Below are 258,868 nucleotides of genomic sequence, written 5' to 3'. Positions count from 1 at the left end.
ATGCGCTGTTTTGGTTGTCGAGGCAAAGAGTGGACGTGAAACTGATTGCGGCAAATATCTCTTTGTCGTACAATAACCGAATTACACTTCATTGTCTGAGCCTCATTACTCCACTTACATACTTCGAGACGCAGTAACAACATGAGAAGCTAACAGTCGCTAATCCTGTTAAGAAATTCCCCTCCTATTATAGAATTCGAAAGTTCATTAGCCGGCCGCAGTGGCCACGCTGTCTGAGGCATGGACCTCGTGCGTCTGGCCGCTGGGACCGTGGGTTCGAGTCCCACTCAAGGCACGGATGTTTGTCCGCGTCTTTCTGTGTTTGTATAGTGTATAAACCGCCACGGTGGTCTAGCGGTTAGAACGCTGGCCTTGTAATCCTGGGATCTCGTGTTCGATTCCCGGCGGTGCCCGAATTTATAACTTGTGTTGGGCAAGGCCGTGGTCTAGGCAACACGGAGTTTTCCTCCGGGGGCTTCCCCGGTTTCTCCGTGGCATCCCAACAATTACTCCATTCACACACAGAAGAAGGCAATGGCAAACCACTTCTGGATCATCTGCCGAGAACGTATATGAACAGGTCCCAGTCCGAGAAAAGGATGGAAGGATCCTGTTCATATGGACCTGTCGTCAGACAGAACACTAAATAATAATAATAATAGGTACAGGCCTTGCGTCGGGCTGATCACTCATTCAAGGAGTCGTACCATTGTCCAAATAGATCAAAATTAATAAATAAAAAACCTCGACACCTACGGATAAAAGAGGATGAGAGAAAGAAAGAAAGAAAAGAAAGTTAATTAACGTTTTAAAATGTTTTAAAATGAACCCATAACTGGACTGTGTCCTAAAGCATTTTAATTTGTTCCACGTCTTGTCAGCATTTTTTAAATTATTTCAATCGGTCTCAATCATCCATTTACAGTGGGGACTTAATCAATTATCTCAAACTACGCGTAATGCAAATAAAGTACAAAAATACAAGATTCTTATGTTTAGTGTCTTTATTCTGAAGCGTATTCAGTATACGTTCTTAAAATTGGGCAAAAGACCAATTTTTACGCTAAAGAACAGGAAAATTTATAGTTTTTCCGACCTTTGCTTTAATATTTAGATTTTTAGACTGGAGACGATTATTTAACGAACGAATTTCTCCGTCTTCAATAAAATAATTTTATTCACATCTTCAGTTAACACCCCCTAACCTCACATATCTTCTTAAACACCGTCTGTACTTTACACCAGAAAACTGAATTGAGAGGATTAAAGCAAAATCGATTTAGCCTATAACTGTAAAAGTAAAGTAAAGTTTGTCCCGCTATGCGCCATGTAGGCGCTTGGGGTGAGAGGAGGTATAGCTCCTCTCTTCCTTGACCTCGGCACTAGATGGGGGTGAGTGGTCAGCATCACGCCCCGGCCGGCTTTACCCCCGGGAAAGGACCCCGGTACCCGTTGTAGAGGAGGCTGGGTGGGCCCCAGAGCCGGTCTAGACGCAGAGGCTAGAGGAAAAATCCTCTGCCCCCGTCGGGGATCGAACCCCGGTCGTCCAGCCCGTAGCTAGTCACTATACTGACTGAGCTATCCCGGCTCATAGCCTATAACTGTAAATACGGATTTAATCTTAAGTTTGAGGCGAATGGAGCAAAGGTCCTTTTCTGATATCGACTGACTAAGATGAGACATTCTCGTTACTGAACCACTCACGGGAAGTCCTGGTAAGAGATTTTATTGTTCTAATTTTGTGTTTATTTATTTGTTTTCGCTTATGTTATGAAGAAAATGCCCCATTATTTTGTGACCTGGTTTAATAACATAATATGTTGGCTATGTTAAATAAATATGTTATATAATAAACAATAAATCATTACTAAATATGGTCAGTTACACTTTACAGGTTAACACATGTTGGTAGGTTTCTCCTTCGTGACGCTAGGTGAAAGCACCTACCGATTTAATGTCTTGGCTGAGTGTGGGGTAACCGTCAGAACGTGTTCTTCCTACCCCTTCCGTGCACATAACACTTTATTTTAATAGAACTTGTCATATGTTCACTCCGGTTTAATTTCCATTTTAAATTACACAATTTAATTCACTAAAATAAATTGTATTCTTTTAAAGAACGTGTCAAATTAAAATCAATATTCGAGAGAAAATAAATCTCATGGAAACAAGAGAATAATAAAATGTATTATTTAATTTTGCGTGATAATTGAATCCAGCGTCTCTGTTTTAAGTAGGCTTATAAGTAAAACACGTTCGTAAAGGATTATCCACTGTCTTTTCGGAATATATTTTAGAGGTCCATGCTGCCTCCACCATCAGGTCGATGATGAGGGCAGTACGGACCTCTGAACCGTTGGTAAACTTCCATCAGACTGCACGGCGTTCCAACCCATATTCTCTGGGTTGAGAACATCAAGTTGTCATTACCGAAGGAAAGAAGGTAGTTGGAGAAGCATCGTCTGGAGGTGCGGGTATGAGGGCGACTGGTTTCTACGTTCCCCCTTACTGCCGAGTTTATTCGTATTCCGACTCAGGTGTATATTATTTCTGCATTTGCTAATCAAATGTTCTGGAACAAAATCTTTTATCAAATTTAAGATGAGATGATAAAGTTGCGTCATATTGTGATAAATTTGTATTTGTTTAAATCTTGTCAGTCTAATCACAATAAAATTCCTATTAAATATTAAAATATTACTATAATTAACATTTAAATATTTAAAAATATATTAAATGATGTTCTCTATCGAAATGTTCGATTTACATTAGATCATCACTTTTTACACGACATGTTTTAGTTCTAAAAGAACCATCTTCAGGTGTATAAAATTTATATAAACATTTCGATAGAGAACATCATTTAATATATTTTAAATATTTAAATGTTAATTATGGTAATATTTTAATATTTAATAGGAATTTTATTGTGATTAGACTGACAAGATTTAAACAAATACAAATTTAAGATATTTGAGAACAACGGTAACAAATCAGTTGAATTCTCTATGAAATTAAGAGCAGACTGAATTTGGGGATTGATTTTTACTTTCTGTTATGTGTGAGTGTAAAACTGAGTCTTTCATATTGATGTAACAACACTGACTGAAACTGTCTGAAAACATGTTGCGAAGGAGAATTTAATAGACAAGACCTGATAGAGAACTGAAGAAATATTCTTAACAAGGAACTTCATAAATTGATCTCCACTATATATTATTGCGATTATCAAGTCAAGGAGTCTGAAATGGGCGAAGTATGTAGCACACATTGTCCTTTCCATGATTATCGTAATTAGACAATAAAATAAAATGTTCTTTCTTGAATCAGGGAAATCATTTTGTAAATAATTTATTGAATCAGATCTTAAAATGCTTGTAGTCTCTCAGGCAGCCACAAATTCTCATTTTTAATGAAAAACTAGGCCTGTTCACTTTTCATCTGTCCTATTCTTACTGTTCATGAGAATTGATCTGGCGACGTTAAGATGCTGTATGAATGGAAGAATCACGTACTGACTCTGGATGGAAACTCTGAACGAAAGAGACCACGCTGAAGACAGAGATTTAGCTGGCAGGGAGATAATGAAACTGATCTTCTGGAAAACAGTGTTGGATGGTGGGAATTGAACGCTTTTGGCTCAAAACTGGGACCGGCGAAGTTCTGTTGTTCAACACGATAATGAGCCTTTGGGTTCTATTAAAGAAGGGTAATTTCTTCACTTGTTATTAACGTTCTAAAAACTCTGCTTCGTGGAGGTAATTTGTTAGAAGGGTAAGAATTATGATGCTGTCTCTTTATTTACTTCAGAAACCTCCCGCTATTTTATCTGCGGCAGGTGCAAATATTCCGATAATGGTATTGTGTTTGTATAAAGCCTATGTATTTATTAACCTATAGTCTCGCATTTTAAAAGAACATTTTTACTCATGATTAAACTGAACCAAAAGCTAATAAACGCCTGGGCAAAGCAGCAGCTTTAAAGGAGATGACTAGTCGGTTTTGAGTCTCGAATTCAAAACGTAGGGTGACAGGCCGAGGGTTACGTACCATAGAAATTCGTTTCTATTGTGTGAGGGGTGCACGGACACGCCAGAGGGTCGGATTCGCACGGTGGATAAGTACAAAGGGTCGCAAACTTAGCACCACACTTCGTTCTTGCTGGACACTGCGACACCGTTGTCATGTGTGTGCTTGTTTCGGAATCTGTATGACTGTCGAATTTGGTCTAGGCTTTGTGACTCTAACCTTTAGGTTTATCGTTAGCTTATCTATAGCCTATGTTGCATTATGGGACAAACTTAATGGAACAAAGACTTAAATCGTACAAAGAATGAATGGAAGTATAACAGGAAGAAATGCCATATCCAGGTGTCTTTTTAAAATTAAATGTAATTCCTAGATTATGCATAACATTTATGCGCTTATCTTATAAGGAAGTTTTGGTTGGTGATAATTTACTTCTAAGTTTTCTTGGACGTTTATGAATATACGTTGTTATGACCGTGTATTAGCAATGCTGATAAGGGGCCGATGGCCTTATGTCTGATATATCTATATGTTGGTTAGCTGACTAACATTTGCTGTAAACAGATTTTTGATCTCATGTGATATGATTAGGTGTCATTACTATTTTAGATTTTTCCATAGTTCTTGGCGGGCAAGCTTCTAGTCGTGTACAAATTCTATTTAAGTGCCTTTAAAACCATACAAACTGACTGCAAATCGGTTCCGATTGAAGTGATTTTGACTACTATAATTGTCTTAAGTATCTTCTACCTGCCCGGAAATTATTTAGTAGAATATCAGTGGTTAATACACGCCGTAGGCTTAGGTTTGATTCTATGGTAGAGTGAATAGGCACTTGAAGACGGGTACTGAAACTTAGTACATCAACCAGCGAAATTTCAAAACAAAATATCGCCTACGTATTATCATGTTTAAAGAACCCGGCCTGAGTTCAAAAATATTTTAAAATATTAAAACTATCTCTTATTGATATTAATCTTTGTCATACCGATGGAGAAGCCTATTGTTAATAAAATTATCATCCCTATAAATAATAATAATTTGAAGGGACGCGATTTACAAATTCTATATAGTGTAGTGCTCGTTTTATTTCTTCAAAAGAATTATTGGGATTTCAAAACACCTGGAATTTCAAAGACTCGTGGGTATATTGTGTAGTTTCTGGACATGAATGAATACAATGTATCCTTACTACAATAGAACGGAATGCTCCAGTATTATTTCGGTTGATTGTGGACAAGCAAATCCTGCTGTGACACAAATGCTGATTCCTTCCTAGACAATAGCACAAATCAAGAGACATTAGTGACCGTTACTTGGCAGAGCATAATAACGCAGTTCTGAGCTGTGTCACCTGACTAGGTCCCTTTCCACACACCTGTTCTGAGTCCCCTAGGTGATGCCGTGACCGCAGGCAGTCCAACAGTCCATTGACGCCGCAGACAGCGGGCCGCCCTGTCAGGGATGACAAATTCCTCTTCTTTAAGGGTGAGCGCGCGGTCCAGCAGCTAAGAATGTCGGCCACGCTCAACGCAAATAGTAGCAGTAGAATTAACAAAATACAAGCAATGTTTAGTCGTAATACCTGATCGTAAGAGATCAATTGGAAGACGCTATTAACTCGGTACAGTTTATTTTAAGAGAATCTCAGTTAAAGACTGCAGATAGTAACATCTTGAAGATTTCTGTCTTCTGGGTTGTTGCGCTATGTAGTCTGCGATCTCCCTGATGATGGAGGCAGTATGACCTCTGAAACGTTGGTAAACATCTACCAGACTACACAGCGCAACAACCCAGAAGACAGAAATCTTCATACTCTGATGACGGAGGCAGTATGACCTCTGAAACGTTGGTTAACATCTACCAGACTACACAGCGCAACAACCCAGAAGACAGAAATCTTCATACTCTGATGACGGAGGCAGTATGACCTCTGAAACGTTGGTTAACATCTACCAGACTACACAACGTAAAAACCCAGAAGACAGAAATCTTCATACTCATCGCCCTGATGATGGAGGCAGTATGACCTCTGAAACGTTGGTAAATATCGACCAGACTACACAGCGCAACAACCCAGAGGACAGAAATCTTCATACTCTGATGACGGAGGCAGTATGACCTCTGAAACGTTGGTTAACATCTACCAGACTACACAGCGCAACAACCCAGAAGACAGAAATCTTCATACTCAATCGCCCTGATGATGGAGGGAGTATAACCTCTGAGGCGTTGGTTAACATCGACCAGACTACACGGCGCAACAACCCAGAGGACAGAAATCTTCATACTCTGATGACGGAGGCAGTATGACCTCTGAAACGTTGGTAAATATCGACCAGCCTACACAGCGTAAAAACCCAGAAGACAGAAATCTTCATACTCATCGCCCTGATGATGGAGGCAGTATGACCTCTGAAACGTTGGTTAACATCTACCAGACTACACAGCGTAAAAACCCAGAAGACAGAAACCTTCATACTCATCGCCCTGATGATGGAGGCAGTATGACCTCTGAAACGTTGGTAAATATCGACCAGACTACACAGCGCAACAACCCAGAGGACAGAAATCTTCATACTCTGATGACGGAGGCAGTATGACCTCTGAAACGTTGGTTAACATCTACCAGACTACACAGCGCAACAACCCAGAAGACAGAAATCTTCATACTCAATCGCCCTGATGATGGAGGCAGTATAACCTCTGAAGCGTTGGTTAACATCGACCAGACTACACGGCGCAACAACCCAGAAGACAGAAATCTTCATACTCGCCGCCGTGAAAACCTCAAATCTTACAAAGTAACATTTTACTGTTACTCAAATTTTAATCCAGTTATTGTGTGGACATAGTTGAATCTTTATCCGACTTGTCAGCTGTTAATATTCTGCTTTTGGGGGCGATTAGGACATTCAACTGTTCATATTCGTTTATGAAGCTGTATGTTCCTTCAAGAAAATCTATCAGAGTTCTTGGTGCAGTGGCGTTCAATAAATTGCAATGCACTTGATATGGGTAAACTTCACATGAAAGCTAATAGTTGTTCTCGGAAGGAGTCGTTGATTTCACACTTAGGTACGTAAGGAACTGCTGTATGTTCTCCGATCCTTTATTTTGTTTCATTTTCTTTATATAATGTTTTAACAACCCGAGTAAACAAAAAATTGCTATGCTGTCAATCTTGATTAACCTAACAATAGAAACCGCCAAAACCTTTAACATATTTCTTTATGTTTCAAAGGCTTTAATACGTTTCTTTTTATTCGTAGGAACCCGTCTGTAATATAATGTCGGCTACGTTTTCAATGCAACAATGGTTCAAGTGCAAACAGAACATAATTTTATAAATAAAAAAATAGAAATATCGTAAGTTGCTTTCCACAACATATATCAAGTGAGCACATAAATGGGAGGTGATGTCCTAACACGTCTGTCCACATTTTTATATAAGGTATTTACAAAATACGAACCACGGTGGTCTAGCGGTTAGAACGCTGGCCTTGTAATCCTGGGGTCTCTGGTTCGATTCCCGGCGGTGCCCGAATTTATAACATATGTTGGGCAAGGCCGTGGTCTAGGCAACACGGAGTTTTCCTCCGGGGGCATCCCAACAATTACTCCATTCACACACAGAAGAAGGCAATGGCAAACCACTTCTGGATCATCTGCCAAGAACGTATATGAACAGGTCCCAGTCCGAGAAAAGGATGGAAGGATCCTGTTCATATGGACCTGGCGTCAGACAGAACACTAAATAAATAAATAGTCTAGCGGTTAGAACGCTGGCCTTGTAATCCTGGGGTCTCGGGTTCGATTCCCGGCGGTGCCCGAATTTATAACATGTGTTGGGCAAGGCCGTGGTCTAGGCAACACGGAGTTTTCCTCCGTGGCATCCCAACAATTACTCCATTCACACACAGAAGAAGGCAATGGCAAACCACTTCTGGATCATCTGCCAAGAACGTATATGAACAGGTCCCAGTCCGAGAAAAGGATGGAAGGATCCTGTTCATATGGACCTGTCCTCAGACAGAACACTAAATAAATAAATAGTCTAGCGGTTAGAACGCTGGCCTTGTAATCCTGGGGTCTCGGGTTCGATTCCCGGCGGTGCCCAAATTTATAACATGTGTTGGGCAAGGCCGTGGTCTAGGCAACACGGAGTTTTCCTCCGTGGCATCCCAACAATTACTCCATTCACACACAGAAGAAGGCAATGGCAAACCACTTCTGGATCATCTGCCAAGAACGTATATGAACAGGTCCCAGTCCGAGAAAAGGATGGAAGGATCCTGTTCATATGGACTTGTCGCCAGACAGAACACTAAATAAAAAAAAAATAACACGTGTAATAACCCCAGGACTAATAAGTTAGGCAAAATACTAAACATCTGGAAAAAGATTTTGAACATTCGCCATTGAAATCCCATTTATATGACCGAATTTAATACATCGCGTAAATCAGAAACAGACCCAACACGAGCTGAAGATTCTCGTGTATATTTGGGAATGAAACATCAAACCACGTATTTCTACAAGGCGGTTAGATAGTTCTGCAGCAAACTGTGTGATGATACGAAACTTTGTAGAGGTAGAGATGAGAACGGAGAATAACGAGTAGAACAGGTTTTCTGGGTTTCGTCGTCCTGATTTGCATCGCATTCACGTCACTGTGTAAGCTTGATCCTACAAGGAATCAAAGTGAACATGTGTTAAGGAATTCAAATAAATGTGTCACGCAACAATAAATTGCATTTATTCTTACGTGTTCGACTTTCAAATGGAATCACTAAGATTTTTGTGTATAACTTTAAAAGAAACTTGTTATTATGTAAGAGATGAAGCTACAGTAGACTGGAGAAGACTGCGTAATTAAGAACTTTATATACACTATTCATCATATGAGATAGGCGAAGATTTTAGTAAAATAAATACGAAATTTTTATCAAAAACTCTGAAAGAACACGAAGGAGTGAATGGGATTGATCTTGAAGAGACACAGCGACTGTGTAGTTATAACTACTTTCGTCTGGCTTAGGGCAGGGACCAGGAGTGGGGGTTACGTGCCCTCGGGTTCCATAAAATGCAAAGAATTTCTCGCGTAGCTGAGGTTCATATCTTTAGCTGGTTCACATTAGATATTAAAGGATGATATCTCATATCCCAGTTATTCTAATAATTTTTTCTTCACTCTGAGTATTATTAAGTTTACTTTTAATATTCTTGGCCGTATTATAGTTTCAACAAAACCAGTATTTTTTCCATTCTCTTTTATGTATTTGTCTTTCCTTTGTGACCGTCTGTCAGAGGCTAACATCTAGCGCAAATTCTCGTCATCATTTTCGGGCTCAAATTCTTTTGAAAAGGGACGCTAAATTATCGAGATCTCTAAAAAACACATAGGGGCACGAGCCGAATTTGACACAAAAAGTGAGCACGTAAGCATGCGTGCGTGTATGTGTATATATATGTATGTATGTATGTATGTATGTATGTATTTATGTATGCATGTATTTATGTATGCATGTATTTATGTATGCATGTATTTATGTATGTATGTATTTATGTATGCATGTATTTATGTATGCATGTATTTATGTATGCATGCATTTATGTATGCATGTATTTATGTATGCATGTATTTATGTATGTATGCATGTATTTATGTATGTATTTGTGTATATATGTATGTATTTATTATGTATGCATGTATTTATGTATGTATGTATTTGTGTATATATGTATGTATGAATGTATTATGTATGTATGTATTCATGTATGCATGTATTTATGTATGCATGTATTTATGTATGCATGTATTTATGTATGTATGTATTCATGTATACATGTATTTATGTATGCATGTATTTATGTATGTATGTATTTATGTATGCATGAATGTATTTATGTATGTATGTAAGTATGTATGTATGTATTTATGTGTGTATGTATGTATTTATGCATGTATTTATGTATGTATGCATGTATTTGTGTATATATGTATGTATTTGTGTATGTATGTATTATGTATGTATTTATGTAAGTATGTATTTATGTATGTATGTATTTGTGTGTATATATATGTATTTATGTATATATGTATGTATTTATGTATGTGTGTGCGTGTGCGTGCGTGAGTATGTGTACAGCGGCAACGAACTTCGCTTCTCGACCATTGTACTCTTTTACTGAACCCAATCTCGTATGAAATTTAGTCGTATTCCTTACACAACCCTGTTCCCCCCCTCCCCCTTCTATTCTATATTTTCCTGGCTTACTTCTTTCTTCGTCCTTTCTTCTGTTTGGCGTGGACTGAAATAGGTGAGACGGTGTGGGAAGGGGATTCGTTCCCTGTTACAGGATTTAGTCGGAAGTTCGAGTGACTGAGAATTCTTCAGAGAGGGGCGAGGGGGTGATACGGACAGGACACACGTACGTTCATACTGCTCAATCATTTTCACACATGAACGAGTGAGGCTTCACTTAGGCCAAATCAGGTCTTAGCACTGCACTGCGTAAGAAGACAAATGCAGTTGCTAAGTTGCAAAATAGAAAATAAATTAATATAAAAATAAAATAAATCACAGCGCTGTCACTTTTACTACACGTTTCCTGTGAAAACGTATATTATTAAGGTAAACCAAAATGAAGGAGTGTGAAATTTTTGGGGGATATAAGTGCATTAGGGAAGATAAAAGATACATTCAAAACCTTAGTTAGAAATATGAAGAGAAACGACCACGTTTGGAGATAAAATTAAAAGATAATATTAAAATTTAGTATAAAAAATTGCGTACACAGAGTCTTGATTCATCTGTCTGAGTCTACTGGCGTGATCTAGTGCAGTGGTATTCAACCTGGGGTACGCGTACCCCCGGGGATACGTGAAATTTAAAAAAAAATATATGTTATTTTATGATAAACACTGAATAATCAGTAATGTAATTTATTTAATTTATTTTAGATGTAGATTATATACTATGTATAACTTGAATTATACAGCAACAACTTTGGGGGTACGAAGTTGAAGAGAAATTATATCTGGGGGTACCGGAACATAAAAAAATGTTGAATACCATTAACTCATAAATGGCGGTAAATTTCTTCACTACCTGAGCTAATTTTCGGTTACAAACAATTAATCTGTTTTGTGGAGTTAATCAGTTAAGTTCTCCTACACGTAGAATTCTGAAGAAGTCTCAGTTTTTATAGGTCACAGAGTGAAATTCCATTTTCAAGAACAGAATACAACTATAATAAGATTTGAGGTTTTCATGGCCGTGAGTTCGATTAGAAACTGACCAATTTCTACTTTAAAAGGTGTTTCTTTCGGTTTCAAATCGAATTTCCTTCCTTCCTTCCTCTCTCTCAAAAATGAAATTCTGCAAAATAAAAACTCATATGAGATTAGGCACTTGAGAGGACGTTTTGGCGACAGGTTTCTGGGTCCAGGTGCCAGGCCGGGGCGAGCTACGGGCAGGCTTAGGATCAAACCAGGCACTGCTGAGACCATGCGCACGGAGGACAGAGAATGAGACGCTACACCTTGATCTCTATTCAAAAGAAACTTATAATGGCGAAGACAGGGGGGAAGGAACGTGAGCAATGGGGTGACTGGATACGACCTTCGACTCCTAATGCAGATCCATCAAGAGGGCAGGAACACGTTCTACGTTGAATTAAATAAAAGATTCAATATTGTTTCATGAAGGGATAATGCTCCACCATTTTTTGTAACTGCGTTCGGGTCTGTATTCTCTGCGAAATATCGATTAAGAATCAACAATTAAATAATACAACAAAAGGAAAGCTAGTCAGGGTCAACATGGGGAAATTGTCGGTCAACGGTAGGGAGTATCAAACACGTGAGAAAATACCACGGGAATCACATATCATTCTATGCCTCACACTGTCCTTCAAACAAAAGCAGGACTTGAAGCAAATAAAGGCTGCTATAGGCTGTTTAACTTGTCCTATTTGACAGCCAATATTATTTATTAATAACATTAATTATAGCCACGGTGGTCTAGCGGTTAGAACGCTGGCCTTGTACTCCTGGGGTCTCGGCTTCGATTCCCGGCGGTGCCCGAATTTATAACTTGTGTTGGGCAAGGCCGTGGTCTAGGCAACACGGAGTTTTCCTCCGGTGGCTTCCCCGGTTTCTCCGTGGCATCCCAACAATTACTCCATTCACACACAGAAGAAGGCAATGGCAAACCACTTCTGGATCATCTGCCAAGAACGTATATGAACAGGTCCCAGTCCGAGAAAAGGATGGAAGGATCCTGTTCATATGGACCTGTCCTCAGACAGAACACTAAATAAAACAAATTAACATTAATTAGCGTTGTAGTTATATGGATATTTTAAAAAAAAAAGTCATTAACGAAACACCTCGTATTGTTTTCTAAACGTATTTTCATTATCTTCGATGTATAACTTACACGTTTTGGGAGAACGAACAGACACCTAGCATTGGCTTTCCCATTAGGTAACAACCCTAATAATAATACGAAAAATAAATCTGGATAGTCTTAACATTATCCATTAATTCTGATTAATTATGTTCTCGTGGTACAACTATTACGTGATGCAAGTCTGTTCATACCTTCTTTTGTGTAAATTTGGTATTGGACAGCGAATTTTTTATTTGTTTCCTTAAGGTACAAACAATTTTTTTTTTTCAAAAATGGCCCATTATTTTAAAATATTATTTGTATAGGATGGGGCAGCGAGCATTTATTTTTTTAAAGAAAGACTAGTCGATCACAGTTCATTCAAATTTATTCAAATTAATATGATTTTAAAGAAGTGTTCCCTATTAGGGAATATTATAACAAAGTTACTTCTTAAAAATTAGAACCGTAGGAAGAACTCGATTCGTAATATTTTCCAATACACGTAGTATCAAGGCCGGTGACACTGTATTAATTTATTCAGAAATTCACTCTTCGAAAGTCGATGAACATCGATTGCGATTTGTTTTTATGGGGTTTACATGAAACGTAAAATGATTTAAACATTGCTTACATAATTTCAATCATAGAATTTCCAAAGAAATTAATACCACATCACCGGCCATGTTACTGCACATAATTCTTGATGGACCACATCTGACGGGTGTAATCATGAAGAAATAACATTTTTATAATGTTCCTCAATAGTTGCAAACACGTATTTAAATTTGAATTGCTCTCAATAAACTGTGGTCGACTAGCGTATCCTTACCGATCACTCTGTGTAATGTTTTTTACATTCTAAAATTGTATTTGAAACACTTGTCGAAACATCTGAGTTTAAACAACCGATAACCGATTCGGTCGAACCGACTTGAGAACATTTAACACATCTACTCAACTAAATTTTAAAGATTTTGAATCGAAGGGCTAATATTGTCAGCTTTAAATGCCTTGAAAAACAATTTCTAAGTTACGTGACATACCATAATTGCTACAGATAAGAACATTAACAGCCTGGCATATGGGCTTACATAAACCCCAATACTTTAAAGTTATTTATTAATTACTTAGAAATTAAAATAATTAAATATTCTCGGATAAGAAGGGGAGAGACCACTTTGAAGTCCTAAACGAAGACGGGGGATAATATTAAAAAATATTATATAGTTTTATTATACGAGGATGTCTACATTTTTTATTAGTAACACTTTCCTCTGTTTTAAATTTTATGAAACGCATTAAATTTCTTAAGTAACTTCGTGGTTATTCGGTTTCAAGAAAGACTCTAAGACATAGATTTAGTTAATGATGAAGATAATAAAGTAAGATGGTAAAGTTGCGTCATATTGTGATATAATAAGTATATATTAAATCTTGTCCGTCTAATCACAATAATTCTTATTAAATATTAAAATATTACAATAATTAACATTTAAAATATTTAAAATATTAAATGATGTTCTTATCGAAATATTCGATTTACATTAGACCATCATTTAATATTTTAAATATTTTAAATGTTAATTATTGTAATATTTTAATATTTAATAAGAAATATTGTGATTAGACGGACAAGATTTAATATATACTTAATATATAATAAAGTAAATTAAAATTTTGTATAATTTGTGACACAAATGACAATTCTTGTCAATGTGTGTCACCCCTACATAAGGGACGCAGGACGCAAGAGGGTCGCGCTGTGGTTAGGTTTTAGTTCAAGGGGATTTGCGTCACAATATTAAACCCTCCTTTGAGAGGCGACATAAGGGAGGATACAAGACACTTTATCTCACGCGAATGGCTGCCAACAATGTAGGCCAGGCCTATTGATGGTGAAGCTAGCATCTTCTTATTCAGCATCATAAAGAGAGATGACATTACGACAGAAACCTAAATTCCACGCAGAAATGCACAGCACTCGATCAGGACAGACTATCCCACGACTGAAGTTTCTTCGTTTTTGAATGACAGGTAGCCTATACAATCCCACATTATTACACCTTATGTTAGTAACAATAAAATATAGGGTTCTATGCTACTTGAAAGTTAAAGTTGTGTGATCTGATTTCTTATCTTCCGTGTATTATCAATGAGACCGTTAGGAACTTCGGTTATTCTTTTGTGGTCCACAAAGTCTCTCCAGTATCAACAGCACTTCACGTCCGATAAGTGTTTTTAGTTTGTAAATCAGGAAACAGTAAGATTAACTCATCAATTTATACAAGCATTGTCAGTAAATAGACTACGAAATTTAAGTGAGATTTCAGGTTCTCACGGATTGTTGCGCGTATAATCTGGTAGAAATTTGTTGACGTTTCAGAAGTGAGAAAACTAAGATAAATAACAAACCTTAAGACTTGAGGTTCTCACAGCGGTGAGTATGAAGATATCCGTCTTCTGGGTTGTTGCGCTGTGTAGTCTGGTCGATGTTAACCATGTTATTCATCGCCCTGATGACGGAGGCAGTATGACCTATGAAACGTTGGTTAACATCGACCAGACTACAAAGCGCAACAACCCAGAAGACAGAAATCTTCATACTCTGCTGACGGAGGCAGTATGACCTCTGAAACGTTGGTTAACATCAACCAGACTACACAGCGCAACAACCCAGAAGACAGAAATCTTCATACTCTGATGACGGAAGCAGTATGACCTCTGAAACGTTGGGTAACATCAACCAGACTACACAGCGCAACAACCCAGAAGACAGAAATCTTCATACTCATCGCCCTGATGATGGAGGCAGTATGACCTCTGAAACGTTGGTAAACATCTACCATACTACACAGCGCAACAACCCAGAAGACAGGAATCTTCATACTCATCGCCCTGATGACGGAGGCAGTATGACCTCCGAAACGTTGGTTAACATCGACCAGACTACACAGCGCAACAACCCAGAAGACAGAAATCTTCATACTCATCGCCCTGATGACGGAGGCAGCATGACCTCTGAAACGTTGATTAACATCGACCAGACTACACAGCGCAACAACCCAGAAGACATAAACCTTCATACTCATCGCCCTGATGACGGATGCAGTATGACCTCTGAAACGTTGGTTAACATCGACCAGACTACACAGCGCAACAACCCAGAAGACAGAAATCTTCATACTCTGATGACGGAGGCAGTATGACCTCTGAAACGTTGGTAAACATCGACCAGACTACACAGCGCAACAACCCAGAAGACGGATATCTTCAACAAACCCTAACTTTCCTCAGATTGCAATTAACTCCCACCTCATAAGTCATTTGCCTTGGTTCATTTATCGACGCCATTTCATCTGAAAATAGGAGGTACACCACATGAAATGTAGAATGGTGATTAGTCATGAATGAGAAATTAGAAATAATTTGAACAGATATTTGTCTCTGTTTGTTTCGAGGAAATATTCGGCATTTGGATTTCAGTGATAAAAGAAAACCACAAAAATTCTTTTCAGAGGGACTCCCGGATACAAAGTAAAAATGCTAACCATTAAATTGACTTCTTCTATGTCGTCTTATTTAAATGCTACACTCTGTGCTTTCTCACAGAAACGCACAATGCTAAGCAATCCTGCAATGAAACGTCTTAAATAAACGCTTTGTTTACATAACAGAGTTTCGTAAACACTGCCAGAAAAGATATTGTAATATGAAGTCATTACTATTGTAATATTTTTAAATCGAAATCACAGCTCTGGTTAGCCGAAACTACTTTCATAACCCCAAACTTCATAAACATTTCCAGCAACTTGAAGATCTCCGCAGCTGACAAGTTATTTTTTTTCTAAGTTCAAAGTTTGAGAATATCTTTAGCTTTACATTCACGTCTCTATATAACTGATACTGTAATATTATCTTGATTTTTAATAGAAAAATATAATTGTCCACAGCCATACACATTTTTCCCGTCGCCATAATTTGTTATTCTGTGATGCAGATTTAAAAAAGAATACAAGATTCGTGTCCCTACAAACCGAACGTTAGGTTTAGCGACGAATCGATTGAAAATGTGCAAAGAATGTTGTAACCATTTCTCCAACCAGTTCAGTTACGAAAGAAATCTTCCGAAATTTGTAATCGATTTGAGGTTATGTCAGGGTCGTTTATATCTTTTCAATGTGAATTATATCACATAAATAATTCATATCTTTATTATACCTTAAGGTTGGTTTTGATTTCTGGTTTAACAAAAGTTACGTTAATTGTATTAAAATTATAGAATAACTATTCTGTTTTCCTTATTCAGCAGCGCATTCATATTATGATACTATACATACACACAGCAAATATCATTCAGAACATAGCGTTTCCCTTCAGAGAGACCTCTGAAAAGCGAATAATGGAATCAAAGCACCACATTAGAATACACGCAAGCCGCGAGGGGCGTTATACGAGGGCCGGGTGACAGTTGAACTGAATTTGATCTCTTTGTTATGGTAAGTCAGTTAAATTATCAATATTCTGTGTTACAAGAACAGACTCCGTAATGTAGCCACAGCTCACAGCGACTGCAGCAGCCATGTTTGTTCGGGGCTTAAGAATGCCGACAATTTCAAATTAGTCGCAGTTTCTGTTTCGTAATTTCTCAAATGTTTTCTTGATTTCTATTTGTCTTCCTTTCTAATTTAATTCTTGGGGTCCGCAGTGGCTGTGCGGTCTGAGGCGTGGGTCTCGCGCCACTTGGTCGCTGGGACCGTGGGTTCGAATCCCACTCAAGCCATGGATGTTTTTCTGTGCTGTGCTGTCCTGTGTACAGGTAGAGGCCTTGCGACGGGCCGATCCCTCGTCCAAGGAGTCCTACCAAAATGTCTATAGATCAGAGCCAACGAAAAGTTGGGTACCGGAAAAATGTATAAACATTTTTAAACCGGGAATATATATAAATTTAAATCTTTTTCGATTTTATTTTCGTTTGTTTACTTCGTCCTTTTTTAAAATCATATATACAAACAAAACTGCTTACACTTTGAAGGACACTAAAACCAAACGCGTTTCGACATAAAGAGATCATCTTCAGTGACAAAACAAATTAATTCTTATAATACAAATCAAAAATGATTATGGTTTTCTACAGAGCATAAAATATATGTACATTACAGAACCATACTTAAGTAACACCTCACTGGACGTTGATTGCACAGGAGTTGGTATATTAAACTGAGCACTTAGCTTTTATGTCCACTGGCCTGATTGCCGTTGTTGGTCTACGGTGAGCCGTGGTTACGTCGTCTGTGCCTGTGAACTTCAACGATGTGTGGGCGTTGCTTAAATATGGTTTTGTAAAGTACGGACCTTTTATGCTCTGTAGAAAACCATAATATTTTTTGATTTGTATTATATAAATTAATTTCCTTTGCCACTGATGATGACGTATTGAGGTCAAAACGCTTTTGGCATTAATGTCCTTCAAAGTATAAACACTTTTGAAGATTTCCGTCTTCTGGGTTATTGTGCTGTGTAGTCTGGTCGATGTTAACCAACGTTTCAGAGGTCATACTGCCTCCGTCATCAGAGTATGAAGATTTCTGTCTTCTGGGTTGTTGCGCTGTGTATTCTGGTCGATGTTAACCAACGTTTCAGAGGTCATACTGCCTCAATCATCAGGGCGATAAGTATGATGATTTCTGTCTTCTGGGTTGTTGCGCTGTGTAGTCTGGTCGATGTTAACCAACATTTCAGAGGTCATACTGCCTCCGTCATCAGGGCGACGAAGGCAGTATGACCTCTGAAACGTTGGTTAACATCGACCAGACTACACAGCGCAACAACCCAGAAGACGGAAATCTTCATACTCACCGCTGTGAGAACCTCAAGTCTTACATAAACACTTTTGTTTGTATGCATGATTTATACTCCAATACACTACGGTATGCAAGATTTTAAAAGATTCGTTCTATTTCTATCTTTATCTTTGCCTTTCCCTTAAAATTCAGTAGACTTGCGTTCCTCTCAACATCTCGTGATGGATTACACTTTAAGAAAGTGTCATATTTTCCTACAAACTTCCCACAAAGCAAGTTGGGTAGCAATATTTCGATATAAACGACACTATCTCAGTATAACAATTACTCTCAATGCTAACGTATCATATTTATGTCGCAAAATAGGAAAATATTATTGCTCTGCGTTATAAAAAATTTTGGGACTCCTATTTATTTAGTATTTTCTGCTTAAGTTGGTTTAAACAGAAAGAATAGATGACTCCATTTCATGAGTTAGCAAGGGAGATCATTATCATTAAAACTATGGTAATTCATTAGAACCCTCACTTTGCCTGCTGCTGTTAGACTCGTTCAATAAATTAGCCTGCTGTTTCTGAAGAAACAGCTATAAAATGGAAAGTAGTCGCTCGTTAGCTGCTTTACTATGGTTATCTAAACGAAATACGGTAATTTACATTCTCTGAAGTCCTCCTTGAAAGAAAAGTCAGTACTTTTAAAATTCAATGTATTAGTTTCTATATAATTGCATATTTAAACTTACGATCCTGTTCTAATCCACTAACGTTTATCGTGATCTTTACAAAAACTACAGTGACATTTGAAATTAAGGTAAATTTAAGGTCTCAGAACATTATTAATAAATTTCCATTATAATTTACACAGTTTCACTCTCGACTCTCTGAAAGCTATTCTCTAATTTCGAGAAAGAATGTACGTATATTACGGCCATCACAGCTGAAGTCTAATGTTCTGCTGTCAGTGAATGTACCTGATACCGCAAGAAATTGACCATAATTTCACGAAAAATATTCTAAAATCTGCCTACTCAGTAAAAAGGTGTTCAAGGCTCCAGAACTGTCTGAATCCCTAGGACCGAGCTCAAAATGTATGTTCATGTCACTGGTGGGCCATAGATGTGTTTTTTTGCTGTCTTACGTATTTTTGTAACGTCGTATTATTCTGTTGGAGAAAAAATTGTTGAGTGTTATCAAACGACGTCTTTTTAATTATTCGTGTTATTTCCGTCTAATCACAATTGTATATAAATAAAATTATACATAAGATATTAAAACATCATTTACATATTTGGTACAACTTTTTACTTTGTATATAAATAAAATTATACATAAGATATTAAAAGTAAAAAGTTGTACCAAATATGTAAATGATATTTTAATATCTTAACTAACTAACTAACTAGATGGCTTACCGAACCCGAAGGTTCATCACCGAATTAACCAAAGCCCTCCACCGGACCCTGTCCTGGGCCAACAAAATCCAGTTTCCTTCAACTCCTATCTCGGATAGATCCCGCCTGAGATTATCCTCCCATCTACGTCTAGGTCTCCCCAGCGGTCTCTTCCCTTCAGGTTTCCCAACCAGTACCCGGTGCACACCTCTTGTCCCATCCATGCGCGCTACATGTCCCGCCCATCTCACTCTTCTCGACTTAATCACCCTCACAATACTGGGGGAGCAGTACAGATTTTTAAGCTCGTCATTGTGCAGTTTTCTCCACGCCCCATCGTCTTTTAATATCTTATGTATAATTTTATTTATATACAAAGTAAAAAGTTGTACCAAATATGTAAATGATATTTTAATATCTTATGTATAATTTTATTTATACACAAAGTAAAAAGTTCTACCAAATATGTAAATGATATTTTAATATCTTATGTATAATTTTATTTATACACAAAGTAAAAAGTTCTACCAAATATGTAAATGATATTTTAATATCTTATGTATAATTTTATTTATATACAAAGTAAAAAGTTGTACCAAATATGTAAATGATATTTTAATATCTTATGTATAATTTTATTTATATACAAAGTAAAAAGTTGTACCAAATTTGTAAATGATATTTTAATATCTTATGTATAATTTTATTTATATACAAAGTAAAAAGTTGTACCAAATATGTAAATGATATTTTAATATCTTATGTATAATTTTATTTATATACAATTGTGATTAGACTGAAAAAACACGAATAATTAAATTTTAATTCACAATATGACGCAATTATATCAACTTAAAAATCGTCTTGTTGATAGCGTCACTGCTTCGCACAATTTTTCGTCGAGGGAAACTTTACAGCTTAACGAAGAAAATCAAATCAAGAACTATGGCGTGTCTGAATAATGAACACTCGTGGAGATTCCTGGTAATTTAAAAAGAGATATTAAACCCGATATTGAAAAATCACTCATAAAAAAGCAGTGTCAGGTATCTCTAACATATATCACTTATAACTTATTTTGTTTAGAAGGAACTGATAATATTTAAACTTGTTTGCTATAGTAAGTTAGTAGTATTTTTAATAAAATATCCTACCGTTTAAATAAATTGTCCTCAGGCCCACCAGCAAAGGTGAATGTGGCATGAGATTTCAAAAATGTTGAGAAGGTCAGACCATTGTTTATCCTCATTTAGTGCAGTGCATTTTATAAAAGACGGCTTTTCCGTGTAAATGTACTACAATCAGTGTTTCTACACGTCATCATCGGAAAATATTTTCTCGTTGTCAGAACAAATGTAAGTGTAACGTACATAGAATCTGTGTTGATTGCAATCTTGGTGCAACTGATAATATAATTATAATTATTTAAAATTATATCATACGCTTCTGATGATACTGCTAATACCACAAATACTAACACTGCTACTAGTAGTAGTAGTGATAATAATTAAATTCAATTCATTATTATGTTTATGGCATTTAAAAGAACCTTACGAGCATGAACGAGATGTTTCGTAAGGAAAATTCATCAGCCATTTTTCATCGATGATCACTCGTTCAAGGAGTCCTATCAAATATCTAAATTAGATTAAGAAACCTCAGAAAGGATTCCCTATGCTCCACGTAGTAGATAGAAGAGTATAAGAAGAAGATAAATTCTTTATTATTAGTGCCAGAAGGCTAATTATAAATACAGCACAAGATAATAAATACAGGCAGTTAACAACAAAGAGGTTATAAAAAAATTACATAAATGTAGAGAACATTTATACATAAAGGAAAATTTCTATTGAATACATCAATATCTTTGTAATAATAATTAAAATAAATTAAATAAATTAGTATATATTAAATCTTGTCCGTCTAATCACAATAAATTCTTATTAAATATTAAAATATTACAATAATTAACATTTAAAATATTAAATGATGTTCTTTGTCGAAATATTCGATTTACATTAGACCATAATTTTTCATGTTTCACGACATGTTTCAGTTCCTAAAAGAACCATCCTCAGGGGTATATAATTATATAAAGCTTCAAAACGATAAATAATTCAAATACAATTTTCATACATTATGCTAGCGTGCATTTTTATTAGATTTTTACCAGATATCAAACGATGTTCTTTTTCAGATTTTTTATTCCATTTTTAATAACACACTCGATGTTGTTCTGTATATATACATCATGCTCAATGTGACTTTAGTGTGGGTGAACGTTTTGATGTTTTTATATCGGTCAGAAATGGTGTAGAGGAGTTACATCTGTCTGGAAGTATAAAGAACATCACTTAATATTTTAAATATTTTAAATGTTAATTATTGTAATATTTTAATATTTAATAAGAATTTATTGTAATTAGACGGACATGATTTAATATATACTTATTATATCACAATATGACGCAACTTTACCATCTTATAAATAAATTAGATAAAAATGAGAAGAAAATATGCAAAAAAGACAAGATACTAGATCAAAGAATTTATATAATTAGAATTATAACAGACAGTTAGACAATGGTAAAAAGAGGCGAAGAGAAAGGAGTATATATATATTATTAATATCCAATATATGTATAGCACGGTTATTGTATAATTAATAATAATAATTTTGTTTAATTTTAACCGTCTAATCACAATAAAATATTTTATTAAATATTAAAATATTATTATTACAATTAATATTTAACATTTAATATTAATATATTTTAAATATTTTAAATATTAAATGTTAATTGTAATAATAATATTTTAATATTTAATAAAATATTTTATTGTGATTAGACGGTTAAAATTAAACAATTATAATCATCACAATATGACGCAACATTATCATCTCAATAATAATTTCCTGATCTCATTTCATACAGCCAGGCATCAATGCACTGTTAGAAGACATAAGAGCGAATTCTGTGGCAATATGAACACGCATTTTTAAGCTGATTCCACACTTCCTGTTTCCTTCCAAGTCCTCACAGTCCAGCAAGCACTTGCGCCCTTGCAGTCAGTGGCTAGCCCACTGATCCGGGGGGGGGGGGGGGGGGCTGCTCGCTCCTATTACTGCGTTCGGCATTAAAGTTCTTTGCCCGCACCACTGTTACCTTAACAACGGTAACAATGCGGATCATCTTTTATTCTCAACTACCCGTAAACATTTTTCCTCTCTTTTCTCCATCTCCCTCTTCGCTTTGGTAATGTTGATATATATTTCTTTCTTTGTAGTGCATGTGTGTAAGAAAGAAAATCTCCTCTGCCCTCCTCTCACCCCACTACACTTCAATTGCCATGAAATCCATTCACCAAGATACAGCAAGCTTATTTCAATCTCTTTTTCTACCTCGCTTCCAGTGAATGGACACTTGTTAGCCCTCAGAGGACCAGGGTGAGAGAGAAAACACCCCCAAACTTTGCCCCATTCCCTTCCCAGAGTACAAGCTAACAGAAAAAGGAATGTAGATCTTTATAAGGTCTTTCGGTTTATTTTTAGATTTAAAGATTCATATAAGGCACAGGTTAGCAAACTGTGGCTCGAGGGTTCTATTGGCTAAAACACTACGATGCTCTAAAACAGTGGTATTCAACATTTTTTGTACGCGTACCCCCTGATATAATTTCTCTTCAACTTTGTACCCCCAAAGTTATTGGTGTATAATTCAAGTTATACATAGTATATAATCTACATCTAAAATAAATTAAATAAATTACATTACTGATTATTCAGTGTTTATCATAAAATAATATATATATTTTTTAAATTTCACGTACCTCCTAAGATGTCTTCGCGTACCCCCAGACATAATTTCTCTTCAACTTTGTACCCCAAAAGTAGTTGGTGTATAATTCAAGTTATACATAGTATATAATCTACATCTAAAATAAATTAAATAAATTACATTACTGATTATTCAGTGTTTATCATAAAATAATATATATATTTTTTAAATTTCACGTACCTCCTAAGATGTCTTCGCGTACCCCCAGATATAATTTCTCTTCAACTTTGTACCCCAAAAGTAGTTGGTGTATAATTCAAGTTATACATAGTATATAATCTACATCTAAAATAAATTAAATAAATTAAATTACTGATTATTCAGTGTTTGTCATAAAATAATACATTTTTTTTAAAATTTCACGTACCCCCTAAGATGTCTTCGCGTACCCCCAGATATAATTTCTCTTCAATTTTGTACCCTTAAAGTTATTGGTGTATAATTCAAGTTATGCATAGTATATAATCTACATCTAAAATAAATTAAATAAATTACATTACTGATTATTCAGTGTTTATCATAAAATAATATATATATTTTTTAAATTTCACGTACCTCCTAAGATGTCTTCGCGTACCCCCAGATATAATTTCTCTTCAATTTTGTACCCCCAAAGTTGTTGGTGTATAATTCAAGTTATACATAGTATATAATCTACATCTAAAATAAATTAAATAAATTACATTACTGATTATTCAGTGTTTGTCATAAAATAACATATATTTTTTTTAAATTTCACGTACCCCCTAAGATGTCTTCGCGTACCCCCGGGGGTACGCGTACAACAGGTTTGTTTACCACTGCTCTACAATATAAACCAATTGCATAAATCAGAATTATTTGATTTGTTGAGAAGCTGTTGATTGTTCAAGTCGTCAAGAAATGTTTTGCCTTTTATGGAACTCTGAAATTCTTTACCGTGTTCACGAGCATTTGGAACAACAAAAACACATTTCCCTTTAGCTTTAATGGATTAGGTCCTCTGACATTTTTCATTGCAGAATAAGTCCAAAACTAATGTACCCGTTTGTATGAAGGCCCACCTAAGGAAATCTTTACTTGTAGAATATAAAAATACGATAAGATATCATCAATCTGTCGCTTGTAAAACGAGGACCTGTAATCAGGCCTTAATAACTTAAGTGGTATATAATTCAGACTTATTTTAATCAGTCAGCAAGAAACGTAGTCCTGGTACACGCCACTTAGCGCTTGGGGGGAGAGTCGCATAGCTCCTACTCATTCTTAACCTCGGCACTAGATGGGGGTGAGTGGTCAGTATCACGCCCCGGCCTCGCTTTAGTCCCAGGAAATGACCCCGGTACCCACTGGATAGAAGGCTGGGTGGGTCCCAGATTTCTTACGCAGCAGCCCTGAGGATGAGAGCAGAGATTGCTCTCGAAACGTTGGCAGAAGAAATAGTTTATTCACCATTCAGCCACCTGACACGGCTCGTAACGCGAGAGTCTTTCATCAAGGTCTAGTATACTTTAACAAAAATTTAATTATAACTGAACTGTTGAAAATGTAACTAAAATATGTTTGTAAATTATTAGGGCGCTGGGTTAGAAAAGATCTTACATGAAGCGCCAAAGATGTCTCTCATACACAGACGAATCACGTAGAGTGAAATGAATAAACTTATATTTGAGAAATTATAACATTTATGAATACATTTAAGTCGTGTCTTGATAACGCGGTTTTATTGTGCAGAATGTAACATTTAAGAGTCAGGAAAACTGCACAGTGTATAAACATAAACTGTACAGCAGTTTTCATTGTGTACATGCGGACCACAACGAAGGAATTCGGAGACGAAGTCGGAGGAAAATCTCTCTGTAATCAGAATCTGTTATTTACGTGGATTTAAGTAGGCCTGCAAGCAAACTATTTCTCTAAGTAAAACAGTTTTTTTTTCAGAAAAAAATACCAGAATCTTTGGACGTGAAACGTGAACATTTATTTTATAGAATTAGAGAATAAAGACTAGAGAAGTTTTTGAAAAGGCAGTAAATATAAACCACATATAAATAATATAAAATATATATCAAACACACAGTTTTAAGATCACAAATAAATATATTTGTTATTCTTTCCTGACATAACTTTTATATTTGAATAAGAAATTAATTTAAGAAAACAATTTTTACATTATTTCCGTCATAAGTCTTCTCGTTTTACAGACGGTTTTTGTCTGAGCTCTGATAAAAGCTACCCTAAATAAGCTATAAATAAATATTTTTTTAATTTTACAATAAATATCTTTATGCTTCTATAATAAAGGATTATACTCTGATTGTTGCATATATTAGTCTAAAATTGCATTTATAAAATATCACTGCATGTAATTCGCTCATTCTGACATTGAACGCAACTGATTTGCAGTTACACAATTAAAAGAATATTGGCCATCCCTGATACATGTTTAAGGATCGCTGATGTCGGTCTCCTGGGGGTGGATTTTGGTTACTGACGAAAGCATTAGAATTAAAAGGAATACAATGTAACCAGAAACAAGTTGGAAAAGATAAAGAAGGCCTATATTTATCTCTATGGCATGAGTACAGTGGGATAATGTTACATTGTTAGAAGTGAGTCGAGAGAGAAAATCCGATTCCCTCGGTGGAAACACCGTCTCGTACCAACATATACCCACATTTCCCCACACCCTCTTCAAAATCGGTTTTTATAGAAACGAAACAAGTTTTCCGAAGCAAACTGGTAACTGAATGAATCTATTCTTATATGGAGCCAGAGTTTCTTTTGTTGGTATTGTCGTTTCTTACGTCTGTCCCAGCTGTTTGTATCTCTCTGTGTGTGTTGGACGAAGAATACCAAGACAAAATGACAGGATCGAATCTTGTTTCTCTCTTTTCTCCTGTAGTAAAATGCCACCCGCCCTCAGAGCGACTACGGCGTCTTATCGGAAAATCTGATTTTGATATCGACAAATTAGTCACCGGCAGCTGCTAAGTTTCCAGACTTATCTGGCATTTGGTTTGAGCAGAAGAGGCTCTGTTATTGGCCACATCAGTTATGGACCTTCACATCGACGAATTCAATCACGTTAATTAATTACAAATTAACCTAAAATCCCAGAACGAGAATGTAGGGTAATCATATAGGATTTATAATCAATAAAATCTTCTCGGGCAATCAGCCGCGTTAACTGGTTACTGTAGTAAACCGACGTTTCGGGAACAAGCTCTGTCCCCATCTTCAGGGTTCTGATGTGACAAAGTTTGTTCTCGAAACGTCGGATTACTACGGTAATCAGTTAACGCGGCTGATTGTCCGAGAAGATTTTATTGATTAGGGTAATCATATATGATTTATAATGAATAAAATCTTCTCGGGCAATCAGCCGCGTTAACTGGTTACTGTAGTAAACCGACGTTTCGGGAACAAGCTCTGTCCCCATCTTCAGGGTTCTGATATGACAAAGTTTGTTCTCGAAACGTCGGATTACTACGGTAACCAGTTAACGCGGCTGATTGTCCGAGAAGATTTTATTGATTAGGGTAATCATATAGGATTTATAATGAATAAAATCTTCTCGGGCAATCAGACGCGTTAACTGGTTACTGTAGTAAACCGACGTTTCGGGAACAAGCTCTGTCCCCATCTTCAGGGTTCTGATGTGATAAAGTTTGTTCTCGAAACGTCGGATTACTACGGTAACCAGTTAACGCGGCTGATTTTCCGAGAAGATTTTATTGATTTGGGTAATCATATTTCTGCACAAATGTGAAGAGCATATAGATTTTTGGAGGTTAGTTTGTTGACCATTTTACTGTATCGATGAATTAAAATATAACCAGTAACATTATTACCAGACTCAAATCAAAGCAAAGAAGAAAATTTGAAAGGAAGAAATCTGTTAGGAATATGCCTAAATATGAATATGTAAGAAAGTATGACGTGGACGACGGGATAAGTCTTCAAGTTAAATGTATAAGAAAGAACATAATAGTAGCTACAAGTTTAATATTGCAAAAGGAGAAAAATTATTTAAATTATGTATTCTCAGAATATTAGTAACACCATTCGACTACACGTTTGACTTGAAAATGTTTATAGTTTCCTGCTAACTGCTCAGGGTCGCTTTTAAAAGAAGTGGCCATTGGTTTCAGACTAATGTTTTCACATGGACAGTTATATGTGACTTTCTAAACAGATGGCTTACGTAGGCTATAATGGAGCCCACAAGAACCTAACAACTATTTTATAAATAATATGGCTGTCTTATGGGTTATTGCACCGTGTATTCTGGTAGAAGTTTACATACGTTTCGGCGATACTTACTGCATCCATCATCTGGGCGATGAGCATCTCCCTGATGATGGAGGTAACAAGGACCTCTGAAACATCCTACTTTTTATGAAAAAGATATATGTTGAATTTTCATAACACGTAAAACATGGCTGCCTTCAGAAGACAAAGAACGAGTGTTCAACAGTAGTTTTCTTGTGTTGTGAAGAACAGTTAAAGTTAATATTTTCGTGTGTTAAGATTGTTGTTAAAAGACTGTACATATACATTCTTATAGGACCTAACTGCTATTTAAATTCATACAGTAGAAATGGGTAAATATACTGCAGGAGACACTGCAGAGACAATGTTCATAGGTTTAGGGGTAATAAATTGTATCTTGTGATAACAAACAATAGGCCTACATAAGATATTACCAGGTCTATTACAAACTTTCGAGCTAGAGAGACTGATATAAAAATGTAAATATTATGTCTGATTTCCCAAGGAGTGCTGAATAAAATACACCATAGTTAGAACCTTTTAGAGTTATATATTGAAATATATTGTCTAATTACGGAATAGTGGTTTGAAGCTTCAGGTAAATGTTAAGAGCGAAAGTTCCCATCAACCACAGGCAGCAATTCTCTATGACAGTTACGTCATTTATATTTCCAGATGCACGGCAATGTATGTATTGTTTTAGTCATGATTGTATAACTACTGTAATTAATCAGAAACATTTATTATAACAAGACGACAACAAAGAACATTTTGTTAACGAAGGTGTACAATGTTGTCAGAGACGAAGGCATAATAATATACAAATAAAGCGAAAAACCAAAATAATAAGTGATTGCAAATCAAGAAATGGCGTTACATCACACGTTGATGAACACTAAGTAAGATGGTAAAGTTGCGTCATATTGTGATATAATAAATTCTTATTAAATATTAAAATATTACAATAATTAACTTTTAAAATATTTAAAATATTAAATGATGTTCTTTATACTTCCAGACAGATATAACTGCTCTACACAATTTCTGACCGATATAAAAACAACAAAACGCTCACCCACACTAAAGTCACATTGAGCATGATGTATATACACAGAACAACATCAAGTGTGTTATTAAAAATGGAATAAAAAATCTGAAAAAGAACATCGTTTGATATTTAGTAAAAATCTAATAAAAATGCAGGCTAGCATAATGTATGAAAATTGTATTTGAATTATTTATCGTTTTGAAGCTTTATATAATTATATGCACCTAAGGATGGTGCTTTTAGGAACTGAAACATGTCGTGAAACATGAAAAATGATGGTCTAATGTAAATCGAATATTTCGATAAAGAACATCATTTAATATTTTAAATATTTTAAATGTTAATTATTGTAATATTTTAATATTTAATAAGAATTATTGTGATTAGACGGACAAGATTTAATTAAATAATACCTAAGATTGCAGTAAGTAGCGAACCATTTATCAGCTGTTGATCTTTGTTACATCACGTATGTTGCAGTAAATTTTGTTGTAAAACTTAATTTTAAATTTGAATTTCTCTTGTTCTTAGACATGGGTTTATATCACCATTTGGGATAGTTAGTATAATGACGTAGTAACATTTATATAATTCACGTTTAGGCACGAATCCCTATGAGCACACAAATATCCAGGAAGTTAAATTGGCTTATTCTTTACCTGAACAATCTTACAATTCTTTCCCATCGACTTGCTGAGATCGGACTGGCTACCAAACGTGGTAGCTCTGTACACCACAAAGCCTTCATCAGTACGATGAATCATGTATAATCAGTAGAATGTGCGATCATTTATCAGTATGAATGTGTAAGATATGTCGAATCATCCTAGTCAATAGGTCTCTTGATCTTTTATACTTTAAAGTTTTATTTAGTTTTGCTTTCGTATTTCTCACTGCCTGGAGCTGTTTCCCGTGTACCGTCTGCATTACGCTTTCCTGATGGTTATATAAGTCTTTTAGGTTTATAATTCTTTTATCCATACTAACCGACATACGAGGTGCGATCGGAAAGTTTCAAGACTGTGTCAATAGAGGGCGAACCGGACGTAGTACGAGCTTCTGCCGCTAGGGGGTGCGGCCTACATTCATAGTGAATCAGTGTGCCAGCCGGCATCATCGAATTAGCATTTGTTTCTTAGTTACGGGCGTTTTGGTAGTGCATTACACCCACCCTCCTGCGATTTCGGAATGGCGTGTGCATCAAATTTTGCCAAAGACTCGCCAAAACGGCTACGGAAACCTACGAAATGCTAAAGCAAGCATTTGGGGAGTCCGCAATGGGTCGTGCACAAACTTTTGTGTGGCATTCACGTTTTAAAAATGGCCGAACCTCTGTCGATGATGACGAGCGTTCTGGACGACCATCTTCGAGCACAACGCCCGAAAATGTTACGAAGATTCGGCAGGCCATTCACGAAGATCGACGTCGTACCATCAACGACTTGTGCGACATTGTTGGGATAGGCTATGAGACCTGTCAGCTGATTATTAGGCGTCAGAATGTCGTAATCAACAAAGAAATTATGTAGAAATATTTCATGTTTCAAGTAAAGTGAATAAAAATTTCCTTGGATATATCTATCGTCTAGTAAATACAAAACGTAAAACGACGTTTCGGAGATGGGACTCTATCTCCGTCTTCAGGTTCCTACACAGTTGGGCCCACTAGATAGAGCTAATCCCTATCTCCCAACTGTGTAGGAACCTGAAGACGGAGATAGAGTCCCATCTCCGAAACGTCGTTTTACGTTTTATATTTACTAGACGATGGATAATATCCAAGGAAATTTTTATTCAATTGACTCTTCACCATCGTCAAGAAGTTTTAGATTTGATATGTTTCAAGTAGTTGAATGTGTGCATTTGACAAATCGTGTATTTGCAACACGTTTATGCATTACTATATAGCTTATTACTGCCTCAGGACTGAGATTTTTAAACATGCCGTCGTGAGAACCTTATATCTAACTTTGTATTAACAGATTTCACAAATATATTATTTGTTGGAGACGACAGGTCCTTCAGAAATATTGATGACCACCAAAAAGACTTGAAATTTCTTTCAAGAATTTCTGTTACATATAAAAGTAAGACTTTTTTATTGGAAATTTTACTAAATAAAGAAAAATCGGTCACCTGTGAGAGTTCTGATGTACTAAACTCTCGACATAGTTATCACAGACATTTACTGAATGCCAGTAGTTGGTATGACGCAACTCGATAACCCAAGTCATTCACTGCTCGTTTCTCTTGTTGAAAATGCTTCATTTGTGTTCCTTAGATCCTTTATCCTGAAAGCTGTAATATCCGCGTAGCATTGCCAGCAATAGTGGAAACCCCTCTGTGATAGACAGACAGACAGAGCACTTTTCAATTCTCGACAAGTGCAACTGACACTCCATTTGACGATATATACCTCATTAATGGGAATGATTGAATATATTCACACGGAAATCTGATAAGAGTCCATTCTCTCTCGGTGCCATTGAGACGTAGTGATGGATTTTCTTGTACTCAGTCAGCAATACTCCACAGCGTCGCGGATGCTGAAGGGATGGTGATGGAGGGTGGGTTCCACCAGTAGGGGGCGCAGTAAAGAGGAAAACTAGGGGCGCTTAGAGATGATGGAGTGTCCGGCCTTCGACAGGAAACAAAACTGTGTGAAGAGTGTGTATTTGTATAGGAGGAAATGTCTAATGTTTGTGTAAATACACAAAAGAGACTGGTTGTTGGGATGACGCTGGCGAAATTAGAACAGAGGGTTTTGTCACGGTGACAAGTCTTGGAGAAGCAGAGGAATATGTTAAACGGGTGCAGGACGGAGGGACAGACCACGCGGATAAAGATAGGATTCAGCAATAGCTAATTAATTCATCTACAAGGAACGACCTTTATACTATTTATTTTTTTAGTGTTCTGTCTGACGACAGGTCCATATGAACAGGATCCTTCCATCCTTTTCTCGGACTGGGACCTGTTCATATACGTTCTTGGCAGATGATCCAGAAGTGGTTTGCCATTGCCTTCTTCTGTGTGTGAATGGAGTAATTGTTGGGATGCCGCGGAGAAACCGGGGAAGCCCCCGGAGGAAAACTCCGTGTTGCCTAGACCACGGCCTTGCCCAACACAAGTTATAAATTCGGGCACCGCCGGGAATCGAACCCGAGACCCCAGGATTACAAGGCCAGCATTCTAACCGCTAGACCACCGTGGCGGTCCTTTATACTATATAAAACTGTAAATTGGTGGTTTCATTATGGTCTAAATATAAAAAAAGAACCTAGTACTAAAATAACAGAGTTCTAGGACTCATGTTGTTCCTCTGGGAAACAGAATACAGAAAAGGCTGTTACACCCAGTAAAGGTTTAGACAGATGTCATTTCTATGGGAAACAACACTTTTAACATTGGCAGGTACCATGGTAACAACAGCTAACTTCTTTCAAAAACTAGGCTCATGTGGTTTTGCTAATGACGTCTTCATTTAAAAAATAAGGAAATATTTCAGTAATAGCTGTAATATTTTTAAATTAATTAGAATGTTATGGGCACGATTTGACGCACGTATAAACTTTAGTTATGAAACATTGGGGAAGAACGCCACTTCGGACACTTGAGACAATATGAAAAAAATATTATTAAAAATTCGTACTGAATGTTGAAATAGTCTCCAAAAATTTTTCCCCGGACCTCCTGAAAAGTTCTCAATATCTGAAGGACCTCTTAATATTCTGTCTGGCTGCTGTCTAACACCTGTAATGTGCAGCCTGGATATTAAATATGAGACTGTAGTTGTTTGTAACGGACATTAAATTATTTATGCCATAATTTTTCTGTCATAACGTTTTCTTGTAATAATTTTGTTTTATGATACTTTTGTTCTCCAATTTAATTCAATGATAACTGGAGACTACGTTTTAGGATCTTCTCAAACAGGTTATAAGAGATTAGGCTGTTTTATGGAATAAATTACATCGTTCCATTCGTGTTACTGTTTCATATGAGAAACATTTTCTGGCAAGCATTAGAGGATTCTTACACACAAACACGTTTTACATAAAGGCATATATATTAACACCACAATAAATGTGTATAAATGGCCATATAATAATTAGTCTGTAAAAACATTGATTTGGCGTGAAGTACATCGAAATTCTCTGATATTTTTCTTATGACGAGAAAGTCGATTGCTATCAGAAAAAAAAATAGACTTGGTTCAATTTTGCTCTAAGTTGTCATGTTAGTGAAAGACTTGAATCAGTTCCGTAATGTAAAACGAAAGAGAGAATCCTAGTTTTGATTGTGTCTGTGTGGTATTGTTTGCTTGGAGGCGGCATGAAGGATGATTCAACCCTCCAACGCCCAACGCTAGTCGAATATCCTTGTAAAAACCGCAATGGGCGTGGTCAGCTGATATTATTCTGCGTGTCACAATTCTTCATTTGTTGTTATTAGACTTGTCTTACTAACAACGTCATAATGAGGTTAATGACGTGTTTGTGGTTTGTTTGTTTACCTACGACTGATGTATTGTGACGTTACTCGCGAAGTGACTAACCAATGTCATTTTAACGATAAGTATAATGCTTTGGATACCTAGAACAGCTTACACGACGAGTATATTGTCTGTCGTATTTTTATTTTTACAATAAGATGAATTCAATTGAAGCTTTATCGTTATTACTTTTTAATTTTTGAGAAAGAATATGCCATCTGGAAATCCACAGGCAATCAGAAAGAGCTCGTAACTTCCTCAGTGACATTGATTTGTTGGACAAGGTTACAAAGAACAGCAAGGAAAGTTCTCGAGGAGTAAATACAGATAAAGCTACAGAAAAATATATGAAGATTAGCAGAGTGCCCTTGGTGTGGCTGCGAGGAAATCTGTTCCGAATCATAGGCCTGATCATCTGATACGTATCGTTGAATATCACAACAAATTATTATAAATAAACCTATTTATTGTGTAAGACTTGAGGTTCTCACAGCGGTGAGTATGAAGATTTCATCGCCCTGATGACGGAGGCAGTATGACCTCTGAAACGTTGGTTAACATCGACCAGACTACACAGCGCAACAACCCAGAAGACAGAAATCTTCATACTCTGATGACGGAGGCAGTATGACCTCTGAAACGTTGGTTAACATCGACCAGATTACACAGCGCAACAACCCAGAAGACAGAAATCTTCATACTCTGATGACGGAGGCAGTATGACCTCTGAAACGTTCGTTAACATCGACCAGACTACACAGCGCAACAACCCAGAAGACGGAAATCTTCAAACCTATTTATTGTTTCATTATCATAGTAATTATTTTCAAAGTATTTCGTCAAGATTTTACTTATTAATTCTGTATGAATATAAGTAGAAGTTCGGTCCATTCTTCCTCCTTAAGTTTATTTCAAAATAAGTTTCTTGAATTCTGAAATGTATTATACGGCGGCAAACTTACAAAATAAATTATATTTATTTGTGTGTGTGTGTATTCCTAAAGAAGCTTCGTTTACGAAATTAAATATCACTATTTATAAAGAGAGAAGAACATGTTTTGAATAAAAGTATATTTACAATTTTAATAATGATTCTTCATGTTATTGTCACGCCTAGTGAAAATTAATTTCATTTTATCCTTAGTAGTGGAAGAACGTTCTTAGCATATTTCACAACCGGAAAGAAGGACGAGTTCCAGTTTTTGGGTGTCATTGGTTCCCCTGGCCACCCCCTTTCAGGTGAGCTTCAAAGAAACAGCAGCCAAAGTAGATGGTTCTCTTCTGGGTTGCAGCGACATAAGAATCTAAAAATACAACAATTAATGTATTTCTGGTCATAATACAAGAAAAAGGAAAAGATGGCGTGATACACTATTTGAAACTGGGTCATCTTACTAATCCACAAAAGACTAGTTTTCTGGAAAAAGAATGTTTACGTCCAATCCCAGAACCCCCTCCAATCCTGCTCGATTTTCTTCCCGGAGTCTCCGCTCCGGAAGATTGGACGATAAGACAGAAAAGAAAAGATTCCCTTCAACAAAGCAGCCGAATCTACGGCTCAACTTAACAATTATATTAAATTAAATAATTTCCTTGAAATAGCTTTTATTATATTGAATGTAATTTAGGATTAATTAAAGATTAAAATATGCAAAACAACAATTTTGTCTGTTGTTTTGTATGGGTGCGAAACATGGTCTCTCACTCAGAGGGAGGGACACATATTGCAGGTGTTTGAGAATCGGGTGTTGAGTAGGATATTTGGGCCTAGGAGAAAAGACGATGGGGCGTGGAGAAAATTACATAATGATGAGCTTAAAAATTTGTACTCCTCCCCCAATATTGTCAGGGTGATTAAGTCGAGAAGAATGAGATGGGCGGGGAATGTAGCGCGCATGGATGGGACAAGAGGTGTGCACCAAGTATTGGTTGGGAAGCCTGAGGGGAAGAGACCGCTGGGGAAACCTAGACATAGATGGAAGGATAATCTCAGGCGAGATCTATGGGAGATAGGAGTTGAAAGAGATTGGATTTTGCTAGCCCAGGACAGAGACAGGTGGAGGGCTTTGGTTAATTCGGTGAAGAACCTTTGAGTTCCCAAAGCCAGGGGTTCTCAACCTTTTTCGCTGGCGTACCACTAATTGTAATTTAACACATTAAATATACCACTAACTAAATGCGTTCAGGGAGAAACTTATTTATGTTAATATTATCTTTTTATTTTCTTACTTAGTTCAAGTAATACTTAACATTGGCTCGAGTACCACCAGTAGTACGCATACCATATGTTTGGAAAAGCTGCCATAAGCAATCTAGTTAGTTATAATTAATTATAAATTAATGTTTCGACTGTCTTTTCGAACATAAGTGATAATGATTATTATTAGGTCGCTAAGATTAAGGAAATATACATTAATGTGACTCCCTTTTTTAATGCAAAATTGAAATTAAGAATAACAGGCTATAATAAATAATTTTATGTTAAATTTAACTATGTTTTAACTGGCTATTTATAAAATATATAAAATTAAATTTAGAATGCAGTAAACAACATTTGCTGTCAAAATTTTAATTACTAAAATATCAAATCTACAAATTTATTTTCTAGAATTCTAATTCTATATTATTAATTTTAGCCGTGCGTTTATCAAAGGAACCTTAAGATAAAATCTAAAATGATACGACCCTGATAACCTGTTCGGTTATAAGCTTCCGAGAATAAAATAGATCGGTTTATAAATCCGTAGGCCCCCGGCTTCAGGGAGCACACGGACTTGTTTACAATCTGCACCATGTGGCTGCTATGGGGATCGGTCACCTTAACAGGTTCCCTCGCCCGCCCGGGGTAGGCAAAGCACCACCGAGCTGATGTATGTATTCATCCGCTCTTAATGATACGAGCATGGCCGAGCTGCAGAATAGGCCGTGTCACCGCCAGACATGTGCATTCAGTGGTGCGTGAATACCGCGAGGGCTATCCACTCACATATGCCTTTGTGTGCCCTGGATACATTGTATGAGGAACCATCGAGCACAGTACAGCTCCCGCTGAGCGACCCGTCCGCAAAACACCAGTGGCGTGCAGTATAGGCTACCGCGGAGCGAAATCCTTCTTGAGAACGTGACAGTCGCTCAACTGGTCAAGATATTTCCTTCCTATTTTTACACCTGAATTCCATTGTCACGTTCACAACGGCCAGTCGCTGGTCCATATCCTAATCCAGTTTAATTCCGCCTACAACCTTGGGCCCGTATCCTATTTCCTTTCGATTCATTTTAATATTATCATTCCATGTACGACTAGGTATGTTAAATGTTCATTTTCCTTGACTCAAAATTAGTATGTATTTCTCATCTGCGAAGATCAACTTCTCGATATGCCTTATTTTAGTAAATATGTTTCTTAGCTACTCCTAACAGGTACGAAGTAGATTAATTTGTGCCTTTGGGTAAAGCATGTTGCCATATATGGAAAAATGGATATAAATTTGCACGTGTTTTTAACATTGAAACTAGATTGAGGTTCGTGGTTAACTTTGAGATCCAGAAAGGAAATACCCCCTCCCCCACAGGACTCAGGAGATTAGGAGCCACAGAGCTGGTCTGGACATTTTTGCGAACCACAGTTTTTTAGCCGATAGGGGACCGGTGGAGGGCTTTGGTTAATTCGGTGATGAACCTTCGATTTCCGTAAGCCATCTAGTTGGTTGGGTCCACTATTTGAGAAGCCTGAGGGGAAGAGATCTCTGGGGAGACCTAGACGTAGATGGGAGGATAATCTCAGGCGGGATCTATGGGAGATAGGAGTTGAAGGAGACTGGATTTTGTGGGCCCAGGACAGGGTCCGGTGGAGAGCTTTGGTTAATTCGGTGATGGACCTTCGATTTCCGTAAGTCATCTAGTTAGATAGTTAGATAATCATTCTACTGACTGCGACAGCTCGATATTTGTATACATATATTTACACTAAACACGTGACTCGTGTTTATTCGTTTTGTTTTACAGATTGAGATAGGGATAATATTTTTTGTCTCTGTTAGATATTCTCTGAGATTTATGTCCATAAATTATATTCACGTTCATCCTCAGTCAGTCCACCAAATGTTTAGTGTCTGCAAATGTGTATATATTTCATTATAGTTAAATTTTATTGGTATTATAGTAAAACTGCTTTCTCACTATGGCTTCATGTGGCCGATATACTTACAAGAACTTCCCTAAATGTTATCTTCTCTCATAATTGAGACTTCGGAAGTACATTTCTGCTGAAACGTTTTGCAGCTTTTAACCTGACAACTTTCTACTGGTTGCAAGACTAAAGAATTGGTCCTGAATTCATTCCTAAATAAAACTGAGTACCTGGCATCAATATAAGGCTTACAAAAAATCAGAATATACAGCAAAGTCATAATAAAACTACATATAATAAGGCGATAATATTTTTAAGTAAAATTACACACAGAAGAAGGCAATGGCAAACTACTTCTGGATCATCTGCCAAGAACGTATATGAACAGGTCCCAGTCCGAGAAAAGGATAGAAGGATCCTGTTCATATGGACCTGTCCTCAGACAGACCACTAAATAACAATAAGATGAGGTGGTCTAGCGGTTAGAACTCTGGCTGTGTAATCCTGGGGTCTCGGGTTCGATTCCCGGCGGTGCCCGAATTTATAACTTGTGTTGGGTAAGGCCGTGGTCTAGGCAACACGGAGTTTTCCTCCGGGGGCTTCCCCGGTTTCTCCGTGGCATCCCAACAATTACTCCATTCACACACAGAAGAAGGCAATGGCAAACCACTTCTGGTTCATCTGCCAAGAACGTATATGAACAGGTCCCAGTCCGAGAAAAGGATGGAAGGACCCTGTTCATATGGACCTGGCGTCAGACAGAACACTAAATAAAATATAAATAAAACTGTTGCGTCATCAACCTGCCCTAATATATGTACCTATGTTAGGCTCACAGTCCGTCTACACAACGATTTTTGATTATAGATTCAAAGATAAACCTCCCAGAACATACAAGATATATCCTCAAACATAATAAGACCAGAGAATCCTTTAACTCAAGTCAGACCTAAAAAATGGGCTACAATTACTTACATAGGACAGCATACCAGAAAAATCACAAACTTCTTCAAAAAACACGGGAATCAATGTTAGTTTCAGAACGTCCAGCACTATGCATAAGCACTTGAAACACTATATCTATCAACCCAAATCTACCCCTAAACATCATCTAATCCGATAAAACAGGTACGCTGCATAAGACACAGTCCATTGCGTGGTGAAGCCAAAACAGAAAATATTTACACAAATTAGCAGTGATATCGATTAGCTTCGAACACTTAAGACAAACATCTGAAGACGACCAACTACGGTCGAAACATGTAGTGCATTCTTAATAAACATTGAAACTATAATCGAGAATCATTGCGTAGACGTACTGTCAACCTATCATTCAACTCACAACAGGATGCACCCCTTAAAAGGCGTAATTATTTATAATTTATTAAACGACGATATCTCAGACTAATAGCGTAAAATGAAAAGATTACGGTGAATACTGGGCTACTGAGAACGACCCGTTCTTCAAGTATCTGAGCACTGCGGGTCCCAACTTTACGTTGGCTTGATCTATAGACATTTGGTAGGACTCCTTGGATGAGGGATCGGCCCGTCGCAAGGCGTCTACCTGTACACAGGACAGCACAACACAGAAAGACGCGGACAAACATCCATGGCTTGAGTGGGATTCGAACCAACGGTCCCAGCGACCAAGCGGCACAAGGCCCACGCCTCAGACCGCGAGGCCACTGCGGACCCCACGGTGAATAATGTATTGTAAAAAACTGAAGAAAGTTGACGAGGCCTAATTGCAGATACTATCTCAGTATTTGTTTTGAGAGTCTGAGGAAAACCATGAAAACCTTAGTCAAGACAGCCGATTTGAACCATTCGACCGCGATATTCTGTGTCTTAATGAACATGGTAATCATGATAACCGAGGTAAGCCTGTCACCCTTGTTAACAACGCCAAGTATTGTAACGGTGGCATGATATCACTATAGGGTATTATGGACAATTATGTCATGACCACACCGCCACGGTGGTCTAGCGGTTAGAACGCTGGCCTTGTAATCCTGGGGTCTCGGGTTCGATTCCCGGCGGTGCCCGAATTTATAACTTGTGTTGGTCAAGGCCGTGGTCTAGGCAACACGGAGTTTTCCTCCGGGGGCTTCCCCGGTTTCTCCGTGGCATCCCAACAATTACTCCATTCACACACAGAAGAAGGCAATGGCAAACCACTTCTGGATCATCTGCCAAGAACGTATATGAACAGGTCCCAGTCCGAGAAAAGGATGGAAGGATCCTGTTCATATGGACCTGTCGTCAGACACAACACTACAAATAAAAAAATAAAATGTCATGACCAAATTTCAAGAAAATCTGTTCCTTCGTTCTCGAGCTGACCGACGGATGGACAAAGTAAATTTAATAGGCACTCTGCAGAGATGCAGAAGCTCTTGGAATAATAATTATATTCACGATTAAATTAGAAGAAAAATAAATTCAGGAAATATTTATTAATCGGTTCGAATTTTTTTATCAGCCCATAAATTTTACAAAACACTGAAGATCGGGATATAAAAACAACAGCTGTACCAGTTGATTTGTTTAGGGGCGAAATGCGGTCTCTTTCTTCATTGATCTGTAATAGGACTTCAGTGTTATTAATTTATATATGGCAGACATATTGATATTCTACTCAAACAAAACAACAAAATGATTAACAGCAAATAACATAGACCATTAATAATTCCTGGCGTAATATCCTGAAACTTTTTGCGTTCAAATTAAATATATTGTATTATAACAATTTACCAGCATAAATATATCAAGGTTTCTTGAGAACTTGTAAGCAATATTATCATTTTGAATTATTTTACATAGTTTCGGATGAGAGGATTTCTAAAGTCTAAGCCACGTGATTCAATCAGTGTACTTAGAGTATTTGATTGTCAATGCGGATTGTTATTATGAAAGGGCTGACTTTGTGGGCGCTGAATTTTTGTGCTGTAAGATTATTAGTAACGTATAATCTTATACAGGGTGTAGTAACACGCGGCCAGACAGAAGACTGATAGTTGCAACAGCATCAGCACACGCCACTGTGTCCGCCTATGCTAATGCAGGAGAAATGGCATTTCAATGGACAGAAGGAAAGAGTGGAGAGGAGGAAACCCGGTTGATTTTTCCATGGGGCCTCTCCCGCATCGCAGGCTTTGGGCAAAGTGGAGTGCGTCAAAATAGAAGAACTGAAAGAGAGTGCTTTTATGTTCGGTTGTGTCCGGATATTCTACAAGTATCACAACGTTAGCATTAGATCTGAAAAGCAAGTATTTTCTCGTACACAACCTACACACTGGACTGATTTATCGGAACAAATCACAGAGTTGTGGCGATGGAACTCATAAAATGGCACAAAGATTGTTCTAGTGTGTAAAATTGTTCTTTTGGGCATTGTTCATCGTCTAAATTATAAAATTATACAACTACAACGTCTTTGAAGCTGGATTCTGCTTTATCTTTAGATATACGAGGTGCGATCGGAAAGTTTCAAGACTGCGCCTATAAAAACCCGTACACTTATCTCAGGTATTAAATTCATCCATCACCCTCGAAGTAGTTCCCCTGGGAGTGAACATAACGATCCCAGCGCCGCTGCCAAGCCTGGAAGCATCCCTGGAAATCTTTCTTTGTCAGCCTGTCAAGCACCATCTGCGATTCTGCCTGAATCTCTTCTATCGTCCCAAATCTCCTTCCCTTTAGCTGAATTTTCATCTTTGGGAAAAGGAAACCTTAGAAAGGAAGTTGGGGTCGGTTCTTGCAAGATCTTTGAGCTCCTGACAAACGAGAAGTCGATTCTGCTTCTGGTCCTCAGACAGGATGCGTCGCATGTGGAGTTATTCCTTTAGAATCAGCTGACAGGTCCCATAGCCTATCCCAACAATGTCGCACAAGTCGTTGATGATACGACGTCGATCATCGTGAATGGCCTGCCGAATCTTCGTAACATTTTCGGGCGTTGTGCTCGAAGATGGTCGTCCAGAACGCTCGTCATCATCGACAGAGGTTCGGCCATTTTTAAAACGTGAATGCCACACAAACGTTTGTGCACGACCCATTGCGGACTCCCCAAATGCTTGCTTTAGCATTTCATAGGTTTCCGTAGCCGTTTTGGCGAGTCTTTGGCAAAATTTGATGCACACGCCATTCCGAAATCGCAGGAGGGTGGGTGTAATGCACTACCAAAACGCCCGTAACTAAGAAACAAATGCTAATTCGATGATGCCGGCTGGCACACTGATTCACTATGAATGTAGGCCGAATGCAGAAGCTCGTACTACATCCGTTTCGCCCGCTATTGACACAGTCTGGAAACTTTGGCTGAGATAATCCTTTTTTATCGACTGAGGCACCTAATTATAAGTACTTTATTCAGTATTTGACCAAAGCAACAATTGCGATAGGAGAATCCGAAGGTTCAACACCGCTGACATCCAAACCCACCATAGGACATAATTCTGAGCCAGTTGTATCTACCAAAACATTCTTACAACCAATATCAACAATAACAAACATAAATTACTTTCACATTTTTATGAGTCTTTTTATATGAATATTTCCCAAAAAATTTCTCCACCACTGAATGGTTTTATCCCCCGTCCCCATCCAAATCATTTTCAAGCCTCAAAAATTTCATTATCCTACAATACAAGCCTAGATCACTGCAGATTTCAGGAAATTCCTCTGTGTTTAAAAATTTACGTACATCTGGCAACTTAACCTCCTGATATCCAGATATGTTTTCAAGCATCTTGCTTTCAAACATGTGTATCCTAATTTATCTTCACCCGACCACGTAAGAAACCACGTTCCATATTCGCACAAACAGTGACATTATGTTCACGTTGGTCTTCAAAAAATTTTAAATCAGAGCGTTTGAAAACGAAGGTGGCAGCCTTCTGTGATGCTGAGCCGAATAGTCTCATAGATATTAATCGACATTTCAGAGGTGTGTACTACCCCCAACCTCAGGGTAAAATAGTTAATCTCTCTGACGATGGAGGCAGTAGGCACCTCTGCATCATCGGTCAACTTCTACGAGAATACGCGGAACAGTATTTGGAAGGCTGTGATCTTCATAATAGCCGCCATCAGACACTAAAATCTCACTTACGTTGATAACGGTTTTCAGAACGTAATATTCACTTCATTTAATAATTTTTATTTTAGTGCTGTTATACAAAATCATGCATACAAACAAAAACTGTTTACACTTCAAAGCGTTAACAGTTTTTGTTTGTGTGTATGATTTTATATAGACTGCACGGTAGGCAAGATTTTAAGACTAGTGTTGTTTCCAGATATTTACAATCGGAAAATTTTCCATTGATATCTTATTGTGACTTTGTTTCTCATTTTGTAAGATATGATAATGATATTGTACTTAACAACCCCATTTTTAAAACACTTCAGTACCTTGACCTCAACCCTGACAAACCACCTTTCACCCACTAGCACCGCAGTCGGTAACCAGCCACGATCCAATACAGTACAGTACATCTCCGATCTCTCATAAACCTGATACGATATTACTTCTTGGGTAAGTTCACATGATTAATTTCAACAATTTATTTTGTTTTCTATAGTCAGTTTCATTAATGGTTTGAAACCTTTACTTCACAGTCCATATACAAAACATTGACATCAATACGAAATACGAAATACAAACATATTAGTGACCTGTGATACTACAACGAATGAAGAAACAATATAAAGGACAAGAACATCATAAGAAAAATGAAGACTAAAAATCATTAAAAATCAGTAATTCAGTGAAAAGTTTTAATACATAACACCTGATGATGGCTATATATAGCCGAAACATGTCGTGTATGTTCCACATGTAAATCGAGTACTCGATAGGGAACGTAAAAAGATATTTTAATCTTTTAATAATATTATATTGTGATTGACGGTTAATTTTAATATATTTCTCATTTTGGTTTATTTTCATAGGCCTAATTACTTAACTAGACTTTGTGATTTAATTTTACAAAATTTATTAAAAAAATAGCCTACTACGTAACACTTAATGTTCCTCAAAATCAAGTAACATTGACATTTAAAATAATGTATTCTGTTCTGCTTTATAGTTATTTCAATACACCTCTAGATCTTTCACTGGATACAGAATAGGAGTAAGTGATTGATGGCATGAGTAGTGATAAAATTCCTTTTGTATAGAACTAAACCTGTCAACTGTGAACAGAGATTATGAACTGTCTTAAGAGTTATACCTGGAAAGAATATAAGTAAATCTACGAGATATAGAACAGCAGACTGGCATTACTTGGCGTTCACATTCTCATGCTAATTTTCAAAACGACAGCTACAAAGTATTATGAAAATATGTTGGCTTCCTCTTAGCTAACCTCTATGCTATGGCCGAATAGTAGCCATTGCAATGAGACACAAAATAACCGCTTCTGATTGAAGAGATAGAAAGACATCAAAGACTCTTTCACTTTCTATCAAGTGCGTACTAAATTTATGAACAGGTACAGACTCTTGTTAACACGGTAATGAACATACAAATTCCATAAAAGGCGAAAGCAATTGTCTCGACGTTGCAATTTATAAATAAGTTACTCTTGTCAAAAGAATCTAATGATTAAGCCGATAAACCAAATAATTAAAATTTTGTAAGACTTGAGGTTCTCACAGCGGTGAGTATGAAGATATCCGTCTTCTGGGTTATTGCGCTGTGTAGTCTGGTCGATGTTAACCAACGTTTCAGAGGTCATACTGCCTCCGTCATCAGGGCGATGAATATTCAGTATGACCTCTGAAACGTTGGTTAACATCGACCAGACTACACAGCGCAACAACCCAGAACACAGAAATCTTCATACTCTGATGACGGAGGCAGTATGACCTCTGAAACGTTGGTTAACATCGACCAGACTACACAGCGCAACAACCCAGAACACAGAAATCTTCATACTCTGATGACGGAGGCAGTATGACCTCTGAAACGTTGGTTAACATCGACCAGACTACACAGCGCAACAACCCAGGAGACAGAAATCTTCATACTCATCGCCCTGATGACGGAGGCAGTATGACCTCCGAAACGTTGGTTAACATCGACCAGACTACACAGCGCAACAACCCAGAAGACAGAAATCTTCATACTCTGATGACGGAGGCAGTATGACCTCTGAAACGTTGGTTAACATCGACCAGACTACACAGCGCAACAACCCAGGAGACAGAAATCTTCATACTCATCGCCCTGATGACGGAGGCAGTATGACCTCCGAAACGTTGGTTAACATCGACCAGACTACACAGCGCAATAACCCAGAAGACGGATATCTTAATTAAAATTTTCTTAATCATAACACAATAAGATATTTCTGAGATTAAAACCCCTTTGTAGAACGTGTGTTATAATAGAAATCACAGACTGATAGCAGCAACTTTCTTTTGAAATTGTGTTCTCAGTTAAGACCACCCCAGTCACCATTTGGAAGCAAATGTGGTTTTACAATAAATTATATACATGCATGTATCACATGTGACATTTTGATTGTTATTACCACTGCTACCGGAATAAATTTCTTACAAACTCTCAAGCAAGATAATGGGATAATAATTCTGCCAAACAACGTATGAGAAAATACTCTGAAAAATAAATCGCGTTGTGACCCGTGCATGTTTGGCCCTCTGGAGGTCACCGACTGCAGTAGTGCTGACCCCACACGGGGCCCGGCGACATGGGTGGCCTACGGTAAATGAAAGGTATTCATTCACACCCCAATGACGCAACAAATCGCAACCATGCCTGTCTCAGAGAAAGATAAATGTGCAAGGAGAAATAATGACGCCGATAAACAGCTGATTTGAACGGAGAGAGCGTGTCACGTTAAGGGCGTGGTGTTGACTTGTAGTGGTATCACTGTTTGCAGGCTTTTATGTAATTCAAAGTCAGAATATGTAGCTCTCTAGCAGACGATTTGTGCAGCCAACGCCACACAATATAGTTCTTCTTGAGATGTTAACATTCGCTCACCTACTCAAAACAGTACCTGTATTTATAAAATCAGAAGGTTCCTTACCATATTCACAAAAGAAAATCACTAGAATCCATCGTGAGCCAGATGAATCCAGTACACACCTCGGACTCTACTTCGTTAAGGCCTATACGATCTTTTCATTTTTATGCTAGATTCTGTCAGTAAGCCTCAATATTACATGAATTTCTTATCTACCGTGCATTTTATGACTCATCCATCTTATCATATTGATATAAATTCTCTATAACAGTGGTATTCAACCTTTTTCGTTCGCGTACCCCCAGATATAATTGCTCTTCAACTTCGTACCCCCAAAGTTGTTGGTGTATAATTCACGTTATACATAGTATATAATCTACATCTAAAATAAATTAAATAAATTACATTACTGATTATTCAGTGTTTATCATAATATAATATATTTTTTTGTAAATTTCACGTACCCCCTAAGATGTCTTCGCGTACCCCCAGATATAATTTCTCTTCAATTTTGTACCCCCAAAGTTTTTGGTGTATAATTCACGTTATACATAGTATATTATCTACATCTAAAATAAATTAAATAAATTACATTACTGATTATTCAGTGTTTATCATAATATAATATATATTTTTTTTAAATTTTACGTATCCCCTAAGATGTGTACGCGTACCGCCATATATAATTTCTCTTCAATTTTGTACCCCCAAAGTTGTTGGTGTATAATTCACGTTATACATAGTATATAATCTACATCTAAAATAAATTAAATAAATTACATTACTGATTATTCAGTGTTTATCATAATATAATATATATTTTTTTTTAAATTTCACGTATCCCCTAAGATGTCTTCGGGTATCCCCGGGGGTACGCGTACCCCAGGTTGAATACCACTGCCCTATAAGAACTAGTCCCTGCAACATGCTAGCTAGAATTTTGCGGTGATAGAATGTTGGCCACCTCAAATAATTGAAGAAAACTGAAGCTAGAGGATTATCCATTATTGGCATTCCGCGACTATTTATTTAGTCAGTTTCTGCTATCTCACCTATCTTTATTCATACAGTGTTATGGGAGGACAGATAAAAGCTTCAGAGCTCCTCTGCCGTCAGAATATTTGCGACCCCAACCGGGATTCGAGCCGAATACCTACCGAATACAAAACATGACTGTTAATTTTATTCCAGTAAGTTCGACATATAACTATCTTCGATAATTTTAGTCCAGTTAGGAAATTAATATAGAAGGAAGATGCTGTTTGCGAGACATAAGCATAGATAGCAGGACATAGGTAAGAGAAACCTTTTTAGAAATATTTTATGATGCTGTGAAATCGATTTACCTGGTGGGCTCTTGTGAATATGGTAATGGAATTCTGGGTTTCATAAAAGGACTGAAATTTTGTTGACCAGCTTAATAACTATCAGCTTCTCAGTAAGTGCTCTGCTCCGTGTAATGTTAATACGCTCCAGTACAACGGCGTTGAACGGACTCTCCATATGAGTAATGTTCTGTAAGGAGGAAGTGGGCTATAGAGAGGAAATATTTTAGGGTTTTTCTCGTTGAATTTGGTTTCCATTCACTGACAAAGACCAGTGGCAGAGCTAGACAGCGGAATGTTCTCTACCAGTAAACATGCCACACTGTATCTAAAAGTGTATCAGAATATGAAAATATCCGTCTTCTGGGTTGTTGCTCTGTGTAGTCTGGTCGATGTTCATCGCCCTGATGACGGAGGCAGTATGACCTCTGAACCGTTGGTAAACATCGACCAGACTACACAGCGCAACAACCCAGAAGACAGAAATCTTCATACTCATTCATCGCCCTGATGACGGAGGCAGTATGACCTCTGAAACGTTGGTTAACATCGACCAGACTACACAGCGCAACAACCCAGAAGACAGAAATCTTCATACTCTGATGATGGAGGCAGTATGACCTCTGAACCGTTGGTAAACATCGACCAGACTACACAGCGCAACAACCCAGAAGACAGAAATCTTCATACTCATTCATCGCCCTGATGACGGAGGCAGTATGACCTCTGAAACGTTGGTTAACATCGACCAGACTACACAGCGCAACAACCCAGAAGACAGAAATCTTCATACTCTGATGATGGAGGCAGTATGACCTCTGAAACGTTGGTTAACATCGACCAGACTACACAGCGCAATAACCCAGAAGACGGATATCTTCATACTCACCGCTGTGAGAACCTCAAGTCTTACATGTATCAGAATAAATTGCATTGTACTAATTATGTTTAATGACACTCGCCAGCTTTTATATACTAGTCTGAAGATGTTAGATTTGGGGATCTTACGAAACAGCCTGCAACCACTGTATGAAACAGATCTATAACTGAAATATTTGAGTAGTTCTTCAGTTAAAACTTGTTTGGGCCTATTTTACAATAGCTGATACGTGGGTGTACGAGGAATACAAAAGACTGCTTCAACTGTATACTGAGGACGTCTTTGTTAATGGAGTTTCAAAACCAAATTCTTTGTATGGAGACGAATTCTTTGAATTTTCTTATAAACTTGGTCCCATTATAAACAAGCTGAGAAAGAGTTAAGACACTCTGCCATCCGCGTGTTTGACTTGGCACTTAACAATAGAGAATTTCTCGCCGCCTCACCTGATTGATCGGCAATAGACGGCTGTCGGCCTTGGTCCTCGTGGAGACGCCCCGTCGAGCTGAGGGCCACATTCCTGGCGGCGGGTAGTCTGAGAGTTTCAGACTGCGCGGTTCCAACCCCACGAGGAGCTGCCTTTTTCCTGCCCCGACGTTTTATTACACGTGACACGCTCAACCCCAAGGGCAGCGAGGTTGATTCATTACTCAAACAATCGGCCACTGACTGGAAATGAAACTTCGTTTTAAAGAGAATTTCTTGAAATTTTATAGCTTCTTCAGTTCGTAAAGAACAGCAACCCCCTCTGGACTGTTGTCTTCTGAGTTATGACTCCAATTAAACTTGTAATTTGTTGCAATTTTTCTGGGGAACGCATCTCAGATTTGTTATATACATATGAACGTTCATTACCGTGTTGACAGAGCCCGCCACTAGAAACTATCTTATACCACATGATTCTATTTCACATCCTGATGACTTGTTTAAGTTCTATTTTAATATTAGCCTTGCATATAGCCTGGTTTGTATGTGGTTATATCCGAAAGGCTCAACAGTAGAAATGGTTTATATTTTTCTATTTAATTGAAATGTTACACTAGGTGGATAAGCCTGGATGTGAGACCAGATTATTCTGGATGTAGTAATGTGTCCCACGTAGGATTCGAGGCTGCTGTCCCAGACTGAATGGTTTAGAACTGTTGTCCTATTCGACAAATAATTCAGTTTTTATGTCAGACAAATCTTGTACGAATTCGTGGACTGAGGACACAAATAATACTCAGTCATTATGGGAACCATAACGAACCTTAAGATTTCTGTAAAAGACGGAAAATGTCGTGACGAGTAGCTGACTTTTCTTATCAAAATCGACTCTCTGCTACATTTAGTTACTTATGTGATATATCATATCCCATAAGGCAGTTTCGCAGGACAATGCTGGAAACCACTGCTCTGTGTTCCCCCGGAAGATGGCTCTGTCGATTTTGGAACTGACTGTGAGAGTGGATATTAGTATGAATGGAAGGGTCAGGTTCTGTGAATGGCGACGTGCCACCCTCAACTCAACTAACTCAACTCCCTGTCAAGCGGGCGGTTTCTTTTCCTATTGGGGCAGTGAAACACCTGAGAATGTTCCTTTCTTTTCCACCCTAAGAAAATGAAATCACCGTGGGGAAACAGGTCGAGTAAAGAAGTAGCCTGTTCGAGGGGGGGGGGGGGGGAGTCGTTCCCATTGTATCATCTTTTCTTCTTTTGAAAGATATTCTTATCTGACATGTTCGTAACTGGACATCGGCCTGTCTGTAGCTCATCTGATCTCTCCTGCTTTGTATCCAGTGGCTTTCAATACATATATATATAGTCGTTGCTTTTCATAGCTGAGTGACAATTTCAAGACATTATTACATCTTAGGAAGTCATTTAATTCCGATTATATAAATGGATAATGGTACATTAGACTCCACATTTTCCAGGTTGGATGGGAAATATATTTTTCCGGATAGCCTAAACCCCGGATAATTCTCAAATATAAAATAAAAACACACAAATGTAACAAATATCTAAATTTATTCACATGCATACACTAACTAAAGATTTTAAAAATTTACTAATAATAATGGAAAGAAGTTTATGTGAAATTTAATGTAGTATACTAATTATTTTAAAAAAAAGGATTCCAACGGATTTTAATAATACGCTATTGTCGTAAACTTCAGGTTTTAGCAACAATTTATTTATGATAATATGCCAAATAATGTTAATGTTTCGAAAAATTACTGTGCTTGTAAATACAGTGCGAGTGACAATTTGGGAACTCAGTCCACTTTCCTTACTAATGGCTCCTGTGCTTGGCATTCAGAATATAACAGGCCCCTTATGTGTGGTTCTTAACCAAAACGTCACTGTAAATTCTGTTACAGTACAGAAATAATTTAGATATTCTTATTATTATTAGTACGCCGTCTTCTTGCGAAGGTTGGCGATTCAAATGGCCAGCGTAAATTTGGAGACTGCAGCTCTAAAGGTGTCGATTGACGTGCAGCCAAAACATTTTCGTCAGCCATTAAGATAATTTGGAAAAAATAGTACAGTAGGAGTTCCGTTTCCTTTCCTTTCTGAGCTTTCCGGTACTCAATACTACGCCGCTTCGAAGTCATTCTTCCCAAACTGTAGTTTGATTCTGATGAAACTGCTGTACTCCACCAGTGCTAAATTTTGATTTCCTCGGTACCACCCTTATCTGGGAGGCTTTCCCCGATCCGACACCTGGGGAGGCGCCCGATAGAGGATCTAGCAAACCCCACACGGAAATTTAGATATTAAATTATTATTTACATAATAAAGACTATTAAACTTATTTAAAATTATTATGAACCTACGTTCTGGTTTATAGCACGAAAAATTGGTTTGTGTTTGTCCAACATTTTCATTTTAAATTTAATATTTTTTTTCAAATATTTATGTCCACATTATCATTTTAGTTTCCAAAATCCGGAAACGCGTGAGATTTTAACGTCATACTGTACTTGAACTCCCATTTAAAACCGTTTCGATTTCTCGCAATAGAATACCTGATCTCTACCGGTAGTTTCTTGAATACTTGAATACAGAGAAGGAATCCAAATTCTAGAAGTACGCAAAATCAGAAATATTTCGTTCATTCTAACTTTCTATAATGACTTTTCTGGGATATTACGTCGTGCAGTTTGGTAGAAGTTTACCAACGTTTCAGGGGTGAGTACTGCCTCCATAATAAAACAATTATTAACCTGGTAATGCAGGCAGCAAACACCTCTGAAACGTCGGTAAACTTATACCAGACTACACGGTGCAACATCCCAGAAGACTGTTTTCTTCATAATCGCTGACGTGGGAACTTGAAATTTTTCCATTCTAATTTCGATCCTTAAATAGGTCTCCGTCATGTCACTATACTATAATTTATATTGCTCCATAGTCGGCTCTTAATTCAAACGTAATCTGTATTAATTTAATCAAAATTTATCGCGTGCCAAGTAGTCTTTATATGTTCTTGTTCAAAGAACGTCAAACTCTGGTATTCAACGTTTTCACGATGGAGGATTATTTCCAGGATTCAGCCAACGTGTACCAAGAAGTTACAGTTGCTAGTTATATTCGTTATTTTTACGTACGTACTATACACATAAAATGCACACACAATATATAGGTTTGTCCTTTTTCATGTTTTATTTTCGAAATTTCTGAAAGAATTTAATATTATAGATTTATAACAAAATTTGTCAGAAAAATTTAGGCTTGATTCCTATTGATTCAATAAACCTTTAACCCTACACTGCATAAACTTTATTAATTTTTGTAAAAATATATAAGAATATAATAAAAGAACTCTAAATTTGTGCAATTTTATATCTACAGTGTAATTAGTCTTGGAACAATATATTTATACGTATAAAATCAGTTGAGGTATTCACAAAACTGGAATAATTCAACTGTATTTACTTCCATACATTAATCACTCATCTAGCCAAAATGTGCCCTTTGGTTTATAAAACCGAAATGTTAATTTATTCTCTACCGAGCTCACAATAGTCTCTATCTTGAACCATATGAATCCAGTCCACACATCCGTACCCCAGTGTTTTAAGGTTTATTTTAATGCTCGTAATGCAGTTTCCCATCACGCCTTCCTGTCAGATTTTCCGAGAAAATAATCTTTTATATTTTTCATTCCCTTTTCTCCTTATCCTTCATTATTACGTATTTATCTCCAGTCTCCTACTCTTCGGTGTAATGCTCTCCTCAGAATTCTCTCGATCCACGAGTGTGGTAGTCGTGTTAATATTTTATCATAATGCTTAATATTTAAGTTATATTAGAATTAAGTGTAGTCAGAGCGTAATAGCCAAAAATTTATGTATGTCACAGACAGATTGTAGACCAGTAACCTACCTACAACGGGAGTAACACGCTGGTAGTTGAGGACAATCGGAGGGCGAGAGAAAAAGCTTATTTCATACAAGAAGGACAGCCCCCAGACAATACATTCCTTTTGTGAGTTCCTCTCACGGTCCACAACTGAGTTAAGAGGTTTGCTCGAATAGCCTCTTCTTTTTCTGACTGCCCTTAAACCACCACCAACCCCCCCCCCCCCCCCCCCCCACAAAGCCACATATTCTTACCCCATACCATTCTGCAGATCCGAAACAGGGACAATTGGGAGAGACGCATAAAGGAGACCGGAGCCCCTTGTGGACAATCCATCTAAATGCTTTGGAGAATACAAGATTTTGGTGCCCATTATTTTCACTTTGTGCTCCTAAGAAATTGCTTCATAGTTCATCACTCAAACAACTAGCAGGGAGCGGGTTCTTGTTTGAGGAACTGCGTGAATTCTACAGTTTCTGTTGCTACTGTGCCGTCATAAAGGAGAGAACAGAGGATTTTTTTTAAAAAAAATATACGCGTTTTATGATAAAATGGCCGAAATAGGAATCGTGTGTAAACGCTGGGTGGCAAAAACCATTTCTATGTACAGTGGATTTAGTGTGAAAAATGGGTTACTATTCATTCATTTCACTCATTCATTCGTTCTTTCATTTACAACTGAATATATAGACTGGAATTTGGCATACATACATACGGATGCTGTTAAACCTAGTCAAGGGTAGTCTATTAGTGTTGAAAGATTAAGAAGCCATTGTGGTTTCTGGGGTAAGAATGTCGAATTTCTTTCAGGCTGACCACATTTGTTCTAGCAGGTAAAATAACACACTTAAAGGGAAGATACACAAATACAACTTTATCAAGTGACAACTGTTCCTTCAGTACTATTTTATTATTTAGTGTTCTGTCTGACGACAGGTCCATATGAACAGGATCCTTCCATCCTTTTCTCGGACTGGGACCTGTTCATATACGTTCTTGGCAGATGATCCAGAAGTGGTTTGCCATTGCCTTCTTCTGTGTGTGAATGGAGTAATTGTTGGGATGCCACGGAGAAACCGGGGAAGCCCCCGGAGGAAAAGTACGTGTTGCCTAGACCACGGCCTTGCCCAACACAAGTTATAAATTCGGGCACCGCCGGGAATCGAACCCGAGACCCCAGGATTACAAGGCCAGCGTTCTAACCGCTAGACCACCTCATCTTATTATTATTTAGTGTTCTGTCTGACGACAGGTCCATATGAACAGGATCCTTCCATCCTTTTCTCGGACTGGGACCTGTTCATATACGTTCTTGGCAGATGATCCAGAAGTGGTTTGCCATTGCCTTCTTCTGTGTGTGAATGGAGTAATTGTTGGGATGCCACGGAGAAACCGGGGAAGCCCCCGGAGGAAAAGTACGTGTTGCCTAGACCACGGCCTTGCCCAACACAAGTTATAAATTCGGGCACCGCCGGGAATCGAACCCGAGACCCCAGGATTACAAGGCCAGCGTTCTAACCGCTAGACCACCTCATCTTATTATTATTTAGTGTTCTGTCTGACGACAGGTCCATATGAACAGGATCCTTCCATCCTTTTCTCGGACTGGGACCTGTTCATATACGTTCTTGGCAGATGATCCAGAAGTGGTTTGCCATTGCCTTCTTCTGTGTGTGAATGGAGTAATTGTTGGGATGCCACGGAGAAACCGGGGAAGCCCCCGGAGGAAAAGTACGTGTTGCCTAGACCACGGCCTTGCCCAACACAAGTTATAAATTCGGGCACTGCCGGGAATCGAATATTGGACAATTAAGTAAAAAAAACACATACAAAAGTTACAAACAGGGGAAATGCGATTTTTAAGAACTGAGAAGAAATGTACAGACAGAAAGGAAGACGAGACATTAAAAGACCACGCCAAAAGGGAATTTCATAGAAGTCGGAACAGGTCATCGGCCTAATCCGTGAATTGGAGAAGAAGAAAGTAAACTGACACAAGTTTTTTAATCTAACGTGAAGTATGGCCTGCATCAGTCTAATAAAACTGGCAGCCCCGAGGGCCACATCCGACCCAAGAAAGCTTGTAACCAAGTCCTTGGAAGTATTAGCTAAATTTTTACTAGTTAAACATACTACAAATTCATTTGTTTTATAAACTCCGAAGGATTAAAAAAGTCTCGATTCCTATTATAGTTAGTAGCCTTATGTACAAGTGCTACTGACTTTAAAACCACATAGAAAATTTAAGTTTTCCATGTGTATTTGTGTCTGGCGCAAGCTATTTTAGGAAAAGGTTTATAAATAATATGCAACTCTATAATTTGTTCAAATTCCAATAAAATTTATTTTCTATCATATACTGTGGTAATTGGCATTTCTACTAAGTACAGTTAAAGATAACTGCAATTGGTTCTTAGATTCTATAAATAATACTAGAAGATATTTCTTTACCCTTGAGTTCAAAGGGCAAATATTCTCGGCCCAAGGAAAGGGAAAGGCTGATCATAAAGGTCTTTAAAAGATCCGTAAGATTCTTGTGAAATTTTAGAATACGACCGATCTTTCGCATTATTTCACTGTTGTTCATGTAAGGATAATTTCCTCTAATCGGCCACGACAGTGTCCTTCCTTATAAATTCAGATTTACTGTACTTGTCTCGGATCTGTAAACCTGTTAAAGAATTCTGCGAAACCTCTCAGTAAACTATGGTATAAAAATTACGGGTACAATATGCTAACTCAGTATTTAGGCTATTTGAATAAATTAGTAGTGGTCTTCGAGACTTCAGTCGAACCGTCGACATGATGACAAAATATGCTAAATTTGAAGATATCCGTCTTCTGGGTTATTGCGCTGTGTAGTCTGGTCGATGTTAACCAACGTTTCAGAGGTCATACTGCCTCCGTCATCAGGGCCCTGATGACGGAGGCAGTATGACCTCTGAACCGTTGGTTAACATCGACCAGACTACACAGCGCAACAACCCAGAAGACAGAAATCTTCATACTCACCGCTGTGAGAACCTCAAGTCTTACATATACTAAATTTCATTGAGAAATGTCACACAGTTACCGAAAGATCAGTGGTCTCGCTGCTGAAGACCGACTACACTGCGAAAACGTAGACCTACTCGATACGATGGGCATAGGAAACATTTGCCAAGCGTGGGTGTAAAACTTACAAGGAATTAATGCAAGCCAATTAGTGAGTGAAGTCTTGAAAGTCAGTGTTTTAGGCAATTTACTCATTGAACAAATCAGAAAGCAGCAATTTTCAATGCCGTTTAAAGGGAGACAGATTTTCGCGGGCCGCGGTTTATTCATCACTACTCAACACAAACGAATATTTATGTTTGCAGCCACAGCGTGAGGAATGCTACAAAGGCGGTAACATTCGGCATTGCTTCAATCCATCCAGCTGAAAGAGGTCCCTCTCAGACCTCGGGTCATTATGGCCGCATTGCACGGGCATCTTAACAAACAAAGGCTGGACCACTTCATCATAAGGCTCTGTCACTTGGAAGAATAAATGTTTAGTGTTTATTAATGTAAAAAGATTTCAATGGCAGACACACAAAGTTCTTTATACCCATCACACAACAACCGGTATTGCATTTGCTAGCCTATACAAGAACACATGAATAGAAGCCATTCTACTCGCCCCTAAAGGGTAGGAAATCCATCTTGTGTGACATTCTGTACAATGGCAGGGCGAAATAATAATAGATATTTTGGTGTCCCTATACTGAAAGTTCCCACCTCGAATACATAACGTAATGTTCACTTATTGTTTGTGATCGTGTTTATTGTATTCTGCATACAAATCTTTGTAGTGGATTGAAATAACTGAATGGAGTACCTTAATAGAAAAATGCTTTTAATGTGTTTGATCATGGGTGAAAATTATATTTCTTCCAGAACGGATACTTCAAGCGATACAATAGAAACTTGTATTTTGTGTAACGTGCTAGGACACTATTTGGTATAATCTGTAATGAGAAGCATTTTTAACGTTTTTATAAGGTTAAACTTATTCCACGTTTCTCAACATTTCTACTTCTGTATTCCTCCTACAGTAATAAGAAGTACATCATGAATGGACCAAGTCGTGTCCCGTGAAATACTTTTCTCAAAAATTCTCCTTAGCTCTTTAATTCAGTCTTCTATGTTTCCGTTTATAACGGAGCTAGCGGTTAGAACGCTGGCCTTGTAATCCTGGAGGGTCTCGGGTTCGATTCCCGGCGGTGCCCGAATTTATAACTTGTGTTGGGCAAGGCCGTGGTCTAGGCATCACGGAGTTTTCCTCCGTGGCATCCCAACAATTACTCCATTCACACACAGAAGAAGGCAATGGCAAACCACTTCTGGATCATCTGCCAAGAACATATATGAACAGGTCCCAGTCCGAGAAAAGGATGGAAGGATCCTATTCATATGGACCTGTCGTCAGACAGAACACTAAATAATAATAAGATGATGTGGTCTAGCGGTTAGAACGCTGGCCTTGTAATCCTGGAGTCTCGGGTTCGATTCCCGGCGGTTCCCGAATTTATAACTTGTGTTGGGCAAGGCCGTGGTCTAGGCATCACGGAGAGTTTTCCTCCGGGGGCTTCCCCGGTGTCTCCGTGGCATCCCAACAATTACTCCATTCACACACAGAAGAAGGCAATGGCAAACCACTTCTGGATCATCTGCCAAGAACGTATATGAACAGGTCCCAGTCCGAGAAAAGGATGGAAGGATCCTGTTCATATGGACCTGTCGTCAGACAGAACACTAAATAAATAAATAAAAACTATGTTTCCAGCCTCTTCATGATGCCAGGAGATACAGGCAGAGATTTTGCACGTGCGTCTGAAAAATCCCTCTTCACCATCACTATGAAAAATGCCAGCCGAAATCCGAGAATTTATAGTTTATAAATTAGGCCGCCATTATTTAAATTAGGACTATATATCGTCGGATGATAGGACTATTGGATTAATCAATAATCTGACATTTCATGTTCTAACGGCGGCAAGTGTGAATATGACAGTTGTCTGGGATACTGAATTGTGGAATTCTGTAGAAGTTTTTAGAGGTGAACTGCCTCCTTCATCAGGGCGAGTTTAAAAACTGGGGCAATATGTTGTTATGTTAAGAGAATATTGGAAATATGACAATGTTTTGTTTCTAGGGAGTCTAATACTTTTCTCTGGACCTATTTTGCTTGCTGAAACTCGAGAGGGCGAAGACTAATGACAGTCACAAAAGTGGTTTCGGAAAGAAATTCAGGAGCTGTGTGATGGATACAGTTGTGTAGGGGTTGCTCACGTTACGGTCCAGCCAGCATGGCGTCAGTTCTTCATCTCAATGCAGATCTTGAGGATATCTGAAACTCTGCAGGTATACGACCATTGAAACGCGTTAAGTTTGTGGCTGCAGATCAACGGTTATGTACCCAGTCTGAAGCACTAAAAAAACATGAATTTAATAAACAAATGAAGCCACGAGAAATTTGGTGTTCGCTTTAAATTCTAGTCTACATCAGCTGATTATCTTACCAAGATTTTATCTGTTTTTATGGTCATAATAAGGTGACAAACTACGTACTAGGTGGCCAAGATTGGTTTCCTGGAATGCAGATGCGTTATTTGTTTATATTTTTGCGAACATAATAGCTTCGAATTCGCCCTGTGGCCCAGGTAGACTCTTTATTTCCCCACCTGTTAGACGTTCGAAGCATTAATATCTTACGTCATGTCGAGTGTAAAAATACGTGGAGCATTACCTCCATTCTCAAAAGTGCCTTTGTAAGTTCATTGTAACTACCAGTCACATGTATGTCCGCATTTCATAAGATACTTCCCACTTTATATTCGCTCGAGGTCATTTTGATGCTGATGTGTTGACTTACGCGATACTGCAGTTCGATCAGATGAAGGCGCCTACCGGTGAGTCATTACAGAGCTGTTGTGTCAAAAGTTTTACAAAAACGGCGAAAAACAAAATACGAATCAGGTGAATGGTAAATGACCTACTGATTGAAAGGCGAAAGGATAAAATAGCAAAGCGAAGCGTTGAGTTACAAAGGAGAAATTCAGAGAAATTGAGAGAAGAAAATGAATTTAGTCACCATAGCAGCGAAATGCCAATTTTGGAGGTCGATTTCTTTCAAAATTTTAACAAATGGAATAAATAAAGACAGAAAAGAACACATCTGAACCGTTTGCTATTTCAAATATGACTGGTATAAACATCAATAACACCACCTCTACAATAATGTTATATTAATAATATCTAGACACAACTTCCATAAAATATACTGAGAAATATGATAAAATTATAAAATTGTAAAAACTATAAATAATTGTAATTTGAGTTTAAAAGTTTATAATTTACACCTGATGACGGTTTGATAAACCGAAACATGTTGTGAATGTTCCGATGTAAATCGAATGCTCGATATGGAACATAAGATGATATTTTAATTATTTTAATTATCTTATCTTACTATTTTATTGTGATTTGACGGTAAACAAATATAATAATTATTTTACTATCTCAGAAAAGAACGAATTAAAATGTCATTTACATCTGTCTGATAATTCAGATTTTTGCCTATAAAAATAGGGGTTTGTATTATAGCAGAACATTGGCCTACAAAGATAAATAAACTATTTTCTTCCTGAGGTGTAACCAATTTTTGCTTTCTGTATACTGAATACTGTTAAGCTACTGAAACAAAGCTGTAATTATACGAAAAATCTACCTTTAACACTTAGTAACCCTGCATTTTGCTCATCTATTTGTGGTCTCCGTAATATTCTCAAAATAAACAGCGATTGTTTTTTAAGCCTCATTATGCAAATTATATTTGTAAGACGGACGCTTTGTACTTTCATTGAGGTATGGACGGAATTATTAAACATTACCTAAATTTCTTTAAATTCTAATATTAATTATTGATGAAAATGAAAATTTTTGTATCGGATTAACAAACAATTGCAAAATACAAATACAAATTGCATCGTACGTCATCTTTTGGTTCTAATTTGGGCCGCCACAAAGCTCAGAACGCACAATCGAATTTTCAGGCACTGAAGCTTTGGAAGACGGCATTTGATGCTGACCACAACTGAACGCTCCACTGTTCATCTGCTTCGCATTCTTGGTGGGTTTACGGCGGTCAGACACAGCAGTTTCTGTCCAGGCAGGTGTTTCACAGTGGGTTGTGTGTTGGTGTGTTCCTTTGACTTCCCAGGGTCCAGTACACTCGCGTTATACAACAGCGGAGCCTTTCCATTAAATTAATCGATGCCAGAGTAAGAAGATTTAGATACAAAAAAAAATCAAAATTAGATTGGTAATTTATATTTCTTTTTATCTGTAATTTAACAAAACTAGTAAATTCCTCCCTAAGTTCATATCTGAAGAATATAATAATATTTTTATATTACTGACTATTAATTTAAAAAAATCAACAAACGTAATTTCTGAGGACGTTTAGAAATTGTTTTTGTCTCCAGAAACTTACAACCCTTTACCCCGAGCACAGACGAATTGTATGTATTATTAGAGTCAAAGGTTATTGGCCCCAGTTTCGAAAAGAGGTCGGCTGTCCTTCGTGAAGTAATCGATTCCACTCATTTGCTGAGAAAATTCTGTTGATCATTCTTAGATGTTTCAGTATTCAGAACGCTGGCCTGTTTCGTCACCATTTCGGCCCTGTCTTCGAAGATTGCCGTCTTCTGGGTTGTTGAACCGTGTACTCTAATACTTTACCGAGGTAAGATTTAGAGGTAACTGCTGATTCCATCATCAGGGTGATCGCTGCAACCAAGAAGACAGCCATCTGTCGTGAGCACCTGAAACCCTACTTCGAAATTTCTCTCTGAAATATTTAAATTAAAAGGTACATAATCCGGCCATGAAGTTCAAAATTATTATTTTCTATCTGACATTCGTTAACTTCATAGAGTAGAGTCGGTTTTGGGAAGCTAATAGTCGCTAAGCTGGTAAATTATACTGTAATACTAATATATATATTTTACCTCCTGAATTCAATCAACACTCTCTTAAACTATTTATTTAAGCTTCACTTTAATATTATCCTCCAATATATTTCTATTTCTACGAAGTGGTTTTTTCACTTTAGGTTTTCCGACTAATATAATGTACACTGTACCTTGTCTAACCATGCGTGTTACAGACTTTACATTTTCTATATGAAAGCTAAACTTATTTCCCCCAAAACGACCAGGAATTGTAGGATTGAGAAAAATATTACAGCCTCCTAACCAGTGGTTACCTGGGGTAAAGCTACCGGAGAGTGAAGATAAACACTTACTTCCTTCTGGTATCAAGATTAAGAATAAACGTAAATATACCTCCATGCCCCATACGCCATCATAGCGCTTAAGTTTAGTACCAGAGATAACTTTACATTGTAAGACTTGAGGTTCTCACAGCGATGAGTATGAAGATTTCCGTCTTCTGGGTTGTTGCGTTGTGTAGTCTGGTAGATGTTAACCAACGTTTCAGAGGTCATACTGCCTCCGTCCCTGATGACGGAGGCAGTATGACCTCTGAAACGTTGGTTAACATCGACCAGACTACACAGCGCAACAACCCAGAAGACAGAAATTTTCATACTCTGATGACGGAGGCAGTATAACCTCTGTAACGTCGGTAAACTTCTACCAGACTACACAGCGCAACAACCCAGAAGACAGAAATCTTCATCGCCCTGATGATGGAGGCAGTATGACCTCTGAAACGTTGGTAAACATCGACCATACTACACAGCGGAACAACCCAGAAGACAGAAATCTTCATCGCCCTGATGATGGAGGCAGTATGACCTCTGAAACGTTGGTTAACATCGACCAGACTACACGGCGCAACAACCCAGAAGACAGAAATCTTCAACTTTACATTGACTTCTCCAGATTGAATTCCTACAGGGCACGCGCTCACAAGTTTTGACGCTTGTCAATACTTCAAGTTGCTAGGATTGAAACATCCCTTTTTAATGGCTTCTGAAGGCGTGAAAAAGGTCTAGCTCGGCGTTAAAACACACGCCCTACAGGTTCCAATCAATCTCATAAAAAGCGAAACACCTTATTCGTGTATTGTATCCAGCTGCTGTGTACCTTTCACAACAACAAAACTCTAATTGATGCCCCACTGTTCTTCCTTTTTCTAGTGGTAATAACAATATAAGCTAGCAACAACATTTTAGAGCTGCAATATCTGTTACAACAAAAGAAACATAGTAAGCTCTTGTAACGGTAGCAATGCATTACAGACTGTTCAAATGTTATTTTATATGCCCATAATCAAGATCTCGACATGACCCTAATACCAAGGATCTAATTGCGTAGCACATAAAGATGGCAGGGATAGAAAACTCTTTTCTTCAAGCAGTCGTAAACACGTATAAATTGTTCTTATGTTAGAGACACTTCGCTTTTATTACCAGTAGATTTCGAAGGCAAGGTCCACCACAGACGTGATTCAGGAAATATGTTCAAGTCGTGGAATTCTACCGTAGACTGTACAGAATTACCGATTTCCTAATAAGAGCTTCGTAATTAGTATTCTTAACTAAATACCGTACAATTGAATAAAATTTTTGGATATTATCCATCGTCTCCGAAACGTCGTTCTACGTTTTATATTTCCTAGACGATGGATAATATCCAAAAATTTTATTCAATTGACTCTTCATCATCGTCAAGAAGTTTTAGATTTGATATAAATACCGTACGTTCACTGATAAACCTAAACGCAACTGTCACTACCCCGCAGGAACTGCATGACTCACTGGCAAGTTCTTCCAGCAACTACGACTAAAGATTTTCTCCCAACATCGCGCCTGTGTCTAACTTCATGTTAAGTTATTGTATGCGTGTGTGAAAATGTGGTTCGATATTCTGTTGAAAGCGTGTTTTATTTTATTTATTTATTTATTTTCTGGTACGTATGTGAAATGAGGTTTCGCTAGAAAGTGTCGTTGAAAATTTCGTCGTAACTTCTAAGCACAGCAGGCATCCATAAACTTATTAATTAAGTCAGGGCTACTGAGTCACTCATCAGCAGAAAATCTGCTTAAAATGCCGTGTACTTAACGAAGAAATGCTAGACAAAATAAGGGCTTAAGGATAAGGAATTCAGCGCAGAAGATTTTCATTTGGCTTTTGAATGGGTGTTTGGTGAGGATAATAGGAAGTCCTGGTTTATGGTCAGCACGTTTGCCTGATTGTACTCTATGTCACTTATATTTATGGTGTAATTTGAAGGACTAATATAGAACAAACCCCCATATGAAAAACGAGTCAATGAAAAATATATGAAAAGAAATTTTGAAAGAATACAGAAATCTTCAGACTCGTCGCTGTGAAAACGTCAAATCTTATGAAATTTTTGAAAGTTCCTCAGGAAGAAGTTCTTCGATTGTATTTAATCTATTTAAAAGATATAATGTATGTGTGCAATTACATAATTTACAGGACCTCTTAAAAAAGGGAAGTTGATTTAATTCTTTTGTATGGAATGATACTTGACTGGAATCGGGAAAATCTTCTAGCGCTTGGCGGTGAGACACACAGCTCCTGCCGGAAACCGGAAAGTGACAGTTTCTTTCCGGTTATTAAGTCAACGGACTGTGTCATTAGAATTATCAAATCAAGGAGGCTGAATTGTAGGGTAATGATAAATGAATACGTCTGCAGAATGTTACTTGGGTACGCTGAAGACAAGAAATCAGCTGGGAGACTGGAAGGAAGGATGCTGCTAATGGCGGACCAGGTCCTGAGGATCTGGGCTAGACTAATCTGTTTCAAAATAAAGTATCGTGGTGGACTTTTGTGAACACGGCAATGCAACTTCGTGTTCCATAACGGGCTGGGAATTTCTTGACTTCCTCAGCTATTATTAGCTTCTAAAGAAAGATTGCTCTGTAGAGTGTGTTAGGAACTTATTCAGCTCCAGATGGGAAAATTAGTACAGATTATCAGTTGCGAAGGAAGCGACTGTCCTAATTTTAAGTATCAGCGCAGATTTTGCTTGGAAGGAATTGAGTAATACCACCAAAGTCTCTCAGAATTGTCGGCATTCGGACTGAATACCGAACCCGGGTCCTCCTGAATACAAAGTAAGATGATAACTAAGTCTTCATCACAACCTCTTGAAAAACAATACACAGCTTGCGAGGAGACTGGCAAGTAATAAATTATTTCAGAGGGGCTTCCCAAAGGAACTCAGACTTGACTGTCTTCTCTGAATGGACAGTCTTATTTTCTTATAAGAGTTAAATCAACACAAAATAACCTCCACAAGATAAGAGTGAATGTACGAACATAAGTCACATTAACGTGAGGACAAATCAGACTAGTCGTGTTCACAATCACAAGCCTCCCGTTCTGACCAGACACATCGGCAGTCTCTACAGATCAGTAGTTGTCGTATTTATAACAGAACATGAAATTCCTCCCGCATAATATCGAATTGATCATTGTTTCTTATCCCTGATTCCAATGGAATAACTAATACTAAGCTAGACTACCTTCATTTGCTGTCTAAGCTTAATAGATACTACTCAGTCTTCTATATCAGTTTGATGTTCCCCAGTTGATCAAGAAATTCCATAAGTTTCTTGAACCCTAATATTTACCGTGTTTACAAAATATTGGTTAACTCATGGAACAGAGCTGTTATTGAATAACCCAGCATAACTTATTTATTTAAGCAATTCCATGCTTTCTGTGGAACTTATTAACGTATTCAAGAGACCGTCACCACAAAACTGAGCCAGATGAATCCATTTCTCACCCTCTCATTTCATTTACTGAAGATTCATTTTAATATCATCGTTCTATATATGGAGGAGATATTTTAAGAGTTTTCTTTCCTTCGTGTGTCATGACCGAGACTTAATTCACATTTCTCAGCTGGCCGTACGTGCTATAAGCCCTGTCAATCATACGGACATTGATTTTATTGTTATAGTAATATCTTGTGAAAAATGTGTGTTTATAAGCTCATCATTTTGTAGTTTTCTCCAGGCTCTTGTGATCTCATTCCTCTTTGGTCTAAATTACGTATTGTCCACAGCAACTGCTCTCAAACGCCGTCTTCCTGTGTTGTTTATTTAATGTGAAAGACGTAGATTAACGCGCATTCAGAACTCAATTTATTCTTGCGTTTCTAGAGGTCAGACGGGAAGACAGCAGAGTCTAAACTGCATGGTACGAAGAATTTGCCAAACGTAGAAATTATTTTAATGAAACATAAAATAAATACGTCATGTCCGGCTTTGTCACTGATGAAACCGGGCACTGCAGCATTCAGTACTCTTCAAAATGGAAAAGTCTCAATGAATTTATACAAAACTGTCATTGAATATGAAAATGTTAACACCTGCGAAAAATAAATAACAAAAATAAGACGTGGGCTTTATTGACTTTATAAATAACATGTAACTTTTGATTTTACGGGTGTCCAAATTTCCTTTGGAATACGACAGATCAAATTACACATAATCAATACATATTTCGGCAAATAATTTTTAACACTGTAGTTCGGGAACTTCTCCATACATATATTTTATGTCTGCAAATGGGAAAGTCGTCAATATTTTTTGGCTGAAGTTAGTCCAAATAATACTTAAGAATTTAATCCGTGCTGCAAAGGTAATATCACGCTTCGTCATTACAAAAAACATGTTAAAAGGTGTTGAAGGAAGTAAGGAAATAATCCCTGTTTACAAAACAAAACCCGTAAATACTACATAAAGCGTTATTAATTGTACTTAACATGGTCTTCAAATGATTGAAGAAGTTTTGATAAATAAAAATAGTATTAAAATATATTAAAATTGTCCGTCATTCACAATAAAGTAATATAAGATAATTAAATGGTTAAAATATTATCCTTTGTTCCGCATCGAGTACTCGATTTACATATGGAACATTCTCGACATGTTTCGGCTTTCATAGAGCCGTCATCAGGTGTATGTTATAAACTCTTAATTCAATTACTAATTTTTAATTTTCTTATCATTTCTTCGTTTTTCACAATGTATCAACATTTATTGTTGTGTTATATATCATTGATGCAATCGTATTGTCGGTGTGATGTTAAAGCTGCGTATATTGGTCTGTGAATTAAAGGATTCAAAATCATTAATGAAATTGAATATAGAAAACAAAATAAATAAATGAAAGTGAACGTATAAACTTACCAGAGAAGTAATATTGAAGTTGTAAGAGGAGAGATCAGGAGCACATCGTATCGGAGCGAGGTTGGTTATTGACTGCGGTGTTAGTGGGTGAAAGGTGGTTTGTCAGGGTTGGGGTCAAGGTACTGGAGTGCATTAAAAATGGGGTTGTTAAGCAAAATGTTATTATCATTAAGGCATATGTTTTGTTTATAATTTTGATATATGTGATATTTTTCTATTGTGTCCCTATGTCTTTTGTTTTTTACTATTTTTAATATGTCCATTGTTTCATCAATTGTGTTGTAAGCATGTCCTGTATTGAGAATGTGTTTAGAGTATGCAGAACTATCTTTATTGTGTTTTATGGCTGCTATGTGTTCTTTGTATCTGTGTGTGAAAGTACGACCGGTTTGACTTATATATATTAGTGGACAATCCTTGCATATTACTTTATTGTGATTGACGGACAATTTTAATATATTTTAATACTATTTTTAAATAAAATCACAATATGACGCACCTACAATATCTTTTGATAAATAAACAACCTTTCTCCAACAGATCATGACATTTTGCTATTGATTGATCTTAAGTTGTAAAATTGTGCTTACTTACTTCATGGAGCCGAGTCCTTCCTGAGAAGACAACAGTCGCTCAACCAATCAAAAATTCCCATAATTTTATGGATCCTAAAGGTTCATTACCGTGTTCACAAGAGCCCAATACTAGTCCCTATTCTGAGCCAGATAAATCCAATCCATACCACCCCATCTTATTTATCTAAGATCCGTTTTAATATTATCCTCCCATCTACGCCTACGTCTTCCTAGTGGTCTCTTTCCTTCTGGTTTGCCCATGCGGCCTACATGCCCTGCCCATCTCACACTCCTTGACTTGATCAATCTAATTACATATGGCGAGGAGTACATACGTAAAATTGTTAAGTACAAAACGCTTGAGGAATCTTCTAGCTCAATGTTACAATATTACAGAATTTGAAGCCTTATTAACAATAATGGTTTTAGTTACCGGTATGAAAATGGATTTTCTCATGTCACTCTGTAGAAAGATCCTACTAGTGGATAATATACAAGTGAGATAAAATTTGCATACTTGTTTTTATAGACAGTAGCCTAGTTATTCTTCCTTCTAACAGTTAGAAACACAAGGTGGGCATTCTTTGACTTCACTATCCTTATTTTTATTATTTAGTGTTCTGTCTGACGACAGGTCCATATGAACAGGATCCTTCCATCCTTTTCTCGGACTGGGACCTGTTCATATACGTTCTTGGCAGATGATCTAGAAGTGGTTTGCCATTGCCTTCTTCTGTGTGTAAATGGAGTAATTGTTGGGATGCCACGGAGAAACCGGGGAAGCCCCCGGAGGAAAACTCCGTGTTGCCTAGACCACGGCCTTGCCCAACACAAGTTATAAATCTGAGCACCACCGGGAATTGAACCCCGGACCACAGGATTACAAGGCCAGCGTTCTAACCGCTAGACCACCGTGGCTCCACTATCCTTATCTCTTCATAATATCATCGTCTGAACAGCGACAGCTATTGAAAAATTGAGCATTATAATATCAAGACTGTTGCGCGCCATCTTGTCCGTGTTAATGGCCAACAAACAGCTCAATTACAACACCTGTGGAGATGTTGCAACTGCGGTTGATAGAACCAGCATACAGGTAAGTGATACGCCATCTCATCAGAGATGAACGCCGCGTGTGTCCGTCTGTCTGCTGTCATGTTCTCTCCAGGCAATGAACATCATCATCTCCTGCGTCTGCTGTCTAGAGAACGAAGTCACGAATTGAGTGCTGTACTCCAGTTCATGTGACATGAACCAAGGAGCAGCTCTTTTCATTATCATAGTTCTGCATGTATAACCTGAGGAATATTTTTCTGTCTGGGTGTTTGCTGTGGGGAATGTATGGACCTAAAAGCAACGACGTTTCGGGAGGTTTGAGAAAACCACATAACGAAAACTATAATTTCTACTCTTCACAACTGATAGAGAAGATCTCGGACTACCGGATCAAACAACTGAGTAGGTGTAATCCTTCTTTACCTGAAGACGACGAAGAACCATCTTTCGAAACGTGCAAATTTTTAAGACTTCCTTTTTTAAAAAATAATTCAACAGATAATGTATAAATTTGAGGAGAATAACAGTTACAATATAATATTATAGCCAAAGAAATTTATGGACGTGAGACTTAAATTCTACATCCATATAGGCCCACGCTTTCATGACTTTGTTCTGGAAACTATATAACGTCTGACCAAATCTCACTTAAGAAGAAAATAAAATATAAAAGGAACACAATATAAGCCAAAGCAGTCTTATAGTAAATAAATATACCTCTTTCAGATTTGAAGTTTTCACGGCGATAAAGATTGGATTGTGTTTTGTGGGCTGTAACTCTGTGTAGTCTTGTAGGAGGTTACCTCCGTGTCCAAGGTAATTTGTTGTACGGAAACATTGATACAGGACAAACAGCGTCACAACCCAGAATACCTAAATCCAAGTTAAAGTATAGAACAATTGGTTTGTAGTGTTTGTCTGTGTAAGGTACATTGGATGGAAAAAGTTTCACTATTTGAATACATGAGATGAATAACAAAGAAAATTATGACCGGAGTTAAGATTATGAGAAAAATAAATTTGAAAATGAGTGTGACTATTGAACTAAAAATAAACTGTCACCACTCCGTCTAACTAACCAACTAGATGGCTGACGGAACCCGAAGGTTCATCACCGAATTAACCAAAGCCCTGTCCTGGGCCAACAAAACCCAGTCTCCTTCAACTCTTATCTCCCATAGATCCCGCCTGAGATTATCCTCCCATCTACGTCTAGGTCTCCCCAGCAGTCTCTTCCCCTCAGGCTTCCCTACCAATACTTGGTGCACTCCTCTTGTCTCATCCATGCGCGCTACATGTCCCGACCATCTCATTCTTCTCAACTTAATCACCCTGACAATACTGGGGGAGGAGTACAGATTTTTAAGATCATCAAAATGCAGTTTTCTCCATGCCCCATCGTCTTCCCTCTTAGGCCCAAATATCCTCCTCAACACCCGATTCTCAAACACCTGCAATCTCTGTTCCTCCCTCTGAGTGAGAGACCATGTTTCGCACCCATACAAAACAACAGGTAAGATTATTGTTTTGTATACTTTAATTTTCAGGTTCTTAGAAATCAGATGGGACGACAAAATATTTTGGACTGAGAAGTAGCAAGCATTTCCAGAATTTAATCTCCTCCAAACTTCCTCATGAGTGTCATTTTGATTTGTTGTTGTTCCCAAATATTTGAACTTTGTAACCCTTTCAAAGGACTTATTAGCCACCCTAAGATAATTTTGCCCGCCTGTCTTCTGATGACGAGATACTAACATGTACTTAGTTTTTTATGAATTTACTTCCAGCCCCACTTGTCTACTAGCCTCTAGTAAAACTTCTGCGTTCCTCTTTATTGTATTCATATCGTCCCCCAGTAAATTAACATCATCAGCATATGCCAATAGCTGATGTGTCCCATTCAATTGCAAGCCCTCTTGCCTATCTTGGACTTTCCTGATAGCATATTCTAGCACAAAGTTAAAGAGCAAGGGAGACAAAGCATCTCCTTGTTTTAGACCACCACTCCGTCTATATTTACAAAAGTAATATTCCTCTTTTGTGCTTATTTTATATCGTATCTCATTCTGAAGAAACAACACAACTTGCAGACATATAAACACAAAATACTGAGCAAAATTTCTTATCCAGAAGTATACTACAAGTTAAGAATAAACATGAGAATATTAAATTACATAACTAAAAACTCCCGGTTACACAGGTCAGCTTAGGCCGTTGGGATGGACTGAACATTTAGCTCGTGCGGTGTAAACGAACAGTTATCACGAAGGTTTGATGGTGAAACATCTGCTAAAACAGACACTTTGAAGACACAGATAGAAAATTAACATAACAGCCCTTCACCGCACCTGCATACTAAATGTTGTTCTGACAAATTAGAATACAGTGAACTGAAATTGCACATCTGTGACCTAAGACGAATATTAGAAAAATGGGCCATAACTATGAAAGCTGGGTGAAACATGTTCAAAAATTTTCTAGTTGATCTGGATAGGGGACAACTTCGAACATGTTTGGACACGTGATCATAGCGTAACAATTCTGTAGCGTTTGGCAGGATTTTACATTTGAAATTTGCAAATCGCTTCAATGACGTGAGAGTTGTCTGGTGTCAATAGATGGGCCCCTGCCAACAGCTTCCAACGTCTGATTTTTCCTTCGGATCAAGGTATAAATTTATGAAACATGGAGACTTCTTTACAGATGTAATGGTGTTACAGGAATTATATGACTGTGGCATTTGACCTTTGCGTACAGAGCACAGCGAATTCAATTTTTATTATTATTTATTTAGTGTTCTGTCTGACGACAGGTCCATATGAACGGGATCCTTCCATCCTTTTCTGGGACTGGGACCTGTTCATATACGTTCTTGGCAGATGATCCAGAAGTGGTTTGCCATTGCCTTCTTCTGTGTGTGAATGGAGTAATTGTTGGAATGCCACGGAGAAACCGGGGAAGCCCCGGAGGAAAACTCCGTGTTGCCTAGACCACGGCCTTGCCCAACACAAGTTATAAATTCGGGCACCGCCGGGAATCGAACCCGAGACCCCAGGATTATAAGGCCAGCGTTCTGACCGCTGGACCACCGTAGCATCAGAATTCGAATATTTACTTAATAATTCAATAAAAGATAAAAATTTCGAGGTTTTTACTATATAACAATAGGTTAATAGGGCAGTGGCAATATATTTATCTGTGACAAAGTAGGCTCAGAAAAGTACGTATGTTATTTTGTTATAATTACCCAACAAGCCTACCACATTTCTTCAAGATCGATTGACCGTTCTTGAGTTATTTTATGGGTACAGATAAACAAACAACTAAACAGAAGAACATATCGATTTGAATAGCTCACCGCAACCTATTTCAACCAGGGTACCGATACGTCTCATTTAAAAATCAGACGTGTTAACGCTGAATAACCTCCTGCTCGTTGGGGTCCTATGTTTCGTGTGATGAGACCAGACGGGCGTTGCTGTGTTACCTTGTAACAACCGTTGTCCCTCTTCAACTGTCTTCATCTTGAGACGAGAGAGGTCACCACCTGGCTGGACTACCCGCTGCTTCTGGATAAATAAGCGACAGTGATCAGTGGTGGATATCCTCTTTCATTTGTTGTAGTCTTCAGCTTTACTAAGGTTCGTGGTATATTTAGTGGTGTTTTATCAGCGTTGTGTAGTCTAGTAGAAAATAAACATCTTCAAAGAACCTGAAATTTCACCAAAACTAAATAGACTCTGAGATTAGAAGACGAATTGCGAAAGCTGTGGATTGCATGAAGCAATTGCAGAAATGGACGAATCGAGGAAAACTACGAAAAGCAGCAGTCATTATAACCGATCTGTTCTTGCAGACTCCTCCTCGAAGAGAAAAAGCACCAACCACAACTCACCGACAACGTCATGACAAAGACTTGAGGTTCTCACAGTGGTGAGTATGAAGATTTCCGTCTTCTGGGTGGTTGCGCTGTGTAGTCTGGTACATGTTTACCAACGTTTAAGAGGTCATACTGCCTCCGTCATCAGGGCGATCGCAGACTACACAGCGCAACAACCCAGAAGACAGAAATCTTCATACTCTGATGACGGAGGCAATATGACCTCTGAAACGTTGGTTAACATCGACCAGACTACACAGCGCAACAACCCAGAAGACAGAAATCTTCATACTCATCGCCCTGATGATGGAGGCAGTATGACCTCTGAAACGTTGGTAAACATCTACCAGACTACACAGCGCAACAACCCAGAAGACAGAAATCTTTATACTCTGATGACGGAGGCAGTATGACCTCTGAAACGTTGGTAAACATCGACCAGAGTACACAACGCAACAACCCAGAAGACGGAAATTTTCATACTCTGATGACGGAGGCAGTATGACCTCTGAAACATTGGTAAACATCTACCAGATTATACAGCGCAACAACCCAGAAGACATAAATCTTCATACTCTGATGACGGAGGCAGTATGACCTCTAAAACGTTGCTTAACATCGACCAGACTACACAGCGCAACAACCCAGAAGACAGAAGTCTTCATACTCATCGCCCTGATGACGGAGGCAGTATGACCTCTGAAACGTTGGTTAACATCGACCAGACTACACAGCGCAACAACCCAGAAGATATAAATCTTCATACTCATCGCCCTGATGATGGAGGCAGTATGAACTCTGAAACGTTGGTAAACATCGACCAGACTACACAGCGCAACAACCCAGAAGACGGAAATCTTCATACTCTGATGATGGAGGCAGTATGACCTCTGAAACTTTGGTTAACATCGACCAGACTACACAGCGCAACAACCCAGAAGACAGAAATCTTCAGTATTTTAATAATGTAGGATCCGGAGTTATCAGAGCGAAGAAGATTTCGCTCATGATTTTTGATTTGTGACGTTGTGTGGGCTTGCGGGTAGATATCAGAGTTTCGTAAAGCCATACTGTTTCCATCTTCAGGGCTCCCTTAAGATACAGACAATATATTGGTGAAAATATAAGTCCACCCAGCATTTCTGCACAGAAGGCAAAAATCTCCATTAACATGTTTAGACAGTTACATTAGAAAGTAACTTTCTTTTTCTGTAAGCATTTCCAATGTGTGGTCTCACAAATCCCTACCCACCGTATGACCTCTCTACGTATGAAGCTAAGAATGTGCATAATTATTCCGTACAAGAGCACTTTTCTGCGTTATTTGCATAAAATTAACTATTCATGGCAAGGAGTTTCACATTCATCCATCCGTATGTCCGGAACTTTCCCTTCCGAGACTAATGACAGATTTAGATGGAATTTGGTACAGGAAGTCTGATGGATTAATAGTTGCTCTATCTCCGTAGGAATATTATAAGAACCTTAATTTATATAAAGTTTAAATCGATTTTGTAGACTTTTGCTAAGTAAATCACAATGAAAATTAGTATCGATATTTTAAAATCAAAAGCAGACCTCATGGACTAATTAACTCCATGGATTATATTCTTTCTTGAGATGCTGGCAACAGAACTTTCTACTAGTTAAGAAGTTTTCCATTATGAATCACGAAGGCTCATTACCTTGTGTATAAAATCCTTCCACTCACTATATCCTGAGTTGGATGAATCAAATATAAACTCTCTGTGTGATCCGTTTCGATACTATCCTCTGATCTTCTTCAAGGTTTTCACAGTGGTCTCTTACCTTCTGGATTCCTAACATTCTGAGTGCATTTCTCATCCCTCCCATGCGCGCTACAATTCCCACCCATCTCATGTTCCTTATTTTGCCGTTTTAACTTTGTTTGGTTCAGCGTATAAATTATGAATGTGCAGATACTTTATTTGAAATTTCTTTCATTTTATGACTCCACGATGCTGAGTCATTCTTCAAAAGCTAATAGTCTTTCAGCCGGCCAATAAATTCCCCGCCATAGCGTAATGAAACTGAAAGGTCCATTGCCGTTTTGTTCACAAAACTCGCCACTGGCTTCCTTCATGAATTAGGTGAATCGGTCTCCACCCTCGCGTACCTGAAATATTTTCAGATCCATTTTAATATTGTATTCACGTCTATGCTTGTGCAACCGAGTTGATTCCTTCCTTCAGGATTTTCTTACCAAAATGTGGTACCCATTTCCCTTATCATAATTGGGCTACTCAACTCTCACCCTCTTCCACTAGTTTGCCTTAACAAAGTTTCCACCTTAAATCGAGTACATGTTTGACTTATAAGCATATATATAGAGTTATTTATTTAGTGTTCTGTCTGACGACAGGTCCATATGAACAGGATCCTTCCATCCTTTTCTCGGACTGGGACCTGTTCATATACGTTCTTGGCAGATGATCCAGAAGTGGTTTGCCATTGCCTTCTTCTGTGTGTGAATGGAGTAATTGTTGGGATGCCACGGAGAAACCGGGGAATCCCCCGGAGGAAAACTCCGTGTTGCCTAGACCACTGCCTTGCCCAACACAAGTTATAAATTCGGGCACCGCCGGGAATCGAACCCGAGACCCCAGGATTACAAGGCCAGCGTTCTAACCGCTAGACCACCGTGGTCGGTTATATATAGAGTACACAAATAAATATACTCAAAAACTGTCTGTTATTGAAGTGAAGTAATGTATACAATAATGGGCAAAGTCTTTTGGGCGATATATAATATATATAAAGCAACGCCCAATAATTGAGAGAGAATTGTGAAGTTGGCAACACTGGATAGACTCTTGTAGGTTTTAGCATGACAATGCCAGGATTACATTAAGCCCAAATCGAGGTGCTGTAGGGGAACAAAGGACTGGTTGTGTCCCTGTTCACTGACACTGCCGCCTCCAGCAAACCAGCGATACAACAGCCAGGCTAAGGTTCGGTTTCCCTACTTTGCTGTTAGCTACGTCAAGACGCCGCGTAACATCAGGGCGTCTTGATGATGGATTCAGACATCTGTTATTTGAACTCACTGGTTCATAGAACAGCTTATGCCGTGAAGTGACTAAGGCCTTGGTAGGCTGGGTCAGGATTTCTGGCAGAGTCGAATTCTTTTTTTGACAAATCCGCCTTCTGACTCACTCACCATGCCAAGAAATTCCATGTCGTTAACGGAACCAAAAGATTCCGTGACATTGTTCACATTTGCCTTGTAATGGTTCTTATCCTGAGCCATATTAACTCACTGCACGCTCCTACATTCCTTTAAATTGCATTTTAATATTGTCTTCCTATTTAATCTTATCAGTTCATATCCCTTCTACAATTTTGTACGAAATTCTCACCTTAACAAGCGTTCTTTATGAATGCCTATTAATTTATCCTCGATATGATCGTCCTAATAATATTTGCCGAGGACTACTAAGTACTACCTGGGTAAAGAGGGGAAAACCGTGGAATCGAAATCTGAAAATTCCCTCAACCTCCCACGGAGATGTAAAGAGATTTGGTCGCTTACCTATACACAGTCATATGCTTTAATGTCTAAACACTGATTCGGCTTTGACTTTGCAATATTTTGAAGTGATAGATGTTTTATACAGGATGGATGGACGGGGATTGAACCCTGGCAGGGGCGGGGTCATTTCCAGAAGATAATGGGACCATAGCAGAAAGCACCCACACGCCTCCATGTATTGGAGGAACGTCAACCTTACGAGCGGAATTGGATGAAATTTGGCATGGAATACACTAAAACCCTATTTTGCATTTTTCTACATTCGGCAAAAACCAACATAAATTAAATTTATATTTCAGAGCAGGTTGGCGTTCTGATGGGGCTATGACCTAACCTGACTGTGTTGCTTCGTGGTTTTCTGCAGTATCTCCAGGTAAAATTCGGAGTAATACCATGAAATAGACCAGTCGTCCCATTCAAAATCCTTACATATTCCCAGCTGAAAATAATTTTTCAATGTCATTCAAAAATACGGTAGATTCCTGGTAATTGGACCATTGGTTAACCGAGACAGTTATTTGGGACAAAACTTAAAGAACAAACCTTTTTAACTTTTTACGTGGAACTTCGCATAATTGGGGCAGCCACTTAATTGGGCCAAAGTGTTCTAGTCCCGATGTGCCCCAGTTAACCTGAAGCCACTGTATATACAATTAAATTTATAAAAGCATTCTTATATTCACTAATAAATATTTAAGCAAGTATACTAACGTATACTAACAATTAGGATATTTATCTTATAACGTCTCCATAGTCCTGGTAGGAAATATTTCAAATGGAAGAATGTATAAGGTAGTATATTTGCGTCATATTGTGAATTAGGTTAATATTTTCCGTCAAATCACAATTTTAATAAGATAATAAAATATAAAATATTTATCATCTGATGTTCAATATTAGTCTGACAGACTAATATTGAACATCAGATGAACCACGTCATATATATAAGAGTAATCTGATAAGAACATTTCAATAAACTGCATAACATTGTAAAGGATTGTAATTCGAGTTTTAAATTTACCAATCTAATTTATACCTGAGGACGGTTAAATATAACCGAAACATGTCGTAAGAGACGTTCCAATTTGTAAATCGATCATTCGATGCGGAACGTGAAATGATATTTTAAATATTTTATATTTTATTATCTTATTAAAATTGTGATTTGACGGAAAATATTAAAATATTAATATGGAAGAATGTATAACAAGCTGCTTCTTCTAAGTTTAAAATTTTGTCTCAGTTTTTTATAACAGCAAACCCTAGTAGAGCTGTTGACTGCAAAACAGTCTTCTTCACTTTATCCACACACCAGCATCAGACAAACAGTAGCAACGAAAGCAGGCGAGAAATAATCCCTTGTTCACATATTTGTAATTTCATTAGGTTGACTGCAGTTAAATTGTGTCTGTTACTATGGTCGGAGGGAAAGGTTCGAAAAGCGGATGGCGGATTTGTCAACATGATAACGCATTTTCCTTCGGGTCATTACACAACGGATCAACAAAAGCACCTCCCTCCCCCTTAACCCTCCAGCAGACCGCTGTACACAGACGAACGTTTTAGAGTCTATAGCAGATGGTTTTGTGCACCACCAGCCAACCCTTAGGAAAAAACCATCCCCTCCTTACAACCCCCCACCCTGAATTATCCACCAGTTCTGTAACAATAAGCAGTTAAGCGCGTGATTCTGAACTGATTAGATAACAAAGAAACATGTTTGTGAGTGAATAGATGGTATGAAGCCAACATGATGTTCTAAATCGAATGAGAGGCACTTTGTTGTGTTGTGATTTCTTTCTGACCGAAAGAAAAATCCTGGGAATCGAACTTGTTGCTACAGTACGTTTAAAAGAATAATTTACATTCAAAATATAAGTAATAAATAACGTACTTCCCCATTAAATGTAAATTTGACGCATTTAAGGCATAAATATGAGTTAATATTTAATATTTTAATATTTTCCGTCAAATCACAATTTTAATAAGATAATAAAATATAAAATATTTAAAATATCATTTCACGTTCCGCATCGAGAGATCGTAAATGTTTTAAAATCTTGTACTATGTGGAGTGCCCTTTTTAAACCGTTAATGAACCTTTTAGTTGATGTTCTTTTCGATTTTGGTACGTGCAGACTCTTCGGCAGATGCCAAGGTCTGGAGGAATATACTGTCTCCGTCTTCAGGGCTGGAAGAGACTGTATATTTTTCCGAAAGCTGGCATCTACCGATGAGTCTACATGGCCCCAAAACCCAGAAGAACAACATAATCATCATCCTCACTCCGAAAATCTCAAATATTACAAATTTTGAGTTCTATAACAGGCTGGAAATTTTGTAACAGGTGCACCAGGTCATTTCATATCTAGTGACTATTAGGGTAAAGCGGACCGGAGTGAGAATGTGATGACTCATCTATGTCCAGTAGATTTACCAAAGAGGATAATGTGCGGAACTTCACCTCCTATCCCCCACGTGTCAATGGCATAATTCAAATCCATAGGAATAGTTTGTTTTGGCGTCTTCGTGATATGACATCATGTAGGTAGTTCCGAACACACAGCATCCATCTTAGGTTCGCGAAGACCTCAGACCTCATGACGTAATCCTTGCTAAATTTCAGGCAAGGCGATAGACATAGAGGGAGGTCACTTAATCTATTTCTGAAGTCATACCATCATCAACTATGGAACAATTACTGTTAAATGACAGAGATTTAGGCCTTCAATAAAGCAGCGGAAATTATTTTCTTGAACACACGTTAGTAAACGGTCCGGCCCTTTTGATGCGTCAAGAGGTCACTCGTCTGACACATCGGAAGATAACAACACAGAGTTACAAAATGAAAGAAAGGTTGGACATTCGTGGTTGAGTGTTTTGTATTGGAAATTTGAGATTGGGGTCGTGATTACCGCCCTCTGTTAGGAGTGTGATCACATTTTGTGGGGAGCATTGTCAATACCAGCTGTTTCGCACAGTGGCATTCAGCGTTCTTTGTTAAATGCAATAAAAAGTGATCTCCGTACATAATTAAGCACCACCCTATGAGGACGTGTTCAGAAGCGGGGGTATAGTTCTACGCAATCTTGCCGATTTAAACCAGTTCCCAAGAGACAGTAAACAGAATGACCTCTAGAATCGATCGATGTCAATCTCAAGGCAGAAAGAAAGATCTTTGCTTGTGTAGGGAATCGAATCTCGGTCGTCCAATCGGAAGTCTTGTCACTATATCGACTTAGCTACCCGGCTCCTGTGATTCATTGAACACAAATTTAAAAAGTAATAACAATTTAGACAAAGTTAAAATAATTTAGATTTCCGTCTTCTGGGTTGTTGCGCTGTGTAGTCTGGTCGATGTTAACCAACGTTTCAGAGGTCATATTGCCTCCGTCATCAGAGTATGAAGATTTCTGTCTTCTGGGTTGTTGCGCTGTGTAGTCTGGTAGATGTTTACCAACGTTTCAGAGGTTATACTGCCTCCGTCATCAGGGCGATGAGTATGAAGATTTCTGTCTTCTGGGTTGTTGCGCTGTGTAGTCTGGTCGATGTTTACCAACGTTTCTGAGGTCATACTGCCTCCGTCATCAGAGTATAAAGATTTCTGTCTTCAGGGTTGTGCTGTGTAGTCTGGTCGATGTTAACTAACGTTTCAGAGGTCATACTGCATTCATCGCCCTGATGATGGAGGCAGTATGACCTCTGAAACGTTGGTAAACATCGACCAGACTACACGGCGTAACAATCTAGAAGACAGAAATCTTCATACTCATCGCCCTGATGACGGAGGCAGTATGACCTCTGAAACGTTGGTTAACATCAACCAGACTACACAGCGCAACAACCCAGAAGAGAGAAATCTTCATACTCTGATGACGGAGGCAGTATGACCTCTGAAACGTTGGTTAACATCAACCAGACTACACAGCGCAACAACCCAGAAGACAGAAATCTTCATACTCTGATGACGGAGGCAGTATGACCACTGAAACGTTGGTAAACATCGACCAGACTACACAGCGCAACAACCCAGAAGACAGAAATCTTCATACTCTGATGACGGAGGCAGTATGACCTCTGAGACGTTGGTAAACATCTACCAGACTACACAGCGCAACAACCCAGAAGACAGAAATCTTCATACTCTGATGACGGAGGCAGTATGACCTCTGAGACGTTGGTAAACATCTACCAGACTACACAGCGCAACAACCCAGAAGACAGAAATCTTCATACTCTGATGACGGAGGCAGTATGACCTCTGAGACGTTGGTAAACATCGACCAGACTACACAGCGCAACAACCCAGAAGACAGAAATCTTCATACTCACCGCTGTGAGAACCTCAAGTCTTAAAATAATTAACTTACTAAGATCTAGTAAATGAACGTCGTGGATCAGAGTCGGTCTTGAGAATCCAGGAGTAGGAGATCAGATGGTGAAGAAGTTCGATGCTCACCAGAGTCCACCACCGGTGTCAAGTTTGTGGTGTTGTAAAAATTGCCCATGTATGATATTAATCGAATCTTTTAAAGGCTGTAATGGACTCAGCATAAAAATCATTACCACATACGCAATTTACTTAAATGTATTCGGTCAGCACTGAATAATTTGCCTTTATGCAAAGGCAGGAATATATTTAAATCGAGGTCCATACATTAAAAAATTTATTTCCGGAAAGGGACATTGTCTTTACTTTAGAATTTATGGACATTGAAAAGGGTATTTGTGCGACTCAGTAAATAAGTTCGCCGCTTACAATCGTAACAAATTGACTGTTTCATGTGCAATGCGGTACGATGTATTATTGGGTTTATAAAGTATTGTAAAATGATAGATATATGCAAATACGTAACATATATTCAGATTCATTTGTGTGGAATGTAAAATAAGCACGTGGAGACAGCGAAAGGTTTTAGGTTATGTTTCGCAGATTGCAGGTAGCGAAAATTTTACGTATAAATATACTAAAAATTAAGGCCAGTTTTATTTGACTTTTACACAAGAACTCTGAACGAAATTGGTAAGAGATGCCATTTGTTATTATTAATAGTATTTCGTTACTTTGGACGGTTAATAGATTCTTTATCATAACTAGTTTAATTAAAATTACAAATAATGATCGATTAAAGAAAGCATCCCAGTAAATAAATAAGTAATTTTTCGAGCTTTTGTGCTCAGATAGAAGTATTTAAAACAGAGCAGGTATTTCTCTCCCTAACTTATAGTTTTGATACGTAGACAGCTGTATAAAGCTAGAATAACGTACAGATACTAGCAGCTGCAGTCTCAGTAAAGACACGTAACATTACCTTATTTCAAATGCATTCTTGTGAAAGTCGTGATATTTTTTTTAAGACTTTGTTCATTGTCCTGTATTATAAAAATAAATCGCTACGTTTAAGAAACTCAGAGATTCAGAAACGCAATGATCTATTCGTAGATCTAGGACGATGGATAATTCCTCTGAAACGTCGATAAATGTCTACCAATTTACATGACACAACAACCCACAAGACTCGTGGCTATTAAAAGATGAAATCTCACATCTTAAGGGTGTTTCATTTTGCAGAAAGTATAAAACAGTAACATACGAAACCTGGTTATATTATTCGTCATATTTACATTAAAGTGCTTTGCGATAGGAGCTGAAATTTTCTTCCGTACAGCGTCCGAATCGGCTCTGGGCTCATCCAGCCTCATTTCCGGTGGGCTCTCTCCCGAGGAAATGAAACGCGAGATAAAGATGGGTATCATCTTTATTAAGTCTGTTTAAAGAAAGGAAAGGGTAACTTAAAGCAGGCGCAGAGCTGCGAGTTAGTGAACGGTCTGTTGTGAGCATGACGACGGTCAGCCATGGAAAGGAAAGGAACTGTAAAGCACGATGGGGCATCGACCATTTGACACGCTGGTTATAAAAGAGTGGACATTTTCGTGAATAGGATCTTTACAACCTTGAAAGAAGTGATGGTTTCTTTCTTTTGGGTTTGTGAATAAGGCGGAAATCGGAAACAATAGTTTACACAACAGTTTTCTGGTCCGGTAAATGCTGTTGGACTATATGGTGGTTGTTGTGTGTCCCGATTTTAGAGAAATCGCCTGCCGTCCTCTGTGGACGTGGTGGTAAAGCAACAAGTTGAGGACTACAATGGGTAGACTGAACAAAATGTTTACCAGAGCAGATTCCTTATCATTGAAGTTGTATTTACAGCAGTGTTGAGTTCGTCACGGCAATTTATAATTATGGTTTGTATCCACCTTTTAACAGGAATGTGCGTATGTTTCGAAAGATAAATGAAACAAAACTTTTTGAATGTGTATCTTACACAAATACTAGCTAACTCTACTCAGTAACGTATTTCTTATGAGACCATTAGTCATTCAGCTAGTCTAAAAATGTTTCACTACTTATGATTATGAAGATGTTTACAAGAAGTAGCCATTGGTTTGTGCCGTGAGCCTAATGAAACTATTTCACGACCTGTTTCCTTAACACACATTTCAATATTTTCTTTCCATCTACGATTTAGTCTTCTAAGTGGTTAATTCCGTCGGTGTTTTCGGACCAAAATTTTACACGCATCTCTCATTTCTCTTGTACGTGCCCTGCCCCCCCCCCCCCCCTCCTTAACAAAGTATAATAATTTTGAAGATTTCTGTCTTCTGGGTTGTTGCGCTGTGTAGTCTGGTCGATGTTAACCAACGTTTCAGAGGTCATACTGCCTCCGTCATCAGGGCGATATTCATCGCCCTGATGACGGAGGCAGTATGACCTCTGAAACGTTGGTTAACATCGACCTCCGTCATCAGGGCGATATTCATCGCCCTGATGACGGAGGCAGTATGACCTCTGAAACGTTGGTTAACATCGACCAGACTACACAGCGCAACAACCCAGAAGACAGAAATCTTCATATTCACCGCTGTGAGAACCTCAAGTCTTATATAATAATTTTAACAGTCCCAATCCAATACTCCTTTACTTATCTCTCTTAAGTTCAGGTGCTGACCTCATTTTACTCTTCTCGAACACTGAATTAAATGTATCAAACAAAAAGGTATATTATGCTTTAGAAGCCTGGTAACTATGAAATTATACGAAACAGACGTGCTCCATAAAGCAGCTTTGAAAATCGCCAAAATCGAATTGTGTTCTTGTATGTTGATGGCTTTTTTTATTTTATTGTGGACGTAAAGATATGGTATCATCAGCAAGGATTATTTAAAATTAACATCGTGTCCATGATTTGTGAATCCTGAGAGATATACATAGACTCTATAGACTTGTGGCGAATGTAAAAATACTTTGTCATCATTAATTTGGAAGCACTGAGTAAAATTAAGAGAAACACTTATAAAGATCCCTGAGCACACGACTAGGATTCAAGCCACGAACCAAACGTACACATGCTGTTCTTGAAAACCAGTCTCTTGGTTGACTGATTCGCTTGTTGTACCGTAATTGTTTTGTTATGCACGAATATTCTCTGTAAGTCTCGCATCAAAAATGAGACACGGTTTTAGAAAAGGACACTGTTGTCTGATACCCACTCAGTCACTCTGTTACTCAAGTCCTGACACAGTCGCTAGAGCACTCTGTCCTTCATTCGACGGTTATGTGAGTTATAAGATTCTCAAGGCGGTAAAAATATCGATATTGATCTTCTGGTTTGTAACGCAGTGTAGTTTGGTAGAAGTTTACTGATGTGCCAAATATCCTTGTTGCTTCCATCATCAGGATGATAATGATGGTGGAAGCAAGAACCTCTGAAACGTCGGTGAACTTACTAGACTACACGACGCAATAGTCCAGAAGACAAGCATCTTCATACGGCATTACAATCGAAAACCAATATCAACACTAGCTAGCTGATACAAGTGAACACTTATATTTTAATACATATATTTATTTTGGCCGTCTATACACAAACTTATTAAAATGAGTTGTTAAAATATTATAACATTCACAATATAAATATAAAATATATAAAATATGTTATGTTATGTTTTGATGCTCTTATTATCGTATTTCGATATTACATTCTTGGCATCTTCATATTAGAAACGACATGTTTCGATGTACTAAGACATCATCTTCAGGTTATCAATTCTATTAATTTTATAAATTATTATATACTAAGCTGCGTTGCATTTATTGATTTTATGCATTTGTGAATCCATCCATCTTCATGATTGATTTGGTGTTAATGTTTCGTTGTTTATTGTCTGTGGAATTAATTTCCAGTTATTATTATATAATAAACAACGAAACATTAACACCAAATCAATCATGAAGATGGATGGATTCACAAATGCATAAAATCAATAAATGCAACGCAGCTTAGTATATAATAGTTTATAAAATTAATAGAATTGATAACCTGAAGATGATGTCTTAGTACATCGAAACATGTCGTTTCTAATATGAAGATGCCAAAATGTAATATCGAAATACGATAATAAGAGCATCAAAACATATTTTATATATTTTATATTTATATTGTGAATGTTATAATATTTTAACAACTCATTTTAATAAGTTTGTGTATAGACGGCCAAAATAAATATATGTATTGAAATCAACACAAACATGACGCAATTGAGATACAAACTTATATTTTAATTTTTTAGAACTTATGTGCATGAACATGGTACACTTTAAGATCATAGACCGTGATGGTAATGTACGTACAGGCTAAGTTCATATGCTTCGAAGTTCATAAGACCACTGTTGCGAAGAAAAATAATTTAGCACATTAGAGTACTAGGTCTATGTGCTACAAGGAGGGATAGAGTGCGGACATCGAAAGTTATAGTCGAGGTAGCTGGCTCAAAGAATCGACCAAAATACTTCTCTAGAAAGATTTCGGATTCTCTCATACGTGATTACGAGATGGCTATCTTCTGGGTTGTATCATCGTGTAGATCAGGGGTGGCCAACCCAAATGATCTTTCGGGCCACTTTGGAAATGCATCATAACTCCGCGGGCCACATATAAAATTATATATCCCCATATTATTATTAATATTAATATTAATATTATTTTAAAATCAAAGTTAATTTTTTCTCATAATTTCGACAGATAATTTTTGAATATATGGATGCACAAATAATGTATTTTTTTAATAAATTGGTTTTCACTACTTTGGCCATTATAAAATAAATATATTTTGTAAAAGTGTGATGAATCTCGCGGGCCGGAAAAATGTTCAAGGCGGGCCATATGCGGCCCGCGGGCCGCGGGTTGGCCACCCCTGGTGTAGATTGACGTAGCAAGAATCTCCGAAACGTCGGTAAACTGCTACAGTGGCAGCAAAACGATTTGGCTGGTTGAGTTACTTCGTGTCACGTGAGGTTCCTTGAACATCCTCCGTGCAGAACGCTTTCTTAACGGTACTGTCAGTACCAAATATGATGTAGACAAATGTCAAGTGAGCGAAGTGAGTTTCGGGTCGATTATACCACTGATATTCATAAACTTGTTCCTCGAAGAAACGAGGGTAGACACAATTAACTGCTCTGAACGTACAGTTTCATGAAGAAAGAATTGCAGGGGGCATAGGGAGAATTTCCCGAACATTAGCAATTAGAAGCATTTTAGGAGTACAGGAAAAGCAAGAGTGCAAAGAACTTTATTCATTTCGTCCGGAAAGACAGACAAAGTGCCCAAAGATGTGACAGATAAGGAAGTTTTCGATAAATGTGATTCGGTATATCACTTTTCCCATGACAATAAATTTTACTGAGTTGATAGAGCTACTAATCGTAAGGCGATGTCTTAGCTGATTCTGGATTTCTTTAACGAAATCCGGTTTGTGTAGAATTTGTCAGCTTACTTCAACACAAGCACTAAAATTGCTTTATATATTTTAGTGGTTTTCCAGAGTTATGGATATTGTTCCACAGATCCTCCGAAAAGTATAAAGCATAATGTCTACATTATTATTCTGGCAATAAGATAAGTTTGTCGCTGGTATTTAATTAAACACCGAGCTAAGGAAATGTTTTTGACTGTCGGCCGAAATTTGATAAAGTTGATTTATCTTCGCGCCCCGGTCTCCTCACCACCGAGCAAATAACTTCGATCCCCCACTGCATATCAAGCTGGGTGAATCCAGAAAGACTGACTGGACTAGTAGCGGGAATCAAACTCCTGCCATCCAGCGCAAAGTCTAATCACTATACTGATTGAGTTAACGCGCCTCACGGGAAATAAGAAAGGATCTATAAATAATAATTGAAATTGGTATAATTGTTCAATTTTTAGCAAATAAATTACATTTAACACGAATTTCTTTCCTGTAAGTAATATAAATTAATTTTGATGCTTGATAGACAGACATTAAATTTGTAAATTTTGGCGGTAGCTTATGTCTTAATCCTTTAACATTCCTGTTAGGTAATGTATCAGCAGTTTAAATAGTGTCATTAAATAACTAGTCTGTATTACCTGAAGCTTCACTCCCCCTATACATCTTCATGGAATGGAGCACGTAGTGACGATTTCCTGCTATATCAAGTTACAAGCTACTGTGATCTCTTGCCTATGTCAGACGCCTCCAGTCATGGCTTTACCTTCTCGTTTTACATTTCTCATCTCCAGTCACGTAAAATATTACGTTAGTCTTGCGTATAGCACAGTGTGCTTCCAGAAATCTATACGTACTGACTTCCGACACTTGAAACACCAGATTTTCACTAACCGTGAGCAGCCTTATTTGTGTCTTGTCCATCGTAGTGAAGGGTCAGTTTACTGACCATCCAGTTCAGCCATTTTCATGCATAGCTGTGTTAATGTTTCTTACAAACAATCACATCCCACTGAAAGCTTCCTTTATTTGTGTACAACAAAACTATTCACAAATATGTTTATGTGGTTCAGATGCAAAGTATCAAACTGACGGGAAGTTAAGAGACGAGAATACAATCAGGTGATATGATGAAGGTGTTTTATGATTTATATTGTAATCTATTAACAGGGTAATGCGAGAATGTTTATTGTTGGATTTATTAGCCAACTATCTTCCAAAAACTTTACAGGTAGATAGAAGATCACAGCTTAATACCTGTACAATTAGCATGTGCACGTTAAACTAATAGGCCTACTGGCCACATATACTGTTGAAAAGTATCCAGACAAGGGTTTCTTAAACGGTGGTCCAGAGTTGTTTTAATAGTCAGATAGAGTTTGTATTCGTTTTTATTACTTTTCTCAAAAGAAAATAGTTATATAAAGATGAAAAATTTAAACTTAACCCAGTGGCTTACAGATTTTCCGTATTTATTCGTTAGATTTAAGTCGACTACATATTTAAAAAAAAAAATTGTAAACGAAAATTAAAATTTACAAAAACTATAATTTGGCCGGTGATTTTGTATTAAACAGAAACTTGTTCTTAGTATCTGGGTGAAGTACAGACTGAAAGCCAGCTGAAAACGGTGTCCGGAGAAGAAATTTGGACCAAACAGAGAAAGTAACAAGTGAATGAAAAGAAACTGCTTAAAGAGGATATTCATAATTTTCAGTCTTAATTAGACTGGCCTATAATCAGGTTGAGCTAGTCAATGAATATAGGGCGATTAAATACAGCAAGCATGGAAGATACAAGAAATTCATACAAAAATTTGATTGGAAAACCCGAATGGAAGAGGCTTTTGGAGCTCTACATATAAATGTAGATGACACGTTATTAAATTAATATTAGATAAATAAGATATATAATGTAAACTGGATACATCTGACTCAGAATAGGGGCCAGTGGTGAGATTTTATATTCATGATATTGAAAATTCTAATTCCATAAATTCAAGGGATTTTATTGACCAGCTGAGAAACTATTAGCTTCTGAAAGTCGAATCTGCTGCTCGAAATTAAATTCTATTTTCGAAAGCTCGTCGTATGAGAATGTTGATTTTAAACCCACATCAATGAAACATTAGTTGTTTTTTATTTAAATAGAATAAATCCATTGCAATTTCTATTGTAACTTCTTTCAGCCAATTAAAAGATTCAAAACTTACGGTCAGGCGACGATACTTCGTCTCTCAGCCGATGAGTTAACCGGTACAGATTGGATTTACTGGAAAAAGAACGAATACTTGAAATAATGAAAACCCGAATTAAAGACCTTTTAAAAGACTAGCAATACGTAGAAGACAATATCAAAGGTACTTTTGGGGAAATTAATATTTGTTACTGGCTGATTTCTGAAGGCTTTATTCAAATGCTATGGATATTTCGGCTCGTCATATTGTTAGCTTAATTAGATATCTGCATTATATAAGAAGCCAAGCTGATGTTTGTGAGCGTGTTTGCATGCACTCACACAAGAGAGATTTCAATGGGAGCGGACCTCGGAGAAAACGTTTAAAGTACTTATTACGGCTGACATCTGTCGCTATGCAGCCCTGGAACGACATACTTCGAGCGATGTATTTATTGCACTTATGAACTTCAGGAAAGAGAAAAGGACGTAGAGGAATGAATGAAACGAAGAAAAGGAATAAAGAGTGATAAGAATGACGATAGGATGAACATACAAATGGAAAGAAATAGGGGGAAATACGGGAAAGGAAGTTGTAAGGTCGAAATTAATCAGTCCACATTTAATTTATACCAGATGTAAACAAATAGCTATTAATGAATATATTTATTTAATTCTCTTAAGTGTGTCACGTAGATTTTATTTTTTCAATCTGGTTCTATAAGTTTATCATTATTATTATCATCATCATCGTTTAAAATGAACCAACGGAAATCACTGAACAGCAGGAACAGTGAAACTGTTTTATTCATTATAATTATTATTATTATTATTTAGTGTTCTGTCTGACGACAGGTCCATATGAACAGGATCCTTCCATCCTTTTCTCGGACTGGAACCTGTTCATATACGTTCTTGGCAGATGATCCAGAAGTGGTTTGCCATTGCCTTCTTCTGTGTGTGAATGGAGTAATTGTTGGGATGCCACGGAGAAACCGGGGAAGCCCCCGGAGGAAAACTCCGTGTTGCCTAGACCACGGCCTTGCCCAACACAAGTTATAAATTTGGGTACCGCCGGGAATCGAACACGAGACCCCAGGATTATACAATATAGAAACTGCTTGGACTATTTCAGTAAGAGCTGTCATTCATGAACCTACGATATGTTGAAAAGGTTCCCAGCGATGAGAACTCCTCAGAACCTTAACTCAAAACTCAGGTAATTAGTGAAATAAATAAATAAATGCATACTTTTAAAATCCTAAAATTCTTTCAGTTATATTTCCTGAAAGGATAGAGTAGCCTACGGACATAAGCGTGTACAATAGCAGAGTTTTTGGATTTCAACAATTTTTATTTGCTAGCGTGGGTATAACACGCCAGTTAAAATTAACCAACATCTAACACGATTTATGAGAAACTTACAGAAATATAAAAAAAAGGAAAACACGAAATAAAATTGGCGGAGGAATAACTCCACATGCTGTAATTAAGAGATCAAAGCTCTCGTTGCTGCCTGCAGAGCACCCAATTAGGACGGTGTCCTATTTAACACTAGGCATTCCTAAACCAACAACTTCAACATTCTAATGATAACAAACCAGCTGGCCTAGACTAACTTGGTATTGCGACATGTTTCACACCTCGCATACCATACCACAGTTAATGGCTTATAATATCATCTTAGCAGTATGACGTGCTCTTTACAGTATTTAGTTAACGTCTGTGAAAAGCGTAAAAATTCTCTTTTAATCTAAGCTTTAATGCAAATGTCGTTCATCGTATATAGCTATAATGAATTGAGACAAAAATAGAGTTTTTTTTCTTTTGAAGCAGATTCAGACATAATTGACATTTAGAAAAGGTGGTAAACTCCAGATTGAAGAGGTGGCTTTTCTGAACCAACAGCTTCTGTTAATATCCCTGCACATACCATCTTAACGGCATTATCGGTAAGAATAAAACGCAGCTTAAATTAATTACTACATAAGAAATAAAAACATAGAGGATATTTTAAAATAAACAGATTAAAAATAGTCCATCCAGAATTTTCAACACGTCTCTATTTCCGCATTTAACAAAAACACGTTTCATCTATCCGTTTAGATGAAGGTTTGAGGGGGTTTCCTTTATACAGAAAAACACCAAACTTCTGTTTCTACACTCATCGCTGTAGGTGACGGGAGCACAATACAAGGAGAAGTGGCGGCTTCCAGAAATCTCGCGGTTCGGGCTTGTTCTCTAATGCCAAGGGGTTTTTCTGACTTCCTAAAGGAACAGGGTCATCCAGACGTATCTAATGTACACCTTACGGTTTAAATACATGTGGCAAACAAGGGAATTATGAGACATGCAGACAATATTACTCGGACAACCTGAATGGAGAACTTGGATGTATACGAAACGAATTTATGTTATAGTCGATTTTATCAGTCTGACATTTGACGTGATTATAGTTAGAATATAAAATTTTTAAGATAAAGTAAACCTTATTTTAAGCTTACCAAAGCTTTAATAGATTTAGAGCAACGTACCAGAATCTCACAGCTGCTAATGGAGGATAAATTATTTGTTATTAAAAAATGAGTCCTAGGATCTTTAGTGTCCGAGAGGATATATTTATTAGGATTATGAAAATATAGTTTACAATCAGTCATAACACACTGATCTTACAGACTGTCGGTTTCCAAAATTAAAGTACAATCAATATGGGAACTAAAATTGACAATATATAAAAAGAACATTAATTTTCAGAATGACTTCATTCTTTTAATTATAGAAATATCTTTGTACCACATAAACACCAGTCTATCAAAATTTGACATGGAACATAATTTTGTGCGTCAGAATTTGGATGGCACAGAACCGTTGATTTATGTGGCATCTCGAAAGTCCGTACTGGAAATAATAAACAGAGGTCGCTACTGTCTCCGTGATCCAGCGTAATCCTGAAAAATTTTATACTTACGCAGCAGGCAAGGGCACTCAATGTTTTTATGGATCCCGACCGTCCATTGTCGTCCTCAAAGAGACCCTCTACACTATAGAGGGTCTCTTTGAAGATCTTAACCTTAGCCAGAAGAATTCATTCCATCCCTTCACACCTTAGTTCAATAAAATCTACTTTATAATCCTCCCATCTAAGAATTGCTATCCAAAGCCTTTGTTTTCTTTCAGGTTTTCCGTTCACATTTGTGTGTGCCTTCCTCATCTTCTCATGCATTATACTGTTTCATTTTGTGTTTCAATGATAGTACCAATATTTTGGAAAATGTACGATATTATCAGATCATGCTTATTAATTTATTTAATTACTGTCAGAGCATATAAATTATAGTTAGTGTAAATTAAGTATTCTGGACACCATCCGAAGTCGATCGTCTACATCTCAATCCTCGTGAGAACTTCAGATTTTATAAGTGTAAACATGTCGGCCAACTTCGATGTTTATTAGCCAAATACAGTCAGAATCAAAAGAGTTCAAATTTCTGTGTCGATCCATTGGTTTATGTCTAATACGAGTGAAAATAGTTCAGTTGGGTCACTGGCGAAGTCTTGAGGTCTAATGACATATCGCGTTCAGGAGCCTTCGTCTAAGAAACTGTTCATCCTCTGTCTGTTACTTAACACGAGACCTAGAAGTTATTAATCTAATTCAGGTTTCTGGTCAGTTAAAGGAAGATGAAAGAGAGGAGAGATAAAAAGGGGGCTATTCATTTTACCGTTCTCCTTTGAGATGTCAGAATTCAGTTAAAGAGAAAAAAGTATATTCGCTAATTAGTGGAGGCAGTTTAAACAAAAGTCCCTGCATTTGATTCCCTTCCCTCGTAAGAATAAAATGTACGAAGTGGATTTCAGAAGAAAAAAAAAAGAGAGTTAGAAAGAAAAGTTCTGTTTGAGTGGCTTCTAGTGAAAGCTTTGACTTATACGTGTAGAGGGGATTCGGGTAAATTTTTGTACGTTTGGTTGAGAGGTATTGAGAAGTTCAAACAGTTGGTAACTTAAGAAGTGTGAGGTATTAACTGTAGGTTCAACACTTATGCTATATAAAAACTTAGTGGAAACTTCAAACAAAATGTATTGTGCCTTTCGCTACTGGCCGCGGCTTAGGCCCCTCCTCCACTTTCAACGGAAAATAAGAATCATCGTCTTAATTGAAAGTTTATTAAGAGACTACGGACAATAGTTCGGTGAGAAATGCTTTCTAGGTCCCTCAATACTGAATGGCTTCTACATTTCTTAGCAACCGTAATTTAAAGGCTGAAAAGGCGTAAGATTAGGTTATATAGTCTCAGAGAACAAATGATATTACTGAAACATTCACAAATCAAACCGAATGGAGTGCTTTTAGTCTGAAATGAATAAGAAAAAGAAACCTCTATAAAATATTGTATAAAGCTTTCAGATATGGAACAACCACCAATATAAAAGTTTTGGAACATATAAATGTCATTTGTGACTAGACAAAATAATACAGGTTGTTCGTAATAGGCATGAGTTTGTGGGAAAAGGTAGACGTACGTGTTCCTATAATTTTACTAAAATTAAAGCTGCTAATAGTAGTTACGTCTCACTAAGAATCACTGTTACAAAATACTAATTAAATATTAAATAATAAGCCCAATCAAAGGGAACTAATTTCTTCAGTTTCTTAAGAAATTTATCACCTTTTATGAAGCACAGAGTCCCTTACCGTATTTACATGAACCCAGTACTGGACCATATCATGTACCAGAAGAATCCAGAGCAGACCACACCTTTACATAACCTCATGAGGTTGAAATTTGTGTTTTAAAGTATAAAATGTCTGTATATGTGATTTTATATAGTGACATCTTTAACTTTTTTAAACGCTTTTAATATTATCCATCTCAAGGCCTCTAAAATGTTATCCAAATCAATCTGTTTTCATTAGATTTCTTCACAAATATTCTGTATCAGTTCCTAATAGCCCATATTATGTGTGCTGGACGTACCAAATTATAAGTCTGAAGACAAATGTGTTACAGGCTTCATCGTAAAAGGTATCATGCGCTTATAAGTCACTTGAAGTGGACGAAATATCTGGATAAATTTCGAAACTTATACGTTATTCTGGTCGTTATTAGGTGGAATATTTTATTTGTGGTCTAGCGGTTAGAACGCTGGCCTTGTAATCCTGGGGTCTCGGGTTCGATTCCCGGCGGTGCCCGAATTTATAACTTGTGTTGTGCAAGGCCGTGGTCTAGGCAACACGGAGTTTTCCTCCGTGGCATCCCAACAATTACTCCATTCACACACAGAAGAAGGCAATGGCAAACCACTTCTGGATCATCTGCCACGAACGTATATGAACAGGTCTCAGTCCGAGAAAAGGATGGAAGGATCCTGTTCATATGGACCTGTCGTCAGACAGAACACTAAATAATAAATAACCTTTCCACCGCAGATAAGCTTCATTTACTTAAATCAGACCAAATTCAATTTCTCCTTATAACACTTTGCCCTGGTACTGATTGCCACGTGGCTTCAAACATATACCAATCAGCTACAAGGTTTTTGTTGTCATGGATGAGGTATGCTTTTGTTGTTACATGGCTGCCCGCTTTTCCATAAACTTAAAAAAAACAGCGTCTTTTCACTGTGTGGTTCAGCAAAACATTGTAAAACGTCTGGCCGTAACGAATTACGAACATGAAGTTGTCGGAGAAGAGAAAGGTTGTCTTGTATTCTTGTATGTCTAGTTGAACTTAGCTGCGGCATTTAATGGGTACCGTAAATCAAGTTCGAGCCTGACAATAACCCCAAATAAACAGCAGGTAATAAGGGATCGAAAAACGGGATCTCCAATACAAGATATTTCCGGTTATTGCTTACATTTCTGCAAGTGTTTTCCGTTCTCTGACAAGGAACGCCACTTAGTAGGTCACGCTAAGTCTTAATCAAAGTCTAAAGTTTTCTCTTTGCCTTATCCATCGTCTTGCCCTTATTAAAATCAGAACGTTTCGGAAGTTAGTTAAACGGAGGCAGTATGACCTCTGAAACGTTGGTAAACATCGACCAGACTACACAGCGCAAGAACCCAGAAGACGGAAATCTTCATACTCTGATGAAGGAGGCAGTATGACCTCTGAAACTTTGGTAAACATCGACCAGTCTACACAGCGCAACAACCTAGAAGACAGAAATGTTCATACTCTGATGATGGAGGCAGTATGACCTCTGAAACGTTGGTAAACATCGACCAGACTACACAGCGCAACAACCCAGAAGACAGAAATCTTCATACTCATCGCCCTGATGACGGAGGCAGTATGACCTCTGAAACGTTGGTTAATATCAACCAGACTACACAGCGCAACAACCCAGAAGACAGAAATCTTCATACTCTGATGACGGAGGCAGTATGAGCTCTGAAACGTTGGTTAACATGGACCAGACTACACAGCGCAAAAATCCAGAAGACAGAAATCTTCATACTCTGATGACGGAGGCAGTATGACCTCTGAAACGTTGGTTAACATGGACTAGACTACACAGCGCAACAACCCAGAAGACAGAAATCTTCATACTCTGATGACGGAGGCAGTATGACCTCTGAAACGTTGGTTAACATGGACCAGACTACACAGCGCAACAACCCAGAAGACAGAAATCTTCATACTCTGATGACGGAGGCAGTATGAGCTCTGAAACGTTGGTTAACATCGACCAGACTACACAGTGCAACAACCCAGAAGACAGAAATCTTCATACTCTGATGACGGAGGCAGTATGACCTCTGAAACGTTGGTAAACATCGACCAGACTACACAGCGCAACAACCCAGAAGACAGAAATCTTCATACTCATCGCCCTGATGACGGAGGCAGTATGACCTCTGAAACGTTGGTTAATATCGACCAGACTACACAGCGCAACAACCCAGAAGACAGAAATCTTCATACTCTGATGACGGAGGCAGTATGACCTCTGAAACGTTGGTTAACATCGACCAGACTACACAGCGCAACAACCCAGAAGACGGAAATCTTCATACTCATCGCCCTGATGACGGAGGCAGTATGAGCTCTGAAACGTTGGTTAACATCGACCAGACTACACAGTGCAACAACCCAGAAGACAGAAATCTTCATACTCTGATGACGGAGGCAGTATGACCTCTGAAACGTTGGTTAACATGGACCAGACTACACAGCGCAACAACTCAGAAGACGGAAATCTTCATACTAAAAGCCCTGAGGATGGAGGCAGTATGACCTCTGAAACGTTGGTAAACATCGACCAGACTACACAGCGCAACAACCCAGAAGACAGAAATCTTCATACTCATCGCCCTGATGACGGAGGCAGTATGACCTCTGAAACGTCGGTTAACATCGACCAGACTACACAGTGCAACAACCCAGAAGACAGAAATCTTCATACTCATCGCCCTGATGACGGAGGCAGTATGACCTCTGAAACGTCGGTTAACATCGACCAGACTACACAGCGCAACAACCCAGAAGACAGAAATCTTCATACTCATCGCCCTGATGACGGAGGCAGTATGACCTCTGAAACGTCGGTTAACATCGACCAGACTACACAGCGCAACAACCCAGAAGACAGAAATCTTCATACTCATCGCCCTGATGATGGAGGCAGTATGACCTCTGAAACGTTGGTTAACATGGACCAGACTACACAGCGCAAAAATCCAGAAGACAGAAATCTTCATACTCTGATGACGGAGGCAGTATGACCTCTGAAACGTTGGTTAACATGGACCAGACTACACAGCGCAACAACCCAGAAGACAGAAATCTTCATACTCTGATGACGGAGGCAGTATGACCTCTGAAACGTTGGTTAACATGGACCAGACTACACAGCGCAACAACCCAGAAAACGGAAATCTTCATACTCTGATGACGGAGGCAGTATGACCTCTGAAACTTTGGTTAACATGGACCAGACTACACAGCGCAACAACCCAGAAGACGGAAATCTTCATACTCTGATGACGGAGGCAGTATGACCTCTGAAACGTTGGTTAACATGGACCAGACTACACAGCGCAACAACCCAGAAGACGGAAATCTTCATACTCTGATGACGGAGGCAGTATGACCTCTGAAACGTTGGTTAACATGGACCAGACTACACAGCGCAACAACCCAGAAGACAGAAATCTTCATACTCTGATGACGGAGGCAGTATGACCTCTGAAACGTTGGTTAACATGGACCAGACTACACAGCGCAAAAATCCAGAAGACAGAAATCTTCATACTCTGATGACGGAGGCAGTATGACCTCTGAAACGTTGGTTAACATGGACCAGACTACACAGCGCAACAACCCAGAAGACAGAAATCTTCATACTCTGATGATGGAGGCAGTATGACCTCTGAAACGTTGGTTAACATGGACCAGACTACACAGCGCAAAAATCCAGAAGACAGAAATCTTCATACTCTGATGACGGAGGCAGTATGACCTCTGAAACGTTGGTTAACATGGACCAGACTACACAGCGCAACAACCCAGAAGACAGAAATCTTCATACTCTGATGACGGAGGCAGTATGACCTCTGAAACGTTGGTTAACATGGACCAGACTACACAGCGCAACAACCCAGAAAACGGAAATCTTCATACTCTGATGACGGAGGCAGTATGACCTCTGAAACTTTGGTTAACATGGACCAGACTACACAGCGCAACAACCCAGAAGACGGAAATCTTCATACTCTGATGACGGAGGCAGTATGACCTCTGAAACGTTGGTTAACATCGACCAGACTACACAGCGCAACAACCCAGAAGACAGAAATCTTAGTTAAACTTCCATATATAGGAAGACGAAAGCGAAATTTGTTGGACCATAACTAGACAACACATAAGCAAAAATAAATAAATAAATAAATAAAAACAGTTTACTTTTGTGGAAAAAACAATGTAATATTTAGTCAATACAATATTATTATAAATTCTTGTCATACACATGTCTTACACAAATGTGTAGTTCATCTGAGGTTAGAGCAGCTGGATGCTGAGTGATGTTTTACCTTTTGATGGAGACAGTACGTCGGCCAATATTTAGAATGCTGAAAGGCATACTATTCCAGAGTTCTGTCCAAGAAATTTATTACATAACATCAGTTTTAAAAAAGAATAGCAGCAAATTTGAGTAATTTCTCACATGATAGAGATACAGTCTACCAGACTTCACGGCGCTTAAACCCCGAGAACAGCCATCTTTGTACTCACCGCCGTGAAATCTTCAAATCTTACATGGACATAAGAATTCATCAATGTTTTCATGGCAACGGAATCCGTTCCACGTACCTGACGTAGTGTTAGCTTTCCGGTATTCGTCCCGGATTGGACCACAAACAACCAGAGTGGATGAGTTGAGTGGGCTATACGAGAGATAATGAGCCGGGATAGCTCAGTCAGTATAGTGACTAGCTACGGGCTGGACGACCGGGATTCGATCCCCGACGGGGGCAGAGGATTTTTCCTGTAGCCTCTGCGTCAAGACCGGCTCTGGGGCCCACCCAGCCTCCTCTACAATGGGTACCGGGGTCCTTTCCCGGGGGTAAAGCCGGCCGGGGCGTGATGCTGACCACTCACCCCCATCTAGTGCCGAGGTCAAGGAAGAGAGGAGCTATACCTCCACTCCCCCCAAGCGCCTACATGGCGTATAGTGGGGCAAACTTTACTTTACTTTACTTTACTTATACGAGAGATAAGAAGTGCATACAAATTTTTAGTCCCAAAATATGATGTTATCAGAAGATAATATTAAAATAGTATGCGATTCGTGTGACGTAGGATATGGGGAGAACGCTGGCTCTTGTGCACACGATAATAAACTTTCCATAAAATACGGGGAATTTCTTGAGTGGTTAAAGTAGGCAATTTTTTCAACACGAACTTTGGTTCATGGACTACGTCTGATTTTCGAAACACACTGTGTAGAGGCAACTCAATTTTTACCATCTCATCAGCACCCGCTCTCTTGTATTGTGCTGGAGGTTGTAATCGGGGGAACAATCCATGTCTGACATCATTATAACAGAAGAAGGAGCTGTCAAGGGCTGCGGTGGCAACGAGATTGTCAGCCCTCACGGTGGAACCAATCCGCTAGATTAGCTCCAGAAAAATATTCACGCGTTGTAAAATCGTTGAGATTATTCACTTCACGTGGATAGCGCTTGAACGGCTTCGGTATGCCAAGGGGTGGGATCAGATTCCATCACTTGAAATGAGACTTCAGAATTGTGGTATGAAGAATTGGTAGAGGTAATGGATTTTTGTCCAGATTCTCGACAATGGATGTGATAAAATTGAATGCCAGGACTGGAATTTGCAGTTTACTAGCTTGTTTTAATTTCTGGTTTACAGCCATAATAATAATAATAATAAATCTATATAATACATATTAAAACAAAATGTATTTCTGAAATAGCTGCTGCCCTATGTACCTTAGGGACAAGGTCTATCTCAGGTACATGGAAGTACATACCCTATAAAGTGGTGAATAGATGGGATAATAATAATAATAATAACAATATCTTGAAATACAAGGACCTTCTCATAGAAATACAGAGAATGATGAACGTTCAAGCAAAAATAATCCCAATAGTTATAGGAACTGTCTCCAGGTCACTCAGAAAATATTTGACCAACATCCCGGGCGAACACGACATCAGGGAACTGCAGAAGACCGCCATTTTGGGAATTTCATACATCATTCGGAAGACGCTTTCATAAAATAAAATTATATAATCCATGTAGCACGTGCTAAAAACAATATGTATCCCGGAAATAGCTGCTGCCCTATGTACCTTAGGGACAAGGTCTGTCTCGGGTACATAGAAGTACATATCCCACAAAATGGAGAACAGATGTAATAATAAATAATAATTAATAATAATAACGATATTGTGACGAAATTATAATTTTGCGGATCATAAGGAAAACAGTGATCAGGTCGAGGATCTTTGTTCCTTTACATCGTCACAAAGAAATGTTTTGCATGAAGATATGAATTTTCTTGTTAGCCTGAGAGCTGGCATGGTGAGTCCTTTGGTATCTGCCTTTCTTACTATGACACACTCTGGTAAATGCATATTGAATGGAGATGAATTAAATTGAATAATAAATTTACAAAAATTGTTTCTCATGGCAGTGACAGGTGTTCATGGTCAGAGTTAAAGGAGTAATAAGCTGTAGCCTAAGCAGATCAGAGACTACAAGCTATTTTATGGAAGGAATATTTTTTTATGTTGTTCTTCTGGGTTTTGACGCCAAAATCGAGAACAGCATAATCATTATCGTCACCACCATTAAAACCTCAAGTCTCACATATTTATTACCATTCATCCCCACGTTACTAAATAATAACATTTAGATTATTCTGCAAAGTATATTGAACATTTTTCGTTCATTGACATTAAGTTGTCTGTCAGATCATGAATGCGTATTGAGAAGCTGAGGTCAAACTCCATTCATTCTTAAAGACCCTACTAGGTGTGACTGGTTAGTTTTACACTCCGGCTATTTTACCCTCGTTAAAGAAGTCTGTATGCGCCTTGGGGTTTTGCCATGCGGAAACGTCCTTCTAATGCCCGGAAACGTCGAAGACCGGCCATCCAGTCCGTATCTGTTCCTCGATATTTTATTTAAAGTCTCATTTACAGAGCGGAGCTTAATATTTGAATCCCTCCAACTACAGACGATGGAATGAAGTTGCCTACGAATCCCCGAGTTTCTAGTTGAGCGCTCATTATACTGGAACCAAATATCAATCCTAAACAAGTTCTGACGAACTGTTTCTCAAGTGATGTGTTTACCAGAAACAAATTTGGAATTTAGCGGATGAATGGATTGTAACATAGGAGTAAATGAAACAGAGTATGAAATTGAAGTGTGGTGCAATGATATGATGGAACAGTGCAGTCACTAGGGAAGACAAAATAACTTTTGGGGATAAAGCGAGAAGAATACGAGAAAATGGTTCAGGAGGAAAAGAGGGTAGATTTGGTAGATAATACTGACATTGTTTGTCCACATCAGGGGGTGGTAGACGTAATGTTAAAGAAGGAAGAAGACAGAGAGTGGTCTATAATACCAACATGACTCCGCAAGAAATGTTGAGTTCGATTTTGTGTGTAGCTTTTGTTCGGTATGGAAGAACTATTGTTCAATACAGTAACAGAAGCTTGAAAGACAGTACAAAAGATTTCTAGTCTTACAAGGACCACTTGTTACGCTTGTGCAGGATCCAATAAGCACTTCATCCGAAGAACACAAACACAACAAGAAATACAATCATCTGAAACCGATCTTCCTTTCGTTCTCTTTGTTCCATGCTGTAATCGCCAAATGTTCCGAATTATCTCGCGACATTCCTTACTCGAGGCTTTCATTGCTATTGTCCGAGAAGGAACCATTTTTTGTGTAGGGTCATACGGGTTGCCTTTATGATTGCGACAGGCGCTGTGATTGAGTACAAGATATTAAAATTATGTTTACTCAGTAATTCGTTTAATGTAACAACGATAGGTTAAAGCAGTGGTATTCAACATTTTTTGTTCGCGTACCCCCAGATATAATTTCTCTTCAACTTTGTACCCCCCAAAGTTATTGGTGTATAATTCAAGTTATACATAGTATATAATCTACATCTAAAATAAATTAAATAAATTACATTACTGATTATTCAGTGTTTATCATAAAATAATATATTTTTTTTAAATTTCACGTACCCCCTAAGATGTGTACGCGTACCCCCAGATATAATTTATCTTCAACTTTGTACCCCCAAAGTTATTGGTGTATAATTCAAGTTATACATAGTATATAATCTACATCTAAAATAAATTAAATAAATTACATTACTGATTATTCAGTGTTTATCATAAAATAATATATTTTTTTTAAATTTCACGTACCCCCTAAGATGTCTTCACGTACCCCCGGTTGAACGCCACTGGGTTAGAGGGCTCTAACTCGGAGGAAAGAAATTATCAAACTGCTGAAATGCCTTATTGGACTAAAAGAGAAATAATGTAAGAAGCTCACTGCGGAAATTAAATAGGTGGGATCCATATTGTCTGCACCAAATAGGTTATAGTTAAAGTGATTAAGGAGAGTTAATTTTTTTTAAATTCCGCAATTAACGTTCTGCATATTAATTTTAAAAATTTAGTTAGGGGTTCACAGTGGCCGCGCGGTCCGAGGCGTGGGCCTTGGTCACTGGGGCCGTGGGTTCGAATCCCACTCAAACCAAAAGTAACATACTGTTGAGGAAGATTGTCACTGGACATGAATTCTCACGTCATCAGACAATATTAGGCGATTTACTGAATGTCGATGTAGGAGAGGTTGTAAATATTAATCAGGGATGTTAATAAATATAGTTAGAATCAGCTTCTGTTACTGTAACAGATGTTTAAAATTTGATATTTTCGCGATTTTAAAGATTGCACTGAAGGTGAAGTCAACTCGTTTTTCGGAACTGTTGTTAACCACTTGCAAAAATATCTGGTGTTATTATCCGTAGGGCTATTATTCATAAAAGCTACATGTGACTGCTGGTTCGTTAAATAGACGAATTTAGCGTTGAAATTCTATTTCTGCACCGTACCTCGCATGAAGTAGGCGAGTAAGCCAACACATCACTATCACACACACATTTTTTAAGTAATATGGTGTAGCTGAGTCACAAGTGTCTGGTTATAGACCGGACGACGGGCGTGCGATTTCCGGAGAAAACAAGGATATGTCTCTTCGATTCCGGGTGCTGGTTCTGTCCGCCTCTGATTTTCACCACTTATCTTTCAGGTTAAAAATCTGAGCACCTATACCTCCACTCCTCTATACGTTTTCAAGACGTATTCCTTGAGCACAAGGGAAGCTTTACTCTACAACTTTAATCTCATTTTGTTGTAACGATTTAGTCTGCAATTTCTAAGAAATATTTCCAGGCATGAAAACATACGTAAATGTACATTTAATAGCTCAAATAGTGAACTGAGATGCAATGTTTAGTTTCAGATAGAAGCTTAGGAAAAATACACCTAACCTGTACACCATTTAAAACCTCTCCTACCAAGGGTTATAAGGAAACATTTTCTCGGGAAACAGAGATGACCAAAGGACGAATCTATCCATAAGTACCTTACGACAACAATTAGCTGGAGGCATCAATAGATATACATAAATAACGTAAATAAATATATAAATAATTTTAGAGTAAATCACGAAGTCTGGCGAAAATATAATAACCTCGTCTGTTGTTTTCGTATCTTGTATCCGAATTTAATATAATCAGGACTGTTCATTTATTTGTTGAAATTTTCCTTACATTGTACGCGCTTTCCCTCTACGCCCTCAAGTGTTATAAATGTAATTTTAAGTTCCATGAGATCTTTTCCTTTGCGTCATGTAGCAGCGTTATAAGTTTACCATCAGATGCAATGAATATCGTACGCGACCACACTAAAAATTTGGGCTGATTATAACTTTTGAATGTTTATAAATGCCACCGGTTCTATCTAAGGAGAAAAGAAACTTACAGTTCAGTTTGATATTTTATTCTTTCCGCCTTCCAATATAAATGACTAATACAACCCCATGGAGCTGAACTTCATCTGCCAATCCTTCAACTACTCAAAATATCTCCCGTCTTTTATAAAATCCGAATGTTCATTATCGTGTACACAGGGGCCCGCCATTGGTTTCTGGTTTGAGCCATTTTGACATTAACATACTATTTATTGAAGTAGGCTATCATTCACACATCCTAACCTAGTCCTTGCGGGAGGTCCTTCCAGGTTTTTCGGCTGAAATTACAGGAAAATAAAATCAACAAACTTTACGCACTGGTTGTATCCTCCATCTATGCTATCTGTTCTACCAATCTTATCCTGTACTCTTGCCCATATCTCACTGCCGTCACTCTCGTGGGCCCCAAATAATATGCCTCTGTATGAATTTGTTTTTGTTCTCAACTATTATGTTGTGATTCTTATCCTGGCACTAATAAATGATAAATTGGTAATGAATGGTGAACCGTGACGGATATATGACGGCCTGAGTTCCTCTATCTTTTTCTTTTACTGCCCGATCTAATGAGAAATTTCACCCCACCGCCTTAAATTGTATTACAATTACGATCGCATAGGTTTTGTCATTATAAATCAGAGCTATCACTTTGTTTCTTCTGAAAGATAATTGTCTAGCTACTGGGTGAGGAAATCATTCATCTGTGAAAGAAATTGAAAAATAATGGAGGTCGGCGAACTATTAAGCTGCTCATTATACGGGAGCTAATTTCCTGGAGCGCCTCTCCATATTACGAACACGATTTCAAATACTGCCTAATATCAAACACAAGAAAAAACTACTAAGTAATTTAATAAAGTCTTCTCGGGCTTTCAGCAATGTTAGATGGTGATTAATCTCCGACGTTTCGAGGACAATCTCTGTCCTCATTTTCAAGGCTGTTGACTGTGTGGTTCGCAGTGGCAGTATGACCTCTAAAACGTTGGTTAACATCGACCAGACTACACAGCGCAACAACCCAGAAGACAGAAATCTTCATACTCTGATGACGGAGGCAGTATGACCTCTGAAACGTTGGTAAACATCGACCAGACTACACAGCGCAACAACCCAGAAGACAGAAATCTTCATACTCTGATGATGGAGGCAGTATGACCTCTGAAACGTTGGTTAACATCTACCAGACTACACAGCGCAACAACCCAGAAGACAGAAATCTTCATACTAAGAATCGCCCTGATGACGGAGGCAGTATGACCTCTGAAACGTTGGTTAACATCTACCAGACTACTCAGCGCAACAACCCAGAAGACAGAAATCTTCATACTCATCGCCCTGATAATGGAGGCAGTATGACCTCTGAAACGTTGGTAAACATCGACCAGACTACACAGCGCAACAACCCAGAAAACAGAAATCTTCATACTCATCGCCCTGATGATGGAGGCAGTATGACCTCTGAAACGTTGGTAAACATCGACCAGACTACACAGCGCAACAACCCAGAAAACAGAAATCTTCATACTCATCGCCCTGATGATGGAGGCAGTATGACCTCTGAAACGTTGGTTAACATCTACCAGACTACACAGCGCAACAACCCAGAAAACAGAAATCTTCATACTCATCGCCCTGATGATGGAGGCAGTATGACCTCTGAAACGTTGGTAAACATCGACCAGACTACACAGCGCAACAACCCAGAAAACAGAAATCTTCATACTCATCGCCCTGATGATGGAGGCAGTATGACCTCTGAAACGTTGGTAAACATCGACCAGACTACACAGCGCAACAACCCAGAAAACAGAAATCTTCATACTCATCGCCCTGATGATGGAGGCAGTATGACCTCTGAAACGTTGGTTAACATCGACCAGACTACACGGCGCAACAACCCAGAAAACAGAAATCTTCATACTCATCGCCCTGATGATGGAGGCAGTATGACCTCTGAAACGTTGGTTAACATCGACCAGACTACACAGCGCAACAACCCAGAAAACAGAAATCTTCATACTCATCGCCCTGATGATGGAGGCAGTATGACCTCTGAAACGTTGGTTAACATCTACCAGACTACTCAGCGCAATAACCCAGAAGACAGAAATCTTCATACTCATCGCCCTGATGATGGAGGCAGTATGACCTCTGAAACGTTGGTAAACATCTACCAGACTACTCAGCGCAACAACCCAGAAGACAGAAATCTTCATACTCATCGCCCTGATGATGGAGGCAGTATGACCTCTGAAACGTTGGTTAACATCTACCAGACTACACAGCGCAACAACCCAGAAGACAGAAATCTTCATACTCATCGCCCTGATGATGGAGGTAGTATGACCTCTGAAACGTTGGTAAACATCGACCAGACTACACAGCGCAACAACCCAGAAAACAGAAATCTTCATACTCATCGCCCTGATGATGGAGGCAGTATGACCTCTGAAACGTTGGTTAACATCTACCAGACTACTCAGCGCAATAACCCAGAAGACAGAAATCTTCATACTCATCGCCCTGATGATGGAGGCAGTATGACCTCTGAAACGTTGGTTAACATCTACCAGACTACTCAGCGCAATAACCCAGAAAACAGAAATCTTCATACTCATCGCCCTGATGATGGAGGCAGTATGACCTCTGAAACGTTGGTAAACATCGACCAGACTACACAGCGCAACAACCCAGAAGACAGAAATCTTCATACTCATCGCCCTGATGATGGAGGCAGTATGACCTCTGAAACGTTGGTTAACATCGACCAGACTACACAGCGCAACAACCCAGAAGACAGAAATCTTCATAGTATTTAATAGTTTCTGTTATGAAACTTGAATTTTCATGTACAAAGAATCGTAATTTAATTTTAATTTATTTTATTATATCTGAACCAGTTGGGTCCACTTTACTTACACCTGTCCCCCAAAATTAATTGCTACAGGCTTATTATCACTGCCTCTAGCAAGCCTACTACGTACACACAGGTCTCTCCCAAGTGGTCTCTTATCTACTAAAATTCCCTATGCATGTCTTCTCCCACGTCTGCTTGTCGTGTCTATCTAAACCTTTCTACTGCTATTACGCTAACATTTTTATAGGTCTATAAATAGCGCAAGCTTCTAATTCATAATTCACGCCGCCGCCCCTGAGACAGCGTTGTGTATGAAAATGGTATTAGGCAGTTGAGTGTTACCTGCTCTGGCCTTTCGCCGGTGTTCACGGCGGGATGGACAGAGCAGGCAACCTCATTAATCTTACTCCATGTCTCTGCTGAGGCGACAATCGGCAGCACACGGCTCTGTTCCATCCATGAAAACAGCCTCTTATGCTGTTGCAGTACAATGAAAAGAAGGGCCCGTCTTTCCTTCTTCGGAACAGCCTATTTCGTCTTCTCATATCATGTCTTTTATTTCATGAGAGGAGCACAAGAGATCGTTCCAATCGCTTTGTGCTCAACTAGACTGGATGGCTGTTGTATTCAGTCTTGTAACTTATGCAGACACTTCATTGCAATTCTTTGTAGTATCGTAGAATTGCCATTGCATGCACTGAAATTAGAACAAGGGAGGTTTTCCAACGAAAAGACTATTTATTATTTGTAAACTTATTACTTTTATCAAAAGCAGATTTCTAAGTAGTCGAATCTGAATTTATTCAGAAGCTTAGTCACTCTCAGCTACACCTGAGGGACTCTGGTGTTTCGAGTTACTGACACAGCAACACAAAAACAGCGTCATATTATTTATATTATTATTATCCTATTTAGGTCCAGTGTTTTCATATGCTGCTAATTACAATTCGTAACCTTCATTGAAAAATATTCGATTACCCTGCAAGAGATGTACACAAAACAGGAGTTTCCTAGGTCTAGCAAGGCGTTGAAATCGTATGGATTATCGACGTTTCGGAGGATACTCTGCCTGCTTCTCCAACGTCAAAATGACAATACTTTATTACTTAGAACACAGTGCAAATAATATGAACTACACTGAAAACCTCATGTTCATCTCCCACGTAACAATTTGATTGGTCCTTATGGTCGATCGTGGGAAATTCTGTAATACAATGGTCTGATTTGTTTAAGGGGTGAACATGCATACTTAAATCTGTGCTCCGCTCGGGTTCCGGCTGCTTAATGAAGTAGCCGTCATCAAAGTGCATGTTTCAAGGTCACATCAAAATCGTAAACGTTGTAATACGAATATTGGAGCAAAAGCGAGCGAAGACAGCCCTGAACTCTCAAAATAGCAAAGTTAGCAAAGCTGCACTTTTGACTTCGAGCTGCTCAAAAAAGTGGCCTTCAGTGGCCTTGAAGCAAGCAATTTGGTGACTGCTGCTATAATGCTTGTGACGCGTGTCATGTTTCCTCTTAATACACTGATTTCTCTCATCGCCACTTTTCCAGAAATTTCTTGAAGGTACCCAATCGTATCACACCTTTTGTTGTAACTTGAGTTTGTACCTGCCTAGAGACCCTCTTCAGGGACATAGTTCTGGAATCCCGGAGTGAATTTACAGGCGGTGGCAAATCATTACATGAAGACAACAAATCAGATTTTGTCAGAAAGGGATATAAACCACTACACTGTATTTCAGTCTCATAGATTGCAATTTAAAACTATTAGTTTTGTTCTTTTTTGATTTATAACTAATCAAAAGAGAAATTTTGTGACAAATAGGTGAATGTTTAAAATTCTTTGTGACCTTCCAGAACTTATGGAAACTAGCCATCTTCTATTGCACACACACCCCGCATTTGTCAGGTTTATCACCCTTTCACCCCAACCCAACTCCTGTTGAACTCTACAATTCAGGTTATGGTGTGACCCAACCATTGTCCTTGTTCAAAACAGGATTACTGCCATACTATAATGTGCTACGAGCCCTTGGGACTGAGAAGACAAGGCAGCCATTGTGCTGGCCGTAGCTGTTAGTACAATAGCTCTTTACAATAGTGCATTCAGTTAGGTTTGCAACCAGCAATGTTATGTGTTGTGAAGGGCAAAAGCGATCTCTGTTGGGACCTGGAGCTGTGGTGTGAGAGAGATTTCCACACACACAAAGTGTGAGAGAGATGGATACAACTACCCCTGTACCATAAATGTCATGTTCAGTGAAAGCCAGTGTGTAAAGGTAGGCTTTATCACTGTATGGCAGGATGAAGCTAACCAACACAATCCGGAGACCACGCATTATGCAATGTATGTACACCGCTGTTATGCTGTGACGTATCCCCTTGCTCCTGATTGTACACTGAGTGAACACGTAAAGACGTCGTATGGTGTCGCAACACGACACTGTGATCCAATCTTATTTTACAGGTACAGTGGGTCTAAGACAATGATTGGTAACTGATAAGACAGAAATTAAAATATGTAGGGAATTTAAAAAGTACAACAACGTGATATTTCAGGGTCTTAACGTGGCGAGTTCTCATGAAAGCAGTAAATGTCTATCAGACTACGCGGCTCTACAACTCAGGAGACTGCCATCTACAAGTAACAGAACCTTTACTTTCATTAAAAAAATTAATTTCTTTAATCAAACAAGTTTGCACTGCCGTTCGTTGCTGCAATTTGTTGTGTATATGAAGATTTCTGTCTTCTGGGTTGTTGCGCCATGTAGTCTGGTCGATGCTAACCAACGTTTCATCGCCCTGATGACGGAGGCAATATGACCTCTGAAACGTTGGTAAACATCTACCAGACTACACAGCGCAACAACCCAGAAGACAGAAATCTTCATACTCATCGCCCTGATGACGGAGGCAGTATGACCTCTGAAACGTTGGTTAACATCGACCAGACTACACAGCGCAACAACCCAGAAGACAGAAATCTTCATCGCCCTGATGACGGAGGCAGTATGACCTCTGAAACGTTGTTAAACATCGACCAGACTACACAGCGCAACAACCCAGAAGACAGAAATCTTCATCGCCCTGATGACGGAGGCAGTATGACCTCTGAAACGTTGTTAAACATCGACCAGACTACACAGCGCAACAACCCAGAAGACAGAAATCTTCATACTCATCGCCCTGATGACGGAGGCAGTATGACCTCTGAAACGTTGTTAAACATCGACCAGACTACACAGCGCAACAACCCAGAAGACAGAAATCTTCATCGCCCTGATGACGGAGGCAGTATGACCTCTGAAACGTTGGTAAACATCTACCAGACTACACAGCGCAACAACCCAGAAGACAGAAATCTTCATACTCATCGCCCTGATGACGGAGGCAGTATGACCTCTGAAACGTTGGTTAACATCGACCAGACTACACAGCGCAACAACCCAGAAGACAGAAATCTTCATCGCCCTGATGACGGAGGCAGTATGACCTCTGAAACGTTGTTAAACATCGACCAGACTACACAGCGCAACAACCCAGAAGACAGAAATCTTCATCGCCCTGATGACGGAGGCAGTATGACCTCTGAAACGTTGTTAAACATCGACCAGACTACACAGCGCAACAACCCAGAAGACAGAAATCTTCATACTCATCGCCCTGATGACGGAGGCAGTATGACCTCTGAAACGTTGTTAAACATCGACCAGACTACACAGCGCAACAACCCAGAAGACAGAAATCTTCATCGCCCTGATGACGGAGGCAGTATGACCTCTGAAACGTTGTTAAACATCGACCAGACTACACAGCGCAACAACCCAGAAGACAGAAATCTTCATACTCGCCGCTGTGAAAACCTCAAATCTTATAAGTTGTGTATATCTCGGGCACGTGACGTTTGAACTTTCACGGGTAATCAGTGATCACGATCCTCGGTTCAGACTTCTTCATCTTCCACTTTGAAAGTTAATTATGCAGCAAATGTACAAACAACAGAAAAAGTAACAAGCCACACCTTGTTTTCTGCTCTGGCTCTGCCTGATACCAAAATGAGGAAGATTTCATCATCCACTACCAGCATACTTTTAAAGAGACTCTTCATACATAAAATTAAATTTTATCTGTTGTTTGGTATTTGTATGCAGCTTAATTTCGCATAATAAGCCCACAGATTGTAAAGATTGAAATTTGTCTTTTGGAATGTAGTACAGTGTAGTCGGGTATTATTGACCGATGTTTCAAAAATTGTTACTGACTTCATTTCCTTGATTATGAAGTTACCATGTTATTTGAAATGTTGGACAATATCTAAAAGCCTACGTGGTGCAACATCCCAGGGGACAAATATATTTATACTAGTCGACATGAGAATTTTAAATTCCACCAATAAATTTTGTATGAGTCCTGAGTGTCAAGGAAAATATTCAAATCCGACAGGGAGGACGCAAGGACTGAGCAAATTAAAGAAAAACTTCATAATTCGTAGGCGTTGTCTTCATCAAGCAGAACACGGTTACTGGATAGTCCACACTATTTTAAGTCACCCAATTTTGCATCTTATTACCCGCCGTACCACCATTGTAATCGGTAGGGGAAATAAGTAGGCTGTTGTAACTTAATTTTTTAATGTTTTCGTAAAATCGTAAAATCATTAATATACTTCTATGATTGTCAAATTACGGGAAAAATATTTTCAGGTCATATATTTCGTTTCTTGCTTACTGATGAAAGACTCTCGGGCTACAAGCCTCGACAAATGGCTGAACAGTGAATCTTCTGCCAACGTTTCGAGAACCATCTCTGTTCTCATCTTCAGGGTTCCTGGTTACCCAGCAATCCTGAGGATGAGTCATCCGTGTAGTCTGGTAGAAATTTACCAACGTTACAGAGGTCCTTGCTGCTTCCATCATCAGGGTGTTAACTCATCGCTTTGATGATGGAGGCAACAAGGAACTCTAAAACGTTGGTAAACATCTACCGTATTAAATGGCGGTACAACCTAGAATACACCCATAAAAATCTTCTACCAATGACTGGAAACAAAGTATTCAGGAACAGTGCCATCTTCCCCTTTCCACTCCACACTCATCGGATTTTATTGTCTTGTAAAGATGTCGAGACAAATCAGAAATCTCCTTATAGCTCTTTATCGTAAGCCATTCGCCTGGTAACTTCTGGCTCTTGGTCTGTATGTAGTAACCTGAAAGTTGTTTCTTGCATCGTATTTCTCTCTTCCTGAGGAGAGCCCCTGCTGACAACCATCCTCAAATTGTCTTGTTCCCACTCCATACCTTTTTCATATGTATCATCAAGAACAAGAGATGTTTTACGAGACATTTGCAACATAACAAATCCCTGCAGGGAGTCCTCGCTAGTTGTGAGACAGCACAAATTTCTTGCATTCGAATAATGAAAAACAACGTTACTGTCACTGGTCTAGTGAACAGAGTACGAGGCCAGGATAGCCGTTACCTTATCTGAAAACAAGAAAACTACGATATGCAAAGATTATATGGAAAATGGGGGTAGTGGACTAATGACACTTCACGTGATAACATGTACAATTAATAATTTATGATCATAGAAACAGCCTTAATGTTCACTGGGATGATGTCTGCGTACTTGGGTGATATTTGCCAGGGCTGTCTAACAAGGGTAATAATTATTTACAAAAACTGGGAATAGTAGCCTAAACGTTTTACGTTAAGTCTTAAACAGGATCGTACTTACACTTCTCGGGGCCCGAGGAGCTAAGCTCTTGCGAGGGCCCCTTTTAAAGTTACCAGAGAAAAACAAACAAATATAATTAGAAAAAGATGTCGCATTTACCTGGGTTTTGAAAATGGGGGGGGGGGGTGTGCTGAGTGCGGCACACTGGGGCCCCGAATACAGGGAGCCCCGATCGATAGAGCACAAAACGTTGAATATTTTTAATTAGAAATAATAATATAATTTTGTCATTGGTTGCCATAGAAATATAGAAACCTGCACACAGTAAGGAGAAAGGAAATATTTGGCGTGGCCCGGTCTCCCGACTTGGATTATTCACTACTGCGCGGTTTAATAATTTCTTATCTCAAAAAAGTAAGGGAACCCCGATTTCTTCTCGTACCCAGACCTCAAATACCTTTGCATGAGCCTGATATTTATAATTCTAGTTTTAACGTACTAAAATTCGTGTTTTTTAAACTTTTTGCCAAATTTAACTTTATTGGGGGCACTCTATATCTGCGGTGCCCCAGGCTGGCTCCCCAGAAGATGACCGAAAAACTTTAAAAAATGTAATGAAATAGAAAATAAATGTTAATAAAATAGTGTAGTTGCGTCATATTGTGATTTATTTCATTAAAATTAAATTATTTGGTAATCCGTCAAATCACAATGTATTTAAAATAAGATAATTAAAATAATTAAAATATCATTCTTTGTTCCATATCGAATAATCGATTTACAGTTGGAACAGTTACTGTCAAATCACAATGTATTTAAAATAAGATAATTAAAATAATTAAAATATCATTCTTTGTTCCATATCGAATAATCGATTTACAGTTGGAACCGTTACTGTCAAATCACAATGTATTTAAAATAAGATAATTAAAATAATTAAAATATCATTCTTTGTTCCATATCGAATAATCGATTTACAGTTGGAACAGTTACTGTCAAATCACAATGTATTTAAAATAAGATAATTAAAATAATTAAAATATCATATGATATTTTAATTATTTTAATTATCTTATTTTAAATACATTGTGATTTGACGGAATACCAAATAATTTAATTTTAATGAAATAAATGTTGTAAAAACGGTATTACTATTTACAACGCATTTGTCACATAGAATGATGCATTTCGAAAAACAGTATATTTTCGTGTTAGTTTTTTTATTATTGTTTGCACGTATCCCATTATCTTTCTTAAAATATTAGTAGGTATTTTTGTGTGCTGAAGGAAGACGCAACTTGCATAGGCTCTGATAAGTGTTAACAACGACCGTGATTTCCCTAATCCCCAATTTCCCATAAGGCCTAGTTCATGCAACTCGCGATTTTATCATCAACTGAGTTTTCCGAAACGTGACCGCTGAAGTTGGCAAGAATTATTACCAACAGACATAAAAATAATGTAATTAAAAATTAATTAAGTATAGGTATCCTGAAATTCTCATTAGTCAAATTAAACTTAATCTGGCGTGGATCAACGTCGACTTTCTCGAATCCACAGCAAAATTTCGCTTATAAATGCTTGTACTAGGGCAGTGGTATTCAACTTGGGGTACGCGTATCCCCGGGGGTACGCAAAGACATCTTAGGGGGTACGTGAAATTTAAAAAAAAAAATTATGATAAACACTGAATAATCAGTAATGTAATTTATTTAATTCATTTTAGATATAGATTATATTCTATGTATAACTTGAATTATACACCAACAACTTTGGTGGTACAAAGTTGAAGAGAAATTATATATGGGGGTACGCGGACAAAAAAGGTTGAATACCACTGTACTAGGGCACCAAATCGTGCATTTTCGTAAACAATTCGGTTTTCTTCCAATTTAAATGCATTCCGTATTCTATTTTTGAAAAACGTCTAATAAAATGCTGTATTTTTTTTTATAATATCTGAGCTAGGTCTCCGGCTGGACTGAATGTCTTCACTTATCGCATCCGACCCGTAGGCCATAGTTAGTATACTCCGTGGACAGGTGCGTAACAAATCATACTGTGGCTGGCAGATGCTCGAAGCATTATGTGTATTAGTTGGTGTCAGGCGGAGCATAGGTTCTGAAACTTTTTTCTACTTTCTGTGACAACTTATGTTCTTAAAGGTCTCATCTATGCGTTCCTTTTACTCCGGAGTGACAGTGAATGAATCCTTGTGAAATAGGCACACACTGTGAAGAAAGGAAACTGTTTGGGCGTGTATCGGTTGTTTATCTGTCTTTAAAATAAATAGCATACGTACATAGTAAATATAAATAACATCTGTGCTGTAGTAAATTTTGTTTTTTAAACATTTCTATTATGTGAAGGTGAGAAAGGACAGCGTTCGATGAGTATAAAAAAAACACATAGTCTCGTCGAACCTCTGGACCCCTCTTCGTTCCTGACAAAAGAGATTATATTTTTGTATCCATGACTAGACATTCTGATTTAGTCGTAGAGACTTGTAATTTGGCCAATTAACTTTTCATACGGCTGTATGTGCTGGACCTTTAATACCAATTCTTTTTATGGTACATAATGCGTCTTAAAGAACTCATTATAATAACACAGACTTTTATTACCTAATAATTAAGAAAACATCATTTAGGAGATACTTCTGGAAAATTCACTAAAGAATGATGCAGGGTCATTTCTTGCAAACAAGTGAATAGTCAGTTTAGAATCAATAAAATCTTCTCGGGCAATCAGCCGCGTTAGCTGGTTACCGTAGTAAACCGACGTTTCGGGAACAAACTCTGTCCCCATCTTCAGGGTTCTATACGGTAACCAGCTAACACGGGTAATTGCCCGAGAAGATTTTATTGATTGTACTCGTCGCGAAAGTCTTAAATCCTATATAGTCAGTTTAGAATCTTGGAAAAGCATATCTGCGGAGAACTCTGCCTTATTCAGCTGTCAGAAATAAAAACTGAAAGATCGAACAAACATCTCCTTCGGAAAAAGTCAAGCATCAGTGAATACGGAGATGAACAAGATTGTGTGTTAATTTGTTTTATAAACAATCGAATATTTCTGTCGGATTGGACAGTGATAAAAATCCAACAGAACTGCTTTTTATTCTTTGTGGGATAAAAACTACAGACCAGAGGAAGTATATTGAGTGGTCGGGTAAGGTAAACAGAGTGAGAAAGACGAGTGGAATGGTCACCTGCATGAAAAGAGGTAAATGTTGCTGGACTTGGCCAAAACAGGGAGGCTCCCTAGTAGCACAACCCGCAGGTTCAACACCGACAACACCAAAGCCCGCCACCTGCCACGATCCTGAGCCAACTCCATCCATTTGCAATCCTCACAGCCTCCACCTCCCTAAGATCCATTTTGATGTTATCCTCCCATCGCCTTCTTGGTCTGCCCAGTGGTTGTTTTCCAGAAGGATTCCCTACCAAAATTCTATATGCATCTCTTGTACCCCCCTCCCATGTGTGCTACATGTCCAACCCATCTGAGCCTCCTAGATTTCACTATCCTCACCTTGCTAGGTGGCCCGTGCAATTCACGCAGCTTCCACTTATGCAGTATCCTAAATTCCCCACTTACTGTATCCCTCCTAGGTCCAAACATCCTCCTGAGCACCTTGTTTTCTAACACTTGTAATCTGTGTTCTTTCTTCAAGGTAAGAGACCATGTTTCACAACCATACAAGACAACCGGGAAAGTTATTTTTTTATATATCCTGAACCTCAGTATTCGAACACTGGTTGTAAGTGTGACAAGTTATTATGTAAAATGAAAAATAGTTTATTGTAAAGCTGCTTGAGTAGATTTGTATTTTAAATACGAGACTAGTTATTTTTGTGTATGAACAGGTCCCAGTCCGAGAAAAGGATGCTACACACTTAAGCAGAATTTAACCAGCCACGGTGGTCTAGCGGTTAGAACGCTGGCCTTGTAATCCTGGGGTCTCGGGTTCGATTCCCGGCGGTGCCCGAATTTATAACTTGTGTTGGGCAAGGCCGTGGTCTAGGCAACACGGAGTTTTCCTCCGGGGGCTTCCCCGGTTTCTCCATTCACACACAGAAGAAGGCAATGGCAAACCACTTCTGGATCATCTGCCAAGAACGTATATGAACAGGTCCCAGTCCGAGAAAAGGATGGAAGGATCCTGTTCATATGGACCTGTCGTCAGACAGAACACTAAATAATAATAAGATGAGGTGGTCTAGCGGTTAGAACGTTGGCCTTGTAATCCTGGAGTCTCAGGTTCGATTCCCGGCGGTGCCCGAATTTATAACTTGTGTTGGGCAAGGCCGTGGTCTAGGCAACACGGAGTTTTCCTCCGGGGGCTTCCCCGGTTTCTCCGTGGCATCCCAACAATTACTTAATTCACACACAGAAGAAGGCAATGGCAAACCACTTCTGAATCATCTGCCAAGAACGTATATGAACAGGTCCCAGTCCGAGAAAAGGATGGAAGGATCCTGTTCATATGGACCTGTCCTCAGACAGAACACTAAATAAATAAATAAATATTAGGGCATTATTTGCATTATATTACTACATGCTGTTTTGTCTTTAAGCGAAATAGTAAAAATTATGAACTCCGTCTCATAACCCACCTTACGATCTCAGTTTGTCAAAAAGCCTTGGGGGACTGTTTGACTGGAATCTTCATTTTCGTTATAATATTGACTTTCCTTCAAGACTTTGAAATTACGGGTGTGATTTGTTACTGAAAGTTTGACTGATTGTTTTCTCAAGGATTAAAAAGCTTGATTCGTTGTTTTCTCTTATTTATCAACTGTTCATACCTTATTTGTTTTGTATATCACCACATACGACCCAGAATGGAATGTGGATCTGATGCCTGGAACTCCAGTACTTCGACGCGTTTTTCCAAATTCGTAAGAGTGAAAAGAATATTTGCTGCCTTGAACAAAATAAATATTTTTGTTGTATTTTGCAGTAATTATGACGATATTTTAGCTAGGAAGGATCTTTAATCACGTATAAAAGAATTGGATTTAAATTAATACTAGTTTTGTTGATAGAGGTAAAAATTATTAAATTTCTATTCTCAAAATGTAATGAAAATTATTTTATTTAAACCACTTGTTCAGGATATCAATTACACGACTAACGGAATTTTTAAAGCAGTTGATTTTAGGATGATAAACAATAGACTAATACTAGAATTATCAACGAAAATTATAGAATTCGAAAGAGGATTGATGGTTGGAGGACCTAGTATTGAAACTTGAGAAGCGTCATGTTCTTTAGCAATGAAAATAATCTTAGATAAATAGGATCAGGTGGTGTGGACTGGATTAATCTGGCTCAGGATAGGGTCCAGTGGCGGGCTTTTGTAAATACGGCAATAGCCTTCGGGTTCCATAAATTTTTGGAAATTTTTGAGTGGCTGAGAGATTGTTGGGTTCTCAGTAAGTACTCGGCTCCATGGACTAAGTAAGTACAGTTTTGAGTACGTGTTATAACTTCAATCAGGAGGCCCAATTATTACTCTGCTATTAAGGTATGACTTAAATGACTGACCAGCTTTGCCTTGTACTCCGTAAATATTTAGTTTCATTAACAATACGTCACGATCCATACAATCAAATACTTTAACAAAGTTAAAAAGTATTCCACTGACGTGCATTCTTATCAAAGAAAAATTAAACTTTATCTACGAATTTGAACAAGGCTCTATCAGTTGACAAGCCTTTCCAAAAACATTTATTTCTATTCTTATTTATTTATTGTGAGGATACTGTTCGAGTTTAAGAAATAAGTACTTTCATGCATATATAAGTTTCTCATACGCTTTGAAAAATTATGCCGGTAATTAAACTAGTCTGGAAATATAATATTTTCCCTCTTTTATATAGTTCAACTTGTAAATATTTAAGTCCTGGGAAATTTCTTCGGTAAAGTGATTGATTACAGAAGTGAAAACAAATACAGTCTGAGCATGTTTAGTAATTCTATCGATATTTCACCACAGTCGCATGATTTTGATTCAACCATTTAAAGCTCAGTGATAACTTTCTTATCATCTGCTATAACAATCCTCAACTGTGCAATTTTCTCATAAAATGTATGTGGATTTCGTAGACTTCTTAAGTAAACTGTTGTTATTCTCTTCAATAGCAATAACCAATGTTTCTTTGTAATGGAAAGTATGTGTTTTCTTTCAGGTAAAGATTAAATATTCAAGATTTGTTAAGACTCACTTGGCTTCTAGGGTTTGCACTTGGAAATATTCTAGGGATTGTTTAGTGACGTACTGTATTGGCCCTTCCTTTGTTATGATTTTCAGACTACAGCAGTATCACTGTCGGAGTAGGAAATAAGTATTTAAAGGATTAGCTCTAAGTGTAGAAATTTTATAACATTTTTATCTATTTTCGGGTTTTTCTGCTGGGAAATGTTTACCTGTTTCGTCTTTTACAATTATCCAAATAATTTTTATCTTATCAGAATGTAATATACGTTTCTTATAATATATTTAATTGGCATTACATGTCACTGATTAAATTTTAGACTATGTTTGACAAAATTATTCATTCCTCTTTCATTAGATTTTTCTTTACTAAAGAAGGTGTCTATAAGAACATAATTGTTAAAATTAACTTTTAGGATTTCAGGTAATTTAAAATGACGCTAAGTCAAATATACAATACGGGGTGAGTATACACTCTTAGTAATTAATCTATTTTATATTGACAGGCCTATAATGTTTTAATGGCACAAGAAAAGATTTTGTTTTTGCTGAAATTTCAGTTTAGTATTGGCTTAATCATGGTGATTAAGACAACTTACAGATACTTAGTTTTGCATTTAGACATTATCCTAAAAATACTCCAAACCTTGCACCAAGGACCACAGGAATCTTAAAAAGTATCTGCCTTAAACTTACTCTTATCAGCAATGAATTACACGTTCTTTCCTTCCTTACATATAGAATTAAGTTCAATCAACAATAAGTGCGATCACACCTATTCAAGATCGATACATCAAAAATCGAATGTGGGACCTGTCGGCAGTCCCAAGTCTCATATTCACATTCTTCATGTGAGACCTGTTATGTAGTCACAGAAGGTCGAACAGGTTAAGTTTAAAATATCAAACCCTAGAGAAATTGTTTTCTTCAGCTCGTCACATACTTTTAAAATTTGTTATTTGTTAATAACAATATCATTAAAAGCTACAAAAATTAAACTATTGGAAGCCTCGTTAAGAAAACCATAAATAAATTAAATAAATAAACAAAATGGGTCACAGAAAGCTATCAGTTCAATCTAATGAAGTATTTTAAGACGATTTGACAATAAATTAAGTGAAAACGAGGAGAGAGGCTGTATTTTTAATAAGACTCCGATCGATTTTGCAGTATTTTCATTGGACATTACCTGCATCCTGTGTCTAGTTTCAAGATATAACTTTCTAAAACACACGACGTTTCGGAGACGGTTCTATATCAGGGGTAACAGAAACACAGAAGATATTTTCACTCTGTAAAAAAGACAGAATACATTTTTATGCTTAATAATAGGGGCTTAACACATCGAATTCTGACTTCTTCTCGAACACCGATGAATATCGGCAAACAAATAGTTCTGACAAATAAGGATTCAGTGTTAAGAGATTTACTCTTACGCTGTCAGTAACTTGGATTGTATACCGTCGAATGAGCGGGTGATTAATGTGTAATAAATTGGTCAGAATATGGAGGAGAACTGCTGTGGCCTAATTTAAAATACTGCTACATGATTTGCATTGAGGGACTGAATAGAGCCACCAAAAACTCGGTCTAGAGACTGACATCGTGATGAAATTTAATAACTAAACTTTCGTTGCTGTTCTCTGTTGTGTTTCTTAGCCTTTGTAGACTCATTAGTAACTAAATATGAAAAATATGAAAAAGAAAAATATCGACATTTTCACTGCCGTGAGAACTTAAAAACACAAAATATCTGAGGTGTCAACATGTTTTAGAACCACAAAAATCACTCACAGAGTTTACATCCAACATAATTTAATTATGTATTTCTCTGCTTCTGAAGATTACACTATGAAGTTTTGTGTAGAGAAGTGGAGATTATGCTCCACGTATTCTAGACCTCAGCACAGGGCGAAGGTGATTGATCACCTCCTAGTGCTTCTGTACGAGGTGCGATCGGAAAGTTTAAAGACTGTGTCAATAGCGGGCGAACCGGATGTAGTACGAGCTTCTGCCGCTAAGGGGTGCGGCCTACATTCATAGTGAATCAGTGTGCCAGCCGGCATAATCGAATTAGCATTTGTTTCTTAGTTACGGGCGTTTTGGTAGTGCATTACACCGACCCTCCTGCGATTTCGGAATGGCGTGTGCATCAAATTTTGTCAAAGACTCGCCAAAACGGCTACGGAAACCTATGAAATGCTAAAGCAAGCATTTGGGGAGTCCGCAATGGATCGTGCACAAACTTTTGTGTGGCATTCACGTTTTAAAAATGACCGAACCTCTGTCGATGATGACGAGCGTTCTGGACGAACATCTTCGAGCACAACGCCCGAAAATGTTACGAAGATTCGGCAGGCCATTCACGAAGATCGACGTCGTACCATCAACGACTTGTGCGACATTGTTGGGATAGGCTATGGGACCTGTCAGCTGATTCTAAAGGAAGAACTCCACATGCGACGCATCATGACAACGCGCCAGCGCACACCGCCCTCAAAGTTCGGCAGTTTTTGGCCTCAAACACCATGGCCGTCATCCCGCACCCTCCTTATTCGCCGTGTGACTTCTTCCTCTTCCCAAAGATGAAAATTCAGCTAAAGGGAAGGAGATTTGAGACGACAGAAGAGATTCAGGCAGAATCGCAGAACTTTCCGATCGCACCTCGTAATCTTCTCTGAAAGGGGTCATAACACCCAAAAAACAAGTAACGGGTTAAAGAAATGTTACGCAAATAGTTATTTATTTTACGCAAAAAATTAGGTAATATACGCATAATGAAACAATTCTAACACTGTCAATAGTCAATAGTGAACGTCAGAGGAATTACTCATGCGCAAAATTCCCCGGGTGGGATTTTCCCACAACGAAATTCCTCTGGTGTTGCTTTCAAATCCAGTCACTTCTGCTCGCAAAACTGCCTGCAGATCTTCATGTGAATTTTCGATTAGGCCCACCGTTGCCTGATCTTCACGAAAATTGGTACGTGCCGACTAATTTCATTAAAATCTCCTTAATATCGAAGTTAATGGAAATCGGTTTATCCGTTATCGAATTGTTAACATGCAGACAGACAAGTGGGTGGACTAACTGAGCAGTTTAACCGGTCACTGCTCATAATAGGGAATGCGCCTTTAAATATTATTTATCAAGTTACTTCAATTTATATACCGCATAAGAGCATATTCCTCGAGGCACACTCCTTGTATTTCAGTTGATAAAATAATTTGAGGGTGTTACATTGTAAAATATGTGTGCGGTTTCGTAAAATATGCAACCATTCTTCTGTTCGGTGGCGGTGGAGTAGGGTGGGATGGTGTGGATTGGATTCATCTGGATCATAATAGCCCAATGGCGGGCTATTCTGAAAACACTAATGTTCCCTAACATGTGGGTAATTTATTGATTACCTGAGTAATTTACCTTCTTAAAAGGACTTTATTTAATTTGATTGTTATGACGGACCATTTTAATCAGCAGTACGAAATTTGATACAGTTTATTCGTTTGGCATGGAACGTTCTTATCTGCGTTGAATATTGCAAATATAAAGACGGCGTGCCAATTTGAGATACTGAGGGCACGTATGTACCACAAGAATGTAATTTAAAGCATTATAATACAGACAGAAATATTAAATTTTTTCCCACAAACTATTTGCTTTATATTTACACTTGCACTAAATTTCTTCTCTGGGAAAGTCTTTAATGTAAAGATTTCAAAAGATTTTTGGGTGGAACTCTTACCTTTATTTCATGACTACACACTTCAGCCCAATTAGATAATCGGCTGCTTTACACACAGTAAAGTAATTAACAAAGGAGACACAAAGGACATGAAAAATTCCTTGTTTGAACATTTTGTACTTGACAATTACAGTTAGGGTTATTATTATTATTATTAGTGTTCTGTCTGACGACAGGTCCATATGAACAGGATCCTTCCATCCTTTTCTCGGACTGGGACCTGTTCATATACGTTCTTGGCAGATGATCCAGAAGTGGCTTGCCATTGCCTTCTTCTGTGTGTGAATGGAGTAATTGTTGGGATGCCGCAGAGGAAAACTCCGTGTTGCCTAGACCACGGCCTTGCCCAACACAAGTTATAAATTCGGGCACCGCCGGGAATCGAATCCGACACCCCAGGATTACAAGGCCAGCGTTCTGACCGCTAAACCACCATGGCCTACAGTTAGGGTACACGGGCTTTATTTACGCTTACACAATGTTATTGAGCTCTTTTCTTTCCAACCTTTAATCCCTAAACGTTTATTTGAAATACTCAGAACTGAAGCATTTGTTTGAAGTTTAAAATTGCAGACAGTCTCGTAGTGATTACTGCACTTTCGGTTTTCCGAGTCAAAGATGTCTATTTTCTCGACATGTGCATTTCAAAACCGCTTTAAAGCAAAGCCTTTCTACACCATGGTGACATCTTTTGCACATGTTCTATCCTCTTTTGGCGGCATTTCCTAATTTTATGAATTATGTTATACCGTTAACCGCCCGCAAACAATGACAGGAAAGAATTAAATAGTAATGTAGCTAAGTCATAAATATTACCCCAAAAGGACCAATGTCTCACAAGGGTACTACCATGGTAACTGTTGTAACAACCCAGACGTTCATAAATGTTATCCCATAAGGTCAAACATTCCTTAAGACCAAATGATCAAAGGAAAACAAGATTCCACCATTATACAGATTGTAGGAAAAACGGCGCACAGAAACATAGGATACGAGAAGAAAGCCTCTAAACAAAACGAAAATACAACTGGAAGAATAGTCTATAAGTAATCTTTCCTGAAATATCATTAGAAAATGAACCGTTAAGTGTGGTAAGACTAGCACTGATCATAAATAGTAAGGAAATCAGTGGTGACACTGGGAGAAAGGAGCAGACAAACGGAGGGTCGAACAACTACTCATAAACAAGTGAGTTAATACAGAAGAATAGCATACATTAAGAATAATGTATATACATTTCGCACATCTAAGAATAAACAACACTTAAGGAGCCTACAACACTTGCGGGCACAGAACACAGCAGATCCTTAACTAAGAGAGCGGTAACTACTGTAAGTGTTTAAAAGTGCCCGACATGCAACTGCACGTCGTTAAATGTCTGCACGAATGGTCACCACAGCAGCGGGAAAATTTGCTGTCATGTCGGCGGATCTCTGTAAACAGCGTCCAGATGATTAAGGTCCGGCGATCTCGCAGGCCATGTTACAGGGCCGCCACCTGCAGGAAACCGTGTGTTGCAGTGCTGTCTCTGTGCACTAAAATTAGCTGGCGCCCTATATTATTGTTATTATTATTATTATTCAGTGTTCTGTCTTACGACAGGTCTATTGCTCTGCCCAAAAAGAGCTCTCCAGTTGTCCCTATTCTCGGCTTCTCGCTTTAATTCCTGGAACGTCATCTTCTTTCCTTGTTTAAGGTCGTCGGTTAGCTGTATCAGTCTTCTTCCCAGTCCTCGCTTTCCTTCAACCTGGCCTTCGGTGATATCACTCAGTAACCCATTCCTTCTCATAATATGTCCCAGCCAGTTAGCTTTCCTTCGTGTAATCGCCTGCAGAATGCTTCTTTGCTCGTTGACTCTCCTCAATACTTCTTCGTTGGTCACTCGATCCGTCCACCTGATCTTCTCTATTCTTCTCCAACACCACATTTCGAAACTCTCCAGGTATTTCTGTTCCTTCTTCCTGAGTGTCCAAGTCTCTGCTCCATACAGCGCGACACTCCATACGTAACACTTCACTAGTTTCTTTTTCATCTCCAAGCCCAACTTGCTAGTGAGAAGTATCCTCTTCTTGACGAAAGCTGCCTTGGCCATGGCTATCCTTGCTTTTACTTCCTTGGTGCATAGGGCGTCCGTCGTGACTATGCTTCCCAAGTATTTGAAATGCTCCACATTCTCCAGCTGTTGGTTTCCAATTACAACGTTCAATGGTTCTGCTCTCGGTGCTATCCTCATTACCTTTGATTTTTCAATGTTGATTTCCATTCCATACTCTCCACCTGTTTCCACTAACTTGTCCATCATGTTCTGTAATTCCTCCTCTTCCTTCGCCAATATTACTAAGTCGTCTGCATACTTTACAGTCTTTATCACTCTTCCTCCAATTTTGAAGTCTCCAGAGCTTCCTTGGCAAGCCATTCCCCGTACAGGTTAAAAAGAATTGGTGATAAGCAGCATCCCTGTCTTACACCTCTACCTATCTCAACGCTGTTGGTGTCTCCTGAGTCCAGTTTTACTTTGACTTTTTTATGTGTGTTTAAATCGTGTGACGTCGAACCGCCAGTGACACATGTTCAAGGACCGATCGCACTTCCTGCAGAATCAGACATAAAAAGCCACTAGGAGTCACACAATTGGCAAAGCCCACACATTAATGCTCCAGCGAATATGATGGACCCACTCACATATTAAATAGCGATTTTGCTGTGCCCACAAGTGGCTGTTGTGATTGCTGAAGACATCTTCACGTATGAAAGTTGTTTCTTCCGACCATACAAGGTGATTCAGAAAGTCCAGATCACATTTATTTTCCCGTGAAACCCTATCATAGTACTGGGAACGATTATCATAATGATAACATTGAACCCTTGTCTAGTGGTATTGATACCGGTGTTCATCGTGGAGAATTAAATGGACAAGGCGATATTCGACACCTAACCCTTCGGGAAATTCCTAGTTTAATAGGCTACAACATTGAATACGTGCTACCAAATCCGCAACCATCTCTTAGGGTACCGGTTGTCCTGCGAGGGCGCGGTCGACCCTGTCCAATGGTGATGTTTACTTTTCGTGTAACGTGAAGTTAATTTCGCTTGTCCGTTCTTGCCGATGTCTTATTGCCATGAGACGACTGCGCAGTAAAGCTGTAAGATACAACTTTGCGCTGAGTGCTGATAACTGTCGACCGCTGTATTGTAGCGAGCTGTCTTCATAAATTCCCATTTGACGATTATGTAAATATTCCTACTAGAGATTTTACTTTTGTTTTGATGTTTCGTACACATTCCTAATGAGATATTGCGCCAATTCCCCGCACTCTGTACAGGTAGACATTATCCCAAGTCGCTGAAGATTTTTCTTATGTCTAATATGATTTATTTTTGTTACTCTCACTGATAGATACAGAAATCTCAATTATGTCTCCTCACTTTCGTCTGCCTTATTCAATATCTAGTAATAATTAACATATAAAATAGCAGTGGTTCATTATCGTGAATACAGACAAAGATGCGAAAATATAATAGGCAGTAAAGTAATTCAATGCATCAAAGCCCTTCTTGGGAACCTAATAGTCGCCCATCTACTCAAAAAATTCCATGCTGTTTATGGAAAGAGAAGATTCATTACCATATTCGCAATATCTCGTCACATAAATCCATTTATCACCATCCACTCTATTTCGTTAAGTTCTCATTTAAAACATCCTTCCATCCAAGTTATAAAATACCTAATTTTAAATTTAAGATAACAATAAAATTAGGCACTTTTTAAGTTAATAGTCGTATTGTTCTCATGTTTGGTGGGCCCCAGTCACCACGGGATGGCGCATCCTCAGGTTGTGGATAGAGAAATAGCCTCGAGTTATGGAGGTAAGCTGCGAATATATTGAACAAGCGATCGCGGACAGCTGACGAGGGGTGGTCATCCAGCTTGGGGGTTGGGCGTGAGGCTAATAACTTTCCACCGTAAAAAACAGCATTGTTAAGCAAGAATTATCAAAGTCTCGGGCCAGTTTTTTTAGAGGGTCCGATGGAGGGCATTGGTGAGTTCGGTGATGAACCTTCGGCTTCTGTAAGCCATCCAGTTAGTTAGTTAATCAGATTGTCGTCTTCTGAGGTATGACTCCATGTAGGTAGGTAGTGACCAATAGATAGGGAAATATAACTACTGCATTCATCATCAGATAGAAGCACCTTAAATACTACACAACATCGTAATCTAGAAGACAAGAATCGAAGTAAGAACTGGCGTGAAATATTCAACCCTCATACCATAAGGAAGTTTTCTTAAGATTTGCCTGTCGGTCTGTTACGTTTGTGTGAGCAATATTACTAAAGATTCTTAACATAAAATAGTTACAACAGGCGATGAGAGACCTTGTAATCTCCTTAACCTTACTGTGAATCAGTTTATTAAACCTGCATGAGCTTTGATAAATGTTCCTATGCTACGTGTGGCATTGCTGGCGTGTATCACTGTAAGCGGTATTATTAACTAGTGATAGAAGAATTACAGTAAAGGAGATATTTCCTACCAGACTCGTACAAAAACCTTCTTCCGTGGTTAACATTTAATCGTATGTATAAAAATATTCTTGGACGTTGAACGCGTAGTCTGACAATTAGAGATCATCATCATCGACTAACAGTCACATACAAAAAAGATAGTCGCTTTAGAAAATCCAATGATTTACATTTATTGTTTACGTCAATTAACTTGACATCTGTGCTCCACAGCCTTGATTCTGTTTCGTCTCTTTACGCCTTGAGTCAATGCAAATGGCTGACAACGAAGGTACTAAATGATTAAAAATATTGTACTGGGCGCGATCAGTCCGTTGTTACATGTGAACACCGTTCATGATGTTCGTAGAACGGAGAACTGTAATTTTTGACCTTAGTTTTGGGTTGAGCATGTAGTGTGGTAGGTTACCGACGTTTCAGAGGTACTTGCTACCTCCATCATCAGGGTAAGAAAAATCTTTTGAAACCTTGGTAACTTCTATCAGACTACACGACGTAACATTCTAGAAGACGTTCGTATCCATGACCTACAGTGATGTGGTTGAAATGAAAAGAGAGGACAGCATGCAGAATTTTGGACGTGAAACCCCTTTGTTTTATTCTCTTCTTCAAAAGTTGGAGGAAATATGAGAGGTTATCACAAAATATTTTTTTAGGGAAATATGTTGTGAGAATGGAATTAGCTCAGGTTGAATTTGAGTGGTTGGAGGAGGGGAGCTTTGGTTAAATTTTCGGTTTCAGTTACCACAGTGTGTAGCTAATAAAAAAGAACGACTCAACAGCACTTAGATTTGTTTGAAGACTTTCATTTTAACGACTTTATCACCACAATAACTTGTGAAAGAACAAGAAAGGACTGTGTATCAGTAAAAACAAATAAAGAGTGAAACAGATTGATGGTTGCCAGTCGCATCACTTGCTAATTGCTTACAAACAAGTCGACAAGTTACACAGTTTTAGAGACCAGTCTCCGCTTGTCGCAGTAATGGAGGCAGCAACACAGCAAACACTTCTACGAGATCATTTAGTCAAATACCACGTGACCACATAAGCTGCCCAATCCTTCACACCTCAAATTAATTGATCCGTCTTAAGTTATTTAATGATGCTTTACTAAATGCATAGGTAAGGACGATAGATGTCAAGCTGAAATACGAAAGTCGAGAGAAACAGAGATTCGAAATAGGAACCTGCTTTATTGTAATTAAGAAACCCACTGTTTTGTTATATGCCACAAATACGAGGTGCGATCGGAAAGGTTCCAGACTGCGCCTATAAAAACCCGTACACTTATCTCAGGTATTAAATTCATCCATCACCCTCGAAGTAGTTCCCCTGGGAGTGAACACAACGATCCCAGCGCCGCTGCCAAGCCTGGAAGCATCCCTGGAAATCTTTCTTTGTCAGCCTGTCAAGCACCATCTGCGATTCTGCCTGAATCTCTTCTATCGTCTCAAATCTCCTTCCCTTTAGCTGAATTTCTATCTTTGGGAAGAGGAAGAAGTCACACGGAGCTTAGAAAGGAAGTTGGGGTCGGTTCTTGCAAGATCTTTGAGCTCCTGACAAACGAGAAGTCGATTCTGCTTCTGGTCCTCAGATAGGATGCGTCACATGTGGAGTTCTTCCTTTAGAATCAGCTGACAGGTCCCATAGCCTATCCCAACAATGTCGCACAAGTCGTTGATGGTACGACGTCGATCTTCGTGAATGGCCTGCCGAATCTTCGTAACATTTTCGGGCGTTGTGCTCGAAGATGGTCGTCCAGAACGCTCGTCATCATCGACAGAGGTTCGGCCATTTTTAAAACGTGAATGCCACACAAAAGTTTGCGGACTCCCCAAATGCTTGCTTTAGCATTTCATAGGTTTCCGTAGCCGTTTTGGCGAGTCTTTGGCAAAATTTGATGCACACGCCATTCCGAAATCGCAGGAGGGTCGGTGTAATGCACTACCAAAACGCCCGTAACTAAGAAACAAATGCTAATTCGATGATGCCGGCTGGCACACTGATTCACTATGAATGTAGGCCGCACCCCCTATCGGCAGAAGCTCGTACTACATCCGGTTCGCCCTCTATTGACACAGTCTTGAAACTTTCCGATCGCACCTCGTATATACGAAGGATACCACTTGTAGAATTTAGGTATAAACGGAATAAATATCAGGATGTGGATTAGATTAATCTGTATCTGAAAATTGACTGTCTCCATCGCAAGAGGTGTCGACAGCTATTCCTGAAGACGCCTTCTGTGGTTGTTTGATACACACGTCCCTTGTGGACAAATTTCATCAAAATATTACTTTAGAATAATATTAAAAACTACGGAAATACGTCACAGACGGATATTCGACAATGTCTGTTTCAAACAACACAATTTACCATCTAATTAAGGAAAATGATTCTGTTCGAGAAGCTAGTAGTCACTCATCTGGTTTAAATATTTCTAGCCGTGTTTTCAACAGGCCTTGACAAAATAGTAGCCTGAGCCAGAAATGTCCATTACAAATTCTAAAATATTTTTATAAGACAGATTTTAATATTATCCTCCCATCAACTACTACTTCTCATTCGTTGCTTCTTTCCTTCAACTTTGACGACTAAAATTTTGTATGCATTCATCCCTCCTATATTTGCTACAAATATGTACCTTAGTTTTTATCCCAATAAATTTTAAATTTGTAAATCCTATATTAGTCTCCTAAATAAATTCGTTACACACAACACAGTCTTAGGTTAGATATCAGGTTCTCACGGTGGTAAATATGAGTGTTTAGGTTGCAAAATTTCGGAGTTTGGGTGGATTAGTAAATCTAACACCCAATAAAATATCCTCAATTTATTTGCAATTAGCAACTGCGAAACTTTCGCAGTTAAAGCAGTGGTCCTCAATCTGTAGGCCATGAGGATGACAATCGCTGAACGCCACGTTACAGCAATTACACTGTCACATTTTAGAAAAAAACTTGTCTCAAGAATCACATTCGTTTAGAGAAAATATAAATATCTTACTAGAAAATTATCACGTATTCAAACATATTTATATAATTGGATAACCGAATCTAGTTCTGTTTAGAAAACAGTGTCGTATAGTCGAAAATGATTTAAAATCTTGCTCTAATACATATCAATTACCAAATGAAATATATGATTTAGGCAATGCGGTATAAACAAATTGTACATGAAAGAAAGACATTGGAATTGCCACACGATCATTCTGCGCTATTTTATTATAAATGCGTTTTAATAGGGAAATAATCATCCCGAGTGCGGGATACACCGGTTATGCAAATTAAAACCTTAAATTCTGTTACAAGGCAAGAGTTCATTATAAAGGTATTACAGGAACAAATCTGAAAGGGTATGAATGCAAACTAACAGTAATTGTGCAGTCACTTTGCTTGTCAAGAAATTGACATCTATTTATGATACAATAAAGTTTACTTCCGTGATCACAAGACCCCCGTCACTGGACCGTATCTTGATAAACATTCATTTATTATATTTCTTTAAGATCAACTTTGATATCCCCTTCTACTTTCTTGGTTTTCCAAGTGGTCGCTTTCCTCTAGGTTATTCGACTGAAAATTTATATGAACGATTTTTTTAAACTCATACCTGACAAAGAAACAATTAAGGCACATTTTCACAAAAAAGATGGCATTATTTAGGGACTTCAGGACTATTCAATTTAGTATCAGGCTTGAATTTTGATCTTAATACTGGGGTCCCGGGTTCGATTCCCGGCGGTGCTCAGATTTACAACTTGTGTTGGGCAAGGCCGTGGTTCAGGCATCACGGAGTTTTCCTCCGGGGCTTCCCCGGTTTCTCTACTTTCATCATTTCGCAAAAAAGGGGGTCACAACAGGAGCGTTAAATGTCGCGGTCCCGGTCGAACCCATGTACTGATGGGTCGTGAATCCTGCTAACCACCAGTGCACACCATGCTGAACAATTCTTATTAAGACGCATGGCACAAACAATTGACGGAGAATACCACAGGATGGTCTGACGTCAGACGACAACGTTCGGACAACGGGACAAACATGCTTGTCTCGAGCGGAATTCGTAGTAGCAAACCGAGAATTCCAACAGCCCTAACACAGGGTGCAAGTTTGAGTTATTTCGAAGTACATATCAGTTATTTACTGTATAAGTCAACTAAGCCACTACGTACATCAGCATTAAAACATTTTTTTCCTCAATAAGATAGTAAATTTGAAGATTTATTATAATATATAGTACCTTATATAATACATATTGACATAATCATTAATAAGTACTGTAATTTAAGGGTCCGCAGTGGTCGCGCTGTCTGAGGCGTAGGCCTTCTGCCGCTTGGTCACTGGGACCATGGGTTCGAATCCCACTCAAGCCATGGATGTTTTTCTGCGTTGTGCTGTCCTGTGTACAGGTAGAGGCCTTGCAACGGGCCGATCCCTCGTCCAAGGAGTCCTACCAAATGTCTATAGATCGAGCCAACGAAAAGTTGGGACCCGCAGTGCTCAGGCACCCAGTAACCCAGTAATTTAAAGAATGACAATTTATTGAATAACAACATTTTATGTATAATATCAAAAAGGTGAATCGATTTGTTTGATTTAGAATTGTTTGCTGCCTCCATCGTTAATATGTCTCATCGCCGTGATGATGGAAGCAGTATGCATCCCTGAAACGTCGATAAACTTCTACCAGACTACACGGAGTACTAAGTCAGAAGACAACAATCTTCAATCTTAAATTAATTTGTTCGTAGAACGTTTGTTGCCACCAAGTTGTACCGGTGACAATTTTGTACTCAGAATTTGGACGCAATAATAAATTCCTCAGCATTAGGATTGAGCAGTGTAGGTTAACAAATCCCTGTCACCATCAGCTAGCTAATGACCGGAAGCTTGTTGACATGGCCTTCGTTGTTTGTCTTTCGAGATCGTTTTCAGATTCTTTGAGCAGCAGAGAGAATTTCGTTTATGGGATGGTAGAGTTGAAAGGAGATGCTAGCACAAACGGTTAGAGGGCTGGACAGATCAAACATAAGCACAGTGGGACGCTTGCTTTAGGAGTGGCTAAGTGGCCGGACACAAACAGAGACGCTGGGCATCACTCAACTGTGAGGTGCATGCTTACGTGACCAACAAGTGCTTTTTTTTAAGGCTACATTGCATAATTCCTCATTTTGTTTGTTATGTTTCTTAATGCCAAATACAGTTTTGTATTCGTCATATAAAGGAAATAACACCTTACACTTACTACATGTTAAACATACTATAATATTTTCTAAAGACCTAGCAACAGACGAGGCAAATCAAAGTGAAGGAACCGAAATTCTATCAGAAAATATATTTTGATTAGATTCCGTTTCAGTAAGTACAAACGAGTACGATAAATTCCGAAGTCGATGGAATTTTAAACCAGACGATGAGGAAAAGAAGATAAAAGCTGATTTTCTTTTTCTAACTTCCCCTCAGATGAGCCGGGATAGCTCAGTCAGTATAGTGACTAGCTACGGGCTGGACGGCCGGGGTTCGATCCCCGACGAGGGCAGAGGATTTTTCCTCTAGCCTCTGCGTCCAGACCGGCTCTGGGGCCCACCCAGCCTCCTCTACAATGGGTACCGGGGTCCTTTCCCGGGGGTAAAGCCGGCTGGGGCGTGATGCTGACCACTCACCCCCATCTAATTCCGAGGTCAAGGAAGAGAGGAGCTATACCTCCACTCCCCCCAAGCGCCTACATGACGTATAGTGGGACAAACTTTACTTTACTTAACTTCCCCTCAGTCGTGACTTTTAGTGTGTTATCCTAAAGAGACGAAGACCGATTCCCTCCAGTAATTCCCAGATTATTACGTAGTCAGCACATATGCTGTGTAGTTAACGCCGAGTTGGTAAATATTATACATCCCAAAGAAATGTAATATTTAACTGTCTCATAGCCCTAAAGATGTTTTCAGCCCTAAATATATAGGCGATACGTTTCTCCGGAAAGTTTTGAAACCATCTACACGACCACATGTCATCACAAACCAGAATATTTCAGTCGACAGCTTTAGTGATGTTCATGAACTGACTCCGTTTAACATTAGAAATGCTCCATCACGTCGCTTGTCACCTCGACCCGAAAACTGAACGACCGAGTTTACCGAAAAACCATTTCAACACAAGCACCACCAGACGTTGTGTTTGATTTTGTTTAGGAATGCATTTCTTAGTTTAAAAACACACAACGTTCTGGAGGTAATTTCTGTATCTATCATCAGTGCAATAACTCGTCGACCTGATGATGGAGACAGAAAGTACCTCTGAAAAATCGGTAAACGTCTACTACAGTGAATGGTGTTACAACCCAGAAGAGCTGAAGACAGCCATCTTCACTCTCGTCACCCTTAGAGCCTCAAAAGCAAGAAGTTAACTTAGACACCAGACGAAAAGTGTCGAAGTTACAAAACATTAAAAGTGATTTCTTTAAAATCGATGTCGGGTGTGGGGAGGCAGTCGCGCCCAAATGAGCGACAGTTTCTGTCGTAGTAATTTCAAACTTCAATAACTCGGCTAAAAATAGACATAGCTTCGCCATCTTAGTTTCGTTTTAAAGAGGAAGGATGAAAGTTTATGCCAGTACCACTCCGATACTCGTGGCGGCCGGACGTCGCGAACTGCGCACGCGCAAAGTGAACCCACGATTTTCGACTTTCCGGATTCGACACGTGTCCATAAACGGGATCATATCTCAGAGACTAATTATCCGATCAGAGTAAACCAAGTGTTGTTTTGAAGAGGAGTGTATATGTTACAACTCATCCTGCCTCCAAGTGTATATCTCAAAAACTCAAAAAGATACGAGGCTGTGAATTTGAAAAAGTTTGAAAATTTCCCGATTTTCTTAAAATGTCGCGTTATATGAGGGCAACGTAAAACCAGAATTACAAAAATCGGGCACGAATACGTAGAGCACAACATTCCAAAGAGAATGACACCGAAAACGCCGGGCCCGGACCCAAAACCAACGCGCAGTACTGCCGCGAATATAGGCAACGTAAGCGCGCTCGGACAACTCAGGCGGCATCTGACGAGCCTGGGTCAAAGCCATATGTATCCTACTTCTCATACCACTACCCTGTATTCAATAAATATAAGTTGCAAATGAATTAAACGATTCAAAGTAAAAATTTTGTTTAATTTCAATATACTATACACGATTGACGTTTTCATGAAAATAACTGAGGGAGTGTCCGACACTGTCTATCATTTTTTTTAATCGGGTTTCAGAATAAAGAGAGGATAAAGTTTTGCATTTATGTTTCAGTCAGGCAACCAGCCCTATACTTTGCCTACTCAGACAACGTACGGTAAATCAAAATAGTGTTTTGTGGCCTTAATTTTATATTTTACTTTATATATATCATAACATTGTAACAGATCCCAAACCTTCAACACTGCTTTTCCACAATACTATGCCAGCTCAATCCTATCTTCCCAAATCTGTCTCAGAGTTACCGATTTCTATCTGATCTGCAAATCGCACTTATTTCTATATCCAATTGTACCAACGTTGCAAAATGAGAAGCATTCAAATTTGTTCTTTCCATGAAATTATATTAGGACGATCAGATAAGGAGGATAAGATAAGCGGCACGTGTAGCACGTGTGGAGAGGTGAGTGCATTTTGGTTGTAAATCCTGGAAGGAAAGAACAATTTTAAACACGTAAGTGTATATATTAAATCTTGTCCGTCTAATCACAATAAATTCTTATTAAATATTAAAATATTAAATGATGTTCTTTCGATAAAGAACATCATTTAATATTTTAAATATTTTAAATGTTAATTATTGTAAAATTTTAATATTCAATAAGAATTTATTGTGATTAGACGGACAAGATTTAATATATACTTATTATATCACAATATGACGCAACTTTACCATCTTACGTAAGTATATGTATATTAAGGATATCGGGTGGGAGAATGTGGATTGGAATCATCTGGCTCAGGATGGGGACCGGTGACTGGCTTTCATGAACGCGGTAATTAATTTTTTGGTATTATAATAGACGAGGAAATGTTGGCGAGCTGAGTGACAAACAGCTTTTTCAAGGAGAACTCTTTTACATGAAGTCACAGAGTTATGTCTAAACCGTAGTTTCTTACTACCATAGACCTATCAATTAGCAATATACCCAGCAAATTTTTTATCTGCCGAAAGTCACAGATTATTCTAAAGGATACGTCCGATTCCGAGATTTTGTAAAAGTTTTATAGCACTGAAGGTTTGAATTAAATCTGAATTAAATACAGATTAAATAAATGTAACATTTATTCTAATAGTTTTATTAGTTTTTCGGGCAGTTACAATCTGTTTATGGCTGTAGCAGGTTCAGTAAAGTTAAAATGAGTCGTTTGGAGAAGTTCCATCATGTCGAGAGTCTGATATAACAATAGATCGAATCAGTATACGTATATTTAAATCTAAGGCACAGAATTAGACCATATATATTTTTTTTTAAATTCTGAACGACCTGCATGCAACCCCATAGCATATAAAATATAAAAATAAGAGAATAATCTCAGTTCGTCTGTAAGCCGTTAACATAAATGTGATACATACTGTTGTTTTTATGAAACCTGAACAAAGTTTTAAAACATTAACCCTCGCTTTACGCAATACAGAATTTCATGTTTTAAATTCCGTTCATTTCAACTTAATTTCCAAAACTTGTTTAATGTATAAAATGAAACGAAAATGTAATGAAAAATATATCCACAATTGTGACACATTTTTATATAGCTTGTATTCAGTTAGTGTCAATCATTCACCGTCAGACAGAAGTGTATTTACTGACTCTCAGTTACATTACAAGTTATCATGTGAAAATTCATAACAGAAAATCTCTCGTGGCGTGTGTATAAACAGAGAATTGTTGATATTAGGACTTGTGTGATTCCACTGCTTGGACATGGCTGTGTTCAGGACGTTTATTCGACATCAATTGTAAATTGAAACTACTATACGATCTAATTACTCGTTTCATGCAAGTGTTTGGTCATTGAAACATTTTTATTTCATTTGTTCTCTCCCCATATACATAATATGTATGCACCGGTTTTGTTATATAAATATGATGGTGGAAGGGGGAAAAGGGGTGTATGTGTTGAGGTAGGTGGCAGTGTGTGCGTTGTTGATGTAAATTGGCCCTCACAGTCATAGAGTAGCGCCTACTGAAGTTTTTTTTTTTAAATGTTTTGTTTTGTTTTTGAATGGCCTCCTGTCCACAACGCTTGGTCACTACAACAGGCAGCTTTGAAAGTGAGGCCATTGTTCTATTGTGAATACCACATGTTTGTACTCTACCCCTCTCCCTGTCTATCCACGTTTTTATTTTTTCTATTTTACTATGCGTTTACATATAAGCGTCCGCGCACGCCTGTGTGTGTGTGTTCGCTTTCATTGAATAGACAATATCCCTGTGTCCATAACCGCTACGCTCAGCTCTACCCATGACAGACAAGTATCGCATCAACCTCTGCTGAAACCTCGACACCTCCCAGCTCGGACCACTGACGTAATCACAATGGACTACTGTTGGACAATGTCATCCATTGGTGTTCCATCCACAAGTCAAATATAGGGAAGGGTCACAGTCATTCTGTATGCAGTTATGGACGCTGAATCATGATAAAAAGGAAACAAGATATGATGTATGTTCAAGCTTGAGGATTAACGCGTTTCATAACACGTATAAAAATATAAAAAGTATAGTAAAGTTTGTCCCACTATACGCCATGTAGGCGTTTGGGGGGAGTGGAGGTATAGCTCCTCTCTTCCTTGACCTCGGCACTAGATGGGGGTGAGTGGTCAGCATCACGCCCCGGCCGGCTTTACCCCCGGGAAAGGACCCCGGTACCCATTGTAGAGGAGGCTGGGTGGGCCCCAGAGCCGGTCTGGACGCAGAGGCTACAGGAAAAATCCTCTGCCCCCGTCGGGGATCGAACCCCGGTCGTCCAGCCCGTAGCTAGTCACTATACTGACTGAGCTAACCAGGCTCATCGTATAAAAATATATGTCATGTAATATAAATATATTTGTGAGATTTTTGATAGGTCTATACAAATGCAACACATTACTTGAAACTCCCGTAAACTGTGTTCGTGTTTAAGTGTTCTATCAGCCCGCCCTCTGAACTGATTAGGTAACTAACTAGTGAGACAGATTGAATATAAGATGGTGTCGATTTTGGTCTTGTGTGTAGTGACGCCGCGTAGTAGTTTAGGTGATTATCCTGAACATGGAGGCGATTTGTTCCTCCGAAACGTCGGTAATCATCGCCCTAGCGCAGCGATAACGTATATCATGGCTCGGCGCGCTCCGTCTACTCAGCGTCTGACTCATCTCCAGGGCTCAACAAATATCACAGAGTCGTTGCATTTTTGTTTAGCGAGGTACCTATACAATAAGGAGCTTTGCATGCCTCTCTAACACAATTAATGAAGTAATCAACAAATTGAATCCATGGATCAGAGCCCTTTTTGAAGAGTTCATAATCCCTCAGCTGGCCAATAAAATGTTCTGCCTTTATGGAGTGATTCCAAGAGTTTGCCGCCGGAGTCAGTCTTGAGCGAGATGAGTTCAGTCAGAATTCGCAGGTCCTATTTCCTTGATATTTCTCTACGTCTACGTCGCCAAAGGGATCTCTTTCCTTCAAGATTTCCTTGCTATAGTTTTTAATACTTCTCTCACTCTTAAGGTTCATTGATTAGATTACTCAATTTTTGGCTTGTCACCTTTACTAAGCCTTCGTCAGACACTCAACAACATAACACAACTATCTCAAAGTTCTCTCATATTTGATTGACATCGGCGAAGTAGTCATTCAGATGGTCGTATAGTCTAGATAGGTTTAATATGAACCCTTCCAGAAAATGTTTAGAACAATTAAGTTGTTTGTAAACTTGAAGATGATTGTCTTCTGGATTGTCAAGATGTGTAGTCTGTTAAGCGGTAGGTGTATATTAGATAAACCTCTAAAGATCTGGAAACAAAAGAGTGTGGCATCGAGGAGCTACTTACAGACATCGAACAGAACGTTGTCAAGTCTTAATGATTACCAAATATGTCTATATTCACAATTTTAGACGAAAAATATGAACGCTAAAAGGAACAGTTGAAAATCTGTGCGTAAAGGAAAAATATCAGATATTAAAATTTGTTTTAAAGAAACGGTGTTTGATGGCGTGGAATAGATTAAGACTCTTGTAAATGCCATAATGAAGCATTCGGTTGTTTAAAGGTAAAAGATATATCGGTTTACCAAGAAACTGTCAGCTCTATAAGAAGAATTATTTTCGATAGAATTGGTTATGAACTGAATTACAATGAGAGATGTTCAGGTCCAGTACTAAACAATTTATTCGTCAGGGACGGGGATGTGGCTGACATCAAAAATCTGCAGAGAATAATTCTAAATATGTCCAATCGTATTTCTGTTTTGGGTAAAAGTTACCTTTTTCTTACAGAAAGAAACGCCGATTAAGTATGTAATATAACTTATGAATTTTCACAGTTTCTGACGCACTAAAGTCTTCTTGAGTAAATACACTGCCCTCTAAAGAGATAAACAAGTAACTTCATGGAAGTAGAGTGCTTATTGTGAAGCTAATAGTTGCCCAGTTAGTCAAAACCTTCCTCCCCTCGCATTGAACCCGGAGTTTCATTGTCGTTTTCAACGGATCCTGCCCTATTTTTTATTTAGTGTTCTGTCTGACGACAGGTCAATATGAACAGGATCCTTCCATCCTTTTCTCGGACTGGGACCTGATCATATACGTTCTTGGCAGATGATCCAGAAGTGGTTTGCCATTTCCTTCTTCTGTGTGTTAATGGAGTAATTGTTGGGATGCCACGGAGAAACCGGGGAAGCCCCCGGAGGAAAACTCCGTGTTGCCTAGACCACGGCCTTGCCCAACACAAGTTATAAATTCGGGCATAGCCGGGAATCGAACCCGAGACCCCAGGACTACTAGTACACGATTATTACTGAATTATATTCAAGTGTGTGGGTACGTTTTGCTGTGCATGTTTGTCGAATTTAATTTAAAACTTTACGTAATGCTTCATACGGTTCACACCAGCAATAAATATTACTTTTTAAATATTATCTAAGTAATATTTAATAGTTCTGTTCGTACTACGAAGAAAATAAATTGTGTTTTTGATACTTTATATTCTCGTGGTACATACGATGTAAATCAAGTTTCTTATGGGTTTTGCGTTAAAGATTGTTGATGGAATACGCGATACTCCAAAATTTTAATGTCCACCTGCGAGACTACACGGCGTCTAATGCAATACACGATCCGTACATTGGATCATCATTACAAATATCAATGATTCTTCAGGAAAAGCTTAGCTGTTTATTCTGAGAACCAAATTAAACCTATAAAAGGAACTTTGTGAAATTTACGCGGACTTAATGGATGGTCAGAGCAGAAATCGTGTGAGAGGGGTGTACAATGCACACGAATATTAAAATATCTGGACAATGAGACAGTGGGATGAATCACTTTTCACCGGGGGTAATCTCCCCTCACTTCTGTATAGTGTCATAACGGGCGTTTTGTAATAATGGAGAGGATGTGATAGGACTTTACTGTTGATGTCGTGTTAACTGTTGCCACAAGTGGCTTTATACTGTTAGCAAATGGGTACTTGGGCTGGTAAGCTGTGGGTGATTTGTCATGTTACCTTACTTTCCATAAGGACTAGGAGGCAAATGAGCCTAGACGCCTTCCTATAAACATTGCAATCACGGTACGTTTGAAGAACTACAATCAAAGTAGGCGTACGCAAAGTTATTTCGCGTTGTACTAAGAGAATAGAGAAATGTGTAGAATAGGTACTTTACGCCTGCAGCTAATTGTGCATTCATGCAATACTCTTTCATGTATGTAAATAATTGTCTTAAAGTTATATATTTTTAGAAACAGGCCAAAACTCCTTTATTTCGTATTATTTTCATGATCATCTTCTAATTTTATTTAACATTATAAATATAATCGGTATAGTTTAAAGGTATCTCCAAAGAACCAAGCAATCATCTTAATTCTATATATAGAATATCAGAAGACGTGTTAAGCTTATAGGATGGACCAAGTAATCCCGCGTCGTTTTCGTCAGAATTATTTGCGGAACGTCTTTTGTTATAATTTGTAACATCGGTGACAATATTGGAACAGCATATAAATGTACAAATAGCCACGAAACCCCATATTAAACACACAAAGAAATATGGCACAAAATACTACTGTAATTTTCTAATTCTAAACAACTTTGAATACAAATTTACTTGGATATTATCTATCGTCTAGTAAATATAAAACGTAAAACGATGTTTCGGAGATGGGACTCTATCTCCGTCTTCAGGTTCCTACACAGTTGGGCCCATTAGATAGAGCTAATCCCTATCTCCGATCCGGAGATAGAGTCCCATCTCAGGAACGTCGTTTTACGTTTTATATTTACTAGACGATGGATAATATCCAAGTAAATTTTTATTCAATTGACTCTTCACCATCGTCAAGAAGTTTTAGATTTGCTAAACAACTTTGTCTGTGTTCACGTGAAGTCCGGAGTCTGCATCACCTCACGGTCACGTGAAAAAATGTGGGGAAGGGGGGGGGGAGGTGCATAGTTTCAAATGTCTTCAGGTGGCAGTTAGCAGTAAGTAATAACGCAATATTATATTATTTTGTTTTAAATTATATCCAGGTTATTATTTAACATGATAGAAATCTGGTAGAAATATTTGGACAATAAATAAATAAAATTATTTTAACATATATCGGGATTTCCTGACTAATCAAAAAACAAACATGATGTAAAAATTTATCATAGTAGTTGGCATTAACGGTTACTTATTGTTATTGTACTTTTTAAATGCTAAATTGGAAGCATAATAGATAATTGGAAGAAAATAAATCACAGTTATTTTAGCAGGTTACTGCTGGGGTGACCAACTAAAGTCGCTGTTGGTCTCAGTGGGTTTTTTTTGTGCACAAAATTTAAACCAAAACCTCGCAATAAAATCATTTGTATAAAGAATTCACGTCTCTCTGTCGGAAAACAGACGATAGATGACGCTATTATAAGCAGTAAAGGCGTGGACTGCTGTCGGAAAACACTAATGTATCCCTAGATATTCTTTAAAAAAAATGACCGATACCATCCTGAGTTTGTTTCATCCAGGATTCTAGTGCCTCAGAATAGGGTTCAGTGACGGCCTTTCGTGGTCACGTCAATGAACCATCTGGGCCACGAATTTGATGATTCCCCAGAAGTAGCTCACTTCAAAAAGTTAGAATCTGTATGTTATCGTCATTGATTTCAAACGTTTCTACTTTGTTACATAGGACCTAATATAAAAGGGACATTTATACTGTTAGAATTTCTTTTCATTTTCTAAAATGTGGCGAAAGCTGTAAGCCATATTGTGGGTATAAAAGAGCGTACAGTGAGAGTATCTTAAAAAGCTACAGATCACAGAATGTTGAGATTTATAGTACGTTCTGCGGCTGAGGGAAATAGTTCACAAAACACGCATTATTATTCTTTATTCTTGAACTATAGTTGGTGCTACTGGAAGACCCATTTAGCTATTCCCATCCGCCTTCATAAAAAGAGCACAACTTTTGTCAGATTCAAAACTGTTTCCGCTCTCTAAAAATCTTAACTTTTTTATTGGAATTCTCTTTATATGTTATTCTTTCCCTCTGTTGGTTATTCCGTTCAACAGAATGACTCTTGGTGCAGTATAATGTCTTCGGAATGTTCTGCTCTTACAGAGAAGTCTCCAGTAACATTGCCCTACGTACAGGATGGCTCATAAACATTGTAACAATTATTAGGAGTAGCAGTGATGGGTACACACCTTTAGCCTGTTTGCTAGAATTATTTTTAAAATCACATAACGTACAAGCAATTAACCCTGTGGTGCTGAGCAATTCTTTAGGAGCTAGTAGTCGCTATTTCCTGCTTAAACAGAATCAAAATTTTCATTACAGGATTCAGAGACCGCTATTTATACCCATCTTAAACTATTTTGGGTCTATTTGAATATTATTCTCCCATCTATACATTAGTCTCGGTAGTAAACTCTTTCACTGCATAAACATATTATGACTTTCGAAAAATATCCATAATAAATTTGAATTTCTTTCTGACTTTTGTTAATGACTAGAGAAATTAAAGTAGGGAAGGGCAACTTTTCAGTAGGTAAGGATTTCATACACGCATTATTCAGCTTTTCCTTATGAGTTTCGTCAGATAACTTAACAACAATATAGGGAAAACATAAATAATATGCCTCAGTTATCATTTACAAAGAAATATATTTTTGTTTTTCATTTTCTGTAAAAATGTATGTACCTTTTGTTTTTTTGTTTTTTGTGATAAATGAGATGATTTAAAAGAAGATAATAAATTCGAAACCTACTTGAGACAAATCAGTCGAAATACAAGAAGAAGAATATCTAGGTATATATTCATCTGTACCAATATACCCACTTCATTGAGAAAATTTAAAATCTAAATTCTCCGGTAGAAATCCACACATGAAACAACCTTGACAAATTTTTCATCTTGAAGTATTTAATATATCCACGGAACAACCAGCCCATAGTGTGCAAGTCAGAATCCGTTTATGAAGTGTGGGGAACATATTTGAGCCAACAGGGATCATTTTCTCCTTAATTATATAGCATTCGTAAGGAAATTTCAACGTGCGTTTCTGCTACTATCACATTACTGCCTATCACTTACTGGAAAGCATGGAAATCAGCATAGTGTTTGCGGACACCCGGCACAGCGACTACAAAATCTGCCTGTATTAGAACCATAAATCACGAAGGATGCATCAGATGAACCAGACATAAGACATGCATTGAGAGATATGTGGAATAGACATATGTATACCTAAAATTTAACGGAAAACCTGAAGTTTGCTTCTTAAGTTTCCATGTGTATATGAGGGTATGGATTGGATTTATCTGGCTCGGGATAGGGACCAGTGACTGGTTGTTTTGAAAATGATACTGGGCCATCGAGTATCAAAAAAGGCTTGGAATTCCTTCATTAGTTGAGAAACTATTAGCGTTTCAAGAATGATTCTGTTCTATGGAGTTAATTAGATTTCTAATTCTACATTTATTATATCATCAGGTATACCGGAGATGTTATTCTCTTTGAAGACATGTTATAACGTCTGTTCCATATAATGAGGATTCTGCCAGCTGTTTGTACTGTAACTCCTTCAGTGTTACTGATATTGATTTGCTCTCAGGTTGTATCATCCGGACACACAAAGGAGCAAGTAAGCAAATGCGTTCAAGAGGATTGAGAGCAGTGTGGAATGTGGAAGAGCACTCGCGGGATGATGGAGTGTGCTCCACACAATAAAGTGGCTTGTTGCAAGAGAAATCTCCATCATCCCTATGACAGTGCCCCGATAGATAAAAGGCAGGAACTCCCATGCGCAATTGTATAATGACATTTGTATCTGAAGATAAAATTCATATTCTCAAGGTTTTTCCTTTTTTGTTGTTACAATATTAATGATCTTTACACGCGATAACAGAATTCCACTTAGCTGCTCGTTCGTGACGAGTAAAAATCAAGGACGATAACTGAAAAATCAAGGCAGACGAGTGAAAAATCAAGGTAGACGGTGAAAAATCAAGGCAGACGAGTGAAAAATCAAGGCAGACGGTGAAAAATCAAGGCAGACGAATGAAAAATCAAGGCAGACGGTGAAAAATCAAGGTAGACGGTGAAAAATCAAGGCAGACGAGTGAAAATACAAGGTAGACGGTGAAAAATCAAAGTAGACGGTGAAAAATCAAGGCAGACGAGTGAAAAATCAAGGTAGACGGTGAAAAATCAAGGTAGACGGTGAAAAATCAAGGTAGACGGTGAAAAATCAAGGTAGACGGTGAAAAAGTAAGGCAGACGAGTGAAAAATCAAGGTAGACGGTGAAAAATCAAGGCAGACGAATGAAAAATCAAGGTAGACGGTGAAACATCAAGGCAGACGAGTGAAAAATCAAGGTAGACGGTGAAAAATCAAGGTAGACGGTGAAAAATCAAGGTAGACGGTGAAAAATCAAGGTAGACGGTGAAAAATCAAGGTAGACGGTCAGAAATCAAGGTAGACGAGTGAAAAATTAAGGCTGAAGAATGAATTATGTTTTCTTTCGTTATTGATATCGATATTGAAGAGTAAATTTTGTAATTAGTGCGATATTCACCGACAAGTTTGAACGTCTGGGTATTGGAAAAATATCAGGGGGAAACAGGTTAAGTTCGCTGTTTCAATTTACGACTATGTGAAAGATTCGCCCCTTTGTTTAATTTCGACTTTCTAAAACGTGTGTGATGCTAAAGTTGGCACACATTAGTGACTCATCTCTCCATTGCGCAGGTCAGATCCTTTGCAGACGACAGCTGTTTATGATGGTTTCTCTTTTGTATGAAAGGTCTGACGAATAGAATATTTGTCTGAATGGTGAACAATGAGCCAGCACTTGTTGACCCCTGACAATGACATAACAATACAAATCGCAAGAAAATGTATGTAAGGATATTGGATAACAAGAGCAAATTCATTTACCAGAAACATATTCCTATACCTGTATTTTAAAAGGATGATTTTATGATTTATTAAAATTGCTTATTAAAAATAGAACAGCTATGGCCAACTAACCAGATAGATTTGAGGCTTTGATGATAACGAAAATTTGGATTGTGGTGTTATCATGATGTCCTGCACTCTTGTAGGTGGTTACAAACATCTCGTTTAAGAAGGAACCTACCTTCTCCGTCTTCAGGGTAGCAGTTCCTCCAAGTGGTCACTGTCATTCTGTTTTCTGACAGATTTTAGTATGCATTTATTATCTGCTCACATCTGCTCCATGTGTAACCCATTTTATCCAATTTGATTTTATCGCTGTGATATCACTTTCTGAGATGTCAAAGTAACAAAGCATTTTATTATTCGATTTCTTGCATACTCACGTTTATTCCTCTATGTTTAAATTCTCATTGTCCTGTGTATTAACTGATTATGGAAGCAGCAAGGACCTTTAAAACGTTGGTAAACTTCTACCAGACTACACGGCGCTACAACCCAGAAGACAGAAATCTTCATACTCATCGCCCTGATGATGGAGGCAGCATGACCTCTGAAACGTTGGTTAACATCGACCAGACTACACGGCGCAACAACCCAGAAGACAGAAATCTTCATACTCATCGCCCTGATGACGGAGGCAGTATAACCTCTGAAACGTTGGTTAACATCGACCAGACTACACAGCGCAACAACCCAGAAGACAGAAATCTTCATACTCATCGCCCTGATGATGGAGGCAGCATGACCTCTGAAACGTTGGTTAACATCGACCAGACTACACGGCGCAACAACCCAGAAGACAGAAATCTTCATACTCATCGCCCTGATGATGGAGGCAGTATGACCTCTGAACCATTGGTTAACATCTACCAGACTACACAGCACAACAACCCAGAAGACAGAAATCTTCATACTCATCGCCCTGATGATGGAGGCAGTATGACCTCTGAAACGTTGGTTAACATCGACCAGACTACACAGCGCAACAACCCAGAAGACAGAAATCTTCATACTCATCACCCTGATGACGGAGGTAGTATGACCTCTGAAATGTTGGTAAACTTCTACCAGACTACACGGCGCTACAACCCAGAAGACAGCCAGCAATCTTCAGTCTCACAGCCATGAAAGTTGCAAATTCTATTTATTTGGGTTCTCTGCCATTGTGTCAGTTATGACCTACTAATAGTAACATCTTCATAATTCATTGCGAAGGATGCAGGGAAACAACAAAAATCCTTTGTCAAAACAGTTAGTACCGAACAGTGCACTTTCTGAATAATGGGCCTTCCCCCAGTGTTAATAATGAAGACATTCATCTGCAAACCCAGAGAATTACAATTAGAACAGGGATTGAATTGTTGTTATAACGCTGAAATAGATTATTTGAATGGCAAGTGGCTTAATCTGCAGACAGTGCGGAGTCCTGCTTGTTTCAGAAATCTGTTGCTTGTCTTAATGTGTATATATACCAGAGGTTCCTCCATACGCGTTCTGCGACAGTCAACGCCAGAAGTGGGGGAAAACGTATTCAAATGTCAGTCACTTTCCATACATACATACATACATTGTAGTTTATAGCGAAGTACTCCATTTTATAATGTATTTGTACACTCAATTCATATTTACAGTGGACCAAATCCTGTTTCTGGTAACTTTCTATCGCTATACATTCACGGAATCGTGCAATTAACGCAGTCAGAAGAGAATTATCTCTGCTAATGGCTGGTGTTCTGTTATCTGTCTAAGTCTAAGTAAACATTAATAAGCTGCATACCGAAAGGATTAGCAACGGTCTCGGGTTCGATCCGCGGCGGTGCCCGAATTTATAACTTGTGTTGGGCAAGGCCGTGGTCTAGGCAACACGGAGTTTTCCTCCGGGGACTTCCCCGGTTTCTCCGTGGCATCCCAACAATTACTCCATTCACACACAGAAGAAGGCAATGGCAAACCACTTCTGGATCATCTGCCAAGAACATATATGAACAGGTCCCAGTCCGAGAAAAGGATGGAAGGATCCTGTTCATATGGACCTGTCGTCAGACAGAACACTAAATAAAAATAAATACCGAAAAGTCGGGGTATTTCAGTGAATATAGCGACTGGATTTGGTACTGGACAACCGAGGTTCTGTTCTCGGAAGGGCGAGATTTTTGTCTTCATTATAACGTCTAAACCGACTCGGGTTACCAAGCCTTCGATCCTGTGGGTACCGAAATCGTTCAAAATCATTCATTTCCGTCTAGTAAATAGCGTGGTGTCTAAGCGCGGTGGACAATTTTACCTTATCTTTACATTTGCTCACAAATAGATGCACATACTTAAAAGTTTTCTTTCCTCCTCTGTTTCATTTCTTCTTCTTCCCTTTCGTTATTTCTTGATCTGTGTTCCTTCTTTTCTTCTTTGCAGAAATTTCTCAGATTTGGTCCAGGTCTAATGTCTTGATTTTTGTTTCTGGATTTACTCTGTCGCTCTGATGTTCTAAGATAATACACCAGAACTAAATAATCCTGAGTAACATAAATTTATAATTGAACACCTTTAAATTTGTGAGATGATAAAGTTTCGTCATATTGTGATAAATATATATTGTTTAAATCTTGTCAGTCTAATCACAATAAAATTCCTATTAAATATTAAAATATTACTATAATTAACATTTAAATATTTAAAATATATATTAAATGATGTTCTCTAACGAAATGTTCGATTTACATTAGATCATCAATTTTTAATTTTTACACATGTTTCAGTTCTAAAAGAACCATCTTCAGGTGTATAAAATTTATATAAACATTTCGATAGAGAACATCATTTAATATATATTTTAAATATTTAAATATTAATTATAGTAATATTTTAATATTTAATAGGAATTTTATTGTGATTAGACTGACAAGATTTAAACAATTAAACAATTTAAACAATAAACAATACCTTTAAATTTATTACTAACATGTCTACCGAGCGTTAAAATAATTGTAATGTCGGCTATTATAAAGTTATAGGTCATTGCGACAAGTTATAAGGAATCAAAATAATTATGATGTGAACTTTATTCTTGCTTGTAAAATAGATCATGTCTACTGTCAGATTACAACCTTAATAAGGCTCAGAGTATACCTAAAACTGAAGCATTTATAATTCCTATTCAACGCTTATAGCAGCTTTCAACAATAAGCTGTTATAAACGAGTATAGCCGTATATGAGTTCTGAATGTGTACTTTGGGGAACAACTATTAAAAGTTTTTCATCTCCACTTGTGTGTTGCGTTTGTCATAAGTCATATTTTGTAGCATTTGTGTAGTGACATGAAGACAGTCGTTTGGCTGGAAACAGAAAGCACAGTATTTCAGTTCGTATACGTCACATAACGCAGATAGCACGTCCTTACTACCGCTGTTATTCAATTGCGTAACGTTTACAATTAGAGAACTTGTATTGTGATCTGTAATTATGTTTTCTAACTAACAGCTCACACAGAATAACGGGGGGTTGTTTTGTGTTACTCTGCTGTGGACATTAATGTTTGCTAATGTTACATAATAAGTTATTTTTATAAAGAAACATGAAATCATAAAAATTATTTTTTTAAAAAAGAAACTGTTTTATTTTGCGAAGCAAATTATGGTTTTAAGGAGTTATTTAAAGATCTAGAAAATGTGTCCTTCGTTGACGTACCTTTGCTGTTACCTTAACTATCACATGAAGTCAATGTAGCCGAGTCCTTCAGAAGCTGTTAAAAAAATCGCGAAGAAATTTATTCGTCTTTTATGGAACTCAGACTTTCATCACTGTGTTCACAATAGCCCTCCATTTTCCAGTTTAATCGATAACTTTCTAACTATTTCTTTAAGATACATTTTAATATTATCCTCCCGGCCAAGCCTGAGTGTGAAAACTAGACTCATCCTTTATGTCGACCACAATGTTCTCCTCAGCTGTACTTCCTCATCAATCTCATCTTCACTAGTTTGGTCACCATAACAGTTTTCGGTGTAGTGCCTTGATCTTTACCGCTCTCACACCCGGAATTCTAAGTTCGAACTCTGCGCAATGCATGGATGTTTATCCGCGCCTTTGTCTACTGTGTGTTTCTGTACATATTTATAACCTGCGTCTAGACGACAACCCGTCGAGTCAAATGTCCAGACAGATTTGTCGTTTCAGAAATATTTCCGAATTTCAAAAAGACACGAGGTTTAATTTCTAGAAGTTTAAGAAGTAACAGTTGTCGAATGAAAATAATGAAGCTCCTCATTAAATGTTATTTTACCGTCAAAATAACATTCATTTTGTAGCTTCAAACACATTTTAATGTGCTGTACTCTGATTCAAGCAAGGATAAACCTATATATATTTATTTTGTACAGTCTATACACAAACGTTTGAAATTTATTGGTGTTGTAAAAAATTATATAATATTAAAACATTTTATTGTGTAAAATATTATATTTAATCAAACACAAACATGACGCATATAAGATACAAAAAGGATAAATCTTTTTAACGGAGATTGTCACTTATAACCTTTTTTTCCTTAAAAGTCTTCAATTGTAAGGACGAATCACAAAAGCCTAACTAAGCTCAAGACGTTATATCGTAACTTATTCTTCGAGCAGATGTTTACAGTTGAGTACATTCTATCAAGAAGAGACGGAATGCGACAGAAAACATAATAATCCTCTTCATAACTTCTAGGTATACATTTCACAGTTGGAAAGGCAGCGTTAAACGAAGTGGAAAACATGGTTACATTAAGCTGTAATATTAGCTAATCAGTTTCCTTTTGTTTGCTTTATTTTATAATAGTGATCGAGGAAGTAACATACTGCTCTTGAATGTAACAAAGCCTACTCAAATTTCATAAAGAACTTTTCTAAAGGTCTGTCGTACAGAGCACTTCATTTCTATTCACATTATAGCTTGGTTTATTGAATAGAGTTATTATCTGCTTCTTACAGCAGTAAATGCTCCAAGATATTCTGCGTTATTTGAATAAGCCCGAGGACTGCATATAGATCAAATTCTAGATTTACTTTAAAGCAATGCTGATTCTCGTTACGAACTGCACTTCGTAATACGCAGTTACCTGTGTCATCTATGCATGATGGATGAGTCTAAATGTAGTACTTCATTTGTTTATCAGTCAAAAATATTATTCTACCCAACTCCCGTCCATGATCATAAAGATTAAGAAATAAAATTTATCAATTTACTAATTGTTTTAAATGGGCGTGAATCTTGGTCCTGCTAACTATCGGAGAAACGGATTTATAACGTTTTGAAAAGAATATTTACACTTAAGGGGGAGGAAATTAAAGAAGGAATGTTTAAAATAAGAAAAGAAAAGTTTCAACACACCCACCACTGAATGTTATCAGCGTGAACATATTAAGAAAAGGATAGATTGCCTGTGTATGTAGCACGCTTGGATAAGTGAGTACAAATCTTAATAAAACTTGACGGGAAGAAGCCATCATTCAGAACACTTTATAAAGCATAAATTTATAATTTTATCTAATTTTTCAATACATGAATCTGTTTGATGAAAATATTTTAGGTAATTTTTAACCATAATGTATTTAATTCCAATTAAATTTGCTTAAACTATAACATATATAAAACATGAATATGATCTTGTACGATGAAACAGGTAACTCTGAAGAAAAAAAGATTGTTAATAAATCAAAGAATTTGTTGTGACAGCACATTTGTACTCCTTATACGTAACGTAACCTCGACAGATCGTAAAGAATACACGTTTGAGTTTATGATCGACAAATATCAGACTGACGGATGTGAAGACTGGTAGGAACAAATTACGCACAATTGTAAATCTTTGGTTTTAAAATTTCACTTTATCTGTTTTACTCACATCTCCAAGCCTATACAGAGAGAAACATTTCAATGATATTAAAATATTTTAAATTTTCTCAGAACTTCGTACAGAAAAAAAACATTCTTAAGAAAAGAACTGACTTCGTCCAACTTGAACTGTGTTACTGTGACTTAAAGCAATGGTCTCAGACAAAACAAATTTTACCATGACGTATCCGACTTCTGATCTTAAAATCAGACATAATGCTTACTAAGAAATAGACTATAAAATTATTGGATTTGAGGATCTCACAGTGACTGTCTTCTGGTTTACTCAGCTGTGAAGCTCGTCTCTTACCCGTAGACTAATATCGGAGGCAGTAAGTACCTCTGGAATGTATAAAGTAAAGCTTTCTCAGCGACTAAGGTTGATGAAAGATTCTCGGGTTACGAGCCCCGTCAGGTGGCTGAATGGTGGATAAACCATATCTTCTGCAGAAGAATGTCGTTAAACGTCTATATACTACACAGTGCAACAACACAGGAGACAGCCATCTTTAAATTCGTCTTCTTGAGAACCTGAAATCTCACTACGTAATCGAATTAGCTGGTTCTAGCGCCAGTTTAATCCACAGTGACAAAATACCGAACAGTTGTATTATTTATCCTCATAACCTGAAGAACATTTCCTCGACTAAGAAAAGTTATTCTGAAATAATAATAGAGGACGGACTCTGGAGGATCGTGAAAGTTAACGTGACACATTACGTTAAATATTTTTAACTTTATTAAATGTTATTTGTTATTAAAACTACGTTTCGGAAGTTGGTTCTACTTTCTTCCTCGTGCGAAAGGAAGACCTACTCTAGGTTTGAGACCAGCTCGACGAGGAGGTCCAACAGATTAGGCTTTTATCCTGAAGACGGAAGTAGAAAAAACTTCCGAAACGTTATGATTTTAATTACATATAGGCAACGGATAAAGTCAGAGAAAGCAATTTTCATAAGATTACAAACATTTTAGACTACACCTTCTCTAATATCGCATTACACGTCAGTTTATTTTCCGAAATTACACTTCGTGGTTTTACGATGAGAAAGTATGAGTGTTTGGAGGCATAGTCTACTTTCAGCCTTTCAAAGAACATCTCGCAGGTCATTCACACGCTTCAGAATACTGGTAAACTCTTTACATTGATACTTTTTAAAAAGTTGGTTGGTTTATTTTACTAATCACAAATGGTGGTAGCTTCTCAACGTAAAACTTTCTGTTAGTAAACTGTTAATCTCGCCTTAGAGTTGCTGACACGTTTACATTTGTCTCCTTTCGTTGCTATTGCCTTAGAAAGTGGGACCCACTCGCATTAAAAAAATTTGTTGTTTTTAACGACTGAAATAATTTCAGTACATCTTGTGACATTTCAATTTGATTCCCAACTCAGCATTTTGCATGTGTGTGATATTAGTTCCTCTTAATGAAAATGTCCAGCCATCGACTTGGTGTTTGAAAATCTTAAATATAAAATTATTTCGTAAACCGGAGAGCTGCTTCTTGAATTATAGGACCCGGAATGCTCGCATTTTGTGGGACCAATTGAGAGGAGCTTTACTGATATCAACGTTGCTGGGTTTTCTTACTTTTCTGCAATATCATTTCCTAGTCTCATCCTCTCGAAGTATTCTACTCACCTTTTCTTCACACAACATAAATCTTGCTAATTCCGATAACATCTGCAGCTTTTCTTTTGCTACGAGTTTCGAAAATCTTCAAAGCTTTCTTTAAGGGTTAGTTTATTTCAGTTCTCTGGAATCTTGGTTACTGTTGAAGTTATTCTGAACCAATACTCTAACGTTATTTGCTACGATATGATGTGAAATGCCAACTCAACTTAAATCACAGTCAAAATGCATTTCTCATACCCCACTCTCTCACGGTGAGACTGAGGGCAATAGTCAATAAGACCTGAATAAGAACAGTACTGAAGGAGGTGAAGTACCTTAGAAAATAACTGTAGTTTTGTTCAATAAAGACTTGGCTAAATAAATCGAATGAAAGTGGTCACACAATACAACAGACAGATGGTCACTGTATATAATATACTATGCATACGAGGTGCGATCGGAAAGTTTAAAGACTGTGTCAATAGAGGGCGAACCGGATGTAGTACGAGCTTCTGCCGCTAGGGGGTGCGGCCTACATTCATAGTGAATTAGTGTGCCAGCCGGCATCATCGAATTAGCATTTGTTTCTTAGTTACGGGCGTTTTGGTAGTGCATTACACCGACCCTCCTGCGATTTCGGAATGGCGTGTGCCAAGGCTCCTGTCTGAGGACCAGAAGCAGAATCGACTTCTCGTTTGTCAGGAGCTCAAATATCTTGCAAGGACCGACCCCAACTTCCTTTCTAAGCTCCGTGTGACTTCTTCCTCTTCCCAAAGATGAAAATTCAGCTAAAGGGAAGGAGATTTGAGACGATAGAAGAGATTCAGGCAGAATCGCAGATGGTGCTTGACAGGCTGACAAAGAAAGATTTCCAGGGATGCTTCCAGGCTTGGCAGTGACTCTGGGATCGTTGTGTTCACTCCCAGGGAAACTACTTCGAGGGTGATGGATGAATTTAATACCTGAGATAAGTGTAAGGGTTTTTATACGCGCAGTCTTAAAACTTTCCGATCGCACCTCGTATTGATCACGATTATTCTTTGAACGAGTCCACTAAATTTTGGTCATTTTAGGCAGATTAAAAGTGGTAAAATTAGTACAATGAAAACTTCACACTTAATAGACTGGTCACAGTGTTCCATTAAGTACCCCTCTTGTAGCAAAATATTACAAAAGACGACACTAGTTGCAGTAAGTTTGATGTTTAATCAGATGTTAAAAAGAGCGATGCTGACTTTAGAATAACTGACGTTAAGTTTTGAATTTGGCATCGAATGTAATGACAGTATCTAACCACAACAAACCGAAATAAAAACTTCCCAAAAACTTTTAGTTTAGACACTCCGTGCTAAATTTAATTTTAATAGAAGTGTCGCAGAAGAAACATGCTGATAAACGGACAAATAATTACTACAATTTGCCATAATTTTATTTATATTATGTTAAGATCACACATAATTTATTTCAGGCAAAGAATAAGACAAGCGATAGCCTATTTTTGGCCTTTATTTAACTTAGAACTTGGGTTTGAACGTTTATAATATGTTTTATTTCCTGAGAGGATAACACCTTATTTTGTAACCATACAGAAGTTGCGGCAAGATTCTTATTCCGTAAAGCAGAGGGCTGGTAGTCTTATTTTCATTTGACACTGTTACTCCCAGATCATTCTGAAATTTTCTCAAACGTTATAAAACATTCATACGAGGTGCGATCGGAAAGTTTCAAGACTGTGCGTATAAAAACCCGTACACTTATCTCAGGTATTAAATTCATCCATCACCCTCGAAGTAGTTCCCCTGGGAGTGAACACAACGATCCCAGCGCCGCTGCCAAGCCTGGAAGCATCCCTGGAAATCTTTCTTTGTCAGCCTGTCAAGCACCATTTGCGATTCTGCCTGAATCTCTTGCCAAAGACTCGCCAAAATGGCTACGGAAACCTATGAAATGCTAAAGCAAGCATTTGGGGAGTCCGCAATGGGTCGTGCACAAACTTTTGTGTGGCATTCACGTTTTAAAAATGGCCGAACCTCTGTCGATGATGACGAGCGTTCTGGACGACCATCTTCGAGCACAACGCCCGAAAATGTTACGAAGATTCGGCAGGCCATTCACGAAGATCGACGTCGTACCATCAACGACTTGTGCGACATTGTTGGGATAGGCTATGGGACCTGTCAGCTGATTCTAAAGGAAGAACTCCACATGCGACGCATCCTGTCTGAGGACCAGAAGCAGAATCGACTTCTCGTTTGTCAGGAGCTCAAAGATCTTGCAAGAACCGACCCCAACTTCCTTTCTAAGCTCCGTGTGACTTCTTCCTCTTCCCAAAGATGAAAATTTAGCTAAAGGGAAGGAGATTTGAGACGATAGAAGATATTCAGGCAGAATCGCAGATGGTGCTTGACAGGCTGACAAAGAGAGATTTCCAGGGATGCTTCCAGGCTTGGCAGCGGCGCTGGGATCGTTGTGTTCACTCCCAGGGGAACTACTTCGAGGGTGACGGATGAATTTAATACCCGAGATAAGTGTACGGGTTTTTATAGGCACAGTCTTGAAACTTTCCGATCGCACCTCGTAATACACGATAATTTAGTTTCCCTTGTCTTCAGCAAGAATCGCGCAAGTTACATGGCTTTTGTTGTAACTTTACCTAGGAAGCATTTAATTCAATACGTAACCCCTACATGGCCTCCTGTAACTGATTCTATTGTGTTCCGCGTTGGGGACTATTCATAATGTTTAAATCTTTATCCTCTATTCGAGTCCCAACAGCTGAACGGCTGTTTAATTTCTGGACTGTGAGGGGTTGAAGGGGGCAGTTTGGTGTTATGAAGAACCTCCAACTTTAGTGTTGCGAAATACTGTAGTGTATGAGGGAACTTGGTATCGATATAAGTTGCGTCCTCTTGATATCTTTTGACGTGGAACTAATCGACCCATCTGCTACTCGGCAATCAAACTGCAACTGTGCACAAGTGTGTGTTTGTGTCTGGCAGAGACGGAAATACACAATGCTGACACCACAGAACAGCAGAAACATTCTTGAGAAGCTAGTGCCAATTTGACTAGAAAATTCCCGGTCATTTAAAAAACCAAAATTTCTTACTACCTTGCTCACAAGAGCATTCCACCGGCCCTGCCCTAAGCCGCAGGAACCCAGTGCACAATCTTTCATACAAAAAAAAGTTAGCTACATTTTAATATTATCCTCCATTCCAAAATAAGCTTATGTATTTAAAGTGGACTTTTCAATTCACATTTTCTAGTGACAATGTTATACACATTTCTTAACTTATTCATGCATGCCTCATTGCCTCCCTCCATCTCATCCTCTTTGATTTGATCAGCGTAATAATATCACCTCGTCCAAGGAGTCCTACCGAATATCTATAGATCAAGCCAACGAAAAAGTTGGGACCCGCAGTGCTCAGGCACTTGAAGAACGGATCGTCCAAGTATCCAAATATCCAGTATTAATATCAGACAGAGAGCACAAATTATGAATCAGCTGTTACTCTCTGCCTCTTAGATCCAAATATTTTTCTCAACATTATGCCTGTATCAAACACAATGAAAAACAATATTTGTTTATTTGTTTAAATCTTGTCAATCTAATCACAATAAAATTCCTATTAAATATCAGGGCACAACTTCTAATTCAGTGGTATTCAAAATTTTTTGTTCGCGTACCCCCAGATATGATTTCTCTTCAACTTTTTACCCCAAAAGTTGTAGGTGTATAATTCAAGTTATACATAGTATATAATCTACATCTAAAATGAATTAAATAAATTACATTACAGATTATTCAGTGTTTATCATAAAATAATATATATTTTTTTTAAATTTCACGTACCCCCTAAGATGTCTTCGCGTACCCCCGGGGGGTACGCTTACCCCAGGTTGAATACCACTGTTCTAATTTACCTCTCGCCTTCCTCTCTCCCTTTCAGGTGTCTTGAGACTACACTGTGCCAATATAAATTAGAACTCCTCTCATTTAAGTCATCGCCACTACCGTCAATTTCAGGGATCAGACTCAGTCTGTTTCCACTCCAACTGTTATCTGGTTGACTGGACTCTGCAGAATAATATGGGGACAGTCAGGTATTTGGCTCTATTACCTTTCACCGTCTTTCGTAAATTATATTATACTGTTAACTGTGTAAAATATGTTTAATTGTTCTGTTATATATTCACTGCAAACTCGGTCAGATATTCCATACCACGCTACAGGTCGAAGTCCGATCTCTGCAGCTTCTGTTAGTTTTCGTTGGTTTGTGTTTAGTCAAACATTCCGATCCTTGAAGTTCTCTTTCAGCTGATATATAAATGTCAAATGCACATTTCGAAAATGTCTTGTTTGCATACAGACAAAAATTGCTGTTCCTAGGAAATACAAATGCACACGATCTTCGTTCCATTACGGTCCTCTGCTGTTTGTGAGGTTCACATGCCATATAAAAATAATTCATGAGAGTTTCTTTATAGTTTCTCTAAGTACTGACATGTCTTACACACTTGGTGTTTCTCTGCAAATTATTCTTAAGCGTAGTCGACCAGTACATTCGTAAGTGCACATTAAAAGTTACTTCTTTTTCATTCGGTTGATAAGTTAAAACTTATTGACTCTGGTGAACGTTTTGTTCGACACAACCACATCCGTTACCATAACCATGTATAATAATGAGCTGTAATACTTGACAGGGGACATAGGGTGTGATGAAGGGTAGGGTGAGGGCTCCGCATCAGAGTGACATTGTAGTAGGCCTCCCCCCCCCCCACCCCACCTTCAAAATATTGGGGGCACGATGTCTTTCCAGTTCAACAGACACCCAAGTGTCCTCATCATTCGACATGCAGCTGTGTTTTGCTAGACTGCCTAATCATGTTCGTTACCTTCAGGCTAATTTCTGCCAGCTAATTTCAGTGGTTTTCAAACCTGGGGTACGCGAAGACATCTTAGGGGGTACGTGAAATTTAAAAAATATATATTATTTTATGATAAACACTGAATAATCTGTAATGTAATTTATTTAATTTATTTTAGATGTAGATTATATACTATGTATAACTTGAATTATACACCAACAACTTTGAGGGTACAAAGTTGAAGAGAAATTATATCTGGGGGTACGCGAAGACATCTTAAGGGGTACGTGAAATTTAAAAAAATATATATATATTATTTTATGATAAACACTGAATAATCAGTAATGTAATTTATTTAATTTATTTTAGATGTAGATTATATACTATGTATAACGTGAATTATACACCAACTACTTTTGGGGTACAAAGTTGAAGAGAAATTATATCTGGGGGTACGCGAAGACATCTTAGGGGGTACGTGAAATTTAAAAAAAAAATGTTATTTTATGATAAACACTGAATAATCAGTAATGTAATTTATTTAATTTATTTTAGATGTAGATTATATACTATGTATAACTTGAATTATACACCAACAACTTTGAGGGTACAAAGTTGAAGAGAAATTATATCTGGGGGTACGCGAACAAAAAAGGTTGAATACCACTGGACTATATGAACAGTAAAAGCCTGGAGGTGACCATATTTACGAATCGAAATATGTTGCTCTAGATAAGTTATGGGTATAAGATTTAGCTTCTCAGAGATGCGAGTATGAAGATGGCGGTCTTCTGAATTGTTCCTTCGTGTATTCTGGTAGACGTTTACCGACGTTTCAGGGGTGCTAACTAACTCCTTTCATCAGAGTGACCAAAACAGAAAACAGCCATCTTATAGTTATTAATGGTTTTGCCTTCCGTAATGGGTTCATTTGAGTAAAATTCTCATTCTGTTTGGTGCGTGTAAGACTTTTTATTCCATTACAATTTCATATTTTATAATTATGAAATATGAATCAGGGCGACGAAAAAGAGATCGTACACTACACATAGAATATCTCCCGCACCCGAAGAACAATTCTAGAAAGGCCGATTTCGAGATTTGATTTTGGAAGTACGAATTCTAGTCTGATGGGCTGTCATGACAACGATAAGAGTAGTTTTGACGAATGCGGCTTAGAACTTAGTAACTGTACAAATTAAATTGTTGGTTTATTCGTTTAGACTTACGTTGGAAGAATGTTTGTCAATTAGCGGTGAGAGGATATGCATATTCCAATAAATTTTAATTCATCTTTAATAACAAATCTAAAAGTTCTTGACGATGGTGAAGAGTCAATTGAATAAAAATTCTCTTGGATATTATCCATCGTCTAGTAAATAAAATATAACACGCCCCATCTCCGAAACGTCGTTTTTTTAAGTTTTATATTTTATTTACTAGACAATGGATAACATCCAAGAATCTTTTTTATTCAAATGACATATTTAATAATACTTGAAAAAAATGAGTAATATTTTATTCGTTTCTTACTATGTTAAACTTTGCTATTGTTTTCATCTTTTTTTAACTCGTTTGTTGTGTTAAAGGTCCAGTAGTGAGAACGCGAAACCGGCTTTTTGCTGAGTCTTTCAAAAATACGGTGTGGATGGAGCCATCTTATGAACCCCAAATATCCCCTTTTTCGAAAATTTTACTTTCGAATGTTCAATACTAATGGCTATGAAGTTTCTAATACCTTAACACCACATTAAGGCATTAATATTATTCTGTATATATTTATTTATTATTTCAGTCTATACACAAACTTGGTTTTTAAAATGTTGTTGTTAAAATTAAACGCTTTTCATCGTTATTTCGATGTTACATTTCAGCACTTTATTATTTTACGACATGTTTTGATGCTATTGCATCATCCTCAGGTTTTTTATTGTTATTTTCATCTTTAAAACTAATATATATTTATTAATGCAAGCTTTTATTGATTTATTTGTTTTGTAGATTTCTTTTGTAGGTGTTCCTTTTGATCTTCGTAGTAAACTATAATATTATTCTATATTTTAAATAAAAATACTTAATTTACATTGTGGTCAGTGGGGACTATAGATTTATAATCCAGTGTCTTTAATTCTTTGCATTGTGCAATATGAGACAGAGATTCTACCGGTTTCCGTATATCACTTTAGACTAAGAAACACTCACAGTTCATGACTGCATTATATCCCATTAGTTTCAACCATCATCAGGGCGATCGCACTGATGATGGAGGTAACAAGATCCTCTGAAACTTCTACCAAAATACACGGCGCTACAACCAAGAAGACTCTTATCGTCCATCGTTTCTTAATCCATGACACATTCGTGACTGACAGGTACGCGCTCCACTGACTGCGAACCCTGGGCTAGGCAGTTCCAGTAGTCGCCGACGCGGCGACCTGAACTGCGTGATTAATGATTGCAGCTAATGACATTGCTCCCACCATGTGTGCATTTAACATGCAGCGGAGAGGGGGGCGGGGGTTGCTTTATCCTGATGTTTTACAACCGCCATTACTGTCAATATTACTGATATAGACGAGCATGCGCAGATGTTTCAAGTGTTATTAAAATTATACAATTATTTACACTATCAGAGATCATGTGACATTTCAATACGAGATTCTACAGATGTTGCGCGTTTGACAGATCGGCTTTGATCTTTCGAATTATGCCCTATTAATATAAAAATTCCTTTATTTTTATGGATTTATCTATAAGACTTACAAAAACACATTGTGTAAAGAACAATTATGATTGTTCTTCGATATGATTATTATCACAAAGGCTAAACATTTAAGTCTTTGAAGGGACGAAATTGCGTCGGGAACATAGGCGTAGATGTAAGGATAATATTAAAATTGACATTAAACACTAGGGTATGAGGCTATAGAATGTATTCACGTAACTCAAGATATAGAATAGTATCTGGCGTTGTAAGCTGGCCCTATCTAAAGCCTAAAATTTGTGGGTAGGTTGTTCCTCCGAAACGTCGGTATCTAAGGGTTTGGGAAGGGGGATGCTACGTACAAGTTCACACAGAGTTACCCCCGAGATTATTTTAACATCCCTGTAATACAACTAACGTACTTACGTCTCCTATCACGGCAGTACTGAAGAGTATTTGGTTGACAAATATTGCATTTGTGGGGTGCAGTGCACATGGATATGTTGGATACAATTGGAAAATAAACAGAAAGTGGGGGACCTGGTTTCATTCTGCCCCAACCTGCGTTACCCTATTCAAATCCGAATAGAAGGAACATGCAACAATAACTTCTCCTCTCGTATTGATTCTGAAACGATCGATCGAAGCGAATGTGAGAGGGGAAGTTAACAATAGGAATCGACCCAACAATCGATACTTTACCTCTAGCTGATAACAGGTCCGAGTAGTGAGTGTTCAGAATACTAGACGACCCGTCTGTCTTAATTTAAATTTACCGGCAAAGAAAATTTCAATTTTTTGTGCCTGTGATGACGAGGCATTGTTTACAGAGCGAAACCTCCGTAGATTGCGACAGGATGTTTAGGAAACATTCTAAAGTCTTCTCAAGACTGACCGTGATGTCTAACATCACTCAACATATGGTCTCTGTTTTATAAACTAATAGTTATGAGAGTATATTTATATGGTTCAAAAAATAAAAAATAAATTAAAATGAAGAAAGTTTCACAAATGTTCATTTCAACAATACCGTATCTCTAGTATTGCTGAATAATTCCATGGATCAGAATCCATATTCAAAAGCTCTAGTGTCTCAGCCAGCCAATAAATTTGCTGTAGTTTTTGGAATCGTGTTTAAAACAGTCTTCCACTGCTCCCTACCCTGAGCCGGATTAGTCCAGCCCACACCGTACTGCTTTAAGATTCGTCTTAATATAAACCACACTTCTAAGCTTAGATCATTCTGGTTTCTATTCTTTTGAGTTTTCCAAATAAAATGTTTCTTGTCCGCTCCACACACATATGATCCGGCCCATTGCATTGTTCTCCGTCTATAAGCCTTAAAAATCTTGAGTGAGTAGTACATATAATTAAGCTCGTCACTACAGCTTTTCTCTCGTAAGACTTGAGGTTCTCACAGCGGTTAGTATGAAGATTTCTGTCTTCTGGGTTGTTGCGCTGTGTAGTCTGGTCGATGTTTACCAACGTTTCAGAGGTCATACTGCCTCCGACATCAGGGCGATGAAGATTTCTGTCTTCTGGGTTGTTGCGCTGTGTAGTCTGGTCGATGTTAACCAACGTTTCAGAGGTCATACTGCCTCCGTCAGTGACGGATGACCTCTGAAACGTTGGTTAACATCGACCAGACTACACAGCGCAATAACCCACAAGACAGAAATCTTCAGCTTTTCTCTCATTATCTTATTTCTTGTCAAAACATTATCATTATCTGTTCGAAAGCTCTTCATTCCTTTCGTGAAATATTAAATTTACACAAATATTCATAAGTACAGAAGAAATTTATAGTGCATTACTGTTTCTATTAATTTGACCAGAAATGTACTTAAGGTGTTAATACATTCTGATCAATAGCTTCCATCTCACCAAAAGCAACGATAAAATATTTTATAACTTGGAGTGAGTGGATCTACCCAAAATATTTCATAAATAAAGTAGGGGCTAAAGGATGAAGGAAGCCAGTCTTTATGCAGTTGTTCGCACTTGTATTCAGGACAAAGAAACTTTCTTAAGACTTCTGAACCCTCAGCCCCCCCTCCCCGTCCCATAGCAAGAAACTGTCTTTATTCCTAAACAAAACAAGAAAGCAGAGACAGTGACGTGGAGGAACAACAGAAGAGTGAAAAGATAGAAAAATGTGCTTTAACTCTTTCGCGCCTTTTATGAGCATCTGTACAGCGTGGGAGAATGAGAGGAATAAATTTGTAAAGGAAAACTTTTCCTAACAACCCCCCCCCCCCGCACTAAATATACCGCCCGGTCCTTTCTTCGGCTCTGCTCTAGACACCCGCATACCAAAAATGAAAACAGCTGCGACTTCAATGAATTCAACCTGAAAGGCACAGATTCTCACCAAAACTCACCCTTTCACTGCTACGTCACTATTACCCGTCACTAATACGTTTTTGGGGGATTTTTCAAAGATTTGAGTAGCTGAGAAACGAGAACTGTGGCGTTCAGATCAAGGCATTTGTTACTTCATTACGTAAAGATCACAATACACGTCTATCTTCCTTCTTTGCTTTACTAATTTAATTACGAATAAGGAAGTATTATCAGTTTGATTCAAGTCTTCAGGAATGATTGTGTATACTGTGCATCACCACTTAACAAGACACTGTTGTATCAACACAGTCGATCTGATGTGTCATTATGACTTGGCGTCTCTCGTCACCTTCATAATAACAGCATCAAACGATTGCATAACAGTTTCGTATTCCTGAGGTCTGTGCTTCAAATCTCGGCTGAATTTATAACTTGTGTTGGGCAAGGCCGTGGTCTAGGCAACACGGAGTTTTCCTCCGCGGGCTTCCCCGGTTTCTCCGTGGCATCCCAACAATTACTCCATTCACACAGAAGAAGGCAACGGCAAACCACTTCTGGATCATTTGCCAAGAACGTATATGAACAGGTCCCAGTCCGAGAAAAGGATGGAAGGATCCTGTTCATATGGACCTGTCGTCATACAGAACACTAAATAAAAAAATAGTCTAGCGGTTAGAACGCTGGCCTTGTAATTCTGGGGTCTCGGGTTCGATTCCCGGCGGTGCCCGAATTTATAACTTGTGTTGGGCAAGGCCGTGGTCTAGGCAACACGGAGTTTTCCTCCGTGGCATCCCAACAATTACTCCATTCACACACAGAAGAAGGCAATGGCAAACCACTTCTGGATCATCTGCCAAGAACGTATATGAACAGGTCCCAGTCCGAGAAAAGGATGGAAGGATCCTGTTCATATGGACCTGTCGTCAGACAGAACACTAAATAAATAACATATTGACAGCGTCATTAAGGAAACCAAAAATAAATAAAGAAGAACATAGCATTTATATAACTTTAATATACTGCAGAAATTTTCTGTTTTATTTCAATTTTCTGATGCCAGGTTAAAGAGTTATAAGTCCTAAGATTTCAGGAAAGGAAATTTAAAAAAAAACATGAATTTAGAACAGGTTTATTAATTTTAAAACAACTGATTATTTAATCGGCACATAAACAAAAGAATGAATCTGCAGTTTCGCTAAATTAAGAGATCTCAGCTGTAACGTACAAATGAAATTTCTGTTGTAACTGCCCGGCTAACCTTTAACCTGTGCGCTGGAGTATTAATAACATACGCGTGTTCCTAATTTGTATCGCTTAATTATTTAATTCTAAGCACGGGTTTGTAGCTGTTGTGCTGACTAAGTAAGGGACTGGCCCTACCTCGGTTCTGTTCATCAACAGAGTCTTCGATATCCTGATCGGCTCTTTGGCCCAACCAGCTCCTCTCCAACAGGTGCCATAGGCTAATATGAATTCACTATTTATTCTCTAAATAAAGCGTGGAGTACCACTCTTCCACGGGTATTACTCATTGCGCGAAGTTCAACTGAAAACAAGGTTATATGCAGCTTCTTACACTGAAACATCTATATACAAGATGTGAGCCTAAAAGTATACATTACGTTATGCAATGTTAGTAAAGTATTCGTATGAGATTGTCACTTGGCTTCCTGTATGTCAAAATAAGTTTGTTATGAAACTGTAGCCTTTTAGCGAGACTAAGGAACACACTAGAGATTACGTAAACTATCGGTCTACATTATAAGGTTTACACTCACTGAAATACGCAATATCATTTTACAAGTTTTACAGCATACCAGAATGCCTACATTATACTTATCTTTATAACTTTGTGTGTTTTCCAAGTAATATTGTTCTATCTAAGTATGTGCTAATTTTATACAAACTGATATTTTTTTTTAGATATGTGAGCCAATTTTCTTTTACAAGGTTTAAGCATTTATTATGTAGCCTGCACGATACATAAATACAGGTCTTGACACCTTCGTCTCTCCACTATTCTTCCGTCTTTAGTATTTCTGCTAGGCAACCATATTCGACTTTTATAATGCATAAAATGATCTATGCTCACTTCTATGTCGTTGCTTGAATGTGTGTAGTGACTATTATGCTGATACAAAACATTTAATTAAGAAATGTGTGACGTCACATTCTCTCGTTTTTAAAATCTTAATTTAATAAGAAAAAATATTTTTTTTAACTTTTATGTTCTATTTAAAAGGTCAACTAAAATGTAACGAATGAATATAATTGCAGAAAACCGAACGATACTTACTCAATATATTGATTAACGTATTGTGACTTTACGCTTTGGGTACAGACTTTTTAAGCACCCCTGTGCTATCCTGATTCTTTAGCGTGTTGTCTAGAAATCCAATCTACAATCTAGCTAAGTTTATCCCCTTCATGTGGAACTCTTGAAGCATATCGTTACGTGTTTATATACCATCTCAGTTTTGTATTCAAAAAAGTGGCCTGTAATAACGTTCTGCAATTATTCCGATCCGCACAAGAGCACGCTCCAGAGAATTACTCTGCGTGTATGCGAGTCTGACTTAAGTGGTTTTATTTTAGTCGCATTAAAGTTCACTTACAACTTATGTATACAACTTCCATCCAACCGTGAAGTACTGGCTTCTATGGGACCCTCACTTCAAACCCCTTAAATTGGGGATGTATAAAGAGTTCTTTTTTGTATTCAGCTCTGCAATTGACTTATTCATTACTGACAAAACGCTTTATAAATGGCAGTTTTTAACGTCTGTTCACCTACATGATAGATCATACGTTCAGTCTGTATCGTTAACGTGTGAATTAAAAAAAGGAAGAGGGAGCTATTATAAAAGCAATATAGAAACTACGATTTTAAGATAATGGCGAGTTATAGTTGGAATCCAATGATCGGATGTAGGATACACGATACAGTAATTTACAAACAGGAGTTGAATACGGTTGTGTCATTTTTAATACTACAGGTTCTTTAGATAGCCACGGTGGTCTAGCGGTTAGAACGCTGGCCTTGTAATCCTGGGGTCTCGGGTTCGATTCCCGGCTGTGCCCGAATTTATAACTTGTGTTGGGCAAGGCCGTGGTCTAGGCAACACGGAGTTTTCCTCCGTGGCATCCCAACAATTACTCCATTCACACACAGAAGAAGGCAATGGCAAACCACTTCTGGATCATCTGCCAAGAACGTATATGAACAGGTCCCAGTCCGAGAAAAGGATGGAAGGATCCTGTTCATATGGACCTGTCGTCAGACAGAACACTAAATAAATATAATAATAATTGATAGCAAAATAAAATGGCCTTGTAATCCTGGGGTCTCGGGTTCGATTCCCGGCGGTGCCCGAATTTATAACTTGTGTTGGGCAAGGCCGTGGTCTAGGCAACACGGAGTTTTCCTCCGGGGGATTCCCCGGTTTCTTCGTGGCATCCCAACAATTACTCCATTCACACACAGAAGAAGGCAATGGCAAACCACTTCTGGATCATCTGCCAAGAACGTATATGAACAGGTCCCAGTCCGAGAAAAGGATGGAAGGATCCTGTTCATATGGACCAGTCGTCAGACAGAACACTAAATAAAATAATATAAATAACTTAGCTAGCGTTCGAAAAAATTGCTGATTTATGTGACTGACTGTTCGTCAATCGATGCGTTTGCCTACTGTATACGGAATGTACGAAAAGATTTGTTCCTTACGCTACCCGCCGAGCACACTCGAATCGCATAAACCAGGGGTCGGCAACCTTTGTACTGCCATGGACCGCAGTGGCTTTACCTTCCTTTGTCGACGACCGAAGACAGAAATTAATAATGCAGTGCCAAGGCCAGTAGGCGTAGGATTCCTAGTATTTTCTAGGATTTTCTCTTAAAACCGCGTAATACCTATATTTTCACATACAGCTCAGTTTATTGTAAAGACGTTACCTGCTGGTTTCCAGAGAGTTTTCATTTGAAGTGATTCTTAATTTTATATAAATTAAATTACTGATAGATCAACCACAGTTATTTATATATTGTTAAGTTTAATGTAATTTAAACACCAGAATAATGTTCTTTTGAGTAATAACGCGATTTTCACGTTATAGTCCTGCATGTACAAAATTGTCGCTGCATTCATATTTATATCAGGGTTTATGGGAAAATATTTGAACTCCTCGAATGGGCCAAATCTGAAATCATTTGACGAGCTCCATAAAAGTTTGCCCGGAGTCCGCTGGCATAAACCTTTTTGTTCTTAATACACACGAACACGTAGAAACTGGAAACAAGTGATCGATTATCACTGTACGAAATCACGAGTCCTTTGAACCAGGTCGCCAAAATATGCCCCAAAAACCGAAAACTGCCGAGATTATATTAAAGATATTAGGCCTAATAGTCTAATACTTTGTAAAATGGCATTCAGTCATGAAGGAGTAACAGAGAAAATATCAGAATGACAGCAGCTAATGTTTGCAGGACTGATAGTAACATTTCTAGCACGTTTTTCAAAAGGAGCGAGAGATGAGAATAATCTGATTTGACTGCCAATCATCTCATTTGGGACAAGGAATAGTCGTCATTTTTTATTTGCGAACAGTGATGATTCTTCTCGCCGAACGTCTTGCCGTTGGAATGAAGATCTGGCAAAACCCATATATTCTTAAGCACGAACTGGGGCTTTCTACGTCACACGCATTCAAAAGCCAGGGATATTTTCGTAGCGGCGATAATATAGGAGGAGTGAGTGAACAATATAAATTATTAAAATCAAAGGTTCAAGAGGGTCAGTGGCGGACTTTTGTGAGCAAGTTTATGAATCTTGGTGTGCGATTGAACGCGGTTAATGTGTTGACCATTTGAGATATTTTCAGCGTCTCAAGGACACATGGTGTTAGATGTCTTAATATAACCACAAATAGACACATGAAGTCGAGCTTTTGATATAAATTAGAGGCTTTCAATAGAAGTGTCGCAAAGTTAAGTGGGAAGGATTATACTGTAGAAATCTGTCAAAGTTCGGGATAGATCCTATATGTTCTAGTTAATTATTAGCAATGTAATGTTAATGTTAGTTGGTAACTACATTGACTTTTGGAATACAGATAATTGCTAGAGTTTATCAATTATTGAGGCTGGTCTTTTGGGTTGTAATAACGCGTGGAATTATAGACTGATGCTAACGTAAGTACTTCTGAAACTCAAATCTCACATAAATCAGCAAACGTTTCTCTCCAGATCTAATGGTGACTGAAAGTAAAATAGTTCATTCTCATGTCACGTGTTCAAATAAGAGACGAAAGATAAGTTAATGTCGATATACGAAATGCTTGGATGTTTCTTTTTGATATTAAAACGGCGACAGTTTTAATTACATTATAATCACGACGTATGGGTAATGAACAAGTAAAATTAAGGAATTTCTCGTCGGTACTTATAAATTTTTCGTGATGATGAAAGCTATAACAGGTGTATATAATATTTAGATGATTACTTTCATTCAGCAGCGAAATTAATGTGGCAGATATAACAGTTATATAAATGAATATAATTTTCATTTTGGCCTCATTCAATAATTTTACATATTCTCTTATCAACCAAAAGAGGCATTCGTTTAAATCACATGTAGATAGACTACACTTTCATTAAGGAACTTGGTACTATGATTAACTTAATTTACATTATGGGTGACCCATAGTGCAAAAGTGTCGAGGTGCAAAGCTGACCACTAATTTTCATCTTAATGCCGAGGTTTGGAAATGAGTGGAGCTACAATTTCGCTCTCCAGTTAGTCTCACGGCTCACGTGTTCAGTTAAGCTTCAGCGACGTCTTTACCTTAATTCTCTCAGTCCGTTTACTGAAACACAGGATTCCATAAATGCAGATTTTATTAATTATAAATAAGGCTATTCATTTAGGTGGAATAATGGTTGAATATTTCCAGTGATTTATCAAGAAAGGATGCAGTTGACTGGAAGAGAAGTCGTCCAACAATAGTCTCTTCAGAGTAGGGAAGATAATTATTGTCCATGCGTTTTCCCGGTCAGGAATAACTGAATAACGGTGAACAATACGTGGTTTAATTAAAATATGTGCGTATCCCCTTACACACAAACAGGATATGCTCCTTGGTGTGATGCCATGAATATGTCTTTATTTGCACTCAGAATTAATTAAAATTTATAAAAATTTAAAGGTGTCAAGGTTTCCACTTCTTTTCACTGTTCTGTGATAAAGTAGGCTTATATGTTTGTTATTTGCCATAGTAATAATAAGATTGCAAATATGTACTCTCTTCAGTACAGTGACATTCTAAACGTATTTGTCACGTCATGTTACAGGCTACGACTTTAGCAGGCACAAAGGACCTACGGACTTGTATCTCACTTTAAAGCAATGTTGTGTCAAATCAACAATGGTAACCAAGGACATTACTGTTATCCAAATCAATGTCGATTACCATTGTTGTAACAATATGTTTAGACAGACAGATATGAAATGAAAGGTGTTCTCAGCTCGAGTAGAACGTGAAGAACATATGAAAAAGACGTAGTGATTTGTTAAGCGACAATTTTCTGAGCTACTGCACTTTTGTAGAAGTAGCAGTATGACCTCAGAAACGTTGGTAAACATCTACCAGACTACACAGCGCAACAACCCAGAAGACAGAAATCTTCATACTCATCGCACTGATGACGGAGGCAGTATGACCTCTGAAACGTTGGTTAACATCGACCAGACTACACAGCGCAACAACCCAGAAGACAGAAATCTTCATACTCTGATGATGGAGGCAGTATGACCTCAGAAACGTTGGTAAACATCTACCAGACTATACAGCGCAACAACCCAGAAGACGGAAATCTTCATACTCTGATGATGGAGGCAGTATGACCTCAGAAACGTTGGTAAACATCTACCAGACTACACAGCGCAACAACCCAGAAGACAGAAATCTTCATACTCATCGCACTGATGACGGAGGCAGTATGACCTCTGAAACGTTGGTTAACATCGACCAGACTACACAGCGCAACAACCCAGAAGACAGAAATCTTCATACTCTGATGATGGAGGCAGTATGACCTCAGAAACGTTGGTAAACATCTACCAGACTATACAGCGCAACAACCCAGAAGACGGAAATCTTCATACTCATCGCCCTGATGACGGAGGCAGTATGACCTCACGAACGTTGGTAAACATCTACCAGACTACACAGCGCAACAACCCAGAAGACGGAAATCTTCATACTCATCGCCCTGATGACGGAGGCAGTATGACCTCAGAAACGTTGGTAAACATCTACCAGACTACACACCGCAACAACCCAGAAGACGGAAATCTTCATACTCTGATGACGGAGGCAGTATGACCTCTGAAACGTTGGTAAACATCGACCAGACTACACAGCGCAACAACCCAGAAGACAGAAATCTTCATACTCACCGCTGTGAAAACCTCAAATTTTACAAGAAACTTGAAGTTTTGGCGACGGTGAAGGTACAGATTGTGGTATTCATTGCTATGACAGAGTGTAGACTAGTAGGTTGTGTTAGAGAAAACATATTACCTAAATCTTTGAGATAAAAATAGGTGCATCACATTTCCGAATCAGTGGTAAAATCTCACGTAACTACAAATCAGAACTCACAATCTAAACTTAGACTGACAGTTCTAAAGGATTAATAAGAAAACACATTCTTCTAATCACTGCACTATGAACAGAAGATATTTTATTAACAAAAACGTCATTACAGTAATTATATGAACACTTTGACTTGGACACAGAAAATTGCAGCCCACAGTAGTATTAGGTTTTCTGTTTTTGTAAACCTACAAACTCCACAGTAACTGGTACGCCGTAAAACACTCATCACAGTTCGTTTTATCACATCATGCTACATAAAAAACAATGAAATTAAGCATGTTCTTTTTTTTAAATATGAGAGTAATTCAAAATAACTTTGATCTGTTTAATATATGAATCTGGGTTCTTCTTGAGAAGCTAACAGTCACTCAGCTAGCCTTTTATGGGACATGAAGATTTATTATGTTGTTTACTGTACCATATCCCCAGCCACACGAATCCAGTCAAATTCTACCCACCCTATTTCTAAACATCCTCGTATTAGGACTTAGATAATCCAAATATTTAAGTAAACTCAATAACATAAAAAATCGCGTAATAAGCATAAGATAAATGACTCTTATGATATACAGCTTTCGTGGCTTTATAGGCAACTAGTAGCGTCAGGAGATTGTAAAGAGCCTTCTCGGTCATGAGGGATGACTTAGAATTTGGTTTTCGATCTCAGAAAACTTCAAAACTAACGCTAATATGAAGATTTCCGTCTTCTGAAACGTTGGTAAACATCTACCAGACTACACAGCGCAACAACCCAGAAGACAGAAATCTTCATACTCACCGCCCTGATGACGGAGACAGTATGACCTCAGAAACGTTGGTAAACATCTACCAGACTACACACCGCAACAACCCAGAAGACGGAAATCTTCATACTCTGATGACGGAGGCAGTATGACCTCTGAAACGTTGGTTAACATCTACCAGACTACACAGCGCAACAACCCAGAAGACAGAAATCTTCATACTCATCGCTCTGATGATGGAGGCAGTATGACCTCTGAAACTTTGGTTAACATCTACCAGACTACACAGCGCAACAACCCAGAAGACGGAAATCTTCATACTCACCGCTGTGAGAACCTCAAGTCTTACATAACGCTAATATCATCTAATATTTAGATATTTGATTACACAGATTTAAACATTTTTAGTGAATTTAAGAATTCGCTTAATCTTTATTAGTTTTGATAAACTGTGGATTTTGTGTGGTATTTACACGTCTGCGAATTAAAGATACAGCGAGATTTTATTTAAAATCACTCCGGGACCAACCGTTTCTCATTTTCGGTTCCGGCGAAAGCAAATAGTACAGTCTGGGTCAGAAGTATATAAGTATGTATCTATGTAAATCATTACTCTGAATGCAGGCATACGAGAACAAAACATAGCACATTTTGAATAAAACTATTAATGATAAACCAGTGTGTGTATTTCGAATTATAATTACCAAAAATCAAATATTGCCCCTTTTGGCTCCAACGTGTGAGTATATACATTGTTTCGCTGCAAGGTTTCAGATGTGCCGCGAATTTTTATGAGAAATTACGTAATTATCTTTCACGTTATATTTAGAAGTCGTATTACACATTCTTTCATCATCCATTGTTTTATCAACATGTGTTACGTGGTTGTTCATGGCTATGCATATTTTCATACCACCTTATCGCGAGGTGAATTTTTGTAATGTTCAGTCACGTGTTTGAGAAATTATTGTGTGCTTAAGGTCACAGAACACTGGTATAAATAACTTATTATTTATACGTGTTAAGACAATTAAACCTATTACCCACATAAGCCATCGCATTGAAATTTGTTTATGAGGAATACATCGTTCCAAAAAATTTCGAATTAGTCTAAAAATCTTATGTAAATTAAAACAATTTTGGGGGATTCTTAACTTAGTTTACAGACCTTATTGTAAAATGCAGAGAAATTACAGTATCCTTTACCCTAGGCAGAATAACTTATCGTTATGTAAGTCTTAACGCCCTGCCTAGATTTCCTGAGTCAGCGATTTATGTTTGAATATTCATTTAGCCTAGAAGGGCACTTAAAATACTTCTGACCTGAAAGCCTATGTTAGAGATCGATAGAATTGGCAACGTACAATCAAGCTCACTTCTATTAAAGAAACCAAACATCAGAAAAATCCCGTAATTAAATCGAGTAGGCCTACCAACCACTAGAAAATCTTCGATGGTCCTGCATTGGAGAAAATTTATATATACTAATGAGAGATATATTTAAATGTTTCCCTAAAAGTCTCTTAATACAAAACTGGGCACTGGCTCAGTTATCATTAAAAATTCAGTCATCTACTCATTCCTTCATATACTTTTGTCATCAAATGATTGTGCTATCCGATCTAATCTGCTCAGTGGAAGGGACATTGTAATTTTAGCCCAGTAAATAAACTTCTCCTTTCGTACCGCATGAAAGGCTGTATTTCCTTAATTAAAATTTCCTCTCTTGAACTTTCCTGAGAAGACAAAGGGTCTCCGCTACTGTGTGATAATTTTTCGTAACAAGACAGTTTTTTACGGTGAGAGGTTGTTAGCGCCACGCCAAACCCCCAAGCTTTAGGACCACCCTTCGTCGTCTGTCCGCGATTATTTATTCAATATATTTGCAGATAACCTCCATAAGTTGAGGCCATCTAGTTAATTAAGCATATATACTCAAATGTAATTGAAATATATACAAATTACTTTAAAGTTGCCTACTCTTTTAAATTTCTCTTGAAACAACTTGAATCTGACACACGTGGAAAATATTTTACGATAGGCTTTTATCTACAGTCAAAAATACAGACTTATGTGGTACTTTCAAGTTACGTAAATCAACAGATGAGATAAGAATCGCGAAGTTTTTCAGATGTTTTTGGAGCAAAGAGAATGAATCGGTTTGTATGCACAGCTTTAAAACGCCTACAGATCTATAAGCCTAAAGAACAGTATTGAAATATATGTTTGTTTACGCTGTCTTATATAAATCTGAAGCAAACTACATATAATAACAAAATAAATATGATTGTTTAATTTTAACCGTCTTATCACAATAAAATATTTTATTAAATATTAAAATATTATTACTATAATTAACAATGCTCCAATTGTAAATCAAACATTTCGATAGAAAGGGCATCATTTTAATATATTTTAAATATTAAATGTTAATTATAGTAATAATATTTTAATATTTAATAAAATATTTTATTGTGATAAGACGGTCAAAATTAAACAATTATAATCATCACAATATGACGCAACATTATCATCTCAAAAATAAATATGCCTAAACAGAAATATTCAAGGAAGGAGATTCCTAACAGTAGAATAATTTTTGAATAAATATCCCTCATGGTAATCTGAGACACTTTCAAATGACAATGCGATATTTGGCTATTTATTACGTCTGATAACACGAGGATATGGTAAATTATAGAGAATGGCGTACACAAGACAGCAATAACACTAATGCTGATACATAAGTGTATAAACACCTCAATAGAAGTGCTTTAACATATTGGATCTACAATAAATGTGAGGACAGGTACTGATACTAATCATTGACAAACGCAGTGTTCATAATCATTATGACAGTGTTTAAACATTAGGCTATACTGAACAGAGAAACAATTATTATGAATATAAATTAGGCCTAAACGCATGCTATTTCTCTGAGTTTAGTGGTAATAAAAACTCACGATGTCCTTACAGCCATCAGTCACATACGGCGACCTTAATTTAAATACTAGTTACTAACATTAGTCAACACAGATACAAGACGGGGCGTTTCAATACCAGAATAATCTGTTTATTTGAAGTTTCATTTTCTTAGTCTCATGAATGTGGACGAAATTATTAGATCTTTCGTAACACATAATTATAATTACAATATTGAGACAGTAATTAAAAGTAATGAGCGACTCTGTTCTCCATAGGCTACAAGTATAGTCAGAATTAGCTTTTATAATTTATGATCTGTGGTATTTAAATCTGTTTACACGTGTATTAAATATAAATTGCACAGAATTTTGAAATGCAGTCTGGTAGTATCTTTATAGAAATGAAAACAAAGTGAATGAAATTCTCCGAAACTGTGCATTTTTAATTACGTACTGGGTGATTTCTCCTTAAGTTTAAAGCGAATTTCGTCTTTATGCAATAAACACAGCCAGTATACAGACATTAATAACAGATATAAATTTAAATTTCATTTATTTTTTAAATTTATGTTAATATTCATTCTTTTAATGTCTTTATCGATGGCAGGCCTGTTATATTATTTCTTTGTTCAGATATATATATATATATATATATATATATATATATATATATCACACCGTTTTGAAGGATGGCGTCCTGCTGTCTTACTTTAAATGAATAAAGATCCATCCTTCGAACGTTGTGAATTTTAAGACCTTTGTTAATAAAACACACGCAGTAAAATGTAAACTCTAATGGACTTCTCCTTCATGCTTAAATAACAAATTAAGTAGGCCCATGGTACACTGTGATGTCACGCCATTGGCAATTTAGCTTTAATTAAAACACAAGAAGTAAAAAATACTATCTGAAAGAATTTTATTATTTAAACTGAGGCAGAAAGAGAATATAACAAATTAATTAGCCCGAATACTATATAAAAAAATGCACGCCCATATGAACAGAGAAAATCACATAAGGAGTAAATGGTACTGTATAGATTGCCTACATAATTTTCCACCTCAGATCAGGTTTTAAAATGTAAGCGTATTAAAGCTGGAAAGGTTTAAAGACTTTAGACTTAACCTTTTGTACGTATATAATATAATCCGCACTACGGATGGTACTTGGTTCAATCAGTCTAAAATTTCCAATTCATTTTGAATATGCGAGAGACTATTTCAGAGCGGGAAAGAAAGAGAATTGAGCAAACACGCAAAATATTAAGCTCCTTGTTGCAATAATACGCTAACATACCTATTATCTCTAACATAACTTATTTATTTATCGGTACTGTACGTAAGAACATCTTTGGTAACATTCAGGAGTAGAATAAAATTGATAATCACTCCGATTGGATGTCTATATAGACTTTCATCCGCAATTTTGAACATGTCATTTGTTTCCGAATCAAAATCAGGCAAGTTCTCATCTCAACAAAGTTTGTTTAGCAAGCAACTTACAGTTTATGAAGTACGTTTGATACACAAGCTCCTCGGGGTTCATTCACAATTCGACTAGAATATCACAGACACAGGTCTTCTGAGCTGCTCCAAATCTAGCGCGGATGCTGTACTCTCACCTGGACTCGATCCAGGACTGTGCTGTCCCGGCGTCGTGGAACCGCTGAAGAGGAACTGAGGCGGTGGCTGTTGGAAGAGGGCACTGAGATGCGGTGGGGGCGGCTGAAACGACTTCGTCTGACCACCTGACGCTGGAGAAACCATCCCGGGGGCGGTCGGCGGGTACAGCGACGAGTAGAACGAGCTGACGACCGCAGCGGCGCTCCTGTTGGTGGCGGGCGTCGAGTGTTCTCCGGCGGCGGCCTGACTTACCAGCTTAGACAGATGAACGGCGTCGAACGCGGAGCCGAAATAAGGCGGCAGCGGTGGGTAGCCGCCGAGGTCGAGGGAATGATGCGTCGGAACTGTCGGCGCTGCGAAGTAAGGTGGTAAGGCGAAGCTGGGGAACCCGGAGCTCACCGGGACAGACGACGCCACGGCCCCACATACAGGAACCCCCGGAGAAGCTTTGGCGCAGCCGCCTATTTGTCCGTGTTGCTGAAGAGGAGTCTTGGGTTTCCTTCTAGGTCGGTACTTGTAATCGGGGTGTTCCTTCATGTGCATGGCTCGTAACCTCTTCGCCTCGTCGATGAACGGCCTCTTCTCCATCTCAGTCAGTAACTTCCACTCAGCGCCTAATCGTTTTGAGATTTCAGAATTGTGCATCTTAGGGTTGTCTAGGGCGATCTTGCGTCTCTGGATACGCGACCACACCATGAAAGCGTTCATCGGTCTCTTGATGTGAGGTTCCATCGTCGGGTGACCGCCTTGGTGGTGGCCCAGAGCATCGCCGCCGAAGTGTACTCCTTCCATACCGGGCGGTGCCGGGAACGCGTACCCTTGGCTGGTCATAGCCATTTCACGAGCACTCTCTCTCTGTGCTGTGTCCACAGCCACGTGCTCCTTAGGCCAGACTACCCACTGAATGGGTTCCACCCCCCCTTTGTGGGCAGGTACCGGAGGCGGAGTCGGTAGGCGGAGTCGAAACAGACCCCCTTGAAAATACTGACTCCACCCTCTTCTCTGATTGGACGACTCAAATGACAATCTGGTTCTATGACCCAAATTGAGAGGCGTAAAAAGGAATCCGCGTGAGTTGTTATTCTCAAAAGGTTTTCTACTGTCCAGCACCTGTTCCCTTCGTAATGAAAACTACTTTGGTTTTTTTTAAAGATTGAGGATTCGACTTGTTATTTTGTTCATTTCTTTTGAAGTGAGTCTAATGGAGAGGCCCTGGGAAAATCTGAAATAGTAATAAGGAGTTCGAACTTCTCGGGTTATAACACCGTGTAGCCTCGTAGGACCGCCACGGTGGTCTAGCGGTTAGAACGATGGCCTTGTAATCCTGGGGTCTCGGGTTCGATTCCCGGCGGTGCCCGAATTTATAACTTGTGTTGGGCAAGGCCGTGGTCTAGGCAACACGGAGTTTTCCTCCGTGGCATCCCAACAATTACTCCATTCACACACAGAAGAAGGCAATGGCAAACCACTTCTGGATCATCTGCCAAGAACGTATATGAACAGGTCCCAGTCCGAGAAAAGGATGGAAGGATCCTGTTCATATGGACCTGTCGTCAGACAGAACACTAAGTAATAATAACATTGCAAACGCTTACAAATTAACGACTCTTTTGAGAAATATTAATTGTTTTGTTGGGTTAGTAAGGATCTATTTCTGTCTACGTTCTTCACCCTCGCCCCAGACGGAGCTAAGGACGTAATCTACATAAATGGCTTCAAACGCAACCTAAATATGATGTGAAAATCAGAATAATTTAAACTTTTCCTTATTAAGCTTTCTTCTGAAGCGTCCTCATTTGTATTTTACTGATGACCTGTGGAATATGTTAATGCAATGTTCGGATCATATGTTACCTAACATGGCCACTGTACCATGTGTTTCTTCATATTTACAGTCAGGTGCTGCCACGTGTTGAATAACATTCTTTCAATGGAAACTATTTAACAGTGGCTGTCAGTCAGTCACACATTTTTGTTTCAATTTTCTTTCATCATAAAAATAAAAATTAAAAGTTTAAAGGTCACATTATTAGGTCAACCTCCCTCTCTCATTTTACTAAATTGAATGAAATCACACGAGTTCCATAGGTAAAGAACAGTGAGATTTCATTTAAGTAACGAACAACGACATTAAATCAGCTAGCGAAGTTCAAAGGTTCCAGACGACGGTGAAACTCCATGTGTTTATCATAATTAGTCTGTTTATACACTTATGACGTCTGATGACGTCCAACACAGTCATTATACGTATTAGGCCTTCACATGCTCGTCTCAATCTTTAATATAGGAAACATTCTCTGTTAGACTTGAGGTTCTCACAGCGATGAGTATGAAGATTTCTGTCTTCTGGGTTGTTGCGCTGTGTAGTCTGGTCGATGTTTACCAACGTTTCAGAGGTCATACTGCCTCCATCATCAGGGCGATGAGTATGAAGATTTCTGTCTTCTGGGTTGTTGCGCTGTGTAGTCTGGTCGATGTTAACCAACGTTTCAGAGGTCATACTGCCTCCATCATCAGAGTATGAAGATTTCTGTCTTCTGGTTTGTTGCGCTGTGTAGTCTGGTCGATGTTAACCAACGTTTCAGAGGTCATACTGCCTCCATCATCAGAGTATGAAGATTTCTGTCTTCTGGTTTGTTGCGCTGTGTAGTCTGGTCGATGTTAACCAACGTTTCAGAGGTCATACTGCCTCCATCATCAGAGTATGAAGATTTCTGTCTTCTGGTTTGTTGCGCTGTGTAGTCTGGTCGATGTTAACCAACGTTTCAGAGGTCATACTGCCTCCATCATCAGAGTATGAAGATTTCTGTCTTCTGGTTTGTTGCGCTGTGTAGTCTGGTCGATGTTAACCAACGTTTCAGAGGTCATACTGCCTCCATCATCAGAGTATGAAGATTTCTGTCTTCTGGTTTGTTGCGCTGTGTAGTCTGGTCGATGCTAACCAACGTTTCAGAGGTCATACTGCCTCCGTCATCAGAGTATGAAGATTTCTGTCTTCTGGGTTGTTGCGCTGTGTAGTCTGGTCGATGTTTACTAACGTTTCAGAGGTCATACTGCCTCCGTCATCAGAGTATGAAGATTTCTGTCTTCTGGGTTGTTGCGCTGTGTAGTCTGGTCGATGTTTACCAACGTTTCAGAGGTCATACTGCCTCCGTCATCAGAGTATGAAGATTTCTGTCTTCTGGGTTGTTGCGCTGTGTAGTCTGGTCGATGTTTACTAACGTTTCAGAGGTCATACTGCCTCCGTCATCAGAGTATGAAGATTTCTGTCTTCTGGGTTGTTGCGCTGTGTAGTCTGGTCGATGCTAACCAACGTTTCAGAGGTCATACTGCCTCCGTCATCAGAGTATGAAGATTTCTGTCTTCTGGGTTGTTGCGCTGTGTAGTCTGGTCGATGTTTACCAACGTTTCAAAGGTCATACTGCCTCCATCATCAGAGTATGAAGATTTCTGTCTTCTGGGTTGTTGCGCTGTGTAGTCTGGTCGATGTTTACCAACGTTTCAGAGGTCATACTGCCTCCGTCATCAGAGTATGAAGATTTCTGTCTTCTGGGTTGTTGCGCTGTGTAGTCTGGTCGATGTTTACTAACGTTTCAGAGGTCATACTGCCTCCGTCATCAGAGTATGAAGATTTCTGTCTTCTGGGTTGTTGCGCTGTGTAGTCTGGTCGATGTTAACCAACGTTTCAGAGGTCATACTGCCTCCGTCATCAGAGTATGAAGATTTCTGTCTTCTGGGTTGTTGCGCTGTGTAGTCTGGTCGATGTTAACCAACGTTTCAGAGGTCATACTGCCTCCGTCATCAGAGTATGAAGATTTCTGTCTTCTGGGTCGTTGCGCTGTGTAGTCTGGTCGATGTTTACCAACGTTTCAGAGGTCATACTGCCTCCATCATCAGGGCGATGAGTATGAAGATTTCTGTCTTCTGGGTTGTTGCGCTGTGTAGTCTGGTCGATGTTAACCAACGTTTCAGAGGTCATACTGCCTCCGTCATCAGAGTATGAAGATTTCTGTCTTCTGGGTTGTTGCGCTGTGTAGTCTGGTCGATGCTAACCAACGTTTCAGAGGTCATACTGCCTCCGTCATCAGAGTATGAAGATTTCTGTCTTCTGGGTTGTTGCGCTGTGTAGTCTGGTCGATGTTAACCAACGTTTCAGAGGTCATACTGCCTCCGTCATCAGGGCCCTGATCAAACATTCTCTGGTCTTTTTTGTTAAGAAAGAACGTGTGTTATATCTGTTGACAAATGCTCTATTAGTGAACTAATTAAAACAGTGTATTAATTTTTTTTTAATTAGAGTATTTACTACTGGTAGGGACACTGTAAGCTAGACTACGTCTATTCAGTATCCCCTATACAAGTCTCACACAAAGTCTGTTGATGCGTGATTCCTTAGCTTTCATATTCTTTATTCTGTTTTTTTTTTTAGATTGTCAATATGGATGAACATGCGAGGGGTGGTTCTGTTCTGTTGCTGGGGATCACCGTTTTTATCCCCATGACTGCTACCTGTTTCTTGCACAAAGCTGGTCCCATTCTGTTCCCGCAACCTCTGCAGAATCACGTAGTACAAAAGCGGACTATATAGCATTTCTATACTGAACGACAACGCTCAGTTTTGGACACTTCTGTTGGGTAGTTGGTGCATGACGTATTCAGTTTAATTCAGACGCCGACATGTGCCAGTCCACGATTATATCCTACAGCTGAAGCGTAGGATATAAGCATTTTTAGCGAGGGCTAAATCGCCTCGGATCCACATCACTTATAACAAGGCTTGCGACTAACTCCACAGAGTAGATTTTCCTAAGAAGCTAATAGTTATTCATCTAGCCAAGAAATTCGTCTTTTATCTAAACCGAAGGTATGGAATAAACTGCCTATGGAAAGTACCCTGAGTCACACAGTCTCACATCTTTTTATCACAGATCCATTCTATTATTATTCCCCCATTTACGTCTAGGTCTCCTAAGTGTTCTCTTTCATTCAGGTTTTTCAACTAAAGTTTTGTGAATCTCCTGTGCATGCTACTAACGCAGGATTACTGATGGCAATCGTACACTTCTACTATAAATGTTAAGAGCCATCACCTTAGATCTGTCTTGCACATACTCCTCGCACATTCCCTCCTGTAATGAGGACTTCTCAGACCATTGTTTCGGAGCCATTGTTACATCGCTCTGCTGCTTTGTATGTACACCCCTTCCAGCCATATTCACTAAAAACATCACTCAGTGTCAGACCACAGATCCGTGCCTCACATGGCCTGCGCTCCACAGTTCGGTACACTGTGCGCGTTACCAAACACTAATGTGATGTGAGCGATAAATATAAAATAACTAAGTCCCTGGTAGGAGAAACCGCAGGTTCAACACCGACAACACTAAAGCCCGCCACCGGACACGATCCTAAGCCAACTCTTTTCATTTACCATTCTCACAGCCCACCTCCCTAAGATCCATCTTAATATTATCCTCCCATCTCCTTCTAGGTCTGCCCCTTCTTCGTTTTAGGATAATCAGACCAAGGAGAGAGACATGGGTGTGAGAGCATATACCATTCTTCGGAGAGGTGAGAAATCTTCGTTCGGAAAAATTTAAAAAAACACATAGGCAGATCCAGGCCAAACCACTTAGCCTACCGGGAGACACATTCTTCGGAGATACCGTAGACCGAGATTAAGAATACATGTAGACTCCCTCATACTTCTTCAAATAGTCACATTTTCTTAAACACAGAAATAAATGTATCCTTATCTTTATTTGATAGGTACATATCCTGCAAGTTATTTTATCGGTCTACAAATGATTATTATTATTATTCAAATTTGTTTTAAAAACGTATCGTTATCTGTATTCGTAGTTTTCCTAGATATAATTTCTACAATTACCACCTGTCCTAAAATAACTCGCCAACTTTTTTTAAATTATTCAAATCAACATATTACTTTGAACATCATGGAGTGGGGGAAGTTTATAGGTTGGAATGGCTGCTCTTGGCGAAGCGATGGTCTAAAACACCACTTACTGGCATGATAAGTGAGATGTTATTCAGAGGAGACTCTAAAATAGGACAGACTCGAAAGCCTTCAGCCAATTAGACCCACTGTGTTATTTCAATTTCCACAAATTATCATGTTACAAGAAAGTACATCAACACAACCAAATAGCTATTTTTATAACACTGGATTATAATATGAAACTAACACAAGATGTGTCAATTTACAATTACTACGTTCTATACACTACATTACATATACTACACTCTACACCACGTCTGAACACTCTACTCTCGAATCTCTGTAAAGAACACGTAGCTTACCTTTGAAGAACTAAGTGTAATTAATAAAATTTAAAAATTCAGTTGCTGCTTCGGAGACAACATAATAAGTTTCCAATACAAAGTTTAATTGGTCAGTTGTTTGAGGAAATAATCGCTTCTTATTATGAGAATCATCTTATTATTTGTAGTGTTCTGTCTGAGGACAGGTCCATATGAACAGGATCCTTCCATCCTTTTCTCGGACTGGGACCTGTTCATATACGTTCTTGGCAGATGATCCAGAAGTGGTTTGCCATTGCCTTCTTCTGTGTGTGAATGGAGTAATTGTTAGGATGCCACGGAGGAAAACTCCGTGTTGCCTAGACCACGGCCTTGCCCAACACAAGTTATAAATTCGGGCACCGCTGGGAATGGAACCCGAGACCCCAGGATTACAAGGCCAGCGTTCTAACCGCTAGACCACCGTGGCGGTTGAGAATCATATACCTACCCTAAAAGAACAAACTTAGTTTCTGTATGTGAAAGTAACTGGTACGTATAGTTACAAATGGACTTTAAAGAATTAACAGATAAAAGAGGCATTTTAAATACAGAAGTGGATGACTTATGGCGACGCCAAAACAGAATGATAGAAGCGATAAACGTGGGATATTTAGCTTGACAGGTTGGTAATACAGGTTAGTCCATACGAAGAGACTACAGTGGTCTACATAATGAGAGAAATGAAAAGAGCCTGAGTGAGGACAATAATAAAAATAAGTAAACTCAGCACACCTGAAAGTAGGTTCATTGGCTATCAACATAAATAATTAATGGATCTATGAAGAAATATTCATAAAATGACATATATGTAACGAATGTTAGTTTAGCAGATAACATATTATATTCTTCTGTAATGAGCCACGGTGGTCTAGCGGTTAGAACACATGCCTTGTAATCCTGGGGTTCCGGGTTCAATTCCCGGCGGTGCCCGAATTTATAACTTGTGTTGGGCAAGGCCGTGGTCTAGGCAACACGGAGTTTTCCTCCGGGGGCTTCCCCGGTTTCTCCGTGGCATCCCAACGATTACTCCATTCACACACAGAAGAAGGCAATGGCAAACCACTTCTGGATCATCTGCCAAGAACGTATATGAACAGGTCCCAGTCCGAGAAAAGGATGGAAGGATCCTGTTCATATGGACCTGTCGTCAGACAGAACACTAAATAAATAAATAAATTCTTCTGTATTGATGGAATGTAACTACAGAGGTTTCTTACCCACACTACAAACTCTAGGCCTACAACTGATTTACAGTTAATATTCTAGAGGTGAGATTCATGCTATTAAATCAGAAATATAACATTGAAAAATGTCTGATTGAATCACGTTAAATTAAGAGATGTCTGATAAGTTAAATCACATTAAATGTTCATATGTGATTTGAACGTTGAAAACACTTATCATATAAAACGCAAGAAACATATTTCAGTATTTAAAAGTTGGTGTTGAATATTTATCAAGTGTTTTTTTTCATTTTAGGCCTAATTATCTAAATTATTTTTCAGGTGAGTTAGATACTTTTAAGAGTGTTCTGCGGGACATTAAGGATAATAAGTTTTTATAGTATTGACGATCGTGCTCCTTGACATATGCATAAACTTTTAAAAAATTTATACCAGGTAAGACTGCTTATAAAGTTGCTTCTGAATACAGTAAATTGTCAGATTTTTATTGTTCTTTTTAGTCAGCATGTATTCTATTAACTGCATGCCCTGGGTTTCCGTACATAAGTATTTAATTAAATGTATTTCAACTTCAGAATCATATAAGTTTCTGTAAATGACCTGACAGTATGATTAATTTTCTGTGTAAATACGAGTTTGAGGAATACATTCATTCATCCACCCCGCCATCTGGTGAGAGAGGTGTAAACTCAGTGAGTTTGAATTTCAGACTGGTGTATGAATACGCGAAGTTTTTTGAAAATAAAACCAGTAACTTTATTATGATGACGTAATGAACTGTCACTAAATTAATTTGGTATTTAAAATAATAGATAGTCTACCTTTATCAATCCTTTAGGACACAAAACGTATCAGCATTTAGCCTATTTAATTACAGTTTCCCTGTTTAAAAATTATTCAACTAAAGACATTTTGTTAAATGAGAGCAATTTATGCCAAAACGTTATTCGGGGTCTTGTAAATACACTACGTGAGAAAAATTTGGAGTTATTGAACGTAACTACCACTGTTTCTTTAAGCGCTTAAACCTTCATATAAACTACAAACATGTCACTAACAACGTTCAGACCTATTAACGTACATATCAGCGTGGTATTTGAGCGAGGTAATTTTCTCGTCGTATTTTTCAGCTCCAAAAATGTACGCTACATGCTCTAAAGTCAAAAGTAGCCTAGCTAAAAGGTTTTTTTCAATAAAGAACAGCCTTTTCAATATTCCCTTCTACACCAAATATCCTCTTTTCTCTTAATCTTCCACCAACATGCTGAAGCCCTGTGTCCACCAATTTTCTCTGCATATTCCCGGATACAAAACCCAAAAAACAACCCTCTGTTTCCCCTCATTCTCGGTTTACTTTATTTCCCTTGTGCGTTAAAATCTCCCATAAGCAGTGTGGACGGGTCTGGTTCGTCCCGATAGCGCCCAGTTACAAGCGGCTCGTCGTCCCACTGGACGTAATTAAAAAAAACATAAGAGGTTTTGTTGAATTTTAGCAGGTTCAGACAAGTTAATTGTTGTGGTTACACGTGACAATCCATCTTTGTTAACTCAAGTCTCTCCTATTATTACAGAAGTCCTACATATATATATATATATATATATATATATATATATATATTCAAATAATATTTACAACACATATTAACAAAAAGTCCAAACTCTGTCTATTCCCCTCTACTGAGTAAAATTAAATATAACTTTTGGTCTGAATACAATATTTCGGTTCCTATAATGAATCTCAATTTTGGTGTTCATTGTGAGAGCCATCTATTGTTAAGAGTTAAAGTATGAACCTGTATTGGATAATCGTACTGGGAATTAATTGCGGTTTGGTGAAATATTATTATATACGCGTGATTCCGTTACTGCACGAGGCCCGTAGTCTGCAAGAGCTTTGTAATTTTAAACAAAGAAGAAATACTTTTTTTTTAATTGTATTCTGAATTTTGCCTCCGAATCATTTAAAAAAAACGAACGTATTTATAAAATATATGAACAACAACTCACCAATTTCTTTGAAGCGATGGCGGATTGAATGTTTTAACACTAAAATTATTTCCTGAAAGAAAATATTTACAGAATAGAAGCGACTGTTTGTTTCTCCTGATTAAAGCGATTTAAACGTGGACCGCACGGTTTTCTCTGTACGAAACATGTTCAGCCATGAATAATGGATCTTGGTTCTTTATATTTTTGAAGTGATCTAAAACAGGGGGTCACAACCTTCTAAAACCTGGGGTTGCATCTATCAATCCATACCTAATCGCGGGCCGCTACACTCCGGGTTTTACCTAACTGAGATCACTGTATTGGAACTTATGGAAATTTATTAAAAATTCTACTTACTTTAAGCCTGCTAATGCAAACAGATTATAATATCACTCAGTCATTATATTTCACAAGTTTCTTTGTTTGTTATTTTTATTTGCTTAAAATTAGTTTTTATATTCAATTATTTTTCTTTATAGTCCAACACAGTGATAGAACACTATTAAAAAAATGTACGTGAGACGGGTAAGGCCCGTAAGTCGTGACTTAAGAATCCCTGGTCTAAATTACTGGTTAAAATAAATTATTTTGAAAGATTACAGTTTCATTACCGCTACGGTGGTGCTCAAATTTATAACTTGTGTTGGGCAAGGCCGTGGTCTAGGCAACACGGAGTTTTCCTCCGGGGGCTTCCCCGGTTTCTCCGTGGCATCGCAACAATTACTCCATTCACACACTGAAGAAGGCAATGGCAAACCACTTCTGGATCATCTGCCAAGAACGTATATGAACAGGTCCCAGTCCGAGAAAAGGATGGAAGGATCCTGTTCATATGGACCTGTCGTCAGACAGAACACTAATAATAAATAAATAGTCTAGCGGTTAGAACGCTGGCCTTGTAATCCTGGGGTCTCGGGTTCGATTCCCGGCGGTGCCCGAATTTATAACTTGTGTTGGGCAAGGCCGTGGTCTAGGCAACACGGAGTTTTCCTCCGTGGCATCCCAACAATTACTCCATTCACACACAGAAGAAGGCAATGGCAAACCACTTCTGGATCATCTGCCAAGAACGTATATGAACAGGTCCCAGTCCGAGAAAAGGATGGAAGGATCCTGTCCATATGGACCTGTCGTCAGACAGAACACTAAATAAATAAATAAACAGTTTCATTGTAATGCCATGTAATCTTAGATGCTATCTTTTCGTTTTCAGTTACACCATTCAGAAACAGACTAGTCAAGCTTTCCTTCGTTAGCGTATGGGTAATTAATTTAAGCTGTAACGAATACACACTAAACCGAAAACCGGAACCTCATTATTCTCTTTCTGCATTTCAGTGCATTAAAGCTCGTCGATGTAGAACAACATCGTTTGCTGTGGACTTATTATTTCTCTCGCTAATTTTTTTCCGTTTTCATGTTACCTTTGTACATTCCATATTAATCGCCGCTAATTATAGAACTGTTAACCTTTTGCTTATCAGGACTATGAGACAAAGTTATATATTCACGCATGCCTTACGTCTGTACGCATGCATCAGTGTATAGAGCTACTTAAGTACGTATGTACGTACGCGTAATGTTAAAACCCCGGTACAGCGCCAAACTCCATCCATTTTCAATATTGGCGTTATATCAGGGGAAAGGATTAAATTGAAAATTTCTTTATTTAGATCAAAGGATAAACATTTATATATTTCTGGTTTATACGGGATATTGTTCTCTGTGTGCATACAAGTCTGATTTCACGAGCTACAGTATATTACCACTCCAGAACAGTGTCAACATTAGCATTAAGGCCAAAGATGAAAGGTAGGTTAAGACTATACAGACTCGGAAAGAAAGGATTTGATATCACTGAACGTCGCTGTCGAGTATTAACATTTCTTCGTATGCGGGAGGTCTCAGGTTCAAATCTCGGCCTCTCTACTAAAATACCTGGATTGTAACTTTATTTAAGCCATGGCTGTTTCCTCCCTGATCATTTTAAATATTTTAATCATTACATGTCGTAACAATTATTTATTTTAAACCGTCTTATCACAATATTTAAAATTTCTTATAATTAAGATAATAAAATATTATTGATGTTCCATATCGATTGATCGATTTACATTTTGGAACATTCTTTACACAACATGTTTCAGTTTTTATAAAACCATCATCAGGTGTAAAATATTTACGAACTTAAAACTCAAATATGATTCCATTTGGTGATGTTTCATGCCATCTTCTACTTACAGACCGATATGTACATCTGATAAAATTAAGAAAAGACAACACCTCGCCCAAAATTGAGAAACAAATGGCATGAAACATCACCAAATGGAATCATATTTGAGTTTTAAGTTCGTAAATATTTTACACCTGATGATGGTTTTATAAAAACTGAAACATGTTGTGTAAAGAATGTTCCAAAATGTAAATCGATCAATCGATATGGAACATCAATGATATTTTATTATCTTAATTATAAGAAATTTTAAATATTGTGATAAGACGGTTTAAAATAAATAATTGTTATAATATTCACAATATGACGCAATTACACTATCTTATTACATGTCGTATAATTCGACGCTTTGCAGACTGAGATTCTGACAGCGACTTTATATAAACCACAAACAAGATAAATTAAATAGACCGAATTAAGGAATATACTTCGATATGTTCGGAACCCAAATTGCCTGCGTTAAGCCTATCTGAAAAGCTGCAACATGGAGTCTGCGAGACGCACAGACTCAGCTGCGATCCCACCCTACAAAACATTCATCTCCTTTCTGAGAAGTAATTAATACTGCAGAAGTGAGAAAGGCGAGTTAGACAATCGCTGCGAGATTCATAACGAGTAATTTGGGTTCTGCACTTGACTGGTTTCAAATACGAAACACGCGGGGTGAGGTGGGGAGGTTGAGTGCTAGGTCTTTGTCAGTCCTACCCTCTTTTCCTCCCTCAAACCCTTTAAAGGAAAAGGAATTGTGTTGTACTGTGCTTGGATTTTCGGAACTACTGGGAATAGAGAATGAATGAGAGAAAGGGGTGCCCTTTTGCTATAAGTCTACGTCTCTTACCCATAACATAAACAAGGAAACCTCTCTGTAAAGACCGCAGTGATTATCCGTTCGCATGTACATAGACCTACAACTATTGTTCAATAAGATAAGGTCTAATATCTTTATGAACAGGCCCATTGTAGTTGATTTCAAGGCCCTTCGTATAAATTGTTATCATCTGATAAACTTCAGAATTTTATTTCTTTGAATAACAGACGTCATTAAACCAATATATTTCGACTCTTAATATCTGTATAACCACTTGCCAAAATATGGGGGGGGGGGGCGTGGAGGGGACGGAGAGACCTATGTTTTATAATCACCATCAAAACATGACTGTATCAGGTTGTAAGAATAAATTAATATAATTTGGAAGGCATTTCTACTGATTCAGTCCTGTACACATGCCAATCCCAATCACTAAAGTATTTTCTGAAATCTGTGAGGTCTACAGGAAATTTCTTTAAAAAAGTCCAATCATCCGTTTTGCTCTGAAGCATTTATCCAGTTTCTAATTTTGACGGCAATTAAGAACTTCAATGTGTACATATTCTAACTGGCATAGGATTTTTACGTAATTTCGAGACCTGCAGAGCAAGAGTACATCTGGGTGGTAACTTCCACTGACTTAACGGGCTAAGCTTCATTAACATTTTTAATGATTCAAACTAAGCCGCCGCCCCGTGATGACCCAACAGATCACCTGACACAGGATTTCATTGAATCTAGTGGCCATTAAGAAACTTAATAGATTTCACATGTTGAACTTCAAATTAAGAATAATAAATACATCAGAGTTCAGGTTCTGACGGATGTGAGTTGACTTTTGGGTTGTTGCTTTGTGTAATCGGATAGAAGTTCACCGACGTTTCAGAGGAGCTTGCTGCCTCAATCATCAGGAAGGATAATCGAGGCAAAAAGTTCTTTTGAAACATCGATAAACTTATACCAGGCTTCACGGCTCGACAACCCTGAAGACAACCATCTTCAAGCAAGAATCATTCAGTGAAAGTAAACAAGAAATATAAGACCTGGTGTCCTTAGTTGTTATGAATATATTAATTAATATTTCGTAATTTATTTCTAATTGTAGACGATTATCTCCGCACTTGTATCTAAAAGACTTGTTTCGTCTACAGTTTACTGTTTTGAATTCTTCGTGCGAAAGCAAATATTGATATGGTTTTGCAGAATTTTCAAATTTGTATACGAATCAATTCGAATCAATACTTCCAAAATCTTGCAATTAATTAGCAGTGAGAATGAATCTTGCGTAGGGGAACAGTGAATGGATGGACAATAATTATCTGGATGACAGATGAAGACGGAAATGGTCTGAAAAATGCTGTGTTATGTTGCGACTGAGCTTAATTTAATAAACACTTATTTTAGAGCAAACAATAAACGTACAGACTGTGTACTAGAATTTCGAAAGAGCACATACGAGACATATTGTTATATTATCAGCTGTTTCGCATGAATATGAGACAAGCATATCTTAAGCATTAGGTAACAGATATCAGACGTAGACAAATTTTAAACTGGAGTCATTTTATAAGAACTTACTTAACTACAAGGGAGCTCATAGACTATCAATATTGTTAGGATAGTGAAATGGATTGTCTCCTTGGTTGTGGCGCCTTGAATCTTTTGTGTAGTCTTCAACTTCATTTCTGCAGAAGGCGATACGTTGTTTTCAAAAGTTTGTAACAAGAACACACGGTTTCAAAACCCAGAAGACTACAATTGACATAATTTCCGCTGTGAGATCTTCCAGTCATAAATGAAATGCAGATGTTTCTTCGGGGTTGAACATGTCGCTCGGGTATGGTTGATAAAAAATGCATGCAAAATTTTAGAGGGATGTTTTGAGTGATGCTCCCTGTTATGTGTTGATCGTTAGGTTAACACAAAATTTTTTTTATTATAATTTAAATTTTTACTAGAAACCTACTACATGTTTCGACTTTCAGTGACCATCTTCAGGTGGTTCTCTTTAAGTGTTCGAAACTAATATATATATGACTGCTAATTCGTGTGCATATTTTCTGTTGCTGACTTCAAAACGCAATGGACTATGTTTTAAGTAGCTTACATGTTTTATTAGACTGGTTTAGAGAAAAAAACCTGTTGGAAAAGCGAACATTTCTAAAATTAAAAAATAAATGGGAGCAGTTACAGGGTATAATTTTAGGATAACAGCTAAAAAAAAAATACTGGGTCAAGATCGTGTCCAGTGGTATTCATTAATGTAAGCAACGTCGAATATTAAGTTTTTAAAGTAATAGTTTATATAGTTTGTTAGTCAGAATGTTAATTTGATAGTTTTTGGTTAGTTTGTAGTTAAATTTTGCATTCTGATACCAGTATTTAGTTTACTAACTAATTAGAATGTTGGTTTCTTAGTTAATTATTTAGTAGCTATGGTGTTTATTTAGTTAGTCAGTTAGTTAGATTCCTTTATGTAATTATGTTTATCCTTGAGAGGTTTCCCTGTCTTTGCAGCGACGCCTTGTTAATATAAGTTACACATCAATCCTTCTCGCTGTATAACATAAAACACATTCAGGTACCTGAATGGTCTTACTATACAGGTTCTCCACGAATTGCTTAGAAGTTAGCAGACTGCCTCCACGTTCTTTGTCTTGCGCACAGTGGAGGCAACTCAGCAGCAGTAGCTCTTTAATCACTGAACAAAATGGTTGTCGACAAATGCAAAGGCACGAGAAAGAGAGAATATAACAGCATCCCCCCCTCACCCCCCTCTCCCTTACTCTATTTATTTACATATATTATGTATTGTTACCCAGATGGGAAGATATTTATTTCGCATTATGAAATTTAAGGTGCTGCCTTTAAGATTAAAGGCTGGTACGATGAAGAGGGGGTGACTTACACAATGGACTACCATTTCCTTGATAGAAATTTCGTCTTTGAATCTGTTGAGGGAGAAATGGAATTGAGATATTTGATATGCAAAGGAATTGTGTGTGTATGTATGGGAATTATACTGGAGTTATTACGAGAATGTTGAGGGACAGAAAATGTTCCTTTCCGTGTTGCTGTTATTAGTGTTTGATGATTTTACGGTGTCAGAAATCATTATATTTATATAACACGAATGAGACAGAGATATTTATATAACATATTCGTAGATATGATAATATTAAAATGGAGATTAAAGATGTGTTCTCTGACGTTGTGGTTTGAAATCTTGCGTCTGAGGATAGGGTCTGGTTGTGTGTTCATGTGAACACGGTAAAAAATCATCTGGTATCATTAAATGTGAGGAATTTCGTGGGTAACTTTGTTACTCTTGGTTTCTGCTAAAGTACTATATTCCACGAAGTTTGATAGATCCAACTATTATTATGCGTTCTTTAAACATTTTGCATGAAATGAACACACGTAGGGCTGGTCATGTCTGTCTGTCTGTCTATCTGTCTGTTTTCTTGATTCAACTCGAGAACTTCTCGACGAATTTTAAAGAAATTAGGTATGGATGTTGTGTCTCTGGAGTCTATCCTAAAATCATATTTTTAAATTTTATACACTCGGTAATACAAACATGGCGGACGAACAAAATTGTGATGTCGGATAGAAAGCAATAAGGTCATCCAGTTATGTACGGTGAAAGGTATTTTCGGCATAATAATTCTTTGTTTTATGTAAATTAAAAACATGGTGGATACGTGAATAAAAAAAAATATGTTGACTATCTGGATTCGATCCTATGACCCAGTGCGCGTCTCTGCACTCATAGAACTAATGCATCATATTTGTTTGCGCTGTTCAGAAGATTTTAACACTGCGAGATTTGTGTAGTTTAAAATTAAATTTGCCTAAATAAGATAACTGATGTAATCGTTTGTTAATAATTTAGAATTTGCAAAGGACGCGTGTTTTTATTATGGAATACAGCTTTAAAATCTTTCTTTTTTTAGTCTGTGTAGCCTATTATACCATAATTTAACATGTAGTGGTTTCACATTTCACAAATCACCGGTAGGCTGTTGGATTTGCAGATTTAAGAAAAACTTGTCTTAGATACAGAGGATTAAACTGCTTAGTCCATAGAAGACTACCTGACTGATGATATACCTGTGACACATTTCTTCAGAAATCTATTCAATTGAGGCTTGGAATCTCAGTGTTTGTATTTAGTCTAAATTAGTGACTTCAATCGATATTAAATTTTATGTGATGTCGATACAGAATAGTTTTATTCTTTTAGAAAAGTTTCAATTACTCTAGCTCTTAATTAATTTGTCTTAAACATTACATTTTACCATTGTTTTTAGGGATGGTAGAAAGATTGTATAAGTAGCTCTTTATGAAAACACCAGAGGTGGAGAGATTTGACAAGATCCAATGGAATTCAAAGGTTTTTGGGTGCGTATTTTAGCTGTTCCCTGCTTTAGACATTTTATGAAATGATTACCATCTCCAAAAGTGCTTTGACATTTTCTGAAGAAGACTGGGTTCAGGTTTACAATTTTAATAAAAATATTTTCTTTATATATAATAAAATTTAGCAACGGATCCATCGATACGCTAAATTTATATGGAAATCGAATATTATTATACGTTATCATATCGCAGGACATCGATATCACATGACATCTCTGCATTAAGTGCCTCACTGAAGTAGTTTGATGTCAGTCTGTTTGTTCAGATAACTTCATCTTATTCAAAATAGCAGATTGATGTTTGATAGACTTAGTGTTTTATACATTATTTTTATACAGAGAATTTATGGTCTTATTCCTTCGCGTTTATTGAAACGTAAGATGTGTAATTCATTAGATGGACTGTACTTAGATTACTTAAAAATGCTGCATCAACTACATCGATCATTTAGAATCGAGTGATATTATAGAATGAACGAGATCCTTGAACTCAAAACAACTAGTGAGACTGTAGTCGTGGCCTATTTTATGGTAGCCTACAATCCCGAAATTTTCCGTAAATTACTTGAGCAGATGAGAGACTAATAGCTTCCAAACCAAGAAAAACACTGTTCCGTGGAGTTAATTCAGTGAGGTTAGGTTAGGTTAGGTTAGGTTAGGTTATGTTAGGTTAGGTTGGGTTAGGTTGGGTTAGGTTGGGTTAGGTTGGGTTAGGTTGGGTTAAGTTAAGTTAGGTTAGGTTAGGTTGGGTTAGGTTGGGTTAGGTTGGGTTAGGTTAGGTTGGGTTAGGTTGGGTTAGGTTGGGTTAGGTTGGGTTAGGTTGGGTTAGGTTGGGTTAAGTTGGGTTAGGTTAAGTTAAGTTAGGTTAGGTAAGGTTAGGTTAAGTTAGGTTAGGTTAGGTTAGGTTAAGTTAGGTTGGGTTAGGTTGGGTTAGGTTAGGTTAGGTTTCGTACGCACACACAAGTCGGTACATGAACACTATTAAGGAGACGAGGTCTTCGCATCACTGGACACTGGCGTGAAATTCAGAGCTCACCGGAAGGGAAGGGGGTGTCTATATTGGATCTGACTGACTGGGAGGGGTGGCTCCTAATCTGCCACTTGCTGTTGTGGTTGAACACTACCAACCCTCATCCCTTAAAGTGTTGCACACGCCACATATTGAGAGGGAGTGAACTTCTACTTGTCAGGGGGTGTAAATTCGAGGGTTGAAGCAAATTATTGAAACGCATTGTTCCAGAACGTGTATTAGAATTTAAAAATGAATTAATCTATGAGTAGAATGCGTCATCCAATCTATTCATATCGGAATATCAAAACTTTTTAATTGTTTACTTCAACTGCGCTGTTAAAACTTCAAATTTAATTTCCTTTATGTGAGAAGGGAGATGGCAGAACGGATAACATGGAAGGATCCTGGCACCATCAGATCACTGTTGGAGCATGTAACGAGAGTGACTGATGTTTTAAGCTGGGGGGCAAGTTTTGAATTGAATTTTCAGCTTGTTGGTTAGTACGTTGTTTGACATCACTTTACAAACCAATAGTTTTATTTAACTACAAAAATGTTGGTTCTAGATAATGCTCGCTAAAATAAGGCAGAATAAGGAAAAATATTAAATTAAATGTCGTGGAGGTTCTCTTGATTATTCTTAGAATCTACTGACCTTGCGTATTTCTGAGGTCCACTAGACGGAACACGTATGAACCAGAAAATGAACAAATTTCGTTTTATATTCCTTTCCAATGAGTAGCAATAAGAATAGTGTATGATATGCAAAGGTAAAATAAGCTAGAACTTACAATATTCTGGCAGAAAAGAACGGATATTTTTAAATATACATGGCTACGTTCAGCTGCCTTCAGTAGTATGAAACTGTAGTGATAATTCCTACTTACAACTAATAAAATTTTGCGAGTGTGACATTAATTTCATTTCTATTTTGTGAACAGACGGACAGGTCTATCGCTACCAAATCTCAGGTTTTTCACACGAGTTTGTGTTTAACAGTTAGTAATTGTAGCATAAATAGGTTGATATCAGTTATAATAAATTTTATTTTGTTCGTTTTGTTACATATGTCCAATATTTTTTTTTATTATTTATGTAGTGTTCTGTCTGACGACAGGTCCATATGAACAGGATCCTTCCATCCTTTTCTCGGACTGGGACCTGTTCATATACGTTCTTGGCAGATGATCCAGAAGTGGTTTGCCATTGCCTTCTTCTGTGTGTGAATGGAGTAATTGTTGGGATGCCACGGAGAAACCGGGGAAGTCCCCGGAGGAAAACTCCGTGTTGCCTAGACCTAGCATTTTATGAAGTTAAGAGGATGATGCTTTTTTTATTTTAAGAACTTATATGTCGTGAATATAATTTCCTGTCCAATATAGGGAAGGAAATTATATTCACGACATATAAGTTCTTAAAATAAAAAAAGCATCATTCTCTTAACTTCATAAAATGCTGAAGATATGTTTAAATTTTTTTTTATTGGTGTTAAAATTGTTTTACTTTTATGGTGGAACATAAATTAGGACTATAAATAATTGGAAACAAAGTACGTGAAAAAGTGATTTGATCTCATAAGAAATGTAATGAACTATGTAGCATAGGGCTTAAAATAACGAGCAACTTCGTGGTTTTTACAGGTCACTTTTTATAAGGGCAAACTAGTAAAATAAATGAATATTTGTTTAATCTTGTCAGTCTAATCACAATAAAATTCCTATTAAATGTTAAAATATTACTATAATTAACATTTAAATATTTAAAATATATATTAAATGATGTTCTCTATCGAAATGTTCGATTTACAATTAGAACATCACTTTTCACACGACATGTATCAGTTCCAAATGAACCATCTTCAGGTGTATAAAATTATATAAACTTAAATATAATTTCTTAAATGCAACTTTTAGTCAGATGTTTATCAGATATCAAAATGATGTTTTCTTCCAGATTTTATTGTATTTTAATATATTTTAAATATTTAAATGTTAATTATAGTAATATTTTAATATTTAATAGGAATTTTATTGTGATTAGACTGACAAGATTAAACAAATATATATTTATCACAATATGACGCAACTTTATCATCCCAGAAATAAATGAAGTTAAGAACACCTCAACATTTATGTGGTTAAAACAAGGAAAATACAGAATTTTGACAAGGAAGTCTCTTGGAAAATGTCTACTTGGTCCTTAATCAACAGTTTTTATTTCTGAATCTTCAAGCTCTTGAAGTCACACCAGCCAACTTGGTGCTGGCAGTCTGCACTATGACAAGGGTTTACCGCATGAAGGTGCCCATCGATTTTGGAGCTTCAAGACGTCCTATTTCGGCTGCCGGTGTGCCGTTTGTCGAAACAGATATGATACCACGACCCCCGTCTGTCACACAACCACAAAAACACCCCCTTATAGCTGGCTAAAAGTATAGGAAGTCAACAGAATAACAATATAGAGAAATCGGCGTTTCTGCGCTTTCAAATATAAAAGAAATATATAACAAGTCTTGAAAAGGAGTATCTCTTTGTGAACTTCCCTTTTTCCTTACTTTACTTTGAGGAAACATGGAGAATTTTTTTTATAACTAAACCCTCTCACACGTCTACAATAGGCGCATGTTTCTTTTTCCTTCCCTCGGTGCTGCAGCCATCATACACTATCCACTCTCCCATTGTGACCAACTCTCTGGTTTAGGCACGGTTGTTTGAGTTTTGTTACACCCCGCATTGAATCCACAGCATATTGAACGTTATAAGCACGTACATCTGCATTTGAAAAGCATCTACTGTCAGGCACCATAATGTGACAGAAAAGTGAATTTTATCTCAATGAAGGTTACGTATTATTATGCGGTGAGATTCTTTTGTATATGCTCAAAAATGGGGGGTGATGTGATAGAAGGGTGCTACGAAGTATTCTTAAATGCGTCTTGATGGAAGGGGGGGGGGGGACATGTGACGTTGGAAAATTATATGGAAATTGATTTGCGAAATGGTTGACTTTACGTTCTAAAAGCTTGCAACTTTTCAGCAGGTAGACGATTATATTGGTGCAGGGGGTGGTTGGGGAGTAGAGGTGGAAATTTTTGCTCTATCATATTGTAGAAAGTTACCGGAAATTTTCTTGGCGTGAGTTGAAATTATTAGGAATAATTTTGATTTGTCTGTCTCAGAAATGGATTCAGTTAGTAATTATTGGTCTCGAGTTTATAGGCATCGGGTAATAGTAGATAAAGACTTAAAATATATAATAAAATTCAGGTCAATACACAAAACTTTATTTGGATGTTAAAATTTAAAATTTAAATGTTAAAATTTAAAATTTAAAATTTAAAATTTTAACATTTAAATTTTAAATTTTAACATCCAAATAAAGTTTTGTGTATTGACCTGAATTTTATTATATATTTTAATCAAAAACACAAACATGACGCATGTAAACCTTAAAAGTAGATAAAGACATTATTTATCAATGACAGGTGACATTTTTAAGCTTTGTACCAAATCAGCATTCATTTAAGCGAATATATAAGGCACTGGTTAATTCTGAAATTATTCTTAGTTTTGGGTATTTTAGGAAAACTAATTAACTTCTTTAAAATGTAATAATCGCCCAAACAGTAATAAAATCCTTGTTTCTTGCGACAGGCTTTTGGTACAGAACCCTTAAATTCTATACTACAGACAAAACCAGATCCTTTCTTGGTTTCAGTATACTTGACTAGCCCCGAGAGAGTGAAGGAGAGAGAGGGAGGTATAACCATGCTGAGATCAAGCAGGTACCGCTGGAGTGAGCGGCAGTCTGATCTTTTGATGTACAGGCCACTTCAAGGAAGAACGTATGAGGGAGAAGGGAATTTCTATCAGAAGAGAAAAAGGATTTGGATGCTGTCTGAACATGGGAGATTTGAAAAGGAATTTAGTTTCTTTAATGCATTCGTGTGTTGTGTTTTATTTATATGAAGACAACTATAAAATAAAAATGACACAAATACAAAATATCGGTGTGAACCGGATTGTTTAAAAGGGCGTTTTAATATGATATTAAATGTCTTACTGATGAAAGACTGTCTTTATTTTGGTCCTAAGAGAGAGGCTGAAGAACAGGGTAAGATGCAGAATTTCGATCATTTTTAATTATTTAACAATTATGTTTAAATAATTTAATTAAAAATAGGAAGTATTCCACAGTGTCATGTGGTATTCAATTTTTTTCAAAAAACAAAATTTTATTCGAGGAAAACATTTAAATAAAAATTAAACTAATCGAAATTTTACTGCAAGTTGTGATCGAAATCTAAAGTGGAGAGAAATCAGAACACCTCGGTGAAAACTGAGGGATAATATTAAAACGGATATTAAATAAACAAAGTATAGATGCCTGAACTGGAGTCACCTAGCTGAGAATGGATGGATTCGGGGCCCAGTGGCGGACTGTAGTTAACCATGGGGTTATACAAGAGACGGGGAACTTGTTAACACCTGAGTATCTATCACCTTCTCAAGAACCTAGATTTCCTTAATGTTGTGATGCCATATCAGAGACTGAAACTGATTGACGCTTTATTCTGTGACCTTCGCTTGTTAATATCCATCCACCAGGCTTTCCTCCCCCATCTCGTCACACAGTCCTAGAAAACTAGAACACAGCGTCTTCATTACGAATATATGTTTATTGGTAAGGAGAGCTTAATGCACATGTATAATTTGTACTGACGCTTCTTACCGGCACCAGAATTTGTTTTATATCGGAAGTCTACCTGTGTCATGGTTTCACCTTTATAATCTGATACTTAACTCAAATCTTCCCTGGATCGCGCTCAAAATAAACGTATAGGACAGCCAGAAAGAATCTTTCCCGTCGGAGGAAGCCGCCGGATCGTAAAGCTGATCTCCACTCCCTCTGGTGCTGAACTTAAGAATGAGTGATTTAATTTCACGCAACAAATACGCCGAAATAGAGTTATGCCAAGCCAAAGAGAAAATTTTAAGGTATTCTCGTCTCTTAATCGATTAGAATATACGAAAATATTTTAAATATATCGACGAAATAAAAATAAAATTGTGTAGCTACATGTATGTTCGCTTATAGCTGGAGAAGGGATCTACGAATTTGTCTCAAATGTGACGTGTTTATGCTTTGAAAGTAGGAAAATATCTTGCAAAGACAATAATGCCAAAACCTATCATGGGTTCGTGTCTCGGTCGAAATTTCAAATTTTCACGCAGTTAATGAATAAGTTAGATAACGCTCATGATTTTACATTATGAAACAGTTGCCATAACTATTGCCATGGTACCGCTGTTAAGGGGTTCTTGGCTCTTTAGTCTCAAAGACTTACCGTAAACATTCGACTAACAATTATTGTGACCCACAGATTTTTTTTTAGTCTGAGAGTTTATTGTTGGTTATTGTTCTTACACCTTAAAGTTCACTGATTCTCTACAGGTTAAAGTAAAAATCTGCAGACATATAAACGATTAGATTTAATTGTTTTTATTTTCATATTGGGCATCGATCTTTTGACCAGAATGCATAAGGCAGTTCCGCTCTTGTACAGAGATTTGCCCAGTAACAATACTACCACGTCTCGTACCCCTTCTAATGTCCTTTCAATAAATTTTCAGTGATTTCTACAACTTGTTCGTTTGTTGGTGTTGTTTATTTTTTTATCCTGTGCAGAAAATGAACTTGTTGAAATGGGTTGACGTCTGTATTGACAGATCAAGTATGGTGGTGTTTTTTAATAGAACCCATTCATACCTTTCCCCACCTAAAGTCTAAATGAAGGTTTCAGTCTATATGAAGCGTGGGATTTTAATTCGTGCAAATCAAATCATTCAAGAATTTTTCATCCAGTTTAATACATAAAAATGTTGAGTGAATGGAAATCCGTTTCCTTCACCATCACATCCACCCATGAAGTTGAAGCCTGAACCCGTCTCTTCAACTCGTGGCATGTGTGCCTATAATAGATTTGTTTTAATCGGAAATAATGAGGTACTCGTGAAAAAACAGCAAGTGGGGTGTGTGCGCGGCGTTCAGCTAGATTTGTGAAACCTTCGCTTTTTAAGGATGTATTGTAGGAACTTTCATACATATGGAATCTGGAGATGTGGGCCTATTATTCATTAGAATTTTTCATTAAAACACAAATCAATATCTCCTGATACGTTGTGGACCCATGTTAATGGATGAAAGCAAGATATTACAGACGAGTTTACCTCACCACAAGCAGCAGTTTGTGAACACCGCTGTAAAGAGCGGATATGCAAGCTAGATAAATTACAAGGTGCGATCGGAAAGTTTCAAGACTGCGCCTATAAAAACTTGTACACTTATCTCAGGTATTAAATTCATCCATCACCCTCGAAGGAGTTCCCCTGGGAGTGAACACAACGATCCCAGCGCCGCTGCCAAGTCTGGAAGCATCCCTGGAAATATTTCTTTGTCAGCCTGTCAAGCACCATCTGCGATTCTGCCTGAATCTCTTGCCAAAGACTCGCCAAAACGGCTATGGAAACCTATGAAATGCTAAAGCAAGCATTTGGGGAGTCCGCAATGGGTCGTGCACAAACTTTTGTGTGGCATTCACGTTTTAAAAATGGCCGAACCTCTGTCGATGATGACGAGCGTTCTGGACGACCATCTTCGAGCACAACGCCCGAAAATGTTACGAAGATTCGGCAGGCCATTCACGAAGATCGACGTCGTACCATCAACGACTTGTGCGACATTGTTGGGATAGGCTATGGGACCTGTCAGCTGATTCTAAAGGAAGAACTCCACATGCGACGCATCATGACAACTCGCCAGCGCACACCGCCCTCAAAGTTCGGCAGTTTTTGGCCTCAAACACCACGGCCGTCATCCCGCACCCTCCTTATTCGCCGTGTGACTTCTTCCTCTTCCCAAAGATGAAAATTCAGCTAAAGGGAAGGAGATTTGAGACGATAGAAGAGATTCAGGCAGAATCGCAGATGGTGCTTGACAGGCTGACAAAGAAAGATTTCCAGGGATGCTTCCAGGCTTGGCAGCGGCGCTGGGATCGTTGTGTTCACTCCCAGGGGAACTACTTCGAGGGTGATGGATGAATTTAATACCTGAGATAAGTGTACGGGTTTTTATACACGCAGTCTTGAAACTTTCCGATCGCACCTCGTATGTCCTTTTTTTTTAATTTTTATTGGTAAACATTAAATCGAATATTTACAGATAATTTGTTAAACGAAAGTAAAAATTTGTCTAATATTTACATCGTATTATTTTGAAAAAGTGACACCTGCTGTAAGTAACATTTCTAGGCGCTGGCTTCTCATCGTGGAGAAAAGGGTTCATTCCCGAGTGAGATTCGTGATTGACGAAGTGGCAATGAAAAACTTTCTTCAGTCTATCCGTGTTAATTACTAATTATTCCGGCATTTCTTATCCTCACCTACCACCGCCCCATTACGTGTACGAAAGCCCTCACCAAGGAGCACATTATCATGCCCTGGGTCGTAGGTGCTAGGCTTCATCCCTGACCCGACATCGGCTGGTCATGGAATGGACTTAAAGTTAGTTTCGTTCAGAATATTATTGTCTTCTAGGATATTGCTCCGTGTAGTCTGGAGTCACTTTCCACCAGATTACTCAGTGAAATAACCCAGAGAACCTAAAGTTACGTGCAGTTTAGTTTAAATTTTATTCTGACATTTCTAAATGTTAAAATCGGACATGTAAACGTGACGTTCTGTTACTTAAAGTCAACGATAATGAATAAGCTAAACGAAAAGGGATAAAATAGATAGGAAAAGAGAAATACAGAAGAGAGACTGACGATAAAATGTCAGAAAAAGGAAGGTAATATGCTACACCGAAGAAGAAGGAAGGATTGATAACAAACGAAGTGAAAAATGTAATATTTAAGGTTTTAACAGCGGTGAGTATGAAGATTTCTGTCTTCTGGGTTGTTACGCTGTGTAGTCTGGTCGATGTTAACCAACGTTTCAGAGGTCATACTGCCTCCATCATCAGGGCGATGAATGAGTATGAAGATTTCTGTCTTCTGGGTTGTTGCGTGGTGTAGTCTGGTCGATATTAACCAACGTTTCAGAGGTCATACTGCCTCCGTCATCAGAGTATGAAGATTTCTGTCTTCTGTGTTGTTGCGCTGTGTAGTCTGGTCGATGTTAACCAACGTTTCAGAGGTCATACTGCCTCCGTCATCAGAGTATGAAGATTTCTGTCTTCTGTGTTGTTGCGCTGTGTAGTCTGGTCGATGTTAACCAACGTTTCAGAGGTCATACTGCCTCCGTCATCAGAGTATGAAGATTTCTGTCTTCTGTGTTGTTGCGCTGTGTAGTCTGGTCGATGTTAACCAACGTTTCAGAGGTCATACTGCCTCCGTCATCAGAGTATGAAGATTTCTGTCTTCTGTGTTGTTGCGCTGTGTAGTCTGGTCGATGTTAACCAACGTTTCAGAGGTCATACTGCCTCCGTCATCAGAGTATGAAGATTTCCGTCTTCTGGGTTGTTGCGCTGTGTAGTCTGGTCGATTTTAACCAAACTTTCGGAGGTCATACTGCCTCCGTCATCAGGGTTATGAGTATGAAGATTTCTGTCTTCTGGGTTGTTGCGCTGTGTAGTCTGGTCGATTTTAACCAAACTTTCGGAGGTCATACTGCCTCCGTCATCAGGGTTATGAGTATGAAGATTTCTGTCTTCTGGGTTGTTGCGCTGTGTAGTCTGGTCGATTTTAACCAAACTTTCGGAGGTCATACTGCCTCCGTCATCAGGGTTATGAGTATGAAGATTTCTGTCTTCTGGGTTGTTGCGCTGTGTAGTCTGGTCGATTTTAACCAAACTTTCGGAGGTCATACTGCCTCCGTCATCAGGGTTATGAGTATGAAGATTTCTGTCTTCTGGGTTGTTGCGCTGTGTAGTCTGGTCGATTTTAACCAAACTTTCGGAGGTCATACTGCCTCCGTCATCAGGGTTATGAGTATGAAGATTTCTGTCTTCTGGGTTGTTGCGCTGTGTAGTCTGGTCGATTTTAACCAAACTTTCGGAGGTCATACTGCCTCCGTCATCAGGGTTATGAGTATGAAGATTTCTGTCTTCTGGGTTGTTGCGCTGTGTAGTCTGGTCGATGTTTACCAACGTTTCAGGGGTCAGACTGCCTCCGTCATCAGGGTTATGAGTATGAAGATTTCTGTCTTCTGGGTTGTTGCGCTGTGTAGTCTGGTCGATGTTAACCAACGTTTCAGAGGTCATACTGCCTCCGTCATCAGAGTATGAAGATTTCCGTCTTCTGGGTTGTTGCGCTGTGTAGTCTGGTCGATTTTAACCAAACTTTCGGAGGTCATACTGCCTCCGTCATCAGGGTTATGAGTATGAAGATTTCTGTCTTCTGGGTTTTTGCGCTGTGTAGTCTGGTCGATGTTTACCAACGTTTCAGAGGTCATACTGCCTCCATCATCAGGGCGATGAGTATGAAGATTTCTGTCTTCTGGGTTGTTGCGCTGTGTAGTCTGGTCGATGTTAACCAACGTTTCAGAGGTCATACTGCCTCCATCATCAGGGCGATGAGTATGAAGATTTCTGTCTTCTGGGTTGTTGCGCTGTGTAGTCTGGTCGATGTTTACCAACGTTTCAGAGGTCATACTGCCTCCATCATCAGGGCGATGAGTATGAAGATTTCTGTCTTCTGGGTTGTTGCGCTGTGTAGTCTGGTCGATGTTAACCAACGTTTCAGAGGTCATACTGCCTCCGTCATCAGAGTATGAAGATTTCCGTCTTCTGGGTTGTTGCGCTGTGTAGTCTGGTCGATTTTAACCAAACTTTCGGAGGTCATACTGCCTCCGTCATCAGGGTTATGAGTATGAAGATTTCTGTCTTCTGGGTTGTTGCGCTGTGTAGTCTGGTCGATTTTAACCAAACTTTCGGAGGTCATACTGCCTCCGTCATCAGGGTTATGAGTATGAAGATTTCTGTCTTCTGGGTTGTTGCGCTGTGTAGTCTGGTCGATTTTAACCAAACTTTCGGAGGTCATACTGCCTCCGTCATCAGGGTTATGAGTATGAAGATTTCTGTCTTCTGGGTTGTTGCGCTGTGTAGTCTGGTCGATGTTTACCAACGTTTCAGGGGTCAGACTGCCTCCGTCATCAGGGTTATGAGTATGAAGATTTCTGTCTTCTGGGTTGTTGCGCTGTGTAGTCTGGTCGATGTTAACCAACGTTTCAGAGGTCATACTGCCTCCGTCATCAGAGTATGAAGATTTCCGTCTTCTGGGTTGTTGCGCTGTGTAGTCTGGTCGATTTTAACCAAACTTTCGGAGGTCATACTGCCTCCGTCATCAGGGTTATGAGTATGAAGATTTCTGCCTTCTGGGTTGTTGCGCTGTGTAGTCTGGTAGATGTTAACCAACGTTTCAGAGGTCATACTGCCACCATCATCAGGGCGATGAAGATTTCTGTCTTCTGGGTTGTTGCGCTGTGTAGTCTGGTCGATGTTAACCAACGTTTCAGAGGTCATACTGCCTCCGTCATCAGGGTTATGAGTATGAAGATTTCTGTCTTCTGGGTTGTTGCGCTGTGTAGTCTGGTCGATGTTTACCAACGTTTCAGGGGTCAGACTGCCTCCGTCATCAGGGCGATGAGTATGAAGATTTCTGTCTTCTGGGTTGTTGCGCTGTGTAGTCTGGTCGATCGCCCTGATGACGGAGGCAGTATGACCTCTGAAACGTTGGTTAACATCGACCAGACTACACAGCGCAACAACCCAGAAGACAGAAATCTTCATACTCTGATGATGGAGGCAGTATGACCTCTGAAACGTTGGTTAACATCGACCAGACTACACAGCGCAACAACCCAGAAGACAGAAATCTTCATACTCATCGCCCTGATGATGGAGGCAGTATGACCTCTGAAACGTTGGTAAACATCGACCAGACTACACAGCGCAAAAACCCAGAAGACAGAAATCTTCATACTCATCGCCCTGATGATGGAGGCAGTATGACCTCTGAAACGTTGGTTAACATCGACCAGACTACACAGCGCAACAACCCAGAAGACAGAAATCTTCATACTCATCGCCCTGATGATGGAGGCAGTATGACCTCTGAAACGTTGGTAAACATCGACCAGACTACACAGCGCAACAACCCAGAAGACGGAAATCTTCATACTCATCGCCCTGATGATGGAGGCAGTATGACCTCTGAAACGTTGGTAAACATCGACCAGACTACACAGCGCAAAAACCCAGAAGACAGAAATCTTCATACTCATCGCCCTGATGATGGAGGCAGTATGACCTCTGAAACGTTGGTTAACATCGACCAGACTACACAGCGCAACAACCCAGAAGACAGAAATCTTCATACTCTCCGCCCTGATGACGGAGGCAGTATGACCTCTGAAACGTCGGTAAACATCTACCAGACTACACAGCGCAATAGCCCAGAAGACAGAAATCTTCATACTCATCGCCCTGATGACGGAGGCAGTATGACCTCTGAACCGTTGGTAAACATCTACCAGACTACACAGCGCAACAACCCAGAAGACAGAAATCTTCATACTCTGATGACGGAGGCAGTATGACCTCTGAAACGTTGGTTAACATCGACCAGACTACACAGCGCAACAACCCAGAAGACAGAAATCTTCATACTCTCCGCCCTGATGACGGAGGCAGTATGACCTCTGAAACGTCGGTAAACATCTACCAGACTACACAGCGCAATAGCCCAGAAGACAGAAATCTTCATACTCATCGCCCTGATGACGGAGGCAGTATGACCTCTGAACCGTTGGTAAACATCTACCAGACTACACAGCGCAACAACCCAGAAGACAGAAATCTTCATACTCTGATGACGGAGGCAGTATGACCTCTGAAACGTTGGTTAACATCTACCAGACTACACAGCGCAACAACCCAGAAGACAGAAATCTTCATCGCCCTGATGATGGAGGCAGTATGACCTCTGAAACGTTGGTTAACATCTACCAGACTACACAGCGCAACAACCCAGAAGACAGAAATCTTCATACTCTGATGACGGAGGCAGTATGACCTCCGAAACGTTGGTAAACATCAACCAGACTACACAGCGAAACAACCCAGAAGACAGAAATCTTTATACTCTGATGACGGAGGCAGTATGACCTCCGAAACGTTGGTAAACATCAACCAGACTACACAGCGAAACAACCCAGAAGACAGAAATCTTCAAACGAAGTGAAAAAGAATAATTGAAGCACTGCACACTGTTACAAATGTACAGAATAAACTATAAAAAGATTCATCTCCGAAAACAGTGCGCGAGCTGAATTATTTTGTTAGTTTTCCTCCCAGATATTTGGGCTCTGTGTTCTGAGGTAAGTCGTTCATCCACGGTCGCCTAGTGTTCAGTAAAAAGACGGGGGAGTGGCCAGTTTTCCTATTGGAGCCCTAGAGCTACCTGGAGTGATGTCTGGATGACCTGCTTTTCTATGCCATGGTTCAGCCTGTGTACTTTATACAGACTGACGATAGCATCAGAACATTAATCTCAGGAGCTGAGTCGGGGGGGGGGGGGGGGTGGAGGCGAGGTTTTCAGCGAACAGAAACTTTGAAGTGTTCCATTTTAGTGTTTTGTCTGTTTCATAGCGGGAGTATATATTTGGGCATAATCTTATTCATGATTCTTTATGAGAAATAGAACAGCGGATTGCAATAACTGCTCTCATTCACAAATTAACTTGTTTTCGAAGTTTGTGGGAGTAGACAAGGCAAATTAATGCTGTTAGAAACTTAACAATGTTAATATAATCGCTGGAATTACTTTCGCTATATTAAATAATGTTTGATGAAACCATTTGTCAAGAATGCGGTTTACTAGACGAGATATTGTCGATTTGTTCAGCGGTAAATATATTGCTAAACTCAATATGACAATTTAAACAAGAATGAGATGCGAAGTGCTGTTCTACAATGAACAATCTTCTTTTACGTGTGAAAAAGACATCCTCGCACTCAGACTGTTGAGAGAAAACTGACGAACTGGTTAGAGTAGACCGAAACATGACCGTTGCCTGCGTGGGATATTGTGTGTTTATTAATTCAATCGAATTGTGTTGAACTGCTACCATCAATAAATATTTTAATATTAAATTAATGAGATGATAATGATGAGTTCCAACACAACATTACTTCTAGACGGACCTCCTCCACTCTTCATATCTGACCGATTATAAAAAACCACTACAAACATTTCACCCACGCAAGATCACGCTATACGCGACATACATTTACGTAAACAACATTGAATGTGATAACAAAGTACAATTGATCTAGAAGAGGATAACTTTACGATATTTAATGGACATCTGACGAAGGATTGCATTTAGAATATTACATTTGAATTTATATCGATTATACACCTGAAGATGGTTCATTGAAAACCGAAACATGTCGTGAAAAAGATGATGCTCTAATTGTAAATCGAAAATTTCGATAGAAAGAGCATCATTTTAATATATTTTAAATATTAAATGTTAATTGTAGTAATAATATTTTAATATTTAATAAAATATTTTATTGTGATTATTTTTTTATTTAGTGTTCTGTCTGATGACAGGTCCATATGAACAGGATCCTTCCATCCTTTTCTCGGACTGGGACCTGTTCATATACGTTCTTGGCAGATGATCCAGAAGTGGTTTGCCATTGCCTTCTTCTGTGTGTGAATGGATTAATTGTTGGGATGCCACGGAGAAACCGGGGAAGCCCCCGGAGGAAAACTCCGTGTTGCCTAGACCACGGCCTTGCCCAATACAAGTTAGACAAGTTAGACAAGTTAGAGTGATTAGACGGTTAAAATTAAACAATTAAATTAATGTAACTGTTAATATTAAAATTTGGTATGAGGTGTGAAATGGATTCAGCTGATAAAACATGTGATCTAACTGAAGGATCTTTTCAATACGATAATAAACTGTAGGGTTCTATAAAAGTTTTTGAGTCTCTTGTCTACCTGAGCTGGCTACATTTGATAAAGTTAGAAAAGTGTGATTAAGAAGTCTGATTTACTTTGTGCCTATAATTCACACCACAAGTTAGAATTCTCGTAAAACAATTAGGTTTCTACCGGCGTTAAAGATCTTGTGGAATCGATTTCAATCGAGCTGACTTTACTGCAATACAAGCGGCTAATTGCCCTCAACTGGATCTCATGTGGCTTTTGATTACATAAACAATTAGTGGGAAGCCTTTAGTAACACAAAGACGAACAAAGGCTTGATGTGGAAATTCTAGTACGTACCGCCGACCGTGGGATCATGTCGGCTTTCCTTACACGACTTAACATTTAGAAAATGGTACGTTCTTTTATTATTGTTTTTTTTTCTCCTAAAGTGGATTGCCTCACGCTACCGGTTGGGCAGGCCGAGATGCTGGAAACAAAGAAGATCTCTTTTAGTCTGATGCAAACGTCCCGTCTCAATGGCCACTTGATTCTCTCGCTTTTGGCTGCAACTCTTCAGAACTCTCAAGTCCAGTAAATCGCCTCTCCTTTCGATTGCACTGACGAGAAGCTGTCGGAACTACTCATAATTCTATTTCATTCTGCCATGTTATCTTTTATATTCCGTTAACCAGTTCCCCTTCATTACGTGATCACCGTTCAATTAGTAATCCTGTGTTATAGCCTGCATCAGGGTGATTCAATCGTTTTCCCAAGGGCCAAGATTAGTTTTCTTGTTCAAACCAAGGGGAAAAAAGCTCCTGGCATTATTTATCAAAACCAATAAATAATTTTCTTAGTTTTAACAATACTTCTTCCGAAGTGACAAATAACAATAGTAGGGCCTACATGCTCAAATATAAATTTTATTCACGCATTAGCATAGACAAACATTACATATATTTATTTTTCCAGTCTATACACAAAACTTGTTTTAAAATAATGTTGTTTAAAATTATTTATAACATTTACAATATAAATTGCATTATGTTATATTTTATGGCGCTTTTCTGTGTCGTATAATATTACATCTATCACAGCGCTTTTGATTTCGACGACATGTTTCGATGTTTACCACATCATCATCAGGCTTATCAATTCATATATTTTTAAAAACTATTGTACATTTGTGCATTGCGTTTATTGATTTTTAATTTTCAGTCTTCATCTTGATTTGGAGTATGCATTTTGATGTTCATTATCAGGTTGTATTGTGATGTGTCGGACGTCTGATATCCACAGACGATAAACTGCAATCAATAAACGCAATGCACAAATGTACAATAGTTTTTAAAAATATATGAATTGATAAGCCTGATGATGATGTGGTAAACATCGAAACATGTCGTCGAAATCAAAGCGCTGTGATAGATGTAATATTGTACGACACAGAAAAGCGCCATAAAATATAACATAATGCAATTTATATTGTAAATGTTATAAATAATTTTAAACAACATTATTTTAAAACAAGTTTTGTGTATAGACTGGAAAAATAAATATATGTATTGATATAACACAAACATGACGCAATTAAGATATAAATTGAATAGACAAACATATAATTTCAAATTTACTTCAATGGCATTTTATATCTGACACAATTATTACCTAAAAACTCATTTTACGACGGCGTTTTAATGTAAATTATATGTATTTAAAGTAGCAGACGAGATTAAAATCACATTTTTTAAAACAATATTCTTCGTAATAAAAAAATAAAGTGTTTTAGTAAATAGTAATAAACTAACAAACAATTTTGTGGGCCCGGTTACAAGTAGTCGCGGGCAAAATGTGGCCAGCTGGACTGCATGACTGAACAGTGAACATTTTAGTCTCACAAACTGAGAGTGAACGTCATGGCAGATTTCGGTTGTGCATGTTTAGTGTTCTGAAGCAAACATCACCTTTTTCGGTACTGTCAAATGTCCCAGAAATTTTTAAGTAATAATCAGGCTAACTTTAATCCTAAAAATTCAGCCTACATTCTAGTCCACATTATTTCTGAACGTCCATAATAATATTGTAAATATCAAGCATACCCAAATTACTTCAAAACTATTGTCTAACCAAGATCGTTAACCCAGCGTTAGAATCAGTCAGTATGTTCGTCCATCAAATAACAGCAGCTTTAAAGTTACTGAACCGGTTTCATTAAAACATTCTGTTATAAAAAAACACTAAATGTTATAGATCCGTTTTAATTATTGTTTACACTTGTTAATTTTCATGCCTTTATAATAATAAGCTCCATAATTTTAGTTTATTTATTATATTTAAGACTTAACCCAGGCTAAAGAGTTTCCATGTCATTTGTAACTGGGACAAGAAACCACAGTTCATTTCGAATGAAGTCGGAGAAGATACTGACGACAAGACCATGAGTGGACGGCACACCGGATGTCCTTGTCAGGTCATGATGACCCGGACCTCAGAGTCGCCTCCACCCCATAAATCACGATCGATAAATCAACCTTACAGTCCACTGCTCCCCCCCAACCTATTTCTTTGTTTGCGTGACATAGGCATTATCAATGGGATCAATGGCTGGATTGATGAACATGATCTAGCTCCCCTTAAATAATAATAATAATAATAAAGTTATTCACTTGAAAGATTAAGTTCAGACTCTGAGAAACTGTGCTGCCTAATCTTAGGTTCTTGCCAAGTGACGAAATAGTTACGAACGGATTAGTCCCTGGTGATGGACGTAGAGGCAGTCCTCGAAACTTTGGATACTGATTCTAGTAGGAGGTGCGATCGGAAAGTTTCAAGACTGCGCCTATAAAAACCCGTACACTTATCTCAGGTATTAAATTCATCCATCACCCTCGAAGTAGTTACCCTGGGAGTGAACACAACGATCCCAGCGCCGCTGCCAAGCCTGGAAGCATCCCTGGAAATCTTTCTTTGTCAGCCTGTCAAGCACCATCTGCGATTCTGCCTGAATCTCTTCTATCGTCTCAAATCTCCTTCCCTTTAGCTGAATTTTCATCTTTGGGAAGAGGAAGAAGTCACACGGAGCTTAGAAAGGAAGTTGGGGTCGGTTCTTGCAAGATCTTTGAGCTCCTGACAAACGAGAAGTCGATTCTGCTTCTGGTCCTCAGACAGGATGCGTCGCATGTGGAGTTCTTCCTTTAGAATCAGCTGACAGGTCCCATAGCCTATCCCAACAATGTCGCACAAGTCGTTGATGGTACGACGTCGATCTTCGTGAATGGCCTGCCGAATCTTCGTAACATTTTCGGGCGTTGTGCTCGAAGATGGTCGTCCAGAACGCTCGTCATCATCGACAGAGGTTCGGCCATTTTTAAAACGTGAATGCCACACAAAAGTTTGTGCACGACCCATTGCGGACTCCCCAAATGCTTGCTTTAGCATTTCATAGGTTTCCGTAGCCGTTTTGGCGAGTCTTTGGCAAAATTTGATGCACACGCCATTCCGAAATCGCAGGAGGGTCGGTGTAATGCACTACCAAAACGCCCGTAACTAAGAAACAAATGCTAATTCGATGATGCCGGCTGGCACACTGATTCACTATGAATGTAGGCCGCACCCCCTAGCGGCAGAAGCTCGTACTACATCCGGTTCGCCCTCTATTGACACAGTCTTGAAACTTTCCGATCGCACCTCGTAAATAGCTAGAGTAGACTTCAGTGCTGATTATAGACTGGTTTATTCTCTGCCTATGCACCCTATACTATAAGCGAAGTTGCATAAACTTGGAAAAGCTTTTAGAAATCTGTTTCCTAGGAAACCGAGTGTGTGAAGTTTTGCTTTCTGAGATGTAGCCAAATTCTTATGAATTTTTTCTACACTAAGTATTTTTAAAATGTCCTGTACGAGAAGGACTATCATGTAAAGCTGAGAGACTACGACGAAAAATGCAATCTTTCAAAATTATTTGATTTCTATCAATGTAGGCTATTTGTAACACGTGCTTCTTGAAACCACACTTCACATATAACTTAAAATTAAATTGGTTCTTGCAGTCTGTGCATTGACTACATTTCACCGAACATCACTGACAATTCTTGCTAGGTACTAAGGAGGTACCAGGATCGAATATCAATTAGGAAAGCTTCCATCCTGACTAAGCTTCTTCGTTGTTTTCCTCATTCCCTCCAAGAAAACACTAGGATAGTATAGTCTAAACTATTAAAAATGCTGTTTAATAAATCATAATTCCCATTAAACTCACTCGCTGTTATTTTTCACCAATCTAGACACTTTATGCTGAAGAATATTTTCTGTTGTTTTGTTTACAGGTTCTCTAACGTCATTTTGGCCACGGGTCATCATAAGACATTGCCAATTGTTTCAGAAGTTGGCACACAAGAAAACACGTAGACACACACGGAAATTAGGCCTATATATTATACTACTTTCTTGTAAATAAAATATTGTGTCTCATTGCTTTGTTGTGTCTTTATGTCTTTTTGTCTTACTGTTTTGTTGTGTCTCATTGTTCTGTTGTTTCTTATTGTTTTTGTTGTCTTATATTTTTTTTGTGTCTTATTGTTTTGTTCTGCCTCATTGTTCTGTTGTTTCTTATTGTTTTTGTTATCTTATGTTTTGTTGTGTCTTATTGTAGGACCACTGCCACCGGGTAAAAACCCATTTGCAGTCAAATAAATAATAATAATAAATATTGAAATAAAATAAAAATAAGTTTAAGTAAAATCATCTTTTTATCAAGCAACCTTAGAAGCATCGAAAGCAAGATATATAGCACTACATACAAGCCTAGCTACCTAAAAAATTATTAAAATTTTAAAAATTCATTCATTTAGGTATGAATTGGTATAGGGTATCATAACGGCTGATGAAAGTTGTGATGGGCGTGAGGGTAACAGCAGCTCACTGTTCGTGCGACTTTGCTTATGAAACTAACTACTTAGAGAAGAACAATGTAGTCTAGGAGAAACAATTTCATGACGATAAAATCTACGAAATTCTTATAGGGTCATAGTTTCTTCTTTGTATTCCACCATTGTTTACAGCATCAAAGTATTTTGTAGCCAAGACCAAGCATGTAAAAATTACACCCCTTTTCGATGGTTTATAAGACGCGACTGAGTTCCCGAATTATACGCAATGTGTGTTCCCAAATGTCCCAGTTTTAAAAATGTTAAAATTGCCATTTCATACCAAATACCTCTGGATTCAGTTAAATAGCGCGTATAAATGGGTTTATGTGGAATTCACGTTTGTGTGTGCTTATGAAAATAAAAAGGAACGGAAATCGTATCGTAAATTTCAGCGTGGAGTTAGTAAAATCATGCAGGTGTGGTTTTCTAAGCCCATGTCATGTTCCCCGGAACACTTACCTCCTTCTTAAGCAGCCCTTAGTAGACGCTGTGTTGGTCTGGACTATTAGTGCATAGCCACAGTTTTGGTTGGAAATTTATATACAAAGATCAAAGTCGACTTAAGATGACTATTTATAAACGAGTCTTAATAATACAATTTATTATTAGACTATAGGTGTGGATGTTATTGGACAGAGTTCAGGAAAATATTCAATGGCATGTTGACGGAGTTGATCTTTTGGGGATCTTGTAGGGATTTCAGCCATTAACGCCTGCTTATATCCAAATGCTCATTTTAGATGGAATTTCATAGATCCTGATTCTTCATTCATTCATTATCCCGGATAAGAGGATAGGCGTGCTCCTTAACCTCAACATATGTTGCAATCGATACTCTCCCATATCGCGGATTATCATTGGAAATCGGCCACCCTCTTTGAATATTTTCACCCATTCATAAACGTTTCTCTGGTTAATACATTTATTGCATAGTGAACACTGAACTGAAATTCTTTCACGATCTCTGACCACACATTCGGGTCATACATTCTTGTCATTATTTACTGAAGTCAATCAGATGGAACAGCCATGTTATATGTGGCACAGTGTCGTTACTATCAAAAGCAATCACTTTTGAAACCAGTTATTTTCAGTTAGGGAAAATTCATACTTTTAATCACCCATTTTAAGAGCTACCTACATCACTTCTAAAGCGGTTAATATAAAAAGGCGTATAATATTTTACTGTAGCTCACTACTTAGTACAAGACATAATTTTTGACTGAAATAAATTATTTCTAAACAAAAGCTGAGAAACTTTCACAAAATTTAGGCACATATGGTTAACAAATAAAAAGTCAACAACTTTGTCATTTGAATAATTTTTTTTGTGGATATTATCCATCGTCTAGTAAATATAAAACGTAAAACGACGTTTCGGAGATGGGACTCTATCTCCGTCTTCAGGTTCCTATACAGTTGGGCCCACTAGATAGAGCTAATCCCATCTCCGAAACGTCGTTTTACGTTTTATATTTACAAGACGATGGATAATATCCAAAACTTTTTTTATTCAAATGACTCTTCACCATCGTCAAGAAGTTTTAGATTTGATATATCAACAACTTTGATTTAAACTGGAATTTACTCTAATTCGAATTTGGTTTTAACTGTTACACGGAAATATCTTTATGAAGGAACACAAAGATGAGGTCTGAGGGACTTAAAGTAAGGACTAGCACAATTCTTCGACATAAACAAAACGCAGATGATTGGAAGATTATGCAGTGTAAGGAAGACGCTAGAGAAAAGTGAAGTTTAATTTTTCATTTTCCTCTCCCTTCAAAGTTTATATTGTTAATTTTATCATCAGTTTCAAAAGAAGACTACCAAGAATCAAAAGAGAAAGGGTGAACGGGTCGTTGATCATTGTTGGTGTGTCCCTTCTCTGGTTATTGTAGTTGTTGTTGCTGTAACAGTGAGGAACAAGGGACGAGCATTGTCTGTTTGACTTGACAACGGCCAAGAAGTCATGAGTCATTACCGACGCATTCAAAACACTTTTAAATAAAAAAAAAGCTCCCCTCTTACGAAAACTGCTCATTATGTTCCTGTGTGACCTTATCAGAGCATGGGTGGCACATCCGTGTACGCTCTGTTTATCAGATAGACGAATTGTCATAAAATTTAAATTTCTTAAAATTAGCAATTAATTATCTTCATCGACACATTTCTCAGCTGGTCAATATATTACACATTTTTTATAGTACTCATTCAAATGTTCCCAACTGTCAGCCACTGGATCATATTTCAAGTAAGTTAGCTCCTATATATATCTTTACACCACATTTGTTTAAGATTCATCTCAATTTTATCTTTACATTTAAGAGTATTTAAATAAATGTGTTCATAAATATGTCATATTTTGGAAATGGGGTTATTACATTGAGGGTTACAAATAATAATAAGTTTAGGAATTATATGTGTTAATTTGCCTGGAGGGACTGAAGAAATCCACGAAGAAACGGGGTCAGTACCTTGACCTCAAGACAGAGATTTTAACCCGGAAAATGTCAAACGGGAAGCAGGAGTGCCAATCACTCGGACGTGACGTCCAACTTAATCACTCTGTTCCAGTTCACATCCTGCTGTAGTCTTACGTTGGTAATTTATATTGTATATGAAGAGTCCTTAAATTAAAATAAATATTTCCTCTCAAATTTCTCTTTTGAGTAATAACATTTGATTCATGTGCAGAATTTCAGTAATTAGGAATAAATTTATAATCTGATGAGATATTATGGAATCATAAGAAAACAAGAAAATGTATCTAATTGATGTTAAGCTAGAATTGCATTTTAAGACAGCTTGGAAGGAAAAGTAACAACCAAAGGAGTGTTTTAAACCGTATCTGAAGAAGGTAATTTACGTGAATTGTAATTTAAGATTTCAGTCCATACCACAAATAAAACACAATACTTTACCAGTACAAAGATAAATTGGTTAATGTTGATTAACGAAAAAAAATAATTGTTTACGCAAGTAATCATACGAAATCCAAAAATACAAAATGCCTCGTTACTGATTGTTAAAGTAGATAGATCATGTAGTTCCCAACGGGCTTTAAATTGTTAGACCAACAAGTAAACTGCCTTAAACAAATTCGAAGTTCACTTCGATTAAAAAAATGACAGGGCAGAGAGTACGCCTAGTTTAAAGTGAGAACGAATTCATCTCGTAATCTTTTGTTATTCTTCTATGGGTATTTTACATCTGTACAGGTTTCACTTTGAAAGTGAAGTATCGGTACAAATAATATGGGTTTTAAAGTCTGTGCTGTAAGTAGCTTTTCTGCAAAATAAGTCGTATTTTCCTTGTTTTTTTGAAAGTAATTTAGAGGACACGTCAATTCTTCTTTGCTTTTGGTGCATCAAGACGCCGAGCGTCTATCAACTTACCGACGCCCGCTTGTCGTCTCTCACTAGTCATACCGAGAACTAAAAAAAAACCTCTTTTTCTGTTTCCCACAGCCTCCTCCACACAACGGTCTATTTTGTTGCCTGTTATCAACATCTGAACGCGTTCTTTTTTAATATCTGTCAAATGCACACGAAAATTTAAACAGCATGGGAACCGCATTGTTAGGTCTTCAAACCTGTCCCAAGAGAGAAGGAAGGGACTGAGAGGGTGTAGGAGGGACTCGACTGTACTAGTCGGCGCGCAGAGAAAGCGAGACAGTGGCTTCTTGAACTGTCTAATCCTACCTTTCATTAATATTAATTACAGTTCGTCTGTAACTTTTGGCGGACAACACAGGTTGAAATTAATCGGGAATGAAGTGATTAAATTTTGAAGAATGAAACACATCGACAGATGGGTATTGATAGCAACATATTAACTCAGAAAACTTAAAGGACGAAGGTCACCTGGGAGACGTGGTGTAACTAAGTAGAGGGAAGGATAATATTAAAAACGATTTTTGAGAAACATGATGTGAAAAAGTCGATTGGATTCAACCGCCTCAGAAGAGGTCCTTGTGGCGGGTCTTTTTAAACACAGTAGAACTTAATACATTTTCGGGCTTCTTAAATGCGTGTAATTTCCATACTAACGAAATAAATAAATCATAAGCTTTTGAAGAAAGACTGTGTAAAATGGATTTATATTTAGTTATTATAACTCATAATTCCGCCACGGTGGTCTAGCGGTTAGAACGCTGGTCTTGTAATCCTGGGGTCTCGGGTTCGATTCCCGGCGGTGGCCGAATTTATAACTTGTGTTGGGCAAGGCCGTGGTCTAGGCAACACGGAGTTTTCCTCCGGGGGCTTCCCCGGTTTCTCCGTGGCATCCCAACAATTACTCCATTCACACACAGAAGAAGGCAATGGCAAACCACTTCTGGATCATCTGCCAAGAACGTATATGAACAGGTCCCAGTCCGAGAAAAGGATGGAAGGATCCTGTTCATATGGACCTGTCGTCAGACAGAACACCAAATAAATAAAATAAAACTCATAATTAAAACGAGTTTAATTTCTTTTTGAGGGGTCATGTTGATTACAGATAAGTATAGGGTAATTATCTGAAGAACGTTAATGTGGAATGTTTTCATGGTGGTCCAATGCTTATTGTGCTATAGCTATAAAGATTAAGTTTTTCAGTCGTTATACATCTAACTAGACTCGTTCTGGCAAGGTGAACCACGCCTTGTATTGCCATTCGACTGTCTGCGGCAACCGAACCGTTTGTCTTCATGTCCATTTGTCGCGCCGTTAAACAAACTAAATTGTTTACCAATAACTCCATGCTGGACAGAAAAGCTTCTAGTGTCTCAGCTATTCGATAAATTTCCCGTCTTGTATAAAGCAGATAAATACTGACAACCGAAACTCTGTTGTAAAATGTGGCAAAGCGGAAGTAATTGTACACCCATTAAGCTAGAGGACCGCCCCTCTTCGGCTGTCTGTAAGTGCTTATTCAATCGTTTATATTCACTGATAATCTCTACACTTAGTGGCCACGATTTGAGAACGCGCTAAGCTGTGATAAGAAGGGATCGACTTAATATGGAAGAGCCAAGTTATTCTGCCTGAGGTTTTTCGTGGTTCTTCTCAGTCATTCAGGTCACCACTTTTTAAATTTATTATCCGTTATTGGACAATGCATATTCTGAGTTATTGGAAGCACGTTAAGTGAATCAGGTCTAAACGAGCAATGAGCTGTGTGTCGGCTCCAATCTACAAATGTCAATACAATATCAAGTTAATTAGAACAAAATACATCTTTTGGAATTTCGGACATGCGAGAAAACAAGCGGTTCATCGTCTTATTACGTGCAGAATGCTGGAACTGTTACAAATTCCTTTGTGAAGGCGTCTTACTTCATAAGAATTTTCGTTGCGAGTTGAATATCAATACCTCTGACATGATTTAATGTGGGGTAAAAAGATCTTTAAAATAAATTGTAACATGATTTTGCTCTGGAATATAATCCAAAGAATAAGTAAGTTTGGGCTGATATTAGTCTATTTGAACTGATGATTATAGAGATGGAAATAAATACGAAAAATAATTAGGCAAAAATTTTCTTACAGGCTGATAAAGAACTAGGCGAAATTAAATGTAGATATATTTAACATATGCGCATGGCCGGTACCAACATAACTGCACTTAATAACTTGCTTCAGAATGTCTTGAAATTCAAGTCAGGCCCTTGGGGTAAATTTCAACAACTAGACAAATTTCACGACGAAATTAGGAGATGAATAAATTAAGGATATTCTGTAAGTATTCAGTTCGAAGAATTTAACACTATATTTCAAACATCATTTAACGTTCCTATCGAGTACTCGATTACATTGGAACTTCCAATGTAAACGAGTACTCGATAGGAACGTTAAATGATGTTTTAATCTTTTAACAATATTATATTTGTGATTGACGGCAAAAGTTTTTAATAAATATTTTTAATAATATATAATCACAATATGACGCATTTACAATATCTTACTATATTTCAAATCAAATGTGATCAGGTTAATTAAATTATCTTTGACAGTTGTTTTGTTTGAAGAACATGGTCTCTTACATTCACGGAAAACCATAATTTAGCTTATACTTATTTTAAGAGTAGTGCTCATGAAAATTTTTGGTAATAAGAAGGATGAAGAAAGCATAAGTGAGCAGTTAAAATTATTACATAAGAGCAGACATGGTGATTCATAGAGGTCACTTAGTACGATGGGTTTAGCATGTCACTGGCATGAAGAGACAATGAATTCATTACAGATTTAAACTAGAAATGCCCAGTTTGATACCAGATAAGAATATGGGACAGTAAGATTGAGACTTCTCTTAGAATGACAGTTAAAGTGGACAGAACTGGCTCGGGTTCTTATCCAATAGTGAGGTTGGTAGTAGCTGTGTTGAAAATTCGGACCCTGCTAGGACATCGAAGTTACAGGGGTTCATAGTTAACGTTGTTGCTATTTTTTGATTTTCAGACATTTCGAGAAAACGTAGCTTTATTTTTCTTAAAGATGAAATAATACGGTGTTATTACCTAAAAACTGAAAAAAAATTACGCTTATTGTTAAAACGAATAATTACTTATTTATGTTGTATTTATTTTTACTTATATTTGTATCAAATTTTTATTTATTTATAATTAATTTATTTGAATTTAGTATCTAATTTTATTTATTTTTGTTATTGATTATTCAATATACTTGCAATTTTAGATAAATAATATTGAACAGATAAGAGCAGTGATAAAATAAATCTGTCTTCAGGAAAAGACAGACAAAGTTTCTGACTTTTCGAATATCCAAAATGTCGACAGAATATTTTTAAATTTTTATCGTACAGCTGAAAATTACGGCTTTAAAATGACTGTAGATTGAAGCTGTTCACTCAGTTCTCCCTTTGTCGAGACTTTAGAATACGTGCAGCATTTCCGTCTCGCCTCATGGCATGACGATGACACATACAGACATCAGGCTAAATACGTATGATTTACAGCTGCGACTCTCCAATTCATATCTGTAGTGATCTTAGGAACCTCTGGAAAAATTTAAAAAAAAAAACTATTTGAAGAAATCAAGGCATCTTCGTTTAAAGTGTTACCTTACTCATTATTCATAAGTCTAATTTTTTCAAATTATAATTATGAAAATTTCTTTAGATGATGCAGCATCGTTAGATATCTTAAGAGTTATTCACAGCGGAGAAGATATTACTGCAGTTTTCTTGGTTCAATCACCGCGTGGATTTGTAGGTTGTTACCTAATTTGTGGATTAAGCTATGATCTGATAAATTCTTCTGAAACGATGGTAACCGCCTTCAAAATCACACGATTGACAACCCAGGAGTGAAATAAACCGAAAATAATTTCTTATGGGCTTCAGTGTCTTGATCCTGATTACGAGGGGCACTTTCCCTCTGCACGACCCAAAACATCGCTACTTCACTGCATGTACAAGTTGGTGAGACGAACTTCGTAAAGAAGTGTTTCCTGATACGAGGTGCGATCGGAAAGTTTCTAGACTGTGTCAATAGAGGGCGAACCGGAAGTAGGACGAGCTTCTGCCGCTAGGGGGTGCGGCCTACATTCATAGTGAATCAGTGTGTCAGCCGGCATCATCGAATTAGCATTTGTTTCTTAGTTACGGGCGTTTTGGTAGTGCATTACACCGACCCTCCTGCGATTTCGGAATGGCGTGTGCATCAAATTTTGCCAAAGACTCGCCAAAACGGCTACGGAAACCTATGAAATGCTAAAGCAAGCATTTGGGGAGTCCGCAATGGGTCGTGCACAAACTTTTGTGTGGCATTCACGTTTTAAAAATGGCCGAACCTCTGTCGATGATGACGAGCGTTCTGGACGACCATCTTCGAGCACAACGCCCGAAAATGTTACGAAGATTCGGCAGGCCATTCACGAAGATCGACGTCGTACCATCAACGACTTGTGCGACATTGTTGGGATAGGCTATGGGACCTGTCAGCTGATTCTAAAGGAAGAACTCCACATGCGACGCATCCTGTCTGAGGACCAGAAGCAGAATCGACTTCTCGTTTGTCAGGAGCTCAAAGATCTTGCAAGAACCGACCCCAACTTCCTTTCTAAGCTCCGTGTGACTTCTTCCTCTTCCCAAAGATGAAAATTCAGCTAAAGGGAAGGAGATTTGAGACGATAGAAGAGATTCAGGCAGAATCGCAGATGGTGCTTGACAGGCTGACAAAGAAAGATTTCCAGGGATGCTTCCTGGCTTGGCAGCGGCGCTGGGATCGTTGTGTTCACTCCCAGGGTAACTACTTCGAGGGTGATGGATGAATTTAATACCTGAGATAAGTGTACGGGTTTTTATAGGCGCAGTCTTGAAACTTTCCGATCGCACCTCGTAAGATGACGGTCACTCAGATGATCAAGAAATTCTCCGAATTTTAATGGACCCAGAAGACGGCCATCTTCATATTTGCAGCCGTGAGAAATTAAAATCCTACTGAATGGTTACAACTGCAGGGAGTCCACTAAATTTTTAGTAAATCCCAACTTAAATGTAAACTTTTTCCATCAGTGGTCTCAAGCAAAGACTATCCATGTTTATTCTTGTTTCATTACGTCTGTTGATTGGACTCACAATGCAAAACACGATTATTTTTTGCTAAATTGGAGATTAGGCAGTAAAATTTTTGCATCACAAGTTAAAAGAGAACTTGTGAGGGTGTATGGGGGGGAGAATCGCCTCCCTTAAGAAGTATCACCCCCGCCCCACTCCTGTTTGATTATGGAATCATTTTTTCTTCTTATTCTTATACTATTGGCGAAAGACGTTGAAAGAGAGAAAAAATGAAGGGAAGGAGGAAAAGAAGGGTGTATATAAGAATAGAAAATCTCAGAGAAAGAGAGAATATACGTATAAGTTGAAGTGTGTGAATTGAAGAGGCATCGGTAATGGAATTCTGTTGATGTGAGGACTAAATGAAGAGAAGTTTTCACACAAGTTTTGGTCCCACTGTTCAATGTCGTCAGCAAGAAGACGCAGCGTCTTTACTTTTACGGAAATTCTTGTTTTGGAACGAATCGCGTGTTGAAGAGCGGCCTCTGTCTGGAGACAAAGTGCGAGTCGTCGTCACCACCAGCAATTCGCTCCTTTATGACGTAGGAAGGCGCCCTTCCATGTTTTTCTTTTACCCTTAACGCGATCCATGCTTTGCTCAAGCTATTATGGAGACGAAGGTGGTTATTAAGATGGCCGGGTTGAGTGAATCGACACGTACTCAAAAGGTGTCACTTGTGTTCTTTATGTTTTATACAAGTAAACGTATGCGTTGACATTTTTTTTTATTTAGTGTTCTGTCTGACGACAGGTCCATATGAACAGGATCCTTCCATCCTTTTCTCGGACTGGGACCTGTTCATATACGTTCTTGGAAGATGATCCAGAAGTGGTTTGCCATTGCCTTCTTCTGTGTGTGAATGGAGTAATTGTTGGGATGCCACGGAGAAACCGGGGAAGCCCCCGGAGGAAACCTCCGTGATGCCTAGATCACGGCCTTGCCCAACACAAGTTATAAATGTTGGGCACCGCCGGGAATCGAACCCGAGACCCCCCAGGATTACAAGGCCAGCGTTCTAACCGCTAGACTATTTATTTATTTAGTGTTCTGTCTGACGACAGGTCCATATGAACAGGATCCTTCCATCCTTTTCTCGGACTGGGACCTGTTCATATACGTTCTTGGCAGATGATCCAGAAGTGGTTTGCCATTGCCTTCTTCTGTGTGTGAATGGAGTAATTGTTGGGATGCCACGGAGGAAAACTCCGTGTTGCCTAGACCACGGCCTTGCCCAACACAAGTTATAAATCTGAGCACCACCGGGAATTGAACCCGAAACCCCAGGATTACAAGGCATGTGTTCTGACAGCTAGACCACCGTGGCGGCTCTGCGCTGACATATTGTCAGAAAAATTAATTGACGGAATTAAAAAATAATAAATAATTTTGGCAGTATAATTAATTGAGAAATAAAAGGATAACATTAAGATTAAACATTTGAATTTTAATATTACCTGAATGATATTTATGAAGATGGTTATCTTCTGGATTCGTGATCGCCCTGATAATGAAGGCAGCAGGGACGTCTGAAACGTGGTAAACTTTTACCAGGCTACATGACGCAAAACCCAGAAGACCGCCATCTTATGACTCGCTGCCATGACAACAAAGAGAGAGATTTAAGATGAACGGCAAAAGAGTAGAAGCCAAAAGGGAAAATTATGGGAGAGCATATTATTATTAGAGTGTTCCCAGGCAATGCTCACTTGTCTTTCTGATAAGAACAGAATGAGAGATCAGACGTTAGGGTGCGATCACACCGAAGCTGACCTGATCAGATCAGTGACGAAGACAGAAACTGCATTCAACTCCAGTCAGGACGACCCGATACAAGTAACCCTGGACACACTCTGGTGCCGGATTTCTGCCGGAATGGACGTGTATTCGATTGCACTAATTGCAACAGTAACATGGAAACAGCGAAAAAGAAATGTACACTTTTCTTGGGTTCATCCTATAAACGAAAGAAGACATGAATTCCTTGTTTTCACACATTTTTACCCAGATTTGTTGCAAGATGAAGTATCCACAAATTATTTTAAAATAGGTTTCGAATCTTAACAAGTTTAGTTAGTCAGTTATGAAGCAAAATACGAATTACTATCCAGACACTAAGGTCGGGAAAAGAATTGTCATGTTTATCCGAAGTTATATATATATATATATATATATATATATATATATATATGCAGAAATAAGGAAAAAGTTAATTAACTATTAGCATTGTTAAATTTGCATTTTTGAAGTCCAAAAATATTTCACGAAATAATTTATCACGTATTTCCGTTGAAGGTTTAACACAAAATGTTTATAGCGCGAAGAACCACAGCTTCTGAAAACAGCGTTTAATTAATGTAGTGACATGTGTAGTGGCTTTCACCAAAAAAGTTTAATTTCTATTATAATGTTTTTTTAATATTCTTTGCTTAATATTTACAAAAAAAAGTTAGTGACCCATGTAATGCAACTTTAAAAATCAAACATTTTCGGCGAAGGCTGGCGACAAAGGTAAATTTGGTAAAGATAAGAAATTCGAAAAGTTAATACCCGCTTAATTTGAATCATAAGTATCGGAGCTATGTTGCGACAACACTGCAGATGGGACTGCCAGGAATAGTTATAGTATTAGGTTAGGTTAGTTTAGGTTAGGTTAGTTTAGGTTAGGTTAGGTTAGGTTAGGTTAGGTTAGGTTAGGTTAGGTTAGGTTAGGTCAGGTCAGGTCAGGTTCAATAAGAAACACCAAGTTTGGTTAATGGGATGATATATTCATCATTGGAAGAAACCTAAACGTCATCATCAAATTCAGAGCTGTCTTCTCTTAACAACGCGAGGTCTTTGAAGAATTTTGCTTACATATCAGTTTTCGTTCTTCATTTTTCTGAGAGATCACATATGTGGATGGATCTTCTAAATATGACATCTCGGAAGTAAATATAACATTCTCTTGGTTATTATCTTCAGAAGAGACCACATTAGGAATATTCCCACTGGACCTAAAAGTCACACAGCAGCGTAATTAATATCAGGGGTTTTCTGTCACATGTATCCAACGTATTACTTACTCTCCACCTTTAAAATGCACATCCAGAAACGACAGGAATGTAAAGAACGCCTATTTTGGTTCCAGAAATTTGCAGTTACTTAATTAGCACTCTTTTTTAAATTCGTCCAGAATTCTCAACAACCGCTGTGTGAAAATAAAATAAATAATACTCAACCTGCAGATGTAAAAGGTATAATGTTTATTGTAACCTACCTCTGTGTTAATTATTTCTGGTAAATGATCTCGGAAAGCGAAACTGAGTACATTTACCGCAATATTAGCCTGTTTCACTAAAATTTTTCATTTTGTTATGGTTAAGGATATGAACTCAAAGTAATTCAGTTTTAGAAAAAACTTGAAATTGTGATTTTCTGCAAAATACTGGTGCCGGCGTACTTAATGGTCTATGCATAATGCGAATGAACTATAAAGACTGAAGTACAATGCCTGAAATTTTTATGTTATTTAGTGATCACGTCACTCAAATAGGACAACGATAGTGGTCTAGGTTATTACAGTAGTATTTCCCGATATGTGGCTAAATTAATACTGCAGTAAGTTTATATTATTATTAATAAAATTATAACAGCTTAAAGTAGTTACTTTCACATACCATCTCCTTCTAGATTTGTTTCCCAACGACTCCTACACATTGTCCCAAATGTTGTGTTTCTTGTCTTTTAACTTAATGGAATGTTCAATATCTAAACCGGCCATATTTCTAGTTTTACTTTTCGTCTTAACTGGCAAAGGATGAAACACGAGCCATTTTTCTCTGGACAAGGCAAGTCAAGGCTTATGGCTGCCAGTGACTTGTGCAATTGGAATTATTTAAATCTTTTATCAGATTTTCAAAGTCAGACTTGTTTGATCTGGTCTGCTTCGGTGGTTGACAACTTTAAAGTTTTTAGTAGTTAGAGCTTGACAGCTGAGATGGCGAAATTTTGATTTTCTGAATGCTGAAGTTAAGATTTGGAAGGTTAAAGAATTCAGTGGCAACTCAGATATCAAAATATTTAAAAATCCAGACCGTATCTAAAGTAAAACACAAGACGTTATCATTACAAATATCAATTGATTAAGAAAATTTTCAAAGCAGGTGCGACATTTAATATCCACTTTGCTGCTACAGAGGGTTAATTTTTAGGAGATTCCTGACGATGGCAGTTGGACAGAACTGATTCAGGCTTTGGTATTAGCCGTATTGAACTTTGGGGTTCTGCTACAGTAATTAATTAATTCAAAGAGTGAAGGCAATTAGAACAGACAATTATTACTGACAGAAGAAGAGGCCGTATTCCTTGAAAGATTTTAGCACTCATTTAGATATTTTAAAATACCGGCCTGTAGATAGGCTATTCTGAGTGGTTTTCCTCAGTCTCTCAAGAAAGGCGTTCGGCGTACTGCCACGGATTTAATTTTTAATTTTAACATCGTTTGATGCCATAGTTTTAATCTGGACATGATTTTCTTATATAAATTGTTTAGAATTATCTTACTCTATGAGTTTTAAAATAAATAATAAATAAGTCTGCTACATACAAAGACCTTTCTCTAATATCTTTGTTGATTTTATCTATAACGTTGAGCGTATTTGTTTGAATTTAACTCAATAATATGCACGACATCCTTGTCAATGCTGTAGAATAACGAACTGAGAGTCACCCATCACCCTTCTTCAAAAGTCGAATCAAGCGTGCAAGGTCAACATTACAAAATACAAAGTGGCTAGCTTTTTTTGTGTACCATAGTACTCCTTCCCCACTTTCCTTTCTATCTCTCCTCCATCACATTCACATCTTGAAAAGCTAGAGTTGTATAAGATCACAACAAAAAGAGTGAATCAAAGAAAAAAGCTTTTCAAAGAGTAGTAAGCCTATTCTCAGCAGTCATATTCAGCCCATTTAACACAGGACGTTCTTGTGTTGTGGTTGGCGGCCGGGAGGCTCTCTACGAGCCCGGGACGATGGGACGCCCCTCACGGCCGTCGACTTATTCTACGTGGCCAGTGACCGTGAAGTCTAATGAAACATCCGTTGTGTTGGATAGCTGGAGGGGAGTAACAAATAGCCAGCCAGATTAACATTGAATCATGGGTACATGAGATATGACCAGCTACTATAAATGTAACACAATGAAGATTCATTGACGTAGGACTATGGATTCGTTATTTAACAACGATGTATTATCATGCCGTAGACCTACATTTCAATTTGTACTGGAATGCCTTACAAATGGGATAATATTTTAATACGAAAGGTGTACCAGAAGAGATGATATTGGCACAGTTTCTATAAACATGCGCGTATTATAAAAAACTTTCTGCTAGAAGACATTATTAACGAAATGTTATGAATTTTATTATATGAAATTTATTGATTAGTTCAAAATATATATAAATATAGACAAACCTATCCCGTATTTTTATGATTACTTCATTCTGATATTAAAATATAAGCTATCTTTGCAATTACCTCGAATTATTGAGTAAAACAAGTCTGAAAACCAAGGGAGGATGAGACAAAGAACCGTGTGTGACGCCGTAAGAGTAAATAATGGATCACTTTTCAGACGTCCTCCAATGTTGACTGGCTCGAGCTCAGGAGATATCGAAGTCGGGCTTTTCGCCATTTTGTTGTGTTAAAGTTGAAAGAAAAGAAAATCTAATTCCACCTCAAGCTGAGTTTTTAATTTCGAAATAGTGTATATATGCAAATAACCTCAGATGCTGAGGCATCTTTATACACGCGTCTTTTTGAGGTCCTTGTACCACAACTTAACAATAATTCTACTTCAAAATGGAATAAGTAAATTAATTTGAACATTCCGACATACGGGAATCTAGAAGAATATTTTTTTCCAACTAATAAATCATCAAAATTAAAAATATATTTTAATTTAAGATAATTATGCGTAATATTAGACAATGTTAATAATACAGCTTATAAATAATCAATTTACAGTTATTTAACATGAAGTAAATGACCTCAGTATGTAATAAGGAAGACCCGCATTTAATTAACACAAAAGAGACCAGGTTACAAATTATGTACCTTAAAAATATGAAATAAAATCTGATTTCCCAGTCGCAAAGACCAACAGCAAACCGGCTGCTCAGATCCTAGTCATAAATTTCGGTTGCTCTACTTAATTTCTAATGCACCAAGAATTATTACGTCGGTTGTCAATTCTGATTTTTATTCGTCAGATACAATTTCGAGTCTCAGCTCAGAGACCAGAATCTTGACTGAAGTTTTTGAAAAATTCTAACAGAAATTTTTCGGAATTGGATGGATCCTATTTAAACTGATGTTGTTAATTCGTTTTGGAATAGTAGAAAATTCATAAAGATTATTTAAATAATTATCTTTACAGGCGAGATCAGAAATTGATCTAGAAATAACCGAGGTCTTGTCCTAACTAAGTGTGGTCTATACGCAATAAATTATTTGAAGAATATTCAGTTTTGAAGTTATGGGAACAACAGTAACAAATATAAAAGAAGTTCACGGAGACTTCGCGAGAAACAATGTTTGTTATTATTCAGATAAAAATGAATTACCATCTCGTATTATTTCTAAATCGCTGAGGATTAGGAATCACAAAACAATTATTTTACCACTTGATTTTCATGGGTATGAACGTGATTCCTTACTTACACGGAAAACCTGTATCAGACCAATAACCCGGAAAATATTTGTACGTAAGAAGTGAACAATTTATAACATTACATAAATACGAACTTCGCAATTAAAACAGATGACCAAGTACTACGATGACAGTGAAATCTAAGAGTAAAGATGGGTTGGCCATGTAGACAGGATGGGAGACAATGAATATGTACCTACAGGATAGTGGAGAATACTCTTCTTTGGGGAAACATATATTTTGATGACAGAGTGGAAGAATGGCTTTAAAATGTATATTATTGAAATTGTGTGCCCAATGGCAACCGGATTAGGATCGCCTCCTGCTGTTACTTTGATGTTTAGCGACGTTGAACCTTTTGGTTCCGCTTCTGCAATGTTCAAAATTTAATGACGTAATGTCTCCATTTTTTTCATTTAAAGCTGTAACACTCTGCAAAATTGAAAACAAAATTTTAAAGGAAATGTGTGGATAAATGCGAAGATGAATTAATTTGGAAATACATTTTATGAAAACAATAATTTTGTGGTTTACAAAATTTCCTAAGAGGTATAGTTACGATGGGCTGTGCATGTAGCTCAAATTTGTACTGGTAACTTTATTGTTGATAGTATGACTAAAGCATTAACCAGGAAGTTTCAGAGGTTAAGACAGCACTTTATCTCTAAGCCGTCCAAAGCGATAATAGTTCCTGAAGCCACGATAAAGGCTTTTATTATTCATATTAACATTAAAATTATCAATATCATATTGGGTACATACCGAACTGTAATAATCATTTTATTTATTTTTCTTAATTTTTCCTGCATTTACAGGGTCTGTGTTTTTTACCTGTCTTGGAGGTTTATTATTGATCTATTTTTGGGCATTGGTTGAACTCCTTGCATGAGTGATAAGCCCTATCTGCAAACACATAAAGACGCGGACAAACATCCATGCCTTGAGTGGGACTCGAACCCACGGTCTCAGCGGCCATATTACAAAAGTTATACTGTGACTGTCAGCAGATTAAGATACATGTTTTCGATTCTTGGTTTAAGGAATGCACTTTGTAAAGCTAGACTCTTTAGTCCACCCAATTTCCCCAAATTAAAGCGGCCACAGCGTGAAGGTCGCTCTCATCTCCGTGTAAAATCGAGGTGAAGGAGTCCGTGTGTGGACATTAACTACACGCATTCACGGTATGGGACATATGTCGAGTGGCAAACTTCCCATGTTTACTTTAATAAAGCTGTGCTTTTGCCCTGGAGCATTGATTACTGTCAGGTGTCTACGGACCACCTTTTAATAAACATTGAAACATAGTCTTAGATAAAAGTTTAAGCTCTAGTGCCCTTAAGAGGCAAGTTCCTTGTCTACAAAAGCATTCCGCTCGCATGTAGTATGTTCCGAGGATCACTGCCTCGTGACGGAAGGCACTCAGACCGCTATGCCACGATCGAACATCCCGCACCCTTCTTCTCTGTCACTAGATCTTCCTTGTGCACACATCATACTATTTTTATTCTTCATTCTTTTGATTCCCAATAGCATTTTGCTTGCCTTTATATTTCTCCATCACTCACTCCAGAGCGCCCCCAGCTTTCGGCTGTCCGTCTTCATAGCTTCAGAACAGCAAACAAAACAAATGACTCCAGTGACCCGCCCCGCTGTAATAGCATTAAAAAGAACACAGGAAATATGGACGTTTTGTTGACTGTCATAACTCGCCGATTCTTGTATATTACTTGGTGTTCGTCTCCCTCAGCTTTCTCCTATCCTCTAACATGTAGCTCTACTTTTTCATCATGTGTTGTATCCTCCACAGCGATGCGAGTCTATTATCAATCATCTTGTACGTCTATTTCAGCAATATCCTTCCTTCTCTTGGTACAGTCTGCTGATGAAATTACGGGGTGAATTGGTTTCGGTGTTTATGGTTCCTAAACCAAGGGTTGTGGTATAAAAATGTTATCAAATATTGTTAAACTTTTTTCTTTAGATGCGTCTCGAGAAGAATGAAATGTTCTGTTTTATCCACTCTGTCTGGCCAGCTCAGTGTCAATATGCTCGCAGTAACGATCGTGTTATGAGTCAATTTTTATTACAAACGATATTAAAGACTATCAATAAAATTCTGGCTTAAATTCATCTTGGAGATCATAAAACTAATTAGAATAGTCAATTCATTCGTAGTCAGTGGGAAAAAAGTAGAATTATAATTTTACAGATTCATACAAACATTAAAATATCGGGGGTGAGGTGTCTCGTAGTAATCTCTCAGAAAATAAAGAATATATAGCATTAGCTACAAGAATTCTTGATATGTTTATATCTCCTTTGCAAGCATTTATAAAAGATTCCTAATGGTAGCAGCACATTTAAAACAGAATATTTTCGCATCTACCATCATTATCGAGAAATTAACCAGTCATAAATAATATCCTAATGTACATGGCAAAGGCAGCTTTCGTCAAGAAGAGGATACTTCTCACTAGCAAGTTGGGCTTGGAGATGAAGGAGAAACTAGTGAAGTGTTACGTATGGAGCAGAGACTTGGACACTCAGGAAGAAGGAACAGAAATACCTGGAGAGTTTCGAAATGTGGTGTTGGAGAAGAATAGAGAAGATCAGGTGGACGGATCGAGTGACCAACGAAGAAGTATTGAGGAGAGTCAACGAACAAAGAAGCATTCTGCAGGCGATTACACGAAGGAAAGCTAACTGGCTGGGACATATTATGAGAAGGAATGGGTTACTGAGTGACATCATCGAAGGCCAGGTTGAAGGAAAGAGAGGACTGGGAAGAAGATTGATACAGCTAACCGACGACCTTAAACAAGGAAAGAAGATGACGTTCCAGGAATTAAAGCGAGAAGCCGAGAATAGGGACAACTGGAGAGCTCTTTTTGGGCAGAGCAATGGACCTGTCGTAAGACAGAACACTTAATAATAATAATAACAAAGTAAACACAAAATGTTAGAGTTTTCAAGTACATATTTTGCTAGAAGGAACGACTTTCAGAAATAAAACTTACACACCTGGAAAAACTTTTGCAGCATGCGGGAGAAGGACCATAATTCCAGCCATGGCCACTTGAAACACAACTGATGACGTGACATTAAAATGGCGAGAAAGCGTTTTGTGCGCTTGGGTTCCATTATATAAAATCTTATGACTTGATTCCACGTTTCACTTTCCATTGACTACTACTACGTAATTTCCTTTCCCTTCACAAGTTTCCACTCGAAGGAAATTAGAATTTTTCTTTCGTTAGTGTATCTACGTGTAATTTTGATATACCACATTCCGGCCTAACGCACAACGCTTATAGGCCTACTTTTCGATCGGTAGCGATACATAAACTTGTATGCCTGACGCTTAAATTTCAGAGCTAAATTGCAAACTACAACATAAAAACTTCATAACTAACCTATGTAGTAGGGTCCTTCTTGATAAGATAATAATCATAAGATAGTATAATTGCGTCATATTGTGAATCAAATATTAAATTAATTATTCGGTTTTGTCCGTCTAATCACAATTATATTTAAAATTTAAAATTTACAAATAAGATAATTAAATTATCATTTTATGTTCCACATCGAATAATCGATTTACATTTGGAACATTTTTACAACATCTTATTTGTAAATTTTAAATATAATTGTGATTAGACGGACAAAACCGAATAATTAAGGCCATAATCACTCGGTTCTTCAAAAAAAATTCCCCTGCTTTAAAGAAACTCAAAGTTTCATTACCATGTTTACAAGAGCCCTCTAGCAATCTCTATCCTGAGTCAAATGAATCCATATTATATTGCTTTAATATCAATTTTAATATTATTCTCCGTTACGTCTGCGTCAGTCAGGTGGTCTCTTCCCTTCAGGTTTTCTGCATAATATTCCATATGCAAAGTTCCCTGTGTTCAAATTAATTTCAGCATCAAAATAAGGAACAAATCGTCCAAAGGAAAGGGTACCATAATTTTTGTGTTACAAACCAGGACACCTCCTTCCATGCATAAGAAAGAAGCAATGTAATACGTGATTTATTTTCATGTAAATCCGTGCTCCTTCTTTATGTACAAGTCTATATCACTTGAAATTACAATCATTACACCAAATATAAAACCATTGTTCTAATATCTGATAATCATTTGAACTTTTGAACTCAGTAATGGTTTTTATAAACAGCCGCAGTACGAACACGGATGTCTGTACATTTACTTTGTTTTGAACCGAATGTACCTTTGAAGTTCTTCGGTAAACTAACAATTTCGTTTCGGAATTTTAAACGCAGAAAGAAGAAACTAGTATGTCTTGACATAACAGCAACTACGTACAGCTCCAATGCTGCTTTGCTGCATGTGATTATCCGCTCTGAGCCCTCAGGTCAACGTGTGGAACTGGGAACACATAGACGCAAATTACCACGCTCTGATTTCGGTTACAATTACAGCAATATGTGGTATGATTTGAAAACATCTGAGCGTGCATATAAAACGATTTGACTAAAACAGAAGTTAACGGGAGAAACTGGGACAAAACCACGGTTAGGCCGAGACAAAGTGTATGATAACTCTAGATAATAAAATAAAATAGATAGTTACTTAACACTAAACAAAATTAAATGTTATTCCACGCCATTTTAATATATATTATGCTTCCTATTTTGGAGTGTTTGTAAAGGTGATTACAAAGTACAACGTTTGGAAAATGTCTTTATGAGATTTAATTAAATTATTTCGCATTTTGATAGATTAATAAATTGTCCGCTATAAATGTTGTCCTTCGTTGACGACCACCGTTCTAGATTAAGAGTATTACTAGAATGTCAAAAATGTAGAGCAAATCATAAATAACACGATTTCGTTCTCTGACGGTATACTCTTATACAATACATATGCACTCAAAGTTGTTTTTCAGCAACATCTGTCTGTCCGTCAACCTATTCAATCGTTCATTTTGATTTTAAAATTTAGAATTTCTTAAGAAATGTAGCATGTATCGACGAGAAATGCACATGAAATTTAATCTGGAAAGATAGTGTAGTTGCGTCATATTGTGATTTATTGAATTAAAATTAAATTATTTGGTATTCCGTCAAATCACAATGTATTTAAAATAAGATAATTAAAATAATTAAAATATCATTCTGTGTTCCATATCGAATAATCGATTTACAATTGGAACAGTTACAACATGTTTCGGTTTTATTAAATCATCATCAGGTGTAAAAATTATATTAAATTTAAAACTCAATTACAATTTTTTTACAATTTTTCGTAGTGTAGTTTTTTGGAGGTAGTGTCCAGATATTTTCATATAATGGATCAACTTTATTGTTTGAAGTGATGCTTTTGATGTTTACATCGGTCAGAGATGAAATAGTAGACAACGCAGTTGTGTCTGGAGGTGATCCAGAAGTATTACCGTATCCGATCAAGGTTTATTACTGATTACTGGAAACCTTAAGGAAAGAGACCACTTGGAAGACTTTGGCATTAATAAAATTGTGACGTTAAATTTGTATTAAAGAGATGTGTTGAGAGGGTGTGGCTTCCGTTCATCTTGTTGAGAACAGGGAACAGTGACTCGCTGTTACGAACACAATAATAAAAATTCAGGTTCCACAAAACGCGAGGAATATTTTAACGTAAACTACTGATAGCTTCTTAAGGAAGACCCTACACCATACAGTTAGTTAGTATCAGCATTTTTCTGTCTTCAGATTTAAAAAATTCTCAGCTGCATTTTTATATGAAAGCGACTGTACATTTTGGAGTAAAAAAAAATCTAAATGTAACGAAGTGAAAGTATTATACAAATCTCTTCTTGTAACCAGTATTGGTACATACAGACATATGCACTATGTCTACAACAATTAGATGCACCCTCTTCCATACACCCTGTTTCCACCCCCTCCTCGTCACTGAACCGGAATATATTAGCATAGCCCATTTAGTATAATAAATTGTCGTCTCCCTGCTAACTTCCGACTGTTCATGTGTAAGTACCCATAACACTTTAGCAATATTGATGATGTCAGATTTAAAGTAATAAATGTACACCATTCAGGAACAACTAATGATAACACGTGACTAGTGTTGCATCACAGTGGAATTTATGGCTCTAAAGAATGGGATCGATTCAGACGAAGCACGAGCCAGCGGGACCATTCTTTACGTATTCTTGTGATGGTAATGGGTAACATGTATTTCTAAGAACAGGAAACTGATTTATATAGCGTTTGTATGTTTCCGGTCCCTTCAAACAGTACTTAAAATATTTTTCTGTATAAACCGTACCCTAGTTTAGATTTTATTTGCACTTGGCAATTTCAGGTTCCCACCATAATCATTTTTTATCATTCGAAATACAGCGAGCAGTTAATGCAGCCATAACAATTTTACTTGATAGGGTTGGCAGAAATTCTTAGGTTATTCTCAGTATCTCAGTGTCATGTTATCCAGTTCAGGAGACGGAAGCTGATGGAAACTTAAGTGGTCAAGGAATTCCCAAATTTTGTTACCCACATGTTAATTAACTGTTTTTATAAAAATCCACCATCCTCAGCCAGATTAAGTCCACATATTCCCCAAATTTCTTTTACGATCCACTTTAAAATTATCCTCCCATCTATACCTAGGTATCACAAATGGTCTCATCCCTTCAGGCTTTCTGGCTAATAAGTTATTTGTAAATAATTCTATCTCATTTGTCCTACACGCCTTGTATATTTTAGATTAGAGTTTTAGAGTTGTGTATGAACATGTTCATAAATTACTCGAACATATTCTGCATATCAAAATATTACGTAAGAGACAGTCTGATAATATTCATATTAAACGTGTTTCTGACGTTGCGATGATAAAGGAATACGATTTGTACCAATCTGTCTGGTAGTACATGCTGTTGGCTCTCGGTTCGACACTCAGCCAAGTACCGCTCTTTCTGAAAATTCTCTGTTTTGCAAGTGACACGACGATCTTCAGCTGTTGACTTCTGAACCCCTCCCCCTTCCCTCGTATCTGGAGGGAACAAACCGAAAGGAATTTAATCCACCGTTAATCAGCGCACATACTGTCCCTAACCTCGTCTGTTGTAGCTAAAATAAAACCTAACCTAAACCCTCTCAAGTTCTGATCTAGAAAATTAAGGGGGCAACATCGCAATAGCCATACTCTTGTTTGCAGAGCGAGGCCTGAGATGAACACAACAATATGCCGAGCTCTCCACCGCCCTCGTTCTCACAGCCATGTCTGTTTGTGATCGAACAATCCATATGACATTTAATTCCACATAAATATTGGACCGAGAGTGATTCCAAGGGGCTCTGTTTGGCGGATGGACTGGCTCTTGATTAAAATCACAGCAAAGTCCCTCGCTCTTGAGCTGCTGCCCTCTCCCCTCTTAGCATCGTCATTGTTGTCTCTGGCGGACAATAGACGCAATTGACCCTATGATGTTCCTGGCCTCACCCCTCCAACCCGCTCGCAGTCTAATCACTACACTTCACTGTTCGGAATTCTTTACTCGACAATGTGTGAGTAGGGACCGGGGAGAAGATGCTGAAGGAGAATCTTCCTTTCCTATTTTCTGTTTTCTCTCTTCTTTATATATGTTTTTTATCTACGGATAGAATACATTGTCATGTGTATTCATTCCTATCGGGGTATGTGGGCCCCGATAATTCCTATCCTGCAACCCAATATTGACATAATGTTGTAGAAAAAAGTTTCCTTTCTTTGAAATGAAAACTCTGCAAGAAAATTAAAAGACTTTCGAATGTTAAGAAAGAGGAATTGGTGATTCCAATGGCTCTCTGCAGGACCAGACTAAAATTACTGGTTAAGCGTAAAAACTGAAAAGAGAAAACCTTTATTCAGTTAACTTCTCTTCAGCTATTAGTCATTTCATTCCTCTTTAGTATACGAATTGTTGAATTCAATACATATGAATTACGTCATCTTAGAAAATATAAAATCATTACGTCCATTTCTCTCCATTTCATTATATGCAGTCTTCAAGAACCGGGCCTTGCAGTTTCGAAATGATCTGTGTCCACTGCTCGACTTACTTGCTTCGTGGTTATTTAGTGTGACGTAACCAATTCATAACTTAAGATGATAGAGTTGCGTCATATTGTGAAAATATATATTTAATTAATTAATCTTGTCCGTCTAATCACAATTTAAAATTTAAAATGGAATCTGGAAGTAAACACCACTAATAACTGATAAACAACTACGAAAAAAAGTTGCATATAAGAAATTATGATTAAGTTTTAAGTTTATATAATTGTAATTTTTTACACACCTGAAGATGGTTCATCTAAGAACCGAAACATGTAGTGAGAAAGTGATGTTCCAAATGTAAATCGAATGTTTCGATAAGGAGCATCACATGGTATTTTAACTATCTTAATTTTAAATTTTAAATTGTGATTAGACGGACAAGATTAATTAATTAAATACAATTCATAACTGATGTTTGCGTACTCTACTGTTTCATTTATTGGCAAGATATTAATGTGTTAACTATCAAGATGCGGATCCACTGTTGTAAACAGAAGTACATCGATCAAAGAGAATATGTATTAATAAGACTTTCATACTATAATAAAAAGAAATTTTAAAAAAAATACCACTAACGTACTTAATGTAATGTATCTTGTGTCTGGAGAATTTTTATGTGCGTTTTCGTGCATAATAAAACCATGTTCTTACATGCGTCACTTCCATTTTACTGACGGCTTCAGATTAAACCCCGCTAAATTTGCGTAATATAGGCTTTTGTGAACACTGCAGTGAAATATCATGTTAAATAAAGGCGCTTTCATGATATCGCTGTGACAATTTTATTTGAGTTTTTCTTACCCTTTGTAATAATTAGACTATTTACATGTAATACTTCTAGATGTCTTCCGCCAGACACGTCATGTCTCTATCAACTCATCACCGACTAATATTGAACATCACCACGCCACATAAAAAACAATACCTTCGTTCTAATATATAAGAGTAATCTGATAAGAACATTTCAATAAACTGCATAACATTGTAAAGGATTGTAATTCGAGTTTTAAATTTACCAATCTAATTTATACCTGAGGACGGTTAAATATAACCGAAACATGTCGTAAGAGACGTTCCAATTTGTAAATCGATCATTCGATGCGGAACGTGAAATGATATTTTAAATATTTTATATTTTATTATCTTATTAAAATTGTGATTTGACGGAAAATATTAAAATATTTACATGTAATTTACCATTAGACCGGTATAATTTTATAATTTGATATTTATTAGTGAGGAATTTGAGCAAAGATTCGGAGTTATAAAACTACGTATGTATAAAAAGTTTAGAATTTAAGAAAGATGAACCAAGTAGAATTATGAAAACGTTGGTAAACGTCTATCAGACTACACGGCGCTACAACCCAGAAGACAGAAATCTTGAAGATAAACTAAATGTATATTACGAGGAACGTCATAGTTTCTACCTTTTACCAATAAAATCAAAACCTGTTACGATTCCATAGATGTGGGATAGGCTAATAAAATATTGAAAGCAGTATTGTAAGGTTCCGGAACACGAACTGGATTTAACTGTCTTAAATAGGACTTTGTGGCGATCGTGGAGAAAATTATGGATGTTTTTTACCAGTTAAATAATTGAGGTCTGCTCAGGAAAGGATTAAACAGAAGATGACTTAAAATAATTTGGTTTTATACACTGTCAGCTGTTCGTAACAAAATACTATAGTGTCATGATTACTGTTTGCAACATCTAAGTAATGATAGAACACTTAAGAACTTCTTGAATTTAAATACCCTGCTCTTTAGTGTGGAAAAATTACACTGCTAAACCACTGCTCCATGAGAACATAACGTATGCTTATTTTGATTCCCACATTCAATCTAATTTTTAAAAGATTTCGGTGAAATAAGATTTAAGCCCATTTAACGGATTTTACTTGTCTGATCGTTTTACTTAAAATGAACTTATTTACTACGCACATACACCAGAATAACAAAAAATAGTTTGAGAGAGTAACCAAAGTCTTTGTATTATTTGAGCATAAAGTCTGCCATCTTTTGTGCATTGTTTATTGTACATTATATATACGTTATCGTTTAAGTAATGATATACTGTAAATTTGTAAGACTACTACATGTAAATTCATTTAATTCCTCTGGGTATAGCTGTAATATCAGACGATGTGATGTAATATGGGTTTAAAGTACTCACGAAAGTTTAACGTCACATTTCATGCATATATCTTTTTCCAAATAACCCAACTGTTTCTTTAAGCTTAATTATCATATATTTTGTCAACTAAGACAACATTACATTTCATTTTTGAAACAGTTGTATTAAATGTATGAAGAATTTCAGTAACTAACTACCAATTTACAGGTGTTCTTTATACCCTTTTCAGAATTTAAATTGCTCTAGTACTCAGCATGAACATCATTCGAACGCAGTGCAGTTCGGAAATGTTTTCATTCTCCTGAACTTGAAGATAAACCCGCTGTTTTTGTATCTTATTTTATAGCTCCCTTGACTGACATTAAATTTTAATTGCAATCTAGGGAGTGACTTCATGTTCCCACAGATTCTGTTCCTCTAGTAGCAGAGGCTTGTGTAAAATCTGCCGCCTGAAATAACAAATTTCCACGACACTAGAAATTGTGCTGTTCATAGCTTGAAATGTTCGTTACCAACAAAAACCAAGAATATGCTATCCTTCACAAATATTATACAACTGCTGTTAATTTTATTAGGCGGTTAGAACGCTGGCCTTGTAATCCTGGGGTCTCGGGTTCGATTCCCGGCGGTACCCGAATTTATAACTTGTGTTGGGCAAGGCCGTGGTCTAGGCAACACGGAGTTTTCCTCCGGGGGCTTCCCCGGTTTCTCCGTGGCATCCCAACAATTACTCCATTCACACACAGAAGAAGGCAATGGCAAACCACTTCTGGATCATCTGCCAAGAACGTATATGAACAGGTCCCAGTCCGAGAAAAGGATGGAAGGATCCTGTTCATATGGACCTGTCGTCAGACAGAACACTAAAAAAACAAAACAATAACAACAACAACATAAAGTAGTACATACACACTTGTAATACTTATGAAAAATATAGTTTAAAGAACAGGAGTTCAACTATAGTTTACAGCATCAAAAGATTCTGTAATACCCGAAGATCAATTAATAGTTTAAAATGGGACTCTAAGCGATCAATCGAAGTCGATGTCTGAGAAGTAAAATTTTCATAAAAACTGAAGAGCTGAAGAGTTTCCTTCATGAATGAATGTATCTTTCACAGCCTATGTTTTCTCAAGACAATTAAGTGCTCGAGTAGTTGATAGTCGGGAATCGAAGCTGAAGTATGTCAGAAGTTAACGTCTCTTTTCAACATCTTTCCATAATTAGGAAGAAAAATCATGACTAAATATAGGTAAATAAGGTCATAATTAAGTGACAGAATTAAACAAATTTATAACTTTTATTTTCACTATATATTGTTCCCGACAAAATGCTTCTAAAATTATTGCATTCAGTAACACAAAGAGATAAAGTGACTATTATAATTACAATATATTGTGCCAGTAATATGTTGCATTCTGTAACATATAGTTCTTTTGCAAATATTATAAAACATAGCGGCTTTATAATATGTCTAAAGAACGGTTAAACATATTTTATAACTGAAAAGAAGTTTTTTTCAAGTCAATTTGAACAATTATGTTAGAGGGAATAATAAGTTCTATAAATTGTAAAGGTGAATAATTTATGACTAAAAGCTGAGCAAACAATGAAAAGAAAAGAAAACACAGATGTTTTCACATGTTTGTGCCACTGTGGAAATATTGGCTTCGAAGGAGTCAAGGAGCCAATTAGCATTTAAAGTCTACCCTATGAGGAATGTTTGCTACCATTCGGTTCGGAAACTTTTGTTTTTACATTTCAAATATAGAATCATTTTGTATGGGAAGGAAATTTGGTCTGCCATATTAAGAGTGTGTCTGAGAACAGGTTACTGAGGAGAGTATTTGTAACTAACAGCCTAAATGGTTTCAGTTTTACGAAGAAGGAGCTTAGAAATTATTAGGATGATAAAATCAGTCAAAGCTAATAAAATCGGTTATGTATTTTAGAAAATACAAACGATATATCTACAATTTTATGACGTAATAATTCCTCGCTTTACCCTATCAAATGAAGTGGCAAAGAGGTAGATTGTGTGTGTGTGATTCTCTCTTCATCGAAAAAAAAAATATGCGAGTTGTAATCTCGCTAATGGAAGTTGCACCATTAAACGGTACAAGTGTGGGCCCGAATGGTATAAATCTTGAGGATTTGCATACACGCCCTGTTCTTCAGGAGAACATAACCATCCAACTGCCATAAAGGAATTTCAACACTTTGTGCTACATTTTATGGGACCTTCACTCTACTCGGAGAAAGCCCATAACAGCCAACAACTGGTCGAATTCTTCAAACTATTACTTCCTCTCTGAAGTATCAAGAAATGTCCCTCGGTACGACAAAGTACTGGTACTATTCTACGCCATTAAAATCAGAACCTGAGAATGCAATAATTGTTATTTAATACTTTATGAGTGTTTCGAAGTTAATGTATTTGACCAATGTTGTAAATATGGCCAAGTCGTTGCCATACTCATGCTAGCACACACTGTCAACAGAAATCAGCATAATTACATCGCAGACATCGGCAAAGTTGTCTTTAGTGAAACAGTCGCCAACTGCGAAGCACTGTACGTTGTCAGACGACATTTACGAGTCCGGAGAACAAGAAAATAACTTTCATGACAAAAGTAATGTGTCATTAATCTTAATAAACGGTAAATATATTCATTTTTTTATAGCTAATCGAAAGGTAAATTTCTGTATCTTTACATAACGTAACTGGAATTTTACCATTGTCTGCTGGATTTATTTTGGCAGAGATGAAAAGAAATATACTAAATGCAGGATTTATGACCAAAATGGCCCAGATAAATTTGAAAACACAATGTTGGTGATATCACACAATTTTTACTGCGATTATATATTATCGATAGGACAGAATTAATTATATTTTTGGCGGAAAAGGTGAAAGCCAGTTTCTTCTCTTTGAGACAAAGATTTGTCACTTTATTTTAAATCAAAAGCACTAATCTCATTTTTGGTTAATTTAGGTTAAAATAGTATATCATTTTAATAATGTTTCAAAACATTACATGTGTTGATTATTTGAATTTACATTTAATTTTCACATTATTTAGAAGGAAGATTATGGTGGGTCATTTTATCAGCCCTATGCAGGAAATATGACCTTAAGCACATCTTCTAGAAAATAATTATCTTCTGACGCTCATTATAAAACACCAAGACCATAATATTTACATTGTAGTTTAATATGACTTAACAGAGTTCGGGTATGTCATGTCGGAGGCAGTATGACCTCTGAAACGTTGGTAAACATCTACCAGACTACACAGCGTAACAACCCAGAATACAGAAATCTTCATCGCCCTGATGACGGAGGCAGTATGACCTCTGAAACGTTGGTAAACATCTACCAGACTACACAGCACAACAACCCAGAAGACAGAAATCTTCATAATCATCGCCCTGATGATGGAGGCAGTATGACCTCTGAAACGTTGGTAAACATCTACCAGGCTACACAGCGCAACAACCCAGAAGACAGAAATCTTCATCGCCCTGATGACGGAGGCAGTATGACCTCTGAAACGTTGGTAAACATCTACCAGACCACACAGCACAACAACCCAGAAGACAGAAATCTTCATACTCATCGCCCTGATGATGGAGACAGTATGACCTCTGAAACGTTGGTAAACATCTACCAGACTACACAGCGCAACAACCCAGAAGACAGAAATCTTCATACTCTGATGACGGAGGCAGTATGACCTCTGAAACGTTGGTAAACATCTACCAGGCTACACAGCGCAACAACCCAGAAGACAGAAATCTTTATCGCCCTGATGACGGAGGCAGTATGACCTCTGAAACGTTGGTAAACATCTACCAGACCACACAGCACAACAACCCAGAAGACAGAAATCTTCATACTCATCGCCCTGATGATGGAGACAGTATGACCTCTGAAACGTTGGTAAACATCTACCAGACTACACAGCGCAACAACCCAGAAGGACAGAAATCTTCATACTAAGAATCGCCCTGATGACGGAGGCAGTATGACCTCTGGAACGTTGGTTAATATCGACCAGACTACACAGCGCAACAACCCAGAAGACAGAAATCTTCATACTCACCGCTGTGAAAAATCGCCCTGATGACGGAGGCAGTATGACCTCTGAAACTTTGATGAACATCGACCAGACTACACAGCGCAACAACCCAGAAGACAGAAATCTTCATACTCACCGCTGTGAAAACCTCAAATCTTACATGTCGTGTTTGTTTAAAACCTTCTTAATATGACAAAAGAAGATAATCTTAGCGTGGACGTGTTCCCTTGAAGTACCTTATTGCTGTAATCAGAATCTTGATAGATGAACGTTTAGAGGAGCATGAAATTGGAGGAAATTGCATTACGAAGAACTGAATAATTTTCAGTGTTCGCCAGTGGGTGATTATTTCAAGGAGAACAACTTGTGGCAATGTTGGAGCAGAGGGAAGTAGATTCTATATGTGGAACAGATATGTAATGCTGGGTCCATGCCGAGATGAATGAGGCCTGTGGTTCATACTCAAAGATCCTGGAATCTTATTAAAGATGCCAAAATTGAAAGCACCCCCTTGAGGACTAATATAGTAATTAATGTTTCGTAAGCCATTAGTATAATCTGTAAAACAAAAACAATCCTAAAGTACGCGTTTTTGCAAATAAAATCATTTGTCTATAGTCAGATCCGGACATGGAATCTTTAAACAAGAAAAAGATGAACAACAGATCGCAGATAAATAAAATAAATTTGTGCTTTCCTCGTACGTTTACCCTCGCCAATGCACCAAATATAATACAGCGATATTTGAATAATACTGGCGATTACTGTCCTAGTTAACACATATTTACTGGGTTACGTGTGTCTTACAGACAAAAAACAATTTGACATTTTTTTAGAACATCAAAATCTGCACATTTCGGTATCCATTTTAAGTTCTTCGAGTTATGAGCGCCACGCAGACGCCAGAATTTTAATGAGTAGGTCCATTTGTCCGAATAAAACACGGTCACCATGGCCAAACAGTCATTAATATTAATTCATGTTTTTCATCAGATTTTGCAAGCTTTTGGTGTCTTAATTTAACAAACGTCTGGTATAAACCAGTTTAGTTATTTTAAGACAGTGAAAAGCCACAAATATACAAATTAAAGGAGATTATGAATAAATGTAATTATGACGCCAACTGTACGCTTACTTTCATTTTGGGACTTTAACCTGCTTGGATCTGTTCTGCTATAACTTAATCAATACGTAAGGTTCATAACTTTTCAGGCCTTAAACAGCAGTCAACTTTAAGGAGCGAGACTAAAGTATTAATGGCTGAGCTATATGTAATTATGTCTGCCCTAACAGTGAATTCAATAGGCCAAAAAATATTTCTTTCACTTAAATCCAAGAAAGTGAGGTTCGCTGACCGTGGTGGCCAATCCAGAGGGACACCACGATCAATCCATCAGCCAGGGAACTTCCCGTTCAGGTATTCCATTCAAGTAATTGTCAACTGAAAAGTGTGATACTCCGTCACGCTGGAAGTACATCTGTACTGATGTTTTGTGTCGTTAAAAAGCGTGAATTACCCTGATGTTCCACGTAAGGTTCAAATAATATTTGATTTCATATATCAGGAACGCCTTAACCGAGGAGAGTCAACCTATTTTCATATGACATTTCTCACTGTGAATGATCTCGGACATGAAGTCACCGTGCACTATGTACATGGTATCCTTTTCCCAACAAGCTCTACCCTCTTTATTGTAATGCTCTTGCGCGAAAAAGCCTGTCCCCGAGTGATGACAAACATTTCAATTCGCACAGAATAATTGGTAATCTTTTAACAGGTCCCATTTGACTTCCTACATTCCGATTAAATCTAACTCATATTTTGATAATCATTTGATACTTTTTTCAAGAATTTGGCATATAGAGACTCCTGACATTTATAGTTTCAAATCTCAAGCATATTTTCTGTTGCTAAAGTCATTTCAAAGAATCCGTCAAAATTCATAATCATAATAATACGTCTTTGAACACACACACACACACACATATATATATACATATATATAAGATATATATGCTTATTAAACATACCTTGCTGTCTTCTCTGAACCCAACGGAGGACCTAATGGAGTACCACCGTCATCTCCATAAATCCGTACAATCTAAAAATTATTTTTCGAGTGCTTTATAACTATGAACACGATTACGCAGTACCACCACTTGTACTTTGTTTATTTAAGAACATATCCAACGTGATGAACAAATTTGTTACGAAGGCTTAAAAAATAAGTTTGTAAATACAAAAAATTAAAATAAAAATACACTGGCACGGTTTTTGTAACCGAAGAACACCAAACTTGTAACAGATTATTTTCCACAACTCCACTCATAACAGACACTACAAACAACTTCATTCGATTCTTGCAGACAGACCGTGGGCGACGTCTTAGGTCACTGAAAGCAACTGTCGGCAACTACATGAATGTTGCGTCAGCGATGCGTATGAGACTCAGTGCGCTGTGTTGTAGGGACATGGAGTAACTCCACGACCTTGAACAAATGTCTTCCTGAGGTAACAACCTACAGATTCAAGACCATTTTACTCGGCGTTAAAACCGTATGTATTTTCAGACATCAGATTGGAGATGGGCAGGTCTGAAGATAAAATTATAAAATAAATAGAATAGAATTTTATTTAAACAGCCGTGGCAAATCACCAACTGCGGCTAGAATTATGGGGCTCCCTCCAGTCTGTTCAGAAATCTACTGGTGTATTGTCTCATGCATTATTTGGTCTCAAACGTCACAACTTTTTCCGAGCACAAGTGAATTCTATAGTAGTAGTCGTGATGTCAGTGGACAGCATTTTCATCATGAAACCGTAATTTTTTTGAAGATTTCTGTCTTCTGGATTGTTGTGCGTTGGTTGACATCGACCGGACCACACAGCGCAACGACCCAGAAGACAGAAATCTTCATACTCATCGCCCTGATGACGGAGGCAGTATGACCTCTGAAACGTTGGTTAACATCGACCAGACTACACAGCGCAACAACCCAGAAGACAGAAATCTTCATACTCTGATGACGGAGGCAGTATGACCTCTGAAACGTTGGTAAACATCGACCAGACTACACAGCGCAACAACCCAGAAGACAGAAATCTTCATACTCATCGCCCTGATGATGGAGGCAGTATGACCTGTGAAACGTTGGTAAACATCGACCAGACTACACAGCGCAACAACCCAGAAGACAGAAATCTTCATACTCTGATGACGGAGGCAGTATGACCTCTGAAACGTTGGTAAACATCGACCAGACTACACAGCGCAACAACCCAGAAGACAGAAATCTTCATACTCATCGCCCTGATGATGGAGGCAGTATGACCTGTGAAACGTTGGTAAACATCGACCAGACTACACAGCGCAACAACCCAGAAGACAGAAATCTTCATACTCTGATGACGGAGGCAGTATGACCTCTGAAACGTTGGTAAACATCGACCAGACTACACAGCGCAACAACCCAGAAGACAGAAATCTTCATACTCTGATGACGGAGGCAGTATGACCTCTGAAACGTTGGTAAACATCGACCAGACTACACAGCGCAACAACACAGAAGACAGAAATCTTCATACTCTGATGACGGAGGCAGTATGACCTCTGAAACGTTGGTTAACATCGACCAGACTACACAGCGCAACAACCCAGAAGACAGAAATCTTCATACTAAAAGCCCTGAGGATGGAGGCAGTATGACCTCTGAAACGTTGGTAAACATCGACCAGACTACACAGCGCTACAACCCAGAAGACAGAAATCTTCATACTCATCGCCCTGATGACGGAGGCAGTATGACCTCTGAAACGTTGATTAACATCGACCAGACTACACAGCGCAACAACCCAGAAGACAGAAATCTTCATACTCATCGCCCTGATGACGGAGGCAGTATGACCTCTGAACCGTTGGTAAACATCGACCAGACTACACAACGCAACAACCCAGAAGACAGAAATCTTCATACTCTGATGACGGAGGCAGTATGACCTCTGAAACGTTGGTAAACATCGACCAGACTACACAGCGCTACAACCCAGAAGACAGAAATCTTCATACTCATCGCCCTGATGACGGAGGCAGTATGACCTCTGAAACGTTGATTAACATCGACCAGACTACACAGCGCAACAACCCAGAAGACAGAAATCTTCATACTCTGATGACGGAGGCAGTATGACCTCTGAACCGTTGGTAAACATCGACCAGACTACACAACGCAACAACCCAGAAGACAGAAATCTTAATATTCACCGCTGTGAAAACCTCAAATCATACGTAAAATGTTTCTTTTTATAACAGTGGATTAATTGAGCAAATATAAGGAAAGGCGATCAGTACTCGACGCCTCTTCTATTTTCACATCCCAGAAACGTTAACGTTACACATTTTAGTTGGAGAATCTGAAGGAAGCTGAGGGCATTGGGCGTAGATCAGAAGAAAGTAAAATGGGTCTTGAATAGATCTGGACGTTGTTGATGGCTGAAAATAGGGTTTATTGGATGGACGGTTAGCATGAAAGACAGTATCTTAACCACTTGAGCCAATCCCAGCTTTTAAAATGCCTTTCTCCATTTAAACATTTATTTAGTAGATATAGCAAAATTTACAATTTACACTCTTAGAATCAAAATACACTCGTGGTTTTGGTCTATTAGAAAGATGTAACACGAAGTGTTTTATCAGTACATTCTATCGCAGAATGGCATACATGACACTGGTGGGTTTAATAAGAGGAGAGAGCTTTATCTGGTTATATGCAGATTGGCTGACAGCCTCTAGGCTTGGTTTACGACTATGTGGCCTTCTCCAGTCGACTACTGATGACCCTCCGGAGGGCCATAAGCTGGACAACATAGTAGCAAGCATAGTGTGTCACTACACTTCATCAGCGAGCTAGGCAATTCGCTCAGACAAAGTTATAAGGATCGTTTTCAATGTGTGAGGTTTCTGCAAGAGACAGCCAGTCAGTGCATGGGTGCAAGTGTATCTAAATTATCGATATACGACAACAATTTTTAGGAGATATTGTAGATGCGTCATATTGTGATTTATATAGTATTAAAAATATATTAAAATTATCCGTCAATCACAATATAATATTAATAAAAGATTAAAATATCATTTTACGTTCCCTATCGAGTACTCGATTTACAAATGGAACATACACAGCAAAAAAATCAATAAAATCAGTAATTCAGTGATAAGTTTAAATACGTAACACCTGATGATGGCTATATATAGCCGAAACATGTAGTGTATGTTCCATTTGTAAATCGAGTACTCGATAGGGAACGTAAAATGATATTTTAATCTTTTATTAATATTATATTGTGATTGACGGATAATTTTAATATATTTTTTAAACAATTTTTAGTTTATCTGACAGTGTTCTTCGTAGGTCTAATTGCACACTTTTCCAAGTACAGACAAACCCATTTATTTCAGTTATTAAATGCATCAGATCTTTGGCCGGAAAATCTGAATGTATCACCATTTGAAATACCTTTTCGTTATGAGAATGTATTAGATATTTTAAATGTATCTTAAAGAATTTGGTTTGGAAGGTTTGCGATACATTAATTTAGCTCAGGATTGATTCGGATGGCGGGTTTATTTTAACACGATAGTTAGGCTTTGGGTTACATAAAGAGCGGGGTATTTATTGACTATCTGAGCTCCCGTTAGGTTCTCAATTAATCTTCTCCATCGAAGCAGCCGATCTCTTTGTCCCAGCATCGCCTGCTGGACAAAATACAACTCGTAACATTGCATTTTCTCACAATTTCTTAAAATCTTAACTTGTGACATATTGAGAACGATCATCTAGTTATTGCAGATAAACCGACGATGCGAAATATTAGGTATGTGAATTTCACGTAATTACAGACGACATATTTAAATGAACACTGACGTAAGACAAATTGTTAAAATTAATCAATACAAGTCGCATAAGATGTTTTAAATTGTCTTACTCCCGTAACGATATTAATTTGAGTGGTATTTTCAGCTATAAACTCTTTTAAATTTATTTTGGAAAACCGTATGAATAATAGATTTAAATTACATGGGCTTATGGAATAACTGAAATTCTTACTAACATGTTAAATGAATAGGGAATAAATATGGGAGAAAATAGGAATGGAGATATATAAATAAATAATTGAAACGAAGAGATTAGTGATTAAGATGCAAAAGAAATTATTCCTCATTCAAGTTTTAACTGGCTTTTAACACTAGTCATAATAACATATATAAATATTGCTATTAACAGCGTATCATCTGCAGATTTCAATACCACGTTATCCGCATTGAAATAGAAAATACATTTTCGCATAGTTTTGTATTTCAGAACGTGGTTTCATATTTATTTTTCATATTTCATAGTAACGAGACTGTTCAAGTTTCCCGAGAGATGGCAGCACTGTAATGGAAATTACATTGGTTTTTTATTTCCCATTTTAAAGTTTGACTGTTTGGTTTTGTATGTAAGTATTTCTTTCTGTATATTTTTTCCTTTCTTCCTATTCGTTCCTCAAGACTCACGTCTCTTATACACATACAAAAATGTATGACAACAAAAGTAGAATGGCACGTCTGAATGTTTGTTCCCGACCGCTCCCCGGTGGCTGGCGAACGCTTCAACAAGGCAAAAAGCAAAATGGCAGGTACCTTTTCTTTCGATCCATGTGAATGACTCCTTTCTTATCCCTTTCTTCTCTCTATTTTTATTCCAACCAACCACATCGTTCTTTTGAATGACGTACAGAGAAAAGATGCTAAAATATGAAAACAGTAAAAATGAAAATTGAGAGAAAGGCTGAAGCTCGCGAGGAAATGACTCGCTTTTCTCTCGTATTTTGTTTTCTACGCCGCGTTTTTTTCTTTTCATCCCAGACGGTATTGTGGGTTTTTAATCTGGTGAGAAATTTTTTTTTACAAAAATGCAAGCCGTTTTGAAAGTTTTTGAAACTGCCTGAAACTTATAGAGCGCCTTTGACAGCCGTAAGAATTTGGAACATTGTCAGCTATTAACTCCATAGAAATGAATATTTCTTGAGAGGCTAATTAAAAGTCGCTAAGTAAAGCCCTCCCCCCACCTTTTATTGAATGCGAATATTTCTCAAAAGACCGACATTGGGCCCTATCCTAATTAAGATGTATTCAGTTTACATCCTACCTCCTAAGTTATTTTAAACTCATTTTAATATTATACTCTAGTCTACGTAGGACTATCAAATAGTTTCTTCTTTTCAGGTACTCTGAGGTATCACCATTTTAATAATCATCACCATAATAATTATTGTTCCACGCGTGCTACATGACTCGTCCACCATCATAATCATATTATTATTATTATTATTATCCGATCTGTTCACCACTTTGTGGGGTATGTACTTCCATGTACCCGAGACAGACCTTGTCCCTAAGGTACATAGGGCAGCAGCTATTTCAGAAATACATTTTGTTTTTAATATGTATTACATGTATTATATAATCTTATTTTATGACAGCGTCTTTCGAATGATGTATGAAGATTCAACCCTTTTCATTAAGGCATCCTAGCAAAGGTATCCGATCAGTTTATGTTAAAACAATTTGTATTAAAATAAAAAATCTGCTCGTTTTCTTATATCGCGTGATAGACTCGCTCAGTCGGATGTCACTGGTTATGGGCTGTATAACTCGGTGTCAGGATTTTTCATCAAGCTTCCTACAGTCCACAGCTGTATGGGGGTTTCTTTCTCAGGAGTTAACCAACCCCTAGCATGAAGGTGACCACTCACCTGTCTCTATTCTCAAGGATAAGGAAACGTGGAGTTATACCTCAACTTATTAGTAATCAAATACGTTAACATGTATTCGTTTTTTAACAAGAAACAAACTTATTTTTATGTTTTAATTAATACTTTTGTAAATTTATTCATTGATCTAAAACACATTATTTAATAAAAAAAAATGCTGGATACGAAAAAGTTGAGGGAAAAATTCTTATACACAATAAACAGCGCAGAAATATGAACATGTAGTCTATAAGAAAATAACAGATTCTTATTGTTTTGGCTTTACAATCCTTAAAGGATCTTACCCGCCTCACATCCGGTAGGTAAGGCCTTTACCTATACACGACAGCACAACACACAAAGACGCTGACAAACATTAATGCCTTGAGTGGGATTCGAACCCAAGTCATAGATCACGCTGCCATTGTGACTGGCAAAAGGATAATACCTCGTGATAGAGAATTTGATTTAAAATCCTGGAAAATTATGTGCAATGTGAATAAATCTAGTAAGATTTAACTACACGTCAAATGTATGAAGGAAGAGAATTAGATACCTTTATGTTCTGACGCCACGGTGGTCTAGCGGTTAGAACGCTGACCTTGTAATCCTGGGGTCTCGGGTTCGAATTTATAACTTGTGTTGGGCAAGGCCGTGGTCTAGGCAACACGGAGTTTTCCTCCGTGGCATCCCAACAATTACTCCATTCACACACAGAAGAAGGCAATGGCAAACCACTTCTGGATCATCTGCCAAGAACGTATATGAACAGGTCCCAGTCCGAGAAAAGGATGGAAGGATCCTGTTCATATGGACCTGTCGTCAGACAGAACACCAAATAAAAAATAAAAAATCATTAGTTGCCACCAACAAGGGGAAAGGGAGGTCTAAATTGGTAAAAATCTCAAATTACAGATACAATTACATGTAAATATTTTCAAGTCGTAGTTCATAAAAATGACAAATGCATTTATTGACACCCCATAAACCGGGTGTTAACTTAGAATTACGGCAACAAATATGATGAAAATAAATATAAAATTTTATGAAAATGCTTATAATAATGAGTTTCTCAAAATAAATTTCTAAAGGAGGTGTTTTAAAGCGGAAAATTGCATTGCACAAATTAGATATTATACGTTTATTTCAACAGTTGCATAAGCTAGCAAAAAAATGGGTAATTGAAACGTGTATTTAAATTCTATTTTAGAAAAAATCTCCTTTGTACGCAAATAAAATACAGACACTAAGAAAGATTACAATCCGAATTATAGAGGGTCAGGATTAGTAAGATTTTACTGCAGATTTAAGAACTTAGTATTATGTGGACACACGCCAAATAATAACTCAATAAATATAATTACTGAAGATACTGTGTTGATAATTCCGAGCACGTCTGATCCGTCTTGTTGGGGAAGCCCCGAGGCCCGTCTGCGTCCCATCCGTCCGTCTCTCGGGACCCGCGTTAATCCGGATGAAAGCAGCAACTGTTTAAGCTTAATGGCGACGCACAAGACTAGTAAAAGCAAACAGAAGCTTTATCATTGTTGTTGTGCAATAAAGAGTTGAGGTGAATTGGAAAAGAGGTGGAGGGTTGGCAATATTGTGCGTCTCCATTGCTTGAATATTCATGTTATGTTTGAGGGAAATGACTGGGAACCTTTTATTTACGTCTTCGCTTGGGAAATTGTTCTGAAATCAACGAGATTGAATCGTGTTTTTATGATACAGACAGTTCATTTGTCGCTTTGGTGAGAGAAATTGTATTTTGTTTGTATCTCATTATAGCTAAAAGTCTTCATAAATTATCTAAAATATCTCATCCATATAAATCTGACTAGTTCGTAAATCAGCCTACGAATTGTACATGAATTACTGCTGTTTCATGTAAATATTTAATCATTGAACGCGCCACAAGATAGCATACGCTACAGCCAATTGAGAAATTTATAAAATAAATTTCTCTGTGTAACATTTGGACTTAGGAGAGAGATTAAGTGATGGGAGACTGGAGGCTTGCAGGCTACCTTTACAAAGCCGAAGGGCATTTAACATGCATGGAAGAGCTGAATATTATTAACAAAATTTATATTAGAATACATGAAAGAATGATACCACATGGAAGGCGAGGATAATATTAAAAATGTTCTTAAGGAAGTAGGGTGGATGTGAACTGGATTCATTTGGATCAGGACAGTGACCGGTGGCGTGCTCTTGCGAACATGGTATGAAGTTTCAGACGCCATAAATGACAAAAGTTCTTGATTACTTGATTCTAAGGAAGACTTTGCTCTTGAAAAATATTTGCTAGAGATAAATTAAGCCTAAAAGACTACATAATAAAGAGCTTCTTAGGCGATGGAGAGTAATAGAGGGGGGAGGGGGGAAAGGAAAGTAGAAAGTAGTTGCTCAGTTACAGTTCCGTTGAACCGTCACATCCTACAAATTGTTTCCTGTCATCTCCGATTTTTTCATGAAGACATAACTTTATAAATTATTGGCGTATATCTAGTCACTTGGGTCTCAAAGGGCAAAAGTTCAAACAGCTGATGTTTCAGGTTTCAGCTTAACTAGTAGCTGGTTTCTAGTATTTTTGGTTCAAGCTCTTTTGCGAAGTTTTGTAGAATATTATGAGACTTGATGTCCTCGTGTCGATAGCTCGAAGGTGGCTGACTGTCTTCTGGGATGTTGAGCCGTGCAATCTGTTAGACGGTGACTAACGTTCAGAAGAGCCTTTACTGCCTCAATCATCATCACAGATGAAAAATATTTTTGTGTAGAACATTGTCCAGTGTCGTGTATGAATTCGGCATAGTCCTACTTGAATATCTGCTCCCGTCTTCAAATAATGTTTTTTTATTAGAATTATAACTTAGTAGGACACGAAAAAGTGACTGAAATAAACATTTTTTGTATTAAATAATAATAATAATACAGTTTACTGCAGCATTACCTTCGAAAATAACATTAAAAATTAATATATTTAAAATTATTAACAAATAAATCAAATATGTAAATTAAGTGTGAAATTCTTACGGCGACTGAAGCCGTAACGCCAAACGCCATAGAAGCCACCACAGCATCCTTATATTTCTTGCTAGCAGAGTAGCCACAGTCAGAAATTAATTCAAATTTATTTGAGCACTGCGCGAACGGCTCACTCGTACAGCTAAGCGCGACGTACGCCGGGAGTAGATAACCTAATCTCTTGGCTGAGTGGTTAGGACTCCTGTTTCATATTCAGAAGAACACGGATTCAGGCCCCGGTCTAGAGACCGGCTATCTTGACCGATAATTAAATAAATTTTCCTCAGTCCGTCCAGGTAAGTGACCGGGTAGTAGATTTACCTTAGTCTAGGTAAAGATCTTTTCATTCCACACAATTTCCAAGTCGTTTACGAAATAAACTTCCTATAATTAAATGCTATAAGGAATTAAGTTTGGCCAAATGAAGCCCTTCTTTCGAACATATAAAATAATCAACTGACACAGAATTAAAATTTAAAAAAAATGAATAACTAAACTGTAGGTTATGCAATTATTTCACTAGTTTCTACTGAGGCATCCAAATTTACAGTCATTATCATTTCAATCGTTGCATTCTATTAATCGTCTATTGGTACCTTTATGATAAACAAAGTTACTAGGTTTGTACTTTAAAGTAGGCTGCTACAGTTTTATTCCAGTCTTTTACAATTTATCATTAACAATTATTCTGAGAAGCGATGTTATACAATCTTCTCCGTTGATACATCGTCGTTAAAGTAAATAATAAATAATAAGAAAATTATTTTATCCTATTTTTCTTTAATAAACCTAATTATTGATGTACAAATTTTATATTATAGTGGGACTTTGCAAGTTTTCAAGAACCACATAGACGCAGACATGTGTCAAATCCGAAGTGATAGCACGAAACTGTGAAGAACCACATTTCACGTATAGAAATCAAGACGTAAGAATAAATGTTTGTTGTGTGATATCATGAGAAATAAGGGATGGATGGGAAGGAAGGAATTGCGGGTTCTGAATGAATCTTCCACTTGCTTCGTGTTATATTGTAGTCACCGCTGATCCATCAATCCTTGCATCACTCTGTGTCATGTATAGCAGAGGGCGTCTCGTGTCATGAGGATTTACAATACCCGGGACATGCTATAGTACGACCGACAGCGCGAGTGTCTGCAGGCAAGACATTTTCTCTGAAGACGTAGCCTGTAACACCAGGTAGCGTAGCTTTTGGCACCGCCAACGCGTGACGTAGCAGGTCCCAGCAATGGCGAAATCTGTAGCACTAATGCCAGCTCTTCATTTTAAAACGAAAAGAAGACTAGGGAGTGGTAAGTGGTCAGACAGTTTTACAGCAAACTAGCACCGAAGGTAAGTGTCATTTGGTTCCTTCGAAAAACATAGCTTCTGGGAAACACGTGACTGTCTGCCAGAGATGTTTGCAATCGGACAATGTTGAACACTAACTGGAGCGACCATCCTATCGTGACTCTAGCATAATTCAATCAGTAGCTTCTTAAGAAACAGGTAGTCGCTGAGCTGTACAAGAATTTTCTGAAATACGTGTCAGATACGTTATAGATGCGGATTAAATTCCGTGCGTCTTATTTTGTAACGATTGCATTTATTCAATGGTACTTTGGCAAGCTCTAAAATAAGGCTTGAAAATAGAAAAATATGATTTATTTAATTTTAAATGAAATTTGATTTTCCTTTACGTAAAATCTCTGGCGCTTGATGTAATAGACTAAGAAAAGGAAAACATGAATAAAATTAAGTCATAAATGCAATAATAAAAAAGGTAACACAAGAAAAAACTTTCCTATATATGCTTGAAGAAAAAAATTAATCTTAGTACAAATCATAAAATCTTCTTGCATGATCTACGGCGTCAGTTCCTAGCAGAAATTCGACGTTTCGCAGATCATCTCCATTTCCATTATCAGTGAATGGTGTGATATGTGGCCACTTTTAGTCGGTTTATGTTCGTACATTTAGTCCCCATTAAAGTTTCAATATTTCAGTAGTACAATAATAATAACGCAAATAACTAGATTAGTTTGTTAACGAGCATACAGCCGGCGTTAAAATAATTACTAATATATCGAGCGCGCTATAACTTACAAATAAAAGCTGTTATGTGCCTTAAAGTGTGACCGCGCGGTCTGAGGCGTGGGCCTTGTGCCGTTGGTCGCCGGAACCGTGGGTTCGAATCCCACTAAAGCCATGGAAGTCTGTCCGCGTTTTTCTGTGTTGTGCTGTCCTGCGACGGGCCGATCCCTCGTCCAAGGAGTCCTACCAAAATGTCTATAGATCAAAGCCAACGAAATGTTGGGATCCGCAGATACTCAAGACACTGATGAACGGGTTGCCTAAGTATGTGTTTTAAAGGGGTTCTGAAATACGAAAGAATCCTCCCTTGTCCCATTACTTTTATGATAAAGACAGATTAAATGGACGTTAATATGTGTATTTGGCTTTCAGAAATAAGCCGCGTGGGTTGCTGGAGGTGTTCTGACGTTTCGGCAAACACTGCAGTTATCACTTTCACGGCGAACGTCTTTGGAAGGATAAGTGAGCATTTATTATATACATCTGGCAGTGGGAGCTCAATGGGAGATAAGTCAGCTGAAGTATTAGTTGGTCCGTCCACCAGTGCTCATTTCTCTTTTCCTGTCCTCTTAGACAGATGTCACTTATTGAAGATTTGTTAACTTCATATATTACTTAAGAACATCGATTTAACTGAGTATGAGTCCAGTAAGGCCCAAAGTGTGTGAGAATGTAAAGACTTGGAACTCGGCACTCGTGGCCTGTTTTAAACTAATGAACTTTTCCAGCCTTCGCCTGGACAGACTGAGGAGGGGCAAAGCAACGCAAAACCTCAGAATGGAGAGTCTGCCCGGGATTCAAAGTGGATATGTCCCAAATACGTCTCTAGATCTTTACCACTAAATAAACATTTCCTGTGGAACTTCTATAGTTGTTACTATACACATTTTAATTTCTAAAGTTGACGACAAATATAGCCTACGAAAATTGAGCTGAAGTTAATTACGAGGGCGTTTTTAACTGTCGCATTTTAAATTAAAATTGGTAAATTATGTTTGAAGCCTTTAAAGAGCTACCAGATTGGCAATATCTAAAAAATTACTCTCCCTTAAAGTAGAGTCTATTACTTTTCCTACCATGTCCACGTAAACTGACATAGGTCTATCATAAATTTAATTACATAATTACATTAACATAATTAAGCCTATAACAAGATTTCTTTGATTAACAATTAAACTGTAACTTTTGCAACACCAAAGTAGGTTTGCCTTAACTCCGAGACAGCCGGGGGTCGGGTCAGAGATGAAACCCTTAACTTAGACACTCGCTTAAGATAGCACGCTGAGTGTCTATCACACATCTAATGGGGTGGTGACAGTTGAGTAACGAGAAACGATATACTGGAAGAACTTGGATGAAAATGTGCTTAAGTGCCACTTCGTTTACCATGGATCTTTCATCGCCTGCAACCACTTTCTATTAAAACACCATTAAACCTGTTCATAAACAGATGTACTAAATGAGGAACAAAACAGATTCACTTATGTCGAAGATCAGGCTCTGTCTCCTCTTATTATGCCCGAACTACAGTCACATGCAAGTATTTGTCAGCTGCCTCCTGCAAAGGATTCCATCATATTCCGTCATGAAAGTACACATTCCCCTACACAAGTACATATGTTCACACAGACACAACGCTTTCATGATGTCTGTATAAGCAAATCTGATTCTATGTGTGGGGGTCTACCCTTTTATTTGTGAATGTACATTTCAAATACGACTCAGGATATAATACGTTTCTTTGCATTCTGGTCCGTCACAAAACCCACTTTTCAATATTACTACGTTCCGATGACAGTCAAGGCAGTGGTGGGGGTTAGTAATATGGAAGGTAAAATATAGAAAGTTGAATTAAAATGATTTACCGTGAATATATATCTATCTTTTCACAAAATAGACCTAACACTAGGATTTCCTTTCTCAGAGAAAAGTTTTATAATGTTACAGCACATGAGATCTCGCTGTGCTTTGCAGCCATCTTTCCATATCATTCCACGACATTCAACTCTGTTTGTAGCAGGGGTGTGTACATTATCAGGCTAGTATACGCCTTATTCCATTTATATATTACATTCTAGTACGACTGGATTAAGGAATGGGGACACACATTATTTAATTTCAAGATACTTCAATTGTTTTAGAAACCCATTTCTAATGGGATACGGGACCCGCAACACACATATAAACAGAGAAATGCATATAAACTATTCTTCAGAATTTGGAGGGGGAGAAGATGCCAATTATTGGACCTAGACTTAATCTGTACGTTATTATTAAAATGAAAACGTAGAGTGTGAATTTAAAACTACATTCAACAGTCTCAGAATACAGTAAATTGACGGGAACTTGTGAAAACTTTTACGTAACTTTCGATTTCATAAAGCGATAATTTTTAAGAAGTTTAATATCAAGTCTTTAACGAAGGCTCTGTCGTTTCGGGAAGTTAATAAGTAACTGTTATCACCTGAGGTGATTTGATCACCCACGTCAACATCACCTTCAAACGGTGTACCCCGTTCTGACAAACGAGACACGGATACCGAGTCATGGAAGTATAAACATCCCGTCTGGTATACAGTATATGCTACTTCATAATTCAGGTATAACTATGGCATCAGTTATGGGAGAAATTCCACTACCTTTTTCACGAAACAGAGTTATTTCAGTATATATAATCTTTACATACAATGCGGATGGAAAGCCACCTCCAAAATTTGCATTAGTTTATTTTCAGACTTAATAAATTGTTGGATCGATGAAAAAATGATACTTATTAATCATGTATTTATTAATATTTTTATTATTTATTTTGTTGTTTTTATGAGTTAGCAATCCAAATTCAAATTTTAGGTTCTCAAGGTTAAAGTTTGAAACTTTATGGGATATTGCGTCATGTAGTCTCGTAGAAGTTGACCGACTTTTCAGAGGTACTGCCTCTATCATCAGGGTGCACCTTTGTGACGTCGGTCACCTTCTACGAAACTACACGACTCAGTATCCCAGAAGACTGGTATCTTTAACAGTACGAATATTAACAGCTCAATGGACTTCAAGACCAAATTCAATAGATCAATCGACCCACCAATCAATCATTAATCATGCATTTAAATGTGATGCTATCTTAATTTCAGAATCATAAAGAATATTCACCTACGTGTGCATTCATTAGCTGAATTAAAATACAAAACATCTCAAAACCGTATTTTCTGGTACTCAGAACAATGATCTTACGAAGTACGTAGACAGACGAAATATAATGTAGATCTTCATAAAAGTTTCTGGTTTCCATTTCCGTATGCCGACTCAAGAATCCGTCTCTTTGTACCAAAGTTCCAACACCATTTTCAACAATTCCAATTTTACCTAACCTACAAAGTTTCCATTCATAGGGCCATTACCGTTCCCTCAACTACATAGCTCTCTTCATATTAAGTAGTCCATGTACATCCCTCAGTGAGATGAAAGGTATTCTGAAAGCAGAAAAGGGCCGACAATACAATTCCATATCCTATACAAGTTTATGTTGCTCCATCGTTGAAAATGAACATGAGTTTGAGTAACAGAAAGGCCTCGAGGAGAGGCGACCTCACACTGACTCGGCGTTCCTCTCTGTGACAGCGGAGGGACGTCGTGTCCTATCATCTCTTATCGCTATTTTTTGGTAACCATGAACACTATACGGAATTATGACATCAAATAATGGGGTAGGTGGGACTCGTAGCACGCATGGGAGAGTCACAATATTTCTGGTCGAACAAGGAAGACGCCACTGAAGGATCTCAGTCATAAATACAAAAGATGGCATGCGAAGATGAAAACTGGATATGCTTTTTGAAAATAAGAGAAGGTAAATTTCGTGATTAATGCTCGAATATTAAATTCTCAAGGACTCCCCAGCAATACTTGTACTTAACACGTTTAGGAAATGCCTTGAAAGTAATCAAATACCGATTCGTTTCGAATTAGTTAGAATTCGCAATTATTTCGACACTACAAGTTGATGACACGTCGTTGAATAAACTGGTAACGATGCAACTCGGATTAGCTAACGATGAAGTCCTCACATAAGAAGAGAGTGATTTGCGATAGTCAGCTACAGAATCTGCAGCTGCGTCGCGCCAATGTGAACCCAGCCTCGGTCTCTGTCTCCACACTCCGAGGCAACCTTCTTTTTCTCAATACAAAACTTTAGCATTTAGGTAGATGAGATGAATTCAATTGAAAATGTAATGTACCTACAGACATTGAATTGTTGAAGCACATCAAAGCAAGCATTATAACACTCGCACAATTCTCCTCTCCTTCCCGCTCGCTGTTTGTCCGTCTTCTGTTTCCTCCCTCATCGAATTCTGCTATAAGCTTAACAACATTGGATCAACAGTGTCCCATTCCTTCATTCTGCATTGTTTTCACAAAGAGAAAATACTGTAACGACATCAGCTCTGTTATGCGAAAAGACAGCTTAACAGAAAACTAATGGTATTCTATTTTGAAATGTAATCAAAACAAAGTAACATTATACTGAAACGTCCCCTATTTTAAGTTGGATACATTTTCTTGGTTTTAATATATGGGAGGCTGGAAATTGATGTTCTTTTAATAGGACGCTGACAGGTGTGTGATAAATCGTCACCAAGGGCGGATATTTAATTTAGAGTCTCATTTCATACCACGTTGATGAGAAATGGTTTCGTTCAATGTAGTTTCAGTACTATGAAGGACTCACAGACAGTATGAATGAAAACTCCCCAATGGGATAGAACATTCATCCGCCATCTTAACGTTGCTGCAAAACCGCCCGGTTATTTTGGATAGATTTATTTATTGGATTATATAACGCGTTTTATCAACTGCATTTATCAAATACTGTATAATGATATAATGAGATTATTATAAGAATAATAAGAGAGGTTGTACACTACGGTGGTCTAGCGGTTAGAACGCTGGCCTTGTAATCCCGGGGTCCCGGATTCGATTCCCGGCGGTGCCCGAATTTATAACTTGTGTTGGGCAAGGCCGTGGTCTAGGCAACACGGAGTTTTCCTCCGTGGCATCCCAACAATTACTCCATTCACACACAGAAGAAGGCAATGGCAAACCACTTCTGGATCATCTGCCAAGAACGTACATGAACAGGTCCCAGTCCGAGAAAAGGATGGAAGGATCCTGTTCATATGGACCTGTCGTCACACAGAACACTAAAATAAAAAATAATAAGAGAGGTTATAGACGAGGCGGCCGAGGCTTATTTTAGGCGGCATTTCGTCTCTGTCCTTTGGTTAAAATGAAACGGAATTTGACGTGACAGACTGAGAACACTAGCTTGAAACATCGGTCAGGATTATTTTCACACAGGCTGGTGATACGAACCGGTGACCTCTCAAATGCAGTGAGGTCAAAAAGCATTACCGCTACATAAACCTACACAGTAGGCCTCGGAGGGGTGCGGGGCCCTGTTCGAGAATCCTCCTTAAAAGCTGTATTGTTTATTGCAGTATTTTGTTTTCTCTGTTCTGAGATCACAGTGATGGTAATGTACTTACGTTACATTTCTATTTCTTGGACTCTTAAGGTGTCGCTGTATACGAAATATTTTACAAACCGTTAACGTCAATATGTGGGGGCCCTGGGCGGCCTCCCCGATCGCCCAGCCCTAAGGATGACCTTACTAACCTGCTTGGTACTTGAGTTAGCTGTAAGATTGTCTTCTTTGAAATTCGTGATGATATTTTTGTAAGATTGGTTTATTTAGAGCAGAAACGTTGGAACCTACCAAGACCACATGACGTCACAACCAAAAATACCACATTCGACATATTCACCATAGTTAAAACTTCAAATTCAAGACATTTGTAGACTGTGTTATACTGCATTCCAGCGTTTTTGGCCGCTGAACTTTGTGAATTGGAACCTCGGAGCGAGTCACTTACCAGAAGTTTGCTGGAAGGGATGGCAGCAGGCAGCGTACAGTACACTCCAAATAAAATATCACCACGTTATGTAACACAGGAAAGTCGAAGGTTTTCATGCGTCATGTTTGTGTTTTTGATTAAAATATATATAATAAAATTCAGGTCAATACACAAAACTATATTTGGGTGTTATTTTATCACATTTATTTTACAGAATAATCAAAACAAACATAAGATGCGAAAAACGGGAGGATCAACGGAACACATGTTACAATAACAAATATATTGAAAAGCATGCATTATAATATTAAATAGTTTTAAAAAACAACACCTGAAGATGATGTATTACATCGAAACATGTTGTGAAATAAATGAAAGCGCTCTAATGTAACATCCTTATAGTGATGAATAGCGCAAATTTAAAATTTTAAACACATTTAAATTTTAAATTTTAACATCCAAATATAGTTTTGTGTATTGACCTGAATTTTATTATATATATTTTAATACAGGAAAGTCGATTTCACTGCGCTACAGATCACTAGAAAATTAATACTGCAGAGAGTATTAGATAATTTTATCTTCTTCACAACTCTTCGGTATTCTTCCAATTCTTCCACTCCTCACAGACCATCGCTTTCTGACTCGATTCATCACTACCGTCGCTGCTGTTCACTCCATTATTTTCAATTGTAATACGTTCAATAGCGTCTTCGATTATGCCTTCTTGCTCATAATAGAGTTGTTCTGGTTTTTCCACATGCCGACATACATTATCCCATTCCTCTTGCCCAATTTCTTCGAATCTCTGGCGACACAGATGCTCGACGTTCTTAATTGTAAATGTTGTGTTCTTGCTTGCAATCCATTTGTTTACATCTACCCAAATAAGTTCAATGGGGTTTAAATCGGGACGGTACGGCTGAAGTCTCAACACAGTACGTCCCTTGTCTGCTAAAATATGACCAATCACATAATATTTGTGCTTTGACTTATTTAATTTGATTAAATCGTACAGTTGAACTTTCAACATGTCACAAAATTGGATGTTTCTTTCCAATAGCCAAGCTTTCATTTCGTCCTTCTTTGATTAAGACGTCGGTGGTTTGTCTGTCTGGGTGTTGTGATACGAGGCGTTATCAATGATCAGAAAGGAGATTGCAACGATCATGTGGCATGTTGATATCACAGCACAGTCACAAGACAACAATTATCAGGCTTCTACACCGCTGCACTGACACAGACTGTACTGACCGACGGAAACTCCTTCCTTCCTTCATTGAGTGGTCCGCATACTGGTCTCTCCCTACAAGGTCAGCGGCCATAATCGGTGGATCCATTTCTACTTAACGACTCTGCATCAGCTAGTTAAGCTGTGTGACCTAAATAATCGATTGTAGAACACTTATGCGATAAAATTCATAAGATGTTAAACAATAGTGTCACGGCTTTTTTCATTCAATAGCGTAGGCCTAATTTCTGAAAACTATGCAACATATAGGCCTATGTATCTTCAACAAGAAATCAACACCTCAATGCTGACCTAACTATTTTATAACATTGGAACCATTAAACTAAATTCGTGGTGCAGAGGCTTCCTTGAGACGCTAATAGTAGTTCAGCTAGTCAAGATATTTGACGTCTCTTATAGAATCTGAAGGTTCATTACCGTGTTCACAAAATCCTGCTTCCAGTCACTATCAAGAGTCAGATCAATCCAGCTCACAGTCTCATACCCTGTTCCTTAAGATGCATTTTAATAATATTCCTTCCTTTAATATTATTTCTTCCCTCGAATTATAGGACTACAATTGAGTGTGCATTTACCATGTCTTACTTACATCC

The 258,868-nt window shown here is 37.9% G+C and overlaps 1 protein-coding gene and 1 long non-coding RNA gene across 2 annotated transcripts; both read right to left on the bottom strand.

Annotated features, from left to right (window-relative positions):
• Positions 1–70,185: 70,185 nt before the first annotated feature.
• LOC110836094 (uncharacterized) lies at positions 70,186–240,878 on the bottom strand. Its single transcript, XR_015536121.1, has 3 exons — positions 240,230–240,878; positions 86,254–86,312; positions 70,186–70,510 (listed from the first exon to the last, which is right to left on the bottom strand). It is a non-coding gene; the product is annotated as an uncharacterized LOC110836094 (long non-coding RNA).
• Positions 166,592–172,696, bottom strand: LOC110836093 (SOX domain-containing protein dichaete). Its single transcript, XM_022076936.2, has one exon. The coding sequence runs from the start codon at positions 172,650–172,652 to the stop codon at positions 171,750–171,752; it is 903 nt and encodes a 300-aa protein (XP_021932628.1). The 5' UTR covers positions 172,653–172,696; the 3' UTR covers positions 166,592–171,749.
• Positions 240,879–258,868: the final 17,990 nt, after the last annotated feature.

The sequence above is a fragment of the Zootermopsis nevadensis genome, unplaced genomic scaffold (genome assembly GCF_977971745.1).
Source record: "Zootermopsis nevadensis isolate Lab colony 2312 unplaced genomic scaffold, Znev_1.0 Znev_ptg000021l, whole genome shotgun sequence".
Classification (NCBI taxonomy): domain Eukaryota; kingdom Metazoa; phylum Arthropoda; class Insecta; order Blattodea; family Termopsidae; genus Zootermopsis; species Zootermopsis nevadensis.
This window is presented reverse-complemented; position numbering and strand designations above follow the sequence as displayed.

Coding starts and splice junctions, on each gene's coding strand:
- LOC110836093 (XM_022076936.2), bottom strand. CDS start 172,652: ATGGCTATGACCAGCCAAGGGTACGCGTTCCCGGCACCGCCCGGTATG.